The following is a 269391-nucleotide window of genomic DNA, read 5'->3' as shown; positions in this document are numbered from 1 at the left end:
ACTGTATGCTGTTAATATAAATGCTTTACTTATGTTGCCCATTTTTTGGCAGCTGAGCTTTGCTTTATAATGTTTCTACGTTGTAGAGAGAATAGTTCCCCACCATATTTTTTTTCTGTCCTTGCAGCTTTCAAAACACTGCACCACTCCTCCAAAGCTACATGGTTTATTTGGTACCCTTTCCTCTATATCCAGCTTTGCAAGCTAGTTTTTTTTTTTAGCAGGTGGATAGCCATGAGCTTTGTCCTCGTCAGAAATATTCATCGGATTGTTCAAACAGATTTTAGCAAGAGCCCTCATAAAATCAAGAAAACACCGGTGAACTTTGTATCTGGAACGCATTTTTGCTTTCACTTTCAAATAAAACTAAACTGCTGGCTCAATATGATGATGCTTTTTAGAACTGGACATTTTAAACCATAGTCTCATTCAGGAGGGCAGGGTTTCATGAGGTCTCAGGTCCAGCCACCTGCTCAAAGCAGGGGCAGCGCTGACTCCAGGTTCCCCAGGACTTTGTTTACTGGAGAGCTGGAGTATCTCATCTGCCATGGCATCCAGTCCCTGGGCCGCTGACTGCTCTCATCACTCCAGTTACCATCCCATCTGCTTTTCCCAGTTCTTGAAGCAATGAAAACTATTCATACAGTTCAGTGATGCAAATGGTTAATTAATTAGGGTATGTCTGTAAAATAATCGGTGATCCTTATGCACAGAAGATCTTCTCTAACCTTTAAATGTTTCAAAGTATGAATCAGAGGAAAACAGTATGTTGAATTTAAGAATAGGAAGAAATAGACACAAAAAAGGAAAGTGGCATTGCAGTTTCACTCTAGAATTTTTTACTTTGTTTGCTTCCATTTCTTTTCAATGTATTAGTAAAACTTTTGGTATTCCTCACCTCATTTGGATTCTCATTCATGTTGACAAATTCAAGAGTGTAGCTGTATACGACTGCAACTCTTCATCCTAACAATATGGCTATGGGAATTGCAGCTGAAGCTGGCATGCTGCACACAGTCTTCTCACACATGTAGCTGTGAATGCCAGAACTCAGAAAAATATATGCTAGGGAAAAAAAGAGTCAAACTAGACACAGTCAGTCAGAGCTGAGGGCACTAAAACAGGCAAAATACCGTATGTTCTAATCTTTTTCTAGGGACCCTCTGGGCAACCTAGCACCAGTGAGATAAGAACAGGGGGGAGTAGAGATCACAGAAGACGGACAGCAAACACTCGGCAATAGCTGCAGTGTCAGGGGTGCAGCCTCTTGTGCTGGGGAGGGGCAGCCGGGAGGTGCAGGAGCACAACACATGCAAAGCACCAAGTCAGACAGGGAAACCTTCTGGTGCTACGGGAGAAAAGGGTGGAGTCAGGGGACCTCTAGCATTGGTATGGCAGCCAAGGGAAGCAAAACAGGACTGTGAGACCAGGAAATATGAAGAGCACCACGAGCACCTACTCTGTGATACAATAAATCAAGTAACTAGAAACTTCTTATTAAACACATATAAATCAGGAACAAAAATCTTACAGAAGTGATACTGTCCTGTTGAAGAGTAGTAAAGGTAAGTGTCCTCTACTTTCTGCACTCAGTGAAAAGGGAGGGAATGGCAGAGAGAATCCTCAAAACATTACCACACTCCAATCCTGGCTGCTGTTTCTGATCCACTAAAAGTGATTTATTTTCCATTTAAATTGGATGAAGAACCTAATACCAGATAGTCCAAAAAAATGCTCACCTGATTATGCTAGAGGCAAGTCAGCTTTTTAGTGTGGACATCAGTTCTCAAGGAAAGTCTTAAATCCCACACACAGCAAGACTCAAGCTTCACCCTGCCCCTACCAAATATCTAAAAAACTGTAATGTTATAGAATTGAAAAAAAAAGTAGCAGTGTGTATAGACCATTGACACTACTGAAATACCGCAGTGAATGCAATTCTTTCTTTCTGCCAGCGTCTTCCACATGCAAGGGAGCAATACAATGTATTATCTAAGTGTAAGAAAAATTGCCAGGTTCTACTCAAATGTAACAACCAGAAGGTTCAAGAATGCTGTAGCTTTGAAAGATTCAGCTAAAATGATTCAGAGAGACTATATGTTTCACTGCATAAAATTTTATTTTTTTATAAAAAAAGATAGAACCAGATGCTACTTTTAAGTGAAATCATTTATTACACCAATCTGTTTTATAGGAGGTATATATATATTTTATCATTAAGACAACTTCAATAAAATGACTATCTACAAGAATGACTTTGATTGTTTTATTTTCATGTCACCATACATGAACAAATGAATTTTATGTCTTATTAAAACATTTTACTCCGTATCAAAAATGTACACATTTTAATAACCATTGCTATGGTCTGAAGGGATTTTTACATTTAATTCATTTAATTTAAAAAATAAGTCTCATTTCATTGCTTTACGTGGTACAGTGTAAGCTTAAATCATCCTATATATAATAAAAGTTTGTGTAGGTATACAGGTCATTTTTCATGTTGTCACATACCTTCATGTTTGAGACAGGTGGGGAAATTGCATTTCTTTTTTGCAAAAGGCTGAAGTATGTACTGATGTGAGCACAAAGCAACATTTCTTAAAAACAAAACCAGTTTGAATGGCACAAGAGTTAGCATTTTTATAAATTAACAACTAGAGTTCTGGATTATGGAAACAGGTACATGAGATTCCAGTACTTTCCTTAGGGTTTGGCTCTCTGGAAAAATACCTGTGAAAAATTATTTTAAAAAAGTTAAAACAAAGGAAATACAAGACATGGAATGGTTGACATATAAGGTAATTAGTTTGACAGCTCATTTCAGGTTTAACATACCGGTTAACACATTAGATACAAGGATGTGACTTGTGCTATTTGAATACACTCACACCCTCAAAAATGATGCATTCTGACATTCTCTACAATTACAGCATCGTCTTTTTGCTATTTCAGCTATTAAATAAAAGCCAGGAGCTACTGAGGAGATGGCAAGGTGCTAAGTATAGGTGACAATTTTATAGATACAGGTTTTTTGTTTTTTCCAAGTAACTGGTTTTAATATTTGGAGATTCCCTATAGCTAAAAACTACTAAATAATTCAATATTTTGATTTTACTTCAAGTCACTACTATGACTGAATTGCATGACAAAGTTCAAATGGAACTAAAAGCTATTTAAAGAAAAAATATTTATACCTTTAAGTAATTTTTAAAAACTTTAGCATCAGGCTGCTGAAGTGCTTGACAGAATTCCTGTAAGAGAGAATAAAGAAATATTAAGTAACTAAATGAAGCAACAAGACAACCTGAGATACACAGGAGCATATAAATACCTCATACATAAAGCCACTGTTATTAGTTTATATTTTCCCTTATGCACAACCAAAGAAAAGCATGTTATGGATAAAACCTTGTAAAAGGCTATGACAGTCCAAGTGCATTCTGCAGTGAAAAACTTCTTTTGCTTTTTTAAAATATAGGATATCAGATTCATTTTTAGCTGAGTAGACAGAAACAGGACCATCTACAAGGATATCCTCAAGTTAAAATTTGAATTCAAGTAGGAAGATTGCTTAGACAGTCAAATGCACTGGACTTTTTTTTTTTTTTTTTGCAAGGTATGCTTGCAGTAACTTTATTCCTTATGCTAAATTAATCCTATTCTGATACGCAGTAACTGAGTTTTACTGCTGGGGGAGGTTAACTTTGTAAATACCCATTTTTTTCCCCATTTAACATTTATGATTGTTAAGAGTTTTCCAAATGTTCTTTTAGGAATTCCTACCTGGATTATCTCAGGAGCTACTTGCAAAGAAGGCAAATACTCTTGCTGAAGATACTGAATGCACTCAGGACCCTAGAGAAAAGCAGTACACATTTTTTCAAAGTATACTTTTTTACAAATGGAAAATCATAGTCCTATACTTTACGGTACAGAAAACTGAAAACAGGTGGTTTATATGACTATTACAGAGTAGTAATAGCATATCAAATGCTTATGTTATTTTCAGCTGTTAGCAAATAAAAAGATTTGGCAATCTTGGCATTAAGGATTCTACTGCAATTTGGTATCTTTTGTTACACAGCAAAACAATGCACAGAAAATTGCACTGAAATAATAATTACAATAGAACCAATCAGTTTGTTACATGTCAACTGTAAAGTCAGTTACATATGAAGGCAGCCCTAATTTCACTACCTGACATATGGAAGAAATAAAAAAAATGGTTTTTAGTATCTGCCTACTGCTTTATCATATTACTCCCACTGCAAAATTTAGTAGCCAAGTGCAGCTAAACACAGTATTTCTCTTCTTGTAACTTTGACTATGTAATCTGCAGTGGACTAAGCAGTAATAAAATGGAACTTCCAAACCTTTGAGCAATACAAACATTTTGATTAACACTTCTGTTTTTGTTTCCTTTACTGTATTTATCAGGTAACTCTCATCACAGGAGGGATTAGACTGTCAGAATACAAACAAGACCCAATACATCTACCTGGCGAAAGTGAATCAACTTTATTAATTTATGAAAGTTACCCTAGAACTAGAACATGGTACACAGTTGTCGTGGTTTTGCTCGGGGTCAATTTGCTTTCACACCCCCCACACAATTACTATTAGTTGAGAGAAGGTTTATGCAGACAAAAGAGACTGGATTTGGGGAAAAATAGTATGAACATTTATTACTAGCAAAATAAAAACTACTGAAGAACTACATTTATAACTATTCTACTTAAGTAAAAGTGCTATGTATTTACAGAAAATACTTCTCCCCTCTTTTTATCAGTCCAAGGAGGAAAAGCAGTCTCATTCTCCATTCTTGGAGCTCCAGGTCTCCTCATTAACTCTGCAGCACTCTCGTCGCAGTTGGAACTCTTTTTCTTTCTCTTTTGCTGTGTTGGCCTCCAGGGCTGGGCCTACCCCCCTAAGGAGGGAGCCCGCTAAGACCGGAGGCTGGGGGTTACCCAGGCCCTGAAGGTTTTTCTTCCATGGATTTGCAAGGGGACACTTGCTTACCATGGATCTTCTTCCACAGGGTTACAGGGGATAATGGTTTATGAGTCTACTCCTGTTTCCCTATGGAGATCCCTCCCCACGGGAGAACAGTCCTTGATAGACCTCTCCAGCATGGGTCTAGCATGGATCCCAACATCCTGCCCAGGCCGTCTCGCTCCAGCGTAGTTCTCTCAGGGTCACAAACCTTCAACAGGACTCTACTTCACCTCAGGTCTCTCATAAAGTCTCGGCTTCTTCATGCATCAACTTACTCCAGTATAGGCTCTTCCACGAGCAGTACAGGGATCTCCTCACCCCAACAAACTCCCATAGGTAGCAGGGATTTATTTTTCAGTCTTTTCCCTGCTGAAGGGAGAGAGCGAAAGGGGGGAGAAACAGCCCTCCCTCTTTCAAACTTTATTCTCTCTCCTGCAGCTGCCAGCTTCGACCTTGGACACTCTGTTATCTCTTTGCTGGAATTCCTTCTGCAGCTTTTCTTGTCCAGGCTCTTCTCTAAAGTTTTTTTTCTTCACTCTCTTACAAGAGAGAAGGGGGGGCTTCAGTGCCACACCTGCCCTCGGCCCAGGGCCAGGGGAGGAGAAGGCCTCGGCCCACCTCGGGGCCCGCTGCCACCTCTCCTACACGGCTGCCTAATTTCAACTGCGCAACTAACCTTCTCTTCTGTTTTCTTAAATATGTAATTAGCAAAGGCGTTACTGAGAGTTTTAATTGGCTTCTCGTCCGGAAATCCACCTGGACAAAACCATCCTCAGCCCCACGGGCTGGCCGGCTGGGCAAAACCACGACAACAGTACACATGAGGGGAAAAGATTTCAGATCATTTTCCCATATTTGTCTTCATTTTTCCTGGTTCCTGCCAGGTCGGGGTGATTTATGCAGGAGAGGGAGTTATTCTGTTGGGTAGCCTGGTGGTTCCATGGTGCTTTGGGTAGTACCGGTTTCTGTGCAGTGAGTTTTTTATCACGTATAAGTCATTTGCTTTTCTTGTTCACCCTTTTATTGTTACTGTTACTGCTTGTTTCTAATTTCACTGCTGTTTCCAGGAAATTGTTCTTATGTCAACCCACGATCTTTACTTTTGTGCCTCCAGTTCTCCTCTCCAGCCACCCACAGAGGGAGGGAGAGGAGGGAGTGAGTGAGCAGGGCATGGTTTGAATGTTGCAGTGGGAACACTAAATTGGGGAACACCATTCCTAAGCCACAACAGTGTTAAAAGAAACAAGTATTCATAATAACAAGTTATTTGCTTTACCAAAGCTTGATTTCCTATGGATTTCTCTTTTCATTGCATTTGGGTAAAAAAAAAAACAAACTCAGAAGGTCTCTGCAATTAAAACACTCCCTTTTCTGCCAATTTGTAACTTCTTACAATTTTCGTGTAGTTGTGACTTTACCTTGCATTTGACATAAAAGTTAGCCTGTAAGTTAAATGATGTAGCAAGAAACTACCATGAACATAGAAAGTTTTTCCTTTCCCATTAAAAATGGGAATATACTATACTGTTTTAGGCATTTGACAATGCAAAATTTATTTTTTCCATAATGTTTTTCAATCTAGTCTCCTACACATCAAAATACACATTTATTTTTCACACAGAAGTACATCACTAATGATCTTTTTTGTCAGTTTAATTACTACACTGGAAAGTGATAGTATGCCAATTGATCAATTAAACACAGTACCAATCTGTTTGGTACTATGCAGATTTTTCTTCTTGATGAAGAGTCAGTATTTTGCAGTAATTTATCAAGAGGTGGGAGTACTGGATCCCATATCCCTGCACAGTATTATGGTCATCTGTTATTTTATGTAACAGTACAGCAAGAATTCAGCCTAATAAGTATCTAACTTTTAGAAACTGATAAAAGCACCAGAAAGAAACCTGCAACAGTTATTCCCTGTAAAGTATGATGAAGCTTACCCTTTTGAGATGAATTGTTTTTAACGTCACTGCACACTCTGATAAAGCCTGAAATGTAATATATAACATTAGATTGCTGCATTGGTCTATTGGTTAAGTATTCAAAGCTAAAGAACCAAATAGGGACCAAAAAGGCTCATTCATGGTATTATTCTTTCATTTACCCATCACACAACTCAGAGTCTTGACCTTCCAGATTTTGTTCCACTCTAATCAGAAAAATTTCTGCACAACTGAATCCAAAATGAACTAAAGAACAGGCAACTGTGTATGTTCACTTTCACTGAACATTAGTTAATACAGGTCAATGTTAAATACTCAAATCTGCTACTGATTTCAAGTGTAGGGAAACTTCAGAACACATTACCATGATATTCAATAATTAATCAATCAAGTGTCCTTAATTAAAAAAAAAAAAAACAAGGGGTGAGATGACAATCTTTAATACCACATGGCCATTGTAGGTTTCTTAGATTGAATCTGCCCCACAAGAATGCACGTAAAAAAAAAAAAGTTCACAATACACACCAGTACTGTCTGGGCATCTGCTAAGTCAAATGTTTGCTTCAAAGGTGCTAAGAAACATGCAGGAACAATGTGCTTGTAGACAAAGTCTGCAAAACCTACTGGTCCATCTTTACCTCCTGAAAAGAAAAATAACATTCCAAGTTCTATTACTGCTTCACAGATAATAGCAACTGCAAAGGAATTCTGGAAAGACAGTCTTACCCCAAAGCTCCACCAACTTAGAAAGAATAATAAAACAAGTCTTCTGTGCAATAGGATCTGGGTAATCCACTGCTCCTTGAATGACAGTGAACATCACACGCTCTACATTCTCTGCACCTTAAACACATTAAAATGAGCTTATCATTTCAACTTGCAGCCTAAAATGTTTTGATATCGTTACACTATTTTATATAAATACTGACCTGGAAGACATGCTTCAACTTCAAAATAGCTCTTTTTTGCACAAATCTCAAATATTTTTGGGAAGTTTCCCCTACGATGCAAGACAACTCTTATTTAGGTTATAATTTTTCTTTACGTTTGGAGATTTAAATTGTTCTTCTGGCCTTTAATACACACAAAGGTGAGGGTGGTACTGTGACCTGTTTACAAATATAAATTTTCTCCTCTCTACCTAAACCTGGTAGAGTTAATTAAAACTCAGTGGCACTGAAGCAGTTCGCCTATCATGCAACATATGGCAAGATATTTTTTACACATTTAAAATTTCTGTGCTGCATTTATTTGATGCAGCTTATTTGATTCCTTTAAAAATGTCTTGGCACATCGCAACTACCGAGAGCCTCTTTCAAGAAAGCTTTCCTTTCCCACTGGTGTTACCACCATTTGGTAACTGGAAGGGGAAGGATTTCTGAGCTCCTACCAGCTGAGTCACTTTAAAAAATCAGGCAACTAGATATCTGACTTGAAATTCCTGCCACGAAAAGAAGTAACCTCCATCTGGCCGCTAAGGGTGAGGAAAACCTGGTAATTACATACATAGAAAGTCGCATGATGCCTTTCACCACCACAGATAACAAGACCAGGTGGTAGTAATAAAAATTTGCAGAAGTTACTGATGTGCCTGTCCTTCAGAAAATGAACACAATGAATACTGGCAGCTGTGAGTGGTCTTGCCCAACAGTCTGAACACTGTAGGATGTATGATCTCTGATTGACCAGACAAATACAATGATGCATGAGGATGGATATATCATTCTTGTCCTTAGAGACACAGTGATCACATTAAGCTGAAAAGATCAATAAGGAGAATATGCCTATTACAGCTGGATTTCAAACCCAAATTCCTGTACAACAGGTAATTTGAATCAGGCAAGTTGAATACTGTATTTACATAAATCCATTCTACCTTACCATAGTTAATGGTACTTGACAGGAACTAGGCTAATGATTTTAGTAGATAAAACCTAGCTGAGAATAACCATAGTATTATCTTTTGAGAAACTGAACTCATTACCTTGATTAGCTATGACTTCACTCATTCCACTACCAGTTACTGTCTGCAGAAAAGCAAAGTAACTCCTCCGTAACATTTGTTTTTCTAAAGCAGCAGACTGGTCATTTTCTTCTGCTGGAAGGAGCAACACCTCAAAAATAGCATGAAGTAGTGGCATAAACATCTGTTGCAGAAAAGGTGAAACCTGTGTCTGTGGAGATAAGAAGAGGGTGCCAACTCAGTTAGAGAAATCAAACATTTAGAAGTTAAAACCTAAGGGCTTGTTACAATTCTCAGCTTGGATTCACTTTTAATATTAGTAATATCATGTATCAACTACTCAAAGCAAGCCCCATCAGGGTTATCATGAACATTACTGGATCTTGACTTACACACCAACTATTTCAAACCTTTTGCACAAAAATAACTGGCCCTGCCTAGTCTCATTCGGAGTAAGAACAGAAGCTTTTTCAGGATTTTTCATCCTTCTGTTCAGACAAACCATTTCAAATTTCCTGAAATACCATCCCTAAGATGCTGAAGCCATCTTTTTGTAGAACTTTTAAGGATAACTGAAGAAGCTGAAACACTTATGACATTACAGAATAAATTTACAGAATAAACTTGTCACTTACAAGCAACACTTTTGAATGAGAAATATATGTAAGGGCACTAAATTAACTGAACACATGAATTGAAAAACTGATGGGGTATGCTATTCAGTCATGCCTTATAATTCCATATAGAGGCAACTCAGATGTTTATTTCTTAATGCTTCAGCAAGATTTTATCTTTAATCTTCTCTTTATTATACCTTGAAAGTATTCAAGACTGTAAGAAGTTAGGATATTTTACCATGTTATAATAATAATAGTACTATATAATACAAAGTTAAATATTTCAACAAACATGGTATTTGTCCAGTTTTGCTCCTGTGAATTTTTTCTTTTACTTTCCTCACCTTTCATTGACTATTTTTAACTATCTGCTGTTATCCTGGATTGCTTTTAGCATAACTTGCTAAAAGGACTAAAGTAGTTAGAGTCTTCCTCTCTAATCTCTTAAATACTCAATTTTTTCAAAATTCCCTCTCTGTTCTGAAGATGGGATACTCCAAACAGCAGTCCACATGCTAGATTCACACATGTATATTATAGCTCTGTTCCACTGCTTACAAAATGCACCTCTCTCTTCAATTGCAGTAATTTTAATTTCAATTTTGCATTCTGGTGGAAAATTTAAGTCTTTTTAGAGGACTTCTGATGGAAAATTTAAGTCTTTTTAGAGGACTTCTTTCATGCAGCCATGAATTTCCCATACCATTCATAACAGTGCAATATTCATGTGGTAGCTCCAGGGAAATAACAGAGGTAACAGGTTAGTAACTTCATCTATTTCACTGACTTTACATTTGAGTTGTTTGACACTAGGAAGCTCTCAAAGATTACACTTGGAGAGCTTTTGCCAGATTATCAGCTGACAGTCCTACTCCTGTTTATTACATATCTCATGTGTGCCATTTCCAAACCTCCATATTTATCCATGTATTTTTTACTGGAATGCATTAAGCCTCGGTGTACATTTTATGCAACACCACTGCACAGAGATCTTGTAAATCATTATTCCTCCCTATACATGCATCTGATATAAACACAATATAAATATAATCAAAGAAAAAACACTCAATCACTGTGAATCCAGCAATGAATGACCTTGATGGAAGACAATGTTTCCCAGTAGCAGCCTAAAAAATATACTGATTTTTAAGTTCTTAGCTAAGGTTCTAATAGGTACCTGTTTTTCTGTAGTGATGAAAGAGAAGATATCAGCAACACTTTGACCCTGAAAAGCTTAGGCAATATCATACCTTAAACTTAGCTGTTATTTGGTTTATAAGAGGAATGAATTCTTGAAGATCTTTTGCTTCACAGTCTTTAAGCATGTGTTCAGAGGCAGAAGGAATGAATGGAAGAACTTCTTCCTCTAGGCAAATAATCATGCGGTGAAGGAAAGTGCGGACACCACTTCTCAGAACTTCTTTTTGCAACGGACAGCTGAGAGCTGGCAGAAATGTTTGTAGGCAGTCCAGATAAACCTCTGAGCATCCACATTGCTTTACAGTTTGCTTATTGCTGAAAGCCTTGCTAGTTCGGCTGTAAAAGCAACGCATCGAGCTTTATATAAGCTCATGTTCCAATATAGTAAAGAAGCAGTAACACTGAGAACAACAAATGCTTTAAAACCCATGCACTAAACTAGAATATTCCATTTCATGAAATGAGGGCCAAACAGTGGAAGTAATGAACAGAATTATTTGATATGAAGTAGAATTGCTTTGGCAGTTTTTGAGAATTAAATTCTAACAATTTACAAACAACATATGATTAGAATAGCTCCATACAATTCTTTGAGCAACAGAATAGATGCTTATTCACTATAAACTTGCTCAATATTCTCTGTGTCTACATCCATAGCAGCCTTTTCAAAAGGACTTAACTCATTTTCTGGACTACCATAATAAATTCTACAACCACTGATGATTTCCTAGGTCAATAAAGGACAGTAGAAAACTCAGCCCCTCCTCCCAATAAATCCTTTGTATTTCCCTTTTACTCAAATCAGAAATGCACACAGAGTCACTGTGCTGTACCTACCTAGCAAACCCAACGGCATGATTGAGGCAGTCAGCCAGTGCCATCTGTCTGTCCTCATCTTGTGCCATCATCAGTTTTTCTAACAATACTTTGAACTTCTCCATCAGCGGAGTCAACAAATTCCTCATTAGAACCTGTTTTCTTTCTGCAGAGTATTCGCTGTTAACTATTAACACTCCAGCTGTTTCATAAATGAAAAGTTGATCATCACTGCTTAACAGTGCCTGGTAACCATTTTCCTAAAATTGAAGATAACAGGTGTAATTCATTAAGTGTTCTTTATCAAGGTTGTCTTCTCAACGTTTATAGCCTCCTATATATGTCCATCTCTATCCTATACTCCCAGAAGCCCATATAAGCAAGACTATTAAAATTAAGTACAAAAGGTACATGCATACCAAAAGTGATCTCATACCAAAAACTCAAGATTATTATTTGTGTTTAAATGCTTGCATGCTAAGCTTACAATTCAGCAAGTACTCAGACACACAGATGAGTAAGTGCAAGCCTTATTCATTACTAAAATCCGCTGCAAATACTCACAGGAGGAGAAAGTTCCATCAGGTCTTGTATTCTATTCAGAACATCTTCAATAAAGGGATTCATTTGCTTACTAAAATAAAATACAAAGCACATAACACTATTTAGAAACGTGCATTTTTACAAGTTTCCTGATATTTTATTGAAGCTGTAAAGCTAGACACTAAACTACCTTCTCAATACAGAAATCCCCTTGAACTATCAAAGCCCTGCTGCAGAAAAATCTGGCTTACAGATATGGTGCTAGTGGTAGGCCAAAAAGATACATGGCATAGTGGGAAATATGCATTTCTTTCTTTCCCTCATTTTTCCAAAAACATGCATCATCTAAGTGAAATAGTTTCAATAACAGTTGAAAAAATAGGATCATGCTGAAATCTGAGCCGTTTCTGAGATTCTTCTACCTCTACATTAAATACAAGCCTGTGAAATAAGACCAACAAGACAGGACTGTTCAAAGAGTTATATAACTATGAGTATACTTCATCAGTATAAATACCATAAATACTCAAAATTTGGTTAGGGATAAGGAAGAGTTACTTCTTGTGAGTCTCCAGTTCCACTCACTCAGCTCTGCTCACTGAGGAAAAGTAGAACAGACGTGTACATTGTTGATCAGCTTTAACATCTAATAAAAATAAACTAAGCATATGTATTTCCACTTCTGTTACAAATTTTTCCACTGCTACCTTAGCATTACACAACAGGACAACCCTGGTAGAGCAGTGGTTTGATATATTACATTATGGCAATCCACTTGAAGCCCAGTCTGTTTCAGTGACGACTGTGACTTACAGAAGGGCTGTGTATGGTAAATTTAGTGCCATTTGGATGCATTTTACTCACTTAAGAGACTTGACAAATCTGGAAAAGAGGTAAGCTGTTCGACTTCGTACTTTGGGACTTGTATGGCGAAGACCACGGTGATCTAAAAATGCCATCTGCAATCAAGAAAAGCATCTCAGTCTTAGAATCCCTAAACAATGCCAGGGGAATCTAATCCAACAATTTAAGAAACTGATCTTCTTTAGTGACCTTCAGAAAACAAGAAAATTTCCTGAGTCTAAAGAACTTCCCTAATCTCACCTAGTAAAAAATGTAAATGAGGTGAAACTTACCAAAACAGTTGGAATGTGCTGAGGTTCAACAGCAAAGAATTTTTCATATCTAACCACTGTTTCAAAGAACTCCAGGGTCACTGATGTATGTTGATAGGCACTAACACCAGAAGTCACCAGCTACAAATAAAAGCATTAGCAAGTCATTGTTTTATCTTTTTATAAACCTAACTGCAATGTAAGTGAAATGCTGGTAATTAAGATGAGCCATTTGAACTGAAACGTTCCAGTCTTTATTGCCATTTTAAATAGCTCTCAACACACACTTACTGTTCTCATCATGTCTTGTAAAGCTGTGGCTTTAGTAACATCACCAGAGAAGTGAGCACCATGAGATACAGGAAGAGCTTCAGCCAACATATACAGCAGCCTTATTGCTACTTCTACTTCCATAAATCGTGTAGTCTGCCAGTTCCTAGAGAAAGAATATGAACATGTGTCATGGTTTTACTGGTTCTTAGAAGCTAAGCAGGAATTTTTTCCTTCCCCCTTCCCACTGTGTGAAGGGGATGTTGAATGAGCAGATTGACTGTGGCTTAGGCAATTGAGTAACACAAAAGAAGTGGCTGATAGAACCACATTCCTAGTTGATGGCCCTCAGGATCTTGTCTCTGGGGAGAGGTAAGAAGTTCTTTTTTTTTGACTTTTTTTTTTCCCTCTCATCTCCTGAGGGGTAGGGAAGGCATTTAAGGGGTGGAGGAGTTTAGATTGATGCCAGAGCTGGACCTTGTGGAGCTGGAACAAGGTTGGAATAGTAGCTTGGAGGTGGCTGTGTTCTCAGCCCGGCTGCCAGCTGTGAATTCTGCTTGGATTTTCACTGGAGAGGAACTGTTTTGGGACGTTTTTCCCTCCTCCGTTCCTGTTTTTCTTTCTTGGCAGTAGTTCTTGTGCACATCAAAAGGAGAGAAAACCACCACACCATTCAGCCAGCAGGACAGTGAGTTCCCGTTGGGAAGGAACCTTTTTTTTTTTTTCTCTCCCTCCTTTCCCAGTGGGGGGGGAGGGAAGACCTCCATTTTTGGTTTCTTAGCACACCCAGGAGGGTGTTCCCCCACGTGACCACCAGTGATCCAACAATGCCCCCTGCTGACTGGCACAGGACACAAGCTCTGCATCTCTGGTGATCCAACAGCGCTCCCTGCTGACTGTGATTAGAATTGCACCAAGGGGTGCAAACTGAACCGTTTACCTTTTTTGTTTATTTGTTTGTTTTAAAGGGGATTATTTTTGGGTACAGGAGTATTGTTTGGTTGTTTTACTTGTTTTCTTTAGTTGTTTCTGCCAATACACATATTTCTTTTAATAAAGGGCTGTTATTCTTCCTTTTTCCACACTTTTTTCCCCTCAATTGAAGCCTCTTAATTTCGGAATTACAATTGCTTAGAGGGAGGAGTTTGGGTCCTCCTCATAACTCATCCTCAGCAAAACACTTGTGTCTCATTTAAACTGAGACAACATGTTAGTCTTTAGTACCCTATGAAATAAACACAGTTCTTTTCTTTTGAGCCTTCTGCAGATGCACAGCACAAAAAGGAACATATTTATACTACGAAAAACACCGGAAAGGCCTAGGCAGTATTTCAGGATGCTTCTGAAAGACTTTACCCACCAACATACCACCTCTTTATCAGAGCATTACCAATCTTCTTTTACCAGTTTCAACTTGAAAGCTACAGATTTCTTGAAGTGCTTACTTTGGTACAAAACCACCTACTGTGACATGGGGACAAGCCACTCTGCCTCACACAAACAGAGGCTTACTAAAGAGCAAGGTACAAGGAATCTATAAACAATACTGGATTTCTATTTGTATATACATAATTGTCCTCCAAGTCAGGCAATTAGTAATCACATTTTACTTACATGCAGTTTCCGTGATTGGATCTATTTTTTTTCTTTTTTTAACAAAAATACTTCACTTACATTTTTTTAACCCTATCCAACACTTGTTTTTCTGATAAAAGTAATGCATAATATTTACACCTCAAGGAAACTCTTACGAGATGTGGCACAGTGAACACCTGTCCAAATGGCTGTTGCTGTGTAGTTATAAGTGACAAAGATCAAGAAACACCTCTAGGAAAGAAGCGCTGTCATTTAAGGTTACAAAAAGAAAGCTTTTTCTTTCTAAGGAGTTGAGTAAAAGATTATGCAAAGTCACATTTATCATTAAGTTGTAATGAGCTCATTCTATCAAATTGGCTTCATATTACCGCATCACACTTAAGTTCATTACTAACTCTGACAGTTTAAAAAAGGCAAAAAAACTCCCAAAGGGCATCATGCAAAGCAAGTCAAAACCCCCAACTTACTGAAGCGTAGTGTTAAAAACTCTGCGGACAGATGCCAACAATAATTCTGGTGAAACCTGAGCAAGTCTGTCCAGCAACAGTTTTAACTGTTTTCTGTACTCCACAAACATTGCTTCATCTTCACCCTACAAAACATTCACATCAATAAAGTCTGTATTTTCATGTTTAAATTCATTCACAACCACTTTAGACAATTACACCTAAACCAAAAAACATGTATATACAAAACCAGTCTTGCACGCGCAGAGAATTCAATAATGCTCACCCTATGCTCTTGCAACATAACAGCAGACTCCTTTTACGGTTAGCTGTAATATGTTAAGATACATTGCATTCAGTCCAGAAGTATATTAAAAAGGCTTTTCAAACTGAAAACTGGCCAAAAGTACAAGAAAGAAAATGCTCTTGGCAAGGCCTTATTGACCCAATTCTTGAAAACTGACTCACTTCCCAAAGATGTTTTTTCTCAGTATCTACCTTAATTTTAAACTTGGACCTGACAGCAACATTTATGATGGACTGCATACATTTTAACTTAACTTTTTTAAGACTACAACTCTCCAAACAGCCTGAAGCAAAAGTAATCCTGTCTAACAAACTCAATCACTACTGTCAGCTGACAGAGATGTAAGCATGAAAGGAGAACTCGCTCCACGTTTATCTTGTTTGTGTAGAGGTTTGACCATCTCTAGTAGCTCAAGCAACATCTCTTTAAAAAGAGTTTCATTACACAACATTTCTCAAGTCTTTTTGCAAGACTGTGCAGAAACACACAAATTTGCACTGAACAAGCCACCTTAACAGCCATGTTTAGGTATCAGCACAGCTGTGTTTATCTAGGAATATCTCTGCACAAACACAGCCAGAAACACTGTTAACTGAACTGGCTTGAATATTCCTGTACTATGTTGTTTTGTCCTATGCAGACATATCCAGAAGTTAAAAAAGTTTTCCATGTAAGAAAAAAATTCAGCCTAGAGACCTTTGCTTTCTACATTTAAATCTTTAGTTTAAGAAAAATATGGATTTTAAAAGTGTGAGCAAGTTTTACTACATATAATTAAATTGCATTTGCCTCTTTACTCCTATAACAAAATACCTCATTTTCAAAATTATATTCTTCATCATATGTCAACTTCTTCATAACAGCCAACATGATTGCCTAAGATAAAAGCAGACAAGAATCAACAGTTAAAGTTACCACAGTAAAGAAAACATGAAAGCAAGCATAATGTGTTTACAATTATTGTTAATCCCATTTGAACTATTATTTTCAGAGATTAAGCAGAAGTTAACAGTCCAAATCAAAACAGACGGATTATATCCAAACAATACACAGATACTATTCCAGATACACAGCATAGATAATTTGGAGCTCTCTGACAGTATTATCAGGCCTTATTTCCAGCTTGTAATCTGTGCTGTTCAGTTCACACTGAAAACAATCAAGATGACTGAACTAGGCAGAGGAAGCTAAACAGTTGTCCAAGATAACTATTTTAAAGGGGCAGGTCAGCTTAGCTGTAACATCAACTTCTTTAATAGCTCACAGTCATTGGGATGGGTGAGTAACATCAATCTCTACTCAATAATTGCTTTTTGCTAGCTTTTGCTTGCTGTTCCAATATTGCTTCAAGAAACAGTGCACTATACTCTAGTAGCTATAACTACTATCTGTAGCACGTAGTAAATACTACTGATTGTAGTATTTTAGTCTAATCATTATCATCATCATAATCAATAAAATAGAACAAATCATTTATATATTTGGTTTGCCATCCTTAATCCTGCAGGACAAAGATTCAATTACACTTAAGCAATCTTGTATACATGAACCACTGACTAAATCTGGGACTAGGACTGGATCCAACTGCACCTAGACTCCTCTTTGAGAAGGAGTCTACAAAGCAAGGGAGTCCTTTCTGCACCTTGGGACTCAACAGAGGGATCTCTCCAATAAACCTTGTCCACTGCTGAAGCGCAATTCCACCTTAGAAGGGACTGTTGGTATGTCTTAAAGCAGCAAGATCAAGACTTCATTAGGTCTGATACTCTAAATATGTCACTTTGATATTACTCAGCATTTACTAGTTCAGGTTTCATAATTCTCATTTAATGTTTAAAATACATGGAGTATTTAATGCCATTGATATTTGACAGAATGTACAGAAATTGGACTAACACACACAGTGAGCTAAAACAAGTATTTAAAAATTTACTATACTTTAATTCTGGGAACCTATAAAAACTTGTATGAAGTCTAAAATACACACAACAGTAAGTTTTAGGGTATTTCCCATTACTTTCTTATTATGAGGTGGATGAAAGACAAAAAAATTGGTACAATTGCTTCTCAGTTTAACGCAAATCCTCACAAAGTGCTCAGTAAAATTAAGAAATAGTGGCAACATGAGGATCTCCGGTATGAAAGCAGTTTTAGCAAAACAACATATTTCAAGACAGTAACACATTCAAACTCTTAGCATATTAGGTGCACTGCAGTAGTAATAGGATTTGATCTAGTTATAAGAACAAAAGACAGTAACAAAAATAAAAAGATTCAGTGATAGTATCAAAGTTCTCCTTAGACAGGTAGAGAATTTAGTTTTCTTTGTAAAAGAAAAGGAATCACACCTGTCAGATGTATCAACTTACAAAATGCCTGCAGTAATCTAACCAGTTCAACATCCAAATTAGGACATTTACACTGGTGCAGAACAGTCTAAGATAAAAGAAATTAAAAGGACTGGGCTGCAGAATTCAAATAAAAGTTTACTACTTCCAAAACTGGACATAAACCTTACTTATTAAACTTTATGCTTTATATATAAACTGAAGATTATCTCAAGCATATAAATTTGATCTGAATGTATATTTAACATAATTTTTAATATATAAGTGCTTATAATTACAACTGTTATGGCTGAATTGCTGCTTCTTTTGTAAGTTTAATTTATATTATCATGGGGTTCTTTTTAAGACAACCCTTCCTAGACTTCTTTGAATCCTTTGGAATTAGGGCAGGTTTTAATAAAAATACAAAACTTCAAGAACAGAACTCTTCTGTATTGATTTAAGAATATTCTGTGAACAGTACAAGCTGTACAGGATCTTACCAACACATGTTTAAGGGTTGTTTGGGAAAACCAGCTCTAAAATAGCTTTCATCTTTATACACAATTCAATATAGGTTTACTATTTGAGAAGCAACTGTAGTTACTTAGCAGAAGATGGAACACACTGACCTTACTTTTAAGTCTTCCCGTTTGATTACTGTCACACACTTATTTCGAGGCATATACATGAAACATGATTTGTTTCAGCAAAAAGAAACATTCTGATTCAATGTGTTCTTGAAGAACAGAATCTGTAGTAAAAAGAAAATACTTACCTCTACATTAGCCTTTTGTTGGTCTGAAAGTGCAGAAAGCTGTAAAATAAAATTCAAGTGTTACTTTTTTTGAATACTAACTTCTTTATTACTAATGGGAAAAGATAGGCTTGGTTTTGAACAGCCGTATGATTTGCAAGCCTTCTTCCCACTTAATACAAGATTTAACCAAACTCCTTCAGATCTCTAAACACTACAGAAATAGCACAACCACAGGCATTAAAGACACTAAATACTATTAGTAAAAACTTATTTTGCAAGTCAACTTGCACACAGTACAAGATCTATATATTCACAGAAATATCAAATGAAATCATATGTCAGAATTTGTGATAAACTGAAGTCAGACATACTTGTTTCAGGATGTGAAGGTAATCGTAACAAAAGCCAATGATGTTAGAGGAGATATCATCATCTTCGTGAATTAGCAGTTGCAACATTAGGGCCACTTTTGCTTCAATAGCTTGTAGAGTGTCTTGAGCACTCTTCATATCACCACTTTTTATCAGTTTAGTCCAACTAGCTATTAATGCTTGCCCCATCCCATTGACCAGCTTAGAAAATCTGGCCAGAAAATCCACATCATCTTCCTGCAAGGAAAGACACCCAATTAAAAATACCAGCAGAGCTTATGTTCAAATGGCATGAGCTCACAGACTATACTACACATTTAATATGTAGAAGTAAAACCAACATTTGTCTCCTAGACAGAAAGTAAAATTGTCTGTTTCCTTTTCCCCTAGGAATGGAAAAAGAAAAAAATTAAAGCAGTGTCAGATTTGGCTGTCCTCCATTACACAACAGGAGCTTGCTTCATCTCTTCAGATTAGTTTTTTCTCTTTTTACTTTACAGAAAGAAGCAGGTTCAAAATAAAAGCAGCAGCACATACCTACCATAAATTTTAGGCTGTATAAGAGGAAAATCTTTTAATGGGAATACTTCAAAGAATTAACAGCTGTAGCTCTCAGAAATACTGATAACAAGTAACTTTCAGTCCTGCCTGTAAGAGTGAGTTAATATTAAATATTTATGGCTTGCTTTTGCTGACATACATTGATGAGAATTGAGAAATAACCCTAGACCGGTCACCCCAACAGATGATTTCCTCCCTGCCATAACTGTGCAAAAGCTAAAAAATGACAAGTCTACCTCACTAAGACTGAGGTAAGCCTTTTTTATAGGAACACCTTCTGAATTCAAGAATGCACATATTCTGCATTTTAGTAGAAATACTAATTTGACAAAGACTTAAAAATTAAGAGATAACTGCCTTGCAATCTAAGGAGAACAGCTTCATAAGAACTGGTTGCTCTTTCTCCATGGCCGGTAGCAAACAGTTGTTCCTTAAACACTGCAACTGCCAGGGAATGTCTGTTTAGTTAGTAGGTATACTTTTCCAGCTTATCTATAAGCATTTCAAGCCTGATACTTGATGGTACAGACATGCAAACCAGCATATGTGTCCTTAAGCTCTTTCTCCTACCTAATTATGCATAGCTGATCTAATGTCTCACCCTAAAAAAATTCTACCTTGGCTACAACACCTATTACAGAATCATTCAGGAGAGAAGATTCGAAACACAGAAGCAACATTAACAGTAAGCACAACAGGCTTTAGGAGAGGAACAGAGGAGTTACATAATACCTTGCTTCTAAAATAAAGCACTGCACTTAAATTAATAATGAACATTAATAACACACTGTTAGTTTGAGAAAACTGTAAGAAGCGTTTAGCTTCGATGCAGAAGTATAAGTACTTCTCCCTAATCTGTGGGCTGTTTTATAGTTTCTTGCACATTTGCTTACTTAAGAACTGTTGGAAACCTATGACTCCTTCCTATTGTTAAAAATCAATACACAAACCTGATCGATACTGAAGAGGCCAGCAGACTGCAATACTTGACATAAAGATTCAACCAATTTTGTTTTATCAATTGGGTCCATTCCCTTATTTACAATTTCAAACAAACAATCACAGGCTTCTTCTCGGAGAACTTCCACAGACATGTGACCTAGCAGCATATTTATAAACCTTCGGAGAAAAAAAAAGTTTATTTTCATATGTAAAGTAGCATTGTATAGAAGCGTTATACTGTGTTTCTTTTTACAATATAGTTTTAAAGTCTATTGTACTGACAAACCCCAGCATTTTACACATTTTAAGGAGAACACAGGAAACTGAGTAGTGTTTAGTTTGGCTTGCAAAGACAATCACTCTACTAAAATTCCCCCAAAATCCAAATATTTATATATAAAAGTCCTTCTTCCAAGATGAATTTCTGACTCTGTTTCATAGAAATACAGTCAGCACTATCATAGTTGTTTTTGCAAACATTTTCCATCAAAACCCCCTTACCTGTCATTGGCTATCAGGCTCAAATCTATCCAGGATACATAAGCTCCAACTACTTCAAGGCACTGGCATGTCAGCTCTGAGTTATTATATTGATAGTTTTGTAAGATTTGGTACCACGATTCCACCAAACTTGGAATGCACTGTTCCCTCATAGTATCTTTTAATAAGGTGTTCCTACGAGCCTCCTATCAATAGAGAAAAAGGATAAAACAGCCTTGTTGTAGATTAGCATCTTGTTAAATTAGTAGTAGTTTCTGTATCCACTACCACACACCACTTGTCCTAGCAAGATATGTAAGTCAAATCAGAAACCCAAAGTGAATGCTTTTTTATTTTCCAAAAAATAAAACAAAAATATCCTAGGTTTGTTTTTAGTTTGTTTTTTGGTGTGGGGTTTTTTACCTCAATGCCCAAACACTGAAAAAAGGCTCTCTAGATCATTAAATGGACTTCTGATGTTAGGACTCCTTAAAACACACACTAGAAGAAATTAACATTTTAAAATTAATCAGTCTAGTATTAAATTGGCTAACTCAGTACATTGGTTTTTGTTTGCTAGCTTCTCAAGCAAAAAAAATTCATTGGCTGAAAAGTATGAAGACATAAAAGGCATTAAATAACATATGGTTTTTATATTTAAACCACCCAATATTTCTAAAGAACAGCTGCCACAGAAGAAGACCATATCTGCAAACCTTCTCTGATTAAAGAGAACTTTTTTTGAAATTTAAAACAAATAAGGCAAAACAATAACTTGCCTCTGATGTATGAACAACATCCCGGTCCACCAGCTCAGCATCAACAGCCATCAGGATTCTGAGGTACATATCCACACCTCGTGGATTAAGGTCAACTACTGATAGAATGTCAAAAAAAAACTTGGGCCATTTTGTGAGATATTCAGTAACAAAAAGCAATGCAAAGACTTGTGCTGCTTTGTTGCGAATAAAGGTCTTCTCAGGCTGGGGATTCAGCATCTGGTAGAAACAAGACATTTCATTTGTAGATTAAATTATACTGTATTAGAGAAGAGTCTTACATATTTGTTGATCTCTCTATAGTGATTAACGTACTACCTCTCTTCCTGGTTGAGACCAGTAAAAAAAATCTCACTTTTCCAAGGATTTTGCAGAAAATTTGGCTAAATCATCATGCAACAAGGAAAACATTCTCTCTGGATGATACAGTCCTAAGCCCTTAATTCAGTACCAAGACATTAAGTGTACTATTCAAAGACTAAAAGGTCATTTGTCAGCTTGGTTAAAGAAGTAAACAAAAACTTCCAGAAACAAGTTACAGTCCTCTTGTAGCTAGCTTATGCCTGTATTAGATGTTAGCCTTAAGAATAGTAGGAAAGGATGTTCCTAAATCTAAGATCATAACGGAAAAAAATCTGTCACTACCAATCTCCACTCTCTCCTTCCCCTTTTAAAAACTCCCAAATGGAACAGTTTGCCATGAAGAGAAAAGCAATTTAATCCACTTCACAATGATCTGTTCTTTTTAAAGAGTTGTACTATATTCCATTTCCTACTATTAAGTTCTCTACACAGCAACCACGTTATTCTCCAGTGGAATGGCAGAAGTGGAATGACAACTAGATAATGGCAGGTATAGAAAAAGACTTGTGTAATCCTGCTTAATGGTTCTGCTCACTGCAAACTCCTGGGTCAGACTGATATTACCTGTTCAGCTGCATTAACTAATTCCACAAGAGTAGTCCATCCTCTGTCACAATACTAACAGAGGGGTGATGCTGTTCATTCATAAACATCTGCTAGCATTTTAAGTCGATAGGAGTTTGCTCAGGAGGGTCTTAGAATTACTGTTCTTCCTCCGGGCACTCGGGAACATCAGAAATCTGTATCATAATTCTTTAAAGGGAAGCTTTTAATACTCCTTATTTTGCACACAACTGATTAAACCACAGTCATTATCTGATGCAAGAGTTTTACATTTAGTGATAAGTTCAAGCACAGACTTCTTTACAACATTTGATTTAAACAATTTCTCACAGACCTTTAACCATCAGATACCGAATATCTTCAGGAATCCATCTTTAAACTCAACAGATTAAAGGTTTAACCCACGCTCAACGCCTTAGGCTAGGCTACTGAGAGCCTACTCTGTAACACTGCTGTGAAGGACAGACTGACCTGTGCTTGCAGCCATGTTATGAGCGTTTCCCTAATTAGCTGCTGTTGGACTTCAGTAAGTTCAGAGTATCTGAAACAAAACATATTGAGATCAAAATACAATGGCTTCATGACAAGCGCCAAGTAAGGCAAAAACTCTCCATATGGCACATAATGCTGTATGTTAACATAAATGGAAGGTTCCTAGCAAATGAATTTACAAAGCTATTTGCATATTAAAATTTTGAATCAAAGACAAAAATAAGGAAAAAAATTATTTTTATTTTATAAATCCATATTAATGGATTACATTTTGAGGTACTACTGCCCCCTATATCGGAGTAGGAGCTTGAAAATTCACAGGAAGGGTGCTCTATCAGCTCTAAACAGGACTTAAGACCCTGACAAAAATACACATTTGACCATACACTATGGGGAGAATGAAGAGACATCTATATATGCTCAAATTTGTTTACTACAGGTGGAAGACTGTCAATAGAAGGAAGTCCTTCACTGATTTGACCAACAGTCAATTGTTATCAGACATATGTCAAAAACCCAAGCAAACAAGTAATTCTGCTTTATGTCAAGTGTACAGTTTGGGAAATTTTGACATTATATCCAGCCCATCTCAAATACTACCCATACAACACCTTCCCAACACAAGCGAAGCTGAGAACACTCTCTTTGCAATAAAGCTAGCTGTAGGTCTGTAACTCCTTATCAGGAATGACTGTTGAATGGGACTCCACTGTTCCTGCCTCAGCTAACTATTCATTAAAGAGAAGAAAAAAGCAACCCCACTGAAAATGCACAAAGAAAATAAGCAGCAGGAAACCAAGAGAAAACATACTGCAGGAAGCAGATGACAAGAATGGAACAAGCAGAGGAAGGTGGACAGTAAGGTAAAATCAGGTAAATAAAATCACAGAAAATTAAGTCTTTAGTATTTGCAGTCAAACAGAACTGTAAAAATCAGTCACAAAATGCATCTTATTCCTATCTAAACCTGACCCACATGTTCGGTGTATTGCAACCAGTCATGCTGATATTCCAAGATGCCATGAGTCCAGACAAAAGGAGTCCAAAGCAAAAAAAAAACCAAACATATAGTTCCATGCAATGAAACTGATACTGTTTCAAAGTATTTTCCCTAAAATTACAATTCTATGAAAATGCCACTCAGTGAAAAGACTATTTTCTCTTAACATCTCTGCCATGGTTATTGAATGAATAAGGCTTTGTCTGAAGTCCAGGAGTCTGTACTGAGCAAGGCTGCTGCTTGCAGGACTCTCTTCTGCAAAAATCAGTGAGAGTACAGAATAAGGCTTGAAATTCCAGAAAGGAATGGCTAAGTAAGTTTCAAGAAATCCTTGGTAACTGGGTCTGTGTGGGGCCACATACAGGTGTTAGACTAGCTAAGAGTAAAGTGTGCTGCTTAAAACCTCTCCCAAGAAAAGGTGAAGAAATACAAGAAAGTTCTCTGGACCAGATTACAGCCACCTTATCAACCATGACAAGACAACAGACACCACTTTATGTGCAAGCAAAATAAAAAGGGAAAACTAAATGGATGCGTATAGGTGGTGTCAAGAAAGATTACTCACTTGAACTTTATTTGATGTTCCAGGACTTGAAAGCAGAAGAACTTGATATGATCATCACTAGAAAAGAAAATTCTGTTACTGGCAGCAATATGGTATGCTTTCCTGGGAAGAAAAAAATTCCTCAAATATTACAATAAGATTGCCCCTTTGGTATATCAAGAATAACACCAAAAAAAGAAAAAAAAAAAAAAAAAGCCACTGCTGTTAATTCAGAGCAAAAATGAAAAATCTTGAGCAGTTAATCTGATAGAAATGAGCAACTGTTAAACTGATACACTTGATATTAACCTTTTTTTTAATACAGTCACCTATTTGTTATGCTTTGATTTCAGTAATGAACATGCAAAACTACAATACCGATTGTATCCTGCCTTTATAAAAACTGCCAGGCTTGAATACTATGTTTGAGGTCCACTAGTACACCAAGTGCAAGTTGTACACTGCATCTCAAAAATCAAAGGTGAAGACAAACTGAGGTATAGATTAGGACGGTACATTACACATGCTATATAATCTATACAACTTTATCTTATTAAACATTGTAACAATCGTAATGTATTTTTTTAAAGATTATAAAATGCTATTTTCTAATATACTGTTGTTTTGTTAATTACTGCACTATTGGAGTCAGAAATTTTGATAAATCATTTGCAAAAAACCATTCACTATAAATTACTGCTCTTATTCAGGAGATAGGCCCCCCTCAATTTCCTTCCAATCTGAATTATTCTGTAATACAGCGACAACCTCGTATTTTTTTATGTAAATACACAGCCTTGAGCAAAAACAACTGAGACTACACAGTCTTTGCATCTTGAAAAATGGTATGGCCTACTCCATAGGATCAGGGACAAGAACTACTTATGGGATTACTGCATATAAAACCTAAAGTCTCCCAGTGGGTAATTCTCAGCACTCCTTTGCCCCATAAGATAGTGCACTCTTTTCCTCTGGATTTCATAAAGCAGCAGTCTTTAGGTTAGTAGATTAATATGGAGTTTAACTTATACATTGTTCTTCCTTGAAAAGCATTATACAAAGGCCACAGATCAACTATGATACTAAAGATAGTATGAAGACCATATTAACTTTTAGCAATTTACAGTTTGTCTAATATGCTGCACAGATAAATCTCAGCCATGCATATTAGCAATGAAGAAATTATTAACTACATTACCTGTATATACTCTGAGCTAACGCTTCTGCACAGACTTGCCAAGCATCCTGAGATATCTTAAGCTGCTCAAAGTAGGCTAGTGCCTGCAAAAAATTAATTTTAAGTTTCATTTAAAAAAAGAACAAAGCACACAGCAAGACAATTAATTTACACCTGGCCTCATGTTTAAACAGATCTCCTTCAAAAAAACAGCAGTATTTGGATACATTCAAGTATTTATAAGGTTCCTTAATTACTTTAATACAAGACTGGTTTTTTCACCTAATGTCATAGGTACCCATTTTCACTTCACATTCAACACAAATATTTTTGTTACTTAAATATAGAAGTCATAGAATCAGAAATGCTGAGGTGCAACAGAACCTCTGAAGACAGCTGACTAGAGAAACTTGCTCAGGGCCTTTCTATTTAGGTGGAAGTTCACATCCAAGTTAAAATTACTTCCACAAATTCGCAAGAGTAGGTGATTTAGGTTTTCCGCTGAAAACAATTATTTTTGTTATACCACTTTGCCTGTATCCAACACCCCAAGCTTAGGAAACATTCAAACACTGGCCAATTGTCCAGTAGGAATCTACTACAGAAATCAGAAAAAACTTCTACTAAATTTTAGATAATCAAGTTGCTTATCAGAACTTCTAAATAGCTTTGGACAACAGTTAATTTGATTCAGTTGCTTTAAGATTTAGTGTGCCCTGTAATACAAAACAGTAAAGTAAGTTATGAAACAGAGATTGTAATTATTCAGAAGTAAGTTCTAAAATAAGAATTTACTTCCTGTAGTTAGTACTTGTGATTTTCCTAAACTTAACAGTTTTACTAGAAATGGTTTGATACTTCCTTTATGTTACATCTTATGAGTGAAAAGTTAAGTCCCTTTCTGATATGAAATGTTTCAAAACTGGGCAGACTGCATAGTTAAAAGGTCAATAAATCTCTAACCTTCAAATTTTTGTGAAATTCTACTATCAGAACACTAAAGATTATCTATATCCACCCTTCCAAAAAGGACAAATACGCAGAACCAACACACTTAATAGGCTGCTTAGCAATACTGCATCAAACCACATTTGTAACTTTCGTATACGTTCCGGGATTTGTTCTATGAACACAAAACCATGGTATTAACATCCTCGTTTCTGAAAGATTTTACTGGACATTCTCTTGTAGACAGTTGAATCAACTTGGTAATCAGTAAGCAGAGATAATTACTGAACAGCTATATAAATAATAATGTCTTTTCATAGGAGTATCTCTTACAAAGTAACTGTTACCCACACACCATGACTACTCTCTTAACTATGACAATACAAGCTGCACTACAGTTGAAACAAGACATTAATTAAAAAGACAATAAAGCTAGGTAATCCATCAAAATAATAATTAAAAAACACATCTAAGAATCAAAAGGGCAATTTAAAGCAATCTGTTTTCCGTAGCTGCTTTTCATTCCATGAGAACCTACGTAAGGAGGTGAGCAACAAGTACAAAGAACTGAAAAGACTTAAAAACTCTATGCATGTTAAGTGTAACTTCACTGAATTGATAATATACAACCCTCGACTTACACGTTTGCATCATGATTTCGTATTATACTTGCCACCACAAACCCTATGCATTGGTTAACAGAAAAAAATCCCAAACACAACCCCCCCAAACCAAAAAAACATGAAACTTTTGCACAGGAACAGCAACTCCAGTTACTAGAGAGAAAAGGAAGTTAATTACATACTCTTTGTCTGAAGTCTGCATCAGCATTTGGGTTTAGCCCTAAAAGGGCTTGTTCATCCATTTCTACTGCTATACTCTTTGTTTCCTGCTCCTAACTGGTTTGCCCACTTCTCCTAGAGGGGAAACTACGACCATCTGCAAACAGAGAAAGAGAAATTTTATTTGCTCAGCAAAACAAAAACAATTAAAAGCAGGACAGCAGCAACCACACAAGTTTTCCCACAAACTCAAACACACAGTATGTACTCCAACTGAACATGAATGCACATACTTCTGATACAGATACCAGAATTTTAAGTCCTTTAATCAACTTTTCACAGTACTGTATTTCTTACTGTCTAAGGGAATTTTTAAGTTTCCCTATATTTCAGGTCTCTTGAAAAGAGTTAACATCATCTGAATTAACAGAGAAATGGCATGATGTGTACTATTCAACTGAAAGGCTTAAACTCAACTTTCAAGCATGCAGAGGTTTCAGCAAGATATGACATAAACATAAATCTGCTACTTAAAAGATAGACCATTGTATTTTTTTCCCCACCACAAACTCAACTGCAAAAAACCCCTCTACTCATCTCCAATATTGTTAAGATGCCTCATAATCCCCTATAGGGGCAAAGCTGTTAGAAGGTCTTTCTTCTAAAGTAAGTACACAGAACAGAAGTGTCTTAGAAATTAACCACAAAATACACCAAACTGAGTTTTTAACAAAGTTTTCTGTTCCTACTAATGGGTGCAGATTTATTAGCAAAAATTTTTATTTAGAAAATTCAGTATAAAATTAACAAGCAAGCTATGCAAATGTTCTAAAGATGACATGCCTCTTCAGGCTGTTCTGCAACGCTCTGGTAAAATGCAGATAATTAAAAAAAAAATTAAAATAATCTCTGTCGAACTGTAGGATGCCGCTAGACAACAAGAGGGGACAAAAACCCATCTATCCTTCAAATTCCTGCCCCACCTCCCCCCTCCACGGTAACACAGTTAATTAGGCCTGAAATCAGGCCTTGTTACGTAAGTATGTAGGAGGTAGGGGAAAGGAAGAGACGAGAAAGAGATGAAATACAAAAGGGCTGTGGTTTGAAGCTGCCTACATACCCATAGGTAGTACTTCTAATTTCTTAGTATTGCGTGTCTCCTGCATGCTCTACTGCTCACCCTCCCCCCCGGGAAGAAAGGTGGCAGTGACAACTCACAACAAGCAGGACTGAAAAGGAGAGCCCCAAATTTAATGTGGTGACAGACTTTTCTATAAAACTCAAGGCAGAATACACTATACCAAAGTGCATAATGAAAAGAAATTTAATAAGTAAAACTGAGTTCATACAAAAAAATAAATTGCAGGTTTCAGCAGCATAGAAACCAGAAAGTCTGGAACAAAGAGATGACTCGTGGCAAAAGAAGCCTCACACACTGCCTTAGACAGTGATCCCTCTCGGGCAGAACCTTCAGGGATTAAAGTTGCTTTGCCAAGCCTTCTCCCTCCACATTCCCAGCCCCCAGTCTGTTTTCCCCATAATCAACATCCAGATCACCAGATCCAGATTAAAATAAAGGGAAACGATTTTTTTTCAACAGTATCTCATCAATAGTTACACAAGTAAAACTATTTATTATACAGAAGTATTTTTGTGCATATTTACCTGCTGATATCACTACATTACTACCTTTTGGACAGATCAAACATGTATTCTCTTCACCTGTTATTGCTAATTTTATAAATGCTACATGAACATATTTAAAATTTCAACTTCTTTTCTAAAGAGTAACATCCTGACGACCCACCTCTGAAAGACAATTGAGATAAACTATCTGAATGAGCCTTCTGAGAAAGCTAATAAAATAACTTTTCATGCCTCATGGCTTTACTTAAGCAGATAACTTTTCCACCACAAATCTATTTCACTAGCCGGATACACTTCGAAAGCAAAGCTGAACTGTGATTTTAATAGCACTCACGGTTCACAAAATCCATTGCAAAATGCACTCAGCTATAACATCAAGTATGTCATTAAAGTAAGTTTTATTTATAAAAACAATCAATAACATTAATACTTAATATGCAGCTGTGTAGACAGTATTGTCTTTTTTACTTAGAGATGATTTTTTGTTAAGCAGTACACCATGCTGGGTGGCAAACTCATCATAATATAATTCGGAAGGTGCAGTTCCTTAACAAGGAAGTCATACAGGTACGTCTCATTAGGATAGTTCATCCTCTTTCACTTACTAAATACAGAAGATGCATTTGCTAGTAGAGACCGTTTTCATATGGGAAAGTCAGGGGGGAAAAAAAAAAGGCAACCCCCTTTGCCCAGTTAATAATGCAAATGTGGTCAAGATGCGTAACTTCGGTCCAAATATGCCCCCATAATAAAAGCATTCAAAGCATTTTAACTACAGGTGCTAAGCACAGGAGGAATTAGTAATTAAAGCATACTTCATTTGCAGCACTCGTTCTAGGTATTTACAAGAGTGATAGCACAGGGGGAGCCTGTGATGTGCCTCATTTGAACTCCCTCAAGTTTTCTCTCTAATAAAACAAAGACAACAAAATGAATCTTTCACAATTTTTTTGCTCTCTTTTGCTTGCTGCAAACCTTGAGCGTATTTACAGACTCTTAGGGCTCTAGAGCCTTCACGCTGACCTAACACGCGGTTGGAGCGAACAACTGTGTAGCTGTTGCTACTTCGAGAACTTTTCAACCGGTCTAGAAACTTTTTCTTTCCGTAAGTGACACATAAGCTCTTCATTTCAGGCACATTCTTACTGGCAGGAATTCCCCTTGAGGAGCAAGGCCTCCTTGCCCCCGCCCCAAATTCGGTCAGGAGCCCGGTCCCCCGCGCCTGGGGAGCCAAACGCGGCTCCGCAGCCCGGCCGGCGAGGGCGATCGCGGCATCCAGCTCCGCGATGCGGACGCCGGGGCTGTATTAACCCCCCCAGCCCCGTCCCGGGGCCGCTGCGAGCGACCAAACACTGGGCTCTCGCGGCGGGGAACCACCGCTCCCACCGCGCCGGGACCGGCGGAACATGGAGGTGCGGGGAGGTCCCTCCCTCCCCTCACGCTGCAGTCCTACGATTTCTTCCTTCCCCCATCAGAGGGACGGCCACGGAGACGGCAGCTCCCGCGAATGGAACCGCAACGCAGCCTACTGCGCATATTAGCAAAGAAAAACACCGGTATTTTTTGGCGGCTCCCGGAGGGCGGGCCTGGTGGGGACCAGTTGGCTGCGCCCCCGACGGCCCCCAGCAGCAGGGCCGGGTGGGCGCAGAGGCGGCGGTGCCTCCCCCCACCCGCCCCGGAGCCTCTCGGCCGCGGGGGAGGCAGCGCCGGGCTGAGGGAGCCGGCCGGGGGACTCGCGGGAGCCCGCGGGCGCCACCAGCTCAGCCCACACCGCCCCTTCCCCGCCGGGCTGAGTCACCCGCGCCGCGTGTCGCGTCCTACCCGCGCCCCCGGCCCGTACCTTCCTGGTCAGTGCTCCATCGCCGCCGGTTCCCGCCCACCCCCGCGGCTCCACGGCCGCCACGAGCGCAGGGAGCGGGCCGGGCCGAGCCGCGCCGCCTCAGCTAGCGGCGGCAGGAGGAGGAGGAGCGGGACCTCCCCTGTCGCCAAACCGGCCGGGCGCGGCGCACGCCGGGATGCGCCCCCGCCCCGGCCTCGCGGCTCCCTGGGAACCGTAGTCCCACCCCTCCCTTCGGTACGGCCACCACTGCTGTAAAACCGACAGCACCGACGGAACAAACCGGGGCTGCCCTGCGAATCGCGCTGTGTCAGCAGCAGCCGCAAGGCCAGGCGGAGCCGCCGGTGCGAGCTCCGCAGTCGCGACCGGAGCGACTTGTTCGGGGAGGCGCACGGGGAAGGGCCCGGGCTGGCGCGGACTTGCCCGTGAGAAGCGATCCCGCAGCTGTCCGTACATGTGGCACTGAGCTCTGCGCTGAGGGCTCTGCAGCGCAGCGCCGCGTGTGGGGCTAGGCGTAATCACGCGCCCGCGGGACCCGCTTGAAACCGACCTAAACGGGAACAACCGCAGCAACACGCTACAGCCATTTACAACCCGTCCCAGCAGCGCTGCTGTTACAGTATCTTCCAACAGTATAAAAACCCACTCCCGGCGCCCGGCTATGACAGTACAGTCGTGAGGCGCCCAGCTCTCAAAAACCCTCGCTCGTCCCCCGAGCAGAGCCACTGCCGCCGCACGGTGCGCTGGAGAGTGAGCGCCCGGAGGGACCGGCCACGAAACAGTTCTCATAGAACTGAGTGCGGGGAGGGTTTCGCAGGGGCAACCTCACGGTAGCCCAAGGGTGAGCCCTGCGCGCCCGGCTACCGGCCCGAGGGGAGCGCGGTGCCTCCGCCTGCAGCCTGCCTGCCACGTCCTCCGCGGCAATGCAGCAGAACCGGTGGGAGAAGGAGTCACGCACAGCCAGGCCGCCCATTCGGGTCCGCGGGCACGGTGCCGGGAGGAGGGCCCGGGGCACCGCGGGGCGGTCGGCAAAACAAGCGCCTGCCGAGCGGGGCCACGCGGCTCAGCGGGCCCGGAACCCCCCGCCGCCAGTGGAGACTGACAGCAGCGCCCTCCAATCGCGCTCCGCTGCCAGCCAATGGGCGGTGCGCACCGCCGGGGGTGGGCCCGGAGCTGGGTGAGTGACGTGAGGCGCACGCGGCTGTCCCTTTCCTTTCCTGCGGGCCGCGGCGGAGGAGCGCCATGAAGGCGTCGGGCACCGTGAGTGCGGGCCGGGGCGCGGAGGGCACGGCCGGCACCGCGGGCGCTGCCGGGGCCGACACTGAGGTGGCCGTGGGCAGGGCAGCGGCGCCGGGTTGCGGCGCTCGAGACCGACGCGTGCCTGCCCGAGCGGCGCTGCCCGGCCTGTGAGGCGGCGCGCGGCCCAACATGGCGGCGGCGCCGCTCCCGCCCGGCGCGGGCCCGGATCGGCGGCGGCTCCGCGGGGAGATCCGTCCGCACGGCGCGGCGGGCTCTCTCTGCCCCTGGATTGAGCTGTTCTCGCCCCGCTGTTCTTCTGTGGGGCCGCCGATCCCGCCGCGGGGTCAGCGCAGGGCGGGCGGGGTGTGGCGGGCGCGGTGGTGGCTCCGCGGCTCACTCACTCTGCGGGCCGCCTGTGTTTCGTGTCCCTCTAGCTGCGGGAGTACAAGGTGGTCGGGCGGTGCCTGCCCACACCGAAATGCACGACCCCTCCTCTGTACCGCATGCGGATCTTTGCTCCGAACCATGTCGTCGCCAAGTCCCGGTTCTGGTACTTCGTCTCTCAGCTGAAAAAGATGAAGAAGTCTTCTGGAGAGATTGTGTACTGTGGCCAGGTGCGTGATTAAAAGCCTAAAAACGTGGGAGGTTCTTAAGGAATTCAGGGTGATGTATGTGAAAGGAATATACAGGAATTGCTATTGGGGGTGAGACCGAAATTCACTTCGCCATCAGTTTCTGTGAAAAGGAGTTACAAATCTGGTTTTTTGAAAGTGGTGGTAAGTGTTCTATAAACTAAATACGTATTTTCCAACACTTCAAAATTATGAACCATGTCACTAGTCAGTGCTGCTGTCTTATTCTTGGATTTGCTTTGCTTCATTGGGCAGTATACCTTTTAAGAGACATCTGGACATTCATAATAGTGGGAGAGTGGACGTTTGTATGCTTATTCTCCTCTACCTTGATTGTTCCTGCTTCAGGAGCATTTTTTAAAGCTGAAGTCTTGTATCTTTCTTTCATGATGAATTGCTAAAACTACAGAATTACCCAGACTGAATTACCCAGACATAAATCCAGTTATGAGGTTAAAGGGAAAGAGAGCAAAAAGTTGGTTTTGACAGTAGAACTTAGAACAATGATTTTGTTAAAGCTCTAAAATATTTATTCTTAAAACTGTAAAGTGGTGATAGCGCTTTGTCTCTAACCACTTTCATGCTCTTCTGTTATTCCAGGTGTATGAGAAGTCCCCTCTGCGGGTAAAAAATTTTGGTATCTGGTTGCGCTATGATTCTCGTAGTGGAACCCACAACATGTACAGGGAGTACAGAGATTTGACCACAGCTGGTGCTGTCACTCAGTGCTGTAAGTATCTGTAAATGAGGTATAAAATGATAGCATCAATATATAACAGAAGATTAAATCTCAAACTGGGCATAAAGCGTGCTTAGTCCGTGGCAAGATAACTAAAACACTGGAAAAATAAAGTAGGGGCTTGCCAAAAAATTCTGTAGTTGTTTATGTATGTATATGTGGAATCTTATTTGTTACTAGTCTTTATACAGTTTCACTGACTGAAAATATTCCCGCTTCATCATGGTGGGACTTTCTACAATTCTAGTAATGAGTTTTACCATACAAACTGAGAGTATAAGGATCTTTTAAGTGCTACATGTATTTCTTGCACTATTTTTATTGGTTTATGATAATCAAATACATATTTTGCCAAGTCTTGTGGAAAGAATATTTGAGATATCATGTGGAACATACTAGCATCTGTCCTGTGGAGATGAAGTAAATTAAAAAAAAAATCACAGGAAAAAAATCTATAGTTTTTGTTACTCCAAGATCTCATTGTCTCAGTTCAGAGAGAGTTAAAGGTTGACCTGATTTCAGTCTGTTATGTGAAGTACTTGAGGGATAGACCGTTTCTATAGCTGATGCTGTTGATATTTTACTCCACAGTGTTATAAACACAACAGAATGCACATAAAAACCCAAAGAATATTGTTCTTAATAATGATATTCTTGTCATGTGTGCAAATATTAAACGTATCTTGTCGCCTTTCAAAAGCTGAAGTGCTGTTGAAAGTGAAATTTAAGGTTCTACATTACCTTACAATGATCCCTGTTATTTAACACACCGAAGGACTGCTTAAGAGACCAAGAAACTTATGTATCATGGTACAGTGACTGATACTTTTATGTTCAAGAATGCTTGTGGCAGGTAAGTTTTTCATAGGTATGTTAGGTCTTCATGGGAAACGTTGTAAGCACAATAGTATTTCAATAGGCATATCTTGTGGAACTAGCTATGGACATCTTGATTTGAACATACAGTGATTTGCGCTGCTGCAGGGAGGAATTTTCAGGTAGCCCTTGCACAGATGGCTTCCTCCCATTCTGAAAGCCTAAGCACGTGAGCTGAATATCAGTTTCTGTCACTGGTCAGTTTCAAGAAAAGTCAAGATATCCTCAGGTCTCGCCTTTACTTGCACCTTCCAGTAATTATACTTCAGTTTTGAGTCTGAATCAGAGGGACTTTTTTTGGTGCAAAAAATGAAACAGTCCCACCTATATTTCTTCTGTACATGTGTGCCTTCTTGAAATCAGGCAAGAGTAATAAAATGGCACTTTCTGTCTGGGAGGAGTTTGGTAATGAGTTACTGGAAGAATTTGCTGCTACCTGTTGGTTCCGTGATACTTGTACCATCACTTTACATACTAAATCCAGTATGATTTTAACTAAAGTTGATCAGAATTTTAGAAAGTCGTAGGTGGCACTATGAACGTTTATTGAAGAGGCGTTTGTAAGATTTTTGAACTAAAAATGTCCTTAAGATTAATTTTTTAATGAGTTCTCTTGTTACAGACCGTGATATGGGAGCCCGTCACCGTGCCCGTGCTCACTCTATTCAGATCATGAAGGTTGAGGAAATTGCTGCCAGCAAGTGCCGCAGACCAGCCGTCAAGCAGTTCCATGTAAGTGAACCAGCACTGCCGTGGCTGGTGGGTCCTGGTCCAACACTGGACTGGAAGAGGAGAGCTATCTTGTCTGGTACATGTTTGCTTCGCAGCCAGAAATAGGGAGGGAACCAAACTGGTATGCAGAGGTTTACAATTACGATATATTATGATCAAGGCTTCTAAAGCTAGAATTCTTTGGAAGAAAGTCACAATAAAGTGAATACATATTACAGTGCAGAAAACAGGCCTCTAATGGGCATTTCTTTAAAAAATGCAAAATTTAGGCATCTCTCCTAAGGCCTATGAAGTATATCTAATTTGTGGATGCATTACTTCTCTGTAAGTTATTCATGGAATACGGCTTGGTTATTTATTGCAAGCTGTTTTCTGTTGTTTATCTAATACCTCAATTAACACAGAACCATTTTTTCTTGCAGGATTCTAAAATCAAGTTCCCTCTGCCGCACAGAGTTCTGCGTCGCCAGCACAAACCACGTTTCACCACCAAGAGACCAAATACTTTCTATTAAATACAAAAGCATACCGTCAACTCTGTGTTGCAATAAAGGTCTTATTTGAACCTTTGACTCCCAGTTGTCTTTTGGAGACAGTGTCCTGACTCTGTAGAAATCTCCCCTCCTACTCTTTATTTTCTGTAAACCATTGGCAGCCTACTATTTACAGCTGTGATTGTCTTGAACAGGTGAATGTTTCACATGCTGATTTAAATTACCAAAATATCCCATCAATAAACCAAATTTTAATAACCAACTTTCCAGGTTGAGCAGCTGTACAATCCTACATGCATTTTGTCTCTTCGGCACACTGAGTAAACAGTTGAATTCAGGAAGAAGGCAGCTTTTGGTGCATGCAGAATTCAGACATGTCAACTTCAGTTAAGCTGCTTCAAAGTGTAAGCGTTTAAAGTTAAAACTAGTTCTAACCTGAACCTTTTCAAGGAATTAACTCAAGTATGCATACAGAGGTGCCTGGAAATGTGACGGAGGGCTTAGGCAGACTTACCTTTGTTATTAGATGAATGAAAACTAGGCAAATTAATTTTTAGATCCAACCCCAATCCTTAGTGTATAAAGCCACAGTAAAAAACTTGCAGGCGCTGTGTAGTTAAGGTTAATTAAGAAAGCTGTTCCACACCTAAAGCCAGTGTTTGCATCTAATGCCTGTTTTCAGTGATGGTGTGTTAGGAGTGTTTCCTGAACAAGAGGCAGTCAGTTACTTAAGCTTGTACATAGATCTTGCTGTTGTGAGAGAACTGATTCAGTGCTTTAGGTGCCAGCTTAAAAACAAATGGTGGTGTCAATAGGGTGCAGGGAAGGACCGTGCAGAGGGGAGCCTGGGAATGTTTTCATTCTGGGTTAGCTGGAGGGGACTGTCCATGTAAGGGCGGGTGGTTGTCCTGCAGACTTGGACTCATCAGTGCTGCCACAGCAGCCCCCTTTTCATTGCCTCACTGCCCTCTGGCTCAGCTTTGCACCTCGTCACTTCCATAGGGAATCAGTTCAGGGAGTTCATCTGTCCAAAACATGAACTGAAAAAAATGGCATTAATTTGGGCCATCCACTACATCCCAGTCATGAGGGAGGGGGGAACTATAAACCCAAAGCAACTGGAGGGTTCTGTGGGACTCAGGGTGGGAATAAAGGCATCAGAAAGACGTTGGTTTTTAGAACGTTTCAACTGAACGATTTAACATGAAAACGGGCTTCAGAGTTAAGTGAAAGCACAAAATGTAACAGGCAGGGTGGAGAAAACCTCAGCAGGAATCGGCGCCGGTGTGTCCAGCCCGAAAATACCAAGGCGCAGTACGGACGGGCGGACCTCTGGGGCTCCCGGGTCTCCCGCAGGCGGAGGGCTCTGGAATATCCCCGGGCTCTGGAATATCCCCGGACGCGCCGCTCCCGCTTTTTCCGCTGCCCCGCCCACGGCTACCGCGCGCACCGCCCGGTCACGTGACCCCGCCCCGCCCTTTGCCCGCCCCGCCTGTCACGTGCCGAGGGGCGGGCGCGAGTGAGATCCCGCGCGCGCGCGGGGGCCGACCCCGGAAGTGGCGGCCGCTGCGGAGGCGCCGGGCGGGATGGGGGAGTCGATCCCGCTGGGAGCGCCCGTGCCGGTGGAGCAGGCCGTGCTGGAGACCTTCTTCTCCCACCTGGGCATCTTCTCCTACGACAAGGCCAAGGACAACGTGGAGAAGGAGCGGGAGGCCAACAAGAGCGCAGGGTCCAGCTGGCTGGCGCTGCTGGCCGGGCTGGCGCACCTGGCGGCGGCCGAGAAGGCCTATCACAGCATGACCTTCCTGGGACAGAAGCTAGGTACCGCTCCGGGGGAGCAGGGACTGGCCCCGCCGCCTCGGGCCGCGGCTCTCCCGCCCCGCCCCGGGTGCGGCTCGGCGGGGGGAGCGTGCGGTGTGAGGCCGTGTCAGCCCGTGGGTGCACAGCGCTGGGCACCTGGGGGACCTGAGGGCTCTGCCTCGGCCCGCTGCGTGCCTGTGCCTCTGAAAGACAAGTGCTGGGTCAGCAAGTGTCCCTGGGCCCGGGGAGAAATCGGCTGTGCTGTTTGTGCTGCCGCTAAAGAATAAACAAGAATGCAGGTGCAGTGCAGGTGGCACGGTGGCTCCTGTGCCAGTCGATGTAGCTCTTCGCTGGCCGGCAGGCTACCTACTTGCCCTTCCCAAGATTTAACCAGAGGTATTTCTGTGCTGAGATGTTCTGGCTGAGATCTGGGCAAAGGTGAGCTCAGTGAGGTGACGGAAGGGTTAAAGCTTATATTAGATCTGCTTATGGGCAAGTACTTGGGGCTGGAGATAGCATCCTAAAAGTTGTTACTTGTGCAGACTCTGCAGGGTCTCAAGAAGCTTCGGCCACAATCTTGGCTGCTTGTTGCTTTCTCAGTGCATGAATAGAAAAATTCCAAACTGGCACAGGATGAGCTGTCATCATGTTGCCCTCTGGGCAAGGCTGCTTGTTTGAACTGCAGACAAGCATGGAAAATGGATCAAGGGATATGGGTCTGATGTGTAACAGTAAAGCATCAGGATAATTCTGCTTTGGTGTTTAAGTGGTGACTTGGAACTATTTTATAAGAAGGTCTTTATGGACAAAACTGTCTATAAGACTGACTTTAAAAAGTGTATTTGGTGCTTACAGAAAGGGTAAAATTGACAACAGAAGGGACAAAGTTTTGTTTGTTTATATACTTCATGAACAACTGCAATAGATGATTCTTCATTCGACCCATGACATGAGGGCTACTCATGGCTTAGGAAGGGAGCTATTTCACAGTGATATCCAGTTCTCTGCCTTTCTGCCTCAAATTGCTAAGGTCACCTTTGAGCGTTATATATGTAAAATGGATCCACCCTTACAAAATTTATAAGCAGTTTCAATGTAGAGTCTAAATTTGGAATCTTAAAAAGTTCCACCAGCCCAATCCCTGTGATCCTTGCTCTGCTGCAGCTGTTGAGTGCCACAGTGGCATATAAGGCCTTCTGTAAATAGAAAGTGTGAAATAAGGTTGGTACATTTGTGCAGTCTTTTGGTAGTGTAAAAGTTAAATATGCTTTACTTTGACCCTTTACTTCTGTCTTTTTTTCTTTTTTAAATTCCTCATAGTGTTGAGCAGGTAGAGAGAAGCACAGATGAGTTCTTTCCCCTTATCCCCTTCACCCCAGGTTTTAGTTATGGATTAACCTGCACTGTGGTCTCGCTGAGATAAAGTGTGACTGTTTTCCTTTTGAATTCTGGTTTATATTAAGAGCATGCAGGGATTAGGAAAATTTGATTTGTGCACACAAATGTCACATGATTCTGACTTAAAGATTGCTTTGCAAATTTGAGTGCTTTGTGACTGAAGAGGGGTTGGTAGGGCAGTTCTCCCCAAAAGATCTAGATGTAATTGATTCGATGGAGGCTATTGAAAGTTGATCAGTCGCATCATGATGACTTGATTTTTCTGACTCCCACAGATGACAGTATTTGCAGGTCATGTATCATAGTAGCAAATTTAACTGAACCCTTATTTTCTGAAAAGTCACACCATAACTGAGGGAGTTGAAGTTTTGCAGCAGTCATTGGCTGCCGAGATACGAACTGGACAAGAGTAGCTTGTGTGAAATTACATAAAGCGCTTCTGAGCATATGCCATGACAAACTACTGAATTTTGTGTCTTGGTTAAAAGAAATACTGTGATCAAACAACACTTAGGAACAGCTAGAGGAGAAAAGGCGTGGTTATGTAGAATTTTCCAGTATTGCTGTCTATCTTTGCTGTCCCTGGATTTTGGTAATACCTCCATATTTATCTGAACAGGTGGTCAGTCATTCTTCAGCCGAAAGGACTCCATCCGAACCATCTACACATCTCTGCATAATGAGCTGAAGAAGGTGGTGGCGACGGGTCACAATGCACTAGGAGGAACAGCTCCTCACTTGGAAGAGCTGCTTTCTCACCTGTCTGAACAGCTCTGTTTTTTTGTTCAGGCTCGGATGGAAATTGCTGACTTCTATGAAAAAATGTACACGCTCAGCACCCAAAAGTTCATTAACTCTGAGGAACTGGTAAACATTTTGGAATCCATCTTAAAGAAATACAGCTCAAGGTCAGTGCTTGTTTGCTGGCAGTACGTACACGACCGTGATCTGTAATAACAGATGTTGAAGTTCAAAGCAAACCTAAAGACTTTGCTGTCCTTTGACTGCTGAGCAGCACGGCCCCTTCATGAATCCATGTGTGAAGTCTGTGTTGGCCAGCAGCATCGGATGCATGAAATTTCAAAATATGACTCCTTCAAAGAAGAAAAATAACAAAAAGAGAGTGTTTCTACTCACGGTGTTCTAGGAGCCTTCCTCCCTATTCCTTAATACTCAGTATATTTGTTTCCAGCAGAGAGGAAAAGTGATTTTCATTTTATATAAGGTTGCAAGGCTTCTTGTGCTTTATCTTTGGGAGGGGAGAGGAAACAAGTCTTAATTCCATATGAACTTCAGTAAAAGTGACATATAAATAAAACAAGATACTTGTGTGACAGTTTTACTTTTTAGGCTAGAATGTATGTCTGCTCAATTCTAAAAGCTTCACCATAGCTATGTGGCCTACCTGGAAGGGTTTTATGGTGCTCTGTGAACCACTTCTCTTGAGAGGTCTTGGAGCCAGTAGAAGAAGCACCTCTGAACCTTCAATCCCATTATTGTGTGTTGAAGTTAGGATCTAATAGTTCCTGTTAAAAGAATCCCAGGATGTTTGTAAATTATGCTGGGGTGGGTACTGCACATCTGACATATGTGAGCCTTGAAAGTGATGACAGTTAAAAAAAGAGATAATTTTTGAATGCTTGTCAACACACTCAATTTCTACCTCTTCATTTTAAACCAAACCAAATCTTCATTAGTGAAATAGTGTCTAAGAAGATATTTGGAGAGAATATTCTTAGGTCTTACTTTTTTTTTGGTTATGATAAGTGTTCACCTAGGAAAAATCAAAATGATCCAGTGCTGCTTTCTCATATTCCAAATTTAAACACTGCAGGTGACTTCCTTATTTTTTAGGAATAACCTTAGAAAATTGCTACATAAGTTTGCAATTCGAAAATCAAAACTAGTCTAATATGGTCTTACTAGTGATTTTTTACAGTTCTTGGCTTCTGAACCCTTACAAAGGGTCAGGGCTGTTAGTCCAATAAAAAGCTGGAACTTACATATATTTTCCTTGGTGGGATAAACATGAAGGAGGAAAGGGAAGTATGCTGGGAGGAGGCTTTTTTGAAAAGCTGATTCATGTTGTACACAAACCATTGCCATCTGTTCTGAGCATGTGCTGAATCAACAGCATGGTTAAAAATCTGAAAACCAAAACTCATACTTTGATGAATTGATTGGAGATTGTTGGATACAAAATGTTTTACTATCCTATTTAAATAAATTTCAGTGACACCTCTGTACTTCTAAGGCATTGTTATATAATGTGTTTATATAACATACATTATATAATTATATGTATAATAACATCCTCCAAAAAATAAGTATTGTCTCCCTGGGAAAAATGCTGATGTTTTTGCTTTGGGTTAATGAGCAATTCTAAGATGGAGACAATATAAGATGCTGTTAGAGCTGATTCAGTAGCTGCAGTGTGGTCCTCCCCAGTCACATAGTGAATATTTCTGAAAAAAAGTGGGCATAATGGTATCTTCCTTTTGTCCTTTCTTTCAGTTTTTTCATATGTCAGGTCAGTTTCTGGAAGCTGTTATGTTGATGTGTACTGGCTGGAAGGCATTTCTGATTTACAGTCTGTTGACCCTCTCAGGTGAAAGGTCAAATAAACTCATCCTTACCCAGTCTCTTTCCTCTGCTAGTATATTCCTCATTTGTCGTTGAGGATGTGTGCCATTATTTCAGTCAGCTGTGCTAAGGCCAGACAGGGCCTGTGTTTTTTAGATAAGTTCTGGTTTCAGTTTCTTTCCTTTGCATGTAAAAATAGCTGTTCAGATGGTGTAGATAAAATGGTTGCTGGTAAAGGAACGAGTGAATTAATTGACTGTTAAGAAGTCATATTGTCTGTATTTGAAAAATCATTAGTTATTGAGGATTTTGTTACTTTTATTTTTTGTCACTACTTATTGCTGACTCATACACAGCCAATACTAGACATTTTCCTTTCCATTTCTCTGTAGAATACAGCCAGAGAAGTAACTTTTCCTGAAATTTTTGACTGTTGGTTTGGGTGGGATCTTAACTGAAATAATTAAAACAGTGTCAGAAGCAGGTTCATTTAAAAGCTTAGTATAAAATGCATAAGTAACCAGAAAACCTATTTTGATGTAATAATTTTTAAGTGTTGAATGTTCTTCATCCAGTCAACATTTTGTAAATACATGCATGAATGTGGAAATAGAAAAAAGTGTGACTTCTTCATAGTCTGCAAAGCAAAACTCTTACCATCCCTCCACTTTCAAGAATGATTAGGGGGGGAAAATTTCCCAGTGTCTTTTTAAGTTTTTAGCACTCTGGCTTATTAAAATATCATAAAAACATGTCTGTTTTGCATGATACTGGGCTAAGATGCTTCTGTGTTACAAAACTCAATTATATATCAGCAGATATAGTTAGTACATAACTTGTTAGCTTACTTTGCAACCATATTAGCATACTCTGCAAGCTTCTCAGCTGTGGCTGAAGTGTGTATTGATTAAAACAGTTTAGCAAATCTTGCTGTGCAGGGAGACATTAAGAAAACCATGAAGCAAACTAGAAATGGGAAACTGTACATCATAATGTTAATCCAGGAGACTTTAGCAGTACTGCCTTAGTTTAGATTTTTAAACTGCTTTTAAGGTTGAAAAATAACCTTCTTGGTCTGACTGCAAGTGTGTTGAAACCACTGTGCTGTGATGGGACTGTCTGGAACAAATAATCTTGTATAATGCTTTTTTACAGTCTTCATAATACACGGCAACAAAATTGGTTTGTTTGGCGAATACCAAAACCATTGGAGATCTTTAGTGTTGACTGTTATCAGAATATTATTTTTAATTGACTGTTGTTCAGTTTCTCAAAGAAATGTAAATATGCTCTAGCCTTCTCAGAGTGGCCAGTGAGCACTTATCTCTGCTCTAGCAGGTTGATCTGATGGTTGCTGATATATACTGTGTACAGAAGGTGACCTGTTTGCACAACGTGGTGCATCTGCTGGTTTATGATATTTCATTGTCTTCAAATAAATATGGATTTGCATCTTGATAGCAAATCCTTTCAAGACTCAAATTGTGGCTTTCAAAAAAAGAACTGCTTAAAAATAGTGACAGAATTGTCAGACAATTTTCCCAAGCCTAAGAATTAATGTTTTGACAAGAACCTAGTAGAAAGTCAAATTTAAAATAGTGAAGGATGAGGGTAAGAAAAGCATAAAATTTTCATTCTCTCTTCTACTCCACAATAAAATGAAGTGTTTTGGTTTTGAACCAGCTATGTCCAAAATGGGTTTTATGTATTGTGTCCTGAAAGCTGAAGGGAGTAATGGCATTGCTTTAGCTTTGTCTGAAGAGGAGCTGTTAAAAGTTGTGAAAAATCAATATGAACTTCTTTGCTTTAAACCAATAACAAGACCCAAGATATTTTTCTGAAGTGAGAGGATAAATCTGTCTTTACTTAAATGGAAACCTCATCGAGTCTTATCTTTGAACTATTGGTTGTTCTTTGTTGAAGACCTCTTTAAGTATCCTAAACGCTAATGAGGGAACACATTTACTAAAAAGGCAACTTCTGTCTTTGCCGAAGGCATATTCTTCTAAAGTTACATATCTTACATTACAGTTTTTCAGTTTCAATTAAGTATGTTATTATCAATAATGTTATAAATTCACAAATAATGCGAGTATCATGGGAAGAGAGGTAGGCTGTATCTGTTTTCTTTTTCCCCTGATGTTTAGAAAAAATAAAATGAGAAAGCTGTAGAATAGATTTTTAAAATTCCATTTCTTCAAGATTTGTTCTAATGGCAGGATTGTTCTTGTGAATAATATGTGCATTGAGTTGTTGGTTTTGCTTGGGTTTTTTTTTAACGTCTTTTAAATTGAGAGCTGATTTTTTACCTGAGTTTTTAGTAAGTGAAATTGGTGGTTGTACTGTCTTCATTGTGATATGATAAAATCCTGCCAAATGTTTTTTCCGCTCATTGCTTTTAGTATACCAAAAAAACCCTCAACTTGTCTTCCTCATAGCTTTCCTATACAAGCAACAGATTTATAACATAATTCCTTTGATTTGACTTAACATCTTTCTGTTATTCAAGAAATATCAAGATGTATTTTATTGCAAGAAGGGGTTTAAAGTTGGAAAAAGACCAGAATGGTGTTATAGTAGTTAATGGATCAAGATAAACAATTATTGTTCTTGAACTGATGAAATGTAACTCCCGTGCTTTGATAGAGAAATGTCTGACGGCTGTTTTTTGTCAAATGTGAAGTGCTGTTTGTTCCTGAAAATATTTACCCTAATTATGTAAAAAGAACTTTTTTTAAAATTAACTATTATTATTTAGTTTAAGCTTTGCTCTGCTTTCGTGTTTTATCTTCTGTCTGTTAACTGGCAAATGCTATCTGATTATTTCACTGTTGTGTAACAGCAGTTCTCATGTCTTGACTAAAATTATGTTTTCTAGATTTCATCATCCAATCCTCAGTCCTCTTGAAAGCAGTTTCCAGCTGGAAGTAGATGTACTTGCACATCTCTTAAAGGCTCAGGCTCAGATCTCAGAGTGGAAGTTCCTTCCGTCCCTGGTCAACTTGCACAGTGCTCACACAAAACTACAGACTTGGGGTCAGATTTTTGAGAAGCAGCGAGAGACCAAGAAGCACCTGTTTGGAGGGCAGTCTCAGAAGGCTGTGCAACCTCCACACCTCTTCCTCTGGCTGATGAAGCTCAAAAACATTCTCCTTGCCAAGTTTAGCTTTTACTTTCATGAGGCCCTTAGTCGACAGACAACAGCATCTGAAATGAAAACTTTGACTGCTAAAACAAATCCTGATTACTTTGGGAAAATTTCCAGCTTCATCCGGAAGTATGATGCCGTCAATGTTTCCTTAATTTTTGACAATCGTGGATCAGAGAGTTTCCAGGGACATGGTTATCACCATCCCCATTCGTACAGGGAAGCCCCCAAAGGAGTGGATCAGTACCCTGCAGTGGTGTCTCTGCCCAGTGACAGGCCTGTTATGCACTGGCCCAATGTGATCATGATTATGACTGATAGAACCTCTGACCTCAACAGCTTGGAGAAGGTTGTTCACTTCTATGATGACAAAGTCCAAAGCACGTACTTTCTGACTCGCCCTGAACCTCACTTTACCATTGTAGTTATTTTTGAGTCCAAGAAGTCAGAAAGGGACTATCATTTTATTTCTTTTCTCAATGAAATTTCACATTCCCTTAAGAACTCCAAAGCTTTTGCGAGCTTGAAACCTGGATCCAAAGGGTGAAATACAGTCTATTTACAAGTTGTCAAGGCAGTATGTCAGCCTTGAGGGAGCTGTAGCTTGCAAGAGTTACATAAATTCATTATTCTCAGTCTAATTGAAAAGGAACCTTTTTTTAATGTTATAAGTTCCTTTCTTTTAAGCTAACAGACACTTGAAAAGTATTTTTGGGCAGTACTCTGTGGGGCAATTTAATTGTGGGGTGCCAAATAGCCACGGTGGGATTTTTTTGATGTGGTTTTCAATATTCAGTATGATTTATTTTTTCAGTCCACAATTTTGTTGCCTGTATCAGAAAGGAATATATGCACTTTATCTTAGTCTGATCATTGATTGTCTTCTACAGAGTTTACTGAAAATGTGGTAAGGATGTATCTTTTCAGAAAACTGCATTGCCTGACAGGAATGATTTCTGGGAACTAACTGCTGATGCAAGGGAATATTAGAAAAAGTGAACCTGCAAGGATACATTTTAAATAAAAATATGAGAATCAGGAAAAGCACTATTGTTAATTATAATTTAGTTTTCAAAGTGTTGAAAATGATAATTGAGGTCTCTGACACTCTCTGATAAGCACCAGTCTTGATTCTAAATGCCCTGTGTCACAAAACTCAGTCGTTGCTCCAGAACTTGGGCTGGGGCAAGAAAAACTGCAGCATGGGCTGGAAGGCCAGTATTCACTGGAGCACTGTGACAGTAATAGTCTTGGCTCAGACTGTCTGAAGGAGACAAGCTGAAGTTGTGCAGCTGTTCTAGAAGGAGCAGCTCCATGGAGAAAGCAGCAAAGCTGTTTTCAAATTGTACTTTTTTCTGGCTAACTTGAAAGAGAAGCAAAGAAAGGTAGTAGGAAATGCCCTTTGTAAATGATTTATTTTCTAGTTTGCTGTTCATCTCAACCTGGATTTGTTTTCAGATTTTTATACGTGTATAGTTTTTCCAATCTGTTCGGTTTTAAATAATTTAATAATTAAGCCAAAACACTGGGGATTTGGATCTAAATATATAGCCTATGCAGTATGTTTACCTCATTCTAAAATGTCTCCTTCACCACTTCTAGACTGCAGGTTTGGAAAAAATGTGTTTTCTAGTTACCCTGAAAGTGCTTTAATTTGGAAATCAGTATTTCCAAATACAATAAAAGGGTCAATTTGGCTGTACCTGTAGCCTTACATTGCAAGGTTCTTCTAACTGTTAGCTATGCAGTTGTGCACGTGCTTTTGTGGGGATTCGGGAGGACTTTTATACAAATAAAAGTGTAGTAAAATTAAGTCGTTAGTTGACACTTTGTAAGGTATAACATCAGGTTTAATTTAAAAGGGAGTTTAGGTCAAAATGCTGGTTTCTGTTAAGACTGAAATATGAAAGGTACCATTGCAAACATGTCTTTTAATGATCCCCTTTCTCTTCCACTAAAGGTTCTGGTAACTTGTCTTGCCTGGCTGCAGTGCTGACTTTTTAACAGTCATATAAGCACATTCTGTTATCAAAATACAAGCTCCGACTTGCCACTTTGTGCCAAATGGAGCCTTCCATGCTTTGCTGTAACTGTTGTGAATATCTGCTCTATTGCCTTTCACCTGAAGTCTCGGTCTGACTTAAGCATCACTCTCAAAATCTCAGTTTGCTCTTTACCATTGGAAAAATAACCAGAGTTGCAAATATACCAGAAACCGGAGGGTACCTGTTTGTCACAGCGTTACACTTTGCAGCTTGAACTGCTCTTAACAGGACAATGTTGCAAATGACAGTATTGAGAGAGTTCGAGTGCTTCCCTCCCTGGGACAGTGACCTTGTAATAACATTGTAATTTTGACTTCCTCAGCCTGAGTAACAAGAGACTGTTGCCAGAACTGATTCGCAGTCTTCAGCAGTGTAATAAAGTGTTGTACAAAGTCTATCTGCCTGTACAGTATTTCCCTATCATACTAACTATCTGTGGAAAAGGGGAGAGAAAACAGGAAAGAGGCTGTGCGTGGTACAGACACCTTCTTGCTCATTTCTGAGTTGCAGGGGATGAGTTGGAAGAAGTGAAAGAGAAATCTGGTGCCCTTTGGAGCAGCTTTTAGCAGTTGTTGAAATGGCTAGAGGCTGTTCCCAGTGGTTTTGATGGGGAGAGGAAGAGGAGGTGACTGTTCAGCAGACCTGGTAGTTCACTTCACATGCTCCTGCCACTGTGTTTGGCAAGTGGTGTCTCAGAACAGGGAAGGGATGTTAGGTGATGTTTCTGTGCAGGAGGAGGTGAGACTTGCTTTGCCTTTTATCAGTTCTAAGGTGGTTTGCTGCAGTTTTCTTCACAGAATCTTGGAGAAGCAGCCAGAGGGGCCTTCTGACTCATGGGTAAGAATTTCTGAATATTTTGGTTGATGAAGGACCAAAAGGAGCCATAACCATTACCCTCATAGTGTGGGAAGGGAGGGAATGGGAGAGATGTGCAGGCAGTGGAGAGAATTGGGTGCTGGAGAAACTTTTTGTGGAGCTGTCTGGGTCTCAGAGTCCTGTCCCTTGTTAAGATCTCAGCCTTAAACTAATACAACATGGGAAGTAGAAAATTGAGGCTGTAGGAAGTAGCTTAGAGGAAAACAGGTGAAGCTGAAGAGAGGTGACACTAGAATCAGTATCAAATAGTTTTGCAGAGTTGAGGTGTGCCATACCAAAAACTGTGTGCTGTGTGAGTGCGTGTGATGAATGAAGATAGATTTGTCAGACCCATGAAAACTTCTGGCACAGTTCTTATTTGTTGCTTTGAGGGGTTTGTTTTAAATTACAAACGAGGTAATTGGGAGACTGAATTGGCTTCAAACTGAAAGGGGAAATTTAGGTTAGATATGTGGAAGAAATTCTTTGCTGTGAGGGTGGTGAGGCACTGGAACAGGTTGCCCAGAGAAGTTATGGATGCCATACTTGAACTGGTGTTCAAGACCAAGTTGGATGGAGGTTTGAGCAACCTAATCTATAGTTCAAGGTGTCCCTGCCCATAGCAAAGGGGTTGGAACTAGATGATTTTGAAAGTCCCTTCCAACCAACACCATTCTATAATTCTATATCAATGATGTAAAATTGGCTAGATCAGTAATGAAAACCTGCATAATTAAGCGAGGCGGAGAACATGTCTGTGGAGTAAGTAAAGGAACCAGAAACTCAGTAACTGGAAAAAAATATATTCATTACTAACTTCAGTACTGGAAAGATTGATCAGTCTCTTTACTGTAAGAACTGGAAAACAAATACACTTTTGCTGAACTGGGTGATATCCTATCTGTCAGCTTTTCCTCTGCACCAGTGTAGCTAAGCAAGATTAGATGTACTAATGTGCTTTAAAAGTCTTGTATAAATTACTGCTTCAAATGCAAGATATAAAGATACTTATGATGGTGTACTGAAAGCCATCACTTCCAGATGTATTTAAGCGTTTTTAAAACAGGTACTGAGATTTGATATTGCAAGTGCCACTCAGATTGCTTATAATAGCAGTGTGGAAGCTTATCTTGCAGTAAATTGCATGTACCTCATCACTTACTTCAGTCCATGAGGATTTTGGCAGAATATTTAACTCAGTATCCTTTTGCCTGCAGTGTGATTTTTGACAGCAAATGTATTCTAAGAACTCTTAGGTGTTTTATGTTTATGTCTTGTAAGCTGTTTTCTTCAACATATGTTCAGGTTTTTGTCTTGAATAAAATGTCTTTCCTTTTCTCCTGCCTTTGCATGAAGAGAGTGCAGGGAATGGAGACTATTAATATATTTTGTATTGTACTGCAAAGGACCGCAATACATGCATAATGTAGATAATATTCAGGTTTTAATGATCTAAAAGTAATGTAAGTTCCTGGTACCTATTTGAATACTAACACTTATGGCTTATCTAATTGACTTAAAAAAAAAAAAAAAGGCTACATTAGAACTGGAATCAATTTTATGGCACTCACACAGTTAATTATTGCTCTGGCATGCTCTTCATACACAAACATTTTGAAACATTCGTGATCGTTCTGGTGGTAGTTCTTTGATATAATTTATCTGAGGATTCCTTGTGTACATGCCATAGGTCAGTCTGCTGCAGCCTTGTACTGCACTGGGTTCTGATCTTCTCATAACCAAGCTTTGCTTAAGAAAATCAACAATGTGCTATATTTCATTTCTCAAGTCCTGTTTTTTGGCCCAGTGCCTACAACCCCTCCTCTTGCAGTAAGCACAGCTTGGCTGGTCCTGGGCTTGTGGTTCGCTTTGTGGTTGCTTCCAGAAGTGCTGGCACTAAGCTTAGTTGGCTGGAAAATGTGGTGTTTCTGCCCTGTTTTCTCCGTAAGTCCTGTTTTCAGACTCTCAGAGATGTCAGCCAGCCCTGCTGAGGTGGGTGCAACTGAGGCCAAGCACTGCTTATTTGCTGGGGCTCTGCCTGAGCGGTCAGTGTCCTGCCCACTGGGGACAGCGGCTGTGGCTCAGCAGGGATGGCCTTCGGGCTGCAATTGTGCAAAGGCAGGAGCCGTTATGGGAAGAGCAGGAGAGGCTCTGGAAATGAGAATGCTGACAAAGGACAGCAATAGCATAATGCTTTGCAGAGCAGGCAGAAACAATATAGAAGTCAAATGCAAGATGGAATTGGACTTTGATTTCCTGTTAGCAAAGGACTGATTTAAAGATTAAGTCTCCTTTGGAGGATAAAGGTATCAGATTTTTGCCATGAAATTACTTCAGGTACTCAGTCATTTTCCTCCAGGAACTGCCTCTTTCCCTCTCTTGTGCATGAATGCATTCAACATATTGCCTGACTTATTTTTGCAATTGTTATGGGGCTTTTCTGTGAGAGTTTGCAGGCCTGAGTTTGGTTCTTCCCTAACTTTCAATGTGGCATAGCAGCTGGGTTTGTGGTAGGGTAACAAAGTTTTCCACCTTGTAGCTGGGACCTAGCTGTGCCCTGGCCGCACATGGCAGCATGAGAAGAGCAAAATGTGGGAGGAGACAAGTCACTACAAGATGGGCTGGAGCCGGTGACAGCTCTGGGACAGACAGGCAAGGAGAAAACAGATGCTGAAGGACTGCCTTGCAGATGGATTGTGAGCAGAAGGTTTCTGTTGGCCCCTCTGTGTTGTGGCCTAATTTCACAGGAATCTGTATAAATTTTATGTCCTGAAAAAGCTACGGTAGACCCCGCCTGCAGTTGCAGCTGCTTGTTTTAATGTGACTTCTTTGAAATAACTATAGTGTTTCCAGGATGGTGGTATTTAATCTCTAGGTACCAACAATCTTGGCAAAGTGGCTGTTCTTGGGCAGGTGATTAAGACAACCTTTGTGGTATCGCACTGTTAGATGGGATATGCTGGTACAGTGCTATAAGCTAACATCTGAAGCTTCAGAGCGGTGCAGTGTTGTGCTTTATTTGTGCAGCTCACTGCTGATAAGATAGAATATTTAGTGGCACTAAACCTTTGGCTCTGTGGTGTATGCTTTGTTTGCTACAAAGGTACTGAGAGGATTGAATTCTTCAGATCAGAGCCATAAAGAGCCAGCATCGCCATGTTCCTGCACTGGGATGCACAACATGGAACCAAGAATTGTAAATTTTCTGTGGAAAGGATGATGTGATCTTTAGCAAAATGAGGGCCAGTGAGAGATGCTAAGGGAGGCTGGAGGTGGCTAATTCCCAACCTTTGATTTTTTGTCTTGGAGTTAGTCCTCTCTGGGAACACAAGCAGAGGGCGTTGTCTCCTCTAGTACAGAATGGCCTGACAGTCTCTTGAGCTTTTACTTAGTAAAATGTCATACCCAAGTTCAATGTAGTCTTTGACCAGAGGATTCCAAGTCAACTTCTCATTCTTTTCTGTGGTTGTGCAGATGTTCAGCAGACCCTCCAATTATTTCCCCTGCTTTCTCAGGTGAGGAGTAAACTTCCTCTCCCTGGATTATTCTCTTGGCAAATGGGGGATGAGAAGTTCAATTGTCTGAAGAGGAGAGACTCATCTGCTTTGTGGGTGTGTGCAATCATCACTGTGTGAACAGTGAACAGTAACAAAAGGACCACCCTACCTTCAGGTGGATCAAGGGTAGTGTCTGTAGCTTGGAGTTGCACATCCTCCCAGTGCACTTGGGTCTGGTTCTTCAGGGACTGGTAGTGATGCTTCACCAAGGACTGCCTGTGACTGCCTGAGACCTCCATATCATCTAGAGGTAAAACTCCAGGAATGTACAAGGCTTAAAGAATGAAAACTTGGGTTATGGTACCATGCATTTTATGTGAGGGATCAACATTAGACTTGTAGCTGAGACTGCTTTTGCCTCCAGCAGTACAGCTGGCTCATGTCCCCACTCTGAGAGATGCCAGCTCTTGTCAGAGGGAATGGAGTGGGGGTTTGGGAGCACTAACAGGTTTAGCCTTCTGCTTTTAATCTGATGATGCAAATATGTCCAAACTGTTCAAAAAAGTTGGTGGATTATTCCCATTCTAGGTGTAGAGCTTGCCTCTGAGTAAAGTGCCTGGAGCTCTGCTGAAGGCAAGATGTGTAAGCTGAATAAAAGCTATCTTTCTCTTTTCTTCATGCATCCCTGTCCAGAGAGAAAGAAATTACTTTGAACTGTCAATGGATAATAGCTTTTGGGGAAAAACCTGATCCTCATTTATCGTTACAGAAGCAAGGACTTACTGCAGTGAATCAAGTCTCCACCCCACCCTCCTAAGAAATTTATCTACAATTTCACCGGCAAATTCAATACAGAGAAATGTAGCTGATGAGCCATCTCATGAAGTTATACTCTGCACTCAGGTTGGCTTTGCTTGGAGGACTCCAAAATTTTGTACACTGAGTTTTTCCAACACAGCGGTTGCCTCAAGCTGGCTGACCTGCTGACTGTACCTCACGGTGAGAACGTGGGAGGCAAATTTCCAAAATTGTGCATTACTCACTCTCAGGTATAAAAATAGATGGGTATAAATCTTGGTCTAGCCTAGTGGGATTTGTGGCACTAATTTTTCTTGCTGTCCCCACAGACTGAAATATCCCTTAGATGTAAGGCTCTCAATATCTAAATATGCTGTGGATGCCTCAGGCTCATCTATACTTAGGAATGATTTGTTAAAACAGTGGCTACTACATTAGGAATGGGTCATTCTAATTGTTTCTGACTGAAATTATAAGAGAACGGTGAAAAAAAAATCCCACCACCACCTTATTGCTGAGTTTGTAGTATGTCCAAGAAGGAGGTGCAAGTTTAGAGACAGAATAATCACAAGCTCTTGCCATAATCTACCTATAAAGGTGTCAACCAAAGTATCTTCAGGGGGCTGATAAGGTAACAATATATTGAAAGAGTAAGGCTCATGCTTCAGAGTGTAATTTGCTCACCAAGCACTGAGGGAATCATCTATCTGCATGGTTATTCTGCAACTGTGCATGAAAGGGACTTTATTGTTTTATGCTTTTCACAGTAGTGTTTTCTTAAGCACTTATTTTTATAAGTTATGCTTGGAAAGAGCCATATACAGCTTTTTCCAAAGCTTAGGAGATTCACGGACTGCAGAGTGTGGGCCCTTAATTCAGTGCAGGTAAACAAATTCCTACTTGCAATTTTTGTACCATTTCTTAATGCATGTGATCAATATGTTAAATGGCATTTTTGCCTCAGTAAAGCCGAACAACTGCCACTAGAGGGTGGTGTTAATACAAAAAGAAAAAAGTAATTTGTAATGTCTTTCCAGAATAAAATTATTTATGCTCTCCTACACATTTATAAACGTGGGATAGATTTTACTGCTCGAGTCAGATTTGTTTGAATCTTTTTGGCTTTTTTCCCCATAGAGTGATTTATGTAGTTCTGTTTCAGCTGTAAACAGCAATAGTGGGTATCTTGTTTCATACCTTAATGTATATATAAATACTAAAACGGTGTTGTTTCACATTCTTTGTGAGAAACTTTGATATTGAATTGCAAAGAAAAAACTATAAAAGAGGTTTTGTGATTTTTTTTCTCTTAAAAACTACCCTTCACTTAAAATTCAACTTCCATTTTGGAAAAGAGGGAGTGGGGTTTTTTCTTCCTTGCCTTTTTCTTCCCAAACAGTGGGAAAACTACATATTATTGTTTACCAAGGCAGTGCAGTCTGACCTGTTAAAGGCCACGTAGGGAGCATTAGGCTAGGGTTTAAGCCTAATGCAAAGTAATAGGATTTTGATAGTCTAATGTGGGCAGAGCTATTATGGTATATAACTATATGTATATATACATATAGTATAACAGTGTGTGTTTGTGTGTGTATATATATATATATATGAAATATGGTATAACCATAGGTATATGGTATATGACCATATATGTCTGATATATGATTATACTGTACTAGCCAAAGTGGGGTTATACCACACCAACCCTGAGCATTGGAGGCTGAGGTGCAGGGATGGGGCAGTGCAAGGGATGGGTGGTTCAGACCCTGGGGCCAGTGTTGTGCTGCTTTGGGTCACCACAGAACCATAGAACGGTTTGTGTTGGAAGGGACCTTAAAGATCATCTAGTTCCAACCCCTTGCCATGGCCAGAAACATCTTCCACCTTTCACAAGCCCCACGAGATGCTGCTGGGTGTGCTTGGGCGCAAGGGCTGTGGGCAGGTGCCTGTGCCACTCCACCCCTTCCCTTTGGCATAGAGACAGGGAGTTTGCCAGTGCTACAGCCTGCACCAGCCCCAAGAAGAACCTGCAGGAGGCAAAGGAGGGGTGTGAGAAATGAAGGGAAAGTGGAGGAGACACAAGGGTCAAAGAAGGAGCAGCCAACAGGGACCTTGTCTTCTCCCATCTGTCCTCCAAGAGGAAGCACTTGCAGCATTTGATGCAGGCATGGGCTTGCTATGGCAGGGAGTCATGTCAGGATGGTGCCCCCAGACCACCATAAACCGCTCCAAACCTATTGCATCCTCTTGTGATGGCAGCCAAAGTTGTGCTTCACCCTCTGCCCCCAGACTGGGTAAAAACTCTGTAATAATATTTATTTTTCTTACTTCCATTTTGGAAGGTAGCTGGATGAAAAACATTATCTAGCATTCAAACTTTTGGGCTTTGCTGTGCTCTGAAAAGCATTAGTGTGTGTTTCCCTGTTGCTGTTTTACATCACTGCACACAATGACTACACTGCCAGGGAGGCAGTCTCCCAGGCTGAGCTGGAGTATTAAAATGATAATCACGTGGGTTTTGGTGGTGCACAGTAAACGCATTCCTGCACCATGACGATGTTGAAATCATGGCTCTTCAGGGGACAGGACGGTGCCTTTCAACTGATACTGTGACTGCGTGTCTAGGATGCAAATGCAGCATGTAAAGCCACCCCATGGTGAGCTGGATTAATGGAACAGATTTTCAATGACTCATTGGGAAGATGAAATTTTCTACTTGCATTTAATCTTAGCCTAATAAATCACTCAGGGGAAAAAAAACCACAAAACCCAACAGTTAAATGCATGAAATTAGTGCTCTGATGTTGAGACAGACTTGGATTTGGAGAACTGGCGGTGGTGGGAAGCTTGGCTGACAGTGTGGGGCTTGAGGGAACAGGGAAGGAGGTTGGATTAAATTGCAAAGATAAATTGGGGTGGGAGCAGCTGGAGGGCAGAGTTGTGTCCCCCAGTGGCTCCTCCTCCTTTGCATGTTGACCACTGTGTGTGTGGTTAAAAACTAATGATGTTCAGCCAGTTACTATAGCAATGGTGTGGCATGAGTTGTCATGGTGATGGAGCAGAATTTTTCATCACGTTTCTGCAGGAGGGTGATGGATGCCATTTTAGGGGCTCTGAACTTGACCATTTGCTTCATATCTTTTTCCTTGGTAGAAACACTTGCACAACTGTAGTCAGCGAACATGTCCTCCCAGTACCATTACCTGATTTTTCATGTTCTGATGCTAAATTCTTCTTCCACATTTTTAAAGTTAAGAACACTCTGCTAAACCATAAATTGCTAAGTCTAACCTAATTATATGCACTATTATTATACAAGAGGTGTTAATAAAACATACTTCTGCTACTAAGGCTGTTTCTGGACGCTTAATTTTGTGTGTGTTCTTCACCTCTTTATCTGCCCATGATACAACTCAATAGGACATTGGTGCCCATTTGAAAAAGAAAATTAAGCTGATCTGAAGTCAGTTTGCTTCAAATACTCCCATTTAGGACAGAATAATCACAGAATATGTTGAGTTGGAGGAGACCCACAAGAATCATTGAGTCTAAATTCTTAACCCTGCACAGGACCACCCCCAAGAGTCACACCGTGTGCCTGAGTATCATCCAAATGCTTCTTGAACTCCGTTAGGCTTGGTGCTGTAACTACTGCCCTGGAGAGCCTGTTCTAGCATCTAACCACCCCTTGGGTGAAGAATCTCTTTCTAATATCCAACCTAAACCTCCCTGACACAACTTCAGACCATTTCCTTGGGTTCTGTCACTGGTAACCACAAAGAAGAGATCAGTGTCTGCCCTTCCTCTTCTCCTCCTGAGGATGTTGTAACTGCAATGAGGTCTCCCCTCAGTCTCCTCTTCTCCAGGCTGAAGAGACAAAGTGCCCTCAGCCACTCCTCATATGGCTTCCCCTCAAGCTCCTTCACCATCTTCATTGCCCTCCTTTGGACACTCTCTAACATGTCCTTCTTATGTTGCCGTGCCCAAAACTGCACACAATATTCAGGGTGAGGCCACCCCAGTGCAGAGCAGAGCAGGACAATCCCCTCCCTTGACCGGCTGGCGATGCTTTGCCTGCTGCCCCCCAGGACATGGTTGGCCCTCCTGGCTGTCAGGGCACTGCTGACTCATGTTTAACTTGCCATCAACCAGGACCCCCAGGTCCCTTTTCATGGCACTGCTTTCCAGCATCTCATTCCCCAGTCTGTATGAACATCCAGGGTTGCCCCATCCCAGGTGCAGAATCTGGCACTTTCCCTTGTTGAACTTCGTATAGTTTCAACATGATGTATGTGCAGCCCTGGAAATGCATCTTTTTTTGCAGTTTTATTTAAATTGCCTTTGCTTTCTCTTCCTTCTTGGGCTTTAAGAGCAGTACACTGTACTTTTCCCTTACTTATGAGCTACGCATCAGCATAGCTCCTCCTTGTCAGGACTTTTTTAATACAGGTTATCAACTGGACTAGTGCACTATATGTAAATGATATTGCTTTGAGTGGTTCGTTCATTAGAAGAGCAGGTGTAATGCCTATTTGACACCTATAGAAACCATTTCTTCAATTGTGCAAGAAAGTAACCTAGACTGCAGAGCACATTCAGCAATTTGGCTTTGTAAGGATAGAAATGTATTCAGCTTGACTCAAGACGATGGCTATTTTAAAAGAACATAACATTCTGCTCATCAGCTGCTTTTAAAAATCCCTAAACCCTTCACTACATGTAAGTTTCTGTGCTAAACCATACACCTCAAAATGAAGCTGATAAATGGCAGTTAGTGGTGTTTCACAACAGGGCTTACATGCTGCTTCCATAAACTCTCATTTGCAGTCACCAGGAAGTCCAGAGAAGGGAAAATCTGAATTTGGGTTTTACAACTTAATAGCACTGATATTTCATCATTGTCCTCAATTTCATTTTGTCCTGTGCTTTTTAACAGGTAAATTTGTGGTGTGCCAGCAGAACTGTATTAATTGCCAGGGAGCATAGGAACAGTATTGGCTCATAAACATCTTGAGATTTGGACCTGTATAGTGCTTGGGTAGGAATCTGGGTTATGCTTGAGACTGCGTCACTTTGGATTTAGGAAAGTTATCACAGTGATATGTTTAAAGTCCTTTTTGTTTTGAAAAGCTCTGATTGCTGCATGCTTCAGCATATGACTAATGTGAGGAGCTCCTGTTCACTACATGCCCTGGAGTGCTTGTTCTTGTTCCTCTAAGCTAATCCCAGCTCTTACAGCATCACTGTTGACATCTACCAAAGCTAGGGTGTTTTTTTCTTTTAGTTTCCCCCTTGTTTAGAGCTTTATAATTATCCCAATAAATGATGTTGAACTCATTAATCTAAGAAACTAAGTTTTCAGAAATTCACTGAGCTGTGTGGTTTCCATGTACTAATTTAAAAAAAAAAAAAAAGGTGAGGCCTTGGGGTGAGTAAACTCTCAGCTGCAGGTTGCTGAGCTACCACTGTGTGCTGGTTCTGGTTTTGCAAACATGGGTCTCTCTTAGAGATTAAGTACAGAGCTAAGTGGACCTGTAGTCAAACCTGGTGCAGCCCTCCTCAACTGGCTTCTTTACAGGCTTCTCAGGGCCATTAGTTTTACAAGAAGCCGTGTGAAATATTGGGAAAGTGGTGTTCCATCTCACTAAAGATCTGGCAGGTGTGACACCTCTGTTGTATTATCTCATTGTCCCACCATTTGTTGTTTTTCATGCAAAATGTTCTGAGCTTTTGCTCACTTGAATCACAAGAGCTGGACTTAAATCCACAGTGTCTTTGGGTTGTCCCATTGACACAAAAAAATAATTGCAAAGTGGGAGGCCTGTGCAGGGCCCATCTTATTCTTCAGGTGTTGCATCAGCCCTGGAAGCCGTTCAAAACCTCCTCAGATTGTCCCTGCTCTCCGCTTAGATCTGCTCAGTCTACTTTTGTTTGGGTTAATACAAGTCTGCGGTCATGGGGCAATTGCAAATAAATGAAGTATGAAAGACTTCATAGGATCTGTATTTGGATATTTATTCAGGCATAAACTGTGATGTGAATGCAGCTGGGTCCCAGATCCAGTGATGCCAGCAAATAAAGATTTGTAAGCTGTGCTATTGTTCTACAGGTATATTATTGTGTGTGACTTTTGGAGAGTGACCTCAATAAAGCTCCTACCTATGATGATTTTTTTTCTACCTTATCAGTCTTTCTGATGATAAAAGAAAACTGGGTTTTGAAATCATGAGTAACTCTGGCATGACACTGGTACAGATCAGAAGATTTATGCCCAGACTTGTTGAGTGCTCCTGCCCCTCTCTCTCCCAAATGAAAGACATGGTTTCTGTCCCTGTATCTTGAGAGAGGTGGATTTAACTATGTTCAGCTCCTGAAAAACTTTGAAGGTTGATGAGATGAAGGATATTCTTTGAAGTCACATTAGTGACTTCTTACAGCAGAGGCTGCTCACAAGATTAGAGGACATGCAAGTATGCTAATAAGTAAATTTGGGTTTTATGAACTCTGGGGGAACTTTTCAATGATTTTAAACTAACTCTACTAGGTACAGTCAAACCTCTTATCTCTGGGAAAAGTGTTTATTTACAGGAACAGCATTGGTTCAGAAACTTGTTCTCTTGCTAGAAGGAGAGTTTATAAAATTGCTGCAAATATTTTAATAGGAAGCCCTGATGAGGGAATGTTTGTCCTACTGATTTTTCCAAGATGTTCAAAAATTACAGTTAGTAGATGTGTAGAGACAACTTTAAACAGCAGTGAAACTCGTCTGATATGCACATCAGTGCTTCTTTACATGGCAAGGAGTGTTAATGAGATGTTGCAACATGCTAAAAAGAACTACCAAAAGAAATTAGGCCAGTGTGGCCCAATCTTTTTCCTTCTGTGAACAGTCAAGCAATAGATGACAGGCTTTTGATGCTCTGCCATGAATGGACTGTAGAACACTGCTTGTTAAAATGCAAAATCCAGGAGGGAGGAGAAGTTGGCATCCATGTGAAAGTAACTGGGCTGCTTACGGACTAGTTTTGATGGTGGAAAGCACATGAGTTGCATTAAATATGATTTCAACATTTGACATTGTCCCCTTCAGCCTGCCTAAATATGTAAATATATGTATATCCATGAAACACCTGAGGAATGTTATCCCTGTTTGATGGGTCTGTTGGCTGACGAAAGATGTTAGGGAACTTTGCCAGAGCCTTGGGAGTAGGAAACACGTGCTTTCCAGATTTGGGATAGGGGTGTGTAACCTGTTTGTATGTGTGTGGTCATGTGCATGTGTAAAGGAGACTGGAAAGAGAAACCAAGAGATACTGACTTTGTCCTTGCAGGGATCCAAATGTAATTGGTTGCACAATAAATGGGAGAAGTGAAAAATAATGTTGTAGCAGTTTAATCAACTGGCTGCTGAAAAAAAACAAATATGGAGATTATTTCTCTATAAAACACTCTAAGACCTCACCAAGGGACACTTCATGTTAACAGATACATTTAAAAGAAAGTAGTGTCAAAAAATAACGTTTCTGAAAAGTCAGTGGCTGCAGGACATTTGCAAACCGTAAATGATTAACAACTGGTGTTTGAAGGCTACAAGTTTCCATCCATAGATCACAGAATCACAGAATCAACTGTGTCAGAAAAGACCTCTGAGATCATCAAGTCCTTGATCCAACACTGCCATGGTTACTAGACCATGGCACTCAGTGCCACATCCAGTCTCACCTTAAAAACCTCCAGGGATGGTGAATCCACCAGCTCCCTGGGCAGCCCATTCCAATGACTGATTACTTTCTCTGTAAAAAATTTCTTCCTAATATCCAACCTAAACCTCTCCTGGCAGAGCTTAAGACCCTCTTGTCCTACTGCTGGTTGCCTGGGAGAAGAGACCAACCTCCATCTGGCTACAACCTCCTTTCAGGGAGTTGTAGAGAGTGATGAGGTCACCCCTGACCCTCCTCTTCTCCAGACTAAACAACCCCAGCTCCCTCAGCCTCTCTTCATAGGACTTGTGCTCAAGTCCCTTCACCAGCCTGGTTGCTCTTCTCTGGACCTGCTCCAGCCCCTCAATATCCTTCCTCAACTGAACTGTGGTGCTCACAACTGAAGGGAACAGATAGGAAGGAGCTTTAAGTAGCTAAGATCTCAGACTCTTGATTTTGAGGAAAGACTTGCTGCTAATCAAAATATTAGGCAAATCTCAATTTATATGACTTATAAATATACTTGAACTCCTCCTTGGGGTCCTGCTGAGCCATGGGCAGCATGTGCTGCTGGAGGGAGGGAGAGCAGTTGGGTTTCAGTGTCCTCAGATCACTGAGCTGAACTCACTAAATAAAACACAAGACTGCTAAATTTTTCATCTGTCTTTCTCAAATAGAAGTTCTTAGTCTGACAGCTTTTCCTTTGCATTCTTAAGTATTACTATTTTAATAGCAATATTTGCTCCCCAGTGCCCTGACTTGGAGTTTAGGTTTCTCTGTGTGCCCTGGGGGCTTTCTCTGCGTGCCCTGGGGGCTTTCTCTGCATGAGGGAGCCAAGACATCCCAAAGCTGTTGGCCAAAACTGACCTGTAATTTTCTTGTAAGTCGTTGTTCCATCACAAAATACTGTGTTGTAAAACCCAAGATATTTCCTGAAGACATACTTATCAGCAATATTTTGTTCTAGAAAGAGCAAAACAAACAAACAAAAAGTATTTACTTACGTTAAAGCAGAATTAGTTTATATAAGATGTTACAATAAAATGCGTTTGTCCTACAAGGATGAAAAATGTGGCAAAGCATTTCAATAAAATGTTCATTTAGGAACAAGTGACAGAGATTCTTTTGTCCACCTTTATTATGGAAAATTTATATAAGCTTGCAGAATTTGCTGTGAAAGGGGAAGTCTTATTACAAGCCAGCTTTGTTTTCTCTCTCTGTGCTGCTTTGCTTTGTTTTACATCTTGTATTAATGAGGTGTTCAGCTGTGCAAGAACTAATGTTTTCTCTGTTTGTGGTTGACTTTTTGACTGCTAAACTTAATTGCTGTATGATATCTTTACAGTCCAACCTTCTGAAATTTATAACTTTGGTATACAATACTTCATAAAGATGCAATATCAAATATATGGAATGAGAGATGCAGTTGACTTTAACTCTCGAGTCTCTTAAAAGACTGAGGAACTCACTGGCATGGTGCTTAAGTATAGAAGAGAACATGTCACTTGTAAAATAGCCAGATTTAAGCAGAAGCTACTCAGGGACTGGTGGACAGTTCGTTTAGGCCTTTTGGAGGGTTTCTCCTTTAAAAAAGTTTGAACCGCATATTTTGTAGCACGAGCCAATCGAATAAGTGCTATGTTTCTGTACAGATTTACTTGCTGGTGACTGGGCTCTTGCTCGAGAGCCGCAGGGCCAAATGCCGGTGCTCCTACCATGAAGTGTGAATTCAGCCTCCCTTAAAATGTAAACCCCATGGAAAACTCACACAAATTATGAGAAACTGCTATGAACTGAACCATGAATTTTTAATATTCAGTTAACCTAAGGTACAAGCTAGAGCTTAAAATAAATTACTTTATATTTTATACTCTGAGTAGTGCATGTAGTGATACATGAAGGGAAATAAAGTTTCCAAAGAACTCTCTGCTTTGGGTTAAACAGGGCAGTATTACAAGCAGTCATCCTGGAGGCAGAATTGTACCAGATCTGTGTGTGGGCAGAAAATCTGGTGGTGCCTTTCGTTACCTGTCCATGTCTGGTGTCTCACCTCCTGCTTGAACCAGATTCCTTGCAAAGCCTCGGTGGCCAGTTGCAGCATGGGCTGCCACTCCTGCCTTCAGCAACAAGGTAGCAGACAAAAACACTTGTGAGGGATAGGAAACTTGATAGGAATTCAAGCATCACTTCTCATCTGATTTACAGTGACCTTTTTCTTTCCTCCCTGGTCTTTTAAGTGTTGAAATGTCAGAGAAAACAGTACTTGAAGTGTCCTGTAATTTCCTCCAGGCTCTGCTGCTTCCTTCCCCTCCACACCCCGTCCTGGCAGGTCTGGAGCAAAATATCTCCTAGCACTTGGGTACATGAGAGTAAACTGGTTCATTGCCTCTTTGGTTGAATGTTTTGTCCCATATTTTGGCCACTCCAACAGTCTCCTGACCAGCTGAAGAGCATCCTGCGCTCAAGTCCTTCCGTTGTCCAACCTCTGCCTCCAGCAGAGTGGGACCCCTGCCCTTCAGAGTGCAGCATCAGGGACGGAGCCACCTGGCACCTCCTCACCAGTGCTCATGGCTGCAGCCAGGAAACATTCTGAGCAACATTTCCAGGAGGTCAAGTCTGAATTACAAATGACCAGGGAGAGAAGGGCACTGACCTCTCATCAGTGCTCTCTTGACAGAAGTTATGAACAAACCTGACTATCCCTGTCTTTTACTCAGGGTACTGCAAGTAACACTGAAAAATATGCCTGCTCATAAGCATAACGCCAAAGTGATATGTATTTCCTTTTGCAGAACTGCAGCACCTAATTTTTGGAGTGTTTCTGCCACATACAAATGTGTTTCTCCCGCCTGATGTGTTTCATTTGATACAGGAATTCTTCCTTTAGTCAGATGAGATATGACCATTCCCAGTGCTTTGAAAAAGCAGGTTCCTTGGATACAGTGGGGAATCTGAGCCACCACAGGCACCGGAGATGGTTATGCTGGCTTTAGCAAAGGGGGCAAAGAGCCTCAGGGATGATGTCTGACACTCGGTAGCTTTGTAGGGATGGCACAGGTGCCACATTTGCCTCCAGTCCTCCTCCAAGTGAGCAAGGTGTGGACTGTCTCCTACAGCATTTGCATGCTGCTTTACTTTGTCCGTGACACATGGGATTCAGAGCACAGTAGGAGAGATGTACAGATTGGAACACTCCCACACATAGTCTTATTCAGGTTAACAGGGGGCAAAATGTCCCACTGATGTGATGACCAGGGGTGAACTCTGGAGGTCGCAGTGCAGGGACCAGGGTAGCGCTGCCACCCAGCACGGGCAACCTCAGACAGGGCTCCTTCCTCAGCTGACGCCTGGGGGAGTTGGCAGCTCCTGGGAAATCTGTAAGGCCCGAGCAATTCTCTCTGTTTTTTCACCAAGAAAGGGAAATACCGGGGAAAAGTTAAATTCTCTGCAGGAATTGCCTTCCCATTGATTTTATTTAACTAAGAATGAAAAGCACATTAAGCATAACTGGATTATTCTATGACTAGCATTGCTAATGGATCTCTGGAAAAATTGAGTTTACCTTAGGGTAATAATAATGTACCTGGTACTGGAGATGGAACTGCAATGCACAGAAAACTTGCACTGAAATACTGGAGCCTGCTGGTATGCCTCCAAAATAGGAAAAAAGTCAAACCAATGAAACAGAAAACACCCAAACTCATGATATCTAAACAGAAAATCAGGTTATTTCTATAGAGGTCAAACCAGAGGCCCAATATTACAATGCGGGTACAGAAGAAATTCAAGTTTCTATATAAAAGCTTGTAAATCAGCTGCTGTTTCACTGAGCATGCATATTTTCAAGTGAGCAACTCATGGATGTAGAGAGATACAAATGGCATTTAGGCCTACAGTACATAAGAAATTATATTATTCCTAAACTTCCAGTGTTTGTTTGACAAAGTTAATTTTTAATACCAGGAACATTTTGAAGGACTGAGGTGTAAGGAAAGCACCAAGGCACACCTTGCCCGGGGTCTGGCTGGAGAAAGGTAAGGACCTGCTGTGCTGCCAGCCTGGGGATGCAGAAGGGTGGTCCTGTGGGTGTGTGGAAATGGGGGTCCCTCCAACAGGGCATGTGGTGTACCCCATTCTGCTGCCCGTCACCGTGCGGGGAGGGACAGCTTCCCCCTCCAACACAGATCACACCACTGTGTTTTCTTAACCAGAAAAAAAACATGCAGCAGGAATTTTGCAATCTACCCAGCTCAGTGCTTTCAAAAAAATGGTATGTGCAGATATGTTTTTAATTTGTAATTTTGGAAGGGAAAGGGAGAATTCAGAATTAACTAGGTGATTTGGCAGCCCCAGATTAGCCATCTTTCTAACCCCAATTGTAACCTTGTATGTGAATCAATTTTATTCAGAACAGCTTTTACCTAGCTATCAAATAATCCTTGTGATGAGTATGACAAATTAAAAAATGGTCTGAAATTAATTTTTGACACATTCTTGTGGTAGCATTCAGGAAAAAAACCCACTTAAAGAGCTGAGAAAATTGTCCAAGTGAAATTCAGCTTAACCTGTGATTATTGGTCGATAATCCTGTTGTATTCAGGTAACTGTGCTGGTTACCATGGGTGCCAGTGTGCCCTGTAAAGTCTCTCTGTGAAAACACTGTAGGCAGGAAAAACCCCAATTAAAATATGTGTTGCAGTGAGCTGTTTCAAGGTACTCAGCAGTTCTAGGTCAAGCTTGTGAAGGATTTTAGGCCTTTTCTACTGTAAGCACATTTAAATTCTCTATTCATGACTCTGGTAACAACCTCCACATTAATGCTATTTCATTGCAAGGGAAAAGTCACTGCCAAAAGCCTGACCATTTCAATGAGTGGTCTCCTTCAGAGCTGAGCTGGGCTCAGTGATTTCTCCCTCCTGGAGCATAATTCATTCAAATAAATGCAAATCACTGTTTTATGATGTTTGGTTAGTGTTTATAGATGGCAGTGTACACTACTGAAAAGGCACATGGCAGATATTAAGGGAGGAATTGATGTGCTTTATGGAAATAAGAACAGGCAGGGTTTGGTTTGGGTTTATCCACATTGCTGTGCTGAGTACAGCTACTATTGATTTCAATCCCGCAAGTGTTTGACCTACTTTGTACAGCACAACTTGCCTGTATTTTACAACTGAATTTGTTTTGCCTTGTACTTTGCATTCTTGTTCCTTTACTATGCTACCTGGAAAAAAAAAATCAATGCAGTTCGTTAATTAAAGAAAGGGAAGCTCACAGTCTCCAACCCTGGATCAGAAAGCTGCTCTCGGGTGTCTGTGGTGACCAGTGTAGCCTGACCCTGCTGGAATATGGCAGTGACACAAGTGGGGATCACAGAATCACAGAACCGTTTAGGTTGGAAAAGACCTTTCAGACCACTGAGTCCAACCCTTAACCCAGCACTGCCAAGCCCACCACTAAACTATGTCCCTGAGTGCCACATCTATACAGTTCTTAAATATCTCCAGGGATGGTGACTCAACCACTTCCCTGAGCAGCTTGTTCCAGTGCTTGACAACCTTCTGGTGAAGAAACTTTAGATCTAATATCCAATCTAAACCTCCCTGTTGCAACTTGAGGCCATTTCCTCTTGTCCAGTCACTTGTTACATTGGAGAAGAGACCCACAGAGGATGCACCATAATTTTGCACCTGTGGGGCAGAGGCACGGCTGACTGCAGAGTCACAGTAAAAACTGTATTTGTGCATTTTTCATTTGCATATATATATATATATATATGGAGGAAGGTGAGAGAAAACTCACTGACCTGTCCAATTCAGCCAGACCCAGTTCATGCTATTTAATTCTATTTAATCCCTCAGTCAGTATCAAATTCTATGTGTCACCTTCCAGCCCATGGGCTTGCTGACTCTCACTGTATCTGCTGCCTGCATGAGAAGGTGAGGGAATACAGAGCTCTTCTCTCCCTTGAGTCCAGCTTAGTGCCACCACACAAGTTTTGTTCTCCCATCTGGTGGGGACAGTGCACCAGGTGGGCTGCTCTGACACCTGCCATTTTCTGTTTTCCTTTCCACTGGTTCTGGTCTTGATCAGTTGGGATGGCTGGATGAGAGGAGCCAAAACACTGTGCTAGGGCTGCAGCCCTGCTGGGGAAAGGGAGAGGTGGGTATCCACAGCACTGTGTGCCAGGAGAGGGCTGAGGGGTGGTGGGGGCCAGGGTTAAGATGGAGACTGCTGCAGTGGCACTGTTGCAGAGAGAGTGGCACCTCTGAGTCATAAGGGTCCTGCCACTGTGGCTCCCCAGCAGGAAAACTTGCTCATGCTGGGGCTGCTGGAGCCACAGTGAGAGTGGTGCTGCCAGCTGCGTGATCTGCAAATGCCCCTGTGTAAAACACAAAGACAGGGAGTAGCTGCAGTTACAGTAGCATGTCTGAACTAGTGGTTAGTTAGTTTTTTAAACAGTAATTCAGCTGTTTTAGCTAACTGTATTTTAAGATGCTAAACTGTTGATCTCTTTGGGCTTTCACGTACTATGAGATTTTTTTTCCTTCACAAGCCAAGTTAATGGAAAAAGCAATATTCCTGCCTACAAGAACAGTACTTTCATCAAGTACCATCACTAGTTAATACTTTTCTGGTTTCAGTTGTTCCCTGTGTATCAGTTCCACCCAGGCCAACCTCAAAGCTTGTCCCACGGGGCAGCAGAGACTGCACAGAATGACCGCAGATCCTTCTGGTCTGGGTGAGTCCATGTGAGCCACAGAGTAAGTAACAAACCATGAGTCTCTACCAAGGAGAACTTAAAACTGGGTGGATCCTCTGTGTTTTCTTTATGCTGGCTGAGGAGGCGTTTGCACAGGCTGGGGCAGTGCCACGTCCTGGAGCTGCATGTGGCTTGAAACAATGACCTGAGAGCTAAACACCACACTGCCAGTGCTGCTCATTTTCTGTTCAGTTAATACACTTTTCTCAGCAAAACACTCCTTTGCTTTTTAAGTGGGAATAGACTCAGCCTTTCCCCATCACCTGCCAAAAGCTTTGGCTGTATCTGTGAGAGCTGGACTTTTTTCCACTACAAAAACTGGAAGGAAGCTGACAAGTCAGCACAGTGCAACACTGAAACATCACGTTACAAAATGGGATGAGACCCCTCTTCTTGTGTTTTCTTATTTAAAACAGATTAAAAGCCATCACATAAGACCCTCCCCTCATGAGCGTATGACCTGACTGTGAAAATTTGGTTATGCATCCTCTGGGCTGTGCAGGATCTTGAATGAGGAATGCTGTCCCTTCTGGTATGCCTTAGTCAGCTTCTGTGCAGTTGAGGGGCCAAGAAGAAATACTCAATGTGGGTCACTGGACACTGAGGCACAAAGGCTGCCATTGGGCACTGATTGATGAGGAGTCACATTATGGCAGCTTTCTCAGCATGAAGAATGAAAGCCCCACTCAGACTGGGGTGGCTGCTGTGCCCCTTCCCCCATACCACCCCACACTGCCTCATATAGAATCGTAGAATGGTTTGCATTGGAAGGGACCCTCAACATTATCTAGTTCCAACCTCTGTGCCATGTGCAGGGACACCTTCCACTAGATCAGACTGCTCAAAGTTTCATCCAACCTGGTCTTGAACATTTCCAGGGATGGGGCATCTGTCTCCTTTTCCTTCAGGCATATGGTGGTCCTCAGCAACCACCAGCGAAGACTTTTTTTTTAAGCAAGGATTGGAAATGCATTTCTGACTAGCTCTTCTCCCCCTAAACACATGTAACTTGGTGAGCCAGACTGGGCAGCTCTACTGCAAGCCCAGGAATAGTCCTTTCCAGCGTCTGATCCATATAGGGCTGAACATCTCTCATGTATCCATCGGCCTGACACTCACAGACCCCCTGGTTCCTGGAGCCAGATGGGAGGGTGTGTGTATATTGCCACTGTTTCTGGGACATAAGGTCACTGAAGATAACCTTGACCTGTGGCATCCCCTCTGACCCCACTGTGGCATCTCTTCTGGTGCCGTAAGAAATGTCCCCAGGTAGAGTATTTTTATTATTTTCACTCTGTTTTTAAAATATGTAAGCTGGATTGGCTTTTGCACTCCATTTTTCCTGCAGGGAGCAGGAGGGGGAGTGGCAAGGTATTCCTGCAGCAGGTGGGAGTGGATTGGCTGCTCTTGATGGGTGCTCAGGCAGAACTCTGAGGTTGGTGGCTCTTTGTGTGGGTTCTTCAGGTACAGAGGGGCATGAGTGAGCTTAAAGCAATGGTGTAGGAGCAAATTAAAGCAAATTAGGTAGAAGCCTGTCTGGGAACAAATGCTTCTTCAGCCAAGAGGGTGATGGGACTTGATGCAGTGTGGGGTGTTGGTGGCTGGGGGTTGCTTTTGTCCCCTTATGTGGGAGGTAGACTGGCAATCCACGTTGGAAGACACGGCAGTTTACCCAGCAAAACTACACAGACAGAACTATTTTCTTTATTATAAAGATACACTATGAGGAACAAACTTGAATGTATACTGAAGCTTGTAATGGTACATGCCAAAAATGTACAGTACTATACATAAAAGTGCATTGTCACAACAGATTAACAGTACATTTCTCTTCGAGAACTGTGATTTTTTTCATGGTTTTATTTGTTCTTCAAGAGTGGAAGGAATGCAATGGGAATGCAGCCATACACAAACAGGAAAGGATGCAATGGAAAAGCAACAGTACAAGAGCAAAGCTAAAGCTCCTCTAAAATTTAAAGGCACTTTCACATGTACATACTACAGATGTACATTGACACAAGTAGGTAACAGTCAACAAGCAGGAAGCTACCAGTACTGCAATTCATCAAACTTGACAGTAAAGGACAATACTGATTGGATTAGGTGTGCAGGAGTTACCCTTTAGTACGCCTGTAGTTGTAGCAGTCTTTCCTGTTACATATCCACTTACTATACTTTAAAGTATCTATAATAACCATCAAACTACACATTTAACTGTGTGAATGCACTAAGTGGATGCATTCACTAAATGCACTGTTTCTAATATTTTTCTTTTGCTAAACAATTTCTAATATAAGCATTATGGAGTCCAGTATAGTTAATTAAACATACAAAATTCCCTATGCAATTTAAAGATACAGGTATCCATCTCAATTGTGCCAGGTGGGTTAATTTAAAAATGCTAGACTAAAACTGCATGTAAATGAAAGCTGAAATTCCAGTTTTGTTCCACTGAGTCTAGTAAACTGGGAAACTACTTGAAAATATCTCTGGTCCCAACCAAATGAGCAGACCCTACACACTAGAGTAGTCTGTGGCTGGCCTGGCTTAGGTTGTGGCCCTGGTGTTAGGACTAGGCAGTGCAGTCGAGAAGGATGAAGGTTCACTGACTGATGCTGCACAGCCTGCTCTGGTGGCTTAAGACTTTGCCTCTAACCTAGACATGTGTGAAGTGTGTGGCTGTGTTGAAAAGGGTTTGCAAATACCAGCAGCAGTTTGAGACTCAGAGGTTCACGGGGTACTTTTCACACCTGGGGCTTTGCACTGCATCACTTGTCTAGAGGGTGCAAATCAGAGCAGGAATAAGCTGCTCCTAAATAACAACAGGAAATTACTCCTGTCACCTCAGTAACTATGTCTATCAAATTTTGTCACTATTCTTCTTCCCCCAAACTCAATTGTCTATGTATAGTGAGTGGTACAACTTCAAGCCTTCCAGCAGTGAGATCTTACAGAATAAATGGAAAGACAGATCATAATTACATTCAGTTGTACTCCTGTAAGTGGACCACAAGTGATTTTTTTCCCCCATTTTATTCATTGAAACTTCTTTTATGGATTGGATGTTGGAAAATATATTCACAGAAATAATATTATGGCTTACTGTTGCAATGTGCAAAACAGCTGTATGTTTAGTTCACGCCTAACAAAGTTTAACAGAGCACTAAGCAAAGTTGACAGTTGTCACTCACACAGACATAAGAAAAGTATTGATTTCTGTCATTTAAGAAAAAGGGAAGGGGAGGGGAAAGAGGTTATGGAAAACTTTAGTCAGCTTGAATCTAGGCAGTATAAACTCAGCTGTCCTGTGAGTGACCAGCACCACTGGCAGGACGTAGTCCCTCTGCAGGGTTCCTGCCTTGCTGCCATCAGCACAACCGAGTGTTCGTGCTGTGCAAGGCAGTCAGCGCAGCTGGGTCAGCTTGAAACTCTGACTATTACAACTCAAATCATGTCTTTAATTGGATATTGAGCATTAAAGTCAATGGGATAGTTTTCTGAATTACTGTGTAGTTGATCCTTTTAATCACCTATCAGCCTGCCTAATGGACCAACAGGTTCGTGCACTCCCCAGAGCCTGGCTCGCTTAACTATGAACTTGAAATGAATTTAGCTTTTGTGAAAAATGTGGTACCAGGGAATGAAGGGAAAAGGTACACTATTACAGAGGGCAGCAAAAGTTGTTTTCTAGATATATCCTGGAGATGTGCTTCAGCTGTGTCCTGGAATGCTGCTTTGAATCGGTGAGAGCCATGTGAACTCCAGCTCCATCCAGCGCTTGCCTCTAGTGAGACTGCCAACAAGAAAGCTAAAACTCAGTGCCAATTACAAGTTGTGAGGGTTTGGTGATTTTTTTTTTTGGTGTGTCTTAAATAAGAAATGTGGCCTGAGATAACTTAGACATTCCATACAGACACTTAATCCTCACGTGCTAGATTTCAGTTCTTACTAACCTGCTTGAGATTTGGTGACCCAGAAATGAGAGGCCCCACCTCCCCTGAACCTCCCCCACCCCTTAGTTTTGTGCAGGATCTGTTATTATATAGCTACAGTAAGACTGTGAAGTACGGTACAACGTGGCAAGCCGTTTGTGATCTGTGTTGGTTTTATTACAAATGGTGCAGCATCAAGTTTTCAAGTAAGTCTATGTTTGTTTTTTAAAACTATGCACAGTTGTCCAGTTTTTTCTTTTAATTGAAACCGTACAAAATACAAATGCCCATGTTAATGTAGCTACTTTCATACAATACATTCAAAAACACTGAAAAACAAAGCCTCTCCAGTTTACAAACATGAACAAATGATGTTATCGAGCCCTGACTTCTATTGTTAATCCATCTCTTTCCCTAGCATACCCCAGCTGGGCACCATGGGTGGCTGAGCTGTCTACATTGTGCAAGATTTGTCAGCTGGACCCTGGGAAGGAGGGGAAGGTCCTATGCTAGGATTTGTTTTTGGAAGAACAATAGGTTTTGGCCTAAGAGCAGGAGGTTTCAGCTGCACTCCCATTCTAGGGGCCACCATGGGCTTGAAAGTACTCATGGTGTCACTGGAAGAACTAGTGCTACGGCGGATCTGAGGCTCAGAGCTCCTTAAAACAACACTGTGGAGAGGGCTGAGCGACTCCGTGGAGGTGGCAGGGATGGGGGTGTTTTTCATTTGTTCCAAGGTGTCCAACACGACATCAGGGGCGTGTTTGGCTGAGCTCTGCCGCTCCAGCTCACGGAGCTCGTTCAGTGCTGTGTTCATCGTCTCCTCGATGTCCTGGGTTAGAGCACAGAGAGAGTGGCACATCATTCCAATTGCTACTGAATGCACAGCACCAGAGGAGCACGGGGAGGGGGCAGAAAACGCATGAATTAATTTGCCAATCATCCTCTAACAATTACTATAGTGCTAAAACCAATTTCCACCAGACTTCTTTGAAAGACACTACAATTGATAAGATGACAGCTTTGGTTGGACATTATAAATATTTAACCTGTTTACATGAGAGAATAAAAAAAAAAATATATTAAAGTCTGCAAGCTATTTTATTAAGTGACAGTCAGGGCAATAAATATTTCCTTAGCAGTGTTTTAATGTCATCTCTTTGGTACTGACAACTGTAAAGATTCTAGTCCATTCGCTAACTCCTAGCTAACTGCTCCTCTCATCTAATGCCTCAGGTGTTCAGGATCTGTATTCTCTCACATGGATTATAAAACCTGGTTTTCTAAGAAAGTAAAGCTTGTGCACCTATCAGCTCTGGTCTCCTTTAGTTTCACCGAGTTAAATCTTAAACAGAAAAAATTGCAAGATATTGTTCAGTATGCATACTTAAGAAAAAAATTTTTTTCATCAGGATTTCTGTCATAAATGCTAAAAGAATGCACCAAGACACTAGTTTACTGCTTTTCAGTGGTATTGAGATACAAGTAAGGTTAAAATATCTGGTGTTCCCTGTCTGCTCATGGTGACTTTCACACAGTTTAATCAAACTTTAGGTTCTCTCACTGCTAAATAATCAGTAGTCTAGGCATAAAAAAATAGATAGCTTAAGCCAAACAGCACTGTATGTAGTTCCAGGAAAGTAAATAAATAACTTATAGTGAAATAAAACAGTAACAACATTCACAGTTTCTAACCTTAATACATAGTTCAGCTTTCTGACCTAAGCATGACAGTCCCTTCCATTCCTTGCTGGAAGCGGAGTTTGAAAGCAAGCATTACCAGTACATTAAATTTTAAAACGTGAGTGTCAGCGTTATTGTAAAATGTGTTTGCAATCATATTGCACCCTCAGGGTGCCCCTAGTAATCATGTTATCCTACCTAGACAAAATGTGAGTTCTGAAGACAGAAGTATCTACTTGCTCAAGAGCTGTCACTAGCTCAGTACAACAGACCAATCTGATGATTGGGGTGCTCCCTATTCCATCCTTCTCACCTCTCCATTGCCAGGTGTAAGACTGGTAAGTGTTCACACAGGGATAAGATGGCCCACAATTTACACAGGTGCAACATCTTGCACATTATGTTCTACTACAAGGATCAAAATAACATACAGTATGAAACATATATGAACTATATGAAAACTATGTAAAATCCACAGGAAACTGGACTGTAAATCAATGCTCTGAATGGTAATGGTCACTACTAGCCAGTCAGAGCACTCTTCTGCTTACCACAATACTGAGAAATAATTGAACACTAATTACATGCAAGACAGAATAGGCCAGCCTTCAACAGTGCACAGTGATCTACACATCGTTGCAATCATATACTATCCTAGTGCTCTGTGTGGCAGAGGCAATTTCATTACAGTATAATAGGAAACAATTTCTTTTTATTGCTTGTGCAATCTTTACTCCCCCTTGTGCTTCTTCTACTCAGAATCGCTCAGAACACCTTCTTTCACACACACCCTAATTTGGAAGCTAAGTAAGATATTCCCTGGCACACACCTTCCTACCAGTGCATGTGCTCTGTGCTACTCAGTGAGATTTGCTCCTCAGAAAATCAGACGGTGGCATAAAGAAAAAAGGTACAAACCTGAGCTATTGACTCTGGGTCCAGTGGTTTATGGTCATTGAAACCTGTGTACTGACCAGATGATGTAGACCTTCTAATTGGAGGGCTATCAATCTTCTTCAGAGAATCGTGCCTGCTGATGTTAGTGAGACTGCCGTGTCCAGGCCTGCGTCGCCTTTCAGGGCTGTCGGCATTGAGGTTGCGGTTTTGAAGGAGGGCTCTGGAACTGCAGTGAGTTGCCAGGTTGGGGGAACCCAGCTCCATGGCTGAGTTGGAGAGAGGGTGAGGTGGGTGTACTGGGCAGTGGCTGTCACTGCTCCTGCCGGGGCGTCTTAGAGGAGGTGGAGGTTCTGACCTCTTTCTTTGCCTGCACCAATGCAGAAGTGGTTATAGGACAAGTTATAGAGATCGACCATAAACATGTGGAGGAGCAATTACTGTGTTGGAGCAATTACTCACCTGAGCTGTGAGCAATACTACTGAAACATGTTATGCTGAAGCTTACCTTCCTAAATACACATCAGAGTGACGGTCAGTGGGAGAGTTCATGTCCTTTGATGATGACTTATCCTCAGTTATGGGTCCACTGCTGGCCTCACTGTCTGCTTTTTGGCTCAGTGTATCTGAGAAAGTATCATCCCTGAAGGGAACACACATGATGAGACAAGAAGTCAGTGACTGAAGTGTGACAGAGCACATTGGTACTCCCAGCTTTTAATTCCCTTAGGAAAGGCAGGCATTTTATAATGCACTTAGCCCTTGTATGTCTCCTAAAATTGCTTATAATACTGTTTACGGAGCTTTTTACACTTTGAGTGCAACCTTTCTGTAAAGAACTTTGTCATCCTTGGCTAAACACATGCTTAATACTGTAAAACAAGAGTTCAGGGTTGCATTTCTCCAGCTTTTGCTATTCTGAAGTTACAAGTCAGCAATTGCTACAAAGAGATACTCTAAATAAAATAGGTGCAGCAGCATCTGCCTCTTAACATACTGGGAACATATTCTTAAAAGTAGTTTAGCCTAGTATTAGTTTTTATTGAACTGTCAATTCAGGGCAATAAAGACAGAGGCATCTTGCCTAGAAGGCAAATATTCTATTTATCTGAGCCTTCACACCACTGACCCATTTGGAAAACACTGCTAAATGCTTCAGATTTTACACCCCACCAAGAACCTAATCACACCAGACATTGCTTACATATCCTGCACCACTATATACTGGTGAGGGACAAGACCATCGATTCCATTGTGCCTTCCTTCCCACCAGTCTTCAGACGCTCGGTGATAGAGCAGAAGGGAAGCTCCTTTCTTGAAAGAGAGTTCTCGTGCAGATCTTCCCATGTAGTCGAACTTGGCAATAGCTTCTATGGGCTCGCACTCTGTGTGGGGAGGGAAGAAGAACAGATAACCAGATTCTACACTGGCTTATCTGCTCATTCTGGTTTCATAAACTCAATTTTTTGCATTTTCTCAGTGCTCATTCTGAGCAGAGCTGACAGAGATCAGCTGAACTAAGGCAGACTTCAGGCAGTAGTTATAATGTGCCCCTTACAAAGAAACATAATCAACCTGTGTCCCAAGGGAGAAACATTTGGGTTGCTTCACAAGCTGCAGAAAACATAACAGCATGTTCAAATGTTACAACAACTGTTGCTGGGAGAGGGACCTCTGCCTCTTGCTGTAAGGGCTCCTGCATTGCTGGGGAGTGGGATGGAGGACAGGCAATGAAGACCTCCAAAAATAAAATGAATAAACCAAAGGCCTGAGGAATCAGTGTGATAAAGGAAAAGTAAATGGGAGTGCCTTTAATATCCGCAGTGGCAAAGGAAGGAAGACAAAATTACCCTGTGCATGAGTAGGGATATTCTGCCTAACTGGGCTATGGGATTTCTTTTACATGACAAATGAGCAGACCTAGTGAAAACCTGATGTTTTACACAATGCCGAAGCCTAGTGCTTTAATCTGCTTCCTTAACGCCCTTTCTGAGTGGGACAGACGGCTCCAGACTCCCTAAGGATGACCCCTCCACAGGGGCAGTCCCTGTGTGGCCTCAAGTTGCTTAAAGCAGCTCTGCCTGCTTCAAAATCCCAAGCTGCCCTGGTTTCCGCAGGGGAGGCTGGTGTTTTCTGAAGCCAACCATTGGCTACAGCAGTCCTGGCTAATCTTCTGTCAGTATGTTGTAAATTCAGCCTCACACTGGTAAAGGACTCCACTTCATAACCTTCACCGGGACAGAAACCTACTGGTGTCAGTAAAAGGCCCCCGTAGGTATCATCAGAGCTGTGTGCGGGCATTGAGGAAACAGCCTTTAGTTTCTTCTACACGAAATTGAAAGCACCTGAGCTCAAACAGATTAAAATTTGTCATCAAAGTCTCAAAACATAAAGAACCTGCAAAATACTATTCTAAAAATCACACACTTTGATGATTACAACAACTCAAGAGTCTCCGAAATGACTAATTTCTTTATGTAATTAGAGCAATATTTAGATGGAAATTAACATCTGGGCTAATGACTAGCATAGCAACTTTCTGCCTGGTGCAAATTAAAATCGCTGAGGTTGTAATTCCCCAAAGAACCAAGCTGGTAATGAAAGCCACTGTCCCTTTATGACAACATTTTGCACAGGAATGTCTTTTTAAAATTAACTTCATCCTGCAGCATGAAAACATAATGATAGCACCTTTATGGAGGTTATAGTTTGCAGCTCATTTTTTTAATAACTTGTCGAGCCTGCGGAAGGCTGTCTTGTGGTTTGCTACTTCTGCAGTCACGTTAAGAGCTCCTGTCAGTGACAAACTGCAGGGTGTTTAGAAGTTACCAACTAGAAACTTTCCAGAGATGGAACAGAGTGACATGGGGAATTCACTGTTACAAATGCAAAAGTAATGTATGGTGGCAGAAATTACTTCAATTACCTAAATACAAGTAAGAACCTAGCACTAACAGTATTAATTCCTCAAAATGCATTCCTACTGGATACTGCGGAAGACCAGACCTAAGCATGTTTTGTCTCAAACACTCTGAGTATTGCTACAGGAAAGGTGTGATCACAGGAGAGGGCAGAGCTGTGCTGATACAAGTACTCCCTGCTCCGCCCCAAGACTCACGCTCAGTTCTACCCACCCAATTCACCTCCTGGAGAAGAGCAGGCTGTGCACATGTGAACAAAATGCACAAGAAGTCTAATTTACCTAGCAGGCTGCGCTAAGTGAACTACAAAAGGGAGCAGATTGGGCCCCCTCGCTCTCTTTTTTTTGTCTCTCTTTCTCTTTTGTTTTCTTTTCTTGCAACTCCAGCTCTGGACCATCCACACAGCAGCACCAGTGCGGGTTCTAAGGATTGGTGATATTCTTTGTCTCCTTCCCTTGCTTTGCCTGGGCAAAGCATGCCTATCATATCCTACCCCGTACTCCATTTTTAAGTGTGTTGTGGGAGTGAGCAGCTTGTGGAGGTGTTTGTGGCTTGTAAGCCAACACCCTTGAATATTGGTTTGTTGTCGTTTGTGAGTCAGCACTTTTGCTTGTGTGTTGTGGGAGTTGAGAACTTACTGAAGTATACAGTACAAAATTAAGGGTTTGTTTGCCTCCCCTCTTGTGGAAGTCTGTTATAAGGAATTTAAGGGTGTGTTAGCCAATACCTTTTGAGTCTAAATATTGGATTGGTTGCCAAAGTTACGGAGACTGTACAATAAAACATAAGAGTTCCCTGACATGTGTCTGGTGTCTTTGTTCAGCCTGATGAGAATTTATAATGAACATCATGGCTCGGACCAATGGGTCATGACAATGGCTTGCTGACTGGCATTCTTTGGTGGGAGGGTGGGGCTGACAGGTTTCTTGGCTGACAGGTTTCTTGATTTTATGCTTTTAAGCAAAGAAAATGTATTGACACAGAAAGAAACATTCTGGAAAACTGGGAAACCTTTAATGGTGGTGTGATATTCTAATATGCTACCTTGTTGTCCTTGTCAGATATTCTGTCTACAGTCTATCTGAAAAGACAAAGAAACTTATAGGCACAGAAAGACACTATTAAAAAATGAAAAGAAATAAAACCAAACATGCCCTTATCTTGCCTTATCTTTAAGAGGGCAATATGAAATCAAACAGCAATAATGTAACACTGACCAAAGAAGGTAGTTTTTACATATATCATGTGTATTGCTTGTGGAATTTGTTATAACAAGGTATTACTGGAATCAGGTAAGATTGAAAAGGAGCAGACATTTGTATGAACATGCTGTTCTCAGACTGCAGCTAAGCTATGGGTTATGGTAGAGGGAGCCACGAATTCAGAAACTAAACTTCCCACGTTTCGGAGAGTCAGTCACTCACTAATGGGTAGTACTTTAAAATGAAAAAAAAATTCTGCCAAACAAAAAAACTTTACAATAAGTCCAAAAATCCCAAATTTCCTGCATATATTTTCCTTTGACATTCTCCCAAGTTAGGTGGTAATGGTCATGAGTACTGGATTGATTGATAAATCACTACATAGATTAGCTCTGGAATTTCCCATTTCTCTGCTGACTTCAACAGTCCATACACGATCCCACATTTGAGTATACAAGTCTTTTTATTTACAGATTAATTTCTATCTCCCTCCATGGAATTATGCTAATCTAAGTATGGGGTACAATGGGAATCTGCTTATTGTATCCTTCCACTGCCTAAAAGACTCACATACTTTTCAGAGGTCAAAAGAAAGTTATCCCACTAGAAGCAGCTGTATGAACTGTTAATGTACCCAAAATGAATGTGACTTTTGAGATGTGTAGATCAGATTGTCTGGGTAACAAATCCCTCCTCCTCAGGGAGGATTGCCCAGAAGATTTCACAGAAGTTTCTAAACAGGACAAAAAATAAATTCAGACAGTTTTTACTATGAAAAACTTGAAAGGGGCATTTTCTTTGCTTGAATGTTGCTTTTAGGCAGAAGAAACAGAGATAAAATTTCCTACAGCAAATAGTATTGAGACTGTGCTTAAATAGTAATTCACCTTGTTACAGGTCAAGCCTTAATAGTGGAAATCAAAGTACCCTTTTTTGTCAGGGTACCCAAAGTACCCTGACAGTTACTCTTAGAAATAAATGCATTTTGGAAAGTTAAGCCACTTAATAACAAGGTTACTGAATGACGGACAAGAATTTCCAAAAGGCTAAGGTGATGAAAGCTAGAATTGGGATCTGTAATTCAAATTCTGTGTGATACTGAATGTCTAGCAGTAAAATTGACAGCTGAGAGGAAAGTGTAATTGCACTGCTCTGTCCATACCTGGGGGCATTCACCAGCAACAGCAAGAAGTATTTTGATGACATACAGGATCTCACCAGCTATCATCTCTAGTGAATCAGGTAATGCTATGGAAGTGAAAAATTAGGACAAACTGAAGAACTGTGGGAAAAACTTCCACTGCTTGGAAGAGCAGAAAGAGCAGAAGAAACATAAGTGCTAATTTTAATTTTGGGATTGGAGTGCCAGATGTAGGACTAACCTCCCTACAGAGGTGATAGCACTAAAGTGGCACTGGGCTGTCTCTACACCTCAGGGCACAAGGAGATAGAGAAAGGAGGGGAGACCATCTCCTGCACTTATTTTGGAGGAGTTGCTGTTGCTCTGTGTTTCCTTTCCCTTGAACATCCTTGGAAAATTCTATCCCCCAATGTCTTTATTCTCTTCTGCATCCCATCAGAGAATGGAACGGCTTTGCAGTTTCAGAGTCCTGTCCTCAGAACAGCAGTTCTCTCTTACTGGCAAGAGCAAAATCAAAGAGACATTGCAAGGTGTTGACAAAGCAGAATTTGGCAAAGTGTTGATTACAGCATGCGCTACCGAAAAGCCAGAAAATGACTATGTGTTGGGGACACAAAACCAACTTACAGTCTGACATGTCCCTGTAATTTTTGTTTTCAGCAGAACTACCATCTAAATTTTTACTCTACATTTATGATGTATCTATGAAGAGTATGATATTAGTTGCACGTATGTTTTCCTAGGAGAACTCCATCTGTTTAACTTCCTCAGGAAATGCTTACTTCCTTTGAAAACGAATCTAGTCAGCCTTTTCCATGACTCCCAACAAGAATAAAAAATTTCCAGCAATTTGAAGGTACAGGAAATATGCTAAAAACTGGTTCAGCAAAACAGTGTCCTTTGAATCTTTACTGTAGAGGCACTTTCAGATAAAGTTAAATTTATCTAAAATTAAAAAATCTGCAGCAAAATTACAGATAGTTTTTTTTTATTTCTCAGCTGAAGTACAAATGTACTGAACTAAATTCCATTTCCAGATTTAGGAGAAAGAAAAAATTTATGTGTTTTCCTTATGGGGATACTTTCCGCACATTTAAAAAAGACTGAAAACACTACAGTAAAATACATCTCCTTTTTCTTCCCTCTTCCCTTTCCAGTGATCAGCTGAAATACATGAACATCATTAACCTTAGGAAAAAAAAAGGTAATTTATATGTTTAAAATAAAGTAGTTATGACGTATTTATATGCTCAGTTATAAGTTCCAGCTCTCCCCCAATCTATTGTATTTTACCTCTGAACACATAATTTAATTTTCAATTTTCATAAAGTCTGGTTGTTTTCTAAATTATAATTAAACATTTCTAGCATTACTGATACAGTCCCTAAAGATGAGTTTATTTTAGTAGGCACAGAAAGAGTCACTTGTAGTTTAACTTTAGAAAAACAGTAAGTAAAATAAATCCTTTTGATCATAGACCCTGGATTATATTTCAGTAATCCCGTAATTCCTGTGGGGTTAGCTACTTGGTCTTGCATATGTATACATTTATACATATCATTTTACATAAAACTAACTAGATTTTCAACACTGAAAAAACCCCCTTCACATTTATAGAATCTGCTTCTTCCTTGTCCTAACAGAGGGAAACATGTAAGCACCACGTGTCTGATCGACACAGCAGCAATGCTGCACCTCCCTTTCTCTCTCCCTCTCCACAAACAGCTGGTAGTGATGCTTCTAGCATATAATCGATGAATCAATCACATTAAACCCCCAAAATACTCCAGACCTTTCAGCAAAGACCTTTCAGCAAAAGCTTTTTTTTTTAACCACGACATGTCACTCAGTGACTTTCACTATGCATGAAGTTCAATATGCAAACTGAAAAATTCTCAGCTATTCTCATATCTGGTGTCAAACATAGTTTTAAAGGGAATTATCCAAAGCAAAAACACATGAATGCATGTGCAAAGAGATGGTGAATGCATTTAATTTAAAGTTTGTAACCTACACTAGAAAAACATGCTATTACAATGGAAAGCCATATCCATGCAGCTTGCAGGCTGGGAATCAAAGACCAACACTGTTTTGTATGCAATCCAGGCTTGCCAATCTTAATCTTTGCAGCAGTATTTGCCAAGCTTACAAATACATTTGTGCTAACAATTATTTCTCTGTAAACACAAATGTCCGCTTCCTTTCAGCACTGAATTAATTAAAAAGGTGTGATGAGGCAACAAGAATTAAACTGCTGGCTGATTTGGTGAACAAAAACCCATGTCTTGAGCAGGTAAATATTTTAACAGAACTTTGTCCTGTTATCAGCTATTCTCTTCAGGGTCTGTCCCCCAGTGACACCGTCATAACACAAGTAACGCTATGACAGGAATGTAAAACTGTCATTTTATAACTGAATTATAACAACACAGAGGTGGGGCAGAGCCCATGATGATCGAGGCACAGGTGATGCACCACGTGTTGTCACGGTCCTGCTCCTCTGTATCATGCTGACGTTTTCATCTTTCCTAGGCATGACTTTGAAGTAACTGCTTTTGATTGTTGCTGGAAAGCTGCACTTGTCTCCATGCCTGCTTGCACTTTCAACTCTCATGGTCGTGGGACCCTGAAGTTGACCCCAGTATATTGAGCTGTTGTGTCACCTGCATTTCACTACTTCACTTGTGCTCTAAATGAGAGATAGACAGACTTCCTCATCTTCCCCTCTTTCTTAATACCTCCAGTGGAAGAAGGAGCTCTTCTAAAGTAAAGCTATACTGCCTCAGAAAAATAAAGTGCAATTATGAATTTATCCACACTATTTAGCAGAGATGAGCTGTACAAAGGCAGTGGGTTTAGTCCTGCAGAGCTGGTCAACAGGAACCCATGCACAGGCTGCCTTGTAGAGCTGCTGGTATTCCTGACTGCGGGCACAGCATGGCTATACACCCCAGGCAGAAGATTGATTTCTCTGCTATCCTCAGTTTTTCCCCCTTCTGTGATGCCTGCCTATCCAACTGTCTCTGCTCTCCAAACAGCTGCATTGACAGACTCTGCCTGCCCCTCCTCACCTCGGCAAAGGGGAAGAGACAGACAATCTGTCACTGACAGCTTGTGTACGTGACAAAGCAGATGAGTACAGCCAGAGTGGAACTATTGCTTACATTGTTCTGTGTGCAATGGGACCAGCGTAGCCAGGTTTCCTATAGATACACCTTCCCGTTCCCTTCCCTGTGGCAACTGTCCAGCTCCTAAACAGTATCCCTTATGACATTCTTTAAAAAAAAGAAAAAAAATTCCTTCTCTGTTGTAACTCTTTTCCTCCCCTTTTGTCAACCCTGTCTTTTCCTCTTCCTCCTTCCACACATCCTCTGAAATGGACAACAAGCTTTTGTTTCTGCTGCTGCTAACTGCACGTGTGCTGGTTGCTCTGTCTGGGATACCTGCTGGCCTAACATGCAGTGAGCTCACACTGCTGCTCTTCTCTACAGGGAGTGTTATTCTGAATCCTTCACCTCTAATGGGTTACTAATTCTCACAAAAATGGTAGTCATTTAAAGATTTTGAGATTTCTTTCTATCTGTTCAATTTGTTTGACAAATGCGGAAGTTTCTGTGAGGGACATCTGAGGGACAGTTCAACTGTCACAGTCAAATACACCTTCATGACACGTGGCTAAAAAGAATTAATATAATAGAGATGCATCAGTTTTTTCATGGATATCTACTGTACCCAGAACTGTCAGAGCATATGTGATTGATATTTACAGAAAATTACTATTGTTCAGAAGGTTCACTGTGGGGGGTACACACGTTTTTTGGTTGTTATAAATCTTTTGGATAGAGCAGCCTTTAAATTCATACACAAATAGAGCCTGAATGGCAAATAGCCCTTATATTTAAAGGCAAACTTTTGAGGAGTTAAGTTTTTGAAGGCAAAGAGTCACTAAAAATGTAACATTATTCAGAAAATAATATGTGCTGACTGAAATAGTTTCTCTCTTGCCCTTCCTGTGACTGGGCAAATCAGGAGAGAACAAGGAAACAGCTGGTCAAACACAGATGAATCAAGAGTGCAAAAGCACACAAACAAAGATTAAAGCTTTACTACTGAACACCAGGACTGAAATTTCCTTCTTTCAAATCAGACACAACTAGGAAAGGAAGAAGGTCTCCTGCATGGAACACCTGTAAAACTCAGCCCCATCAAAAGCACAATAATGTAACAGACGTACCGTCTTCACTGGTGTGGGGCTCTGTACTGGCATCCTGGTCCACTTCCTCCAATGTACCATGTTCGCTGTATGGGCTGTCACTGAAGGGAAACAAAAGGTTGAGCAGAGAGTGAAACCACCTACATCAAAAATATGCCACCCCCATGAGATTATTTAAAATTATGCTTATAATGTTACAAAGTTACATGATACATAATTATCCTGGTGTGTTATGAATACACAATTACGGAAGAAGCCCACACACCCGTCCTTGAAACAACATCTTCAGGTATTAAGAAGTCCTCAGAACATTTAAATCCTTTATTTGTAAAAAGTGTGGGTGTGCATTGTCAAAGGAGTGCCCTGGTTTTGGCTAGGATATAGTTACATAGATATAGTTAATTTTCTGCCTAGTAGCTGGTTTTGCATTTAGGATGAGAATAATGTTGGCAACACACTGATGTTTTAGTTGTTGCTGAGCAGTGCTAAGGACCAAGTCAAGGACTTCTCAGCTTCTCACCCCACACCATCAGTGAGTGGACTGGGGAGCAGAAGAAACTGTGAGGAGACACAGCCAGGACAGCTGACCCCAGATGACCAAAGGGATATTCCAGACCATGTGGTGTCATGCTCAGTATATAAACTTGGGACAAAGCTGGTCAGGGGCTGCTGCTCTGGGACTGGCTAGGCATTAGTTAATGGATAGTGAGCAACAGCATTGTGCATCGCTTGCATTGTATATTCTAATTATTATTGCTATTTGCCATTTCTTTTCTGTCCTATTAAACAGTCTTGATTTCAACTCATGAATTTTACTTTTTTTCCTCCAGTTGTCTTCCCCCATCCCACTGTGGGGGGAGTGAGTGGCTGTGTGGTGTTTAGCTACCGGCCCAGTTAAATCATGACAGAGAAAAGGAGCAGGCATCCTAAGCTGAAATTTGATAAGGTGGTTCACAGCTCTGTACAGTACACCTGGAATTCTGGTTGTGTCTGGCTGAACACAGGGGTAGCTTCCTTCACAAAATGTTGTAGGGAACCTCATCAAAATTGACTTTGCTTCACTTTTTTATAGTTAACACTTTACTATGTGAACCTAAATGCTCTTTTCATTTATCTTCATAGTTCTATTGTGTGCAGAAGTAATTCTGTATCACAGGAATTATCCAGACAACAGCCTAATGATTTTGTTAGGATGACAGGAAGGGTAATGTTCTGCCTTACCAGTAGTCATCTCCAGCCATGCATTTTTCATACACTGGTCCATCAAGTTCCTTCACATCCGGAAAAATAGCCTCATGATGGATGATGATAGTTTTGATTATCTCATTCACATGTGCCTGACAAGACACTTGGTCCTGTATGTCTGGAACAGGCATCAGGGTTGGCCCAAAACAAATGGCCAGGTTGTATGGATCCATCATGTTTTCATCACTGTACTGTGAAAGGCTGTTATAAGAGAAAAATCAAGAAAAATTGACTTTTCCACTGTGACTAACCTTATCCTGAAAACTGGGGGAAACTTTATTTTCCATCACAACTTAGAGATTTCCTGTTCTCACTGAAAATCCTACATAAAGTAACAAAACAAACAAAAAAAGATTTCTTCCATAGGTTGTGCCCTTTATGAAGTGAGTTTATACCACATATATGTATGTAAATGTTTGTGTTCCCACACTACCATGTTTAGTGTACACTGACTTAATGGGCTGACATAAAATGCATCAACTGATGCTGCTTCTATCTCATCAGTGCTTATCCTTGGAGCTCCAAGTGAACTGAATGCAAAGTGGGTATACATTTCTCATTGGGGCTTGATGCATCACTCCCTTCAGCTGGCTATGTAACTAAGACAGACTAAATTGCCTTCTGGAGGTAACTAATTTCCTGGATCTTGCAAATTCTCTTGGGATTTTGGGTTTCTGTTTTTACCATACAGCCTAAAATTCTTTAGCACCTTAACTTCTGCCAACAAACTCCTACAATATTTTCATTACGGAAGCGTCCAAACAAAAGGCTTTGATTTTTCTTATTAATCAATTTTTGCAAGTTCTCCTTTCTTCCAGAAAATGCAATGTTTTCAGTTTTGAATGAAGAGTTGCTATGCATTCCCTTTTTTAAAAGCACAGGAATTTCTAATGGAAATGCTGGCTTTTGAGTGGTTCTTTGTGGGACCAGTCAAACAGAACCTGAAGTGCTGGGATGCCCTATACTGTGTTGTTCTGCCCTATGAAGCAGCATAGGAATTCTGGTGTTTGGCTATGTTCAAATACAGCGTCATATTTCCCTTAGAAAGGGAAATTTTAGAGAGTGATTTCCACATACAAACTACACAAATGCATGAAGCAAACCTTCTAAATTACTTCCCTCATAACTACTTCGTAAAATTAATCATGTTCTCCCCTTATGCCATTTTATCCTGTCCTGTATGTTAATTGGAGACATCTTGTTCTACTGATTTATAAGGTGGTTCAGTCTTTATACGTGTGCAAAATTGTGTAAAAACCATTATCACCATGAAATGTGAAGTTCTGCTGATGGCTGGCAACATGCAGTGATCCTCAGGGCTCAATACTGGGGCTGATGCTATTTAACGTCTTCATGAATGACCTAGCCGAGGGGATGGAGTGCACACTCAGCCAGCTTACAGATTATGCCATGCTGAGGAGGGTGCAGTAAATATGATAAAGGCCAGGATTACCATTTAGAAGGACCTTGACAAGACGGAGGAATGGACAAACGGGAATTTCATCAAGCTTAGAAAGGATGAATGCAAAGTCCCACCCATGGGATGGACTAATTCCACACACTGTTAGTCTGGAGCTGACTGTTGGTTAGCAGCTCCCAAGGAAAAGCATTGGGAAAAGCCCTTCTTGGACAAGAAGCAATGCATCCTCCTGCAAAGAAGGGTATCTTAGGAGGAGAAAAGCCAACAGGTCAAGGGAACTGATTATTCCTCTTCCACCTGGTGCTCGTGAAGCTGCACATGACATTCGGTATCTAGTTTTGAGAGACTGGCAAACTGGTGCAAGTCCAGAAAAGGACTACTGAGATGGCTGGGGAGCTGAAGCACATGGGTTATGAGCTAAAGTGAAGAGAACTGGGTTTGTTCAGCCTTTGCAAGAAAAGGCTACTGGAGAATTTAGCTGCAATGTCCTACTATGTATAAGATTATAAATAAGAGCGAGACAGACAGAGGTGCAAAGGGATGAAAGGCAACAGACAAAACAAAGGATATTCCAACTGAAAGCAGGGAAAAATTTCTTTACTATAAAAGTGACCAAGTACTGGGACTGACTGCCTAGGGAAGTTGTGGAGTCACTGCCCACTGAGGTTCTTTACTACACAAAGCCTTGAGCAACTTGACGTAATTTTAGAAGCTCTGAGAAGTAGGCTACTCAAGGTGAGGTCTGCCATGAGATCTGATAACTTCATGTGGCCAAGCAGGCATAACTGCATGTGCAAAAAGCAGAATGAGATTTGCAGAAAGTCAAATCATAGGAATGTTTTTCCTCTGGATGCACGAGGAGCAATTTGGAGGCAGTAAGGTGTTTAGTCTACTTTCCAAATTGCATTCCTGTGGAGAGCACAGATGTAGCAAACATGACCGAGTAACAAATACAACCCCATACAGATCTGGTCAATCTGTATGCTTAAGCAGAGGAGAAGCTGTGATAACAGTCCTTAATGACATTTATGTGGTGTCACTTTTGGGGGATGAATTCTGTTTCAAATTAATAGTTATTTTCATAAAACTTTAGATCTCTGCCCCTCTCTTCAATATTGCTTGAAAGTGGTTCAGAAACTGCTAGAAGAAAGGAAATGGGAACAGCTGTGAATACAGGCATGAACAAATAACCCAGCTGCAAAGACCCTGTTACTATAGGAACAGACAGGCTGGAAGAAATGGGGAAGGTCGCAAAGACAGAATGAATCAGCAAAGGGCAAATTTAGGAAAAAAAAGGAGGAAAAAGGTGATATGAATACAGATCTAACAGGAAACAGACAAAATGGCAGCAGAAAGAGGAAAGCTAGAATCAGGGCAAAGTGCACATAAGCAAATTTTTCTGTGAAAACACTGGGGGTCAGCAAAAACCAGAGAGCACTGTGCAAGAGTGGAGGGAAAAACAGTGCAATTGCCCAACCTGTCTTTTATTTTCTCTTCCAGAATGAAGAAGTTTTTTCTGGAATGATGAAGACATGAACACCACTTTCCCTTTCTCACACAACTCTCCTTCCAGCCTGTGTTTTGCAATGTGAGAACAAAGCTCCTTTGTATCAAAGCATACACAGGAGATGTATGTTCTTTATACTCATACCCATGTTATCAGAAAATAGAAGCAGCCACAGGAAGTCTCACCCTGGCAGTGTCTAGCATCAAACAGGTAGTTTGTAGTGCCTATGTTGCTTGAATATATATAGATTTTTTTTTCCCATCAGGAAATGAAAGTCAGCTTAAGATAAGGAAAAAAAAATAAATTGCATAAACTATTTTTAATGTAGTTACAGTAGTTTTGCTATTTTCTTATCAGGTTATTTTGTTGTCAGCTTTAATGCTGTAGGCCGCACTTGCCATTGCAGACAACACTTAAATCTGTCTAAGCATACCCTTGTTCAGTTTTGGACAAATTGAATTTTAATTTGAATGAAAACCAGTGTTTTCGTTCTATTTTCACTGCCAAATAGAAGACCATCTTTTGCGTTAAATGGAGCTTAAATGTAAATTCTACATAGAGTATGAGTAAACCCAAAGAACTTCAATACCAGCAGAGAAAGGCAGATAAGAATACAATACATTGGGTAATTATCAAGTACTTACTGATTGAGGAAGGCGAAGAGGTATCTCATCACTATAAGGACCGACCTGGGCAAAGTAAGGAGGAGTTTGCGGATGTGAAGAGCCCTCTCATAGAGATTGTCTATTCCTGCAAACAGAAGAAAATATTTTATGTTCCCTTGCATATGATTGTCTAAAATGATATTCAGTCAATTTAATTTACTTTGACTCTTTATTATCACATGCCCCTAGTTAGTATTGTCTAACTTTCGCCTATTAGAAAAATAAGATCTAGAAATTCTTCCCTCTCTCTTTAAAACTGCACAGTTTAAAAGTAATGTCTTCATAAGAAGGTAGAAATTTGCCTAAGTCAAGCCCTGGCCACTTGCTGAGCTTGACAGCTCACAAAACCACAAAATCAGTACATAAATGAGCTGGGAGAACCAAGGAGAGATGTTGGCTATCCGTTTCAAATACAAATACATTCTCCTTATTTGAATGTTCATATCAGATATATAATATTCCAATCATTGAGCTTCTCTTTTAAGTTTTCTTAATCAAATGTCCAGCTATAACTCTCTTACTGGCAAGGTAGGAGAAAGGCCTCCTATTTTTCAGTAGGCAAGAAACATAAAGATCACATTTTTCCCAAACAATTTTTTAGCACTCCACCAAAATTCTTCTGAAGTGGGAAAACCACAGTCAGCTAATAAAAGCATCAGTTCCTAATGTCTTGTAACATGGATGCACTGTGTTGGTCAGAAGGATTACATGGCTGTAAGAGGAGCAATGATGAGATAAAAGCTTGAACAGTTTTTCAAAATCACTAATATCTCAGTTTTTAACTCAGTGTGTTTTCTGTGTAAATGACACTGTTAGAAACAACCTAAAATTTTAGTAACCTTTTTTTATGTCAGCCAAGAAAGAGTGCTGGAATGAATGACATCTAGGGGAAATCTTAGCTGACTACATGAGAAATCCTGTCCTGTGGCACTGAAAAGGATATTCAGAAATTTGGAAATCAGAAACAGAAGCTGATTCCAACAGCTGAAAAGTCAATTGTACCACAAAATGTTGTATTTAGGAGTACACAATTAAAATAATCACATAAAAATATAAGTGTAAATAGAATTATTGGTGTGTGTTACTTATGTGCTCTTTGGTATGGCTATTTTTATCACTCAGCATTTATTTGTAGATGCAAACCGTGTGTTGATTTACATTTCTTAGAAGATCAGCTGGTGTCTAGTAACTAGTATTTTGGGACCAAGAACTAAGCATAAGCAGAGCATGTTGGCAGCAAGACTTCTGTTTACCATGCAGAAGTACTATAGTTCATTAGGAAATGCCAGTGCAGTAGATGGATGTGACATCTGCTCCCACATCAGCATTTACAGGAGATTCCACTGGCTCAGCACCACTAGTGTGCTGCAAAACGAAGATTCTGGGATGGGGTGAAACAGGGCTCAATGAGAGTTTCTGCAGAAGGAGAACAGTGCACCACTGCTTGCATGAAGGAAATCCATTTGGATCGTGGTATCTACTGCAGGAACAGTATAGCAAAACTGGCAGGAAGTAAAAACCTATTCCCCAGAAGGGGCCCTGAAGGCTGGAACAGTGTCTCTGGTGAGCTGCCACAGAGCTGGTAGGGAAAAGGACTACTGACAAGCTGGATAATTTATAACCTAATGAGTCACTCTGAACCCAAATACTAGCTGAAAATCAGTTCAAGCCATTACAGTTTCTCAAGTGGAGCATGGGACTTGAAACTTATTTTTATGTTTCTGTTAAATGTGGACTGCATGAATCAAGGAGAATTATTTCTGGCTACTGGTTAAGAACTGCAGTCCATGGCAGGGATGTACTAAGTCCAAGAGTTGCCTGCACAGTGAGGATGCATAGAGCAACTACAGTTCTCCTTTCCCATTTCAGTGCAGACCACCTCTTGGATGTCAGTGCTGTATACCCTCAGTTCTGCAACGAAATGGCACACTGCTGTTCTGCACAGCCCACAGACACCAGTTTTAGTGCCAGACCTGTCTCCACCTGCCTCATCTAGCCACTCCCAGTGGAAGAAGCCTGCCCATATCTTCAGTTCCCGTTCTCTGAACAAAAACAGCTGCTGTTACAGCTAGGGTGCCTTGTGAGTCTCCAGTTCAGCTGCCTTTTCTCCTGACAAACCTGTCTGTGAACCTCTCTATGCAAAGCTGCAGGTCTAGGTGGTTTTGTGCATGGGCACAGGTGGATCTTCTATGGAGTGCGGCTGAGGGAGGAAGGTCCAAAGGAACTTTGGTTACATCTTTCAACACTACCACCTCAGCACTACTGTGTGCTGCATGTGAAAAGCTGGGGAGAAGTTGTGATGCAACACCAGGACTCGTCTTCTGCATTATAGCCTTTCCTTGCTAATGCCTTGTGCTGCAGACCTGCCTCTTCCAGCCAGTTCTGGAGATCGGCCCTGGGCCAGGTTTGGTGCATTCAAATCAGTCCTGAGAAATGCACTGGCTGGAACCCCAGGTGAGTCCAGGATCCTTCTAGCAGTGTGCTACCTATACGGATTCAACAGCTCCATATAAACGAGTGAGCTAAACCAGGCTGGGGCAGTCTTGAACACCAGCAGGTAGCTACAATTCAGTAGTTATCACACTCTCCAACTTGCTTGTGGTCTGTGCCAAGCAGTTCCTAGACACAGTTGACAGGATGCATGAGCCAGGAACTGGCTCCATTAGGCAGCATGGACATGGCAGAGTAGATACAGAGAGTCTGGTTGTATAGCCATGTGTTGAGCTGTCCCAGCTGTCCTACCAGGAGCATGACCTGTACTAAGCACGTCACCTCTATACTGAAGCAGTTACAAGTTATACATACCTGAAGGAGGTGTGTGTATTTCCAATACCCTCCTGGTAGCACAGACCCAGTTTCCATGGAAGTCCCTTTATTGAAAATCCAAACTACTGCCAAACGGTAAATTCATGTGCTTTCCATATTATTTTGAAAGGTTTTTATTTCCCAGCACTGATTTGGTTTAAAGGACTAGGTAATGATGTTATATATTTGCATACCGCTTTTAATGAGGAGCTGAATTTCATCGTTGATTGCATGTATGCAAGTGTACATGAGTGTTTGGGTACGTAGGAAAGATGGAATGAATACAGAGCAGTCTTTCTGCATCCAGGCAGAAAGAATTTGCAGCTCTGCTGCTTCCCATGCAAAGGAAAGAGAAAAGCATTGCTTGGCCTTTGCTGGCTTTGCTAAAGAGAGCCTTGGGGCAGAAGAGCTACCCAACCTACAAACTGGTTGCTGCAAGGAACCACTGGCAATTCCAACGGTGTGGAAAGCTGGCCATTCTCCCCTCTCACAGTACTTCTGTTAGAGACCTTCTTTTCTGTACTCTGATTTTCAAGAACTGTAATTAGCCCTACCTGAGTGCTCGGTGAGGTACTACTCATTTTTCAGCTAAGAAAAGGGAAGTGCTGATATTACATGACTTGTCCAAATAAGGCAATTAGCCGCCAAGCTGGAATAGAAATCAGGGGATTTGAAAACTGGTTCATTACTCTAATGATGACACTCACATTCCCAAACACAAGCAAGAGGACAAGCCTCTGGCAAGGCCAAGCACACTGAGAACTAACATGATTTTTCTGACTGTGAAGAGAGAGGCAGGGAAGAGAGATCTCTGTGAAGGACACAGCAATATCAACCTCAAATCAAGACTTACGTCAGCTAAACATCACACAATGAAATGGTTATTATTTTTTAGTTCTCAGTTCTCATAGCAGAGCAAAACTTTTGGAGCTCTGGTCTGACACACCTGCCTTCCAGACCTGTCTCACCATGGGGGTCAAATCCACAAGCAGGAGTTTCCTGACAGCAAGATGAGAAGCTGTTTGGTGTGGAACACTGCGCTTTTATCAAAGCAAAGCTGCAGTACAGCCCAGAGCACAGGAGACATTTGTGGGGTGAAATGAGAAAGAGAAGAAGCCCAGTTCTGGGGTTTCATGACTACAATACTTTTTGGAAGAGCTGGGCATCTATGCCCAGAACTTTTAATGTATTTTCATCAGACAGTAGTGGAACAAAGTACCCTGATAGTATAAGGAACTTCGTTTTCTGTGTATTCATAAAATTATCTAGGCATCTAAGTATCAGAGGTGTTTGGGATCTAAGGAACATCCACCAGACACTACAAAAAACGAAAAACAAAGAGCTTGGAGGACTCTTCAGAGGTAATTTAAGTCTCAGCCTCTGACTTCACTTTAATCACTTCTGAGAGGTGTCTGTCCAGCTTATTCTTAAAATCCTTCAAGAAGGTAGATGACAAACTCCACAAGAAAATCTGCTGAGGTGCAATCCTGTATTACTCTTGGAAAAGATTTTATTTATTGATCTCCCACAGACTTCCTCTGCAAATACTCCATGTCCTTCAACTGGATGAATGAATCCAGGTGAGATTAATGTCATTGCATAAATAAAAGAATTACTTATCAGCTAGCTGCCTCTTTGTCAGCCATGCACTAAGGACTGGTTCTCAACAGCATAAGAGAGACATACATCCTAGGCACTCAAGCCGTACAAGGTGTGATCTTCAGCTTCCAAGATCACTGGAAGCTCTTCTGGAGAGGCAGAATCACCTTTGCTTATTGCAGAGATACACAGAAACAATGAATGTCTACTTTTCTCTTCCATGAAAAATAATACATTTTAACCACTCAGTCAGTCTCGATGAGCTTTTTGCAAAGGTAGACTCTAAAGTGAAACAGATCAGAAGTGAACAATCTGCCTCAGAAGAGTAAAGGAAACCTGAGAGGGGAGAAAACACACTTACTAACAAGAGCCCCCAAACACAAATAAACCAAAACTAAATTACAAATGAATACATTCATCCTAAATAACATTAAGAAAATGTAAATTTAATTAAGCAATAATCCTGAAGTAGTAGAGCATATAAAAGGCAATAAATATTCAAATATATAGATGCAGTGATGAAGAACAAAAGACTTTTGCAAAAGAACAATTGCTGGTGGTTTTCAAGTATTTTGGGACAACTGGACAACTGCATGCTACTCTGGTTTAGTTAAAAACGCTAAAGAAGAACTGTACTTTTCCTGGCCTTAGTCTTACACATGGCCTCTCCTGCACTGGAGGTGAGACGTGATTATCCAAATGAGAAGGTTGAGCCTGGAAGCAGCACTCAGAAACCTGAGTTCTGGATTGTATACGCTCTACCACCCTCTGTTAATAGCCAGCCTCCATGGCCCAATCTCAGTAGGAACAACAGGATTGCAAAGATTTGGTAAAAGAAGATATTATTGATCAGAACATATGGAAGGAGAAACCTGGTGTCAGCAACTAATGAATTGTGCTACAACTAACACCCAGTGCTGTGCAAGGTAAGCATATTTCACAGGCAAGGGTAGCACAAAGGAGGAAGGAAGAAGAAAGCAAACAATGGTAATGTAAAATGTTTCTCTCCTTTAGGACCATTGTTCTGAAGGTTGAAATCTAAAGTGGTATCTCTGTGTGGGGGTTACTTGCTACTTCCCCTTGGTGCTGTGCCTACTAGTAACCGTGTGAATGCCTAATGCATATTTTACACACCCCGTGAATGTCAAATGGGACTGAGTTACACTTGCAGATGTAATTTTTATGGTCAATTTGCAGCCGACAAGTTATCTACACGCATATGTATTAGTGCTGAAGTTAACAATTCGTGCCTCTTTTCACTTTGGTAGATGAGTCCAATCCAGCTCAAAGATATGTATATATTAAGTCAGCAACGCTACTTACTCCACTGTCACTTAGGGAAGGAAACATTTTTGTTGAAACTTTTCCAGGCAGAGTTGATGATTCAGAATAGTTTTTTACTTTTTAAGTAATGGGCAATACTCTGGAAAAGCAATAAAATAATTTCCTGTCACAACATTTATGCCTTTAGGTAAATGGGCACCACAGGCAGCAAGGGACTCAAAAATCAGAAGGAAAAAAGATGTAAGTTTTCATCCATCCTGCCGTCTTCATATATGAAATTTAAGGCAAGGAAGATGAAACCATGAAGAATTATAGTGCTAGGAGCTAAGCAGTCTGAATAGCTGAGGTGCGTCTGCTGCCGCAGGGCACAGCTGTGTATGTAAAAGGCAGCTCTAAGTCACACATATAAGAGCTCACACCAGGAGAGGAACTGCAGTCCCCGCAGTCAAGGTGAGTTACAGCCAGCCTTAAGCACAGCTTCAGCACCTTCTGCCTCCACGTAATTCCTGTTACAAGTACTTTGCTTGTCTTTGGCCCAACCTGCTTCTACAAAGGGGCAGAAAAGAAGTGCAGTGCAACTCTCCACCTTTCCACTCCAACCTTGGATTGCCCTCTAGATTACAGAATGCTGCTGAGACCAACGGTAGCCACTCCTTATGCTGAGAATGCAGAATTATGGCCCATAATCAGATGGATTCTTTACATTCTGTTTTATCTTTCATGCTTGCTCCCACCCAAAGCATATAATTTGGTCTAAATTTTATTTAAATCAGATCATAAGCCCAAACAGAATAACACTGTTCTCATGAGTCTAATTAATACAAATTGCCATAAAAGTCACAGTAATTTTGCATTGTTTCCACTGTATTTACAAAATGGAAAGCATTAACTCACAATACTCTATTTCATTTGGAAATATATGCATAAATGCAAAGGAATTCCTCGGTGGCTGTACTGAGGAAAGGTTCATTCTGCAGCTGTAGCCTCAATTATGCTTGACATCCATAACTAACTACTTCAGTTTCAAGGTTTTTTTTCACTGGCAACATTACATTTCCATATAAAATGTGTGACATTCTGCCCTTTTACAGTTTTATGTGAACATTAACTTTACGAATTTGCTTTCTCCCTCTTCCCTTTTGTAACCATTTCTGCCAAAGATTAAGAAACCACACTGACATTTATCTTAGAAAAGTATTTGAAAAAAACATAATGTTTATTCCTTTCCTCCGTGTTTTTCAGACAATGAATGCAGAATGAATTAAGAGTATTTAAACCCTCCTAATTAAAATGTCAAAGTTTTCTAGACTTTATGTATCAATTGTGATCTAAAGAAGTTACAGCAACCTGTGTTCTTACAGAGGAAAGAGAGTCCGACCCTGCTCCCATTAACAGGGAAACCAAGATACACAATAAGTGAGCATAGAAAAAAGAAACCAATTCAACTATGATTGGTTCAAAGTCTGAAATGGAAGAAAAATCTTGCCTAGTCTGCTTTCCTTTTTGCAAGATATCCAAAGCATTACGGTTAAAATATAACAATGGAAATGGTATTTTTTACCAACAGTTTATGATAGCATGCACCATGTAGGTGCTATGTAAACTAAAATGTGACAGGTAGTATATTTTTAAATGCTTGCTAGTTTTTTTGTTTTGTTTTAGGTTGGTTCTCCTCCCCCTGCCCCCCCCAAGGCATCTTACTCCCTGGAAGTGGTGCACCACTCAACAAAGCACACAGAATAGGTACACAGCTGTAAAAACACTCCATCTCAGGCTTCTCAGACAATCACGAGATGTAGACACAGAGCTCCCTGTTCCCAGTGTATGGTTCTGGGCCAGCTTGGGTGCAAAGCACAAGAGCTGTTCCTTTCTTTCCTCATACCATATTCAAATTCTCCTCACTGTAAAAACACAAACTAAACTCACCCCAGTGTGCTCAAAGAGAAAACTCCCTTTGTCCTACCATGGTCTGCACTTACCCCTCCTCCCTCTGCTGAAAGCATTGACATGCCATTTCAAAGTGCCCCTAATGATAACCTTGTGAACCAAACCAAACAACAAAATCATCCTCCCCATGCTTCCTCCAAAATCTGCCAGAAAACAGATCTTGGACTCCTACAGTACTATCAGGAAGAAAATCCTTTGCTCTCTTCTATAACAGCAATAGCAAACGTCAAACCTAGCAGAACCACTCAGTCATTACGCCTCATTTTGACAAACTGTCATAGAGATGATAATCTAGATTTATGACACCCTCAGAGAACACTCAGACTCAGAGGGCAACACCTCTTTCTCAATAAACATTTTAAAATGTTGCTGCAAAAAGCAGTGACTTTGTTCCAGGCTATTGGTTGTTACTGATTTCAGCTTTGCTGGATACTACTATCAAAATAAAAGGTTGTCAACTCTTTCATAAGAAAATAATTCATTGCCTACTTGGAACATGCAATAGCTGGACATTCTCTACAGAAACCAAAACCTAGCACTAGGGATCTTCATGGCCTTTTTTCTTGAAGTTCTTACTAACAAAACAAACACCTTTCTGGGATAACTGAACTGGAACCCTCTCAGACTCCAGAGGTTGGTAAATCTTTCCTGCCTGTGTGGGTGCCATGTATGTCTACTTGCTCAGCCTATTGAAGTTCTACCCTTCTTTCCAAACACCTCGTCCTCTTTTCAGAACCTTCAGTGGTGAACAGAAACCCTTTAAAATCACCCAAGTTCCTCTTCTTGGAACACATTTAAAAGGTTGTTTCGGGCAAGTATCTTTGCATTGCCTGATCATTCACCTGTATAATCTCTGTAAACTGAACACTCATTCTTGGTATTTTGCAATTTATTTTACAATTGTATTTAAAGCTCTTCAACACAGCAGACTGCAATACCATCTCCATATATAAGAACCGCCATTTATATTTTTCCTTATGCTTAGTCAAAATAATGAAGACATAAAGAGATCCAATGGGCAGAATCTGACAGCAGAAACTTTGAAAAAGAATTCTGGTACAAATGTTAAACGATGAAAGTGATCAATAATTTGAACACCGTATCCAAAAATATGATAGATTTTCTGTAAACTCAAACCATTAAATCAGTAATTTTTTCCAGCAGATGTGCTTTAATTCATCCAAATTATGGAAATCAGCACAGGATTATTAGGTAAAGTTCTATCATTCCCGTCACACAGAAAATCACTCAGTCAAAATGATCCTTTTTTAGATTTCAGTTTCTATGACTCGCAGACATTTTCTGGGCTGTTGCACCACAGTTAGCTAAAGCTGAACTCAGGCAGAACCAAGATCATGCTTCCTAAAGAGACAATGTTCCCCTCAGCATCAGGGATCAGACTGATAAACTGAGGTTTTGAGGTCCTCAAGGACTCTTTAGTACCACCAAGTCTTTAAATAGCAACAGCTGCACAAATACCTGAAACCAAAAAAACAAACACAAAATATCGCACATGGACCTGGTCTTGCGTGTCTGATCCACGTTTTGTAACCTGCAGGAGGAATTACTGCAATCCTCCCTATGTGGGAAGCAAACCACAGAAGTGTTCATCAAGTAGGCAGCCAAAAAACACACCTGATCACCAGCCCAGGACACATCAATTAGTGGTCCTGCCTGCTGGGCTGAGACCTCTGCTAAAATAACAGTTTGGAGAGCCTGAGCTAATTAATATCCCAAAGGACTGGCTCTCATTACCTGTGAAACTGCCTCTTTCTCCATTTGGCTGAAGCAGGCAAGTTATAAAGGAAGGGTAGAAAGAAGTAAATTCTCCTCCAAAGCTAGCACCTGTGACCATTTCCAGTGTACCCACAGGGAACAGCAAGCCTACTGATGGTTGGCTTGGCCTCACCCCTCCTCAACACCTGCAGGGATCTGTGAACTGGAAGAGGTTTTGTGCATGTCAGAGCAATTCACTCATTCACTGAGAACTTCCTAAATGACCACAACCTCTCTTGGTCTGGCTACAAATACCAGCAGTGCACAGATCCATGCAATGCTCCTCCAAGGCTTTCCATTACAACTTGTGTGTGGGAAGGCAAACTAGGCTCTACAGCAGGTAACACTCAGCTGCTCCCTCCATCCACACCACACTGAAGGGTTTTCCTGGTTGGACCAGGGGTTTTAAGCTGAGCACAATAAAGGTCCAGAATACATAATGTTGAGCAGTTAGTTTCTTATTCACCAGTGCTGACTCCAAGTTGTGGGGTATGAAAACTTTTGTGAAAAGTAACACTCTCTTTGCACGGTCGTGGCTTCATCCCCTTCTGTCCGCCCTAGTGCACAGAGGAAAATAATAATGCATTTAAATTTAACTACCCCTTGTATATTGAAAGATATCCTTCCTGCCCTATTAAACAAAGAGTTGTAGTGTACATTAATCTCAGTGGAAAAAGGGAACAACCACAGCTTCCAGTATGACTAATAATTGACCCAGACTGCTACAGATGCAAACAAATTGTCTCAGGAAAATGTGTGAAGTTAGCTCTTTCTTCAGGCTACTACTGTGTATCTAAAAGTAAAATTCTCTTGAGAAAGAAACAGAAGTTTCTACTTACTGATACAAGAAATAAGATCATTAAATCTTTCCTTAGGAAAGACGGGATTTTCCAGCCCTCGGAAATAGAGCTTCAGTACTCCAGCAACTGAGTTAATGTCATGGTTACTTTGGTCATCTGCCAAAGGATTTTCACCTTAAAAAGTAAATAAAGTGAGTGAAACACACATGCAGAAGCATTCTTGCATAGAACATTTTTATGAGTGAGTGACATTTTGGAGGTTTTTTGTTTTTAGTGTGTGGGAGGTGGCAATGCAAGCATTGAAGTAAGATAATAAACACTGATTTAAAAATCCCAGGCTACGATTAAACTAAAAATGGCAGCCTAAGTAAAGCTTCCTTAAAATTACATAACCTAGTGATCTCTTAGGTCCTGAACTTCCAGCTAGGTATTTATGGACATGTTGTGATTTACAGTTACTAAAATTAAAAAGCCAAATGTTTTTAATTGAATAGGACTTCTCAGACTTTTCTTTGGGACCGCACATAAAGCATATGGAGCCAGATCACCCTTTGAACTAGAAATGTATCTTCATTCTGAAATATTAAAACATTCAGGAATACGTGCAACCATTTTGTTGAAACCCTAACTGAAGCTTTAGCCACGACTGAACTATTTTATTTGTGCAATTTTAAAGACTTAATCTTTATTTTGAAACACTTTAAAATGTATGTATTTTCCAGGATAACACTATCTACGAGAAGCAGTTAAGAATAAGGCAGATTTAAAATCTGCAGAATGGAGGGATGTGACTTCACTCAGCTAGTAAAAACAGCTGCTTTACATATCTTCTCAAAAACAAGATCAGGTTTAACAAGATATATAACAAATCCTGGGAAGAAAAACACTGTGCATATTTTTTCATGGTTTTAGTCACAAGACTTTTTGCTCAAAGGGTTTTTTCATTAGCAGAGGATCTGCAAAAGTTGTTATTTTTTCCTGGAAATTAAAAAAACAGTTTTTAAGACTCAGGAAAAAAGAATGTAAATTTAAAAAAAAAAGGTGCAGTACACAAAGTACATACAAACTGCTTAAATAGACAAGAAAATAATTACAATTTAAAAGATTTTTCAGTGTTAGATATTAAGGTGCTTGAGTAAATGAAAATGCAATTACCTCTCTCAAATGAATTTTTAATATCATTGACTTCCACCTGGGAACCAGACACTCTAAAAATTCCCTGATGCTGAAGACCTGCAGCAAAGATGGGAGACAGTGGTGAAAAATTAATCTGTTTTTTAAAATACTTTAAACTCTATTTTAAAATCAAAGCTGTGGTGCTAAATGCATACCAAAAAGTCAGGGCAATAATGAAATGACATAGTTTTTTTTAGAGCTTACCGTATAAATTTATAAATCTGATACAGCTTTCCACAATAAGAGGAATGACTTGCCCTGAGTCCTGCAAAAATGAGCAGAAAGAGTGAACTGCAGATTGGAAAGAGGAAACCTCCCTACTATGGTCTGAATGTGAAAATGCACTTTCTTGGTCAATCCAGATGGCCATACAGTGCTGGCAAAAAAACATCTAAGAAGAAACATCACTTCTAAGAGAACTCTCTTTCCATTCAGGGAGAGAGGGATAGGAACAAATGAAGAGGAAGGATTATGCTTCTAAAAATCATTCAGCTGGGAAGTTCAGGTTTCATTCTCTACCTCTGCCACTGTATCTGGCTAACACTGTATGCAACATCTAAGCTCATGCATGCATTTTTGATTTTTGAAGCAAAATGAGTTAAAGCAGTGACTTTGCCTTTTAAAAAGCTTATTATTAAGAATAACAATTCATGATGAAGATGATCCCTCTGCATCCAATTAACTTACCTTTCTTTTCCTGGTGGAGAAAATCCTACATGGACCTTAATTACACAGGATCTAATTCCTCAAGGTGGGTTTTTTTTGTTATTGTTTGGCTAGTTTTGTTTGGTTTGTTCTTTTGGGTAAAAAAAGTTTGTTGTAAACAAAAGGCTTTTCTGAACTTGCTGGACTATAAAAAATGATCTTGGAGAAGAGCCACCAAATGACACTGCACAGGGGTACCAGTGCAGTCTCCCTCCTGACCTGAGGGCACCCCTATATGCTCTGCTGATTTGCATGTCCTAACACAGGGCAGATGATGGCCCGGCATGTTGTTTCTGGCTGCTCTACATGGTTGGTAGGCCCTGGGTGGTGAATTGCAGCTACTTTGAACTGAACATGGGGTTCAGCTGTCTCTTCTGTAGGCACAAAGTTATTGGGGAAGGGAGGTCACAGCCCATACCTCCCCACCTGCCACTGGCAGAGCTCTGGAATCATAGCTCCTCGTCTCAGCAATGATACAGCAGCAGGTCTGTAGCTACATCTTCAGTTACACAAAGATGTTTTAATAAAACATATAAAACATTTTTGATGGGAGGGGGAGAAGATGATTATCCACTAATTTTCAGTGAGATACTTGTCTTTTTCTTTTAAATTGCCTTTTTGCAAAAGAACCATTAGAGTCCTTTCCGTTTTGGCATTTTGAAAAATGGATGTTTTTAACCCAAGCATGTTAGTGACCACACGTCATCAAATATCTATTAATGACATAAATCATATGATTAAAAATTATTTGGAAAAGTTGGTGCTTATGGTGGAAGAATTACTACCTCATAAATAATTTTAGAATTTCTTGTCTTGGAAGCTACAATTTTTTTCCCAAATGAATTTCAAATAAACAAGTGTTCAGAGAATTGACTAATTCATCTGAAAGTTTAGTATAAAATCATTCTGTATTATAAACCCATGAATTCAAAAGCACCCTACAACTCAGAATACACATTTCCTCTTACAAACTACTTCTTCATTTTCATGCTAAGTTACACTAATGGGTTGTTTATGAATTGAGCTCCAGTAGAATAAAAGCCAACTACTAAAATAGTTTGAAAAGTAACACACAATGAAGCAATGAAACATTGCACTTCTAAGGTAACCTAAGCTCTGATCTTCTGTGTACTCTGTGCTGTTTTAGTGGGGCTTACAAAAGACTGTGTCACTAATTATGCTATTTAAATTGTGGCTTGTTTGTCTTTTAATTTAAAACCTAGCAAAGACTGGCTAGCCAAGAACCAGTAACGTCCAGAAGAGCATTTTCTCTTTGACTTGTGTTCAAACACATGTCAAAACCAAAAAAACCCATGGAACAGGTCAGTTACTAAACCCAGGAATACTGTCATCTTCACCAACACTGAGCAGCCTGGCTGTCCAAAAAAGCAGAGTATTAGGAAACATGCACAACATGCACCCATATCTCCTGTTAGTACACTGGTTCATGCAAAGAATGTGAAGCCCAGGAAAAGACAGCGTTTGCAGTAAGAAATTATGAAAAAAAACCCCAACCAGCAAATTACTCTCATACCTGATTTTGGAGAATCTGTTCAGAGCCACACAGAACCTTATACTGAAGTAATGCCCTGAAATAATCTAAACTAACAACTTTGGCTTTTCGATCTAATGGAAGGAAAATAATTTGAAGTAACAATCTGTGTTGGTGAATGTCAAGACCAGTGACCATATTGCTGCTGTGAATTTAATCTGATATGTGTAGTCAGTGAATGTATGTTTGGGACTAATTATAATTTCTTATGATGCAAAACTCTAACAAAAAGCAATTTGGTGAGATATTATATTTCACTAGCTGTAATCGTTTCGTGACTGTCCAAATGACTCATCCCTATCAGGAGTGACATGGTCTTTGGGCAGAGATGCTGTCCTAGGGTAGCTCCCACAATGGCTGTCATAAGACTACCAGCTTTCTTGACCTCTTTTCTTCTGAAAGACTAATTATGTAGGGCTCCCACTTGCAAGTAAGCCCTGTCACCCATTCTGCCACGTATTATAATCACTTTCTCTCTGCGGGAAAATTATGGGGTACCATTTTTCCTGATTTACTCTGTGCTTCTCTAATCCAGGGACTTTTGCTGTGAGAATTTCTGCTTCTTTGCTTACTTTCATCCTTGAGCAAGAAACTGTTTATGATACTTATCTGTTTCATCATGTGATGATTTCTGAAAGTCTTTGCACTTCACAGCACCTCCTGCATAACAATAATAATAGTTTTCCCTATAGTTGTACTGAAGATATCTGAAAGCTTGATTCAAAGACAGCTAAACTGGTATGGTGCTTCTAAGCACAGAATTTGTTCTGCAAGATGTTTGCCACTAGCTGTATTGAACAAGAAATTAAAAAAACTCCATGTAACATTCAAATCCAATTCACAGAGCTTGAATCATGAATTTTATTCTCTGCATTTATAAATGTATTTTTACAATTTTTAAAAAGATTTCTTTTCCTTAGCAGTGTCAGCTACTGTCCAGAGGTACTAGTTGTGATGGGCAGGTGCTTGAAAATGAATAAGCAAATATCCATCATTTAAGACTACAATCCCTCCAAGTATTGTGCTCTGATTTAGTTTTGCCTGCTGTACTCATACACTCATTTCTTAATGCAAACTTCTCCCTCCAGGTCTTTGAAAGAACTAATTTAGAGCCAGGCATGAATGCAACAACCCGAGAGTGAGGCAGAGCTGGTTCTCTTGTCACCAGAACTATACCTGATGTCTTGTGTGAGAGTTCCTTCGGCCTCGGCTAGAAGCATTATTAGAAATAAAAGTACGAGAAAGAAGAAGATAGTAAATACAGCAAAGATACAAGATCCAGAATAGCGGTGATCACAATTTCACACAATATAATAAATTCCCAAAGTCATAGGAAATCAAAAGCTGGATATCAAACCCAGGGTAAAACTGCATCTCCCTTCTCCACAGACTTTTAAACACTGAATGTAGTGAAAATGGCAAGCAGGAAACTGTGCTAAGTTGTGGGATGCACCGCTACATCCTATCTTCTGCATGACGCTAAGTTTCCTAATAAAAGCAGGCTGCCAATACTATTCCTACTTGATTAACAAAACCGTGGGGAGGCTAACACGAGAAATGAATCCCCCTCTTTCCCTTTGACTTCAGGAAGTATTATATTGATCAACCGGGAAAGAAAAGAGCCCCAGGACAGACTTAAACATAATGATCTCCCTCAGCTTCACTGTGAGGTGGTGACCATTATAGTAAGAAGTGTTGATATCAGCCACTGGGGTGGCTGGTGCCAGTACCTTGATGAACGACTCCAAATCACCATTAAACAACTTAGCACTATACTGTGATCGGGGTCTGGGCTTCCTGTGTTTCTGGGGCTTAGGGGGAAGATTTGGAGGCCTAAGGGAAGGGAATATGATTACTGAGCAAGGCAGAATTAAGTCACACAATAAAATTAAATGTCTGTAAGCTCATGGTAAAACAACAGAACATTATAAAGGGAGAAATAAACACAGTACTTATCAAATAAAGGCTTTCCATCAAATTTAAGGGTAACAGTGATTAAAGAGTGGAGAACGCCCCCATTAAAAATGCATTACTTATGGATAAATAATGACGTTCTTTATGAATCCCTGTTTTATGGTTTTACCACATACATTTATTCCGAACACTGCACAATTGGAGTGGCCTTTTTTGTTGCGGTCATGCATAAAATGTGCAGCAACCACTGGAATTCATCCTGCCAGCTGTGGCAGAACACAGGCCACTCAAAGAACCTCTTATCAAGCTGAAAAGTTGCTTCATGCTGGAGAAACTTCAAATGCAAATTAAAGCTGCTCAGCACACTCCTAAGATGCTTCAAAACCAAACTGTCTGCAATTTCATCTAGAGTAAGGAAAGTTAAATAGCTTTAGCTCTCCATACCCAACCATCAACAACTTCACACACACAAAAAATTGCCTTGCTAATTAGGTAAAGGAATTAAAAGAATATCAACTTGAAACTAATAAATAAAAGCAGTGTAACAAAAAAAAAAAAAATAGAAGAACACACAAAACTTCGGTCTGCAAAATGTTTACCTAGTGTGTCACACATGTGATTACTACAACTGAAAGAGATTACAGGAAATAAGTATTGTTCTCTAGGTCACAAACTATTTTGTGAATGTCATGCCAACAGCTACATGCCAATAGCTTCCTTAGTTCTCATGCACCAGCAGTCCAATGTTCCTATAGGTTTTTTGGGAATTAGCAAAAAATCATATGTTTTTGGAGAACGAGTGAGGAACAAGGCACAGGGTATTCAGTGGTGGGACGTAGGTCTGTTGGAGTACTACCAGCTGTTTTAAACTCATCTTTAAAGATATTCTCTTGCCTTCTACAATTTAACTTTGACCTTGAACTGCATTTCTGTTTGCATGTCTCACAGCCTGGAAACTTAACTGAACCTTGGGGCAACAGGCAGGTCCCAGCCCGAGCCCAGGAGCTGGTGCTGAGGAATGGATTGGCAGCCTCTACTCCTCAGAATTTATTGCTCTAAATGACCAGCTGTGAGAAGATATGAGGTAAGATGGCTTCAAGCTGCTCCCCCACTTAACTAAGGTAAAATCATTGCCTAAGTCCTCCATCTTCTTTCAGCTGCTTGCACAGTAGGGAATTTAGGATGATTTGAGTCTGATGAATCGCCTGCTTTGGAGTCAAGAAAGAAGGTTTTTCTTATTAGACATAAATTTGTTGATTTCCGTGCATTCCTGGAATGGTAGCATCTGGGGGCAGAGTTAAAGGTACAGTTGTCAGAATTAATGTCAGCAATTGGAAGAATGCTCTGATTTGTTACTGCTTTTCAACTGATGTCATGTAAGGGAAATGAGCGAGTCCAACTTTACAGAGCTAGAAAAGACTATGGAGTGGTGGGAGAAAATCTTGTATAAAATCTGTAGGGATGTCCCAGGAACACGGGGACCAGGTAAGATGGTTCTTGTCCAGGAAGTAAAAAAGAGAAAGGGAAGTCATTCAGCAAGGCATGGAAAGGGAAGGGAAGAGTGAGACCAAGAAAGCTGGGCTGGATGTTCCTGCTGTCACCTGGACACACTGCCTGTAGCAGTGATACATACAAGTGGCAGCTGCAAATCCAAGCAGTTGCTATGGCCCCCCACAGTCTCATACCCTGGGGGCTGCAGCGCTCATCTGGGGGTGGCTTCAAAGGTGTGGCATTACACAACTGAAAAAGTATGTGCAGCACAAAGCAGGGAGATCTAACACTTTATCCCTTCTCTTCTGTGAAAATATAGACCCATTTAAGTATCCTGGGGGAGGCAGGTATTCGTGTCCAAAGCTAGGTTACCAAAGACAGCCTGTTGCCTAAACTGATCTTCCTACCAGGTTCTTCTGAACTGTGTATCCTGACCAAGTGAATTACAAACTGTGAGAGGCAAGGTATCTCTGACAACTGGCACCAAAGTGCTCCCTGCAACTTCTGAATTTGATATGTGATTCACAATTATTTTTAAGGATCTCCCAGCTTGTAGCACCCTTGACACTGTCCTAAGCTGCTCACAAGAATGAGGAAGGTGAACAGTCCAGTCCTTTACCCATCAGCATGCTGAAAGTTAAAACACACAGGGTCTGTACATAATTTATGTAACAACAGCAACAATGTTATAAACCCTTACAAAGTTAGTCTAAAATTTGTTATTTCTAGATTTTATTACCTTATTTTTTACTCTAAACCAATTCAGATAAAAATATCTTACCTTGTTGTCATGTATTCAGCTCTATGACCTAGAAAAGTTCAATAAACAGAAAACAACCATTTAGGGAGAAATTTTTGTATCTAAATCACACGTAGCTAATTATTTTTGACCCTACCTTTCATGTTACCAGTAAAAGATATACAATTACATAACGAACAGTAACCTACTATCTTCACAGTTCCATTTAAAATACAAATACAGCCCATGTTATGGAACAACTTTTAAGAAGCCTGCCTATATATTAAAGAATCACTTGATACTGTAAATAATTTCAAGTAAAATTCCACACAATGTCTATTGTTTGTGCTCGTGTGTTTCAGTGGCTAAATCAGTATGGAAATTGAGCTGCGCCAAGATTAGATAACATCTCCCCCTGTGCCTTGTGTCTAAACCTGTTCAGTCCTGGAAATACAGTGCTCTAGACATCAGCAGCTATTGAAAAGAGTCACTCCTCTCTTTTGTCTGTGCATTGCAGGAAAAAAGTACAACGCTACCATTGAGAAACACCACAGAGAACTGCAGGGAATTGTAAAGAAGCAAATACCATATTCCAGAAAGGTTCCTGCACAACCTTTGCAGATCAACAGACCAGTAATGTGCATCATGTCAATTCATCATAATGAAAAGCAAAATAATGAAACAGAACAAAGGTCATGGTACGATAAGTTCCAGTGAGCCCAGTTTTGCCAAAGGGAGACTGTGCCCTATTAATTTATTAGAAATCTTTGAACATGACAGTAAAATACTGGATAAAGGAGAATCAGTTCAATTAATTTACTTAGACTTTGAAAGGCCCTTGATAACTTTCTTCCCAAGAAGTGACTAAAGCAACTAAATAACCATGGATCAAGTGGCAAAATATTCTCACTGATCAAAAACCAGTGAGAAAAAGAGAAACCGAGTGGACTTAAATGGTCTCTTTTCATCATGGCAAAAAATGTAACAGCTATTTACTCAAGCCTTTCCATTAGGACCACTTATGCAATCCATAAGGCGTTTATTAATGTCTTGGAAAGATCACAGCAGCTAAGGAGGCAGAACATTGTGCAGACGACAGGGGCAATTTCTTTTACAACTCATTGTTTTCTTTCTTGCATTTGCCTTTGCTTTGTTAATTTGTTCTTTCAATAGATGAGCCCTGGGTTAGGATTAATATGAATATCAGTGTTCTTCCTATGTTTACTGTCAATTTCATTTGAGCATTTCTATTTACTTTCCAAATTTGTAGATGCAGACTCAGCACAGAGCACTCCATCTATCTCTGCTGTGCAGATCATGAATATATATCTGCTGTGTCCATAAACAGCAGCAGACTGCAGTAGGCAGGTGATAAACTGGAACAGAAGCCAAATGCTATCAATGCTGTGGACACCAGATGGGAATCTGGATTTATTCAGCCTATGTCCTTACACTGTATAGGTCTGAATAAAAGCAGGAAAGGGTGCCAAAGGAAAACTTCCAGTTCAGACAACCATCTCCTTCTCCCCCCCCATTCTCCCTTGCATTATTTAACGCAGCACACTCTCTTATTTGTCTGCAGTCTTGCTGACATGAAAATTCCCAGAAAAGGCAGTTTGAGGGGAGCAGGGGAGCAGTTCACTTCCTACAAATTCATTTCTATATTAGCCACAGCAATAACATTCATAATATCACTGTAATTTGATCCTTTCAATCATCCACATGCAAAGAACTTGCAGAATCCAAGTCCTCCTTCCCAGGCATGTGCACTGTAATGCAGGACATGTCTCAATTGAAGGGAGTACTTGAACTTTTTCACCTCTAAAAATGATGGCTTTTGCTCCAAGTATCAACTTTGAATGTAAATGTGTACATTTGGGGTACTATTTGTATGTGCTGTGATGATGGGACAACAAATACATGCCAAAATACTGTGGGCAACATGGATTAACTACTTTGGGGTTAGAGCTGGTGGGTAGAAGGGATCCCTTCAAACAGAACCATCCAAGCATGCCTGAGCATGGCAGAATGGCCCAAACCCTAATGGCAATCTATCATTCAGGTCACACCGCTGAGAAGCTTCTCTTTAGGTTTCCTTTCAAACAATTCTTTCCTTAATTTTTTTCCAACATGTATTAGGCATCAGATTCTGTTCCCTTTGATCTTTCCCCTTTTACTTTCTTTTTACAAATACATTTTCTGTGAGCTTTCAGAGGAAAAATTTCCCCTTTTTTCGACTGATGTCAGCTGCACATTGTTTTGTATGAATAAATAAACTGTTCAACACACATATTCAAAATAAAAATCCTATTGAATGAAAACTTCCATGAGAAAGAAGATAATGTAATTAATTGTCTAAAACCAGCTACCATCTTCTACAGTCCAGCCTTGCAAGAAAATGCCACTTATTTTCTACCCCCAGCCTCAGGTCACTCTCTGAACAGGGGCTTTGTTTGGGCCACAGCCACTGAACTGCTAACAGCTCTTTAGACACCTCCACAACTGAATTTGTGAACTAGGCTTTTGTATTAAAAGCAAGAAGAGATATGATTAACAACAGATACTTGGCAATAAAAAGAAAATAAATTGACACATCTTTTAGAGACACTCTAAGAGACACTCTAGAGAACAGGTCTCCTTTCTTGAGTTTAAATTTTAAATTACAGTCTTTAACCTTCAGGAGAGGATTTCTACTCTTTGTGGTGTAATCTCAGTTCCTCTCAAGTCTGTAACACTGTGTGGCTAGCCCTCAAGGCTTGTACTGAAATTCCCCTTTTCCCTGTGGTCCAAGAGAAAGTGCCTGTTGGGAGGCCTGGAGCTGTGCATAGTGCCTGATTACTGCCCTAATTCAGCTTTATTTCATTTGATCATGGACATCTGCTGACTTGGTTTAGATTTTAAGATGTACTTTTAAAAACTGTGGAGAGTGTTCAGGAAAATGGATAATTCTCTGCTATCGTAATTTGTAATGCAATAATTTTATATGCAGTAATGATAATCAGCAGCTATAGAGCTCTTCATTTAGTTTTCATTCATTTCAGTTTACAATATGCAAATACTTGGTAGAAAGTCAACATTAGGTCCACAAGAATCTCCCTTCTGACATCAACAAGATCAGGATTTCACCTTCTACCTTTCATAAATGCTCCACTGAGTTCTTAGGCTGCAAGAAGGACATCCATGTCCATATCTTAGAAATGCTGCATTAGTGAATCCACTGTAAGTGATGCATCCTGGATAATTCTGTAAGCTTAAAAAAAATCACTGTTCCCCAACTCTTAAAAAACCCTCAAGTCAACAGAAATTGTTAGGACATAGAAGAAGTACATTTTTCACAGCTTTTAAATCAGCCTGCATAGTCTGTCAGTTCTCCTTTCAGACACGAGATTTTTCATACAACAGTTCCGTTTCCAAATATAGTCACTTGTCTAAACATCTGTGCAGTGGAAATAACTATCTGCTGAAGAAATAAAACCGATTTCTTGTGTGTACTCTTACCACTGCACCAAAACTATGATTAGTAAAAATCAAATCTATGTTTACTGGACAATTAAGCTTTAAGTTTTGTAATTCTTTTCCTATGTACCTCTGGCATTTCAGTGAGCATTGTATAGTCTGGAATCACTTTTCAGTTTATTGTGTGATATTTACCTTCTCCAAGTGTTCTCTGCAGCAAGTCATGTTTTGCTTGAAGTTTTGTGATGAGATTACTACCTTCCAGATATTCTCTGAATTTCTGTAGAGATGCAGATAAATCTATTACTATGTATGACACACAAATTCCAGGAACTTCTGCATAATGTTTACTTCAGGTGTTTGGTCTGTATCACAAATAAGGAAGCAACCAACATACCATGAAATAGAATTGCTCTGTTTCCTGCTGGTTAGCTCTTCTTTTTGCAATGCTAGGCTTACTCAGGTATGTCTCAGAGACTGTTGACTTCACAGACTCAGTTGAGCGACTGTGCTGGAAACACTCTGACACATCATAATCTTCAATGGTGACCATATCTTGTATTGTCTGCAGGGTAGCCTCTGTTGTTTTCTTAACCTGGTATTAAAAAGCACAATTTGCCAAATGCAATATAAATATATATAGGAACAGCTTAGAAGATAAATATATATAGGAGCAGCTTAGAAGGGAAGCTTATTACTCACAGTAATTCTCTGGCACATTCTCTTCAAACAAACTAGTGTGTAAATGTGAAAAGTTAGCTATAACAGCTATCTAAGTAGCAGAAGAATGACATAATTAGGTTTCCTGTCTAGTTCTCTGCTTTGCCATGGTCCATCCCACAAACATAAACGTACTCTTGTGTTGGCTTTGTACTGCACTCAAACATTTGTTTCCTGAAACTGGAATAGAAACCTGACATGATTTGATTATGAACCCTAATCTGGGAGGCAATAGAGACGATACAGAACTTTGGAGGGTCAGCTCTCCTAAATGTGGTGAATGTGTTATACTGAATGTGTACATCCAGGGATCTGGCTGCCAGGACCACATGTTCTTCCAAGAAAAAAAAAAAGTCTGTGACCCTGTTCTGTGGAGTGCTATCATGAGGAGCACAGCAATGTTAGACTGCATGAGTGGAATACATAGCTGAAAGACAGTGCTGGAGCAAGAACAATTTACACCAGCCTCACAGCACTTCCTATGACCTGTGGAGCACCACTATGCCCTTGCACTTTACTTCACTGAAAGAAATAATCTTTCTCCTTCCTTCTGTCTTTGTTACATTGAGATACTTTCTGAATGCAGGTGTTGTGTTTTTTTAGAGTATTCTACATGTGTCATGGGTATTACCACTTTGTTATAGACATTCAACATATAACCTAGAATGAGAAAAACTGGCATCCTGAAAACTTTATCAGTAAAGTACATGAAGAAATTAAATTATCCCTATGTTTTCATTTAGGAACAGATTGTTGCCTTAACTATGATAGAAGTGCAATTTATTCCCACTGGAAGGCCTTTCTTTGCTGCCAGAGCAGGTGAAAGAGAACAGCACAGTTTTTTAATATTTTAGAAAAAAAATGCATTTTATTTTGCTAGGTGAGCTGTTGCCATCACAGGCATTCATTACTTGTGTTTATAAATAACTGTAGCTGAGAGCATAAGAGATCTTGACTCAGATACCACAAAAGACAGTTCAAATTCCTTTGTACTACAGAAGTAGCAATTTGAGGACTGGACAGAGCGTGGTCCCAGAAGACAATAACTGTTCTCAGTGGCTTTCTGCCACAAGACTTAAAAAAATATGTGCTCTAAAAAGTTTACACTGAAGCATCTGCAAAACACAGAATTCAGTAATGTGAATGTATGGACAGGTAAAAAATGAAACTTCTAAACCTCTATAAAATCTACCTTAGCATATTTGCCAAAATTTTTAAAATTTAAACTGCTTATACAGATTAGAGCCTTTTCAGGGTCATTTATGACTTTGACAAGGTAGAAAACACCACACCTTTCTGAAAGTGGTGTTCAGTAATTAGCTCTTTTAGACATAGTTCTTACCTCTTCATTTTCAATTTTGAGTGTAGCCAATCGAGACTGTAGTTGTTGATACCTAAGCATAAGCTCTGCTTGCACAGGTTGCTGGGCAGTGACCTGGCAAACCTAAAAAAGAATCAAAAAGAGGTGTAAGATGACAGGGCTTGTGATGCAAGTATAAAAAGAACCAGTCAATAGTCTTTGGTTGCTCTCCTTAAAACAAGGTGAATTCCTACCAAAGCTCCTAAAACTTCATAAAGTAAACAAAATGTGTCCACCTAAACTTTAAGTATTTGTGTGTTATAAGGTGTGGAACTATGTACCACATCTTATGACTACAGAGCACAGCCTTGTTGTATGGCTGATCTGTATCGCTTCTCTATCACACAGAAACGCAAACCCTGCAGTTACCTTCAGAAAAAAAGATGTACACAGGTGATTCTGCATTCTGCTTTGCTGCAGGCCTTTGGTCTAGCAGACAGGGCACAGCTGGGGTACTCTGTATGCTTGAAATCTCCAGATGATAAAATAGGGGAGGAAGAAGGGGAAAAAGGCTGCATTGCAGCATAAATAATTTGCAGCAGCTCTGCAGCTGCTCTCAAAGAGCACCCACAAACTCTGTTATGAGTGAGGCAGGTAGTAAAGACATAAAGTCACTCCTTACACTGGTGCTGGCTGAGCAGTGGTTGGCCAGCAAATTTGCATCCATGTTATTATGTCTAATACAGAATATAATAACATGGCAGTTTTTACATGAGAACTTTGAAGAAACAGACAGTGCTGCCAGTTTTGCAAAATGTTATTGCTGATCCACTGGCTTTTGGGCAGCAATAACAGCTTTTTGTTATGTGTAAAAGGGGATAAATTCTCTATCCTGGTATACAGAAACAGTCACTGTGGGGATACTTGTCAGTGTACAGACCTCATCACCCATATGAGACTGGAACTCAAATTTCATTGGTGGACAAAAAGCGGTGGGGTACATTTCCATGAATCTCTGCTTGTCACTTCGTGGCTCCAAGCTGTCAACTGCATTTTCAATGATGTCTAATCCCTCATGCCTGGAAGTTTCAAGGTTATACTCTGCAGAGAGGTATGTTCTTAGGGCTCTGTTCAGACTAGCGTGGTATCCAAGATCACAACACTAAAAAAAAAACCAACAAAACAATAAAAGGAAAAGAAAACAAATTTAAAAGGAGGAACACTGTTCCAATATCCCAATCCTGAAATTATCATTAAAATTTTCTGTCCTGAAATTTTTTTGTCTCTGAAGTATTTATCAAAATATCTTCTAAATTAAAATACACTACAGGGGTCAGGACAGTAAGTATTTAGTGTCTTCATTCTATTGCAAAGATTGAAGGACAATTTTAGAAAAGAGATCAAATGAACATGTATGGCAGTTTGCTTATCAGATACAGATGTGCCGGTACTATATTTACATAGAAAAGGTCTGGGACTCCACACACAAGTGGGCTTTTCAGTATTAATATAATTTGTAAGCGTCAAATCATATATTTAAAATCACCCTGACATAACTCTAAGTTAATGCGAGCACCAAATTGAACACAAAGCAATTCCTGCTTACCAGGTCTTTGTCCAAACAAAAAACTCCACAAATGACTTGAGGATAAGCAATCCATCTAAAATGCTTTCTGATGCAACAAGAATGGTTTGATATCCTTTCCCCTGATAGTGAAAATGTATTTAATGTAAACCTGCTATTTCCCATGCTCATACAGAGCCAGCAATGTACATCACATTACTAAATGCAGGGAGTCATAATTTATGTCTTTCTTTTTCTACAAAATGGAATGTAATTGAAACCTAACTGGTAAAACTTGAAGTTGTGTTTGTTCTTGAATTTTAAACATCCTCAGTTTGCATTATTCATGTTTGGTTAATATTTTAGAGAACAGCTGAATATATTTTAAAAATGTCACATCAGTAGCATATCAACTGATTGTTTCCTTAATGTTTTCCCAACAACACACAGTAAATATCCTCAGTGTCTGCTCAGTGAACCTCCAGGTAAGGGAAGATGTATTGCAAACCTCTCTGTCACCTCAACAATGGCAAAGTCTGCTAAGAGTTGCACACAAAGTAATGCTCTTTATTTGGTGGACAGGTGAGTTTTGTCCCAGAGGCCAATGCCCGGCCAGGGCAGTCAGACAGCACTTTGCTTTAGGGCATCCCTCAGCCCCCAGCCACTCATCCTGGGTGTCCACCTGCAGGCTGGAATCATCTGTCCCTGCAGGACTCACAGGGACACATGGAGTTGGGTAAAGAAGCAATTTGAATTCAGTCCATTGTAGACTATATGCATATAAGCACTGTTTATATCAGTACCTCCCTCACAGCTATTACAAACCCTTAGGAGTCATGGGATCACATCTCCTCTCTTTCCTCTTACGTATTTGAAAAAGGAGAGAAAAAGATAGGGAGGGAGACAGACATACAGAGGTACACACTGCATGGGAAAGAGCTTTCAACCTATTTACCATACCAAATCCCGTGTGCAGAAGGGACAGAAACCCTTCACACCTTGCTTTAGGTGCCATAATGACTAGTGATCAAACTACTCTTTGAAATCTAACAACAGAAAGCTGTTTCATTCAGACAAAGCTTCCAGAAAGACTAACTTTCAGTCCTAACAAGTACTCCAGGTAGTGACTGCAAATGGGACAGTGGGTCTCCAAAAAAACAGCTGCTGAAAATGAACCAAAGATGTCATGTTCAATCAAACACACATATGTTAACCTCTCTCTTTTGCACTTACACACTGGAAATTTGTGTTACATTTACTAAAATAGCCACTCAACTTTCATACTAAAGTGCATCCATATTTCAAAGACCTCCAGCCTAAAAAACATGGTTTCTAAAAGGAAAAGTCTCTTGGTGTTTTTCTCTTGTTCTATGTCAAATCAGATCTCATATTTAATTCACTATCATGGATGAAAAAGACAGACTAAAAGTGCTGATAAGAAAGTGAATTGGGACAGCTGTTTCATTTCATGTGCATTACTTTCAGAGAGACCTTATGGAAGATTAAACTGAAAGGAAACTAGAAATAGAGAGCAATGCCAGGTTTAGCACTGCCAACTATCCATGTGTTACAAAGCCACAGCCTGATGGCTCTAGTGGATTAATCTGAGTATTACTAGAAAGCTTATTGATTTACAATTAGAGCTGTGTGGGTTTCTGATGCAGCTTTTTTGCAAGCTGGAATATAGTACTGCAGCCTTCATGCTGTGACGTAACTTCATTGTTTAACTCATAAGATGCTCAGTCACTGTCACCACGACCATCTTTGGCAAGTGATGACAGCTGAAGAGGGTAACAAATACGGCCTCTCAGACAATAAAAAGAATTCTTCAGGTGAAGCATAGCATCTTGCCAGACTGAGGTATTTTCTTTCAATGCCAATGCCGTCAGAGCAAACAAGAATTAAATGCAGAACTTGAACTAGTGCTCTATGACCACTAGCTCTCTGAATGGAATTAAAAACATCTGAATTTGGAATTCTGCTTCAATGATTTACATAAAAATAGAATTTGTATGAGTAAAGTTATTTTTTAAAAGCAAAACTAAACACTCAGACATCACAACGCTTACTTCTGCTAGACTATAGTCCACTCTCTCCAAAATTTGGAGGTGAAGACCATTTTAACTGGGGAATGGCTCTGTCACAGTACCAACTCAGGGCTATGCAGAAAGAAATGTACTGTTTTAATCTGCTAGTACTAGTGATTTTTTAGAAAGATAGCTGTCTATAATGGAGACAGCACATTACTGAGGCTAAAAATTTAAGGTCCTGCCACTAAACTGCCACCCTCACCACATCCTCTCTGACTGTGCTTGGAAAAATTAATCACCAGCCTTTCTGGTGCTGCAAAAAAGTACATATGTATGCAGATTCACACACACATATGCATGCAACTTTACATGATTTTCAGGAAAAATCTGTAGATTTGTAAAGTTCAAGCCAGCAACCACACCATTAGCCAAAATAAATACGAGTCTTAGAGGTTCACTAATCATCACACCACAGGTAAAGCCAGGATGGCTAATGAGATCTGCTGTCTATCTATGGGCTAGAGAGATGAGATGTCAGTTGTGCAGTATGACATGAAGATGAAAAATAAGAGAATGAAGTCATAGACTATGAGTTTGATTGCATTTCTGGATTCATAAAGACTTTCGGTTGGGCAAAGTGGAGGGAGATGAGTGATATATTTGGGATATGTATGAAAAATTAATTTTGGAATTTGCATTTTATTCTTATTTGGAATTAAATCTGAAGCAGTCTCAAGAGCATTTCCTGCCTTTATTGCACCCCAGAGTATATTTAGGCTTGAACAAAACAAACTGCAGTGCTTAGCACAGAGCTTCAACCAAACCAAGCTGCTCTTCATTTAATTTCAATTCATTTCAGGAATAGTAATAAAATTCTAATGCCAATGGAGAGAGGAATTCATAAAAAAAGCCTTAACCTCTGAATAAGTCACTTTCTAAGCATCCTGTTACACAGACATCCACATTCAAATCAAAGGGCTCTGGCAGTACATATCATATTTATGAGGACTTATGTAATAAAGATTGTGAGCTGCACACACTCTACCCTAGTTTTAAACTTGGTTCTATGAATGATTAATAGAGAACCTTTACAGAATAAATTAGGTTCACAATAGCTAAATGTTCCCTAACTTCTTCACCATCCAAAGTATGCAGATTGCAATTAGAGATTCAGAAACTCCATTTTAAGAAAGACCGACACATGAATATTTTATTTATTCCAGCAGCTGAACTACAGTCAAATTGTTTGGATCACTATTTCCTAGCATCTATCTCCAGATCATACAAGTGCATGGTAAGTCTGAAAAAATGTCTCTAGCTTCCTCTTATACCCGGATAAATTTAATGAACTCAATTACATGGAAATCTCCAAGCAAATGAGTAAAAGTATGTGCCATATGGACAGACGCTGGTACTAACAACCAGATTAGCAGCAGTGTGTACTCTGTCGCTCCTCTGAAACTCAAAATCTTAGGAAAAAATCCACATACTAGGTAAACCTTATTTAATTTAGCTAAAAAGTAATCTTTTCTGCTTTTTACCAGATACAAATAAAAGAAACAACTAATTCTGTCCTCCTCTTGAACTAGATACCAATCTAGTCAGAAGAGAAGAAATATTCAACAGAAAATCCAAATTCCTCAGTACAACATGCATAGCACAGAAGCACTGTGCATACCAAGTCCTGTTTATCTCTCTACTTCTTCACAAATGCTGGTCTCACCCCTCAACTCACTAAATCATCAAGTTAAGATTCCAACAATATTTTTATATTGCTTTTATCACAAGAGCTTAAGATGAGCAATGCATCATCATTTTAAGTCAGAAACCCTGAGCTCTGTTGATGAAATGACGGAGTTGAATAGTTCAGACTGAGTTCAGATGAGGAACCGTAAGTTAGGATTTTCCGTATCAGCCTCATAAACGGAAAATGCAGTGGAAGCCAAATGAAAAAGTGGTATTTTTTGGTAAAAAAGAACAGTTCCACACAAGCCTCCCCAGTCTTGGTATAAAAAAATTTATTAAACAATTTACTGCACTCCTTCACATATTTACCCCATTTTTATTGGACGTATTTTTCAGTAACATAGGAAAACATTCTGTTTCTTTTATGGGTAACACCAACAGCTCAGGGAGTTCTAAATTCTTTCCATGTTAACTGGAACTCATACACATAGGAGAGGTAATTCCCTTCTGTACAGGCAAAGAGAGTTCAGGGAAGCATGGAAAATCAGGCAGGCAAAGGGGGACAAAATAGGGAGGGCAAAGAATGAAATTGCCATCACTGCTCTGAAAACTCCAAATCGTACCACAAAATTAAGAGATTTTCAGAATGAGATAGTCTGGACTGTAGCAACATATGGCCACTGGGAAGCATGTCTCACATTCCAATGATATAACTCCAAAATCTTGCCAAGACTCTTGCATTTACAAAAACTTGCCTTTGTCAAGTGGCAAACATGCTGTCTAAATACTGACGCTTCCACAGCATATTCTGATTAAATACAAATGTCTGAAAGACACTTCCATTTAAATAAGCTCACAATTGGATTAAATTGGCTCTGAAGCAAATTCCGGTTGCACATGTTTGCAGCCTACTCTAATAAAACAGTGATGCAAAGGGCAGCTAGACTTTCTGTTTAAATTCCTTAGGGAAGAGTAATTTCTAAAGCCATTTTGCCGAAAGAATGTTATTGTGTACATTGGTCCATAGCTTTGAAAAAGCCACGCAAAGTAGATATAATTTTCCTGCATTACTAAATACTGTAGAATGTCTATTTTTATTAAAAACTAACAGTTAGGAAGCTTTAGTCTTTGTGGTTGTGTAAATACAACAAAATCAGGCAAGATTTTAAAAAATACAGAAAACTCAGAAATGACAAAGAAAACTGACTATCAATATTTAGGTGACATATAATAAAACACATACATGCAGCTATTTTAGCCTGTTCATCTCACAAAAGACATTTTTCCCTTTATCTATGAAGCCTTCTTCTCCAGTCAGTAGAAATGAGAAACCTTGCCAAAACCTGTATTAATTCATGCTATGTTAGAAACCAGAGCTGTATGTGAATGTTATTTACTATTGTAAGTAACATATGTTAGTGTTGCCGTAGAAAGCGTATTCAAATATCTAGGATTTCATATGGGCCGCAGAGGCGTACCCACTAACCTAGTTAACCCTACATTGCTAGTGAATGAATATTCTTGAGCATGTGTTTGTTGTCTCCATATTTTTTCTATCACATATGTAGTCAGCTTATGAGGAGGGTGGGACATGATACAGTGCAGGATGCCTCCTCCGCATCATGCAGAAGTGTCAGTAATACACGTTCTGGAGACCAAAAGCTGGCACAAGTCAACATCAGTGTATAAAATCATTCTTCTAGGATGTTCTCACAGGAATAACTTAATGAAAATCAGTAACAAGATTGCTGATAGTATAGACCACAGGATTGGTTGTGTCTGTTCTTCAAACTACATGAAATAAGAAACCACTGTATATATGACTCAATGACTAAATGAATGTAACTAAACAATTTTGAAAACGTGGAAGAAATGGCTTCTTTTGACTTAAATACCATTAGATGCCCACTTAAGAAGCTTAATAATAAATAAAAAAATATTTATAGCCCAGAAAATCTTTAATAGTACAAAATGCAAATGTCAATTTTTTTTTGTGGTGTTCCTGCCATATTTTCTATTGACATATGGGGAGAAAACACAATGTTCTAACTTTAAAGGTATGAGTTCAGCATCTCATTGGCATTTTATTTTGTGAAACATAAAAGTTAAAGGGAAAATCTGCTGATTATATCATACAATATTATAAATAATAAGCATACTATAGGCAACCCATATGACTAATGTATTCCCTTTAAAAATGAAAAAAGTATTATTCCTGAACAGAATAAACATAAAACCAAATGTGACAATACTTACATCAATTAAATCCGAAAGGTCGTGAATGTAATACTTGAAAACAGAAGCATTGGTTGCTTCAAGGGTGAGCAGGTATTCATTACGGGCCTTAATAGATTTCAGCTTGTTTTCAGAATATTTTGCTTGACGCTAGGAAAGACAACTGCATATTAATGTGTTTTAATTACTTCATTTTTGGCATGCAGAAGAAGCGGTAACAATTCAAGCACACATTCCTACTAAGAAGAAAGAATCTTAATTGCCAGCCTGTTACACATGTAACAAATGTAATACAAAGTGAAAACTTAGTATTTTGTTTCAAATGTGACAAATCATATAGTAAGAATTACATTAGGAATAAAGTATTACCCTCTCTGAACTGCAATTATATCAAGTTATCTATAACCCACTGACAGTTTATTATGTGCACCTTATTTAATTTTATTTCCCAGCTGGACTTCTCTGTCTAATACCACGCTAAAGAACGCCAGAAACACACTGAATTTACTTCAAATGAAGCTAAATAAAAGGACTATTTACTTTTTCCTTCATTTTTTCAATCTTTTTCACAGAGCTCCGTCTCTGGTGCCTTTCCTCTAGTCGAATATGAAAAACAGGGTCTCCTGACCTCCCAATCTGTTTTTCTTCTTGCTTCTCTGCCTCCTTCAGTTTGCTTTCTGCACTGATGCTCTCTGCATGATACATGTGGTATGTTTTCATGACCTGTAAAAGACAAGAGTCAAAGGAAGGTCGAAGAAAATGAAAATATAAAGATGCCTACAGAACGATCACAGGGTCTTTGAGAAAGATGTTGTCTTATAAACATTAGTTAATTTTCTGTGTCAACAGAGATTGAGGACTTCTGGTTACACTTTTCTTTTCTGATTTATTTAATAGTATCCCAATAGGGATTTCTTCTTTCATTGCTGATAGGAAAGACCAAAAATCATTCTTATTAAACTTCAGAATTCTTATCTTTCAATGAAAATCTGAAATAATGAACAAAAACCCTAAATCTACATCAGTGCCATATCTATCTCATATATTACTATCTTCAGGGCTAAGTTAACAGCTTGGTTGTGGACATTGAATGTTCGGAAGCAGGAGGATCCCTTCAGCACTGAGAAAATAGGAATAAAGCAGAGGAAACAGGAAGGTTCAGTCTGGGAGCACACCCACAGCTAGCTGGATGGCACATCCATGGCTAGCTCCCAGGCCTGGAAAGAAGTGGATGCCAACCGCACAGCCAGCAGATGAGGTGCAACATAAAACCAGATGAAAGCTGAAGAAGGAGCTCCATGATAAATAATTTGTGAAGATGTTTTCATCACAGCCCTACAGTTAATACCATTATCTTCCCATTGCACACATGCTGGCTCTGCAGACAAGAGAGCTTTGGCTGCCAGCATGCAAATACATGCTTGAACAGACCACCAAGAGGGAACAAGGACTTGTTTATCCCAGTCCTCCCTTCCTTCTTCAAGCAAGGAAAACCTCAACTTGAATGCTGTGTAGCGGGCAGCAAGCAACCACAAGTCCCATCCCCTCTGCTGGGGAGGGCTGTCTCTGTCCACTTTCAGCAAAGAAAGCTTCTTTCCACCTTTCCCAGCACCTTTTTGTTGTTGTTTTTTTTTGTCTTATTGTCTTAAGTTTCAAGCACTGAACAAAGCAGGAAGGCATCCTGAGGCAGCTGGTGGCCTCCACTCTTCTTTGCAGGGTGCCAGAGCTCTTGCCAGCAGATGTTATCTTTGGGTGGAGACCATGCAAATCATTCCACATCTCCTCCAAGGAGCACAGCCAGGGAGGAATCAAACAAGCTGTTTGTGTGAACCATGGAGGAGACAGATTGGTTTGGGAAACTGCATTGAAATATTCCCTTGCGAGAGATGTACTTTTTGTAACTGAGTAGTTAGGCCAGCCTAAGGAGCATCCATAGCGTGGCAACACAGGGAACACTAAAGCTACATATTGCAAATTCACTGCAGCATGTCTTAGCATGGATCGACACAAACCAACTGCACCATGTCAGTGGGTGGCAGAACTGATGTGCATTTGAAGTCCTGTTAAACAGAAAGACAAGACACTTTTAGAGAGCTGCAGTATTGCGTAACCCATGGATGTTATACACCTAAGTGTGTATGCCTCTACTTAATACTGACGCCACGCTGCTGATAAAAACTGAAATAGCATTGGTATTAAAAATTACACTGGCAACTCTTCAGTAACTTCCTCTAGTAAGGTAAAATGGTTGGAGCCGGGCATTAAAAAGTGACCCTGTTTTTATTTTTAGAAACATGTGTTTACAGCTCTTTGGTGAAAAAATCCAAACTCCTGGAGTACGACCTAATGTTATTGCTGGTGCTCCTTCATAGCACAGTTGTGCTCCAAGGCCTGACCAGAGTGCAGAGCTCCCTGCCTGAACACTGCCTACACCCGCTGGGAACAGCTGCTGCCCCAGCAGCTCACAGGCTGCACGGATGAGGCAAAAACCTAAAGACAGGCAAAGCTGGGCTATGAGAAGAAGGCAAGCCCACAGACCCAAGGTCTGCAAGGTTCCCAGTTCAATCAAACAGCACGTTCAGTCTCCTATATCCTGCACTGTTCCAAAGACACTCGCTCCTTAAGTTGTCAATAATCAATGCCCAGGGAATCTAACTCATGCAGCCACATAGAAACAAAAGTGTTACTGCAAAGAGAAGAAATGCACTTCTTAAAGAAATGGTTTATAGAATAAAACAGAGAAGCACAGAAAGTGATATGGCTCTGATTAAAAATGATGGGGAAAGGAAATTAAAAGCAACGTTGTACCCTTCTCTTCTGGTATTTCTATTAAATTTTTAAGTTTTTCTTTATATAAGGCCATAGGTGTTTGCTTTTATTTTATCCTTTGTTCTCTGTCAGCTCTAGAGACTTTCTAGTTGGTGGGACAAGGCTTGCTAACTCATGTATCTTACCATCTAGAAAAGTTATTTTCTTTTATACTCTTCCTTCAGATGGAACAATAATATCTCAGAGTTTTCTAACTGCATCTCAAAGCACCTAAGTGGTGAAACAGCAGTAAGCACTGGAAGATTTTTAAACAATTTCTCTAAGTTCCTAGTGGACTAGGCATAAATGTCCTTCTGCAGTGGCTCTGAAATTTCAGCCTGCCTCCTTGTTGGAGGAAGAATTCCTTGAAGGAGTATAAGTGTATCACTACCTGTTCTCACCAATGTCTCCACTCTGACTCCACTAACTTCACGTCACTGAAGAGTATTTCTTCCTCTCACTGCTTGCTTGCAGCATGTGATACCAAATCCAGGTGTCTCACTCTACACTGATTGAATGGCAAGTTTTTTTGGGAAAACTACATGGAAATCATGTCTACTTGAAATCCATACTCTCACAACAAACTCTACAGGAGTTATTGGTACAAATGATTCCCTAGATAATTAAAACTGAAAAAGAAGCCCTCTGTTTGGCAGTACTCAGGCTGGACAACAGTCAGCCTGTCCTACCTGAGACACATTGGCCTAGAAATCAGCACAGATTCTGTAAAGAGCAGTGATCAGCCTATGCATTTGACTCCTGTCCAATTTGTTACACTGATAGCACTGCTTATCTCATGCACTAGTGACATCATTATTTTGCAAGCCTCTGGGGAAAGCTTTTTCATAATTTGTCAGCCTTTTTCATGATTTGTCAATGTTGTTTTTTTAAGAGCTGATATTTTAGCAGCAAAACTTTACTTGAGAAAGCATCAGAGAGAAACATATGGAAAAATAAATGGCAACAAGCTAAGGAGTTGGCTTCCAAGTATTTCAGGGCATACTTCCTCAACAAATTAGCTTAGAATTCGCATGCTAAGTTGCATATATGATTCTTTCCCTTACCAGTATACCATCTTTTCACCTTTGACTTTTTAAGACTGTTAGATATTGTTAAACACAGTAACAGGCTTGCCTAATTCTAGTAAATAGACTTATTATATGAGTATCTGTGAGTATCCAAGAGATCCATAGATCTGTTATTCAAACTACAAATAATCTGATGAAATAAGCAATAATGCTTCTCAAATGTCCACCAAACTGTTGAACTGGTAGACTATCCTGTGAGAGTATCCATCACTGAACTGACTTTAATTAGTCCCCAAAGTGCTTATTGATCAGCCATCAAGTATGTACTGAAAAGAGAGAGCAAGGTTGTAATTTTGCAGATGCTCAACTGTCATCATGACATATGCTGCACTTCTCTGTTGTAGTGAACAAGCATTGTTAAATGCATACTAGTACCTTTCTAAAATTAAACTTCAAGGTTTATATCCTATTAATTTTGCAGGTTTATTCTGCAGATCCAGTGATGTAAAACATAGATTTCTGTCAGATGACTGTGTCAGACTACAAGCAGATGAAAAAGACTATGCTGCCCTAACTACGTACTCTCACACTTGTAGGTGACAGACTGTTCGTTCACCCCGTGGTATGAACATCTCGTTTTGCATGCCAAAGTATCAGCATCAGTCAGAAGAGCTCAGCAAGCAGGCTTAGGGCAGAAGATAGCACTCATCGCAGGGAAGGGCACATCAGAGCACAACCTTAGGTAATTATTTTATTTAAACCAATGATTGTTATCTGGACAAATCCATCAACAAGTGAGTAATTAGTGCTGTACTTCTGTGAGCTTCAAGAGAGGAATGTGCCCATAGCAAGGCACTGGTTTTCTTTTTCTATGTGCATACTTCTTTCCTAGAAAACTGCTTAACCCAACGTAACACTGAATGCTACGAGGTTAAAAAATACTGAAATTACCCTGTGTTCCCATGTGCTTTACTTTTATAATACAACTGCATAAATAGGAGCTTTTTAATAGTGCTTCTCAGGAAACAGGCATTTCCCAGAACAGTAGCTCATCCCTGGTGCAATTACCATGTTTGAATTGTTTCAGAATTGTCTCTGCTAAGCTGTTAGTTCTTATCAGAAGGTGGAGTCACAAGGGTTTCACTAAATTGGGTTAGTTAGTACTCTAGACAAGAAATAAGTAAAATCTTATGCCAATTTTACCACATTAGTGGTCTCTAGCAGTTAAGCAGGCTCAGTATCAGCTGCTGTCAGCATCCCGTTACCTTCCAAGCCAAATTCTGATGTAGTTTTAGGAATTGTCACTGATATATTACTTCCAAGAGAAAATTACTGATTTCACCTTCTCAGATCTCTGATGTGCTACAGTAAACTAAACTTAACTTTTCTACAGATAATACAGATTCTGTGTTATTTCAGGAAAGAAAAAGGAAAATCTGGCAGCAACTACCTTGAGAAATTAAACAGCCAAGATTTTTTAAAAGTAAGATAAAGCAATGGAAAATGCAAGTGGCACAATGACCCTGTCCTATTTAATATTAAATTTGCTTTGGACTGTCCCTACCTTTTCATTTTTCTGAGACTTTTACATTTGTGTTGCTTGTGAAAAGTGTGATGCCAGTAGGATTAATTTGGAAAGCCAAGTGGGAGACATGAAGATGTATTTTTATGATGTGCCTCACTTTTCTCCACCATTTTCTCTCAGCCTTATTACTGGAACAGCTCTGTATTTTTAGCAAATTTGCAACCTCCCTGACTCTTTTACAGGGCATTTAACCCCTAAATAAATCCAGTGGAGACCCCCTTCCAGTAAAAGAAAAGAGTCTGCCTACCTTCTGTTTCCTACCATTCCCAATCACTCAGATGCTATTGCTATATTCCAGTACCTGATCTGACAATGTAAGTTGTTTCAGCTTTCCAGAGAAATGGAAGAAAAGTTTGACTGGGGAGCTTTCTCTGTTGCAAAGATGATCCAATTTAAAATCAGTAATCCATTGTCTCTTTAAGTCAACACGTAAGAAGATTTCTAAGTCATTTAGTTCACAAAAAACACCAACCCAGACCTCCTGTAGCTTTCTGTTTGACCCTCTTTTCTTGCTGTAATTGCCAGGAAAAACTCCGATCTGTGACCCCACACAACTAACTCGGCTCCTCTTTCCCCATCTGCCCTCACTCAAAAATACACCTCACTGCTGTTTCAATAGTTTATATCGTTATGTAAAACACGGGACTAATTACTAGCCTATACTGGCTGAAAGTGTAGTAGGGAGAGGAGTAAGAGAGGAGTGCAGCTGCTGGGAATTGGGAATGCTGCAGATCTGAAAATACTGACTGGCTGGTACAGCCAGGGAGAAGCCATGCATAATTAAAAAGTCCTTGCCACTCATAGTTTACTGAACTTGCAGTGAAGCTTAGCTATTTAATTGCTTTTAGCATGATGTTTTCAGTCATAATTTTAAAATCAGTGCATAAAATACTGGGAATTGAAAATAGAGTCTTAAAATCCATTTTCACTAGTCATAAAACATTTAGAAAACATACAAATATGTAATGTAACATTTAAGAAAACCTTTACATAAGAAATGGAAAATGAAAAACTATGGTTTCCCTTACACAATTCTGATTATTCCAGCAAAATAAGCCTGCTTTGCTCACAGGCTCTAAGAATATCTTCTGAAGTTGTGGTTCACCTGCTTCTGTTCTTATTTTTCCAACAATCATGTACATGATTTGTAGTTTTAATGAGGATGTCACAGGCCAAAGTCAACAAAAGCTAAGCTACTCCAGGAAGTAAATAAAGACCTATGGTACAAATCTCCAATTTCCATGATAATTCCTAGCAGCAAGAATGAGAAAATAAACTAATTACATAAAGTGTAAACAAGGAGAAAGGTCTCTTATTAGTGTGCATTTTAAAGTACAATAGGTATTTAATACTGCAAAGTTACTGATTTGACACTTCAGAGCCTTTCTACATTAAATAATTAGCCAAAATTTCTAGTCTCTTTCTCAAAAGGCAGAGGGTCATACTTTCACAAGTGAAAAAATATCTTTGAGCAGAAAGGTTTTTTAATTGAAAATCTTCATAATGCACTCTTAGTGGAAGTTGGCATGTCTCTTAAATTTCTCAGTGATTTCTTGTTTTCTTCTCTTAGAGCAGTTTCTTCTCTGCAAAGTCTACAGCACTGTTTATTGACTACCTTGATGTAAATCCCATCACAACCAATGGACATAACTCCCTAACAACCCCGGGTTTTAAATCTGGCCCTCTGAAAACGTTAAAAAGGATTTTCTGAGGCAGAAGTGCAATGCTAGATATTCAGAGATGGGTCCCAAAGCCACCTGTTTTTTCTGGCACTTGCTATGACACAGAAGATTAGGATACTTGGCAAAACATTTTCACAGAAGAAAAGTCAGTTACTATTGATATTTGGTATCAGTAGTACATACACTTGAACTTATCCATTAAAAATATTTGGACTAAATCGGTGGCAATTCCTTTAAACATCTCATTTGCTCTAGATCACTCCAGATAAACTGGTTTTGAGATATCCAGTGCTTGAGAAATCTTCAAGTAGTTTTGTTGAGGCCTCAGATCTGACTGGCATGCTAGAGATGGGAGGCATGTTAGAGGTGGGAGGTACAGCTTTTCATCACTTGGCTTTGAAACAAGCATTTAATTCAGCCCTTGGTCCCACAGTGTACAGAAATCCAGGCATATAACCTCTGAATATGTGTGTTAACGGGCACAATCTTTAACTGAGAAATTCAAGGAATAACAAATAAATCATGTGATTTCTTTGCATTGACCACATACCTGGGTGTGCCTCAGAACAAGCACCTCCTACTACTTCAGCTCTTAGTAATTTTCATTCTATTCTCTTATTAATACACTTTTGTGCACAACCATGTGGTTTTTAATTCTGCGAAAAGGCCTTAATTTACAGACCTTTCTTGTAAGATAAGGAATAATGATAAGAAATAACCTGATTATAAAACCCTTTTCATACACATTAAAAGCTCTGCTACTTGCCCTCACTCAAAGGCTTTAGAGGTATTTAAATTCCAGTAAGGCTTCACATTTGAAGTTATACTTCATGAGGGCACCATTCCTTTCAAAAAACCAGAATCAAGCAGTAAGGAGAGATTTCACTATTAGTATATTACTTGCAGACTTGAAATTAATTTGCTTTTTTTTTTTTTGACACAAAGATTTATCTCACGATAGTAAGACTGAATTCTTTTACTTTTCTTCCCTGTCTATAAATCATGGGGCTAACAAGAAGATGATGTCTCTGTTTTGCAAGTGACTGAAAAAATGTGCCTGCTGGAGATTAGAACTGTAGATACTAGTTTTGGTAAGGCCACTATGATCTTGTCCTGTAAACAGTTAATGTCATACAGAACTAAAAACCTGTGCATGGGGTTTCCATCTGTCTAGATATTGTTCTATCTTTATGTACATGAGCAGATATAATACACAGATATGCTGATGAACATTCTAAACATGCATGCAGTGAAACAGATGCTACTCTGTACCACGTTGTCACTTTACTATGTGTGGGTTGTGTCTAGCTAAATGTGGACATGCACAGCTGACCAAGTCCTTTGCAATCAGTGAAAAGCTGGACAATGGAGTTAACAACATAGATCATTTAATCTGAAGCAGATTCTTGCATCTGATTAAAGGGATCTCATCTCCCCATATTAGATCTCCAATGACTATAATCAGAACCCAGATAGCAAGCTATTTGTGTCTATACTGCAGGTGTCTGAAAATCAGGTGAAGTAAATTCCATCCCAAGAAACCATCTTGCAACAGTAGCCTGACTCAAACTGTGCACCAGTTCGGATTTTTTATGAACATCAAAACCATTCCCATTTTAAAATATCTTAAATTCTGAGGAAGGAATTAGCGTTCTCTGGAAACCATAATGTGGAAGTTAATAGCTGAACAAATCTGTAACCATCAGTGGGAAGATGCAGCACTAGTGTGAAGAAAAAGAGTGAAAACATTGAAGTTCAGCCCTGAAGATTTTCACTAGTGATTCAGGAAAGTATTTCAGCACATGCTTCACTGTTTCCCTACCCTGGGAGCACAGACACTAATCCCAAGCTTCATCAGGCACTGGAGTTATGCAACTGTTTAACTGAAACAAGATTGTATCTTCAGGGCTTATTCACCGCTTAAGTCCCACTTGTGCAATGGCTCCCACAGTCGCTGATCCCCAGCAGCTGTGTGAATCTGTCTGCAGCTATCGCTACTTTGCAGAAGTTGATCCCAGCATACTTCACTGACCACAGGCCTGAGCAAACAAGGTTTTGCAGCATTGCACCCTACAAAATCAGTGATGGTTTCAGACAAAAAAGTCCCAAAGAAAATCCCTCAGAAAAAAAAAAGGTGGTTTAAGTAGGCTTTAGGAATTTGTGTCCATAACTACAACTCAAAAGAACTCAAGGCAGTAGGACAAGACTAATTTTCTTTGGATCTCCTTTTTGCCACCTAAGATGCTCTAGAGTTCAATTGTTCCTTGATATAAATACTGTGAGTTCTTCTTATAGTCCTCCAAATCTTGAGGATGGGGAAGGGAACAGTCTTGAGATTGTTATGCAGGGTACTGAGGAACATATTTCAAGTTCTTCCAAAAGAGAATTTGGATGTACAACTTCCTCAAACATCAGGAATCAACACGCTTTAGTAAGAGGTGGATATCATCAGTTCCTCTTTATTCTAAAGCTACGTTTAAAAAAAAAATTTTTTTCTTACTTTTTTTTCTTTCTCAGAACATATCCCCTCAAAAAATAAATGGGGAAATAGTTATTAGGTAGACAAAACATCATTTTGCAGTAATGAGTCGTGTAGATGGGTTTCAAACAAGAAAATAGGTCCAGACCTAAGGTCTCTCAGATTTTCCTATGCATTTACAGCAGCTTGCCAGAATGTTCATGGTGTTTTTTTCTTGACCTCTCTAAATGGTATGGAAAGCTTATAAACCCTTTGTTTTTCTTTTCGTTATTTACTTATCCCAGTCAAGGACAGGGGAGTAAGTAACGTAAGTAACATGTAGACAGCGCAGCACTGGATCTGCAAACATCTATGATTTTTTACTGAATGTAGTCCATGAGTCAAACCAAGCAGATGGCAGCATGGACAAAAACAAGGCAGAAAAGAAAAAAGCTTTGCTCTGGTAACCTCTGAGTAGAAATGCCTCGTTAATAATCAACAAAACTTAAAATGGTTTAGCAGAGTCTGGGGGGAAAAAAGGGTTGAAAGCAAAGGGTTATCCTGAAAACATTAGCATATGTATTCAAAACAAGTGAGTAGTCTTTCCAAAAATATAGTTTAGACTTCTGTAAAAGACAAAAATAAACATCTCCACTGGGGGGTAACTTACTCGATAAAAGACCACTTAAAGCTTATAGAAGTAGTTTGATATGGCATTTGTGTAAGATAAGCTAAGTAAGTAACTGTACTTACTGTGTAAAGCTCATTAAGTACTTTCATTAAGTCTTCATGAAGCTGAAATGAAATCTCTTTGCTCTGTAATTAAAAAAAAATTAGAAAAAGTCACATAAAAACTGCAGCATACATTTGTTTCTTGATATTCGTAGTCATCGTTCATCCTAGACAGTGAATGCAATTTTGCTCACCAAGACCATTCTGACAGAATTACAGTGCAATAAAAAGAGTGATTCACAGATGCAGAGGTAGACAGATAATATCTGGACAGAGGCTAAAAGGAAACCCAGAAGTAATTTGAGATATTTTTCCCATAAAGCATCAGGAAATTAGGTGCCAACAGAAAGGGTAAAGTTCAAGATTAATGTTTTTAATGGAACAAACTGTGTACTGTTTTGTAACTGCTATGATACATACAAATCCTAAACCATGCAGAATGTGATATTCTAGAAGGACATCCTGCCCAATTTTACATTTAGGATAGTCTTTGTTTCTCAGCACATGCAACTATCTAAATATTTATGTTAGAAATAATTGCAGCTCCTCTTTGAAATAGATATCCATCTGCACAATACTCTACAGAGTGGGTTGCTGAACCAGCTTTGTTTAGCTTTTCTGGACTGTCTTTATTTTCATTCTGACCCAGGGAAAAAAAAAAAGAAATACATAGCAGTAATTATTAACAAAGCAAATATGTCAAAATAAGAGTATTTAATTGGAATCTCATTCAAATATATTCCTTTGTTAGTTGTCTACAGCAGTTCAATCTGATGAAAATTGTGGCAACTGTGCAAGAGTTGAAGACATTTGCATCACAGCATTTGGAAAACAATTGTAGAATACAGCTACTTGGCAAACAGTCTGGCTACATTTTTTCTGTTATGCTCAGCATTGTAACATTCATGATGGAAATGTCAAATTTTTTTTTTTTTCTGTGAATAAATTGATAATTAGTCTGGCTTCTAAAAACTCCAACTCCATGATAGACAGCGGCCTTAGCTATCAGAAATACTTTGCATTTGCACAGAAGCCAAAGGAAAATCCTCAGGGACAAGTAATTTCCAAAGCCGCTAACACATACTTGGCCATCACTAAAACACCTGCAGGAATAATGGTTTCTGAATGAGAATTTCCAGCACAACGCCCACGCATGAGGAGGAACTACACTCCACATCCCACCCACTGTGTCTTCCAGGAGGATGAAACAGACACATACAGTAGCTCAAACAGAAAATTTTGTGGTGTTTTTTTTTTCCCCTCCTATTTCTACTGACATATTCTAACTTTGGGCAGTATTTTAAGGCACCTGCCATATCACTTAGCAATATTCACTCAATCCTTATAAACAAGATGATTTTTCACTAACAAGAAGCTAGGAATACAATCTAAAAAACACTTCAATGAAATTCTTGTATTCCCAAGGGCTGTAGTAGCTAAGGAACATTAAGGTAGTTGCTCTGAAGCCGAGTTACATAGAATTACTATGAAACTTTCCTTATTGCTTATACTTTTCAAACTCTGGTATTCTTCATGAGGTATGCATTACTACTGAAATGTCTAGAACAAAAGGCTTACTACTTCCATTTCTTTTAGTATATCAGATTATTTTCATCTAATATTAAGGACAAAACTTCATATAACTAACAATACACAGACTGCTTGTGAAGAATTGGAAAAGGACTGCAGATTTGCAAGCTGCTGTAGGGAAATGCACTAAAAGCTTTAGCAAAAATTCCAAATTGCTTTTCATTACTTTACATTGGCACCCTGCCTTTAAAAGTCAGCAGCACAGCTCTAACACAGCTTAGACACCTCCTCAAAGCTCCAACCAGAGGCCACCTGTTTTTTCTTGGATAGCTGCTTCTATAGTGCTGAGTATGAGTAGTCTGGTTTTTAAATTACTTTAGAAAAAAGAAGGGTAAAACATACAAATAAGATGTTTGACATTAAGATGAAAGCATACATGTGTGGGAGGAAATTGTAGATGAACTCTAGCTTCAATTAATTTATCCCTTTCAACTGTTTGGTCACAGCCATCTTGAGGCTGTGAGAAGTCAAGCCCTAAATATAGCGACAGTGATTCCAAGGCAGGATGCCTTAACCTGGTAGTGCAAAAGTTTGAGAAGGTGAGACAGAAAACCCCAAACCAGTTTTCTCTTTATCCCTTGCAAATTTTGTTGTAAGCAAAGCACACAGCAGTTCCCTGGAGAATGCACCCTCCTCTTCTGCTCTTAATGCAGTTACACCTTAGTGCAAATAAACACCAGATGAGTCGAGGATTTGGTGAATGATCACTATTTAGTAGGGCCCATTTCTTCTCTTTGCTCCTTTAGAGCTTTGTCCAGCACTGACACACAAGCAGTCCAGCCCTCAGGATTTACTGGCCAACATGCACACATGGACTTTTCCAGGGCAACACAGTGATCAATGGTTAATTTGAAAGCGAACAGAATAGATCAGTGTAGAGAAAGAGGAAGATGCTTTAGAAAAGGACAATAGTCTTTAAAATGGGAAGCAAAAAGAGAAGGAGGGAGGTGATCGGCAAAAAAGAGTAAAAATTGAAAAGAGACAGCCTAGCAATGCCATACAATCACAGAAGAATCATTCTTTCAACCAGTTCATCTGTGGACTCCAACCTGCAGAGAGTGTCTGCAGTGACAGATAACATGTCAGTTGTTGCATTTTTCTGATGAAAGATTTTGTAAATGTCAAAAAAAATCAGGAAATTTGGTTAACCTTAGCAGTATAAAAGGGATTAATTTTCAAGAACCAAAACATTTTACATTAGCATTTAAGATTAAGAAATATTGACTTGAGAGGCAAGCAATACAGCTTTTAGTGTGTAATATATAGTGCGTTAGAGCACCAGATAAGAAGTGCATTTATTTTCAGTGGTTAATGACTCTCCTATTTCTTTTTTATGCTACCTATTCCCTGCAGTAGTTCAGCATGTCTGAATGGTGTGCTCCTCTAGGAGCCTGTACTCAGGGTAGCCAAACAACAGAATGTAAGATGCAGCACTCATTTTCCTGGCGCTGAGGGGATAACTCTAATCAGGCTATTAAAACCTCACAAACAATCACTGAGGTGCTTCTTTACTCACTATGTCCTAGAGGAATGTATGAGCACCTATTAACCAGAAGAACAAAGAACATAAAAATGTTAGAGCACATCCAAATTCCTGCTAAAAATATTATACATGCTACTAATCCGGTTCAAGGCACTAAGAGACAGTAGTGTATTTTCCTCCCTGATTGCTGCCACACAACAGACAAGTGAATCTAACCCCCCTTTTCAGTACGTGCTCAACTTTCAGCACATCAGCGGTCCTACTGATCTTATTGAGATTTACATTTATAGAACAATGGCTGAGAAAATTAAGCTTTTATTCCACATTAATACATTTTCATTGAAGTCTGCTAGAATTTTTCCATCCATTTCTGTTAGAACATAATTTGGCACTCAAACTTTACTCCTTCATTTATTTTAACTAAAATTTAAGAGTCAGTTCAGTTCTTCTTGGAACTCTTTAGTGTCTGTATTTAGCATACACAATGCTTCTTTCAGTTACATCATTTAGGGAAAATATTCTGTGACTACTGCTTTTGTCGTTTTGTCTGTTTGCTATTGCTTTTGTCTGCTACTGGTCCCTTGGGGAAGTGAGAACCCTTCTTTTGAGGAGTTTTCATAAGCTGTGGTGACACTGACAGAACCAACTCATAGCAAGATTTTGTCCCAGATTTGCCAGTCTATAGCAACAAACAGCTTTGCTATCCTTTTAAACATTCAAATGTTTAAGAAAATGATGCAAAAAATCTCTATGTATGCCACAGTCTTTATAACATCAAATAGAGGCAGCAGGTAGTCATATTCCTTGTTAATAGGCAGATTATGGAACTAAAATATTTATTGTGTTTCTCTAGCATCTTTAACTGCAAAGATTGGAAGATATGTTCATCTTGGCTCATTTAGATTTCTGTCCAAAGAAAATACGTTTATAAATTATAAATATACAAATCTGCTTAAGGATTTTGTGGGTATGTGTTTATACAGTTGATTATTAATGCTGGGGTAACTGAATCACTGTATGAAATGTTCTGCATAATACTTTTCCCTTCTGCTTGACATTTTTCCTTATTACTTTATTCTTTAATTGTCCCCATGAGGCCAGCTACCCCATCTGCCTGAAGAAACACACAAGCATGCAAGGTTTGAACTCTGCTACTTTATTTTTGTAAATTTATGTGCAGCATGAACGCCAGGCATGAACAGCAATATGTACTGCTTTTATATGTCAGCAACTAAAACAAAGAAGAGCTTAAGTGCCTATCTGAAAGTATGAGACCTGACATAATGTCGTCATATAAAATGCTACAAAATTTCTGAACTAGATCCTATCTTTCTCCTACATTTAGTACATTTAAACAGATGCCAGTTCCTGACCCCTGGAAAAAAAGAATGACAAATAGCTCCTGGGAGAACAAAAACAATGGCTATCTACATGTTAAGTAGGCCAGACTAGACAGCAAAGCCTTGTACAATCAGGTATCTGAATACAACATATCCTGTCTCATCAGAACACGTAAGGTAGAACCAACGAGGACCATTTCTCCAAAGTAATCCAAATGTTGAGACAGAGGTATAGATGCACACAAAAGGAAGAACCACAATGAGGAAGAATGGAGAGTGAGACCAGGAAAAGGTAAGGGGCACAGACAACCTATCACGACATTTCATATAGTCCATCATTGGGTACTGCACACACCTTTTACAGGAGTAGAGAAAGGGGTTGCTATAGACTTATGACTTTTGCTATATCCCACATAGGAGAGGGAACAAAACAATACTCTAGTGCTAAGCATGGCCAGAAAATGAGGAAATTGTTTGATTTTTTCACTACTACAATTCAAGCTGGAGCCAATCTCAAGACAGAATTCAAACTATATCCCCCTAGAAAATATTGTGCTCACTTCACGGCAAAATTTCATTTGAGAACAAACATGACCACCAGTAAGATGGAAAAAGCCAGTAACAGCTGCAACTGAGAAGAAAAATGTGAAGTCTCATCCTCTTGGATTTCCAGTGACAAAGAACTGAACTACACCAAAAGCAAACAGGTTAAGGTAATAATGCATACCTAGTGAAGAAGATATTTCTGAGCTAGGACATAAGTGATTGAAAAACTATTCCAGATTCAATACCAAAAAAATTTCCACTGGTTTGCAATTCTAAGATCTCTCTACATAAACAGTACTTCAATATGTGCAATATGTTCAAATCCCTTTTCCCATTCAACTGTTCAACTTCTATAATAATCTTTCATATTACTAAGTTTAGTGGTTAGTGAATTAAAGTTATATGTATCAGCCATATTATATGAACAGACTACTACTGATTGAGAAACTATAAACTTCAGCTAGTTTCCTCATTTGAAAACTTTAACTCGGTACCTTTGCTATCATTTAGTAACATATTTTATGTTTTTTAACCATTACTCTTTTTGAACTCTTTTGTATGACACTTGCCTACCAGCATCCCACTGTGACTAATGGATATGCATTTATAATCTGTTTTTTCTTTCTGAATATTATAACAACAATGACTGCAAATACATTATGTAGATCTCGAGCTAAGGTTGCCTAGAGTGCTTGCTTAGCGTATGAGGGATTTACACACTGTATGTGTTATGAAAATACATAACAGGCATGGTCAAGGACAAACATGTACAGAGACAATGCTTTAATAATCTAATAGAAGTAGTTATGTTATCAAAAGTGTATGTTCATATTTACATATTAGGAAGGAAAGGGAACACTTTTAGGAGAATTGCAGCATATGGTACCATCTTTATGTCAAGGCACTACACAGCAGACCTTGCTTTGGCTTCAATCTGTTTCACTCACAATGAAATACTGTTTTTACAAATAATTCATTAATACAGCATTACTATTTTGGGAGTCCTAAGCGAAAACTGTTTTGTTTCTGCATGGGTAGACAAGTGTGCTTTTGAGAGAAGGACAGGCTTTTTTCCCTGCCTTTTGGATATTTGTGATTCAGCTCTTAAGGTCACCTGCATACACAGCACGTCCCAGGCATTTTAGCACTAAGGATTTGCTTCGTGAGAACAGTCATGAAGAATTTATACGTATGCTAAAACAGATTTTATGCTATGTGTGCTGAATCTTCTCCTCAAAGGCTACCTATTAGGACACTTTTGCCTCCCTCATGCATCTTACAAGCCCGGATGGAGGACTGCAGGAGAGGCATTACCTTCTTGAACATTCTGGTGGAGTCTTCACTTATCTGCATGAATCTCATGATCACGTTGTTCAGGTAGATATCGCTCAACGTTGCATGGTCTTTGCTTTCTCTTCTCACTTGGTTCAGGAGTAAGTACCAGCAATTCACTGGTGACAAGAGGTTCTGGTCTTTCCTAAGGAAGGAGATACACACATGTATTATGTATAAAAATGAGAAAGTTACATTATTAACACAAACATCTCACTGACATTTACAGTCATAACTTGTTATGTAAAAATAGCTGCTTCTGAACAGTCAATCAATCAATTTTTTTAATAACTCAGGTTAGGCAAGCCTCAGATCACTTTTAAAATGCATTCTACAAGTCTCATGAGGCATGGATACAAAAATATAGAAAAAGTATAAGAATTTAGAACACTGCAAGCCACCTTAAAGTATAAAAATATCTTGCCACAAAGCTTACAGATGGACTCCATGTAAATATTCAAAATCAATAAAGGTAACTGCCAAAAGAGTAACAGTAATTAATTTTTGACATTAGAAATCACCATCGTGGCTAGGCTTCGCGAATGAAGATTTGAGAAGGGCTCTAAGTACATCCCAAATCCTTCATGAGCAAAACTGCAGACATAGCTGTTTCCCTACACTGGATTTGTATAACTGCTGTAAAAGTAGAAGAAAATGTCACAGGTATCCATATTGTGTGATCAGCATTCATAAACACACTGCTACTGTTGGCCCTAGATGGGTCAATTACAAGACAAACAGCAGGACCGGACTTTTTCCACAGTGATCCAGTTCTGAATTCCTGTGACAGATTTTTTGCAATATAGGCTCACTCCAAGCTTTCATATAGTGAAAAGTGAAATCACAGATGACTTCTCATTTCTTTTACACAAAGCAGAATAAAAATACAGGTAGTTCAACAACTGTTTCACGGACAACAAAAAACTATTTGTAAAATGTCTTATGATTTTACTGAAATTTTATTCTCAAGTTTGCCTTTCAACTAACTGCTCTAGAAACTTGCTGCTCTTTTTTTTATTTCTTATGTAGGGATTATCCTATAGTCAAAACTATCAAGCACGTGAAGATAAAACAGGCAGAGGTGGTGATGAACTGAAACTCCTTCAACTCTTGGTAAATTGTTCTAATAATTAGCTATTCTCACTGTTAGAAATATGTCCTTTAATGCCTATCTAATTGTCTATGTTTAGCTCTCACCCTCAGAATCAAAGCAACAACAAATACTTAACAGACAAAAGTCTTTTCTTAATCATTAGTGCTTTCTTTGCTGTCAATCAGAAGTGAGTTAAGGAAACATCCTCAATTTGAGATGGACATCTTAACAGTGTTAATCACAGCAAGGAGCTTCAGGGTTTTATCAGCCAGGTCAGCCAACATGAGCACTCCCGAAGGACAATGCTGATGTTACTTGGTGCTTATTGCTTCTGCATGTCCCAATTCCAGTTCCACAGACCTGATTCTTCTGGAGGGAATGGTGGAAACAGCTCTGGGGACCAACAGCTAAAGTGATTTTTGTAGTAACCTCTTCTCAAAGCAGAGAATTGCAGAACAAAGTCAAAGGCAGGACTCCAGTCATAATCCCAGTGCACAACTGCCAGTCTGGATTTAACACGTTTAAGAACAAGTAAAGATGTTTGTATGCACAAGGAAAAAAGATTTTGCCACAAGCAGAATGGAAGCCAGGGCCCTCTCTGAAGTGGTGACATATGCACATGTTGGCTATTTCAGAGAATCACTGAGTCACTTAAATGAATTTTAAGAAATACATGTCAATGCTCTTTGAACTGTGCAAACTGTATCTGGATTAACTTGTCCTTTGCCAGATGTATTTGGAAAAGACTTTTGTTCTGAAACAACAGCTCTATCTCTAGCACAGCACTGAGTGAACAGTCCAAAAAGGTACTTATTTTTCAATTTTACAATCAGTAAAATATTGGTTTTATACCCCTAAGCGTAACAGGGCCAGACAAATGCTTTCAGTAATCAGCTCAAGTCAGGAAAATAACCAGATGAGACTATGTCAGCAAGTAATGCACTTGAAATACTTCAGAAAACATATCGTATACAGGTTTAGCCAGATAGTACCTGACCACTTCTGTTCTGCACAAAAGATACTGTGTCATGAAAGGGGGATACTTTAATTCATAAGCAAGGCATAAAATTCACATCATCTTAATTTCCATGAATCAGAGGGGTCAAGAGGCAGCAAAGTTCACATGCAATAACAAATCAAAACAGTTTTTTTCCTTAATGCCTTTTCTGGTCGAAATTGTCTTCTTTTGTTGTAATGTTGACTGACCTTCATTCAGACACTTTAAAATCTTATCAACTCCAGTACAGATCAGCACACAGCTTTCCAGCACTTCTGGGGCTCTGCATCACTTCTAGATATTGGCTGTATTTTGGGTGGTCTAAAATCCACATGGTAGGTTAGGGATAATATATGTGCAACTTACCTTTTAAGAAACTGAAGCCACCTGTCAGAAGCTTCGATGAATAACAGCAAAGGGCCAAATCAACAGCAGTATTTAGGCACTAATCTACCTTCGACTGCAGTGAGAACTGCTACCCTGCTAAACAGGGGTGGGAATTTTAAAAAGGCCTTTGAACCTGGGCTCAACCTAGCAGTAGTCCAAACCAGCAGAAGCAAAGAGTGGTGCAGCACTGCAGCAACAGCTAACATGGGGGCGACAGGGAAGCAAATCTCTCTTACTTGTACTGCTGATGATCCTTTGTACTTCTTGTTTTTGCCATGAACCTCTCTGCCAGTTTTTCCAGGTTTCGGGAATACTCCATCTCTATTTCTGACTTCTTGCGGAAGAAATCCTGCAGATCCTGAAGAAGTTGCACTCTCATTTCAGTCTGCTGCTCCAGGCATTTTTGCTGCTCAACAAGTTGAGCTCGGATCTCTAACGAAAGGAACACAGAACCGTTCAGGTCAGAGAAAGCAAATGAGAATCGAGAGTTACCAACCACAATGACAAACACTCCAGCACACTTAAGCCTCACAGCTATACCAGCTGGACATGGATTTCAGGTCCTGTGGTGGAATGCACCAGTGGCAGCTCTCACTTCTGCCACACATGCTTAAGCCCAGAATCCTCCACCTGCTGTCTGTCTCACAAACAGCTATGGCAGGGGCTCAGCACTCTGCTGGGCCCAGGTGAGCAGAAGACCAGCTCCACTTTCCATCTTCTTCCTGGCCTCTGGCACTAGTCAACAATCAGCTGGGAGTGATCTCCTTGCAGGAGGTGGTGTGCAACCATTTGAACAGCAGCTCCTTATGCTGCCCTGACAAATGGCAGGATAAACATGCACTGTTTGGGCTAGGATCGGCCTGCTGACTGCCAGGTGGACCATGCTTGTTGGTATGATCAGGCACACTATGGAATCAACCCCATGATAAACTCTGGAGCCATTATTTACTGTAACTCTGCACTGGTGAGCTTGTATATCTGCTCCATCTCTGCCAGGGAGGGAACCTATACAGTATGCATGCAATCACCAATATTTTACAGCAAATACAGAGGAAAAAGTGTACTTATATTTGAAGATAACTATTTGAAAATTTGCACAAGATCCCAGAGACCATGGTATATTTTTTCACATTAAAAAAAAATCAGATAATTTAGAACAGAATATATGCTCACAGTTTTCTGCTGGAGTAACAGGGAAAAGCCTCCAGATTTCTTATCACTGTTTGCCAAATGCACAATTACTATGTGGTACGGGTTTTATTTTGAGGTTTTATTTTTGTTATTTTTTATTTTGGTTGGTATTTTTTTAACACTTTTATTTCCTGAGTGATAATTTTGAGAACACTTAGTCTAGAAACATTTCTCCAGTTCTTTAGGGTTCTTTGCAGTTTTGTCAGCTGCCCAGGAACAGTAGAATCCAATACTGTGGAGTAAACATGGGAGTAAACATTCTGTGGCCATAATGTACGTATATATTTTAAACAGTTTAATGTTATAACAAGGACCTATTGATAGCAAAACAACCAAAAGTGATGTCCAAGTAAATGAAAAATTGTTGTGAACTTTTACTTGATTCTTAATGATGAAACCATGCTGTGGGCTAGAAGATGTTGGAAATCTTAGATGCTCACAGCACAGTTTGAAATAGAAGAGTGTTCTAGAAATCATGCTAACATCATATGGAACTGCAAACCAGTAAGTAGTGATACCAGTAAGTAGTAATAACACTGATCTGATGAAACTAGGATGTAATGTATCCTTACTGATCTTAAAACAGGTATGAAGACAGAGATCTGCCCTGCTAGGATTCAAATGTGTATACCAAAATAAGGTAGTATGAGCACAGAAAAGTGTTCAGCCAATATATTTACTGGACGAGAGAGACACTGCAGTATTTTCTTCTAGGCTTCCTTTGAGCTACCAGCTGCTGTGTTAATCATTAATGAGACCATCCATTTTTATAGTCTGGGAGGTGAACCAAAAAATTCAGGTTTGGTTTTCACTTCATTTCAAATCAGTTTGTTGGAAGAGAAACCATGCCTCCAGCAAGGATGAGCCACTGTAATACAACACTGTATCAATGACATTCTTCCACAGGGAGGAGGAAATGACATTGGAGCTGGAAGGTTAACAACAGAAACAAAAACTCAATACCTCTTTTTTGGGTGTCTACTACTGCTAATATTGCAATCAGGGAAAATTCCTGTGTATAGGAAACCAATTGTACAGATTCACTAATGAAAAGCAGCAATTTTGTCCATAAGCTGGAGTTTTTACTAAGATCTATGTACATGGTCCCTATACTTTGGCCATCTCCCTTTCCCACTACAGATTTTCTAGCAGTTACATCAAAAGCAGAGCTCTATATGGAACAACTATGTTCTGATTATTTTGTAGGTCAGTGTATCTTGCTGCTATAATTCTTCTTTTTTAGGTAGGCTTTTACCATAGCAACAGGAATGAGAAAGATTTTAGAAACAGGAATATATGAACAGAAATACAAGAAACAATGAACAACAGACAACAGATAAAATATGAGAAACTGCATTAGGTTTTTGATGCTGTCAGGATTTCCAGTGGACAATAGTGGCTTCCTTCAAAGTTGTGCATTAGAAAACAGACTTGAAGCACAATCTCTGAAAGCTGATAGAGATGTACAAGCTCTGAATAAGGTGGTAAATTGGGGTATAAGGAGACTGCAGTTTTATGAAAGAGAATTTAAAATTTTTGCCTATTTGAATCTCAAAGATGAAGAACATGTTGGTTCCAAAAGGCTGAGCCTCTGGCCTCCTGCTGGAGGAGAGAAAGGGAGATGTACGTCCCACTCACGCCAGCTAACTACAGTCAGTCCAGAAGTGACTTCAATAGCAGTTCTTCTAGTCTTTCAGGTCATTCTGCTATTACACTTTCTAATTTTTCTTTTACTAATAATGTGCAATGCCATACTGGCAGGCTGAGGAGATGGCAACAAATAAGAAATCAGATTAACAAACGTTGTGATTTCCATTTTCTGATGAGAGAGCTGTGGATTTAAAAAAACCCAGCAACTATCAAAACCCCCCAACAAACACTGGCAAAACATCCAGGCAGCATGAGCGGCTGTGTATGACAAAATCACAACTGTCCAAGTGCTCCTGTCTAACACAGACTTACCCATTACCTACTGCTATTGCAAAATGCATCGAGGCAATGCTACCTTCTTTAGCAAGTTCACATGCGTGATTTCTCTAGGGCTACAAAGAGTGGCATGGAAAATTGCTGCACTGTATTCAAAGAAACAAATACCCAATACAAGAATGTACCAAGTTATAAACCAGTAGACTCCGAACTCCATAGATACAGAGACGGGTGCAGCAGGCAACAGAAGGGTGCCTGTCTTTATTCTATTTTGCTGGCACATTTAAATTCAAAATTGAATTCGTATCAGCTGTAATGGACAATGACATTGTCCTGTTATGCTCTGCGGGGTGGTTGATGTAAAATTGCCAGGCTATTTTGTGCCAGGAACAGGCCCATTTAAACCATGGATGAGTTAACACCTTCTCCTTCATCCTCTTAGCAGCTTTGAGTCATACTCAACTGGTTTTCTAGCCAGGGGCTGGCTCAAAAGGAATCCCATCCATTTATACTGCACCTTGAACAGAGTGAAATCACATCAAGTGGAGAAAGTCCACTCATACCCTTTGCCCAAGATTTGCACACACAATCAAAGCAAGAAAGCAATTAAATCAATAAACTCCGAGTAAAGTTTTAGATAAAGATTTTCATGTTAAAAATTACTTCAGTTATGCCCTCATTTACTCCATCTTGAGAATTACTGCATTAAGTGTTAAATTAAGTTTTGTTTGTGCCAAGAAACTTCTTCAAGGAGATGTAACTCTAACCTTTCAACAAATCTTTATTTTCTTCTGACAGGAGGTTAAATCCATGCACCAAGGAAAGCAAAATGAGAGAAGATCATAGCTGTTTTGAAAGTTCAGTCAGGGTGGATGAAGCTGAACTATAGACATCACCCAAATCGTAACCAGAAATTAGGTTACCTCTTTGCACACAGTACAGTATCACAAATAATGACTTACATAGCACTGCAGTAATGCACTATTACCCTGGAGAAGATATATCTGTAACTACTTATAGGCTAGTGCCTCACCTGAAGGAACCCGTGGGGAGATACATTACCATATGACATACGATGATGCTGGGTACACACCCACATGGAACAAAGCTCTTCACTTTCACTTCCACACACACAAAAGCTCCATCAAGCATTTCAAAAAGTCACAGGAGAACCCCTCCTGACCTCAACAACAGCACAACTTGTAAATGCACACAGTATTAACCAAACTAATCCATTGACAGACCAAGCCCTGGTATGCAAACTGCCACCCCACTGCAGAACTCCCCACTGCAAGGCCCACCCGCACCCCTACCCTGCGGTACTGCAGTGTTCTGGCCGTGCTGCACTAGGGTATGCCTAGTCTTTTACACCTTGGAGACCTTTCAGACCACCACAAACTCCCATTACCAACTCCTGAGCAAAGCAACTCTAATGAACGCTTCATGGTGCTTGCCTGCTGCAAAATGCTTCCTGCCTGAGCCCCAGCATGAGCTGTTGCAGCCCTGTCACCCTGAGCTCCCATTTAAGCGGAACTAACTTTTGTGCTTGCAAAGCAGCCCTGGCATGGGTTTTGGTGTTTGCTGAAAGCTCTGGAACAGCCAGAGCTGGATGTGTCTCTCTGGTCACCCTCTCGGCTTCACTGCAAGCCTCCCACCTGCTGCCTCACCCTGCCTGGCAAGGAGTTATATTTAAGTCATGATTACAGTATACAAACTATGCAGACACATTAATCCAGTAGTATTACTGTAATAATACAAACAGCCTCAGGGCCTCACTCTGCAAAAGATTACAAAAGCAAGTAACTCAAGAACTATTTGAGAGTACAAAGAAGCTCTCACAAAGCATAGTTATATTTGCAGGTTTTATCTGCTCAAGTAAACAGACAAAGCCACATCACTTTCCATCTTTCTTCAAATATCTCCTTCACCAAAAAAAAAAAAAAAAGAAAAAAAAAAGAAAAAAAAGGTTTAAACCACTCAAAAATGTCTTATCAAATGCACTAAAACAATACACGGTATCTTAGACTTTGTATTTCCAAGCCATTAGACTTAGTAGGTTTTTTTACCCCAGTGAGCTATCAACACACATATCCCTCATTGTCATGCTTATGATATCCAGATCATATTTCATAGGAAAAGATTCAGACCTCAAATTCAGCCTAGATATCATCTGGTGACCGACATGCATTCGTAATTAAGCAGCTATTAGAGCATTAATCATCTTGCAGTTCCTCCTTGAAGACATTTGAGTCTTACATGCCTCTCATTGAGCCTCAGTTATTTAGCAATGGCAATTGCTTATGCCTGTGCCTGCTGCTAGAAGCTGGGGTGCTGCATGGGGGGACTGATCATTCCCATTTCATCCCAGCCATTGCCTTTATGAAGACTTGCTTTTGTCTTCTCTGCCAAGATGAGCAGAACTTTGATCCAGCTGCATGCAGCTGGCCAACATCTGCAGTTTAGGTTTCATTTCAGGAAAGCACTTATGTCCAGCCCACCAGGGATGCTGCCAGCAGAGAAACAGCATCAGGAATCACTGAGAGGACACTGGAGGTGTTCCTGTGCACAGCTAGTAGTCCTTAAGGCCATGTCATCCCTAAGATCAGTGCTCCCCCATCTTCCAGGGACATTATCCTTCCTCCCAACAGATAAGAAGATAAACATGATGAGAGGTATGAGAACCATGGAGGGTGCTGAGACCCAGCTGCCGATACTTGTCTCTGAGATACACAACGTAAAGGTACTAGTGCTGAGCAAGTCTTTATTTCTCAGAGCCATGGCTAGAAAGTTTCTTGAGTATTTCTATGACAAATGGCGAAGGAAGCTCTGTGGTCAGAGGGGTTTGGCTCACGCTCTCTCCCAGGTCCTTGATGCCATTTTCCTTGACCACAAGCAGGAAAATCCACTTCAAAAGCCAGGAAATTTTATCAGATTGACAGCTGAGAGATGATGAGAGATGCTGGGGTGAGGATCTCACAGGTTGCTGCAGAAATGCCTTAAATAGCATGTACCACAACATTAACCTTCTATGACAGACTAGTGAAAATCACTTCCCTGTGTTCAGCATGCAAGAAGTGTGGCTGCTGAGACAGTGATGCCCTTCAGCTTCCAATGGCAGTGCTTTTATGGACTTTGTTCTACCCTGACTCCAGACAATTTCACTTAGTACATTGAGCATACAGCTTTATACATGTCCTCACTTAAAGTGTGACCTCCACAATGCACATTCCAGCACTAAAGTTAATGTTTGACTTTGTGCTACTTCTCCGAGAATTAATTTCAGATTTTTTGTTTGTCTGGGGGTTTTAGAGTATGTGGTTGAGGTTGCCTGTGACAGAACATGTCTTCAGGCAGTAGCGTAGAAATAGATGGGGAGTGAGAATCATGCCCAGAATGTGAAGGACTGTTCAGGAATCTGAAGCCCCTGTTGACATCTGTCAACCCCTTTAAAAACTGTAAACCACATTCATTCAAGCACTTTGGCATGCTTTAAGATAAAAACAGCCCTTGTGCAGCCATTAGCAGGAAATCTGGTGTAGAAGCCATTTGCAGGAAGCAGACAATTGTTTACAGATCACTTCAGTTGTCATACTGAAATAAAAAGAGCACAGAAACAACAAGCTCTCCTTGCAGCTGCAAATTTCATTCTACACCTTCAAGCAAACACACTCCTGTCTACCGCAGTCACAGACTGAGCAACATATTCCCAAACAAAATCTGTAACTGGGGGATCCCTGTGGACAGGATTCAACAGGGACAGCTGCATTAGGGCACCTTCCACCTTCCAGCACTCTTTGAAATGGGAAGACATGTCTGGAATAGCCAAGAAAACCTCTAGATGTAGCTGAAGAAACTTTTCTTCTTGTTGTTCTTGGACTAATGCCCTCCTGCTATTCACAGCCACAGCTGCTGGTCACTTGGCTGCCTACAGTCGGAGTCTAAATGGAGGGCAGTGCGCCAGCTCATGACTTGGCACGACACTTTTGCCACGGCGCTACTGCCAAGCGACCACGGATTTAAGAAGGCAGTCTGCCTGCACCACATTTTGAGTGCCACTGCTTCTGCGGCAACTGCTCCTTTGCACACATAACTAAGTGCTGGCACTATGTCCTACCAAACATTGAGCACTGCATACTCTGTCCCTGGGGTCACAGGAGCTGGGACTCTAAACTTCTGTCCCTCAGAGGAGAGGGAACTTTGTTTTGCCCAACAGTAAAACCTCAGCTCATCTCAGAAGAGCACTAACCAGAAGAACAGAGAGAAAAGGGCAAGATGCCTTCTCTGCCTCAATGGTCTGATGTAAGGTCTTCAATCAGCGTGACGCAGCTCTCTCCTCCTGTTGCTGGAGCAGATACGACAGCATGACCTCTAGATGAGCAAATCAGCTCTGCAAACCACCAGCACACAACAAATAAGCTCCAGAACATATGTAAGAACAAAAGAAAGCAGAAATTACCCCAACTGTGGTGTTCATGGCATAGGTCTGTAGCCTGACATAGGAAATAAAAGGAGGGGGAGTCCATACATCTCTGTCTGCCATGCAGACAGGTGATCATGAAGTAGGTGTCTAAAAACCCATTTAGGGCATCTAAACTGTCAAGACCTATGCAAAAACTTACTCTGAAGCTTCTGAAGATCCCTTTTTTTCTTATGCTTGTGAAAGATACCATGAGCCTTTCCTTGCAGGTTTAAATTTTTGGCACATGAGAAAATGAAAAAGAAACTCAGTATATCCAAATCTTTCTTATCTTCTCACCAATGAGGTATCTGCCAGTAGAACAGAAAAATGACTCATGGTTCTACTCCAAATCATTCTTTGCAAAATGTCTGGAATGCCGGATTGACATGAGCACTCTACGAGAAAAACCAAAAACCCAACCAGGATGTCCAGGAGGAAAGTAAAACCATTTTGTCACAATCCAAACAGTTAACTTCCTTACTTGTAAACTGGGTGAAATCAGGTTAAGTTCCTGCCTCAGATGCTGCAAGGTTGAGGATGGAGCTGCTTCTGGATAGCAGCAGTATCCAGTCTGCAACAGACAATGCATCACTTGTCCACCAACACTACCCTGAAATGACTCCAGGCTTAGTACTGGCACACATCTTTTACCTCCAGAGAAGCAGAAACCTCCCTATCACACAGATGTGAGTACAGAATCACAGGATGGGTAAGGTGGGAAGGAACCACAGTGGCTCATCTCCAACCTCCCTGTTCAAGCAGGGTCATCCTAGACCACACTGCATGACTGCATTCAGACCAGCACCGTTTCATTTTGTTAAGCTCTGTCACAATAAAATCCTTTCTTCCTTCTTAATATCACAGGTAGACAGCTTACAAATGTCTGAAGGCTTTTTCTAAAAATTAAATGTTGAGAGATGTGTCTTTTCTTGATAAAACTTTAATTATTCTGAACCTCTGGCAGGTGACATGGCTCTTAGGATAAGAGTTATGCTGGTAGCAGTGCAAGGCAGGAACTCGTGAGCAGCAGGACGAGAAGAAGGCCATCAATCAAATATGGCATGTCCTGTATGTTGATGACTATCACTGCAATAAGACTCAGGAATTAATAACTAGAGAAAATGCCCTCCCTACATCCTGTGAAAATGTTTCTCCATGCATGGCACATCATTAAGAGGTCAAGAAAACGTTTTTAGGACACACACACCCTGCTGCATGTCATAAATAAGAGCATGCATTTGACCCAGCCATGACTTTCAATGACAGCTCTTTAAGTCCCTAGGTGAAATAACAGTCCAGTTAAAGACCAAAAGGAAACTGTAATCTGTGCTGTGTGTCAGGATTTTACCCACTTCCCTTTTCAGTCTAATCTGTCTAACATACAGTAAAACACCTTCACTACTGCTCATTTAGCTTTGACACATTTAACTCCTAAACCCCACAAATTTAATATATTGAGCACCTTTGTGTTTTTCCTCTTAAAAAAATCTGTATTTTTTTTCTGCAACAGATTCATCTACATGCTTCTCTTTTTCACTGAGACAAACAGCTGTGCCACTGAGATGCCTTCAACACCAGTTTTAAAACTTTGCGTCCACATCCCATGCTAATTACTCATCTGAGGACATTCACATAGTTACTTAAGGTCCTGTTGACCCCAGCCAATCAAGGGGGCAAAGACAGTGGCTTGGGCAACACACCAGAGCTGAAGTCTGGTTTGGTTACTGTCACACTTCTGGGCAGAGCATTAGGCCCTGCCCATGAGTACCCTCCTCGCCAGCAGCACGGACCAGGGACTGTCTCTATTGCCCTGCATTGGTGAGGTATCCCTGTGACAGTGGGGGATTAGAGCTCCTCCCTCATTCAGAAGCATGGAGTCTAGCACACAGCAAATATTTGAACTAAATCATATCATCACACTTCATACTTCTTGTTCAGATTTAACTGTAAAAATGCAAGTTTTGCTGGGGAATATGTCTGTCAGACCAGATGGACCTTGATCTGCATGATTTTTTAGCAGACTTGACCTGAGTCTGCAAAAGTCCCAGTGTGGGATAACTGGTCTTCTGAGTATGACTATGACATTATCAAAAAATAAATCTCAGTGTCTTATCTCATTTCCACATAGCAAATAATACTGAATTTGACTAAATAGATGATTTGAGAAACAGGACAACATTGCATTCTGGGAATGGGACAAAAAAGGTCTGTATGCTAAACCTGGAGCAGTAGAAGTTTGTCTTTTTAATAATTTAATAAGAGAATAACCCCTATAATGATGGGATAACTTCTTTCATCTGTGGGAGTCCTAATATAAAAAGATAATCACCATTCTGGTTGATTATAACTATCAAATGAGTAGCAGTAACAGACAGGTGTTCTTATATAGCACCTAATTAATAAGATGATATAAATTCTTCCATGCTTCAAATACATGGATGTATTTGAATGTATTTTAATACATGTACTGATCTGATTTGGTAAAAGGTGCAATTTCTAAGTGAGAAAATAAAATGCCTACCTCAAAGGAAAGTTTTCTGACAAATTTGAACCTAGTTACTCAGAGCCTCAAATTCCACATCTGGGAAAAAACCAAATCCTTCAGTGTCACAGAGCAGATTCTTCCTGCTACGAGGAAGTATAAATTCAGTTGTGGACCACATTTAATTGAACTGATCTTCAGTTGTTACAGTAGGAGGAGAAGAAAGCCCTCAGCACACGAGGTTTCTGCTAATGGGAATAGAAAGAAATATCCCCTGTGAGACTGTAGGTAACTGTTGCTCACTCACTCAACAGTAAGATGAAGAACAGTATCTGCTAGTAAACGAACTTTTGGGCTAAAATAATTTGCATATTTCCTTGTTCCCTGGAAACAGCCTTCAATCTGTTAGAAGTTTTACAAAAAAGAAAAAAATCACTCATGTTTCTTTAATGAGATAAATTCTCAGAACCAACAAAATTTGAAATTCATGATTTGTAGAACCCAGTATCTGCATTGTCTTCCTATATTAATTCCCTGGTTTGTCTATTTTGCAAACGTTTCTCTCACAGGGAGTGGTTAGGGTTTCCAGCAGGGCTCTGATGGCTGCTCTACAGAAGCAAAAACACCAAGAACAGCTGTAGGAAACAGACGTGCCACTTAAGGCACCTTCACTGAATGGCAAAGGATGAATGCTTCACAAGCTAATACGTAGTTCAGTATTCCTTTATAAAATAAGGCCATAAAAATCCTATTATTGCCGATGTTTTCATCCTAGCTCCACTTGGAAGTAGACATCCTGTTAGCAAAAACCCGGCTGGAGTGAGTAAAGGAGAAGAGATGCCATGGGCAGAGCAGGATCTGTAGCTCCTAGGCCCCTTGCAGGGCTAAACTGAAATTGGATCTTGATTTTTGTAAGTATGAAGTGTTAGCTCTCAGAACCACATCAGTAGCCATAGCACGTGGATGGCAAAAGTGGTACCCTGCAGAAATATTCCTTTTTCTGGGAAAAAGTATGTGTAATTCACAGAAAGTGGTGCACAACTCAGTGAAGAAATCAAAGATGGGACATCTACAATGCAGTAATCTCCATCCTGTAAGTAGCCCATCCTCCAGAAATAAGCAAAATACTTGGAAAACTTTTTGGAAAAATAAATGCAGTAAACACAGATACCAACCAGGGAAAAAAGCAAGGGTAGTCAGAAGGACAAACCAGACATGCCAGCAAACAATACAAGTTTCATAGGCTTCTGAGAATTTGCTAAAGGGGGTTTCATCCTCAGTTAGGTTTTCTTCATCAGGAATACTCTAAATACTCTTGATACTGGTTTTTACAATAGTGCTAAATTTCCAAATGTTTACCTTAGGGGTGCTCCTTTCTTTTAAAACAAAGATGAGTCAGAGTCACTAAGGAGTACTGGGAAAAGAGTTGAAACAGAAACTAAGATTAACTGATCACAAGGTGAGGGCAGTGCACACCTACTCAGCCTGGATGAAGCCAGGGGTGTAGTGGTCAAACCAGTGACAAGAATATATCCCCTTTCCCTGAAATTGGCTGATGCAACCAAAGAACTGGAGAGTATCTCCTGGAAAGGCAGAAGGGGATCAGAGAGAGATGCCAGTGTGTTCTAGGCAAGCAAATTGCTACTTCTGCATCAAGTAAATTACTGAAGCTCTCACCAGAAATATTTATAAAACAAAACCAGGTAGAGAGATAAGGAGAAACTTGGGCAGTTCCTGGAAAAGAAAACTGTACAGTGGCAAGCCATTAGAATTACTTGAGCTTATCAACAGATAACTTAAACCCAGCTGACCTTCAGTTTCAAGTTACCTGCAGTCCTTTGTCTCAACTTACTCTATTCCTGTTCCATTTCAAATCTATCAACAAACTTTAAAGAGCACAAAAATACAGATAAACCAGTTAAAAAGCCATTAAAAACCATTTAATCTTTCCAGTTTTGGCAAAACCTGCATTTTGGTTGCAGCTAATCTGTCAGTAGAGAGAGTGTTTACTGAAGCATCAGTCCTGTCCTCTCTACCTGGGTATACACTTTCATCTTAGTGCTAATCTATTGCTTTGTCACTTTAGTGGTAATCTGTCATAATTCTGTCATGTCAACATAACAAAGAAACAAAGACTACATTCACACGAAGCTCAAGTCATCCTGGCTAACTCAGTCTAAAACTGTAGATTACTCATGTCCAAATTGGGTATTATCTGAAAGACGTCCTCTGTGGTTTCTCTATCCAAAAACAACCATTTCACAACTAACCACACCTTCCTCAGGACAATCATGTATAACCAGCTACTACATCCAACTTACTGGATGCCCACTCAGTGCTAAACTCAGATGAGACTGTGGGCAGAAATACAGCACATATCAAATACTAATGGTGAAACCATGGTGGTCTGTAGTTGACAGATGCCATGACCTGTTTGGGAGCATGTGCACAAATACTGCTCAGAATGGTACAAGACTATTACAGTAAATTTTGTTCCACCTTCATGCAGGGCTGGAAACTGTATGATCCTGGTGTCACACTGTATTTCTAAACACTACCCTAGTACAAATAGCAAGGTCCAAATGACTGAAGTCAAAAGGCAAGTTACAAATTTTAAACAAGTAGTGTAATCAAAAAGCTTGGAGATGTATTTTTACTTATTTACACAGACTTTCAGGTTATGAGGAACAAGAGTAAGATAGCCAGGAGATGTTGTGAAAGGGTTTTGGGTATCATTTGCTTTTATCTACTTTGAAGGAAGAAAATGCTGATTGGAGGGGAAAAAAAAAAAAAAAGAACTTTTTACCTAGAATGAAAAGCAAAGAAGTATTAAAGTGTTCTGTAAGTCAAGTCTTTCTGACATGGTGTTCCAGGTCATGGGTCTTTCCTTGCCTGAAAGACCCAGTTTAACCCTAAATTAGCACTGGTTTTGACCAATGAGGTCAAATTTTGAGAAAATAAAGAACTTCAGATGTGAAGAAAGGCTTGTCAGAAAACTCAACAGAACTGTAATACCCAGATCCTGCTGCAGATGAGCCCAGTTAAACTCACCACAAACCTCCTCTCTTAACTTCCGAACAACAGTGAATTTGCTTGGAGAACAAACAATCCTGCCCAAAACTGTGTCAATCACGCTGAAACTGCTTGTAAATATAATAGAGGTCTAATGAGAAGTTATAACTTGGAATATTTTTCCCCCTCGATCCATTTACAAGATTGCTTGAGAGACAGGAGTTGGCAAAAGCCTCCCTTGATCTGAAGTATCACTGCACATGACATTCAGATAGGCTGTTGAGCTCAGCCTCCTTTTCCCACTGAGCCAACAAGCTTTTCTCGCTTTCCATAGAGAGAGTCCCCTAACCACACAGGTACACAGCACTCTTGATGGAGAGATTCAGATCAGAAAAGCCAGTAGCCTGAACAGAAAAAGCTGGTTGTAAGCCAGGTTCCTAGGAAAAAGTTTTCCAGCAGACCTACAAGCAGTTCACATTCAAGCCAAACAAGCTGTTTGAGCTCCACAGAGGGAGCAAAAAAGCCACCCAGAAGTAGTGTAGTCTCTGAGGGAAGCAACATGAGGAGATGGCAACTGGAGACCTCTCTCTCATCCTTTGCGGGAGAAGTACATCTGCAACATTTTAACTCTTCTGGAAAATTACTTGTTTCTTGAATCACCATTAAGGCTAGACACAAAAACTGCATTTTCATAGAAAAGTACCAGATTTCAATTTCAGGGTAGGAAACACTCAAAACTTCCAAAAAAGATCCTTCCTCTCAAAAAAAAAAGCCTTCTCATTGCTGTCCTATCAAGAGTGTCACTCATTTTCACCCGCCTCAGTCCCTCAGGTGTTTTGCTAGGAATGCCAAGATGGAGATCCTGACTTCTGGGTTCTGCCTGCACAGTGCTCACTTCTGCAGAGTATCATTGCCAGAGCTGCAGATCCACCAGGGTTGTGAAAGAACAGAAAAGATACTTTCAAAGTATATCTCAACCCATGAGGATGCATGGACAGTGTAGACAGAGGTGATTTTTTAAAAAAAAAATCCAAACAAATGAGGAAAGCCCTTAAGCATTCCTATTTAAAGAAGGAGAACAAACATATTTCATTTCTAAAGCACCTAATGATTTAATTAAAACTTCCCTCCTCTGCAAAGTTTCAGTCTTTTGATTTATTAAAACCTTACAGTTAAGATGTAAACTAAAGTTCCAAACATTCCCATTTCCTGCAGGAGAGAAATTCTAATTTACTTTTTTTAATATGTCAGTATGATTTAGACAGAAATTTTATGATTTAAATCTCCAAATAAAAAGATCTAAACAACTGCTACCAAAGGAAATAGAAGGCAAGAAATGAAAGCTTCCAATGACATAACAACACCAGATCCAGGAGAAGAAGGAGCCTTGTAGAGGCTGGATCAGGAAGGGAAACACTTGACAAGCATTTTCTTGAGTGCCAGACTTTTTCTAATTTGAACCTTCAGATCTATGCATTTGTTCACCAAAATATAATAGGAAAAAGTGCTGTCTTTGTTCTCTGTGCTGCCATGCAGCGCATACTCCATTAGCTCAGCACAGTGTGGCCCGTCTCAGGCACTTGGTCTTATTAGAAACCTGTACTCATTAGCTATGCAAGAGAACATATTGTCTGGCCAAATACATCTGCCTCTGATTTGGGCTTGGTTCACCTCCACCTACATCCTTCCTCTGAACTCCTCTGTGCATAGATGTCTTCAGGATGGTGCTCCCAAGCAAATGAATCCCACATTACCTTGGTAATAGTTTCAAGTCTCCTATTGAAAATGGGTGTTTTGATGCCTTCACTATATTCCCCCAGCCCTATACGGGCATCCCAATACCTTCTGCCATCACTCAAGAGCCTCTGTTGATGCTCTCTTAATGTGGGGAGGGAGAAACAGCAAGAACTTTAACTGTTTGAGGGCAAAATGAAATACTTTCATTACCTTTTTACACAGGCACTAGACAGCCACGTACAACACCCTGGTTTGCAGGATGCTCCTCTCTATTTACCAAAATGTTTTACTTAGCAGGCATATGCTCCCTCTGTATTCCCCATATGTTTTTGGGGTTTTTAAAAAACAAATTCAGAGAAGCAGAATCATTTGCTCCACTGTAGGCAGCTTAAATGGGAAACATTTGGATAAGCAGAAGAGGACAGACAAATCTACATCATGAATACACGAGATTTTGAACTGAAAGACTGATGAACTCTTCTGCAATACAGAACAAAGTTTCGAGACATTATTGGCATTCCTTATTAAAGACTATAGACATAAACATCTGAATACTGGTATGCTATTTAGGAAAAAAAAAATATAGTAAAGGTCAGGTCAGCTCAGAAAACTGTACCTTTTCTGCATAAAAATATAGAATATTGCACCGTCTTTAATACGAGACATCTGTTGTTAAGGTCTGGTCTAGGCAGCCATTTACAGCTCTCAACAGCAGCTGTATTCATCAAATGAATGGATGCACAGTCATGCTCATTCTTGTGTGGTACAGAATGGTGACCTTTCTATCAGCCATGTCCATCTAAATCTCAAACCACTGTTTGACAAATGCTGCACATACAGGAACAATGTGTTTTTCATGTGGCATTAAGTATCCCATGCCAGAACCCAGGCACAAAAGAGAGAAGCTGCCTGGATGAGGGTGAAGACAGTACAAACACAACACCTGGGATATGGGGATTTTATTCTCAGTTTTCACTAAATTCTTGTGTCATCTAAAGAGAAGATGTTTAATTTTCTTTTGGGACTGTAATTTATTCATCCTTTTCAAAATTTTTCTGTACTCTCAGTTTTTAAATTTCTTAAAAATAAACAAAAAAAAGGAGATGTGGGTTGTTTGGTGTTCTTAAGTAAGAAGGGCATTTCAGTACAAAGTTTGATTATTACAAAGAACCTAAAGTATTTTTTATAAAAGCAATTGTAAATGGAGGAGTATTAACTCAAGATGAAGGCATCTAAGATTGGTCATTGTGAATAAAACCAAAACCTTCAGTTTGACAGGACTGAATTTGGCCATGCCTTCTCTACCATGGGCCACTTATCATTGCCTAAAATCCAGCTGACCTCAGACAGCAGGAGGGAGGCAAAACCAAGCTCTGACATTCACAGAAATTAATGAAGGGGAAGGATGAGTCCACCTTTGTGTTCTAGAAACAAGACCTATGTGTTCTTTGAGGAAAAAGGAAATCCATCAGAACAAAAATCCAGCAGCCATCCTATTTACCGCAGGCACTATCAAAAGCAGAACTGTTAGTAATATTACAGCAAATTTGGTGTTATGAGAGAGGTGAGACCTCACTGCCTGTTTTTGCACTTGCTGTTAAACAACACTCTTCATCTGACTGCCCTTTGCACACTGCAGTGGTGCAACTTAAGCTGACCTAAGCTGGATCTAGAGCAGCGCATCTGTGCTAACATGTGTTATGCCTGCTTAGGGTGTTGATCTCGCTAAAAATTAACGAGGTAAAAAAGATTATCCTTCATATCAGCTCTCACTACCATTGTGAGATGAAGGAAAAGGCAAGAACATACAACAGGGGCTAAGAAGGCTACTGCAAACTAGATCAGTCATGGGACCTAAAGTGCAGATGGACTGAAGCTTTGGCTGATCAACTGTGGGCTGTTAAGGAAATACATGGGCCCACCTTCCCTCCTTTCCCTGGTTGCCCACCCGTTTCTCTTTCCTTCTAGACCCTCCAGAGACAAGACACGTGTGGGCTGCGTGATCTGTCAGACCAAGGAAAAATGCAACCAGAAAAAAAATCAAGTGAGGGTACTGAAGGTAAGGTTTGTTTTCCATCCATGTGGGTTCCCTTATAAAAGGGTTACATTTTCACTCTGTCCTAGAAGAGTTCATCTTTCAACCTGCTTCTCTTTCAGCCACTGATTCAGAGCAGCAGCCAAGTGCCATGTGCTCTGGTCTGCTCTGTGGGAGAGCTACTCCTCTTTCCATTGTGGATTGAGGGAACCCAGAGAAACCAGCCCCTTTGCAAAAAGATTTCATGACTACAAACCACTAGTCTCCATATAATCCATTGTTTTGCATTGGGAAATAGCACCTGAAATGACAAGTTGCAGCCCCCCATACCAGTGAGTAAGGGAGGGGCAGAAAGAACAACTGAACACAGGCACAGCAACATACAGATAAAAATTCACCCAAATTATTCAGATATGCAGTTGCACGTTGGAAAAAAAAGGGTCAAGAAAAGTCCTCTCTGCCTACACGATACACTGTCATTTGATCGTGTGCTCTGCCATGTCTGGCAGTGCCTGGCACAGGCACTGTCTTACCTCTCAGGTGTGCATTAGGCACCTCAATGAAGTACTTGCAAGGATACAATTCCCTACAACTGACATTCCAATGCCTTGGCAAGAATACTGGCACTAATGCCAAGGGCTCACTGTCTTCCAGTCCAAATCCTACAGCACAGGGGCGATTTCTATTACTGTCAGCCATAAAGTACAATGGATGTCATCAAGCACTTGAGTAAAAATGCATGTGTAAAACATTAACATGAAGGATGATACAGCTTCCTCCTTGATAAATGACTCTCTTGCCTAAAGCCTGCAGCAAGCACAACCACATACCTTACTTACTGTGGAAGAATTTCCTTTTGGTTTTGTGGATCAGACCATCATTTAACACATCCACCTTGTTATTGGGTTTGCAGTGGTAAAGAGCAGCAATCCACAGGATGCTGTGCCTCATAAAGGAAAGCAGCTGTGTTAAGTATCTAAGGTAGCAGTTCCTAGTCCAGGAACACAATTAATTATTCCTCATGCAGTCAACTGTGAAAGAAATCCTCCTCCAGGGAATTCAGAGCAGGTACAATGCCCAGAGTGAATACCTCGTCCACCGCCTTTATGCATGTTACCAGTCCTGAGGGTCTTGAGACACCTGTGACCAGGGACAGGTCAACCAGTGCTGAGAGGATATGGGAATGTGAAAAAATTGAATCATGGAGGAAGCCAGGGAGGAAATGGTCTGTCATATAATTGCTTCTTCATGTGTGCATTAATCCTGAGGCATGGAGGTGTCAGGATGTTATTCAGTGTCGGGAAAAGGAAATAACCTTATCCTGTACGTCTGGTTATTTTTATTGGAGAGGGAGAAAAGACTCCCATTACATGAGTTGGCTCTCTGAAACAGCTTAGTCCCAGAGAGGTAGGGCATTGATTTATGGCATTGCTCGAGGCATCTCCCTCTAGTGAAGGGCTGGGTGCACGATTAGCCCATGTATCAATGTACAAAAAGGACAGATTTGTCAAACAGGAGCTTGGCCAGGTCACCAGCTGGATAACAAACATGCTAGACAGGGACACATACTGATCTTTTCTGAAGAAGTAGAAACATGCCTCCTTGCTGTGTGCCAAAGTAGACTGACTTAAGACAACCACTCCCACACCAGTGGGATCTTTTTTAACTACAGTAACACTTCCCTTATTGCTACTGGTCCTTCCAAATCCTTTTTTTCCTCTGTAAGGAAGACAGAAGGCAATATTTGATGTACAAATGCAACTTCTTAAGCAAGAGCTCCATGGAAGACAACCTTATTATGGATCAGAGGGACTTATCACAGACCTCTAATTCCAGATGTTGGAATGTTAACACAAAAGAAATTACAAATGCCTACAAACATACCAGTCAGGAAAGAGTGTAACTAGGGTAGCTAAATAAGGAACAAAACCAAGTATCTCTTTGTTCAAAGGGACTTAAAACTATAAAACAAATATATCAGAAAGGAAATGCTGAGGCAAAAAAACATCCCCAACAACAAAACAAGGAGTTATCTCAAGAGAAAGGAATTATAATTATTATGTCACATCAAATGCAACAGATAACTTACTTTCACAAACAGAGGCATTTGGGGGAATTCTACATGGAACTGAATCCTGTGTTAATGCTTTCCAGGTGTAAGATGATAGCTAGAAAACCACAGTAATAAGGAGACGCTAACTATGGCAAAATGGGAAGCTCTAATGGGGTGATAATCTTCCCAGAATTGCCTCACCACAGAGCTCAGCTGGCCTGGCTTGATTTCCTTTATCATTTCCAACCTTAAAGGAACACCACCAGCTTCAACTCAGTCAATCTCCAAGCCATCAGAGAGAGTCACCCAGGCTAAGATCTATGACTTGAACTTCATGGGGTTTTTGGGATTTTGCTGACACGTTAAAAACATACTCCCCAACAAAAAATAAAAAAACTCCTGGGGAATCAATGCTATAAACAAAAAGAGAAAACTAACTAGGTGTGAAATGCACAGGGATCAAAAGCCAAGAGACCAAAAAGCATTTCACCCTCTAACCTTCTGAGCTAAGTATTTCCCTCAAGGATTCGCTGCTGCTGTTTCCAGGTGTCTGTCGTGACCTTGCACTGGCTGCTGGTTCTCAAAGCACAACATGTGATGGACCCCTGGCTCAGAGCTACCATATTACACACACAGCCAAGTGCCAGGCAGTGTTACACTGCTGGTCCCATCTCAGTGTTACTCTTCCTATTCCTCATGTCCTCTCCTTTCTGTGCTCCAAAGACACAGTTGTCTATCTTGAAAGCTCATTTTCAGTCTCTTATGCTTCTTTCCCCTTAATTTTTTCCTTGGCTTTTCTCATTCTACTGGACATGGAAAGCATGTGGGAGAAGGCTTACACATCTCACCTCTTCCTGCCTGCCTGCTGCCAGGGAGTAAAAAGGAGATGACACAGTTTCTTTCCTTTTGCTGCCATCATATACCGAGGAGGAAAGAGTGGTTTTGTCACTCCATATACACTGCAGCAGAGGAGAAAAGGTGCTGAGATGATCAGAGGTCTTCTTTCCTTGTCCTAACCTTAATGAAGCCAGGTGCAAGGGACCTAAGAGCTACAGAGATCACCACGGTGCATCTCCTTGTCAGAGTTTGCAATCAATGCCCTTCCTCAGCTGCTCCCGGCCACCATGACTCTATTCTAGTCTCCTGCGGTTAACAGGAGCCTCCAAGCTACAGGTGCTCATCTGCTTTGACTCACAGAGGTAGCCCTTATTAAAACAACAAACAGTTAATAGCACAGTAAACTTCTGCACTGTCTTTAACAAAGCACTGGATAAAGTGAGGCAGCTGTTGGTAACCTGGGGAACTAAGGCAGCCATGGGCAAGAGGACTTGTCTGATGTCCCACCAGAGGAACCGAGGGCACAACAATGAAGAAACAGCTGAGTAGCAGCACAAGGATCTGTGAATAAGAGCAGTTCGGACACCAAAACCGCCTTCTCCTTCCAACTACAGGCTTGACCCCATAGCATTCTGACAGACATACTGCCTGGCATTGACGGCAAAAGAAATCCAGGGGGAGTGAACAATTTGGTTAGAGAGTGAATATGAGACATATTTACCTGCATACTAGTACTTTTGAAACATCTCACTTGAAAGCTCTGATGTGGGTTTGAATACTAATAACTTCCTCCTGCTTCTTAAGAAAAACATTTTGTTCTGGGTGTCAAGAAGCCCATTTCTACAATTCAAATATGCAAGACATCTGCAGGATGAAGAGAGGAAATTGTGTGTAATGCTGCCTTCAGTGTACAAAACAAACATTTGCATAGTCACAAGCAGTTTATTGTCCAAGTTCAAAGGCAGGAGAGCCCTACAGCTCTCTACACCTCTACTTCCAGCAGCTGGGGCTACAAGAGGAAATAAGTGCTACCATTGAGGAGAGTGCAAGAGGTTCCACTACAGATGGCAAATAGCCTGAAAACAAGAAAGAAATAAATAAAGGAAAAAAGGGAACTACACACCTAGACAACAGTCATGTAAAAACATCCTAAGCAAATTGTGAGGTAACATTTCAACCAATCTACACTTACAATATGATTTGCTCATAACGCATAACTTTACTCACCTCTACTTCATCCAAAATGAAGTTGTAGTTATTCTGTATTGTCTTGGCTGCAAGTCTAAAATGCTAAGTAGAAATTTAAATGGCACTTTTGGACAGTAAGAAGTTGCCTTACCATTTTCTGCTTCCTGTGTGAAAAATAGTATCTGATTTGGAAAGGAGTTGATGCACACATTAGTGAGATGAAATGCAGCAGTTAAAGACAAATCTTATTTACAAATAAAATTTGTTATTAAACTGTCCTCCTGAAAGTTTTCAATTTGATTGAAGAAACTCAGCAAGGTGACTACATTTTTCAGAGCAGAGAAGATATTGTGGAAAATCCCCTAGTTAAAGTTCAAATCCTTAGACACAGAAATAAAGCCTTCTGTGACTCTCAATCAAAAAGCACATCTAAAATGTACAGTGATATTCTCACTGCCTCCTGTAGAGGACAAAACATATTTGCTTCAAAAGTAAAAGGATGCTTTTCTGATTACAAGCCTGCCTGGTGACTTGCACTGTAGCAGGCAGCAGAGCTGCAGGGTTACCTCCTAGGCCATTGTGCATCTTGGTAAAAGTGCCATTGAACAAATAACTTTCCTGTTCACTTACTTTCAAGTACTATTGAATCTCTAAATCCTAATTTTTCCAATTTTTTTTTAAATTTATATCCTAATGTACTTTTCCAACAATCAAGATAATCAGTAAGAAATATTAACATAAAAGCATAGTCCCATTTTAGATATTTTATTTTTATCAAGAGATCCAGAACTTCAGGCTAGTCCAAGCTCAGCAGGAGTGTCAGAGCAAGAGAAAAAACCAAAGTGATTGAAAAGACACTGAAATAAATTTTCTTAGAAAATCTTGACCTCACTAAACAAAACACAGGAGAAGGTTGTTTCCATCAGAGCTTTTTAAAAGCCATTACCAAAATATTCTGTTCTGATTTTAAACCGTTCAAATGTTATACTGAATTTTGACTAACTGTACAAAGATCTTGTTAATACACTACAAGGTAGAATTTCTGATCTTCCTGCAGTGTGGATATTAATTTCTACAGATGCTGATATGATGAATAAGAAAGAGAAAACATACAGGATCCCAGACTCTGGATTTGTAGTAAAACTCTGAAAATATCCAGACTTGTAGTAAAACTAGGATCTCAATTTTTAGACACATCACACTGGATAAATTCAACATCTTTTAAGAGTTACATCATCTACAGCTGCATATGTGACATCCAAATCCATCAGTCTTGAACATCGTTACAGGCACACACGCCTTAACATTCACCTGTGCAGAGCAAGGCAGCACTACTCTTACTCTTGATAATTTCAAATGGAGAAGAGTCATGTTGACTCCAACTTCTCCTAAAGGAAAGTGCCCTGAATTTTTTGAAAGAGAATGAATCAGATTATACCTTTTACCATACGGCCTAGACACAAGGACATGAAGATTTACTTATAAATTTCCCCTTCCAAAAATAGTAATGTTGTTCATCATTTGACTGAGACACTTCCTGCCCTTTACTCTTCTTCCTCCACAGAAGTGGTAAAAGCTTTTCCATACATTTTTCGCTAACAAATGTTGTGAAGCACCTGTGAATTATCCACTGTGAAAGCTACTATACTGTGCTCTGACAGATGTCTTCAGGAAAAGTAAAGCCAGAAAGCATCACCAATGTTTTGGAACCACATGAGTTTTATGGATTTACAGTGTGTAAAAACTAGACGCTTTATTGTCTTTAGTCAACATATGTTCATATGCCTAACATACAGAGTGTTGAAAATGACAGTGGCAGAAGTGAGACGGTTAACACGGAGTAATGATTCTGATTTAGCTCATTATCAGCACGTAGCACTTCCTAGGTGGCTGGAGAAAGTGTGATGGGAAACATGAAGAGGCTGAAGAACATCTATTTAACTATCAGTCAGCTAGGAATAATTAAATGGCTAACGCTATCAGAAAAGAGGCAATAATCAATGGCACAAGAGCTTTTCAGATAGGCTTGCGAGCAGCAGTGTGGTGCCTAAACTTCTGTCAGGTTCCCAGTGCACAGCAAGTCTGGCTGGAAACCCTGAGGTGCAAGAGAAGGTCATTCTTTTCTATGACTTCTGTTTATTTGGTTTTGCAATACTTGAATCACACAGATGAAGTTTCAGAAGGTTTTCAGTTCTGCAGTGCAAACTGGAACCATCTAAACTTAAAATGTCACCTCCAGATTTCTTTCTTTACTGTAGTAGAAATTTTGGGAATAGCAAGACCACCCAGTACTGACTTCTACAGCTGTCCCAAATGTCCCAGGTGCCTAGTCACCCACAGGGACTTTTACAGTTGCAGGGAAGCACTGTGGGCTAGGCTGTAGTGTAACAAGCCAGTTTTAGGTAATTTTTTCAGGAAGTAGACGCTACTGAAGACATCTGACAACCCTCAGAAGCAGAGCCAGGATTTAAATTAAAAACCTTTGGGCCTTTCACCTCAGAAGCAGTCCAAACTCTGCGTTATCAGCATTTTACTAACAGCATTTCCGCTGGAGGATGAACAGATCCTGTTGGTGGAACAATGCAATTAACCTGAAAGTAAAAACGCAAAACCTACTTTTCAGAACAAGAAAAGCAGGAATTGGTAAATGCAAACTTCCTGAAAGCCACCCATCTGGAGTGGAGTATTTGCTGGTGTGTAACCTAATGTTTTACAATAATACACTTACAAAAGTTGAGATCTATTTTTATGCTGCTACTCTTGCAACAAGACTGTAACAGCTATATCAGAAACACACAGTTCAGCACAGAAGAAAATTAGTTCAATGAACTAAAGTTGTAGCCAAAACTAGACCACCACATATCCTAGAAACCATTAAATATTATATGCATTATTAATATATTGCACCTGGAAGTAACAATCTTGGCCCTAACCTGGAGAAAAATTCCATTTTTCTCAGTCAAGTGAAAATAATGTACAGTTACTGCTACGATAACGGGTCTAATCATTTCCTTAGGCTGTCTCCATTCTCCGTATGTCAGCTGTGCATAATTCATAGGATGTGCCATATGTTGTCTGAAGCAAGTGTCCCTATAAGTGTTTGTGGTTCTACTTGAAGGCACGTCTTCATAAATTACATTGTGATATATTTGACATTTAAAAAACAAACAAACAGGGAAAACAATCAGTGTAACATAATCTGCTTAAAGTTTACCACTTAGCCATTTGTTGAACATTCAAGCGATTAGCTCACCGAAGTACATCTTTTTTCTCAGCGTGCACAGACTGCTCCTGCTGGCACCAGTTTCAAAGGCAAGAAATAATTTATTTGCCTTTCAAAATAAGGACTTGGTCCAGCAACTCTTTACAAACACAGATAGCTTCTGCTGACTTCTCAGAGTCTGAGCACTCTAGGATTAGTCACTTGAGTAAAGGATGGCAGGATTAGACTTTCCACCGGTGCAGCCTTGCAGCAGAGAACCCCCACAGTGCAACTTGGGTTTCCTGTTTCCTGACAGACCTCACAGCTCCGATGGCTTTTCTGACTCCCAGCTGGTTTCCCTGCAGCATCTTCAATAATTTTTAGGTAAGCAAAGTTCAAAAGATAAGCAGCTGTGGAGCGAAGACAAGAGTATTGTCAAAATAACAGGATGACAAACAACAGGATCTCCCATGAGAGCGGCATTGTTCGGAGAGGGGAAACAAACGGTAAAAAGTATAGGCAAGGGCAGAGGAAAGGGAAAAATAAAAGCAGAAGTGATGTAACCTGTTTGCTTCTGTCTCCTGATAGCTAATGAAAGATGAGCTAATTAGCACACCCCTCAGCTGGAACAGGAATAAACCCTCCCTCCTACAGACAGCTATGCATATTGCAAAAGCTCTAAGGGGCATCCTGTCTCTCAGAGTGCTGACCCTCTGACCTATCTGCCCACAAGCTGAAAAGGTGCTGGAGAGAGAAGGGCAGCAAGCCAGACGGATGGAGACAGCAGGATCTCATGGTACTTATTTTCTTGGGAAGACATGTTAAAAATCTGAAGGATAAAGGAATATAAACAGGCAAGTTCCTCTTATACTGAGAGAAAACAAATCATCATCTGAAGCTTTTAAGAGGAAAATGGGAACTGGCTTTAAGAGAGCTAAACTGAAATGCTGTTGGTTACCTTTGCATATTTAAAACCTGAAAATGTTAAGAGAGCTTCCCAAAATGCCAGCATAATTGTGTTTGTACAGTTATAATATATTGAGGAAGTCAGAAAAGCAAGAGTGAACCTAAACTCTAAAGTGATGCACATTTTCTAAACCATAATTTACTTCTGATGCTCATAGCAGTAGTGTCATCAAGACCCGTTGGCAGTTACCACACAAAAACTTTCACACATAATATAAAAATTTCTTACAGAGCCATGACCCTGTGAAGAACCATACATTTACAGCACGAATAGCACAACAACGTTGGCACCAGTGGGGCTACAGGCACTTGCAGTGAAACATATGCTCACTGTTCAGTTGGTCAATTACTCAGGAAAGTCTGACCCCCATAAAACTTTGCTCCCCAAATCCAGTGCAAGAAGTGAGTGCTCAAGACTGCAAACAGAAATGTTGGAGTTTTAACAGATTTAACCCGTTTGTCAGTATGATGCAATGAGAGCAGAAAGATCCAGACTTCCAAGAGCCCCAGGCAGCACTGTGTTTACATGATTATATTAAAAAAACCCAAGTAATTAAAACAAGAATAATATAATTATAATGGTTTCTTTTGTTGAAAGTTTACCTTTAGGAAATTTTTCCATGCATTGGAATTTAGTTAATCTCACATAGATCACCTAAGCATCTTAGTTTTCATGTATGCAGAAACACATTTAAGATTCAAGATGAGCAATTCAGAGACACAACAGCCTTGAAGACACCATTGACAGTTCAATACAAATCCAGTGCACAGTTCCTTCAATATTTCAAGGATGGTTACAGTTCTCACTGTTTTGATGCTATTTTTTTAACAGTTCTATGAATTAATGTTAATTAGAACTTAAAAATTTTAAGTTCAGAAAACAATGAAAACTAAAGCCAAGAGAAACATTTGAGAATGAAGAGACTACTGCTCACTTAAGATACAGTTTTGCATCAATGAAACCAAAGCAACTTCTACTGCTGCCTCTGCTGAAGGAGGCATCAAGTCCCCACTCACGGTTCTTTATCTTCACCTCTTGTAGAGACACAAATTTAAAGTCTAGTAACACCCAGAAATAGGTCTTGCCTCTGGCCATCAACACAACAATCATCATTACCTTTCTTTTTCCTAGACAAAAAAAGTAACAAGAAAGGAGATCCAGAATCATAGATGTGAACACACCAGTTACTATCAACCAACAGTATTCTCATTGAAACTTGTTAGAAGACAGAATACACTTTACATCTGAACATTTGCCATCTAATAAAGGCGAGTTGAACTGTTTAAATTTGTCATCTCTGATCAGCAATTGGAAAAAAATCACATAAACAACAGCCCTATTCCTGTGGCTACTACCTCATATATGAGGAAGCAGCACAACCACAGGCACCTCAGGGACAACAGTTGAATACAATCAGAGATATTAAAACTGGAAGAAGAAGGAGACACACCTTCTGGATGTCACAGGGGTTCAGGGTTGCTCAGAGCTGGAGAGCTTCAGGAGGAAGTTTGGGTATTAAGACCCTGTTGCCAACAGAGTAATTTATGTAGCTGCCTCCCAGTAGCTGTTTTTCCTGAGTGTCCTGCAGTAACGGGCAATTTTCATGGAAATGTCTTCCTCATCAACTTCTTTCCTGAAGCATAGATGGTTCCTTTATCTTCTGTATCATCAGGACATTAGAAGAAGTTCAGATTGGATATTAGGAATAAGTTCTTCACTCAGAGGGTGGTCAAGCACTGTTGCAAGCTCCAAAAGGAAACGGTCATGGCCCCAGGCCTGTCAGTGGTCAAGTAGCATTTTGACAGTGCACTGAGGTAAATGGTTTAACCTTTAGGTTGCCCTGTGTGGAATCTTGGGTTAGACTCAGCGATCCTCATGGATCCAACTCAAAATATTCTGTAATTCTATAAATGGTAATGCTGCACAAAGACCATCTTAATTTCTGTTACATGATGGAGGCAGTTGGTTGCTTTTATTGGAGTAGCTAATCCAACCTGCATTATGCTCCCAGCATGACTCTTAGAAAGTGGGTAGAAGAGAATATACCACAGCAACCTCATGAAGAAGATACGGGACTTCTGCTGTACTGTACAACAAATCAGTTTGATATCCCATTATTAAACACAAGAAGAACTGGGGTTTCTTGATGCAAATCAGCAAGAGGCTTTTTCTAGAGGATGTTGATCCTTACATGAGAAGCTTGATTTCACCTTAATCCCCTGGAAGATTTCTACTGCACCCTGTAATTAGAAGTTTTTGCCCAGTTCTGTCAATTGGAAAAAACTATAGCTTACCTGATTAGTCTGTGCCCCCTGTAAAGAACATCTTCAATGTTGCACTCTTGGAGTGCACTAATATTGACAGCGTCTTGATGTTATTTTTTTAACGAGATTCATGAATATCACTTAATAGCCTCTTTCCACATTAGAGGACTACTCTTTCTTTCAAAGCAGGTTTTGAGCATAAAAGATTTGGTGGGATATTTCCATTCAAGGATAATGTTTTTTCAGTATCTAGTGTATATTTAAATAAATTAAGTGTATTAAATTTTTTTCCATGGCACAAAAAAAGCTAGCTGTCATCTTCATTTTTTTGAAGATGTGCATGGTTTAATAATTGAAGTAGATAAAATTATTTTATTCTTTTAGCATAAAATCTCCTAGAAACTCCAGCTGAGAAGAAACATCACTGTGCTAAACAGTATGCAAACAGAGAGTAACACATGACATTCTCCCAAAGTTTACCACCAGCAAAAGACAAAGAAAGTGCCATCCGTACTTTATATTGTTCAAGCCACGGAGGTGAGCTGAGAAAGAAATTCACATCTACAGAGACCTGATACAATGGATTTAACCACCATCTCCAGCCACAGTCAGGATGAAACTGAGGTCTTCCCTCCGTGAGTGCTCTAGCAACTCTCACAAAGTATGATGTCCTTCGCCCCATTTCACCTTGTATTGCCAGCTTGCCAGCACACTTTCCTCTTTCCCCCTTCCCCTGCCATACTTACAATTAACATATACGTTTCACTGTGATTTTGTAATTTTCTCTTCTAGTTGCAACTGTTTAAGCTTTTGCTCTGAGTGGCTTATTGTAATGATTACTACCACCCGTTTTATTGGAGACGACGGAGGCAGTTTACCAGCAGAAATAGGTCTCAATAAATTCCAGCAGATGCAGAGCAGAGATCAGTCTTTGCTTTTACAAAGACAGAAGTACAACACATTTTGCAAGTAGTTATAAAGAAAAACGTGTTGTTTGAGTTCGGTACACTTATTAGAAATGTCATGACAGAATCATATTCTGCCCCTGGAGTAACAAACATATCAGGCCATGATTCAAACGAGGGATGACATAAACTGTGAAACAGAAATGATACACAATAAAGCTAAGAATACACAATAAAGCTATGAATACTGAGAAAGCTGCTATGCAAAAAAATAGTTAAGGCACTGCACCATAGAGTCAATTGTCGAGACTCCTTTAACTCGGCAGAGTCTAATAGAGCAGTTATTGTATGTCTTCAATGGGGCTGTGGGAAGAGCAAACAGGGAAGCAACACAATGGGTTCCTGGATCAGAACATTTAAGTGTGCTCCTGAAATACAATGGGACAAGCTGCTTCAAGGAATTCATTTTCTCTGTCTCCAACGAGGTGCAAATGTTGCTTGAGAAAAGCTGGCACCAGCAGATCAAAGGCTTACCCTACAGGATAAACAGTACCTTTGCCACATGGATTGGATGAGTTACCAGGGGTTCCCAAAGGTGTCAGCCCTCCAAGAAACAAGGTAGCAAAGAGGGAAGCTCCAAAGAAGGATCTGAGCTCATCCATTGCCAGCTAAACATTTACTAAACATGCACTGCATTTAAACAATTTTACTCTTTTCAAAGCCAAAGCTTATTTTGTACAGGTTTTGTTCTAAATCCAGTGTGTCCTTGCTCCAAAAAAACCAAAATTACACAGTCTAGGGAATAAATTAGGCTTGGTGAGGAAACCAGAACCTATCATTGAAGGACTGAAACTCAGGGTCCCGCCTAAACATGGGAGAGTTGCACACTTCCTCCTGGAGACGGGAAGGGTTCAAGGTCTCCTGCTCAGACAGGGCACAACTGGAGATTGAAGGAAGTCACAGGCAGGCTGCTGCCCACCCAGCAATCAAGCTTTTTCGGGATGTGTGTTTTGTGGTGGTCCCTGCACCATACAGTATCATTTGAGGCAGGCAAAATGAGCATACAACAGGAATGAAGTCTGCTATAAATATGTGCGCAGGTGAACTGACTAGCAAGATTCTATGTAAACCCATGTGAAGAAGAATGCTGGAGATACAGTTTATAAATCCCAACAAAAGCAATCCTCCAAAGTCAAAACCATCCCTGCTGTCATCAGAATTGGGAACATATAAATCATCTATGCAATTAATTCAGTAATTTATAATGATAACGTGACTGTGCCAGCCCAGTCCTTTTTAATTGTAGAATTATCATGTTCTCCACATAAAGAATCAAGGCAGAAAATAATCAAATACTTAAAAGACAAAGTTAACAAACCAACCCAACTCCTTCCATCTTGTGATTTGCTGAATCTTATAACCCTGACAAGCAAACTGATGATGGCTTATAAGCAAGTTAGTGAAATGCAAGATTTATTTTCCTATGTTCTACAAGAAGACTGTGATCTATCTCACAGAACATACTTCCACCGTCACCATCAGTAAAATAAAAAATGTCTATTAAGTCACAAGACTTCCTCCTATTATTGAGAGCAAGCAACATATTTTTATGCAAGTATGCATTCTTTTCCTGAGCATTTTGTTATAAAGCTAAAATATCAAATGGTACAAGATGTATTTCTCAGCAAATATCGTGATATTTATTTGATTAGAATAGGCAGGTATATCATTAAAAAAGGCATTTATAGAAGTCTAATGAAAAGCTATATCCTACTCCTGTGTTTTGTGCTTCTACTATGAATACCTAAGGTGAACCAAGCAATCCATTCTCTTCAACCAAACCCCAAAGCTTTGCAAATGACATGAGGTATTAAAATTCATATTTTTTTTCTTTTTTGTTTCACATAAATAAAAAATTAAGGTCAAGTCAGTTTGTTCTTTCATGTAGCAGGAAAGATCAGTATTAAAAATATTTCCATTCCCGCAACAAAATCAATTTTTTTCTTGAAAACTTTACAATCTCTTATTAGGCTTGAATTAAGGTGCATATGTAAGAGCATCATTAACTTCCATGAGAAGTTTCAACTTTTTTCTACGCTGAAACAAAGATCAGCACGCAGGTAGTTGATATCACAGAACACAATTACGATGGTGCCACCTGAAAGCCACTTGAGTTTTAAGGCAAAATTTAAAATATTACGGATAGTTTGACTAAGATATCCCTTGTAGACATTAATAGCTCTGAACTATACTGAGGTTTTTTGTATACCAAAGTTGAATTATTTAGAAGTATAAGCGCATTAAATCTAGTGGAAAATGCCATAAATCCTTTGGTATTTACCCTGCAACCATAGGCATAAAAATCTCTCTAGTGTTACACCTCATCCTGACACTGGAAAGTGATACAACACTAAGACATCAGATCTGGTCCATTCTGTAAGAATGCATTCTGCTTTCCCTCTATGTTTTCTTCTTACAACCACCATCCCATGGAAAGCAGATCTATCCCAGCCCTTTAGGAACACAGCACAGGTGTTCCTACACAGGCCTTCACTTGTTTTGCCTTCCACTTGCCAGCCTCACCAGTGTTCCTGCCTGGGTTGACCTCACCTGGACAGGTGATCCCTGCACAAAGCACCGCGTTCCCCACTGGAGCCCCGCTCTCCTTGGGCTGCAGCAGCAGAATTAGTCGGTGACTGCTCCCCAGAAACTGCAAAACCCTGTCAGCTCGTCAGGGCATTTATGGGGGGTCAGGAAGACAGCAGCAGAAGTGCATCAGCACTCAAGTAGCATACTCTGCAACCTCTTGATAACAGTGGCAGAAGTCATCTTGAAGACCCTCTTAGCAAAAACTTAAATATAGCAGCCACTACAGTGAGATCTGATTTATTCCTGAATGGAAAGGATACCCCCACCACAGAACAAATTGCAATTACTTTTCTACCTGTTTGTTTTACATAGAGCTCATCATGCCACAGATAAGTGAAGCCAGTGACAACACTAACAGCTGCCACGTCTTTCCACTACTGCTAAGTTTCATCAATACAGGCCAGACCGACTGATCCAGGCTGCAGCCCAAAGAGACTCATTTGGCAAGGTTACGTAAGAAATGAGCTGCTGGCCCGGCTGCTTCATTTTTGTTTATCCACACAAATTAAAAAGTGTGGTCATGCGTAAGTTAATCAATAGCAGGAAAGAGCTATCCCCACTTTTTACACCAGTTGGCCTATTTATTGCTCTCAATTTAAAAAGCAGGAATAAAAAGGCCACAAAACAGAAGATGTGTCGGATGAGTGGAGGATGGTGACCAGCTGGAGAGTGAGCCAGAGCATGACGTCCATTGCTGTGCATTTCCCAGAACTCAAGTATAAAATTGGCAAAAGCTACAGATAAACTTCAAGTCAGCAATATACATTAAGACTTTTTGCAATGAAATAGAGTGAAGCCCTGGACAAAGAAAAATAAACTTTAAAAAAAGAAGGCAACTAAAAGGTATGAAGAAAAAGAGTGCAAAGGCACTCTCTTTCAAAAATGTACCAAAACAAAATAAAAATCTCGGACAGTACCACTAAGAATGTCATACCCACTGTTCAAGAGTTTACAGAGAAAAAGGGCATTTGGATCCAGCTGTCACGCTTTCAACAATCATGAAAAAATGGTCCCAGGATTTGCCAATTACACATTTTGAATTTCTAACATAATTTTTTACTTAATATTCACGAGAGTATTGTGCAATATTTCCTCCTAATTTACAAGCTAAGAATAAAACAAACACAAACAACACATTCTTCAGCATATCTCCAGGCTTTTCATTTAACAACTCTGTGTCATGGTACCCAAAACAGAAATTTGCCGATGTTACTTAAAATTTCCCATTAAGTTAAAAAAAAAAGAAAAAAAAAGTCAGTGCCTTCAGGAGGTGGCCATTATATGTTAAAAAAGAAGCTGCAAGCTGTTAGACTGTGGACTCATGCCTAATATGCATTAACTATGTCCATTACAGCTAATTTTCACAGCCATTTGGTATCCTGACAGCTTACCCTGAAGTCTGAGATCATTACGATGCCAGCCCCATGCTAGCCTTACGTAATACTGTCTGTATCTGTGTAACCTTTTTCAGCAATGAAGAATTACTTTATTCTAAGGCATAGTGTTCTTCAACCATTTTAAAAAACATTGAAATGGGGGGGAAAGGGGTTGTTTGGTCCGAAGCCCAGTTAATCAAGATGGAATGTCTCCTGGTGCTCACATCTGACCTTAGAGTTTTTCAGGATTTCACTGGTCTCCCTGGTGATAGTTGCTATGAGCACTTTCAGTGTGTGTCATGAGAAATACTTGAAAAGAAATTTTCACTGCTTTCACACAGTCCTTCTAACCTTAGTTGTATTTACTTTTATCAATATTGTTACCCATAAAAAATAAGTTGTAAAATTCTTCCAATGTTTGCTCTCATTCCTTTGGGAATCCAAGCGCTGGACAGGGTTTGCCTCCTCCTGACACAAGGAGCCATTTTAAAACCTTTCGAAATGAAAAGACTTTTTCAAAACTTGCACTCCATGGAATGAGCTTGAGACGATGAAAGTGTCTTGTCCTCTTTACAAGGCTCAAAGCAGGTAAAACACAACTAGATGCGATGCAAAGTAAACTAAAGCCATGGAGCCATGTTCATCAGCCTCAAACACTGGGCCCCAAGAATCTCATTACATTTTATGAACAAGTTGAATTTCACTGTGTGAGGGACCACAATAAATCATATTGGATTCTCTTTCCTTTTACTCACTCGAAATACCAGCATTTTCTATGTTTTAAGTCATATACTCATCCAACCCAAAACAAAATACTTCTTTATAAACCTTAGGAGATAAAACCATCTTATTTAATGTTTGCTCTGTAATACAAAGGTAGTAAGGTCCTGCAGTGTGTATATTTATGCATAGTATGTTTTGAGCAGTTAGACCTGTTTGAATCCATTTGACAAAAACAAACTGCAGTTCAATATAACAACTTCTTCCTTTTTGTTTTGCTTTGTCTCCTGGATATTCCAAAGACAGTTCAAGTTTAATACTTGAAAAGCACAAAAAACTACACTCATTTATGCTTCTTATTAGCTGGTTATTAAAAACAGTCAACAACTGCAACCTAATCAAAATTGATTGGAACAGCAGAAACTAACACAAATACACAAAAGATGAACTTTCAGAGGGCTTGGGAAACATGATTAAGGTCATAATGTTCAAAAAACACTAGGATACAATTCCTCTGGCAGCAGTAGAAATGCATTCAGCTGTATTAAGGTGCATTAGACATCTGCTTAAAAGCTTTCTGGCAAACCTAAATCAAAACCAAATTTTATATTGAATGGCAAAGCTCAACTTTTTCCTACAAAAGATCGGTTTACACACATGAGATTCTGATATTTTATTGAAAGAGAGCCTGAAAAAAATCCCACACTTCAAGCTGAAAATATCTGGATTAAAAATGGAACTGTAGTTCTCAGAGAATTATAATTCAAGTGCTTTATGCTTTCCACTACTGTCTAATGGACAACATCAACTGGGATACACTTCAATTCCCACAGGAAAACAAAACAGTAATATTTTTTCGCTTTCACACTGTGGACTAGAACACAAGGGAAGACAGTAGTGTTATCCTCAGCTGCCTAATGAGGAGGCATACATACAGAAGGCAGGCCCTGGTATTCCCAGAGGTGCAGAGTGACAGGGGGAGAGCCAGTAGATACAAACCATATGACAGAAAATTCTAATTAGTTGCAAGGAAAAAGTTTTCTCTGTAATGGTGGTCAAACAAGGGAACAGGTTGCTTAGAGAGATAGTGAAATCCCCATTCTTGGACATATGTAAAGCTCAAGTGCAAACAGCCTTGAGCAATCTCATCTAAGGGACTTCTTGGAACATGCAGGACTAGATGGCCTCCAGAGATAGCTCCCAACCTAAATTATACCACAATTCTATACAGGGATTGAAAAATATGGTAACATGGTAACATGTGAAGTGAATGCACAACTTCTCCACATACACCTACTTCTCAATAAATAATTTTGCTCCACAATCACAGTCAAAATTAAATTAACTGGACTAAACTCTTCCTTGGATTGTAGACAGTGTCCTAGACAAGTAGGAATTTTGTTCAAATGAACAAAAATCATATGTTAAACTCATTTGGAAAGAAGAAAAATAAATCTCCAAATAAAAATGCTCAATATTGTTGTGCACACAATTTGCCCATATCAGGAGGACATCTAGACCTCCCTGCGAGTTCTATAAAGGCAGTGACTGTTAGCTATGCTTACTTGAAACGCACTGGGGCAGATTAAAAGCTTTCTCGAACATTTTTAATATTGACAAGGTCAACAGCCACCGACTCATGCTGCTATGTGTATTACCCTTTGGAGGAAGTGTTATCCAAAAACACAAGCATAATTAGATCAGCCTAACAAAACTCAGGGTAAAAATCTTTGCCTCTATTCCTGTAAAAATGTTTGTGCAGGAATGTAGGACAGTTTTAGGACTTAGGAAGAAAATTCTTCCAGAATAAAAATGTGAATGTATTCATATTTAAGTAATATGTTTTCTAAGTTTTACTATTGCAGTATGTAATCAACATACTGCAAATACCAGCAAAATTACTTAATGGGAGGCCAATTTAGGGGAAAAAAGTTAAAATGAAAGCTCAACTGTTCCCTGAAGATCTATCCAAAGAGGTCCAGAACCAGGTCCTTCCCATTTCTATTATAAAGCAGTATTTTCAGGCAATTTGGTGAAATGCTAACACCACCAAGAAAAGTCGTTTTAAGAAACTCGTCAAGTAAGTGACCTAGCAAGTATAGAAACACTGAGAAAACAAGCTCTCTTGAAAAAATTAAAATTTAGCTTTTGAATTGGTGACATTTTTCACAGTAAAAGGCTTCCCAGCATTTCAAATACCTGTTTTCATCCTTGAACTGAACATTCTCTTCTTAGTAAGGAATTAAACACAGCAAGTCAGAACTATATAATATTCATAGGGTACACCCATTTGCTTCAGTTGGTGGCTGAAGAATTTGCGAGTTACCAGATGCTTCTCATGTTACTGATCACCACTGTTCACACTGGACACTTCTAATAAGGGCTAATAATTGTCTAATTCCCTCCCAATCTTATGCATGCTCCATACTTACAATGTCCAGGAAAAATGGACGCCACTTCAGTCATTTCTTCTACATGATCTCAATTATTTTGCTGACCTCAGCTACACACACTTTCTCATTTCCCTCCCCAGCCACTTATTCCCATGTTATTTGGAATCACCTTCACACCAAAGTGATTCCATGTCTTTTGTACAGTTTTAGTTATGCCACCTTCATTATGAGATAAACTACAATCATATATAGTGTTCAAGAAGTTCTGCACCGTGGTTTATATATAGCAAACTCTTTCTGATATGTAGCATACTATTAAACCTGGAACACTTACAGAAAACACATTAAACCAGAGCCATAGTTTAATAGTATAATCCATGGTTTAATCCATAGTCTATTATGTATTTTACCCTTTCCGTTGCTCCTTTTAATATGCCTTTGATTGTTTCCTCATTTTTATCTACTTCCTTTCTGAAATATTATAGTGGGAAATGAGGGTTTTTTTGGGAGGCCTTTTCATTTTTTAATGCGAAAACTGAATTAAAACACATTACATCATCTATTATAACTATTCAGCATATAAATTGTGAATGAATGAATGAATGAATGAATGAATCCGAAAGACAAAATCAGAATTTTTCTTGTGGGCTCTCCAATGAAATCATTGATACTTGACTATTATTTCCACATTATACCTTCTGTGACTTCTTCCTAATATATGGAGAAGTAACTGAATTCTCTGGACATTATTGTTTTCTAATGTCACAGCAATCCTCATCTTCCTCCATATTCTGCATCATGATCACCATTCTATGTTACAACTGCTGGTATATTTCTAGAATAATTGCTATATATTCACTCAGTTTCTATCCACATGGACTGAGTCACCTGTTGGTGACATTTGGCCTATTAATGCTATCCAGTTTCACTGTCCTTAAAGCACAAAGCCATTATTCTAATGTTGTAACCTATTCTGACATCTAAACCAATATTACAATTCTAGAATATTCACTGTGAAAGTATCCTAAGTGAAATTCAGACACTCCAATCCATTTGTATTATCTTTTAAGGGTTTGACAGAGGCTTGCAAGGGTTTGTACAGAAGCACCTGCAGACTCAGTCGTGGTTTGGTTATCTGTTTTTATGTGCTCTGTTTAAATAAGACTGACAGTTTTTTTCTCGATAAAACCTGGTAACACTTGTACCAGTTCATCCCAGAGAACTTCTTTTTTATTTTCTACCATAGAAAAGTATACAGTAGTTTGCAGTGATTTGGTTTTTTCAAATCTTTAGGTTGAGAGAGGACTGAGTAGAGAAGTAAGAGTTACTTGCTCCAACACAGTATCATGCAAATACAATTACAGAGTTTCCAGACTCCACAATGAAAATTTTTGCCTCCACTGTGGTACAGAAGGGGCCTGGCAGGCTGTATCTGAGGCTCAGAAACAGTAACCTGCATTGAGATACACACTGCAGGTGTTCTCTTTGAGAGAAGATTCAAACTTCCAACTCTAAGAGAAGCAGACAAAATCAGATGGTATTCAAAAGCCTGCTGGGAAAGCTGGTCACCAGGTTGAAATTCTCCTGTCTGAAAGAAATGGGAGTCAGTCTGTCCCAAAATCTATACTGAGAAGCCTTGCTTCACGCTGCCTGAGTTCAGAGATTCAGAGATTCTCAAGAGACCAGGAGACCATCAGTGACCACAGTGACCACAGTCTAATGGTCACACCTTTGCCAAAAAATATATATATAGGTAAGGTCCCTCTTTACAGGTAAGAGGTTTGTAAAAAAATTCCCATTGAAAAGTGATAACCTAAAGAAAAAAGGTCATTCTTTCTCCCTTTAGCTCAGACTCTCTAACAACTATGAGGAATCCATGGAAAGCTAAATGGTGCCAGAAGAAAGACAAGAGGAGGCTCTCACCCCAACAGGCTTTTGTCAGATAATGAGGGCATCCTGACATGTAATCTAAACCTCTCCTGGCGCAACTTGAAGCAGTTTCCTCTTGTCCTATTGCTTGTTGCTTGGGAGAAGAGACTGACCTCTGCCTTGCTACATCCTCCTGTCAGGTAGTTGTAGGGAAATGTAAGGTTCCACTTGAGCCTCCTTTTCTCCAGGCTAAACAAACCCAGCTCCCCCACTCACTCTTCACAATACTTTTGCTCCAAACCCTTCACCAGCTTTGTTGCTGTTCTCTGGACACAGTTCAACACCTCAATGTTCTCTTATAGCAAAGGACCCAGAACTGAACACAGGATTCGAGGTGCAGCCTCAGCAGTGCCAAGTTCAGAGGGATGGTCACAGCCCTAGTCCAGCTGGCCACACTATTTCTGGTATGTTTCCAGGATACCCCCAACTTTTTGCCTATAGTAGTGGTGCTCTAGATACTCCTCCAGTAGAGAAAGCCTTCTGGAGAAACAAGTGTTAAGTTCCATAGCTTGTAGGCATTCCTATACCCAGGAGGTGGCAGGAGGTGCAGCTGGGCATACAACTGGATGTTGCTTGTAATTACCATCTGCCCAAACGCAGGTGTCTCGCACATATATCTGCCTCTGTGATAGGACGTGTGTTTGGCACATGATGGCAGAGCCTTAGCATTCTGGTGGCAGCAGAAGGGAAACAGGTCCCCTGGGACAGAAGGAACCACAGTGTCATCTGTGACGACTAACTGCGGCCTACAGCCTACCCTCCCACCTGATTCAAAAGAGAAGGTGAAAGATGCAAGCTGTGGACTCTGGGAAATGCTTTGGTAAAATGACTACTCCTAAACCAGAGCATTTCTAGAAGAAAGTTTTGCATCTCTTTTAAACAAGCAATCTACCAGAAGATGCTGTCCTCCCTGAATATAATCAAAACTTTCTCTTCTCCAGGCAGTCCACACGTACCTTGTGACTCCAGTCTGACAAAGATGTTTTGGCACCTTACAGGCACCAGTTCCCTGGAGAGGAACAGGGAACACTTTACTTCATGCCATGGCTTCAACGTAACATCATCAATCTGACCAGACAGACAAAGCTGGTAACATCTGTGACCAGCTGCACCTGCCATTTGGTATTTATCAAAGTATATGTGCATGTAGGACCTTGTAGAATTTACTGGGGTACCCAGTGGTGAAATTGGAAATGCGTAAAAGAGGATGATCCTGGTCTACTTAAAAAAAATGAAACTACTGACTCTCTAGGCTGATTAGTAATTGTTTTCACTGGCAATAGCAATAACAACTCAGTAAAAATGCAAAGAAAATACAAAGTATTATCCAAAAGAAGCAATGAAATCCTTATCAGGTGCTCCCACATCAAAGATTTCCCATTCAGTAATACAACTTTTCCTATTTTGCATGTGCACAACACACACATCATGGTGGATACACAAAAATACTTCTCCTTCCTCACTTCATCTATTATTCAACAAAATATTCTCCAGTTTTAATTTTTGCAGTATGTCCTTACTAATTCCTATATGGCAATACAGGGATATTTTCTTGTCTTCCATTTATCATATATAAGTACCTGAAGAAAACACAAATGCAACTGCCTGTTTATTGATGAATTTTTCTGCTTACAAGCAACATGAACCAATCATTGCCAATACAAAGTAAAAATAATGATTTTACATTTTCAAACTGAAAAGGCTTAAACTTAAATTTAAAATATTTACTGTCTTCTTTCCACTGTGTCTATTCTACAGTGTTGATAAGTGTCTCTTTCCTTTGCAGATAACTGTGCTACTGTACCTTTCCCAGATGGGAAACAGTGATGAACTGTTTAACAACAAGCAGAGTGGCTTCTTGAGCTTCCACCAAATTTTGTCTTCAAACAAGTGAGGAAAAAAATACAAAGAAAGGTGAGCTGGAATAATATTCAGTATCTGCCCTTCAGCATATTCACAGCAAACATTAAACATAATTGCCCAGTAACAGTGGGTCTGATACCCAGAAAGGTCAGCATGTGTCTCTCACCTTCCCCTTCACAGCTTTTGGGCATGTGGCCTTCAGCAGGCACCCACACAAATAGTGTCAAGAAAATGCTCATACAGCAGGCTTACCATATGAATCCCAAGTACACCAGATTATTCTTATTAAGTATCCAAAGAAATTGTGGCTACTGTTCCTGAGCAACCAAACGCCACACAGGAAGGCCACCATGGTAATATGGAATCCAATGTTTAATTCACAACCTGCAGATGCAAAGCCATTCTTCACAACTCATTCATTAAGCAGTATTGAAAGAAAGGCCAACAACCAGCATAATAAGAGCTGATGTTTTACCCAAATTTAGTGCATGTTGTAAACAGTAAATAGCAGAACTTCCCTTTAAGCCAGTAGGACACACACAGGTTTATACACACTCTGCAGTTTCAGATATCTCACTTCAGGTTTTATCAACTCTGTGACCTTATCTCATTGTTGCTAATGGCAAATTGTCACTTTAAAACTACTTTTAATTCCTTAAAGGCAAGTAAAGAGCATAATTATCACACTATCTTAGTACACAGTTGCAAAACTTTACACTAAAGTCAAATTGTAATTCAGATAAGAGTATGTCAAGCTGTGCCTGGCACTGCTTGCAGAATTTCAAAAGAATTGTCAGTCAGAAGCCCGTGAGCTGTAAATGGAAACATGGGCTACTCCTATCTTCTTAGCATAGCTAAGTTTTAGTTAAATGGAAAGGTTCAGAAAATACTAGATGCTATCACCGGGCAAAGCCTGCTGCTCAAATTTAGCTGCGTTGTTATAAGTGACTGGCAAGTAAGAGAAATTGTAGCCTGAGATAAGCAATGCTTGGCAAAACCATAAATACTGGATTATAGTTTTGGTTGTGCTGTGCAAATCCATAAATATTGTTTAGAAGAGGATATTCACCTGGTGAACAGACATGTCTGGAAACCAAAGAGACATGGAAGCACGGAAATGATACCCAATGATTCCAAGTCCCTTGGAAAGGCTGAGAAAACTTTATTCCTCTTCTAGGACTTACCATAAGTTGCCAAACTATTCCTGCTGGGACAACAGAGCTACAGTCTTGCTGAGCAGTGTATGCCACTATTCTCACCCTGAGTACAACGTACGGTATGATATGAAAACCAAGGGTGAAAAATCCTTTGGAAGAAAAGTTGGAAGACATTACTTCTGTTCTCAAATGTTGTGCAAGAGGTACAATATTTTTAAGTTGTCATCGCTCTAAAAGCCTGTGATACCTTGTATTCCAAGTAAAATATATTTTTAAAATCTATACTACTTTTCTCTATGCAACTCGAAATAGTTGCATGTATGTTAGAGTGAACTCAAAGTAAAAACCATAAAATTCCCTCTGCAACTACCCAACTCCAGTAATAAGTAGAACACTTGTTCAAACAATTATCCATGGACAATATGGGGATTGTAGAAAGAGAGAGAGGGGGAGAGAGGGAGAGGAAAAATTGTATTGCATTTTGTTCAGAAGTGCCTTTAAATTCTGCCTTATTTAACAGATCATCCAATTCAGTGGAAATGTTCTGAGCTACAAGTTCTATTTGCTTCTGCAAACTGTTTACAGACCCATCTGTCTGTAGTGACTCCAGAATACCATTCTATTTTCTCAAGATAAGTGCACAATTGAAATATATGTAAAGCAGCACAAAAGGAAGTCCTCATGTAAAACATACAGAAAATTTCCTTAACCGTTTGCCTCTTATGATTTTGCTTTGCTATTAAAATATTCAATCAATTAAACGAGACACACAAGATCCAAGTATCCGCTCAGTAACACACAAATGAAAATCCCAACTCAAGTAAAGACTGAACTGCAGAGACATCATATAGGAACAGCTGGTGTGCTAGGTTAGTATGTGTAACACAAAAACATGGCAAATGGGTGTGCACTAAAAAGCAGGTTGAGTCCATCCATACAAGCTATCTGTTGGCTCTCACAATGCTGGGGGTCTGCAGTACTAGGCTATGAATACTCTGGAAGAAAATGAAGCACAGAGACTCTACCAAGCAGAATTGATGTAGGTGTGCCATGAGATGACTTCTTCACCTTTGAAAAAGAGCTCTTTAAGCTAAGGTGTCTCAGAATTGCTAGAGAGAAGCAAACCCATTCCAGGTGTAAAAAACCTTTTGCTTCTTTTAGACAAAAAAATGTACGTATGGGCATGAACCTAAGCAAATACAAGTGACATTAAAGTAATACAAACATCACTTGAGTAACAGTAAAAACTATAGAGGAATTATTCACTCTCCACTGTGAATGCCGTAGTTGGGCAGAAGACTTGCATAGAGTACACACCAGCAACATGAGTCAGTAAACATACTCTTACCCATATTTCATGATGACAGCAGACCACAATCTGGACTAAAGGAAGAATAAAAATGTGTTGACAACTTAAAAGCACTGAACCCAAGCCAAGAAGTACCAAGGAGGCCTGGGTTTCACCATTAAGATGGCATAGTCAGGAGGCTGCTTGGTCATCTTGGCTCTGGAGAAAAGTGAGTTTGCATGGTGCCAAGACACAGGGTGAGCACATCTGGATGACTTGCCATTAAGCACAGGGAGGACATGAGGAAAAGGTACAGGCTGTTAGCTCACTCTCTGAAGGTCTACTGTAAACAGGGTGATTCTATTTTAACTAGGAGTAAAAATACATGCACTCTATCTTAATAAAATCCATTGCATAATGTCAACCTTCACTGCAGTTATACCAGGAAGCTCTGATTTTACCAGTCAAACCCAATGAAACACTACCAGGAAGGTAATGCTGCAAATGAGTAGCAGACAGGAAAAACACTGGGAATTTTATTTAACTGAAGTGTTATAAAGTGAAGTTAAATTTAAGGAAAAATAAATATTTTAAATCCTCTTCAGATTCAGCCATGTTTTTTAGAGGCAAAATCCAAGTGTTGTTCCGTGTCTTTTCCAACTCATAATCTATTCATTCTGAATCAAGCAAAAAGCCTACTACCACAAGTCACTAAAGTCTAATTAAATATATGTATTATTTTTCTCACCTTCAGTAAGGTGGAATTTTTAATTGCACAATTCTTCTTTTATGAGATTTTAAAAGCGTAACCAGGTCATGTATAGGCCTCATTGTGTTAAAGGGAAAAAAATTGCCTTGTAGTCATCGTGGCATCACAATGTATCCATTAGCAATTGCTGATTTTAGCTTTCAACAGCGACTATAGCCATATCAATTCATGACGCTGACCTCTGTTTTTCTGAATGAATTAAGAGGAAGAGAAAAATGTGGCTTCCACTAAGCTTCCATTCCAGCACAGGAAATCCTGTGTGGTTAGATACAGTATGTGTCGCGCTCAGAGATTTCATTCTACTCCCCTTTAAAAAGCCAACATGAGCAGCATGTCACAGGAAATTCTTCCTTATTTTCAGTAGTTCATAGGACAAGGCTTCTTTGGAAACAAGGTCAGCATGAATAGAGCATTGCTTCCTTATCGCTGCTAAGCAGCTGCGTTGAGGATGCAAGACACAACTCTGCACCCTGTTCCTGAATACCTCTTTTCATGAACTTTAAGCATATGCAGCTCAAGCAGTTAGAAGTTCCTTTGTGTATTTTCATTTGGAGATTTTTATATCACACACTTTCAAAAAATATTTTTTTAAAAAATGTACTGAGGAACTTTATGGTTAACTCCACCTGAAAAAAAAAAAAATCAAACTTCCAACTGCTTTCAAACAGACAGCACCACACAGCAAGGCTGACAAAATTAAAGCACAGAGGTTTGGCCAACTCTTTGGGAAGCATGGGGCTCAATTCCAGCTCCCATTGCAATGTACCACTTTCAAGGTGCAATGTATTGCTTTCAAGGTATTATTGTAAGTTTCTTACTCTCTGCACCTCCTCAGTTTTATGTAAAGTTCCCGCTGTAATTAATCATTTAACTTAATAAGCAATTTATGCAGGAACTACATGCCTAAAGAGTGAAAGCAAATTCCAGTTTTTCCTGATATGAACCACTCATAAAACATGCAGTTTTCTCCCATGCCAGTAAGACTACTGTCAAGTACACTGATTAATAAGGTGTTGCTAATTTCCCTCAAGAGAATGCCTTGAAAGGTTTGCATTGATAACAACAACAGTAACTGAAATATCTGCATTTATTTTTTGCATATTTTTGAAAGGAAGTCGAGGGATAGAGGGAAAAGAGCTTTAAAAATAGCGGCAGTTTGTCACACAGAACTATCTAACTGGTGACAACCAACAGCAGACACCCCAAAAACACAGGAAGACACTTAAACTAAGATACTTAACCCCTCCATGGCCAAAGAGACAGAGTGGGCATGTTCCATCCACGTCAACTCAGTGCTCTTGACAGAGGAGATGCAGAGACAGCACACTTGCTCTCACGCTGCAGACTCTTTGATTAAGGATTTAGATGGAGGAGCTCAGAGGTGAGACTGCCAGCATTCCTCAGGCAAAAGGGTAGCAACAGCCACCTCTGAGACACAGCATGCAAAAAAGGAGTGAACATAAAAGAAAGGAAGCATCACAGAGCAGTGAGAAGCGGTCCTAGCAGTTGAAATATATTCTAGGCTGAGGCATGCAGAAATATGCAGTACCCTGGCCACACTGCATTTCAGTCCCATTTGAGTTGAGCAACTCCACAAGTATTTTGCAGAAAAGGTACATAAACCCAGCAAATATAAACCTGTAAACAACAGGTTTGTCTTCCTGGTTTTCTGGCTGCAGATCCCCTTAGAAGTAGTTCATGAACTCTCAAGTATCCTCACACTGAAAGCGCTCATGTAGCAACAGCCCCAAACTGATGAATTCTAGGATCTTGTATTTTCCTGCTAGGTTGGAATGCTAAAACATCCCTCAGGCTCCTACACAGTATGAAAATGGTCTGGGTGAACACAATTACCTGGAGTACAATCTCTCCTTTTCTTCCGAAGAAAAGTCATAATGCAAGATAGGTTATTAGAAATTGGTGTCTTGAAGGAAATGACAATGGTAATAATCAGCAGACAGAACACGTAACAGACATTTTAAATTTGTTGTAGAACGTGATACCTCTCTAAAGCTGATGCAGGACCTTTAGCTATGGCATCAGATAAGGTAAAAAATCCTATACTGTTCTGGGGTTTGTGAACATCCAGAAGCCATTTTACAATCTACAAAAAAAATTACCTTAGAATCTGCTGTATGTGGAATCGCAAACTTGATTTTACGAGTAACTTCTAAAAGAAATGGCACAGAATAAGAAAGTAACACTTTAATAAAAAACACTAGAACAGCAAGGAAATACAAACATAATCTCTTTGAGCATTTAAGTAGGTAATTGGTAGAATATTCCTATGACACTGGGACAATGTAAACGTGCTTAATTTTGCAATGTGAACATTACAGAGTAGTAATTCCTCACAAAGGAGGAAGAGTTCTTTTCAGGCATCCAAACTTTAACCCAAGGTTAAGGGGTTTTTTTCCCCCAAGATACTGCTGTTATATATATACATATAAAAAAAATAATATATATATAATTTTTAATATATATATAATTTATGAAGCCAGTACCATTTGTTTAATACCTTAACATCTGTGAGATAACTAATAGGATAGATTTTCCTTTATTGCAATGTAAGGCTAAAAAGAAAATACCATGACCCAAAACAGACCTGACCCCTTAGATCTTTTAACAGTTTATTTGTACTTGCTGTTTCATCTAACTTACAGCTGTATTGGAAACCAGACAAAGAAGGTACAACTGGTCCAGATGTAGCAGAACTACTCCCTCACCAGAGCATACTGTACTCCAGAGTTTTTTGTTTATTCTTAGAAATCTGACTTTGTGTGCAAAGCCAGAAAACAACATCTTGAAATAAAACACAGTAAGTACTTATGTTGGTGCAACTCACGGACTAAAGCTGAAAAGGCAGGCTGAAGTGCCATTTCTGTTCTTACAGCGACTGTGAAAAATCCAAACCAGTTCTTTTTCAGTATTACTCAAACTAGTAATTAAACCTGACCAGTTCACTGACAGGTAGTTTATCCGTAGATGGTAGGGTCCCCGAACACAGAAGCAACTGGAGTCAGAAAAGCCCTTTCACCTATCAGGTATGTGCAGGAGGTGCCAGGACCACCTGGCACAGAGGCTGCTGAAGCAGCCACAGCTGGTTCCACCTTGCTTCGGAGGGGCCAGGCTCTAGGATCCTATCACCCGAGTATCATACCCAGCACTCCCTGCTCCCACCCCTCAGAGCTCTGCAGTCCATGGCCTGCAGAGGTGGACTTATTTTTGCACAAGGTTTTCAATTTGTGAAATGTGTCCTGCTTGACTCAAGCACATTTATTGCTTATTCTACCAGCACCTGTTACATCAGAAACAATAGGGAAAAGCTTCTGCTTGAAAAATACACAGCATAAGCTACACTGACATCCTAATAAATACATACTAGCTATGAGAAAGGAAACCACAAGCCTAGAAACCATCTCTCCAACAGGACACAGCTTCCAGGAAGTCACTATTCAGAAATTCTAATAATTTACATCATGTTTGTTTAAGGAATTATTTGCATGCAGTATTCCGTAAGGCAGAAACGGGAAAATAATACCAGAGCTGGGAATAAGCAACACAGCAGAAAGCATGATCATAGATGCAAGGACATATTGACCAAAGTCATTAAGAAGGACTAGTTACGCAAGTGACTCAGCTTAAGGTCAGTGTCAAATTCCTTTCAGTTCTTACAAAATCTGAACATCATCAGTATTCATCCCTTTCCTGGCAAAAAGTCTCATTCTTTAGATTACTTTGTTAACAGAATAATCAAGACAGAAGAAAGTTGCAAGTTTCTTTCTGGAACAGTCAAGTCAATCCCTCTGCAGGTGATTTTCATCTTATGGGAAAAATATTCCTATTTTTCAGTTCCATCTTTGGCACAGAAGTATTTCATTCTAGTGACTGCAAACTGAAGTACATTATCAGGTTCATTACCTCTCACATGCAGAAATATACTCTTCTGTAACTTACACCTGTTTGGCCAAGGCATTTCATGTCATTACAGACTGCCAGGCTAGAAGAAAGGACACAAAAACAAACAAACAAACAAACATTCATGTACTCAGAGAGTTATGAAATTCCTGGGGCAACAGGCTACTCAGAAATTACTGAGGGCCTTGGGGGGCTGAAAAAGTCACTGCAGTACAGGAGGCTAACCAGTGGGCAGCTTCAGTGGAATATGGGGGGGGACAAACACCAAAACAAACAAACCCACCCCAAACCCCCCATACCCTAATAATTAAAGTACAAGTTCTAAACTTTATGAGGTGAGTAATTCAACTGGTCTCCACAGAGGCTTGATATTTCGCATTCAGGAACAAGCATCCATTTCATCACTGTGGTCACTTGAATTTTAAGAGTTCCTTTGACAGTGGTAAAAGGATCCCATAAAATAGGAAGCGGCTTTATTGCTTTTTATTGTTCTTTCAGGCAAGAACTATTTTAATCTCACCAGAACTTTTTCTAGGCTGTTAAAAAACAGGCAGGTCATTTGTGCAGAGACTTTCACCCCACCGTACCAGAAAAAGAAGAAAATGATACTTAGAAAATGGTAGTAGGAAAACGGAAAAAGCAGTTCTGTTTAAAGACAAACAAAACAAAGAGCACATTCACATTGCCAATAAGAAAGACTTGGAAGATTTACTTACTAGCTCTAAACCCTTACATTTTTATAGCATGAAAAACAATATATTTGGTACTCGGTTAACCAAGTTACATAACTCAGAGTGACAATAGGCCAAGCTTCTTTAATCTATGTAAGGCCACTAACATTTGAGGATTGAAAACAGAAATGTGGCAATTAAGGCTTCTTTTTAACAGTGTACAGTCAAAGAGATTTTCTTCTAATGGAATTACAAAACAGAAGTGTGTCTTCTTTAGGCCTGTTAACAAGCTTGCATTTACTGCTGTCAGCATTAGACCTCCCAGTACAGCCATCATACAACTAATCAGTGAAAACAGTCTGCAAAATGCCAGTCTGATATTAGTCAGAGTTTATGAAGGAAAGATCTCTAAGTTTAGGGAATAAGAGTAGCATTTTTCAGCAAGGAATCTGGTTTGTCAACAACCATTCTTCTCCTGCATAAAACCTCTGACAATGCCAGCTCAGAGCAACACTAGCTTCATTTACTGGCAGGAAAAAAGGGGTCCCTTTGTACCATCAGTTTTGTGCCCTTTCAATAGCAGCTCTGGTGGTAGATTGGTGCGGACAATCGCAGTGACCATCTGCGACTAGGAGACAGTTCGATAGCTGCAAGACTAACTTAGGTTCGGCATCGCCACATCTTGCCCTGCTGAGTCTTTCATATGGCTTTGAAAAACTTAATGAAAATGGATACATTCAAGGCTGAATAAAAAGAGGTCTCAACAGGCTTGACCCTAAACCTAAACAATGGAACTGTAATGCCGGCACCATTGTAGCAACACGACAGATGTAGGTCGTGTTAGCTTTCATCCGTAGCTGTGACTGATAGCTTGCAATTTGCTGACAGGACGTCTAGTTTCCATTTCCATTTGGTTTGTATGCATGAATTTCAAGGGTTCAATTAAGAAGGAAGATACACTTTTTTTCCCCCAATTGTTCATAAATTCTTGCAAAGACTATAATCAGCATGTGTCACTGACCTGGGAACATTCTTATACTAAATGCACCCTGAAGAATTTATTCTAAAATTAGTCAGTGCAAGGTTGGTTTAAAAAGTTTAGAGAAATATTACTGCTTAAACAAAAAGGTTAATTCACAAAATCTTTAGCATCAGTGCAGTATATAGCTTTAATAGCTATATACTAGTACTTTCCTGCTTGATTTAATTATGTGATCTAAGTTGTAGGAAATAAGCACACATTCCCCGCCCGTACATCCTCACCATGTGATCTGTCCTATTTGGATCAAAGTGAGAAACTGATTTATATTGGAGCTGGGGAAAAACAGGCAAACAAACAAAATCTCCTAATCTAACAGATACTTGAAGAGCAGTCATAAGACCCACCTGGGTCAGGGCAACCCCCGGTATCAATACAGGCTGGGGGATGAACAGATCAAGAACAGCGCTGCCAAGAAGAACTTGGGATGTTGGTGAATGAGAGGCTGGACAATGCAATGTCTGCCTGCAGCCAAGAAAGCCAATTGTATTCTGAGCTGCATCAAGAGCAGCAGGTGGCCAGAAGGCCAAGTGAGGGGATTCTGCCTCTCTACTCCACTCTGACAAGACCCCACCTAGAGTGCTACATCCAGCTCTGGGGTCCTCAGCACAGGAAGGACATCAACCTGTTGGAGCGAGTACAGAGGATGGCCACCAGCTTGATCAGAGGGATGGAGCACCTCTCCTATGAGGGAAGGCTAAAATAATTGGGATTGCTCATCCTTGAGAATTAAAAGCTTCAGAAGACCTTATTGCAACCTTCCAGTACCTGAACGGAGCCTACAAGGGAGATGGAGAGAGACTTGTTACAAGCTAGTGACAGGACAAGGCACAATGGCTTCAAACTGAAAGAGTGTAGGTTTAGAGTGGATATAAGGAAGAAATTCTTCGCTGTGAGGATGCTGAGGAACAGGCTGCCTGGAGAAATTGTGGCTGCCCCATCCCTGGAAGTGGTCAAGGTCAATGTTTAGGTTTGAGACAATTTGGAGAGATGGAGACCTTGGACAGAAGTCTCCTCCCTCGTATACAGTACCAGTGGTTTCTCCAATAAAGAGACCAAATAAGCCCAGATGAAACTGAAAAAATAACTTTTTACCAAGAAGAATGCCAATAACAATACTGATAAAACTGGGTTAAACCAACCAGTGATGGGCAACTTCCCAAGCCCCATCCACTGGAGCAAACTGAGATTGCAGTTAGCCTCCCCCACCTGGAAAAAACACATGTGGCCACAGGACAGGCACGATGGTTACCCTTCCACATGGTTTGCCTCCTCCACACCTGGAAAACCTGGCAAGAGTGGTTGGAGAGTCAGTGCTTTGGAGCTCTGGAGAGTCAATGTTTGAAGTGAGGCTGTGGTGCTGGTACAGGTACCTGGAAGGGAAAGCACATGCAATCCAGGAGGTCTTTGGACCACCCTGATAATAACCTCCTGACATGGGTGATCAAGAAACCAATAACAGGAGATACTGTGTTTGACCTCACACTTACAAATCAGAAAAAAATCATCAGGAATGTGAAAGCTAGAGTGGTCATGGCTGCAATGACCATGAGATGATGGAGTTCAGGATCATACAAGGAGGGAACTAAACAAATAGCAGGACAACCGCCCTAGACCTCAGCAGAGTAGACTTTGGTCTGTTCAGGGACCTGCTAGCAGCTCAAAGGATACTGTCCTGGAGAGAAGTGGGTCTAGGACAGCTGCTTGGTTTTCAAGGATCACCTCATCCAAGCTCAAGAATGGTCTGCCCTGATGAGCAGAAAGTCAAGCAAGAGTGGCAGAAGGCCTAAACAGATGAATAAGGAGCTCTTGTCAAAACTTGTCAAAACTCAAACGTAAGGAGGCATATGAGGGGAGGCAACAGGGACAGGCGACCTAGGAAGAATACAAAGACACTATCCAAGCACCTCCTCCAAGGAGGAAGTTAGGAAAGCCTAAACCTGTCTGATACTGTATCTTGCTAGGGACACGAAGGACAACAAGAAGGGCTTCTGCAAGTGTATCAACAACAAAAAGAAGATGAGGGAAAAATGTAAAGTCACTGCTGAATGGAGCAGTGAACATGGTGACAAAGGACAGAGAAAATACAGAGATGTTCGATGACATCTTCAGACTTGAGTGGCAAGATTCCCCTTTGGCATTCTCAGGTTCCTGAGACCTAAGAGAAAGTCAGGAGCAACCAAGACTTATCCTTGGTACAAGTGAATTAGTCTAGCAAACACACAAACTGGATGTACCTAAATCCACTAGACCTGATGGGCCACACCAATGCTGAAACCAGCATTAACAAAGCTGGTTAATGTCACTACAAGGCAACTCTTGATTATCTTCAAAAGGTCACAGTTTTTTTTGGGGAAAGGTTCCTCGGGACTAGAATAAAGCAAATGCAACTCCTAACCTCAAGAAGGAAATGGAGAAAGATCCATGAACTACAGTTCTGCCAGGTACAACAGGATCCCAAGGAAGGTGAAGGAGAAAGTAATTCTGGAAATAGTTGCCAAATGTGTTAAGGACAAGAAGGTGAGTTCTAATAGTCACTATGCACTGTGAAAGAAAATCAGGCTTGACTAACCTGATAGCATTGTACAATGAGATGATTGCCTTGGCAGATTGGGAAAGAACAGTGGATATTGTCTGTCTTGACTTTAGTAAGGCTTTCTGCACTGTTCCCCTACAATAACCTCATGGAAAAATGGATAGAAGTATGGGCTAGATGAACGAACACTGGGGTGGACTGAACTGTCATCCTTAAAGGTTTATGATCAGCAGTACAAAGTCCAGCTGCAGACCAGTGATCAGTGGTATACTCTAGGGGCTGATCCTGGGGCCAGTACTCTACAACATGACCTGGATGACTGGTCAGAGTGCATCTTCAGCAAGCCTACTGATAACACAAAACTGAGAATGGCAAGTTGATACACCATATGGTTGTGCTGTCACTAGGAAGGCACTGCCAGCAGGTCAAGGAAGGTGATTTTTTTGTCTCTACACAGAACTCCTGAGATCTCATCTGCAGTGCTGTGTCCAGTTCTGGGCTCCCCAGTACAATGGGTGCACTAGAGTGAGTTCAGCAAAGGACCACAAAAATGATTAAAGCACTAGACCATTATTCATTCTGAAGAAAAGGTCCAAGGTGGATCTTAACAATAAGCAAAAATATACAGTGGGGGACAGAGGGAAGGAAGAGAGAAGATGGAGCCAGACACTTCTCAGTGATGCCTATGGAAAGAACAGGTACTAATTGATATTCAGAGGAAAAAAAAGACCTTTTTAAATTTCCACTCTCAAATTATTAATATCTCCCTTACATAAGGTTACTGTACCGATCCTTGTGACAAACAAGAACCAGTCATGATCAAGTCAGGCAACAGGAAGAGCCATGTAGCTGCACATTCTATAAATGCAACACAATGTCCCTGCCTCTCCTTCCTGGTAAAGAATCCCACATGCCAGTTGAGGTTGTTCCAAGGGAATGGAGGACAATAGCTTTATTTGGTAAATATATTACTCATTTGGGATGCAGTAAAGGGGATGCAAGATGTGGGTCAGAGCAGGAGATTTAAATAAGTTTCAAGTACACTGCTACTATGAAGTATTCTTTACACCTCCACAACTAAGAAGCACTGTGTTCCGCACTTAAATGGAGTTTGTTGCTCATACAGTAAAAACGGAATATTACATTTCTAGAACAGTCCCCAAAATAAAGTTTTGAGCAACAAAGATCACATCAGTTACTTCACATAAAGGGCTACAACCTTCTTTTTCAAAAGCTGCCTTCTTCTGAATTTAGCAAGTTTTGTTAGGTCCTTCAAAAGGACATGAATTTTGCTCTGGAAAGTGCTTTCTTGATAGGAAAGAGCAGAAGGCTGTAAAATACCCAGAGATAGATAATTAGGGAAATGGACTATCTCAAGCCATGTCCGAGACCTCTTCCACCCAAACACGGAGTAGAATCAATCGTTTCCCAGACAACAGCAGTCTTTTGTCATTGTTGGATTTGGCGTTTAAACGGCAGAGGACAGGCATAGGACAGATGGCCAATGCTTAAGCACAACCATCTTTTTGAGGTGTTTCTTTAAAGAACTCATTTTAAGACAGGAGATTATTCAATAGTCTCATCACACATAAGAAGCCAACATCAGATAAGCCAGTGCAAAAGAAAATCAGCTTCAAATCTGTTAGGCTTCCTCTTACCACTATCTGCTGGAAGCGGAGACCATAGTTCAGGTTTTTTGCTGAAGGTAATTTCATAGACAAATTAAGAAACCTTTGAAGCTACTGTGTATTATTGCTTAAAGGTGCCAGTTTCATAATTTATTGCACACTGGCAGCTTGCTGAGACTATACAGAAGGTTATTGACTTTAAGACCTCAACAACACAGAACCATGTACATCCCAGAACATACTAGAAAAGATTTATTGCCATTCTTCATATTTAAAGGAAATACTGCATTGTATTTAGATTACACAAACTAAGTATAAAGATGATCAGGGAAGAATGCAATTACAATGTATGTGCCAACCTAAACCCAAAATATTATAACAGTGTAAACACTCCTATTAATTTTACATTGCAATAAAGGTATTTCCTATATGAAAAATTAAAGTGATCAAGAAAACCCCAAGCCAAACCACTGAATAAGTTGAAAAACATTGTAAAGTATCTTGACTCAGATGCTCAGGGAAGGGGACAAGGCAAATCTTATTTTAAGAGCTTCCCGAGTAAAAATTTCTGGTTTATTGTAAACTCAGCACTTAACTTTACAAACAGACGTGCTTCTTCCAAACTTCCTTCACCCCATCCATTGTTTTATTTAATACAAGTTTCTCTTACACAAAACAAAAAAGAATGCAATTGAAACTCCTGTCCTAATTAAAGGTTTCCTTGTTCTATTATGAACTTTACTTGACTGCTCAATACTATTGCCCAGAAGAACAATACATATTTAAATCTCTAATACCCACAAGGGAAGACAGTCCATTTGGAGTTCTGCAGTAACTATAACAACCTTGCTTGGGGACAAAATACTATTAAAAAATATGTTAATCTAAACTTTCTTTCCAATTCTAACATTCCACACCCACTGATCTTTAAATTTCTAAGATTTTGTACACTTACAGTCATGTGCAGCTGCTTCCTATACCAGATTGTGAGGTTTGAACTGCGGAGAGGGTGGACATACAGACTGTTATGAGACAGAGTTACTCAGAATTAGATACATGTCAGTGTCAGAACACACCACAGGATTTGCACTACCACCCACAAGACTTTTGGAAACAAAAGGGACCTCCACAAACAGCTGCATATCTCAAACTCTAGCCCTGGCAGTCAGTAGCAAGACATTTAGGACAGCGGCTTTCAGACAGGCTAGAGATTTTGCACTCTGAGAGAAAAGCGACCAAAAAGTGCATCTCAGGTCACAAAACAACAGTAAAGGAAGTTGTAACACAAGGAAGGCATGCAGGTTTGTGAGGAACTATGGCAGAGTAAGTAAGAATCTGCTTACACAAAAACAATCACAAAAACAAACAAACAAACAAAAACCCCAAACAACCAAACAAAACAACAACAACCCTCCCTACACACATTGTAATAATAACTTGGCCCACAGCTTGCCCCAGAATCCCAGCTGGAGCAGCTCTCTGGATGGAGGTGATTCTGATAGGCTGGATCTGGTCTAGGTTGGCTATGTTTGTTCAAGGCTACAGAGTATCATCACTATGGATTCAAGGCCTTGCATTACAAGTAAAAAAAAACCCATCACTTTCTGGTTAGTGTTATGTATTTTATACACAGATGATGTTCAGCAACATGATCCTGTCACCAAAATACTTTTCCTATGACAATGTTTAGAGAAATAAATAATTTAGGGAATAAATAATACACCTGTAAAGCAACTCAGCAAACTTATTTGAAATACAAAATCAAAGCTTTTTAATATTAACACAACTTTTGTTCAGGAGGCAAAAATCATTCTTGTTCAATATTCTATGGGATCTCCATTCCATCAATATTGCAATTTCACAGCTAAACATATTAATAGGGTCATAAATATTCAGATTATGTAATAAAGACAGTGAAAGCAGATGATAAAATGCTGTTAACATTCATTTACAGCAGCTGGGAAGGCCTTGCCAAATGTTGCTTTACATAACAGGTCATGACGCTCTGACTGCATTAAGCTTTCTGATCACTCTTCCTTTATCTGCTATGATTTTGAACACAATACGAGACCGAGCAGACTAACCAATGGATTTAGAAGCCCTTTCAAGTACACCAACATTTCAAAGGTTTAAGAGATTAAAACATCAAAAAGGGCCTTGTGATTACTACATTTGTGCTTTTGCATTTCATAGTGCAGACATGAAAGTGACATTCACATCATTCTCTGTTACCTCCACAATTCAGTGCCTCCAATAAATTTTAAAAGCAAGTTTATTTTATTGAACCATGCTTCAGTTAAGCTATATGCAAAAAGGAAGTAAGAGTTAGTAAACTGAAAACATGACCACTGCAGTTTTCACAAGGTATATCGAGTACTACTGAAATGTGCTATAATGTCTGCACATCCTGTCCACAACTCACTCTGATTTTATCTTGGGAGTTGATTCTGAGTCAAGTGACAGCTCTTCCTTTGCTCCAGTATATTCTGCATTACATTTCCTTTGTTTCAGAATAGTCTCTGCTGCCATTAAGAAGTCGGGATTCCCTGACTTGCATGGGTCAGATCATACAAGCTCTCAAGAAAAGATCAGCCAGACACACTGACTGTGGGACAGGGTCTGAATGTTATACTGTAAAAAATGATGACTCATAGCTCTATTAATTTGTTTTTGCTCATTCCTATGACAAAATTAAGCCCAATCCTGCAGACTTTATGGAGATTAGTAGCCCTAGGAAGGTTAAGAGCTCTAGTGAGGTCAACAAATTCATGTGTGTGAAGTAAACAAGCCTGTGCATAACAGGACACACAGCAGCTACTATTCCGCTTCTAAAAGTAGTACCACTTCATTTGTGCCTCCAGTCCTGCATTAGTTAGCAACTATTCAGAGCACCGAATACATTCAAAGCCTAATGCTTTAACTGACTGAAATTTTATTGCAGTGGGTCTCAAGCTTTTCCTGTAGCCCAGGCTCAACAGAGAACATTGACATGTCTACACACAACTAAAAAGTTTCCTCAGCACTTAAGGGCTCCAGCTCCACCTCATCTATGTGGAGCACTGCTTCAGCAAGGCCCATCACTTGGAAAACCACCTAAATACTAAATGCTGGCAAAAATCTTAGCCATCGCAGGAAAAATAAAATTCACAAAGAAAAACACCAGTTTCATCAATACTCATTTAATGTTGCAAAGTCTTCATCAAATTAAAGGAACTTGATACTCAGTTTTTGATATGAGTACATCTACCTTAGTCAACTTAAGGAGACTCTTGGCAGTCCATTCAGTCCCCTGAAATTAAAATGTTTCTTTAAATTAAATCTTCTTGCTCAAGTTAGATCAGAGTCTGACGTAGCAGAGACCAAAAATGTTTGGGGTTTTTTTTCCACTAAGTCAGGTCTGTTTGCACAAGAACTACAGAAGAGGTATGTTTTCCTAAAATCACTGACTCCGAGATGAGATTCAAAGGGGCAATTCCAAGGTTATAAACACACTGTAATAGGAATAATAGCTCATACGATCCTAGTAACGGGTCTGAATCCCCACTGCACTACACAATGTTCAAGCTGTAACCTAAAAAACTCTTTTTCAGAGTATCTACAAGCAAGGTGGAGTTTTCAGTGATCATAGCTAATCCCATGATCTCACATACTACTGGTATCTTACAAACTAAGAAAAAAACTAATTGCAGAGACATAATAAAAAAGTATTTACATTAACTTTCAAATATCCTAACACAAGCAATGCTAAGTAAAAACAAAGCCACATAACGTAAACAGCGTGTGCTCTGCAAGTCAGATATTACAATTGAAAAAACAACAGATTACATATAAATACCTACCATGGGATCTGAAGTTCCTATGAAGTCTTCACATATATGCTATCTCCTTACAGTATCTCTGAGGCTTATAAGAATACTCTTATCCAGTAGGAACTACTTCTGATTCAGGATGTATCAGCTATTCATTTAATCCAACAGTCAATTACAATTTTTTTTTAAAAAAGTCATCAAATGAATAGTGAGATAAATTATTGGATAATCAAGTGCAGTGCAGAACAGAAATAAGAACAAGTTGTTCTTTCCAATGCAAAACATGCCAGTGCACAAGTTCAGAAGCCTACCTGAAGGGTTGTCTTAAATCCCCTTTTAAATTAAGTTAAAAAGGATTTGGACATTTCCATCTTCTTGCCTGATTCTCAGCTACAGTACTTTGCATACAGCTGTTCACACAACCTGACTTTACCACATACAGTTGCAGCAGTACAAGTAAAGGACAGGCATGTTAATACACTCAAGTAAAGCCCCAAATCAATAACAAGTACCTTGGCTTCTTGAAGGACTGTCTGCTGCCCTGCAATACAGTTCTGCAAAGGAATTCTGCAACTGTATTCTACAATACAGTTCTGATCAACTGTCATGACTGGTAAAGCATTCTTCAGTTTTCCTCCTTACAGCTATATTAATGCACTGTAAACATTCACCTCTAGTCACTAAACTCCAAAACATTCACTGCTATTTGACTAACAACTGCAGAATTGCCTCAGTAATATTTGCAGACCCACTGCCCTTCTTTCCTCCTTAAACATCAGCTGAGGTGATTTTTCTGCCCTCAAAAAAGCCCCCAAACAAACGCCTACTCTTCACAGATATGAAATAAGTCAGGAATACTTGCAGAGTAAGTTTCTGGTGGCTGCAAAAAAAGCTGTTTGTGAATCTGCAACTCAGGCACCTGGGGAGCAGAACTGCCATGGGACAGAGGACTGACTATGCTATATGGAGGGAGTGTTGCAGGAAGAGTCATTGAAGTAAAGGTTGAAGCAAACATTCACTTGTGAACCTTTCAAACAACTCTGAGCAAACATTTTTTTCACAAATTGTCTGCAAAACTAAAGACAATCTGCCAAAAATTGCCATAAATGCTGGCAGGGTATTAAGATTAAAAATCATTACATAGGAAAGGGTTGTGTTTTCTGTATACCATATGTGATGAATAAATAAGGTATCCTCCGTATATTTCCCCCTCCAGATTAATAAAGTATTCTTAAATTAGAATAGTCACATAAATATCTCAATAAAACAGTCCTCAACACAGATGATGGACCAAGGGGGTCTCAGTGCCCTGAGCTGGAGGATCATGACTGCGAGAACGATCAACTCCCAGTCAACCCTGAAATTGTGCAGGATCTGCTCCAGATGGATCCCTATAAATCCATGAGGCTTGATGGGATTCATCCAAGAATCCTCAAAGAGCTAGCTGATGTCATTGCAAAGACACCCTCAATGATATTTGAGCAGTCTTGGGAATCCAGAGAGGTCCGGAAGTTGCCAAACATTGTCCCAGTTTTCAAGAAAGGCAAGAAGGAGGATAGCAGAAACTACTGGCCTGTCAGTCTCACTTCAGTGCCTGGTAAAGTTATGGAGATCTTCTGTGAAGTACTGAAAACCACCTGAAATGCAGTCATTGGCCACACCCAGGATGGCTTCATGAGACGGAAGTCCTGCTTATCCAACCTGATCTCCTTTTATGACAAAGTAACCTGCCTAGCTGATCCAAGGGAAGCCAGTTGATGTAATATTTCTGGATTTCAGTAAAGCTTTCAATTCTGTCTCTCACAGGATCCTTCTGGACAAAATGTCCGGCACAGTTGGATAAACACATCATGTGGTGGGTGAGCAATTGGCTCACAGATTGAGCACAGAGGGTAACAGTGAATGGGGTAACATCAGACTCATGACCTAGTGGGTCATGAACTAGTGGGGTTCCAAAGGCTCCATCTTAGGCCCTGTGCTCTTCAACATCTTCACAAATGACCTGGATGCTGGACTGGAGGCGATACTAAGCACGTTTGCAGATGACAAAGAACTGGGAGGGGGAGAAGCTGTTGACTCCCTCGAAGGCAGAGAGGCCCTGCAGAGAGACCTTAATAAATTAGAGGACTGGGCAATCACCAACCATAATGAAGTTCAACAACAGAAAAGTGCTGGATTCTGCACCTGGGATGCAGCAATCCCAGATGTATGTACAGGCTGCGGAATGAGATCCTGGAAAGCAGTGCCATGGAAAGGGATCTGGGGGTCCTGGTCAATGGCAAGTTAAACATGAGTCAGCAGTGCCCTGGCAGCCAGGAGGGCCAACTGTGTCCTGGGGGCATCAGGCAAAGCATCGCCAGCCAGTCAGGGGAGGGGACTGTCCCGCTCTGCTCTGCACTGGTGCGGCCTCACCTTGAATATTGTGTGCAGTTTTGAGCACCACAATATAAGAAAGACATTAAGGTATTAGAGAGTATCCAAAGCAGGGCAACGAAGATGGTGAAGGGCCTTGAGGGGAAGCCTTATGGGGAGTGGCTGAGGACACTTGGTCTGTTCAGCCTGGAAAAGAGGGGATTGAGGGGAGACTTCACTGCAGTCTACAACTTCCATGTGAGGGGAAATGGATGGACAGACATTCATCTTTTCTCTGTGGTGATGAGTGACAGAACATGAGGGAATGGCCTGAAGTTGTGTTAGGGAAGGTTTAGGTTGGATATTAGAAAAAGATTCTTCACCCAGAGGGTGTTTGTGCACTGGAACAGGCTCCCCAGAGAAGTGGTCACAGCATCAAGCCTGACAGAACTCAGGAAGCATTCGAACATTATGGTTATCCCAAAGATGTGAGTCTCACCTCGGTGCTTGGCAAGAACATGGACTAGATCCTTCTGGAAACTACGCTAAAGCACAGGGAAAATACTATGATTGGTGACAGCCAACATGACTTTAATAAGAGCAAATTGTGCCAAAGAAACTTAGTGGTATTTTATGATGGTGTTACAGCACTCACAGAAAAAAGAAGAGCAACTGATGTCACCTACCTTGACTTGTGCAAAGCATTTGACACTGTTTTACATGACATCCTTGTCTCCAAACTGGAGACACATGGATTTGACAGATAGACCACTTAGTGGATAAGTAATTGGCTGGATGGTCTCTCTCAAAGAGTTGCAGTCAACTGCTTGATATCCAAATGGAAACCAGTGATGAGTGGTGTTCCTCAGGGGTCGGTATTGGGAACACAGCTTTTTTACATCATTGCTGGCGACACAGACAATAGGATTGCAAACCCCTCAGTAAGTTTGCAAATGACACTAAGCTGTGTGGTTAACACACTGGAAGGAAGGGATGGCATCCAGACGGACCTTAACAGGCTTGAGAGGGAGGCCTGTCCAAACCTGTTCAACAAGGCCAAGTATTAGGTCCTGAAGGTGGGTCAGGATAATTCCAAGCACAAGTAGAGGCTGGGCAGAGAGTGGATTAAGAGCAGCCCTGAGAAGTACTTGCTGATGTTGGTTGACCAGAAGCTCAACATGACCTGGTGATGTGCACCTGCAGCACAGAAAGCAGCCACACCCGGTGCTGCATCAAAAGCAGTGCGGCCAGCAGACTGAGTGGGGGAGGGGATTCTCCCCCTCCACTCTGCTCTCATGAAACTCCACCAGGAATGCTGAATCATAGCTCTGGGTCCCCCAACATAAGAAGGATCTGGACATGTGGACATGCTAGAGCAAGTCCAAAAAGTCCAAGTCCAAAGCAGGGCCACAAAGATGACCAGAGGGCTGGAGCACCTCTCCTACAGAGACAGGCTGCCTTCCAGTACCTAAAAGGAGCCTATAAGAGAGCTGAGGAGGGAATTTTTACAAAGGCATGTAGTCATAGGAGAAGGGTAATGGCTTCAAACTGAAAGAGAACAGGTTTAAATCAGATATAAGGAAAAAATTCTTCACTGTGAGGGTGGTGAGGCACAGGAACAGGTTGCCCAGAAAAGTTGTGGGTGCCCCATCCTTGGAAATGTTCAAAGCCAGACTGGACAGGGCTTTAAGCAACCTGGTCTAGTGCAAGGTATCACATACAACATAGGTTAGAACTAGATGATCATTTAAGGTCCCATCCAGTCCAAACCATTCTATGTTCTGAAAGACAGGAAAAAGCTGCAAAGCAAATTTTACACACATTAGCTACTTGGTCTTTGGTAGTTAAGAGTTATCCTTGCTCTTCCAGCAGCCTCTCAGTACTGCATGCCTCATTGCAGCCCAGTGCAATATACATATACTTCACCAGGTATTTTTAGACATAAAAGCAGTCTCATAAGGAAAATTTGCTCCAATTTTCTGTATGTACGATCAGTCAGCCGAAGCCACATATAATTCAGTATTCACCTCCTTTTGTTCTGATATGTTAGCAGGTAGAAGCAGCACTAGAGTCATGCTCAAATACAGACTATTTTTCTTGTCCACAGTTTTTCCATTAACATTTTCATATTTTTCTTTACCTAAAGTACCAGAGACATCTCCAAAAAGCCAGATATACCTTCCTCAGGTGCCTTTATTCAGAATGGTTATGACAATGCATTAAAACCTTGGCAGAAGACACCTGAAGCAGGAAGAAGTCTCACAGGAGGGTTTGTTCTCACATCCCATAACCTCTCAGACCCCAAAGAAACCTGAAAAAGTAACGTTTTATTCCATATTCTCAGTTTACATGTTCTAGCTTAAACAAGTTTGTTGACAGTTGTCTGCCTAGACTGCAATGAGCTACAAGTAACAGTATGCTCCTAGCTGCTTTTTATCTCATTAAAGCCACATGATCAAGTTCACAAGGTGTAGTGTATTTTACCATCCCACAGGTAAAGTTAAAGATGCAGTGGGAATACTGCTTAAGAAGCAGGGGATTTGACCCACAACTACAATATCCTGTCATCAGAAGTGGCTGGCAATTAACGGATTACAATACACTCAATGATAATCCGATGAGCTCAGCTGCAGATGCACATAGACTGCTCATCGCAGGCTGCCAGGGAAGAAGTGATAGCGCTCGCTGCCACCAGTCTCCTCCAGGGCACCCCGGGAGGAGAGGAGCCCCTCTCCTAGTAGGTGGGGAGCTGTTACCTTCACCAAGCTCCCTCATTTCTCATCATTCTGCACAGTGGAACCTTCTCCCACTCGGCACATGGTTGTGACTTCAATGCAAAGGTATCTGAGGAGATTAACACTTTGGTTCTATTTTCCGTCATGACATTAGGAATCTCACTAATTTTATGCACTGTTACTTGAAAATTAGGAAAGCACAAATACATAAAGGCAGCTTAAAATAAGGCACGTAATGCACACAACCCTATTACATTGGTCTTATCCTCAAATAGTCTGTTGGAGAGCAAAAACAGCATAGTTGTTGAGTTCTTAAACTTCAGTCTAATTCTTACACATACCAGTTAAACATTTGCATCACAACACATATAAAAGCTAGTTTTCTGTTACACAGTTGGTTCCTCATGGAACTAGTATTATTTATGCCAAAAATGCAGACAGCAATTTGCCATAAGGCAAGAATTTATCTACTTTTTTATTTCTATTCATCATCAAATAGTGATTTGCAAGAGGTAGAGTTTGCTGTACTGTCTAAGCACTTGTAACAACCTTGGTATGTTAAGTATCCTACAATAAGGGTAAAAACTTTTTTCTTTTTAGTATACCTTTGGAATGCCTGCATAAATACTGGCAAAGGAGTAAGAGTAACTTTATGCCTGGCAACTTAGTTACAGTGTGTTTTGGTACCCAGGCTTGTATTGAAGTGTATGATGAAAGGCTCAAGTGTGGGTTGTTTTTGTTTGGTTTTTTTTTTTGTAGAACGAGTAGAATAGCAGATAATCTTGTTCTATAATATAAAAACTTCAATTAAGTGACTGGTAATAGTTTCAGTTTCTCTATTATTGTGTAAAACAGTAACTTAATTGTTGAGTTAGAAAGTTTCAATTCAGATGCCTGCTCATTTTGGTACTGAATGAACACTTATTTTATCTTGCCTCTGACCTGATGCTTTAGATTGTTTATCCTCTCTTCTCGTAAAAAAAGAATCAGAGGGGAAAAACAGAGAACAGCAAGGCTTGAAAGAAGACAGGCTGTTGAAAGAACAGAGCCGCACAAGAGCTATCACTGAATCTTATTAGACTTCTGTACTCTGTAGTTTGTAAACATGAGCAGATTCCTCCGATTTTCAGAAAGCAGATACTTTGGAGCTGGCTAGAACAGTAGAGACTGGTTTCTTTTACAAGATGAAAGAATGTACACTGGAAAGTGAAAGTATGTCTCATTTAGTTCAACACACAGAGAAAAGCCGAAGGTGTGCAGCACTCCACTTCTGAAACCCTGAGAGAAACAAGCATCATCTTGAAGACTCCCCATGTAAGACAGGACCAACAAACTGCTAGCAGATCCTACACACAGTGTAATTCAGATGAGTAAGCACTGAGTCAGTTAAGGAGTCTGAATAGTTTACATGAATTTGCAGTAGTAGGTTACGTTTCCCAAAACAGTTAATTATGTAAAGGGTTACAATCATTACTTCCAGGAAGTCATCATCCGGTAAGCCAGCTGCATTTGCCTTTTATTCCCAATATAGCTAACAAGAAATACTGCACTGTAAGTGTTCTAATTATACTTTTTGTAACTTTTATTTCATAATAAAAAACCCCTTATGTCTAGCATATTTTGAGAATGTTTTGGTTAATATGCTAATACATTTCCCTTGTCAGATCTAGTACACCTATAATGGGAAGTCTCAGGAGGTTGCAACTGAAACTCAAACAGTTTTTTTATTGGTCAATAATAGATAACATAACAAAGTTAACAGAAGTATTCTAACTGATGAATCCACGATCACACTTCTATCCAAGTTCTACTGAAACTTCTAGATAAATAGACAAATTTTTTTTTTCGCCCTTCTCACCACTCTAATTAAAATCAACCCCCCAGATGCTAAGATTGAGGTAAACACAGGTAAAGAACCCACATACCTTAGGGGAGACTTCATTAAAGTCGGATCAACTGCACTGTCCCGCACTGGATAGAGACTGAAGTAAATGACACAGGTCATCTTTAACTCATTTCACAGATATAACTATTACAGACTCAAATCATATGGCATACACTTCCTCCACAACATTTTTTGAGAGAATTTAGTGGTTTTTCCCTTCCTATCTGCAACACCTATCTCATTACCATGCAACTAAAGCCAGGATTATTTTATTATGCCAACCATGAACTAAAACAAGCACGTAACCCTTCTAGAGAAGACAAACTGTTCATTATAAGGTTTGCATTCACTGACTAGGAGAGAGTAATATGAAGTCTGGTCATATACAAGTTAATTCTTAGAGTTCTTAGAAACAGAACATTAGATTTGCTAGGGGTTATTTCCAAAACACTTCTCACTTTCCATAATGAGATTGCATCTCAATCTCAGGATTTACCAAACAGTAAACTCCAGGTAAAATCCAGGTCCAGTGGGTTGCACGATGCAAGACTGAATACTGCATCTTGAAATTCATATAGATATATGCCTGAGAAATAGTGATATGAACAGAGGGGACTTGAAGAGATTTTCCTTGATCAGTTACTAGCTAAAACTAACAGAATATGGCTTGAGAATATGAGTGCTTTCCCTGGACAAGATGGAATAGCAGGCAGAGCATAGGTAAGATGTAACACACTACCTTTAGCCTACCAGGTGGCTGTAACTGACTTGTGACACACTTCAGTGTCTACTAGAAGATAACTTCAACAAGCTGCAGAAAACACTAGATTCCGGAGGAAGCGGTGCCTCAGGATTATGGCTCCAGTACAACAGATCAAAGTGAATTTTTTGTCTTAGAGCACTCCCATAGGACCAAGCCACCACACAAATGGCCAGAACAGTCTGCAGTTGTTTAAGTCTTGGAAACAAAGGAAAAACCAGTGACAACCAACTCCTTTAGTTTCCGTGCCAGATATAGCCTTGGTAATGTAAAAAGACACGCAGTAAGTAGTCTTCTGTGCAGACAGCTCTACCTCTTACCCGAGAGATGGTCCTGCACTCTCAGCTATGGCCCTCTGTGCTTCATACTTCATGCTACAGTATCTGGTACTGCTTACCCACCAGCCTCACCCCTGTTAGTGGTACGCAAGCAGTGATGACAGTCACTGCACCTTCAATCACTGCCTCCAGTTTTCAGCTGTTGCTCTTCTTCCACATGCATACATATGTACAGACACACATATCCCCACAACCTCTTGAACCTCAGGGTGTGTGGCATTGTGCCTGAGAAACAAAAAGTGAGGAAGGAAAAGACAAAATCATTTCAGGCACAACAGGCAATTCATGACTCACAGCTCCCAGACTGACCAGCCCAGAGCAAGGTCAGCCAGACTTGCCCCAGAGATGGTCAGCACTTGTTCACATCAGCCCAGATAGCTCAGAGCAGATCCCTGGAAAGGGTTGGGTCAGTACATGGCAAGGTGGGAGAAGTCAATCACAGAGGAAATGCTGCCATGAGGCTAAGACCTGCAGAAAGCAGAGGGGGCAGCACCCAGAGCACAGGAAGCCCTGGTACACATTTAGCCTAATCGCTCACACACAAAAACAAACCTCCACACTCCAAAGCCTATTTTACTCTGTGAAAGCCGAGCAGTAAGAGTAGATTAGACTCTAATAGGGATTAATACAAGCTAAGGTAGCAGCGGTTTCCACTAGGGAGACCAGAAAGGTTAGACGTGGGATAGCATGACAGGTAGATGTAAATAGGACTTGAAAAATAAAAAAAAAAAGGAAGAACAACACCATAGGATATTCCATTGACACCTGCCTGGCTCCATTTGTGCTCTCCCCCACGTCCATCCCTGTCCAAAACAGAGATTAAACAGGCTGCACTGTCAAGTCATGGTCAGTGATTTCTAACAGGCTGTGTAATGGTCAGCAGGGGATTTCTTATCCAGTCTGAACAGCACTGACCCACTTTTTTCCAGCACTACCATCCATCACCTCTGACTGACAAGAAGAGCAGTTTTCACAAAAGGTAAAACCTAACCCAAGTCATATCTGATGCAGAGAATGGGCAGAGATTTGGATCCCATTCTGCCTTACTGCAACCACTTCAAAGTTATAAGTTTAATTTTATTAGCAACTAGAATTTCAGTTCATAAAAAAGTGACCAATAAAAGATAATGCAGGAAATTCAATGAACCTTTGCGTGATTTAGAGCATTGCTCTGCAACAGTAAAACTGCACAGAAAGTACATTTGGAAAGGAAAAAAAAGCCTCAGAGAAGTGATCCTAAAAAGTTCCCAAACTGCTTCAGAGTCAGAGGTGAATTAAAACTTTCTTAGAGACTAACAAAAATATGCAAGTATACACAAAACATACACATTAAGTATGCATTAGGATTGCCATACTGCCAGAAAGAAACACTCTTCAGACAATCCATTCAGTGCTTACCTTTTCATATGTGCTATAGCAATCAAGACTTTATTCACCTTTAAATTCAAGTAAAACAATACATGTAGCTTCACTGTGGTACAGGGACACACCAGCTGTGTGGTCAAACCAAGAAAAAGAAAGTGTACTTTCCTGACTCTTAGCTGTATTTTCAAATGGTATCAAGAAAAGGCATTTTTTTCTTTAATTATATAGAAATAAATTATTTTCTTTAATTATACAGAAAGACTAGGAAACCAAATCCTCTCAAGTTCCTCAATCTTCAGGAAGCAGGTGTTCTGTAGGGTCCCCCATGCTCTAAATAATTTGGTGCACAGTGCTGTACTAAACAAAGTTCCTTAGTTTCCATTCCAAGAAAGTTGTGAGAAGAGTAAGAGTACTGAAGATGTTGGTTAACAAAAAAAACAAACACAACTCAAACCCAAACCCAACCAACCAAAGAAATCCCCTGGCTGGTTTACGGCTGAACTATCTAAACCTGCAGATACTCCTTTCAGCTACACAGTCAACTACAAACTCATTACATTTACCTAAACAACTGAAGTCTGTACTCTGCAAGGAAAGATCAGAGAGCAGGAAGAATGTGGTGGTGGAAAAACGTAAAGAACTAGCCTTCATCACACAGCATGTAGCTCCAATTGAAAAACAGCTCAGAGAACAATATCTTTTCTGTATCAGACAAAGTTCTGTGTGTGGTCAAGATCTTGGACCAGAAAAATTTCTGCTAAACCACACGATGAACTTTGAAAACTGGCATCTATTCATCGGATTCTTTTTGAAATAAACCTCAAGAATTCTGGCATCATCCAAGGTACCAAATGTTTCATTACAAAGATTTTTTTCAAAATAGCTATCAGTTTACTGAAATGACAACCCAATTTGTACTTCAGAACTCAGCATTTTCTCAGAGAGGCTTCTAGTGTTGTTTTTAATGTGAAGTTGAAATTCAGTTCACAATTCAGAATTTTCATTTTCCATAAAAATTAATTAGGTAATGTAATACAGACTGCTATCAAGTTGTTTCTGGTGGAAAAATAGGAGTATTTTGTTCCAAAGAAGACCACAAAAATATTGATCTTAGCGAAGTGTCTTCTTTCCCAAACTGTTTTTGGGTTTGTATTCACACTCAGTCAATTCCAACAGAAAAACGAAGGTAGAAAAAGGAAACATCTAAGTAGCTCTTCCCTCAGCCCACTGCAGTTGGAGATGCTGTTGCATAAGGTCAAAAGACTGTTTAACTCTAAAGATTCTCAACAGTTCAAACCATACAGAGGATCTCACTGAATGGACAGGCCCAGATAATTAGTCAGTACAATGGTTACCTACCCAAAGAACATCTCTCCTGTGTATGGAAGGCCAGTAACAAGTCTTAAGAAGGTAAACTTGTCAGTTTAACACGTGAATGATCAGAAGGCTATGAAGCAGTACATCCCCGATCCTCCGCTACTATAACAGATTTCTTCTTCAGAGGGATATATTTCTGAAGTGAGCCAGGTATTCAAGGTATCACTAGCAAACCCTTTATCATACTCAAGACACCCACACAAACATCAGAGCATGCTCTAGTATTTCTTCACTGCTGTGGACTGCTTAGTAACTTCATCAACACTACTGGACATTATCAGCAGTACCAAGGAGCAGCTGGTCCTCAGAATACAAAAGGTAGGATAATAGGCTACTATAGTCAATTGAGCTTAGAGTTAAGGAATGCTGTGTATTAATCTAAGTAGGGTCATATAGCAGAAAGTTAATACTTGGCTCAGAACTATACCACCGGTCTGTTGCTCATCTAAAAACTATTAGTCCACCTTCTAGCTCTAGGTCCATCACCCACCTCAGTTGCAAGGTTGCTAAAACTACCTCTAATGACTTTAGAAGGCCTATAAAATTGTCACATCCTTGACACAAGTTAAGCTAAAGAACAGGGACGTTGCAAAAAAATATGCAATAAAATGTTCTGCCCAGCAAGTCAGAAGTACCTTGTCCACTTCAGCTTGACTAAGAGGTAACATTTTCAGGCTTTCTACTGTTCCTGTATGACCTCCACTAAAGCAAGAGCCAATCTAGTGATACTGCTAAAAATCCAAGGAGAAGATATCAGTTTACACCACCCAGGAACCAGGCAGAACAATTAACATCTGTTACTGCTTCCTATTTGAGGAGTTAAGAACAGAAAAGCTATGTGAAGAATGGCAATGTTAAAGCCATTGCCAAATATGGCACCATATACATACCCACGTATGTTATGACCCCCTCTTCCTCCAGTATCAGTACTCAGATATCTTAGGACAGCATTTACAAATGCACAAATCAGTGTCAGTTTCTGAATGCCTAAGGCTGATGTTCAACGAGCTGGGCTCAATGCACCCTCATAACAAGGTAAGGGACACATGTGGCGTTACGCTCCTCTGTGCTCACCTGTCCAGAGGACCTCAAATGGCCAGTTTGCTGCCCAATTGTGCATATCCTTCAGGCAACTAAACATATCAGCAGTGAGAAATCAGCTAGACATTGCAAGCACCATAAATCATAAGCAGCAAAAGCGGTTTGGCCACACCCTTTCTCCTACCATAATATACAAAATTCCAAGCAGTATATAGGGACCTGACTTCCCTGTATTTAAATTCCCCTAAAGTTACCTTGCTGACTAATCAGGGCTGATTCCTTAGCCCTTGAACCCCTCAATATAAAAAATATTTTCAAGGTATCACACAGAGGTATCACTGCTTTTTTACAGTATCACTGAGCTGAAACGTCTTAGTACAAACAGTTCACACCACCTGAAATACAATTGTTGTGATGCTCCTTGAAGAAAAATCATCTCTGGCTACAGTTGCTAGCCCAGCATACTTTTTCAAACAGCTGCTAATCAACAATTCAGGCGAGACAGTTGGGACCAGACTGAACACGCCCCAGACCATCACAAAGGAGCAAAGCAAGTAAAAATTTCTACTAAGGTACAATTACACATGCCACCTCCCTCTGCAATTATGATGGGGGACCATGACACCAAAGGAGAGCCAAGTTATCAAAGGTACTTTATACCTTAAAATTCAGTGTCTTTTGAAATAATCTGATGTATGTAGCTGAAGGGATGGTATTTTTTCTTCATTATTCAAAAGAGATGACTTATCTAGCAACTGGCCGCAGAAAATAAAGGCTCAGTCTGTAACAATCAAGTTAGGAGGAGGCAGAAAACAGTCTGCACACTATGCAAGGAGCTCAAGATCTTGAATATTTTTTCTGCTCAGTGATCAAGACAAATCTGCACCATCTCCACAGAGAGCCAAAAGCACCAATCCTCCAAAGGCTCTATGGTAGTGAATCCACCAGCTATGCCAGAGCTGTCTTGGTCCTGCCCATGTCAAATAGACACTTGAAGCATGGCCTACCTGCCAGCTCAGAGATGACCCCTCACTGTCCACCTGTCTGGCAGGTCTCTTATTTCAAGCCTAGATCCTCTCCTGGACTCAAAAAGATAGGTGACAGGTATTTTTCACAAAAAGTTAAGCTTTGGAAGAAAAAACCCTCAAAGCTACCTCTTTCCTTTTAAGAGGAAAAATCCCAACAAAACTCCAAGAATTGTCTTGAAAAATTCATCTCACTGGATCAAGTAAGAGGAAAAAATATTGTGCAATTATACAAAATCAATAAATCTTTGAACAGCTGAGGAGTGGTCCGTCCTATACTGTTTCAGCTGCCTCGTTTATAAGGTTCCCAGCCCTTGCCTGCATGGGGCAGGAAGGCTGTTCCAGAAGCCCATGGACCTGCGTGAGGGTACGCTCTATCTCCGCACATTGCAGACCGTGGGCAGCATCAAGGAGGAAACACCTTATGTGAAGAGCACACCTGCATCATTTTAATAAACAGAGTTCAGGTGTAGCATAGCTTTTTAAACACCGCATTTAAGGTTTGCATGCATCCTCGGATTTACTGCAATTGGTGTATTATGCAATATTTTCCCTGAGAGCACCCAGAAAAAAAGGACGCGCATCAAGAGACCCACACCCTACTGCCCATGGCGCTACTTCCCAAATCTCTGTTTCGCCCAAGCCACCGGCAGAGGGAAAACGCTAGGCGAGGAAACTCGAGGGTCTGAAAGCGCCGGTAGTTCAAGCCAGGATCTACCGGCGCTGTCCTTGGCACAATAGTTGGATGCAATACAGCCGGGAGATGCGAGGCTGAAATACTTCCTGGGATGGCTGAATGGGCTCATTCAATAATCAAGGATAATTCCTTATTAGCCATGTTCTGCACCCCAGCACAGAAACCACAGCCCTGAGGGGAGGGTGGGGGACACCAGCCATGTGCCTCAAGAAAGGGGTATGGCTTACTATTGTCTCTCGCTTCAGTAATTGCCAAGCCTTTTTTTTTTTTTTTTTTTGTCCTTCCCCCCCCCCCCGTGTTACCGAAGTCGGTGGAGGAAGGGAAGGTGCTCGGACAAGCCGCTGCCGCCCGGCCCCGGCCGGCCCCTCGCACCCACCGGCGGCGCTCGGAAGGCAGCGCCCGCCGCCCCCTCCCCGCTTCCTTCCGCCACGAAGTTCGGACAGCCGGGACCGATCGCCCGGGCGGCGCTGGGGGCTCGGCCGGCGGCCCGGGGAAGGGGCCGGCAGGACGCTCCACTGCCGCGGGGGCTCTCCCGCCGCCGCCCCGCGCTTACCTTTCACTTGACTTTCATACTCCGCTATAATCTCTTTGTCCTTTTTGAATCTGCTCGGGGTTGACATTATCCACTCGCTTCTTCTGCTTCTTCCCCTTGTTTTAAATTATTATTATCACGAATCACTCCTGCTTTTCTGGAGGGGCTCCCAAGTTGTGTCAGGCGGCCGCAAGCCCGAGCGAGCGCGGCCGGGGCGGTGGCGGGCGCTGGCCTCGCGGGAGCGCCGCCGGCACTGGAGGCGGCGAGGCGGGGAGCGGCGATCAGACTAACCCCGGCGATCAGACTAACCCCGGCGCGGGCACCATCGCCTCCCGGCACCGCCGCCGGCAGCAACGCGGTCCGCGGCCCGGGGCCGCCGCAGGGCGGGGCGGCGGAGCAGCTGCCGCGGGGCACCCGCTTCCACTAGGCGAGGGCGAGGGCCCGGCGGCTGCGCCCCACCATTGTTATCTCTCCTCACGAGCCCGGGAGAGGGGAAGGGAAGCAGGGAGAGGGCGGTGGGCGGGAGGCGGCCGCGCTCGGTCCGTACGCCAGAGGCACTAGTTACTGCTGCCGCCGCACTGGCCTGGGTGGGAATTCAGGACCGGCGCCCCGCCGTGACTAACCCCGGGCGGCAGCGCCGCGGCGCATGTCCCAAACCCACGGACCGAGCAGCCGCCGACTCGGGGAGACTCCCCCGCCGCGCCCTGGAGAGGTGTCTCCGGGAATAAACTTCTCCCCGCCCTCTCGCCGCTGTCTCCTCCCTTCCTGCCTGCCCGCCCGCCTCCGGTCCTCGCTCGCTATGTCCGCCCGCTCTACCTCCCCCGCGCTGGCAGCCGCCGGGCGCCGCGGGCCGGACCCGCGGGCACAGCGCCTGCCTGCCCCGGCCGGTCAGCTGTGGGAGGCCCGGGGGGCTCGGGTGGGGGCTCGGGGAGGGAGATCCTCACCCCGCCGCCCGCATTGGGCATATGGTGGCCGGGTCCTCTCAGGGGACAGGGATGTAAGGTCGCGGTACGGTGGCAGAAGGCCTTTGATCCGGCGTGGAAAGTTGAAGTCCCGTGCTGCCTTCAGCGCCAAGCCGCGCGGGGATGGGGGAGGTCGGAGGGGACATGTGTCCTTTGGGGACCTCGTGTTCTTGCCCGGTGTCTCCGGCGGCAGGGCACGGCTGTGCTGGGCGGGCGGGACCGAGGCTGCACCGCCGTGCCGGGGGACCAGGACCCAGAGGGACCAGGGCACAGCAGCACCGAGGGGAGAGCCGCGCCCTCATCACAGCCACCTCCACCGTCTTTGCCCGCGTGGAGCTCCCCTTCGCAGGCATCTTGTTCTCGAGGGCAGGAGTGCCAGCGTGCCTATGTGGAGCACTCCCCACAAGCTCCTAGGGGAAACAAGCAAAGCAAGATGGGAGGCCACCCAAAATGCTGCTCCACTGAACTGTTGTGCAGGGCACCCATCAAGGCTGGTCCTGTCTGACAAGGCATTAGTAGGACTCCAGCCCAGCAGGGATGATGTGCAGCCCTCCCTACAAAGCTGGAGCTGTGAAAAGGAAAAAGGTGGTCCCGAAGGGCAGGAATAGCTGAAAATGGGAGTGTGGGGCGAGTTGCCAAAAGGCATGTGTGATCCAGGCATGCCCTTTCTCCTGAGTGCCTCTAGCAGCAGTGGGGACAGCCTCCTGTGCCTGCAGAGCTGGAACCTGGCTAAACCCTTGGAAGCTGCAGAGGATGAGAACTGGCTGCCAGCTCTGCAGGTGCAGTTGAGGCCATGCGTGCCAGAAGTCAAGCACAGTAGTTCAAAGGGCTGGTAGCCATACTTCTTCAAGGTCCCTGGCTCTAAGGTTGGGAATCCCAAGCAAAAGGGATCAGGTGTGACTCAGATTGCACAAGCCTCAGCCAGAGAAGAGTTTTTAAAAAAAACATTGAAAAAGCAGAGTGATGGACACTGCTGGCTTGGGATGAGCAAAGAATGTGGCTGTCATTCATGGATCAAAGACAGAAACCAAACTCCAAGGCTGCAACTCTGAGGATGTTAAAGGCAAGCAGTGGACTTTCTGGAGGCACAGAGAGCTTCACTGATGTCAGTTATGTCCAGGAGTGATTAAGCAAAGTTGCACACTATTCATAAGGACTTTCCAAAGGTAACTGCTGTATGATTTGTGTGGTGAAAATGCCAAGAGACCCCATCCTGGACATCTAGTCCTGGCACTGCCAGGACCTGACTTTTCAAGACAAACAAGAATGAATGGTGGGATCATCTGCTACTGGGAAAGTTCAAGCCGGCTACCCAGTAATTTGGCTAGATTTGAGCTTGAGTACTATGGGGACCTGGGACTCTGAGGGCAATTGCACAGTTAACTGTACTCATGCAGACATTCTTGCTTGTGTTTATATTTAATTCTGATAAACATGTTGCCTTGGTGTTACAGTCACTCACTTCCACACCTCTGCATTTCAGCAGTAAGTATACATCTGTACTTTACAGTTCGTCTCTCAGTTTTATTAGGTACCGTGCTCTCCCTGCTACAGGATCAGGGTAACAGGATTCCTATTCCCCTTTCCCTCTTACATGTGGTGTTCTCTGTAGTTTTATTACATTTCTTCCTCTTACCCTCCCAGCACAATCTTCTTCCCGTGCTGATCCCAGTTCAGACCACCTAAAGCAATCTTAGTACAGGTCGTTATTGTCTGAAACCGATTTAACTCCAAGCTGGATGGTCAAACCCTTGAATAAAAAGCTCAGCCTCAAAAGATTAGTCATCCTGTAATCCCAAACACTCTGATTTTCACCTCAACCTTTGATGCCAACATCTTGCTCTTGGATACTCCAGTCCCTCTGTTTGGCTGGGGACTGGTTGATTTGCATGACAGTAGGACATGTTCCCCGGGGACATGTTGCACTAACTGGAGATTAGCTGCAAGTCTTACCTGGTCTGTCAGAGCACAGTGTTTTTGCAAACAGTGAGGACAGGGAACAGCGGTCAGGTACCCTCGTGCCCTGCATGAGACTGTGCAGGCTGGCACCTGCAGCCAGGCCAGTCCCTTTCTCCCTTGCTCAGGACCTGGGTGTGCAAACTATGCCCAAGACATGGCTGGATTTGTAGACCACCCTCCTCTTTTCCTGGGTGCTGAAGGACACCACTGAGCCTATGCTGGGAAAGACTTCCCAGGAGAAGGGTGCAGAGGATGCCTACACCATGATCTGCGCTAGGTCATGTAGCCAGAGGATGGGCCTAGCTCCACAGAGCCAAACCGGAGGCTGCAGATGGAGCAATTCTGTTACTCTGCAAAGGCAGTTGCCTGTAAAGATGCAGGAATCATCTTTTGGCTGTGGAGATTGATCTCCCTGCATTCAGTTGCTTGGCTCCATGGCAGGACCACCGAGCAAGGATGGACCAGTGACCCAGGCTTGTGTGTGTGGGGCTCAAAGTTGCACAGATCCTGGATCCTTGAGTTAGGGTTGGACTCCAGGACAACCAGGATTGAGCTGGCTGGGAAATCTGATTCCAACCCCTGTCCCTATCCTCCCCCCACCCCTCCCCTTCCCACCCCCTCCATCCTTCTTTAGGGATTGGCAAAGGATTGTGCATTATTACATGGGTGTAATCTTCTTTTAAGATGTTCATGGCAGCTCAAGTCTCCGGACTCAATTCCGCACTGATTTACACAGCCTGCAATCCCATTGTGAGAATGGTGATTGGACAGGAACAGACCCTGCCTGGGCTCTGCAATGCCATGTTTGAGGTGATTTACAGGACACAGAATATTATTATAGAAATACTTGTCATTTGAGAGCTGTTCCTAAAGAGGTCCCCACAGAGTTCCCATCAATTTCGAGGGCAGACAGTGCTAGAGCTGTGGAACAGTCTTCTTAGTGAACCCCTGTGAACCCATGGATAATGCTTGAGAAGTAATGTTTATCCAGTGTTGTTCTGTGAACTCTTAACTTATTTCTTGTAGAGTATTCAGGTCTTGGTGGGGAGGATGCAATAAACATTTAAAAAGTATTAGGATAAAGCTGATTGAGGGCACATGTCCTTGCAAGAGACAGAGTTGTATCAATAATGCAGTGTAGTACAGTATTGTTGCAATACAATACTGGTGCAGGGTTTGTGGACTGTACCTCTGTGTATGGAGTTAGATAATCTACTCCACTGGGGAACTGGAAAACCTGAATTATGTATGATAGAACAGAGATGTATTTATACAGAGAGCAGTTCCTGCAGTACTTCATACACTTAGTGCAAAAAGGGAATAACGCGGGCATTCTGCTTGAGAACTTCACTATTGCATTTCATTTACACAGCCCGATGAGCTGTGCAGTATTTACTTTCTTGTGCTGCTAGTGAAAACAGTCCATACAGCTGGCTGCTGGAATATCACCGAGCTGTTCTCTGTGAGCACATAATGCAATTCATGTACTCCTTTAAACAATAAAACCCTACACCGATTTTCTTTAGTCTGAAGAATAGACAGAAATAATTAATCTTTCTTTATAATTGCAGTCAATTAGTAATTTTAAAATTGGACAGTAAGTCTCTAAGTGAAAGACCAGGCTTTAATTGAAACAACGAAACATTTGATTATTATGGAAAAATCAGAAAGAGGCACCATTGAAAGAGCTTGTTCAAATGTTTGTCACTGATAAGATGCACATTTCTATAGAATCAAATCTATTTGCTTTGGAATGAGATTATTTTAGCAAACACAGTTGCTTATCTAAGATGTGAAACCAGCGAGGCTTTTTTTCTCTCCCCTACCCCCAATCAATGCAGCACTTAATGCTTCTCTGTGCTTATAAACTCCTGAAACATGGAGATGAAATCTGGGCTTATGGAGTTTGTCACAGGCTGCAGAATAGCCGGGACCTCACCCTGGCTGACCTGAAAGTGAGTGGCTCTAAAGCATTCAGATGGACCTTCACAGCAATGAAATGCAGATTGCAATTTGCCCAAACTTCAGTAGTTCAGGAGAGGTGTTTCCCTCACCTGTGTTTCTCTGTGAGCCTAAGCTGTCACTCACCTTTAATTTCCAGGAATAGTACTCTGACCACTGACACAGGTGTATTGATTGTAAGGACATGTGGACACAATTTCTTCCAGAAGCAGAAGGTTACCTAGTGGTTGTTTTCCTGAATCCTCCTTCAGATCACAGGCCAACAGGATTACTTTCCTACATGACTGCAATTAGTAAATGACCAAATGCAGTCTGCATACTCTTGGCTGTGCATTTTATTCAGAAGCAAAGGACTATAAATATTCCAAATAGACAGCTGGGGGTTTATATATATGTGCATGCATGCACGTGTGTGTACAGCAAATTTGCCATGTTCACAGAATATTTGAGTTGAGAGGAACCCACAAGGATCATCAAAGTCCAAGTATTAAGTGACTGACCCCTACAGGGATTGAACCCACAACCTTGATGTTATTAGCGCCATGCTCTAACCAACTGAGCTAATCTCAGGACTCAAATGAATGCAATAGCTCTCTCAGCATGAAATACATGTGAATCCAGTAGAGAATTGTTCACATCACAGGAAAATAAGATTCTTCCAAGTGAAATTACTGACTTGAAATGCTAAGAGATATTTCTGGCTCAATAAGGTAAGATTTCAGCCCTGGAGGACTGATTCTGGAACATGAACAAGCATTGTGTTTCTTCTAAAGCAAAAAGAAAAGCACTAAACCCAAACCTTCCCATATTAGTTTAATTGCTATTTTGTTTGAAGAAATTAATAATCAGTATGTCAATATTTAGTCCTTTGGCTTTACAGTTGTGACGTGCATTTTAATGTTTCCTGTTGACTTCTTCATTCTGAGCAATGCTAATAGGACTAATGACATAACTAACATATAGAAAGTGATGACACTACTTTATGCCTTCTACTGTTAAGAATATTATCCTTTTTTTATATGTTGTTGCTATTCACTTCCCAGTTAGTAATTACAAGGCGGAATGAATTCCGAGTAATAGCTCTCTCACTTAATGAGAAGAGACTGAGGCAGTCTTGCCATTTTGAAGGAGAAGAAATATAGAAGTGATTACATCCTCACTGCAGGGTTTATGTTCTTTGTGGGCCTACTTTTGTTCTGTTGGTGGCCTTTGAAACTCTGGTATTCTGCTTCTGAATATGCTGAATGCTTAATTTGCAATCTTCACACACCTAAATTTAGGCAGTGGCATGTGCCTTGCACCTGCCACTTTACATGCACTAGCATTATTCTGGATCTTTAGCTTACTCTTAAGAGCTACACTGTCCAGAAAAGCACTAAGATTAGTTTGGATTTGGGTTTTCTTTCCAATCCTGGTGAGGCAACACTGGTGAGTCGGCAATACTGACTCTTCAAAGTGAACCTAAGGGTCTATGTTAGTGGTATTTAAAGTCTTTGATGAGCAGATAATTGCAACTCTGATAAATAGCTTTTAGTTTCAAAACTTGCATTTGGTTTCCCACTTGCATTATTGGTGTTTGTTCCATCAGTTCTCATCTAAAAACGAAATACTTCTGCTACTTCATTACTCCTGACCTTCCCATGCTAATGGCTTTGAATGGAGAACATCAGAAGTTGTGTTTAGTTTAAAAGGAGAAGAAATTGCTTGAAGCAGCATCAGTTAATTAACATCACATTTTAAAAAATCAGTCCTATGTACTTCATCAGGCTGCTGTTATTTCATTGTAATTGGAATGCTTCTATGAATAAGGCTGATGGTTTTACCCTTGGGACTTAGATAGAGGAATGCAACTCCTGGTCTTGCTATCCTTTTATGGCCTTCATAGGCCATCCAGATTTCCCATCCAGAAATCTCAGCTTTCTGGGCTGCTTTCAGTCTGTGCCAGTAGTTTAAAGGTTGTGAATTGCTCTCATTTATCTCAAAAGGGCATTAATTTTGAAGCCCAGCAATAACACTTCAAATGTCAGCCTTGTTCTTTTTCTCAGAAGCATCCAGATAGTCTGCTTATTCATTAATGTGGCTAGAGGGGTGGGAACAGCTGCAGCCTATCTGGCTAAAAAAGCGCCTGGCTATTAATGGTCTACCCAGCATTCTGTCATTTCACTGATTCAGTCCCTTGGTCTATCCTCTGGCTATTCCCTTGCCAGAGAGAAAGGCATATGTGGAGAGGAGCAAGAGTGGGAAAAAAAGCACCTATTTCTGTAGCATCTTATCTTTTGATTATTGATAGCAGCACGATGCTGCTTTCCCAAGTTCTTTTTTTCCCTCTGCTACTTTTGCCTTCTCAGTTGCAAAAAGACAAACCAGACTTATGCAGGAGGGGTGCCAGACAGCTAAAGGTGCTGATACCTCGGCAAATAGAGGTAGGAAGAGATACAGGCACCAAGCTGGGCCTGGGGAAGCCCTGTATTTCTACATTTTGCTTAATACCAGTTTAACTTCACTTAAAATCTCATCTGCTAGCGTGGCCCGAGAGCACTCCAGGGTGAGCTGGGTGGTGTCAGCTGGAATGATTTCAGGCTGCAGAAGGAATTGAATCCAGACCTGCTTCTTGGCCTGCTGTCCCCTGTATTAAAAGACATCCCAATGTCTTTCTCCTGCCACTGGATTTTAAAAGAGAAGGATTAACATGAAAGCTGTTCTTTTAAAGATTTGGTAGTAGTGTGACTCTGTCCAGGGAAGGCACCCCTTGCTGCAGTCTCCCTCTCTGGGTGAATCTTGAGGTGCTAATGATTCCTCAGGAAATGCTCTGGAATCACTGGGGGCTCGGAGGCAGGCAATACTGTGGGTACCCATGTCCATTGTTAGATCCTGCTTTCTGTCATATCCTCAAGTTGTAGTAGACCCTCTCTGCACACTTGGGCTGCTGGCTCTCATCAACAGGAGACATGCAGTAGTTCAAAGGTAAAATACAATGGTCTCAGCCGTGAGGTTTCAAAGTAAAGCTTTCAAGCTTTTGTTGCAGTGTCCAAGAATATGTGTCCCACACAGAAGAAAATCAGTAAGGAGTTCAACAGCAATTTTTTATCTTTCATTTTTGGCATGTGCTTGAAAGTTTCTTAGTCATAGCTTCCTTCTGTTATTTCTGTTCAGCAGCCCAATGTCACAATAATTGGGTGGGCAAGTATTGCAAACTACACACAGATGCTTGTCTCCAAATGAATAATTATTTTTACAGAGTCTGTTTCTCAGACACATGCATATAACAAAAAGCTTTCTGTTAACACCAACTGCTTCAAAAGTTCATTTTGACTAAAGACAATATCTGTTGAAGATGATCTATAGTTTTAAAAAGTGCGTAAGGAAAAAGATGTGTAGAAAATCCTTCCTGGAGGCCTCCAGGGCAGTGTTTCTGCCGAGGCTGTTGATGGATTTCAGATGTCACAGCTCCCTCCAGCGGGAAGAGGCGGGCAACGGGCTACTGCCACTACAGACACCAACCCCCAGCTTCCAAACCTCAGAAAATATTCAGAACACCTTTTTTTTTTTTTTTTAAATTTAATTTAATTTTTCCCCCTGAATGTAGTACCTGATTCTCTCTTCTCTGTTCACATTGTAAAAATATTTGAAGCAAAGGTTTCTATAAAATCTGAGAAAATGGATCAGATTTTCATGAAGACTCAAACTAGTTATTTCCTGTTGACTGCAGTGTAAATACAGTTGTTCATGTGGAGTAGGGTGGCATGGCCTATGAAACCACAATGTCCAAGATGTAATAAGATAAGGAATGTTGCCTATATTTACATCCTGCAAATGTCATTCTCTAATATCAAACAACTGCAACAAATCCAACACAAATGACATGTTATTCATTTGAACATATGTGACTCAGCGTAGATTTGCTTTCATAACATGGATTACTGGTATTTTTAAACCTTTACAGGAGCTGATGCCTTCTTTTCTGAGTTTTCAAGTGTGGCAATGGATGAAGTCATGTCCATGTGAATGACAAAGTCTAGCTCAAGGTAACAGATCCAGAATGGATCTTTCTTTCCAAGAAACTAAGAAACCTGAAAACACAGAACAATTATTTTGAGAGATCTAGGTGTCAATTTTTGTGTGATTTTCATATCCCATGAGTCTGGCTTCTGGGGAGATAATGTCTTGTGACATAAGCATTTTATAAACGTTTTAATTTTCACCAATACAATAGAACCCACCACCCATATTAATAACTTTTAAGTGGATAAGTTCATATTAAAAGAAAAGTAATGAAAGGAGTTTAATGCAGTTCATTACTGCTCCTTTCCAATCAACTGCTGTTCACATTACTATGTTCAGTAGTGATTCAAGCTGTAGATTTACAAATGGGCTTGCAGCTGGTGGATGGTGTTGACAAACCAAGGAATAGTTTCAGCATGATGGTTATAGATAGGTGGTGGCTGAGCCTATGAGAATCTGTATTAGATACAATTGTATCAGCATCTGGAGACACAGCAGCAGCACTAAATAAATCATGTGCAGTGTTATATGTTCTCAAGGCATATAATATGTTGCCTGGCAACTACATGTCTCTCAGCTTGGCAAAGTAACTGTTTTTAATTATGTCTCTGTGATACTGTATGACCGTAGAATTAAGAACACTGGCTCTGCCTGATTGCTTTCAAAATGACATTTATTAAAAAATAAAGCTCCTTTTCCCAATCATCAATATGCCTAGCCTCAATCAAGCATCTTGTGCTTCTGGTATTGTTCCTAGATACAGATTACAGTATTGCAGTTCAAGGATAATTATGCAGAAGCTGTTTGCTTTCCCCTGAATATTTCAGGATTTATAGAATTTATAAAGCATCCTTCATGTAGTCGTGGAATACTGTTCCTTCTTTTTTCTCTATCAGTATATCCTTACATCTCTCAACTCGCAGAGACAAGAAAGTGGGGCTATTTTGCTCTCATATGGCTTGGACTTTACCTTGTGTAAGGAAAGCCACTAATATGCAGACCATCTTGGCACATATCAGTAGTTTACAATACCCTTCAGCTAGACTTAGGTAAGTTAAGTACACCTAAAAAATTAGATCTCATATATATTATATTCCCAGGTTTCTGTAAACTGTAACTCCTGCATTGTATCTTAAAAATACTGAGAGTGGAACACATTAGTAAAACACTTTACAAAATCATGGAGCTCACACAGAGTCTAATCCACAGTCTTCAGTGCACCAGGCTTTTTGAAGAATATACCTAGAGAAGAAATTGTAAAATATCATTAATCTTTGCAGATCAAGCTTCAGCAGGAAAGGAGTCAACAATTCCCTGAAGCACACTGTCTGGAACAGCCTGCAACATGGGAATCACCTTTCTATGCAAACCCACTTTGATGGAGTGAATTAGGAATAGGTCTTCTATTATAGATGTGAATACTCTAACCAGAAGATGGCTCATAGAAAAGGTGTCACAATTTCACATCTCTGTTTTGTGGACTCCTGCTTATTTTAGGGCCTTAAATAGACTATGAGACAGCCATTTGGATTGACTTCTAAGAGACTTCAACATGCTTAGTTGCTCATAGGCAAGAAAACCCAGATGCATGGGAAAATTGAGCTACACCAAACAAAAATTTTCAAGGTGCATGGGCAAGTTTCTAGTGAAGCAGGGTGCCCTCAGGATTACTAATCAGCTGCTGCAGTGTTCTTTGAATTGAGTTCTTGGACACAGGTATTCAGTTCTACCCTATTTCTATATTTTATCAAAACCCTATTTTATTTTTTCAATTTATTTTATATATGTCCCAAGTCCTTACTGAGACTGTACTCTTTTGGTGGTTTTACACCTAATTGTCTATTAAGAAACCTTCGAGAAATAACTGAGTGGCAGATCACGCCTTCTGAAAAAATAGCCCTGGGAGACCATCTAAGGGAGGATGGCATTAAGAGTACTCCCTCATATCATACTCAGTTCTGTACAGCTTTTTCACTGTATGGTAACATGAGAACAAAGACCAGATTTTGTGTGACACCATTGCTTCACATTCAAAATCAGGAACACTAATTTCAAATTACTTTTTGTTTTTTATTCTTCTATGTGCATGGAGTCCTCACCTAATTTTATAAAGTGTAAGAAATGCACTAAACTTAAGAACATATATTCATTAAACTCAGCACTGGCACAGGTTTGCCCAGGGAGGCTGTGGAGTCTCTATCCTTAAAGATAATAAGAAAATGTTTGGACATGGTCCTGAGCAACCAGCTGTAAGTGTCCCTGCTTGAGCAGGGGGGTTGGACCAGATGACTTCCAGAGGTCCCTTAGAACCTTAACCATTCTGTGATTCTGTGAGACACAGAGTGAAGGGAATCTGATCAGAAGTCCCCATTACTATCTGCCTCTTCCTATCCCTTCCTCCCAGACCTTCTAAGCTAACTTGAAAGTACTTACAGAGAAAAAAGGAATCAATCTCAAAACCCAAACCCATGACAGTAGGGCATGACAAGGCAGGGTCAGTCTGTGGAGCAGAGCGAAAAGCCAGTTCTTAAATCCAGGGCCTTATGGGCAGGTCCCAAACTCACACTGAGCTGAGGAACTAACAGCTGATGCGTCCCTGAGCAGTCAGGACAGAGCAAGATAAAATCATCTAGCACAACAATTTTTTTTTTTAATAATTTCTTGCTTTGGTTTGAAATTGCTTTAGACTGGGAGGACTTTATATCTCTTTTCATAAAGAAAACTGTGAAGGATAGATACAAGATTATCAGCGCACTTCAGAAGTTGTCTTTCATATACGTCAGATTGGCCCAGTGTAAGATTTTAGTTGCTACAACTCAAGCACTGAAGCACCTAATGCAAATGCAGTCCTAGTGGTTCTCTCCCCTTTCGTAGTGTGTGTGGAAAAGCAACTGCCCAGAAAATCCTGTGTGCTGTGTGGGAGCTGCCTTGTGTGGGCCAGAAGGCACAGGTATGGGAGCAAGCCTGGAATCCCTCCTCAGCTCTCCAGCATGGGAGTGGGAGTACTCCCTTAGAAAGCATACCTGCCATAACCTGTGGGAGTCATGGCCACATCTCTTACTGCCCAAGAAGTATCTGGAAAGACCAGACTGTAATTGTAGGCGATTGTGTCCAGGCGAGTAGTCTCCGGTGCACCTGTTAAAGTTGTGTGGCTGATCAGACAGGCTAATAAGATTCACTTAAGAAGAAACTGGCAGGACCACAAGAGAAAGAAAATGAGAGCAAGCATTACTCTGCAGCAAGTCTGGTGAGAAACTGAGGTGGGGAGTTACATCTGCTCTATACAGGTATATGGAGATGAAGTAGAGAAAAGATTATCTGATTAAAAATGTCTGCAGTGCTGAGGACTTGGAGGGCTTTCAAGGTTTAACTTTGAAAATAAGTGTCCTGTTTTGTACCTATAATTTGTTTTTGCAGCAGCAACAGCTAAAGGGAAACTTGATGAGCTTTCTGTTATTTTGTAGAAGTAAAAATACAGGCACTTGTCATCCAGGCCTGACTGAACTGTTCAGTTCCTGAAAATAGGTCACAGTGAGAATCTGCACTAATTAGAAAAACTTGGCAAAAACAATCATTGAAAGTTAAAAATGTGTGTCACGTCCATTTTACTTGCATAGTTGAGCTGGAGGTGATGTAATGAACAGGTTTTGTACCAAAGCTGGACATACTGAACAGTGTGACTCAGTTCTGGGAGCCACAGGGAATGAGTTAAGTCAGGTTCATTCTGCAGAGTTTCAGCTTTTGCTGATATCTCAAGAACATCAGCAACTGCAGCTGCATCTTCCCCAAAGGCCCCACATCATATTGGCATTTATCCATGCAGCTAAAATTTTCCTTTTCTTCTCAGGTCCAATTTTCTGTTTGATGGATTTAAACTGCTACTTCCTTCAGCTGAATTCATGAGAGGACTTGAGTGCGCTGAGTCAGATAATGTACTGTCCTTGAAGTATTTGGGATGCAAAAACAGGCTTGTGACAGGCATCTCCCAAGTTTGTACAAAGTCATGTGTGAAGCTATGCAGTGTCTGTGGAGTATGAATTATATCAGGCTGGAGAGCTATAAAACCACTGTGTGAGTAGGACAACATAGTAGTAGCCAGTAGGAAATGGGATGCCTGACTGACTCTGAGCATTCAATATGAAGCTCTAGTGCAGGCTCCTGGACTCTGTTTTGTCTCCCAGACATCCAGCACTAAGCCCTGAAGTGCATAAGTTTGAGCTTATTGTATAAATTGTAGACATTAAACCTTCTTTTCCCTCTTTTTCTTTCTCTGAGTAAGCAGCCTGTGTTTTCTTGTTTTATTGCATGTCCAGAACATTTATTTTGCTGCTCAAATGAGTCTAATGCTCTGTGTGTCCAAAAGCAGGAATGAAGGGGACTGTTAGGTCAAGCAGACGAGTACGTATGCAGCAAGGTTAAGTATCTGGCCAATTGTTTAGTCCTCTTCTAGGACAGGACTCTGTCCAGATTGGAAATTAGAGGTAGGCTGTCTCTTTTTCTGAATTTTCATTACTTTGATAATGAAAAACAGGAGTGATTAATTTATATTTAGTGTTAAACAAGTATTTTATTTTCCTTTTGCTAGAATGATGCCCTGGATAAGTAGTCACACAAAGCAGGTACCAATGTGAAAGGAAAATTTGAATTGGTCTCTAATACGTGTATTCCAAAGCTGCTGAACTGATTTAAAATAATTTCACTGACTTCAAGAGGCTGTAGCATTCCGTATCTTGGTGAGTATCTGGATGACAGAAGAAGATGCATTTCTTTTTTAAACTTCCAGCATTATTTCGTTACATGAATCATTTCAGTATGCAAAGCTGTCATGAAAATTTACAAGCCTAGGCACACAGTCCTACTTGCCCTATGTTTACTATGATGAAAAAAAAATAATCATACCTTACTCACACATCAAAAAAGCTGACTGCCTCAGGGAAACAGAATTTCCACCAGCTTGTTTTCCATTAGCTCTTTTAAAAAAAACAGAGATAGTGAGAAAAGCCTCTGTCACTTTTCTTTTTACCAGTTTCTATGTTAAGATATCTTGAGTCAACCCAAAAATTCTCTGAAAGTGTGGCTACAACTTGAACTGAGAAGAAAAGTTTTGATATTCCTTTTTAGAAAGGAATACAATAAGTCTATATCTAATGTTTAGAAAGCATTTTATCCAAGATGCTTCTTTCACTGCCAGAAATCTCATTAACCTTTTTGAACATGGCAGCTGAAATTGTGAGTGTGAAATAACTATTCTGAAAATGCACGTTTTGGAGTTCCTATATTGCATGGCTCAAACTGGGGATGTTTGTTGACTTTTGCCAAGGGAGTATGAAGTTAATGCCCTTTACAGAAAGCAGGCTCAAAGGTGAAGAGAAAATTAAACTCTGATGAGAGCAGTTCTCTACTTGTCAATATTCTCTGTTCTCTTTGCTGGGAAAAGCTTATTTCCATCTTCAGCTATGCCATCAGTAGCTCATTCACTACGATATTAAATGAGACATTAAATAGCAATCACAACATCCCAGCCAAACCTCACTGTGAGAACAGAGCACAGGAACTGCAGTGCCTGTGTGAGGTGGCTTTGCTGGATCAGGGTCCTTATTCCATTCAGCTTCAGTTCAGCTACCTGAGACCTCATCTCATTCTCAGTTGCTGTGTCCTGCCACAACACTGCAACTTTCACATTGCTCTTCAGAATTGTTGAAATCTTTTCAAAGTCCAATTCTTATATGCCAGCCAGAAAGTGTATTTTCTTGCATCTTATATCAGACTAAGTAGTAAGCCTTTTTAATTCTTGTTTTTCAAGATGACTGAATTTCTGGTGAGTAAGACAAAATGGGAAGTGGGACACAAGTTCCTGTCTTCCCAGCATTGCACTTCTTCACTGGAGACGGCTCCTAAGGTGACCTGGAAGAGAAGGCAGGAGGTAGCTCTCATAACTCTCATCCTTCTCCCTTTTATCCCCCAACACCACCCTCTTGAGGAGAAGAGCCCATAAGCAGGATTTCTACCAGCCTTGGCACTAGCATTCTGCCTCATTGAGAGGGAGTGTTCCATCTCCACTTTGCTGCACCTCTAGGGCTTTTGCAAATGTCACATTACCTTTAAACCTTCTCATCACACTGTGCCCCCAAGAAATTACCCCATCACCAAGCCCAAGTCAATCTCTCTATCCCTCTGGATTCCTGCCTGTCGTATGACCTGTCACATAGACACACTGTATTCACAGACCCCTCTTCCCTCAAGTCATCCAGGGACAGGGCTCCTGCATGTTTGGGTGCTGGAAAAGCAAAGGGCTGGATGCCAAATGGCTAGATTCCAATGGAGACATCAGGAAGCTCCATCACCTGAACAGCCACCTCATGGATAAGGATGGGGGTGGTGGTGCTGGTAGTAGGCATGTCATGGAGGCCCAGGTCAAAATGCTGTGCTATCTGAAGTTTTGCAGTGCCATAGTGGCTTAGATGATGAGAATTGAAAGTCCTTTATTACTGAAAGTAATAAGAAAAAACAGATCCTGTGATCTTTTTTTTTTTTTTTTTTTTTATTAGTCCTCAAGAAGAGGAAACTAGAGTTGACTTTGAAAAGAAAGCAAAGAATAAAGGTTGTGGTGCTCAGGCACTTGAACTGAACTCAGGCACGCGGGGCATTAAATGGGAAGTCACATTTTAAAAAATCTGTTCTGCATAATATATGATCAAAACCAAGAAATGTGATTCAACATGGTTTCTTATTTTAATAAAAAAGAAAAAATATATGTTTTAAATAAGGAATTTCTCAAGGTATAAAAATAATTAAAGAGAGGCATTTTTACTCATAGTCCTATGACAAAGCTCTTAAGGATTATTGCATGTCATATTTAGTCCACTGTACCCTGTAATCTTCTCAAGATAAAAGCCGTCTGATGATAAAACGATGAAGTAGATGAGGAATAAGGTCTTGCAATATGATTTAGAGAAAGAGAGAGCCGTGACTGTTTCTGAGTTGTTGATATTCTGGGCTTTACGTACCGACACACAGCGAAGTCTCCAATGTGCTTTTGTATAAGCCCACTGGAAGTCTTCATGCACAAGTCTTAACTGAGCTTTTGAAACGAATATCCATTATTTTCCTTGCTTCTCCGTGATCCTTGGGGTACTTGTAATGAAGGAGCATGTGGGAGAAAAAGGTAACTTTAGTCTGCGTTACTGCAAGACCTTCATAAATGGTTTCAAAGCAATATGAAAATGCTTTGTACTCAGACACCAATAAGTTTAGCGCCACTGTGTTCAAAAGGATCCTTCCGCAAGTTAAGCTTTAGCTCACAGAGGGGACAAAAGTCTCATTCTGTGTCGGTGCCATTAATAATAGCAAACATCCAATAATCTCCTTTTCTGTAGATGAATCATACTGAGAGGACAAATAAGATAATTTTCCTCACAGTACCAGGTAAGCAGAAGAGACTGCTGTGCCTTAGCTAAAACTTCATTAAGATATTGGTGTAGATTTTTTAAATTGAGCACACACTGATGTATGTGCTTTATCCCAGCATCTTTTCATATTTTAATGACTTCTTTCTGTAGTGGGAGCAATTAAAGAAAAAACCCTTTGAGGAGAGGCTTTAGTGTTAGATGAATAATAGCTCCTCTTCATCCAAAGAATCCGTTTCACTTTTCTCCTGTGCTGCCCTCTATTCTGTTTATTTTCCCTTTTATGAGTATTTGTGCCTCCATGGGCACACACCTGCCATTTGACCTCTCCAGGTATGTGGTAAGCCCAAGTCACCAGGTCATAAAGTCAGTTCAATCCCTCTTCTGAGCCTTTGTGGCCTGTATCTGACCCACCACACACCTACCTTGTCCTCTTCATTCACTAGGTGTTACAAAGGACCATCCTCCCCTGGGAGGGAAGGAAGTGTGTTCCACTTTCTAGAGGCAAATGAGGTTTCCTGCTAGTTGCAGTAAATTGTACCCATCACTGCAACAGCTGCCATTACTGCCCCAACAGTGCAGGAGCAGTGAACAGGCTGGCTAGTATGGTGGGCTGAGACTCAGCCAGCTCTGACAGGTACAAACCTGCAGAATCAGAGGCACCCACCCATCCAGGGGGGTTGAATACACCCTTGGGCCGATGCCACTCTCTGCTGGGTTACCTGAGTTGCATGGAGGGTTGCAGCAGATGAATTTCCTCAGACAATGGCACAGAGTGAAGCAGAGCGTGGTAGGAAGCAGGGAGTTTTGGCTGGCTGCAGGCTGATGCTCTGAGCTAAGATGACAACGCAGATGTACCCAAAGCATCTCCCAAGTGTCTGGCTAGGAATTACAAGCCTTGGGGCACAGTGGCACAGGCTTTGCTCATCAGAGGGCAGAGCAGGGAGTGCATGCCCATCCCTCTTTACTGAGCAAGGATGGCACTAACCAGGTGACTAAAGCAAACTGCACATTCAAGAAACAGTTCAGAGGAAGCAACAAACCTTTGAATATAAGGAGCAATGGAGGTACTTTGTGTCTGAGGTACTTACATGACCTTTACCACAGAACCTCCTGAGCATCTGAAGTTCTTTCAGTGGCAGTCCTTGCCAAGGCCTGGTGAGGAGAGACAATGCTCCATTTAGGAACAGCGATCAGAGCCACAGAAGCCATGTCTTCTGTTTAGTTAGTGCTTTGGCCTCAGGAAGACACCAGACTGTCACTGTGTGCTTTCTGTCTGAACTGAGGACCTTTCAGCCTGGCTGTAAGGTCTTTGCTGTACTCAAAGCTGAGTGTGGGTCAAATGATTTACTAGCCTGTATTGTACCTGGCACAGCTGGAGCTGGCTGCATTCATGCTGCATGAGGATACCTTTCTCCTGTTTGGCTTTTCCTTCATGACTAACTTGGAGACAGGGTGAATCAGTCATGTTACACACTCGCATGAGAATAATGGCTTAGTCTCCACACATGCAGTCTAATTTGCACTTCAGTTTCAAGATATACCATAGCATAAAGCCATTTCCAACTTGCTTTCTAGAACTTGAGCTTCTGGCAAGAAAATTGACCTGTTGCTCATGATGAGCAACCTGCACTGGTGTGGTACAAGTGTGGTGCTAAGCAGGAACATCTCCCAGCCATGCAGTGGTGATCTAAAAGTCAGAGTTGGAAGCCAAGATTTAGTAAACAAAATGTTCCACCAATTCTCCTTTCCCAACTTGTAAATAATGCAGACCTTGTTTCCAGTGGTTTTCCAAAGCCCACTGATTTAGCTGACATCTATTGCCATCTACTGTCTTCTGGTTTCCATTATTCAAAAGGGATCCTGAACTTGGAAAGGTTATCTCTTTCAAGATTTCCTTTCCATGGATGGACTTGTAAATTCTCTGCTGATACACAGCACCTCAGCATTCATTTTCATTATACAAGAATGAAAATTCACCGAGGAAGAAAAGGAAGGCCAGAGAGGCTTCCTCCCCTTTTAGATCACCCAGAGCATCTCACTCTCCAATGGTCTCACCTCGTCCATGATCTAGAGGAAAGCAATATAATCATATTCTAACAGATGTAAGAGGAACAGGAAGGAAGGATACATTTTAATCAACTTCAGAACTAATTGTCTGAAACAGTTAGGGATGCTGGTCTAGTGTTCAAGCTGTGAATTCCTTTTTCCTTTCTTCTTGGCAGGACTTGTTTTGATCACCTAGCCTGAGTGAAGAACTGCATACGTTAATTAGGAACAAAATGTCATCTCACTAGAATGTCATCTTACTAGAAAACCACCTGCCATGTGGAAAGTTGTGCCGTGAAACAACATCTACAGTGTAAATGCAGATTTGTCTGTCTTGAAACAAGAAGCTGAGAGAGAGCTGGCACAATTGAGCAGCTACAGCAAGCCAGCTCAGGCTGGCTTAACAGTGTAGCTGTACTTGGTACATGTAAGTTATGGAGACCCTTTGCAGAACCACAAACTGTCATCAGGTCTGGGTCTCTCTCCACCATCCCAGCTGTTCTCATGAAGTGCCATGAGACCCTTCCCTGTGCTTAATTTGACCTTGTGTTTGTGAAACAAAAAAGTCTCCATTGCCAAAAGGCTTAAACTTCTGCCAACACTGATTAAGGTTGGAGCTTTGCCTTCCACTTCAGTGGGGGCAGATTTTGGCCCTTGAGCACTGAGCTGTTAGGGAGTGAACAGGATGATCAAAGAGAAACAAACTTGGTTCTTGATATGCCCAAGGCTGGAGACCAAAGACTTTTAAACATTGAGGTGTGTCAGTGCTAGATTACAGATATCCTGTCATAATTTACAGTGGGGTTAGAGCATCAATCTTCAAACACATGAGGAATATTTTTAAGATGAAGAAATCTACTAAATTTCTCTATTTATAAATAAAACTGTTTCTTAAAATCATACAACTAAAAAATAGTAATGATGAACTGACTTTTCAGCCATCTCTTTTTCTCTGGAAGAGTTCTAACAGCAAGGACTGTGGTGGTTCCTCAGTGGCTGAGAGTAAGCACTGCTGCTGGGCCAGAGATGCTAAGGGAAACATCCTTTTCCTCCAGATGCTTATGCACAGTTTGCTGTCATCCATTAAGTCCAGTAAGTATCCAACAGAAAACAAAAATTTTTTGATTAAAAAAATCAAAATAAATTAGAAGCAAAATAAAATAAAAATAAAATCAGTGCATACGGTTAAGTATATTATCCCTAAGATACAAGAAATGCTTCTGAAGAGTGTTTCTCCCAGAAAGGACGTAATCTTTTTTCTTCCACTTCAGGGTGACTTGACTTTTCTTCCCATGAATGTAATTTAAGAGACCCTGCTGAGCAAGAATTGAGTCTGAATACACTTCCATGCCTTCTTAAAGCTCACTTTCTTTATATCATTATAAACATGGCCTTGCTCATTTCAAAACGGCTCAAACTGGATGTTTTATAGAAAATTTTATGTTAATTTTTTCCTGTGACTGGACTAAAATAAAAATGCATTAGGAAGAACAGTTGATGCGAAATATAGAATATGTTGTTTTTACAAGAGTCAAGGCAGTAGTTCTGATGGCACTGAGTATCTTCTAAAAGTATAATGGCACTGAGTATCTTCTAAAAGAATGGTTCAAAAGTTACAAATAAAAGATCATGTGGAGTTTTGACTAGCTGATCTAGCTGAGTGATAGACAAAGGATCATGTTTTGCGAGCTCTACTAACCTTTCAAGCTCCTTTTGGTATTCATCTGTAACAGTAAGCTTCACATGTTGTTGATTTAATGATATTCTATAAAATCCAGGCGTCTCAATGCTAAACCAGAATGTAACTAGTTCATCCTCACAATGCTGAACCTACAATGTCAGACTAAAGTTGTTTGATTTTTTTAAGAATGCATAGTTTCTAAATATTTGGTTAAAGCTCTGGGGACCTGACATTTTGCCTTGGCCAGGAATAAAAAAATTAAAGCTGTCAAAATAAGACAATGAGAAGCAAGTGACAGATGAGTGTAGGTTCTAGAGTGGCTTGATACTGTGCTGGTCCCTCCTTTATTTTTGTAAACATGCTGGTTCATGGTCCCTGGGGATTACTTGTCAATAGAGTATTGACTCCCTGGATGATAATTCCCTTCTTTAGTCTTACTTGTATGAAAACAACTCTCATTATACTTGCCATGATACTTCACATCATCTGCGTGTTAGAGAAGACTGCTGATCTCTGTCCAAGTAAAATATAGCCTATACAGCAAAATGTAAACTGAGTGCCTCCTACTAAAGGCAAAGGTATATAAAGAATCTCAGACATTACAATTAAACTGCATTTGTAAAGTTTAGCTTCTAGTGTTTCCACTGAGAATATAGAATACTTGGGCATATGGCATCACCAGTAAATTACTACACTTGCCTACATTAATGCTCATAGTTATTAAGTCTGAGTTACTAAGAAGTTACTAAGAAGTCACTATGGATCACCTGGGCTGATCTGCTGCATTATAAAGACCATGAGATTTCAGGAATTAATGGCTGCTTCAGGTTCAGTAGTTCAGACTGGAACAAAACATGTTTTTCACAAAAGGCTCCAATTTTGGTTTAAATATTTGCAGTGCAGAACTCCCCCAAACCCACCAAAGTCTGCAGGGCTGGTTGAGATTCTGCTCCACAGCAAATAGGCTGTTTATGGCCAAAATACTGTCAGCGTAACCTAAGCAACTATTGTTTTTTTGTTGTACAGTCCTTTTTCTTCTCTTTTGCAAGGTGAAGTTTTTACAAGACTAGAATCCCCTGATAGTGGATGCAGTATTTTGCTAGTTAGCAAATCATCATTTGCAATGCTGAAGAGTTTCAAGGATAGTTTATTATGGCTTTATGAGTCTTTTGTTTATATTACTCATACTGAAATCCCTCACAGTAATGCTGGCTTTTCTGCCTGCATGTTACAGCTGTTTATGTGATGGTGGTTGCGTTTGCTGAAGTGACATGATGATCTGTGGCAAATACCAACATACAAGGCTCTTTCTGCCTTCTCAGAGCACCAATCCAGTGTAACCATGGCAATTTATTTTCAAGGTGTTAGTGACTTCGAGATAAATTGTGACATGTTCTCAGGCACATCATGTGACTCTTGGGGGTGTCCTGTGTACAGAGCTAAGAGTTGGACTTGATGGTCCTTGTGGGTCCCCTCCTCTCAGCACATTCTGTGATTCCATGTTTGACACAGAGACCTACTGCATTTTCCCTTTTGCCTTCTCAGTATTTCTTCAGCAGGCTCTAAGATGTTGTTTTAATACTCTAATTGTCTGAATCATCCTATAGGTCTCAAAAACACCAAGGAGCCAGAATTTATGTTCCAAAAGGAACAGCTCTAATTCCTCTTGCAATTTTTTTCTTTCTTTCCTTTGTATTCTTTGGTACCTAGATCAGTTCTTGTTCGTGACATCCTGAGTTCAGGTGACATGGGTGCTCATTTTTACATTTTGACAGGATGCAATGGGAACTGAGGCAGGGGAGTCAGGAGTGTCCCTAGCACTGGTTGTGCCTGCACCAACAATTTCCATCCCATGGGGAGTGACTATGAAAGAATTTAATCTTCTGACTACAGAGGCACTGAGGAAGCTTCAAAGTGGTCTCAATATTCCTCTGCTTTCCATGCTCCTCTGAGAGCATGGGCTGTGCAGAGAGGCCATGGCACATGGCCAGCAGTGCAACCTCACTTCCTCAGTTCAAAATGCATTCAGCCCTCTTTCAGCTGGCCCTGGGAACCCCTCCCACCCTCCTATCTGCTCATCCCATATGGGATGATCTGCTTTGCTCTTTTTAGCAAAACACATACCCCAGAAGAGCTGTCCTGCTTGACTGGCAGCTGCCCTCAGACAAGCCCCACATGGGGTGTCCTCCTCCACTATCCATGCTGGGCATCCCATGTGCATCTGGCAAGGCAGATCCTCTGCTCTCCTCTCACCACGGCTTGTTATGTCCCACTCCATGAGTGTACCTGGTCAACAGTACAGCCAGTGTCCAGCCTTACTGTTGTTTGGTTTAATCTAACTGCTTAGTTTTCAGGTATGAAGGGTAATCATGGGCCTTATTGAGACACCCATCAGATCTGCTACATTTGGTCTGCACAGGTCTTTTTAGTCCACTGTGTGGATGAGTCAATATCTGCAAGAGCCTTCAGCTATTTATTCAGCCCTTTATTAGCTGGAATAAACAGCTTGAATTTGTTATGTAAATAAGCATTAGATAAATGAGGTTTATATCAAAATATGTAGGGAGAGAGGATTTCCAGAAAAAGACAATAAGGTGCTTTCCTATGAAAAGCACCGTATAATAAAGTGCTATTTCCCTCTGGTGAAAAGGTGGTGTATGAAAACTGGCCTGGCTACACACCATTTTGCTAAATAGTCATCATGGAAATGTTCTATTTGCAAATTTGGCAGTGAAAAGGAACCCAGAGCAACTTCAATATTCCCAGTTGATACCAGCATTTTTTTCTGTAACATCTTTCAGATGAAAAAACAGTTCTACTCATGCCACATACAAAAACCTGTAGTCCAATATCCTAGCAGTTATGGGGATTCCCAAAAAGACAAGGATAGTACAAAAAAAATCCTCTCCTGATGTGTGTTTCATGATCTTTATAGATACTATTCATAAAACAGTTCTTAAAATGCTCCTCATGAACTAGAGTGGTTCCAGCAGTAAGCCCCTTATCCTATCTGACCCTATTGGCAGAGTTGCATCTGTTTCTGTTCCTTAAAATAATGAAGGCAGACAACATATCTCCCAACGTTTTGTGGAGCACTCTTAATACACAGGCACGTGTCTCATTAGCTTTCCAGGAGTCAGACATTAGTAAATGTGATAATCAGGGGAAAATTACAAACCTGAGTAAATGGTTCCAGCCACCTGCTGCTTTGAGGAAGGCATTGTGCTTATCAAAAAAGTAAAAGACAAATTCAATCCTCTTCTAGGACAAAACAATCTTTAAGGACATAAGTTGTTGCTACAGTTGTCACATGTCTGTGCATGTGTCATGGTTCAGCTAGTTTCTTGGAATTTTTTCCCTTCTCCCTGCCGTGTGTGCCAGAGCCATTAAGAGCTATCAGGTGAACAAAATGGATGGCTCCTTCACTCATCACCCAGAACTTAGTCTCCTAGGAAATGGGGCAGATAAGGAACTGCACTTTTTTTCTTTCTCTCTGCTCCTGGGCAACGGGGAAGGAGGAATTTTTTTTTTTGGTGGGTGGGGTGTGGCTGGAATTCAGGTTAGGAGGAGAGGCTGGTGGGGCCTTTGGGCTCGGGACCTGTTTTGCCAGTTGCAGATGCTGCCTGGGTTGTTTTTTTCTTGTCGGAGGGGAAATTTGCTGCTGCTTTCTGCCCAGCCGTTGCCAGCTGCAGCTTTTGCCTGAAGCGAATTCTGACCAGCTGAAGATCATGAGTTTTCTTCCACTGGGAGAACTTTCTGTTTTGTTGCTGTTTTCCCTTTCCCCTCTCCCTCCCCCCTTTCCCGGGTTGTGGGAAGGGAAGGGGAACCAAGTTTGTTTTTTTTTTGGGGGGGGGGGAGTGTTCCCTGATGCCCCCCAGAGGGCATTCTTCTTCCCCCCACACCCCCAGCAACCAGGGATCCCACAGTGCCACCTGGTGGCAGGCACAGGACATTACAAGTTCTGCACCTCCAGTGATCCCACAGTGCCACCTGGTGACTGCTATAGGACACTACAAGTTCTTCATCTCTAGTGACCCGACGGTGCCCCCTGCTGACTGTGGTTGGAATTGCACCAAAGGGCGCATAGTTGAACTGTTTATTTTTTTTTTTACCAGTTTATCGGTTTGGTTTTGAAGGGCATTATTTGTGGGTATAGGAGTATTGTTTGGTTGTTTTACTTGGTTTTTTTCGTGTTTCTGTTAATTCACACATACCTTTTAATAAAGGGCTGTTATTTTTCCTTTTCCATAATTTGTTTTCCTTCAATCAGAGCCTCTTAATTTTGGATTTAAAATTGCTTAGAGGGAGGAGTTTGGGTCTTTTCTCATAACTCATCCTCAGCAAAAGACCCTTGTCTCATTTAAACTGGGACAGCATGATCTTAATGGAGCATAATATTGCTCTGTCTAATCAGAGCTGCTCAAGGCATTGCAGGGGAACATCTCCGAAACAAGGTCTCCGAAGCTTTTCTACAAGTCCCTTTGCATTCCTATTCATAGGGAAGTTGCCATTGAGGAAAGATCATGGACCTGACATAGAGAATATATTAACAATGTGGAGACAGAGGACACCTTGCTGTGTAGAAGCAGCTCATACATGTATGCCATGGGGGATCAGGAGCTGAGCAAAGGAGGGTTGGAGGAATAGTTCTGTAACTACACAGAATAGTAGGTCAGAATTGCCAAGTGCTCTTTGCAATACTCTTCCACAGTGCTGCAATTTATTATCTGGCACAGCTAACTTACTGGGATGAGGTGACAAAGGAGAATAGATGATACTAAACAGGTGACACCAGCCCCATGTCTTCTCGTATAAAAATCCCCATGTGCATTTTTCAGAGGGGACTGGGAAAACTAACTCTCAATGCACTTCCTAAAATGGAAAACTCTGCTATTTTCAGGAGATAATAGTGGTTCTGTGAGATAAACTAGATATATTTACCTGATTGTTCCTTTCTTGACAAATGTAGCTCTTCTTGTAATACAAGGGTTCTACCAGACCATTAAACCACATAGTTGTCTCAAACTTCCTTTAATTAAGGATTGCAGCATTGCTTGTTTTATTGCTTAAATTAAAGTTCTGCTCTCTGCAATTTGTTTTTATTCAGTTTCTTGAGCAAGCAGTTCTTTCTGTGAAAAGTCTGTGGGGAGAAAAAAGGGTGAGCAAGAGTTCATCTACTTTCAATTAAAGGAATTAAGTGTGACTTTAAACAAGAAACCTCTGAGAATTTTTTCCTCATTCCTGATTCAGCTTTTATGAGGAGAAGCACAAACCAGAATTACTGGCCATAAGTACAACAAGAACAAGAAGCTTGGATGATAAATAGGGAATGGATGTCGAAGCACAGCTGGTATCTTCTTTGAGTTCACATTGCTCTCTCAATACTTGCTGTGAAAGACAGACAAGCATCTGGTGTCTATGGTGCTGCCCATATGACAAACTGTCTATCTGTTCGATGTACCTACTGATAATCTGGACTGATTAGTTTGGAGTCCACAGAGATCTCATGCTGTGAAATGTCTAACTTTTCCTTTGTTGTTTCAAATGTTGTTTGTCCTTCCTGTGGTTGCCAGGGATGTTCAAACTGTAAAAGACTTACTACTGGACCTGTGATGCAGAAGTACTTCTTGATGAGTTGAGTCAAAGGCATTTGTTCATGGGGTATATTGATAAATCAGTAATGCTTGTTCTGGATCACTGGCCTTCTGTAAATACCATTATGTTCACTGCAGCCTCAGTGGACTCAGTTTTCAGTGAACAGCAAGGGATGACTTAGTAAAACTAATCTTTTGCTACTGCAGTGAATAGAGATACTTTTGGAATTATTCCAACATGGCTTCTCTCCAAACAAAATCACATCTGGTAGAGGTGAAATTCCTGTGACAACTGCATTGAAGCAAAAGGTCTTTGACTTCCTCCACCTCATATTATATGAACAGCAGTCAGCCATGAGAAGCCACCAGTGACCAGTTTATGAAAGAAAAATGCTGAGGGAAGACAGACAGCAGAAGATGTCGTACTGGCTCTGGTTGGGATAAGTTAACGTTCCGCATAGCAACCCCTGTGATGCTGTGGTTTGGGTTTGCAATTAGACCAGAGTTGACAGTACCAACATTTTGTCTGTTACTGAGCAGTGCTTGCACAGGGTTGATGCTGTCTCTCTTGCTCTGCCCCCCCCTGCAGTGAGTAGGATGTGGGTGGGTAAGAAATTTGGTCCAACATCTGACCCAAACTGGCCATAAGGATATTTCCTTTGAGATGATGCCATGCTCAGCACAGAAAAATGAGGCATTTGTCTTCCAAAGTAGCTGTTGCTCTGAGACTGGCTCAGCATTGGTCTGCTTGTAGGAGGCAATGAATGAATGTTGTTGTATGACTTGTTTTTTTCTCTTCCCTCAGTTTTTGAGCTGTTGTTATCTCAAACTATGAGTGTTCTCGCTTTGACTCCTTTTCTGTCCCCTGTCCTGAGGATAGGTTGTGAGGAGAGCTTGTGTGACTGCTTAGCTGCTGGCCATGGTCAACCCACAACAACTGTCTATGTCTGTGATTCTCTTTATGCAGGTGTATCACGGAGTGCTTACCTTCCCTTCAGAGCCTAGGTACCTAGCTTTCAGCCAGGCCAACACAGGAGATCAAGCATGTCTGAGATAAACTCAGGCAAAATTTACTCATGCCAGTCTTCTGTCTCTAGCTATACCATATTATCAAGTCACTTTACCTGTGACTATAGAAATAGTGGTCTCTAGGATATACACTTAATGGGGGTAGTAAAAATTCTACACTGCCAAATTTCTTAGAGTGGAAGTGAAGCTACTGTCTTGGGCAGTGCTTGAAGATATTCAAAGCAGGGCTTGCTGCTGCTGTCCCCAGGCCTCATTTCTCCCATGCTGTTGCAACCTTAGATTTCTGTTCTTCTGTTGTTCCTTCAGTCTTGTCCTCTAATCCTGTTCATGTGAAATACAAACCACTATCAACAAGGTCATCAAAACTCAGACTGCTATTTGATAATAGTAAATAGTAAACATGAGGGTGAAAACATTTATTTTGGTGCAGTAGTATTTTTTTCTTAGCAATTTACATGTTTCTTTGTCAAGTGTTGCTGCAAGTTCATAAAATACACAGTGAGTGCATATCTCTCTCTCTTTTCCACCTCCTGAACTATTGTAAGTTAGCTGTCTAACACACCCTTCACATGAACATTATGTTACACTCACTATGTTAAGCAAAGTTTTTGAAAGATTTTTACTTCTCATACTGAGATTAGGTGTATCAAAGTGATGTGTGGTCATTCCAAGACTTCGGATCATAACAAAATCATGTCTCTCTTCAGTATCATCTGTTACCTCTATTTATAGCAGAAGGTAGCAGAAGGATAGCCATGATCATGAGTAGACTTGCAGTATGACTTTGCAGTCTGAGGAACTAAAATTAGTCAAAGCCCTGAAGGAGAAGAGCTGCCTCTAATGAAAGATCAGATGCTGGAGGGAAGGGTGCTACTGGTAGGCTGCAGATTCAGCGGGGAAAAGCTATGCTCCTTTGATAAAACAATTTACCGTTGTGCAAAGGAGGTTCAGTCAATAACTGAAATACTCTAATTAAAGTCAACAGAGAAAAAGGGGGATTGTTGATTATAGACCCTGAAGCAAGTTAAAGTGCTTAAGTATTAAACAGAAAAGTACTATATCCAGTTGTCCACTCTGTTTAACAAAAATTATTTTACATGCATTTGTGAACCATATATAAAATCACAATCAGAAAATACTAACCAAGTGCAATACTAACCAATTGCTGGGACAGCGATAGAAAGGCATGCTCAAACTCCCCAAGTTTCAAAATGTGTAGTTGTCCAACACAAGGATTGCACATACAGATTTGTACAACACTCTGAATCGTTGGCCTAGTGACCAAACAACAGCAGATCAGTACAGCTTCAAAGCAGCTGCATCCATGGGAAGTGGGGGAGATACTATTTTTCTAAAAACAGGAAAACTGGAAGAGAGGGTTTTGTGGAGCCAGAGCTAAACTCAGGGGTTTGTAAGTTGCTATTTAGGTACAGTCCTCCTGCTGCTTTGTTTCTTTCTAAAATGTTTATAAGCCCATTTTTATTAACATTATTTGACTCCACATTTACATTGCCATTGTGGGCATGTTGCAAGAACAGGAGCCAGAGGCAACCATGATAGCCAAGAGACTGCGGTGCACATCATGTTGCTGCTCCTTGTGAACCTGAGAGGCTTGTGCACATGCTGCATTTGGATGCACAAGGGAGGTAATGTTACAGCTTTCAGACCTAAGCTTATAGCCTTGCCCTGGTTTATGCTGTATAGGTGTAGTGTCCCTCACTCATACTGGATCAGAGACACAGAGGTGTGCTGGGTTGGGTTTTGGCCAGGACATTACTGTGGTGTCACACTCAGCCTTGTGGTGTTCAGCTTATGTGTGTGATCTGCAGCTGCCAGCACTGAGTTATGTCTCAGTCCCTGAAGAACTGAGTTGCCGTACAAGGTGCAGGGAGGGTTGCAATAAGTGATGGGAAAGTGGTGTTGTCTAATGATTATGCTATGTGAAATACGTGAACATCTGGAACAGAGATGGGAACTCAGGATGCCTGTCCTCTAGGTGGATGGCATAGCAAATACGTATTTGCTATTCCAGCGAGTGCTGGAAGGTTTTGTGAAGAGTGGGATGACTGTAAGTGGAGAAAGACCAACCCCAGTCTATGCTGACATTTGGTGCATTTTTCATTCTGGGAGCTGGAATGTGTGGGTTCAAGTTTTCAGAGGTGGAAAAGGGAAGTGAGCCAAATTTTCACATGGGGAAGTGCTCTCATGCCTGAATAGTGACATGAAAGAACAGGCAAAATCCCCTTCTTTGGAGAGGTACTGCCTTTTGAACCAAGCCAGTTGCCTTTCCTTCTTGTAGAATCCAGCTCAAGAGGTGTGCATTAGGCATGCTGTGGCCATGTGTAAGGGCCCTGAGGGAAACGAACACGAGAATGCATAGTCTGAGGAGTGACAGCTGGATGGAGAAAAGCAAGGATTTGTTCAGCCCTGACCAGACCAGGGGACTCAGGGCATGGGGAGGCACAAAAAGTAGGGAGGTTTCTGCTGGTGAGGGTTGGGACCTCTGGAATAATCAGTAGGTTTTAAAACAAAGGAGCACACAGCTGTACGGCCTATCCTCCACCTTCCATCATGCTCTTTGATGATGGAGGAAATAATAGTAAAATACTTTCCAGATAGATAATTTTTTAATAAAGTTGTATGTCGTGTTTGCAAATTCTTTAATGAAAACCAATAGCAAAGGAAGCGATCTTCTTTCACTACAAACGCTGGCAGCAGGGGAACTTCTTGTTTATCTGCCTGTGAGAATGTGCATTTGCAATTGAGAAACAATAAAAACAAGAGTTTCAAGGACCACTTTGTGGTGTTTCACAGCTCACCTGCAGGCCAAGCACCATAGGCTGTCTTAGCAGCAGTTGAAAGGACTGGTCCTTTGGATAGCGAATCTATGCAGAACTGATCTGCCCTAGGCTTTATACTGGATGTGAATACCCTCTGGTGCATTTGGCCCTTGGTAACTTAGGTTGTGTGGAACTGAATTCAGATTCCAAAAGTCATGGGCCAATGTCTAAGACTTTGGTGTCTAACACTATAAGCTGTTGTCATAGTTCAGACCTGGCTCCCTGCCAAATGCCTGAAAGTCATGGCAGCAGCCCCCTTCCTCCCCTCCCCTCTTTCCTTAGGGCAAAGGGAAAAAAACTATAAAAAATTAAGAACCCAAAGTCAAGCTACGTATATAAAAATATATATATTTATGTATATTACATTTATATACAGTTAAGATGCTATGTACACAGTAAAAGGGAATCTAAACACCTTCCGAAGGGATAGGGAAAGGGGAAAAAGGGACAAAAGGGGACAAAAAGGGACACCGAACAGGTATACATAATCAAACTCAAGAACTATACTAATAACTAACAAAACAGATCTCACCACTTCCCTTAGAAAAGCTGGATTGGCAGACACGGCCAGCACTCCCTGAACCTCCACGTGACAGGACAGTGGACGCTGCAGGCCTCAGCCTTAGATACGCGAGACCAACGCAAGAATCCACTGTTCCCAAACGTCGCCAGAAGAGAAGAGCGAGGTCTCTAATCTCCAACTTATTTATACTCTGGTTTACGTAAAAATTGTATGGAATACTGGGTACGTGGCCACTTCCTTGGTTACAAACTGGCCACCAGGAAGGTCTAGACCAAAACCATCACATCTATGATCAGGTATCTATAGTTGCATGTGAAGTTTCATTCAGGGAATGAGGAACATTCCTTGCTGTAAAATGGAAAGCAAACACGTGTTTGAAGTTAGTCCTCTATATTCTCCCACATACATGATCCTTTTCATTGAACTCTTAATACAGTCAGTCAAAAATCTTAAACAAGAGACTAAATGTTTAAGAAACAAGCACTCAAATGACATAATAGCCTACAGAGAGATGTTTTGGCAGTATGCTGTGAAGCAGTATGAGTTTTGCTATAGTAGAAGTTCAGCAAAAGCCTAATTACATCTATACTGAGATTGGGTACCCAGTGGAAATTCTCCATGGGGACAAGGAGATTATATCCCTACTACTTTAGAAAGTGATTTGCTATAATCTGAAAATAACAATGTGAAAAGAGGGTCAGCAAAGAAAAGAGACACACTAGAAGAATCAATCAGTCTGATTAGACAGGGGAAGGAAGGAAAATTGGTACAACATGGCATAACGTGCAGATCCCTGCTTGCGTACTCATCAGATGGAGTATTGTCTTCAATTTTAGCATTAGTAAGACTATTTAGTTTTCACTGTAAAGCAATGATCATACTCCACAGTCACTACCAAGGGCTGCATTGACAAACATTGATAAAACATTATTAAATTATTAATTATTAAATTAATAAACTGAATCCTCCAGCAGGAGAAACTTTGTATTTTAGGCCCTGAAAAAAACCCCTTTGATATAGCAAACTTCAAAATATGGCTATGTTAGACATAGTGATGGTGTTTGAATAACTTCATCTGAAAGAACCAGACTAATTTCAGTCATTCAGTCATTCATTTTTTTTTAATTTGTGGCCACCTGCACAACTTGCTGTCTTTCAGTAGGTTGTCTTCATCTGGATCTTAGTGAATGAGTCATTTCTGCTTGATGCATTCATTTTGTATCTCATATCTTCTGAAAGGACATGTTTAATGGAAACACTGTATAGTACTTGAGTTCTGTTTGTTTTAAAAATGGAGCCCAAGCTACAAATTATATACTCCTGAAGATGAAAAAAATGAAGACTATAGTGGTGAATGGTGTCATGTGAAATCTAGAAATTTTGCACTGTCAAATGGGACTGTGCTGAATACAGGAAGCAATTTGAGGATACTTACCTATCCTTGTGTGATTAAACTGCTGTAAGTCTGGCTAAGAGAATGAGTAATGTTATTTCATGGCATGCTTGACACGTGTGTTGTGAGAATATGGATCAGAAATATCTTACATTCTACTATAGCAGCACTCATGTTGTTGCACTCAGGGTCCCAAGGGTGTTCAGAGAAGAGAATGTGAATAGCAATGCAGGAAGGCACTCAACACAATTAGGAAGTAAGAGATGGTACTGTACAAATACCTGGCTGTGTGGCCAGCTTCTCAACAACGGGCACTGACTTTTGAGCACTACTACAGCAACCTTAACAGGGTCTTGATTCTCAACATGTGCCAGATTAAGACCCAAGCCTTTTTATGGCACCTTGAATCAGAGACACTTAAAATACCAACCAAACTAGCCACCAGACCCTAGGGGACTGACGTTACATAGCCCATTTTGAAACTCTTTACTTCACCATTTTACTGCTATGTAGTTTCAGTCCTCAAATGGATTTTCTCTTAAAGACCTTGAATTAAATAAATCTAGAATGTATGTAGGCATCAATCTTTTTCTCTTTAGCATTCCTCTTGACCCTCACATTTTACCTCTAGGGCCTTTTCAGCTTTTGCATTCTTTAAAACTAGAGTCACATGAAAGATTTTAACACTCAAAGCAGTCCTCCATGCTCAGATTAACAGTAATGATGTGAACAAAATTTATATTCGTAAGATATATTGACAACCATTTACTAGTTTTTATTGTTCAGGAGACACTGAAGAAATCCTGAAATTTGACCCATCCAAAGAGTTTAAATATCAATCAGTAACATAACCTTTTGCAGCTGTTTATTTATCTGAGGATTATCAGTCATGATTTATGGATTGGTGAGGAGTAAGAAATCTGTGTAATTCTTTCTAACGGCATAAGATGCTGGAATGAGAAGAAGAGTTTAGAACCACTGTCACTTTTGCTGCACAGCATGGTTTTTATAGCATCACTTTGGAGTGATGCCAGAAGGACTTATTGTACAAACTATTTAATTTACCGTTGTGAATTCAGAGAGCAAAAACCCAAGCAACACAAAGTACTGGGATACAATGCAGACTGTATATCATCTTTTCAGGCACATTTTCATCAGGTCAGCTCTTTTCTTTTTGTCTGACTCTTCAAATCCTTTGTGTAGGACTCACAGCACTACATAAACATTAAACTCCTTAACTACTGGGAAATGGCCCAACATGCCTTATGGTAGCAATTTTCTTGGAAGCAACAGTTTCTTAAGGCAAAGCTGAAACTGCATTTGAAATACTTTTTCCTCTCCCAATGTCAGTCTTTATGAACAGTCCAAAATAAGCATAATTTTGTTCAATTATCCTTGATCTTTCCAATCACAGTAAGAACAATTCCTGGAAATATTTCAGGACTCACTAGCATGGAAGCTGCTCCTGAGTTTGCCTAGCTCTTACTGATTATTACTAACATGCAGGGTTTGTCAAGAAGTAACAGGATTTTATTTCTGTGGCTTTGCAAGTGTTTTGGTGAGAGCAGTAAGCCAAGAGAGAATTCCCACACACAGTATTCCTAATTCACACTTAATAACTGCTGTGAGAAAGGTTTCTAGAAAACTCTTAGTTTTATCACTCCTTGTGTAAGTTTCAGTCATGGAAAGATGATATCCAAAAACACCAGAAAACTTCACTATTGAAATATACTATCACAACTTAAATATCCAAGAACCGTAAGCAAATGGCAGCCAGATCCTTTGCAAGCCCCTTCCTCATCTACAGTATTACAAACAGTTATGCTCTCTAGAAGATGATCTTTTAAACTGTTTACACCACATGTTCACAGCCACTCTTAATGGGTTCCAAGTAATGTAGGAGAGTTATACTAAATTGGGACAAGCTGGATCTGTTCTTCTCAGCAGGAAATACTTCAGATAACAAAACTGGTAGAGTTATATATTCCACATACACATCTAAGCATGATGCAAAACACTGCATAATTAGCAATCTGTGTAACATTTGATACTACAAATGGCATTCTTGACTCCAGGCAGGCTCAGTTCTTGCAGAAGCCCCTCTCCGAGAGATGGCATGCATGGTTATGAGGCACTGTTTTGTGCTCTGGAAAAGCTATGCTTCAGCATCCCAGCCTTGAACCAGAGGGCTAACTGCAAAAACAGAGCACACATTCTCCTCTTAGTATTACTAACAATTGAACTTACCGTCTTTTCACTGACAGCAGATACTATCTATTCCTACATGGACATGTTGTGCCATCTTTTTTTGCCAGTGGCTTAACTGCTTCTTTTCAATCAGTTTCCTCTATCACTGATAAGATATCCTCTCTGATTTCTTGCGCTCCTCGGTGTCTTTCCTCCCTCTGTCTCACCCTTTCTTTCCCAGGGTCCGTTTTGTTGTCTTTCTCATCTCTGGATCTAGCACACAGAGTAGACAATTTTTCCAATGAGTAAGTATCAGGGAGTAAAACCAGGAGAACTACAATCTCTCCCTCAAATTGGACAGTGGAATAAGAAAACAAAATACTAGCAACCTACCTAATGTATTAGGAACCCTCCCTTGGCTTCAAGATGTTTTGCTCTCTTTGCTCCATTAGCATTGGAAATACAACACAAAAAACTTTCTTCTCATGCTAATTCCTGTTGGACTGAAGAAGGTGAATTTGAAAGTCAAATAGATAAGTGCCAATCATTTCCCTTTGAACTCCCAAAGTAGGCAAACAGCTGCAATGTGAAATTCTGTGAAAACTTTGGTGCATCTTATCTTCCCTTAAGAAAAACTCACTGTTTGAGTTAGAAATGATTGCATGAATAGCAGCATGTTTCTTATGTTTATGTAACACACTGAACTGTTTTTTCAGACTTCAACCTGCATACCACTGTTTTTGAGGAGCTGCAGCCTTTTTTATAAGAATCTCAGCTGACTGGTAAGGACTTCCCTCTTGGGAGTTTTTTTCTGCAGTTCCTTGAAATCCTGGAGGAGTGCCAATGGATCTGCTGACAACAAGCTGAAAAATACTTATCTAGATCACTGCTCTGCAGTTTTATAGCTTGTGTAGAAATAAAGATTCTGTTAAAAGGAAAATACAGCACCGATATTACATTATTGCAGTGGTGAGGCACTGGAACAGGTTGTCCGGAGGTGTGGGTGCTTCATCACTGAAACTGCTTAAGTCCAGGCTGGATGGGGCTTTGAGCAACCTCATCTAGTGTTCCTGCCTATGGCAGGGGGTTGCAACTAGATGATCTCTAAGGTCCCTTCCAATGCAAACCATTTTATGATTCTATGATTATTACACAGACTCAAGCTTCCTCTAACCCTCCAAGTGCTGTGTACTACTGATGGGCTACTTCAGATCCTCAGTGTGGAAATTTATGCTAAATTTGTTCTAACATGGTCCACCTCCAAGCAGTGCTCATCAACATCAACTCAGTGATGAGCTGTGAGGGCTGTACTTGCAGTTTCAGCTGAATTTGGGAATGTTTGCATTGTATTTCAAATGCATGATGTTTCAGATAATATGGGTGGATGATAGTCACCAGATATTCACGTTAGACATACAATTCAAATTATTTGGATTTAGATTATTTATCTTCTGAGAGCATCTTCTAAGCATGTGGAATACATCTCCTAAAAATACAGGTGTTCTGAAACATACCTTATTCCTGATCTAGAGCAGCCATCCAGGGTATGATCCACTGTTAGCAAACTAAAACCCAGTGTTTTTATGTTTTGGGTTTTGATTGAATTTTTTGTCGGTTTGGTGCTTTTTTTTGGTGTTACACAGAAAGGATGCAAGAAAGGTGGAAGAAAACCACAGAAATGCTCTTATGACACATATTTCAGAATTAGACAGTATCATTACACAAATGAGTATTACTCAGCTGTAGAGTTGCACCGGCCTTTGAATTCCTGAATGAGAATGAACACATATGTCACGCTGCTTTAAGATGCAAAACTATTACAGGCTCTTTGGTTATGCCAGTGGTGTGTATGCAGTCACACTGCTCTGCCAAACACTCAGGTAACAGCACAGACTCATTCCTGATGGGCAAGAACAGTGACAGATCCCTTCAGCTACATTTAACAAAGAAAGCATTGAAACTGTTTGTGGTACTACATGTAGTTCCATAAACGTGCAATATTATACTTCTTTTGGAGCTGACACGTTTCAGCAGATCTTGAGAAACTGTGTAAGCTACAAACCGGTTCATATTTAAGGTGTTCAGAATGTACAGCTGTAACTGCAGGTAATGAGTGTTCCTACAGTAGAAATGACTAAATAGAAATGAAAGAAAGCCCTACTGATAACTGAAGTTAAAGGGGAAATATATTGCTATGAAGTATTTCTTAGAAAGAGTTCTCTATTTTTACCTTGAAATATACATTTTTATTTCACAGTCTTTAATTAGCTTTATAGCCACTTTCTTGGAAATGAAATGTCAATCAAGTAAACGGTTCACATTTTCAGAACAAGCACTTACTGGGATGTGCTAAACCTGGCAATTTTGCTGTAATACTTTTCTTCTTCAGTCTGCATATTAAATTACCCTGTGCCACACAGCTTTCATTCTTCTTTCTCTTCAAACACAACTGATGTTTTTAAGTTGGATTTTTAGAAGTTCACATGCTCGAAGATATTCTCCTAAAAAAATTTTATCAGGTCACACAGCAACATGGAAATTGTGAAAATTGTAATAAAATTGTTGTCATCCTTGCAGAGTACCACCCTACTAAGTCAACAACCTCTCTGAAAATCGTTAAGGATGAAGGGACAAATGAAGCTCTTAGCCAAGCTAGAGCAATTCTGTTGACTTTAAAATCCACCCTGTGAGATTACTTTTTTGTAAAAGCTGCCTCAGAAAGTTAATGGAAATTAGGCTGGCAATCTATTCTAGATTTTCAAAAGGGACAATTTATCCTTTATCACTGGGCAAAAATGAATTTTCCAAAGTAATAATGAATTTCTGTTTCATCCATGCTTTGAAGTTTTGATACCATTCTAAAAGCTTTTTTCTCCTTTGAATCTTTTCTTGTAAGCTCATTTTTTTTTCTTTCTCTAGAACAGCAGGAAGCTCATTCCAGTTTTTAATAAAGATAAATGGAGCCCCCATGGTTTTTAATAATTGTAATGGAGCACTGTGGTACATTGATGAATTTCCGCAATCACCCGGTGTCATCACATCTTCTATAACAGGCAGAGATCCATATGAACAGGCTTCATAAATTCTGTAACATTCTGTATTTATTCCCACTGGGCACAATGTCAAATCACTTTGCAGCAACGCATCTTGATAGTTTTTGAAACTTTCATTTGTTTCTTGAGGCTGCCACCTAGGAAAGTAAAGAGGCTGAAAATTAATATTTTTCCCACTGGCACTGCAACAAGAAAATAAGTGATATGCTTTAATTTCAACTATGCATAAAGATGAAAATGCTGCCAATGTAGGAATTTTATATTACACACACAATCAATGGGCTTTTACTTTTGGTCTTAACTGCTCTTAAAAGAGTCTTCTAAAAATTTATTGAAAATGTCATTGTTAAATATAGATTGTAACCATGTTAGATGTGGTACTTTTAGGAAAATATTAATACACAGAAGTGTAAGAAACAAATTGAAATGCCATTTTAAATCTTCTGCATGACTCGGATGATGCATATGTCAATTTACTTCACAGCACAGTTTAGAAATAGATAAACAGGGAGACACTTGATGGACTTTTTAATGACTTTGTTTGGCCTCAAATACTTTACATGAGTAGAGGTTTGCTTTTCAAAAGTTAGGATATAAATCAGAATCCATCTCCTGAAGTGCCTCAGAATGTCTGTGAGATAAGAGTTTATGTCACAGATACAATCCATCTCCCGAGATTCTTTATCAGGGCAGCTGAGGTCTTCCTAAGCACTGCTGTGCCTGCTGTCAAACATTCTATAAGTGCTGCTTTTCAAAATTAAGAAATACAATCAGAACCCTACTCTTGTTAGTCAAAAGATCTGTTCCTCCTACTTGAAATAAAAAACAACCATGCTGTACAGATTAAATCACTCTCTTATATGGAACACAACAAAATAGGGTTGTCTTCTTTCTTCTGCTAAAGACATTAAACCACACAAAACACAAGACAAATATTTCTTCTCCCACCATAATCAAATGTATTCAAGAAAAAAACCAAGATGATCTTTGACGGTTGTATATGTAAGAAATTTTTCTATGCATTTAAAAATATGCTTTACGTAAAGTATAGCAACAGAAAGGCTGTTATGTTATGAAGACCTACACAAACAGAGTCTCAGCAGTGTTCTCTGATTTAATTGTGACTGATTACCTTTATTTGTTATATTTTTTAATGCTCAAGAAAAGATTAGTAATAATGAACCAGGCAAAAAAATCTGAATATTTTCATGAAATAAATTGAAAATCTTACTGTTCTCTGGGTGCAATCCAGCAAAGTTTGTCAAGCCCATCCTGCTTCAGAATTCCCATTAAGGTTTCTCTAGAAGAGTTCTTATAAACTGTTCCTAAGAAATTACATAGATATGATCTTGGATCACGTAGCATTGACCAGTTAGGTTCTACAACTGGAAAATTTCTGTAGCTGTAAAAACAATGTATAAATTAGACAACTATATGTTTTACACCAAAGGAAAAACATTTTGCACTATTTCATCTTTACTGCATCAGATTTTAAGACTAAAAGCACCTGTTTGTTGCCAATCCACATCTATAAACACAGACAGCAAACCACACACATGCAAAAGACTTCAAGTCCTGACCTAAAAGCAGGTCTTTATTCTCTTTGCCCCCACCACTCTCATCAGAGACTTTCCAAAATACTAATGTCTTTTTTCAATATCAGAAATACTATGCGTGCATGTTACAAAATGTCCTTGAGTAACATGCTTTTCCAAAGCAGCTGTTCTTGATGCAACCAAAAGTTTTGACTGAAATGGCCAGGTTAACTATGGTGTTTAAGTCTCAGCTACCTTAATCTCTGGGCATGCCTATCAACTGAAAATAACACTGCTAACCTCTCAAAGCAAAATCTCACTTTGATCTGAGTGGACTTCAATAATGTAATCTTTTGGCTACTAAAAAGCTTGTTGTACATTATTTGATGGAACAGTCCTTTCCTCATTCTTCTCCTGTGTGATGAATATTAATTCGCTTACTTTCTGAGAACCATTTTTTCCTTCATGATAAATATTTTCGCAGCATTCTACATCTTCATTTTCTCTCTTCACTTGGAAAATCTGGCACATGTTCACACCTTTAGCCACATGTTTTACACTTCTTGGTGTGCAAACCTCCATTTTGATACCATATTTATCTTTCTCCACCCAGCTTTGCACTCTAGTTTATTGTTGTAAATGTTATTTTCTGTTAACTGTCACCTTAATCTCTGCATCTCAAAATTCAACTTCTTTTTGCTTAGGAACTTCCAATGACAACAATTTTCTGACACTATCAAGAATCCAAATTTATCATATTTCAGAGACACTGTGAGTAAGTTCAAGCTATATATAAAAAACTCCATACAGTTTTCCAGATTGAGCCAACTGGATCAATACAGGAAATTGAATTCAAATTCAACACAAGATATGAAAATAATCCTGTACTCCTTTCATCTTATATTACCATGATAAGTAGTTAAACCACTCTGTTAATAAGAAGTAAGAGTGTACCTAACTGAACCGAGCCTTTATTTACTCCACATAAGTAGTTTGAGCAGATAAGTATAATAAAAATGTTTTGTAAGCATACAGTTAAGCCAGCTTATGCTGCTGTGATACTGGAGTATAACAACTCAAAATGGGGAGCACACAGTTGCCTTTTAAGAGCCATAATGAGGGTTAAAAAAAGTACCACCAGTATCATCTTTCCTTTCCTGAACAAGTAGTACCTGCAGATTAATTACATAAGTATCTTTTAAATCCCCCATGTCTCTGGTACATATGATATGATAAGTCTCAAGAGCAAATCTTCTAAAGAAAAAATAAAAAAAAAGCCTTTCAAGCTCCCTAAATGCTAACATTCTTTTCCTATTATAATTTTTATTTCTAAATGCAATTTCAAAAAATCCCAATGCTTGATTTATAAAATAATTCATAGGATCACGTTCTACAATTTACTTACTAAAAGTGTTTTGGGCATAAGCGGTAACACTCAGTCATATTTTCCATACCTCATGCACAACAATTGTTTCAATTGCAACTTCTGTCTACAGCACTTACGTAGCTACTCCCAAAGGCCACTGGAAAATATCTTCTTCATTTACAAACGCACAGTCATAGGTAACAAAGAGCAGATTTACAAATCCTCCGTTTCTTTTCAGGTATGGCTGAATCCACCCGTTGTTGCACTGCTCGTTCCCGAGCAGCACCACCGCCACGTGCCGGATTTTGTGTGTCTGAATCAGCGTTTGTGCGTAGTGCAGCCACTGGGTGGCGGACGCCACCTTCGCCGGTTCCCTCCCGTTCAGCACCAGCACGACATGCTCCGCTTCCACCGAGAAGTACCCGGGAACTACAGATGGGCCAGTGAGGAAGCTGACAAAACCAAAATGCAAACAGTAAACACCCCAAAGACAAATTATTGACCTTAATCCTCTAAACATCCTTACTACAGAGTCTGTAATTCTGAGACTATTTTTTCATAAATAAAGCAGTTGTAATATATTGCAAACTGTAACCACTTCTGACAGTATCTACTGCTTAACACAGGAGTAAGGTTGCCTTCATCTTTGCTGGGAAAAAGGAGATTTAGACTTAAATAAAGTATTTTGTCAATAAGTCAGAACTAGTACTATACTCAAACCTAAAAATGTGAGTAAATCAGTCACCTCTAAAAAAGTGGTGTACTTTGATGTTCACCAAAGGTCTTAATTCCAGTAATAACCAATGACTGCTGTACTAGAACAGGAGAAAGGCCCTCCCAAAAACCTGGTGAGTATACTAAACCAGGTATCATTAAGAGGGACAGTTAGCTGGCCTGGCATACTACTTTTCTCAGTAATTTTGGTTAAGTTTCTACTGAGCAGAATCAGTAACACAAGAGGTATCTCTCCAGATGTAAACTTAGGTTGGCTGTATATGCTAGTAAGCACAAACATTTTAGGTAGAAAATGGCATTTGTAGATCTTGCACAATGCATTTAACAGAGGAATTTCAGTCAGGTAGCAAAAGCATAAAATCTTTAATAATTTTAATAAGTTTTCTAGGTCTGCTGCACTACTAGTTTTTCAGCTACCAGCAAAATTTAAGTTATAATGAGCATGAGTTTTAACTCATGAAGTGCTGAGATTGACAGCCAGCTTCAGTTCAAGTATACTTAGTGAGTTAAAAAAAAATTCACAACAAAAGCCGGTGTGTACCAGTGAGGTTATCTGAAGTAGACTGACCTTAGACAAGCATATTTTAAACCTGAGTTAAGCTGACATGCTTCTGGCTTGGTGGGAGTGGCATACTTTGGAGCCAAGATTCATGAATTTCATGACTTGGAATCAAGATTTCTAATAGATTAAATGTAAGTCAGATCAAGACTTAAATCCAAAGTTTAACAGACAATGAGAACAGAATCACTGGGATTCCAAGAGAGAATACCCTGAGCTTCAGAATGCCTAAAATAGTGAATAGGATATGTAGATGGTCCAGTGATCACCTTGCAAAAAGAGACATAGGGGAAAAGGTTTCATCTGTGATACAGCACTTTGAAGGTATCAACTTTACAGGAACAGCAGGATGTACAGGTCAGGAAGTACTGACCTGTGTGCAGGAAAATATGAAGTTTAAATGCATAAAGTTACAGTGGGGAAAAAAAGAAACACTATGAAAGTCTCATAAATCCCATTCTTTAATAATAAAAACACAGTGCTAGGGTTGTACTATTAACTCCCAGTCAGAACACAACAGGGATTGGGAAAAGTGAGAGATTACAAAAGCTGCAAAATTAAGGCAGTAGTACTAACAGCAGTAACTACTCACATGAAGGCTAGATCAAAGATGGTATAGGGAGATTACATTTTTTTGGACTAAATACATGACTTGCTTTCTACAAAGTCCTTGCTAGTCATAGAATCAATACAAAAAGATAGTATTCTAGACTGCGTCTTCCAGACCCACTTCCAAAGGTGTTAGTCACACAGTCACTCCGTAACAGCAATATGATTAAGTTTAGCACTTGCAGCAGGAGAGATCCTGCCAAATAGTGTAGAGATACTCCATATGCAATAAAGGAATTACATACAAATGAGAAAATCAGGATAAGAACTTTGAAAGGAGCAGTCCAAATCACAAGAAGCTTTCAAGGAGTTTGTAGACTGTTCAAAAACACTCTATAAGAAGCCCAGCACTTTAATCCAAAAAGTAAACAACACAGACTTCTCAAAACCCATACAAATTAATAGAAAAGCAAGGAAGACTCCTACATGTTAACTCATTCTCTTCAGAAGGAAATACAGGTTTAAACACAGCAAGTATTTTTTATATATATATATATATATATAAAAACAGAGGATTTGGACCTGGGTGGCATTCACTTGAGAGTTTCGAAGGAACGTGAAATTGCAGAACTGCTGGCAAAGGTGTGCAGATGTCATTATGAAGAGACGCTATGCTTGGTAAGGGGTCTACCCTCCAATACAACACTCCCATCTACAGAAACAACTTGAAAGGACCCTGAAGGAGACCAGTCAGCATGAGTTCCCTCTCTGGAAGAGTCTGTAATAAATAGTAAGATCACTGCATCTTATCAAAAGGTAAGATCACTGATCAAATACCTGGATAAGCACTGCTGGAAATTAATTATCCTGTTTTACTAATCTGATGAAGATCTACGAGTGTGTCAATAAGAACACAGATAAAGAGAATCCAGTAGATGTAGTGCATTTGGATTTTCAAAAAGCTTCACTACAAGGTTTTATTAAAACTGAATTGCCACAAGGTATCCCTAGTGGAATCCTGTGACAGATAAAAACCTTTGCAGGTTGAATTTTTTGACCAATATGCTTTCATTCTGGCATGAATCAAGTTGGTTGCATATTGTGTACAGAGGATAGGAGAATGGTGAGTAATCACTGAACAACTGGGGTTAACAGGGACTGAGGCAAGGCAGCATTGAAGGTTTACAAAATAGAGGGTGTTAATCAGTGGAAGAGAAATTTAGGAATGCTCTTACTTAATAATAAGAGGCAAGTAGTTTGGCACTCCCTGCTCTACAACATCTTCCTAGATGACAGGAGAGAAGGATGTAAATTGCTCCAGGTCAAATAAAGTGCTAAATCCTGCTCTCTTGCCTCTTGTATGAACATGCCAACATGTCACTAAAATCCACAGCTATGCTGTTCCTTCTCCACTCATGTTTTTAAATAAACATCCCTGCATTTCATAGAGAAGTTGATGCTTTCAGTATTCTTTAGGCAGCTTCTTTAGTGAAAGCTTGAAGACAGCAAAATCTGTATTAAATACATTTATTCTCCATCATAAATATACAAAATTCACGCAACTATGTTCAAGTGATATTTTGGCATTGTGTCTTTAGACTTGATATGCTTTGAAAACATTTATGAGACCTCTATTTTTTAACAATCATTAGACTTACCACAAAAAAACTGCAGAGCAGCACATATTCTCCAAATGTGTCACCTCAGCTAGTTCCCTCTAGCCTCATCTAGTAATCAAATGGAGATAATTTACCTCAGCCAGGCAGTAAAGTCAACAATTCTAGAAAATCTTATAACCAGTGAGCAGCCAAAATCATGTACTAATTCTTCTTCACAACAAAAATATAAAACAGTATTTCCAATTTGAGTAAAAAGTAGAACTTCAACTATTTCATTTCAGAAGCCTAGTTGTTAACTAACAGTGACATTTGCATATTTTCTATACTTTGCACAACAAGTTCCTACTAGACTTTCAAAAGTTGACTTTTGTTATGTTGATACCAAACTTAATTGTATTTTATAGGATCTAGCATCCCATTAAAATAAGGACTCTACTATCCCTGGTCCATCTAAACATAACAAGAAGATATTTAAATGCAAGTATAGAAGTTTTTCTTTGAGACGTGCATATCCTAAGGAACTATGTGAGGTTATTAATAATTTGAAACAGGCACACCAGAAGGAAAATAAACATAATCAGTCAAGTGACAGAGCAATTAAGTGCAGCAAATTATTTTCATGTTATAAACATGGTTTGAAAAGCAAGGGCTTGAAAGAAATTCTCATGTGAATGTCAAGAAGATAACCTATCTGGCAGAATGTCATGGATTTCTGTGGATTTTAATTCTGGACTTCTGAGATTTTAATTCTGGGAACAACAAAGTCTCTTCCCATCAAGCCAGCACTACAGGCACTGGTCCTTATTCAAGAAAGCATTGTATTCTTTCTCTAAATTTGTAAATGGAAAGCTCTTTTGCTCTGTCAAGGAGACTACCAAGATGCAGTAGCCTCATTCATAGTTGATTCTCTAATATTGTAGGATCATCTTTTATTTGCAGACATGGAATACAGCTATTTTTTTTAAGAGTACATAATATCATCAATTTCCTGAGATGTAAGACAGACTCTTTAATAATTGCTATGGATAAATCAAGTCTATGTATCTTTCTAGAAAACAGCTTTACCCTCTTATGAATGTGATGCAGGCATTACTAAAAATAATCTATGGCCTGTATCATGTTCACCATTAGATACATTAATAAATAATTCAAAATGATAAAAACTTTTGTGATCACTTTAAAACCCCTTTCAATTCACTATCACATATTTACTTCAAATCCTAACTGCAAATTTCAACTAGGACCACATCTTATTAAGGAAAAAACATCCTTCTGAAACAAGACATTTTTCAGAAGTTACACTCGCTTATGTGTGTAATTTATGTATTAAGAGAAAACCTTTTTAATAGGTGGGTGCAAGTGACTTAATGTTGGAGGAGATCTAGTACTGCAGACTGGCTAACTGGCCAAATAGATAAAAAAATCCTTCAGTGTATCTTTTCAGAAAAACAAGACTTCTGAGAAAAGGTCTGTATGATTCACTGAATAATATGAAACATTTGACGTCAGTCTTAAAACATGCATGATCACAGGCTGAATGCCATTTTTAAAGCATACAGTGCTTTAAGTGTAATCTTTTTCTACATATAAAATTTGTTTTGCAAGTCAAATAGCTAACCAGATGCTAGTCCTCACAGAATGCCATTGTTATAAACAGAAACAAATTAAGGTTTTGATGCAATCCTATTTATGATCAAATGAGCCAAGTCCCTTTTCCCTGAATACAGAGAAACCAAACAGCAGAACTTCCTCTTGCCTCAAAATTCCATGCTTGTTTTTGTCACCTATGAGCCCCCAAACTCCAGTTCTTAAGACTTTTCTGAGGTTTGTATGTCCCCACCCCCCAGTGTGCCCTTCCTCTCAGCATTGGTAAGTCTTTCTCTATTTTTTTCAAATAGCACAAACCTTCATAAAACAGATGAAACTGCTCCCTGGTTTTCTATCTTTCAACAGTGACATGTTTGGGCTAGGATTAACTGGGTTAACCAAGTATGTGTTTCCATGAATAAACTATATGATTGAATGAATGAGAAGTTGTGTACATTTTCCATAGTTATCAAAACACAAAAAAATTAAAAGGACTTGCAGCTGATACTGAAATAACTACAACTTTGAGACAGGCAAAATAACACACCTGTGCATCTTATAATGTACTTTAACTTTCTAATGCATTATTTGTTAAATTTTACACAACTGAAATTAACATCATGAACAACACCTGAAATATGTTTTTCCGGCTTTTTGGCTCCCTTCTCTCCACTGTGCAGTCACATCAGCTGGCTCAAGGTGCCCTCCAAAAATATGTTGCCAAAGGTAAAGACCTACATAAATGAAGACATGACGGAGAATTTGAATGCGCAGATCTTGCCCAATCTAAACTCCTACCAAATAAAATAACTTCTGGGAAATGAAAAAGCATCACAATGTAAGAACTTGGGAAAGAAATGTCAGAGCTTCATATATAATGGGGACACTGCTTCTCAAATTCTGTATGACTTTGAATTAGTTCAGATTAATTTTTCCCGTACTGGGGCACTTTAAGATATTCTCTGGCTGACATAATATATGTAGATGAAGATATACCACTACTTCTGGTAGCATCTCTTTCCAGCACACATACCACTTAAAAATGAACAAATTTTAATCAACATTTTAAAGACAAGGATACTTCTTTTAAGCTTTTGTGAAACACAGAATTTTTTTTTATGATGAAATGTGCCACCAGCTAATTTACCATTGTATTCTATAATGCAAGTTTATCTGAAGCTGGACATTTGGCATTTTCAAAAAGCTAAACTGAGAAAAATTTTATGTCATCAGTAGTAATTAAAGAGCTTGAGAAGACTTGGTCTCCCAGTTTATGTAGAGAGTAAACTCAGTGTCTTCTACAACGGAAGAATTTCCAAGCTCATCACTGGCAGCAGTACTGCAGCACAGAAAATGGTTTATTTCTCATTGTGTGATGCTTTATTTCACGAAGTGTAAAATGTGACAAAAATAAATAGTCTCGTTTAACAAAATAAGAGGCCTGTTCCTCTGTTGTACTGTAAACTAGACTGGATTTAAAAAGTACCTGTGTTTCCCTACTGTTTGAGACATTTTCTTTGCCAGATGCAAAAAACAGCCTTGAAAAGAACTGATACAAAGAAACTGAAGCGTAACTACTCATACATTGGTACAAATTTGAGTTAACAGCTACCACTTCCTTAGCACTCTTCATGTACAGACATACATACTGTTGAATCATATACACGAATTTTAGTCGTTAAAAAGCAGGGGAAAATCCTATATCAGAAAGGTTATGTGATTAATAGACATTGGTTACATCTGCTTACCAATTGCTGCTTTTCCCCAAATCTGTACTCTAAGACTGGTCTGTTCTAGGTGAGATCTCGCATATTTTATCATCTTAAGATAAGCTTCGTATCTCTGCTGAGAAGCAGCCAGCTCGTTTTTCTCGTCCTCTTCCCATGGATTCCATTCGTTTCCCAAGGCAACATGATCTGTAAAACCTAAAAGCGTAATTTACGTAAAACGGTCATCTTCACGGGCTTAGAAAAACTGACTAATTTTCTGGAATCCGTAATTCCAAGCATCAGCTGACCACCCTCCCACAGCCCGGGCCGGGCACGCCACCGCCACCACCACCGCCTCCTCCTCCTCCTCCTCCTCCTCCTCCTCTGCCGCCGGGCCGTGCCCCGGTGCCTCCCGCGGCGCTGGGGAAATGGCCGCGGCCTGCGCGGGCCCAGCAGGGAGCGGAGGGGCTCCGGCCCCAGCCCTACTCTCCCTCAAGAGCTGCCTCTGGGCCCGGCCCGCCGCCCCGGCCCCTGCAGCGGCGCCGCCGGGCGCGGCCAGGCCAAGCTGGGCCGGGCGGCCCGAAGCGGCCCCGCTCACCTCGCTGGCCGCGGCGGTCCCGGTGCGGAGGGCGAGGGGCGGCCGAGCGGCGCGGCCGCAGGAACACGGTGTAGGCCGCGTAGAGGGAGAAGAGCGCGTACGCGAGGATCAGGGCGGAGCAGAGCCGCCGGCGAGCGCCCCGCATCCCGCCCGGCCCGGGCGGACGGCCCGGCGGGGGCAGCCGGGAGGCGGCGGCGGCGGCGGCGAGGAGCCTCCGCCCGCGGCCCTGGGCTGCGCTCCCTGCCGAGGAGGGTCAGAGCCGCCGATGCCATACCCTGCCCTGCCCTGCCCTGCCCAACAGCACCCACAGCGCTGCCGGCACGGCCGTGTGATAAGGTGTAACCAGGTTGTAAACGGACAGGTGAACAGCACGGTCAAGTCATGGGAATATTGTATAATGGGGGGAGCTGTGGACCGATCAAACTGAGTCGTGTGCCATAGTAAGAGAGAGTTGAAGCCCTTTTTAGGCTATCCACGAGTCCTTGTTAAGGGTAGGTGTTACAGCTTCTGCAAAGCCTCTGCCAGCCTGTTTGCAAACACCATGATCCTAATGGTAGCCTAAAGCACAGTGACTTTCACCTACCCGGAGCAGAGAGAGACAGAGAATGTAAAACAGTATAGATGATAATGCACTGCACAACCCTGCAGCCTGCTCTGGACCTAAGTGGTTTTATTCTTGATCTGTTTATTCCTTATGTACTTTAAAGTTTATTGTTCTGACCCTGACCTAAAATTTATTCAGTGGACATCTGCTTATTCTGAACTAGAATGTGACATAGGCTTCTGAAACAGGCTTACAGTCAACCTACTGCCAAATCCTTAATTTAATTGAATTACTTATCCACTCACTGAATTAAAAGTCTAGCCTGATGACCCCCAGTGGCAGCAATCACAAAATCACAGAATAGTTAGGGTTGGAAGGGACCTTCAAGATCATCTAATTCCAACCCCCCTCCCACGGACAGTGACTCATTCCACTAGATCAGGTTGCTCAAAGTGCCATCCAAACTGGCCTCAGCCATTTCCAAGAATGGGGTATCCACAATTTCTCTGGGCAACCTGTTCCAGTGTCTTATCACCTTAATCATAAAAAATTTCCTCCTTATGTCCAATGTTTTCCAATTTGAACATATTGCCCTGTGTCATGTCACTTGCCCAAGTAAAAGGTTTTTCTCTGTCTTTCTTTTAAGCCTTTATATATTAAACCCTACCCATCAAAACCATGTATATAATGCATATGACTCTTGTCAATACTACCGGTAACCTGTTGCAGAATCGCAGGTTAATACATTTGTTCCTGTTGGGCATCATTCCTCTTTGCTTTGGTTATATTAATTTATAATTTTATGGGAAAAGCTCACCACATAAATGCTTCCAAAATGAAGAGTGAACTTCTCTCCTGCCTGTCTTACTGCATCTGTGTGAATGCACAGTGAAGTGGTAGTCCCAAACTTCAGGAAGATAAGCAACATGATGTCTGTAGTGGTCGATATTAAATTAAATCTTTTCAGCTTTGATTGCAGTCTGTTTTCTAGACTGTATCAGTAACTGGATCTGTGGGCTGAGTTGCTAAAATTCCTAGAAAACCTTTGTACAAATACTTTAATTTAAACCAGAATATGGCGATGAATGTGTGATAAACATAGAATGAATGGGAAAGAAGACACTAATAAAAATTAATTACAAAGGGCAAAGAAGAATGTAAAATGTTAAATCTTTTGGGAACACATGTCTTATTGCACAGCTTCACTACTTTGGATGATGATTAGAATGTTCTCTCTTCTCCCCACACAGACGCAGGAAATTTCTTATAAAAATGACAGAAGAAACTTGAAAAGAACAAGTCAAGAAGGATTAATCTGAGAAGAGTTTGCATTACTGACCGTTCCAAAAATAGTGTCTTGGAAGTCTGCCCTGGAATGTGTACATTTCAATAAGAAATGAGAAAAGGAATGTGATTTGGAATAGTAGTGATGATTACTTTTTTGACCAGGTCTTTCACGATAGTGATGATACTTAGTAGTCTTATTTATAGCAGAGAAGAAAGGTATACCAACCAAAGTGAGGTAAGCAGGCACCACGAGTACTGCGTCCAGTTCCGGAACCCTCAGTTTAGGAAGGAGATTGAGGTGCTGGAGCTTTTCCAAAGAAGGGCAATGAGGCTGGTGAAGGGACTGGAGCAAAAGTTCTGTGAGGAGCGGCTGAAGGAGCTGGGGTTGTTTAGATTGGAGAAGGCTCAGGGGAGACCTTATTGCTCTCTACAACTGCCTGAAAGGAGGTTGTAACCAGGTGGGTATCAGTCTCTTCTCCCAGGCAACCAGCAGTAGGACAAGAAGGCACAGTCTTAAGCCTGAGGGAAGGTTTAGGTTAGATATTAAGAAGTTCTTTACAGAAAGAGTGATTGGGCATTGGAATGGGCTGCCCAGGGAGGTGGTGGAGTCACCATTCTTGGAGGTGTTTAAGAAGAAACTGGTTGTGGCACTTAGTGCCATGGTCTAGTTGACAAGGTGGTAGGTCAAAGGTTGGGCTTGATAATCTCAGAGGTCTTTCTCTACCCAGTTTATTCTGTGATCCTGTGATTCTGTAATATAAATCAAAGTCTTAGAACAACTGTAGTAGATGGCAATGTTTGATAATTTGGAAAGAAATCCAAATATAGAAATGCAAACATAAGAGAAGGAAGAGCATATGCTTCCTGAGCATAGCACCTTAATCTTACATTTCCTACCCTTATTAATTCATTGTATATTTTGCAAGTTGCATCAGCTCATTTATTTTCAGGATGAGCAAAGCTATACATAATGTAAAAAAGCATATTCTTTTTATGAAATTTTGTATTCTTTTCCAGCCAGTTCAGGACAGACTCAAATAAATGGTTTTCTCAGAAAGCAAACTCAAATAAAATAGAAACTTGTGGGAATTAAAAATATAATATTAAGAATGCATTAAGGGTCTGTGTGGGGGGTGTGGGGATGGACTTAACAGAACGCCTACATGAATTAAGATTTTAGAGTAGAAGCTTTGTCTAGAGATAAGAAGTTTTGTCTAGGGATTATAGGAGTAAAAATTACAGGAACATTAAACTGAAAGGACCACCTTAACCATGGTGTCCCCTGAAATCATGCAAAACTGTGTGGCAGATACCAAATTTAGGAAATGCCTGTATTTCATGCACAGCGTCTGCGGGGGCCTGCAAAGGCCTAGCAAGTACTACTTCTGAGAACTCTGTAAGAAACTTCCAATATGTGGTAGAAGACCAAAAGCCAAGTGTTATGTCACAAGAAAGGAGAAGAGATCAAGAGCATCAGTGATGTCTTGGTCCTCTGTCCAAATAAGATCACTGCATCTCTAGATGATATTAAGAAGCAGACATGTCCCACAGTGTCAAAGAAGGTGAAATGTCCAACAGCAGCAACTACTGAGAAAAAACTTGGAAAAATTCTGAACCCAGATCTGATAAATCAGGAGGCTTAGATTCTTTCTTAGCCCTGAGATAGCTTGCTGTATGGTCTTCTGGCAGATTATCCCATCTCGTGGGGCTCCAACTGACTCCTTGTAAAATGTACATAACTGAGCTACTGGGAGTGTTACAAACCTTAGTTGATACAAAATGGAAGTTTTCTTCAAATGAAAGGTACTCAATGAAGACAGGAAGAGTTCTAACAAAAAAGGAGAATCTATTTAATAACAAGAACTCTGAGAAGGAAAAAAACTTTACAAGTTCTTTACAGTATAAAGCATCATAAATTGGGAGACAGGGGAAGGATGTACCATCAGATTCAATAACTATTTAGAGATAGGAAAAAAAATTTAAAAAGAGAACACAGAAGTGTCAAGTACATTCAACAAATGTCTGTTCTGTTCAAGAGTTCATTACAACAAATGAAGATTAACCCAGAGTTTCAAAATTAAGACTCTGAGTGCAGCTGCAAGCCTAAATCAAAATACATTCTGCTGTACATCAGGTAATTTGAGTAAGCACCTGTGAAAGTAATCTTTTTTCTCTGTGAAAAGTATTTTTTTCAGTACATATTATGATAAAAACTATTTCCTGATACTTGTTTTTACTACTCATGACTGCCTTCAATAAATTATGCTTTGGTCTCTGTTACAACAAAATTCTGCAGCATTGCTTGTCTTATTTGGTCTCTACTCATTGACTGTTGGGTTAGAATTGACAGATGTCAGTGGGAAGTTCTGAAAAGCTGTATTGACCAACATGTGACAAAAGCAGACCTGAGCAAGGTTTTAGAGCAGCAGTTAGACATCCAACCAAAACATGGAATGAAGACAGTTATTGCCAGAATCCCAACAGAAAGGTGTTGAGGTTCAGTTGCTGCTCTATTGAACCCGTTTTCATTAATTAAGAATTTGCAGGGTTTTCTACTGCCACCTGCAGGTTGTTGTAGGCAGCTGCTCTTACAATTTTTCTGCAAAAGTCTGAATCTTCTCTTAAGGTTGCACCATAAAAGGGTGAATGAAAGGGAGAAGTCTGCAGAAAGAAATTAAAGATACGAAGCCAGAGACGCCTCTCTGCTGGCCGCAGATCGCAGTGACCATTCTTATGCTTTGGCAGAGATTCTGCTCTGGATAAGTCTCTTGTGATGAGAGAGGTAACAGTCTCTGGTGTTGGTTACTGCTTAATTAGTAGAAATATTCCATTCCGCTGGCTCTGGTTTGTATGAGTACACCCTGACATCATCCTTCAGGCAGAAGGCTCAGGTTAACTTCACTTTTACCTGAAACTAACTACAATGGCTGAACAGTGATGTCAGTGGAGTATTGCTTGAGGCAGTGATGGCAGCAGATGGTAAGGAACTTCTGATAGTGGGGAAAAATTAAGGGCAGTGAGCTCTTATTTTTTGGTACACCTGTATAAATAAGAGAGTGTCCACCTGTGGTCTACTAACTTCTTACTTTAGGTGAGGACAGTCTCTTCCGGAGGAAATAATGCACTGCAGGAGCATCAGAATAAAGTGATTTTTCAGCCTTATGAAATGACAACACCAACTGCCATACTTAGTTCTATGTCACTCTCACATTCAAGACACAGCTGTGTGAAGGTGTTTTTAGATAACAAAGGATTATCTTCCCATGTGGGATGTGTTACATTTAGAGTGTCTCTAGGCTTAAGTCTGTGGAGACAAAAGTATTCTATTCTATTCTATTCTATTCTATTCTATTCTATTCTATTCTATTCTATTCTATTCTATTCTATTCTATTCTATGCTTTGCTTTCCTTTGCTATGCTCTTCCGTCAAAGCATAAAGCCTCTCAGAACAGTGTCTCTTCCTGAGACACAGAAAAAAAGGACTCAAAGCTGCTGTTTCCTAGGATGTTTCATATCTTACACATTTTTTAATATCTGTGTCAGGACTAGGTTATACCTTTCCAACAACTCAAATAGGTTTGATATAAGCCATGCCTAACCAACCATACCAAACTATGCCTTACCATACTTCCTCTTGTTCCCTGAACTGTCACATCTCCAGCATTTTGTTAAGTTGGTATATAATAAAGGAAGGCTGTAAAGTCAGTTCCCTGCTCTTTTAAAATGTCTTTGGATGTTTCCACCCAGATGAAAGCTGTATGGCTCATTTGCTATTTCAATAGGCTAAATACACCCTCTTACAAATCATTGTTTTCACAGTCTCTTACCATGTTAGGTACAAATCTAAGATAGATAAACGTGTCAAATATATTTATAAACCTGACACTATTACATTGGCCTTTTGCATAAATCTTTAATATTCTCATGGTATAAATGATTGCATTGTGGACAGATGGGATTATAATATTTCCTCACCCCATTCTTACTTTGAGTAGCATAAAGACATATTTGTATGCCATTCTTATCTAACAGATTCAAAGGGAAAGAATTTCTTCTTACTTACTGTACTAGGTTTTATACTAGCAGGAATTTTGGCCATATTTTGAAATAAAACTATATTAGCATATCACACTGCAGTGTGAGTCATCTGAGTTTCTCTATCACATGGCTTACATAGGGAAGAAGGGGTCATTTAAAGTCTACAGTGTTAATTGAGGTGGTTGCAGTGCCATTTAAAAATCACTTGAAACTACAATTCTTTAAAAACAATTTCTGGAAGGCAAGCAATGTAACCTCTCATGGAGGAATTCTAGAGCTGGAGTTTGTGGTTCCCTCTAGTGCAGGAACAGCTGCATGTGATCAGACTATTTTCTGTGACATTCAATTATGGGCCTCATTTACATGGCAGTTTCACAGGTGATAAGAGAAGGAACATGAGGCACTTGGCAAAACACAGTCTGTGACCTGACTGAAGAGTTCAGGTGAGCTGCAGTTCATTTGCTGCCTGCATGTGGGGACTTATCAGGAGACAGAGCAGATCTATGTGAAAGCTGTTCAGGCTCAAAGGTTTATTGCCAGGGTATCATGGTTTTGCTCCTTTTTTTTTTTTTTTTAAATAATCTTTTATTTTCTTTTGGCTGGTTGGTTGGTTTTTGTTGGTTTTATTTGTTTGTTGGTTGGTTTTGGTTTTTTGTTTTTTGGTTTTTTTTAAAGCTGTAGTGATAAAACAGAAGAAAATTCTATGAGAGGAACCGAAAGATACTCCTTTTCTTCCTTGATCATGGTGTCTTCACTCCTCAGGCTAGAGTTACTGTCACAGTGGTGTTTGGGTTTCATGTGGTCAGATTGAAGGTAGTTTAAGTGAATCTAATTTACTTCCTCCTGTCTGTCTTAAGAAGACACACAAAATTAGTTAGTTACTGCTTCTTAGCTGAGAAGCAGCTGCTTTCAGTGAGAGGAAGATCAGTTTTTGAAATACTAATGCATCTTTTTTGTGTGACAGCATTGCTGTCAGTTATTTATACCAGAATTACCTAAGGAAATGCAGCTGTGTCCTTATTCTTATGTATGCAATCTAAATCAAACCCTTTGTGTCTAATTTATCTTCCTAATTTTTGTATTTTTTTCCCTACTAGATATGGCAATAATGGCTTTCTGAATATATTCCAGTAGGAAATGAGTTGAAAGGACTAAAAAAGAAGCTAATCATGAAAGCTCTAACAAGTATTTTTAGAAGCCACCTTTTTGTTTTTGAGCATCTTATTTTTCCTGTTGAGCTCTTTCACCGCACCAAAAGGTTTTATTTATATGGCAAATTCTCTTAGAATCCTCAGATAGATAGTAAACAGAAGACTATGAAAACTGGTGGGAGCCCCTGGTGGTCTAGTGGTTAAGGGCACGGCACTGTCACCACCAAGACCCAGGTTCGATTCCTGGTCAGGGCCACTCCTGGGCAGATGGAGCTCGTTAGCCCTTAAAGGCAACCCACCTACGTCCTGAGGACCTCGCTGCCACCGTCCAAGCTCGCTTGGCCCCGGCAGATGAACCTTAGGATTAAAGGGTGGGCTCAGTTCCGCGCACACTGTGTCTCACCTAAAAAATCCAATGCGCAGGCTGGAAGGTGTAAAGACCTTCCCCGGATCTTCGCTCGCGAAGACCGGCCATTATTATTATTATATGAAAACTGGTTTTTAGCTTCAGAACTTCTACGGTTCTGAAACTTTGAACATGGATCTGTAACGAAATTAGTTTTCTCCTATTTTTAGAGATTCATGTGATTCTCTCTTTATTGGCCATTTACATGACCTACCATCTATTGTTGCTTCTAAAGTGGCTTATGTGGCCTTCAAGGCATCTGCCTGTGTGCTGGGCTGAAGAATTTTGTGAATTGTACTTTGAGAGCCTGCTTTCAGCAGGGTAATTTATTGTTTGTTAGGATGGAATTTCAAGATATGCTATCTTTGCTTATCATCCTTTCAGAGGCCACAAGGGAACAAATAAACTCCAACATTTATATTCTGAATGGCATCTATTTATTCAATCTCACAGTTCCCTAATGATTAAGTAAATTATGGGGGAAGTGAAACTATTTAAATCAGAACAATTAATTATTATTAATTAATTATTAGTGCTTGTTCCCTTATTTTCCAGTTTATTTTAGAGTAGGTTCTGTTTTCAAGATAGGAGTTCCTCACAAAATCTCATGCAACCAATAAAAAAATCTTTTGAACATTTTCATTATGATTAATGGTTTAGTTTTATCAATATTCAGTAAGATACAGTTTTTCTCTCTGTGGAGAGATTTTCATTTTAAATACAGTATTGCATGAACATCCCTCCTATATGTTTTAACAGTAAAATCAATGAAGACAATTTTATTTCTAATTTGTGCCCATTTGAAGTAACTGAAGGAATACAGCTAATTAAATTTGAAATGTTTGGTGACAGTGAGTACAACTTGATGTTTTTAAACATAAAATCCTTCTCTGCAATTTTCTGTGTAAGACAGAAATCCACCTGGTAATAAGAGAGAAAAAGAAAAACGGAGAAAAAAGAGAGATATTTTTCTTGAAGTTACATCATATTTAGGCTTTTGAATTACTATGTGTGTTAGACTGCAAATTCTTATCTTTGGCTCTGCTGTGTTTTACATGATGTCTGTACTAAGATATACTAGGATTAGCTTGTTTGTTGTATGCATTACAATTTGCTTCATTTAAGGTAGAGAATACCTCATATGCATAATTGCACAGCAATATGTCAGATGAACTTCAGTGCCAACAAGGGCAGTTAATGCTTTTGGTTTGAAAAAAGAAAGAATCTCTCTAACCAGGCATGCAAAGTAATTGTTTCTGAAATTATTTTAATATCTGGAGAAAAGATCTGGAGTTACTGCACTCTTCCTCTGCTTTGGGGATTGTGTAGGAAATTCAGTGAGAAAGCATACTGGGATAGAGAAGGATGTCAGCTGCCCAGTATGAGCTCATTCCAGCTCTAGCTAGTATAACACTATTCTGCATGCCTGGTCTGAAGGTTTTTACTCCCTTGTAAACAGCTCATAAGATGACAGTTATACTTTTTCTGCTTAAAAGATAATAGAGGAACCCAGGAATTGACACTTTTAAAACTGAAACTGCTAGAAAAAGCACCAAGGTTGCAAATACAGATTCTTTATAACTAAGAAATACCAGAACTGAAGAAAAATTCTCTGCAATCTCAGGGGCATGCATTATGCTGTGTCTTTATCTCCTCTTTGTGCATCATTTTCTCATAGTACCTTTATGAGACTGACTGAGGTGACAGGATTTATTCTAAGGATTAACTAGGACTGTGCAGTGAAGGGCACTGCTACTTATTATCTCTGCCTTATAAACTACAGAAACAAAGTGGTCTGTACAGATCATAAGAAGGGATTTCAGATTAGGAAAGACTGATCTCTTGAGTTAAATCTTTGAACCTTGCCTCAAACTATGTTTGGACACTGAGGTCCTGCAGTTTTCTACTGCAGGAATAATTTGAAATAAGTTTTCATCCAGAAGTGGTAATTAACTTCGTGATATCCATTTCTGAGTTTCCATGTGAAATACTAGGGTTTGATTTGTGGGAATACTGAGCTTTCAGAGCCATGACTGATGCTGGTAGGAGCTTTAAATATATGAAGTGCTCAGAAGTGCAAGGTATTTTGAAAGATCGGGTACAAACCTTTGATACTGTGCATCCACAGTTAAGAGATGCTTTCAAATTTAATCTCATATTGGTACTCTTTTCCTAAAATATGCACAATTCCACTTCTCCAACTTGAACTGTTCTACTGTACAGATTAATGTTGGTGCCTCACTCTAACAATACAGGCAAAGAAATGCCATGAAAATAGAATATTTTGGAGCCATATAAGATTTTGAATAATGTACTGTAGAGAAGACATGGCCCCACCAGTCAGCAATGAAATGAAGTAACAGTGTCCTAGACCTAAGTTCAGAGATAATAGTTTACTCTGACTTCCAGTGTAACATGACTCAGCTCCTTTCTGAATTAGTTTTTGTTTAACTACAGCATTTCTTTCTAAAAGTTAGAAAAACTCAGTTTAAATATTTGCAGTATGAACAACCTATCATTATTTTTTTAAATTATTGGAGTGATTAATTTTCATAACACCCATGCATGTAATTTCTATTTCTGAATGTCTCTGCTTTCAATTTCCAGACACTCGATCTAGTTATGTTTGTGCTTTTGAGACTGAAGAGCCCTCAACTATCAAATTTCTATTCCCCCTAGAGGTAATTAGAAGCTATGATCAAGGCACCCTTTAGTCTTTTTGTTAAGATAAACAGACAGGACTTCAGTATTCCACTAAGGCAGGTTCCTCAATTCTTCGATCTTTCTCCTGGTTCATCTCTGAACCAGAGGGACCCGATTTATTCCTTCTGGAGTTGTGGGTGCTGGGACTGTGAAAAGCATCTCAGAGGAAAATTTGCCAGTGCCAGGCTGTGTAACCTTTCTAACCATTTTTTGTATTATTCTGCTCATTTATCCCAGGATTGGCTTTTTGTTTTGCTATTATACCCTTTGCATACTGCACTAGGAACAGATCTCCAGCTGACTGATATGATGCCCCGATCATTTCGGTTACTATTCCCAACATAATGCCTCATTATGTCTGTAATTCCTGAATATCGTTGAATTACAATTATCTGCACGTCATTTGCTTGCAGGAGCTCATCAGCTCATTTGTTTAAATGCACCCAATACACCTTCATGAATCACACGCATGAAATCTCTCCTTTCTTGCAGAGCATTAATAAAAATGTAAAGGCCAAGAACTGACCTCAGCATGGCCTTAAGAACACGTGTCCTTAATGAGATCTTGCTGTTTACAAATGCATTTTGAGATCTGTCAACAGCTTTTAAAAATTCTTTTCTGTGTACCACATTGCTCTTTTTAATTATCAAAATGTTGTATAGTGTCAAGTTTAAAGGATTCTGACTTTTCTATGTAACTTCTGTCCCCTTTCTCAGTCACTGAATGAGAGCTCATTAGTCATGAGTGGAATCTGATGGGAAAAAAGGATGTGATCTTGTAGTTGGTGTATCACAGTGCATTCAAGTAAGACAGGTGAATTAGAGATGCTCAAGCCACCACAAATGCCACATATCTAAATTTTTGTATGCTGGATTTTAGGTCCTAATTTTTCTAATATGAAGGGCTTCTCTGTGTATGGGTGTCAGAGAGAGAGTTTGATATAGCTTTAAGTATTTACAGGTTAGAAGACCACTAACTCATCAAATGTAAATGTATAAAATGAGTTGCATGAACTGCATTCCCTAAATGCATATTCCTCGCTGCTCACTAAAGAGGGATTGTATAACCAACTCAGATGTAAATGTTGATGTGACATAACCAACGTTAGATAAGTTGAATCTCAAACAAAGCACGTGGAATTCCATCGTGATCCTTGCTTTTCCATTCTGATAATGGAGACTATAAACAAATTCATTTTTATGGAAACTAAGAAAGAATTCTCAATGTTTTGCTTTACTAAACAATGTTTAATTTGTTTTTCTGGCAGCTATTTAATAACTGGATTAGCTAGTTAATCACCATTCATTTTAACTACAGCATTAATCGATAACCTTGCATAATGTATAGTCCCAAGGCCCCTAAAAAACTGAGGTGTCCCTGTAGAGTTCCAGCTACCTTTCATCTGGGGACTTGTGCCAAAGAAAAGAATGAACAGGTTAAGAAATAGTTTAGGAAAAATATCTGAAGACCACAGAATATGTGTTTTTCAAATTTTCCTAAAATAACTCATAAGAATTATTTGAGGGAGAGATTAAAAATAATAGTAATTGAAAATATCTTCCTTTGTCTCATTTGTGGGGATAATTTCCTTCCTCTGCCAGGGTTTCTGTTTTCAGTATGTTAATTAAGGGACAATATGAATGCATATTTGCATATGAATGCTAGATAACATGGCATAGAAACTGATTAGATCTCATCTATCTCACATACCTGGAGATTAATGCTAATAACACTTAATACATTAATATACAGATTAAAGTTGAGCAGAGAAAATGAAGTGAAAAAGAACTTTGTTAAACATTTTGGAATTCACAGACTTTTTTCCCTTTAATCTGAATAAGAAAGTTTCTTCATCTCAGCTTTTGGTAACATACACATTCTTAGCAATAATAATGTTCTAATCACATACACAGTCTAGAAACTACATGAGGAAGACAACAGTGTTTATGATGGGAATGTCTGTGAACATGTCTGACTTTTCCATTCTTGTGTTTAGATAAGGCAAGCAGTAGGAGTGAGGGTATGTGCTTTCAACAAAATGTTCATGTTTATAAACACAAGAGAAAGCAAGCAATAATTTTCAATACTTGACAAGAAATGCCGAGGAGTTATATTAAATCTTTGATAGTGTGATTATTTGTGTCTGATTTAAACTCTCAGTATTTTGCTTATACTAGAATGGTCCTAGCAGCTGATCTAGAGATGCTATCAGTGGTATGTACTGTAAGCCATCAGGATGCCAAGAGAGTTTGCTATTTGAAAATTCACTGGACAGATTTCAGAAGGAAGTGCTCAAATCATGAATAAAGTCAAATAGAAACCGTTTCAGATTAAAATAAAAATAAATAAATTAAGTTGCACATGACTCTTACCAGAGGGCCAGCTTTACCTCTACAGCCTGCCTCCTGGTAGGGACACCCTGTCTTCGCTGAAAAGAGTAGCTCCTCTGTGACCTCTGAGGTTCACCTTCTAAAGTCCAATCATGTATAAAAGACCCGGTGGCCACTTGCACCTCGTGTGCCCTATGTAACATTCCAGAGCAGAAATGCACTGGTCAGAAAAACAACAGAGGTTTATATGGACCGTATCAATTGGAAAGGTTATTTACAGCTTAACTAATGCATGCCTAGCTACTGCTGATGCAATGAAGAAGAAAATGCCTGAAATATCTTTAAGTAAAACCTTAATATCTTTAAGTTTGTACCTTCTTTGTGAAACAGAGGGCACTACTAGTATTTTTATAGCTGCAATTGCGTTATTTTGAGCATAGACATGTATGTTATTTCTTTATTTTATTTAGCTTCTGCAAGTCATAACAGTTGTAATGGTGGTTTTAGTTTTATTTACTTTTGAAGGTTTTATTGTGGGTTTTTTTTTCATTTTATTAGACCTCAGTCACTTCATAAGAAAAATTCAGTGTCTCATGTTAATGTAACAGGAATTAATATAGTATCTACAATAATGTAAAAAATATCCTTTTAAATACCTTAAAAAGTATTAAACATGATGTCTCTCCCTCCAAGACCTTCTTAACTGGCAACAAGCAATTAAAAAAATATGTAGTATACTCTTTGAATAAAATATGTCATGTGGTAAAACTGGAATTCTATTATGTTTGTGTGTGCTATGTTCTGTCTCTTGTTGTAGCTGTTGTGACATTTATGGGATGCCACCCACCTCATAAAAATCCTTCTGATGTCTTCAGCCTCTACTGCCTACCTCTGTTAGTTTCTGTCATTTGAGTGACAGAGAGAGGACTGGCATCATCTCATTGCCAGAGGTTGGAAGTATGCAGACATTTGTGAGAGAGATTCCCATCTACCTTTCATCAGCAACTTCCAGTGGTCTCAACCTTTTCTCCCAGAGGCAAAATTATCTGAGCAAAGCAATGGAAGCTCTTGGAAGCTTCAAGAGTCATGTAGAAAAAAAAAAAAATAGAAAAAAGTTTTGTCGGTTTTCACATTGGATCATTTTTTTCTTTGCTGGAAGGTATATAAGAACTTACCTGCATATCTTAAATCATTATGTGGATCAGTTTCAATAGCAGTTATGCAAATTATAGTAGTGTCATGAAATAGCCCGAATCATCTGTTGTTAAAGCAGCAAGGTTTTGGTTTCATAAAAGCTATATAGCAATTTCTGGCTTGTTTTAACTCTGCCAGAAGTAAGTTATGAAGTAGGTGTTTATTCATCACCATCAAAAAGAGCCCTTCCAGAGGTGATGTTAAAAATACCAGGCTTCAGGCTGTGAGTTACATGCTCTTTCCCTACGTCCTATGATTGATATGGAAATAGAGCCACAAAAAGTGGTCTCAGATTATTCATCCTTATTGATTGAATGTATCGTATTCACTCGGTAGTAAAGCAAATTAGTTAGAAAGAGACAAAGGTGGTGTCCACTGAAAAGCAGCAAAAATCCCTCTAAAGTAATTCCTGTACAAAAGGTATGTGTCAGAAACAGGCTCAACACTTTTCGTTAAGGAAGGCAGATAAAAGCTGCCTCACTTCCTCAGCCCGACTTTCTCTCCCTTGTCTTTTCCAGCAGGTCCTCTCCAATCCCTCTAGAGTGCTTCTCAGGTGTTGCCAAATACCTGTGAAGAGGCACTGGAATTCACAGCAAGACCTGCTCTGCATGCCTGCCCCATGCCTGCCTCTTGCCTCACCTTCTCCGAGACAACCCCTTCCTCCAGCTTGCACAGTGAAGGGATTCTGCATGGGGGAGACTCTCCATAGATACATGTGTATGATACATGTAATGATAGAGAATGAAAACATTCTTGTGGGAAACTTGTAACTTTTCTCTGTAAATCACTATATTAGATGTGGAATTAGCTAGTGGTAGGCAATGGAGCTGTTCCTTTAGCAAGCACCAAATACAAACAGGGTGCAGTTTGCACAACATGTCCCCAGTTCTCTTTATAATAATTCAGCTATTGGGAATGGGGAACAAAAATAAAGAACTGGATCCATACCTTTATATTAAAAAATAGAAACAGTTGACACACTGGGGATTATGCCTGGAAAAAAACAGACTGGTGTTTCCCTCGAAATCTTCAGAGACTACTTAAAGGTTTCAACTACCATGGGCTGCTATCTGCACTGGAGACTGACACATGTTCTTATCAGATGCTCTCCCTTCTCTGAGAAACATTGTTTTAGGTAATGCAGGTATGAATGATACCTCTTTCAACTAGGGGATAAAAAAATTCTCACCTGCCTTCAAGAAACAAATACGGATCCCTATAGTACACTCAAGAAGTCAGAGAGCCTGTGGTAGAGAGAACAGCAAGAATAGTCTGGGGACAAAATGGAAATTTACTGATTCAAAGATGTAGCTTTCCTTGGAACAAACCAGAACACTATACAGATACAGATTTCTCCATCTTTTTAAAATAGTT

The 269391-nt window shown here is 40.2% G+C and overlaps 5 protein-coding genes and 1 non-coding gene across 12 annotated transcripts; 3 read left to right on the top strand and 3 right to left on the bottom strand.

The window, feature by feature from the left end:
• Positions 1-2135: 2135 nt before the first annotated feature.
• XPOT (exportin for tRNA) lies at positions 2136-31553 on the bottom strand. The gene is made up of 25 exons (XM_050325347.1): positions 31398-31553; positions 27934-28067; positions 26202-26284; positions 25025-25081; positions 23439-23508; positions 22041-22259; positions 21283-21467; positions 20790-20958; positions 19279-19515; positions 18926-18964; positions 16634-16696; positions 15535-15659; positions 13493-13637; positions 13223-13342; positions 12951-13045; positions 12108-12177; positions 11565-11803; positions 10778-11063; positions 8932-9121; positions 7674-7790; positions 7473-7588; positions 6945-6992; positions 3787-3858; positions 3198-3254; positions 2136-2733 (listed from the first exon to the last, which is right to left on the bottom strand). Exons 2-25 carry the CDS (start codon positions 27991-27993, stop codon positions 2707-2709), a joined length of 2889 nt encoding a protein of 962 aa, XP_050181304.1. The 5' UTR covers positions 27994-28067; positions 31398-31553; the 3' UTR covers positions 2136-2706.
• Positions 31554-32555: 1002 nt separating this feature from the next.
• Positions 32556-36177, top strand: RPL18A (ribosomal protein L18a). Its single transcript, XM_050325370.1, has 5 exons — positions 32556-32654; positions 33068-33247; positions 33866-33995; positions 35503-35612; positions 36035-36177. The coding sequence occupies exons 1-5, from the start codon at positions 32637-32639 to the stop codon at positions 36125-36127; spliced, it is 531 nt and encodes a 176-aa protein (XP_050181327.1). The 5' UTR covers positions 32556-32636; the 3' UTR covers positions 36128-36177.
• On the top strand, positions 34613-34744 carry LOC126645299 (small nucleolar RNA SNORA68). Its single transcript, XR_007630113.1, has one exon. It is a non-coding gene; the product is annotated as a small nucleolar RNA SNORA68 (small nucleolar RNA).
• A 1479-nt stretch (positions 36178-37656) lies between the features above and the next one.
• Positions 37657-58398, top strand: KICS2 (KICSTOR subunit 2). Of its 2 annotated transcripts, XM_050325361.1 has the most exons (4): positions 37657-37927; positions 39924-39997; positions 40076-40212; positions 44766-58398. In XM_050325361.1, exons 1-4 carry the CDS (start codon positions 37693-37695, stop codon positions 45580-45582), a joined length of 1263 nt encoding a protein of 420 aa, XP_050181318.1. In that variant the 5' UTR covers positions 37657-37692; the 3' UTR covers positions 45583-58398. The 2 variants fall into 2 exon arrangements, with proteins under 2 accessions (XP_050181318.1, XP_050181317.1); XM_050325360.1 differs by having other exon boundaries at positions 39924-40212.
• A 9977-nt stretch (positions 58399-68375) lies between these two features.
• SRGAP1 (SLIT-ROBO Rho GTPase activating protein 1) lies at positions 68376-208113 on the bottom strand. 3 transcript variants are annotated; one of them, XM_050324027.1, is made up of 22 exons: positions 207488-208110; positions 137593-137788; positions 134862-135024; positions 128610-128672; positions 118836-119018; positions 118317-118445; positions 111721-111942; positions 110823-110924; positions 109158-109355; positions 108956-109040; positions 105347-105374; positions 102891-102993; positions 99108-99168; positions 98883-98960; positions 97767-97901; positions 87496-87601; positions 83901-84125; positions 82701-82780; positions 74407-74587; positions 73711-73845; positions 73227-73572; positions 68376-71457 (listed from the first exon to the last, which is right to left on the bottom strand). In XM_050324027.1, exons 1-22 carry the CDS (start codon positions 207552-207554, stop codon positions 71080-71082), a joined length of 3264 nt encoding a protein of 1087 aa, XP_050179984.1. In that variant the 5' UTR covers positions 207555-208110; the 3' UTR covers positions 68376-71079. The 3 variants fall into 3 exon arrangements, 2 of the variants coding, with proteins under 2 accessions (XP_050179984.1, XP_050179985.1); XM_050324028.1 differs by lacking the exon at positions 102891-102993 and adding an exon at positions 102337-102370 and having other exon boundaries at positions 207488-208109; XR_007629948.1 differs by lacking the exons at positions 68376-71457; positions 73227-73572; positions 73711-73845; ... (3 more) ...; positions 87496-87601; positions 102891-102993 and having other exon boundaries at positions 97841-97901; positions 207488-208113.
• Positions 208114-237274: 29161 nt separating this feature from the next.
• Positions 237275-254545, bottom strand: RXYLT1 (ribitol xylosyltransferase 1). Of its 4 annotated transcripts, none has more exons than XR_007629934.1 (7): positions 254364-254545; positions 253805-253981; positions 252688-252790; positions 247145-247459; positions 245338-245508; positions 241114-244243; positions 237275-237821 (listed from the first exon to the last, which is right to left on the bottom strand). XR_007629934.1 is itself a non-coding variant. In XM_050323814.1 (6 exons), the coding sequence occupies exons 1-6, from the start codon at positions 254506-254508 to the stop codon at positions 243826-243828; spliced, it is 1329 nt and encodes a 442-aa protein (XP_050179771.1). In that variant the 5' UTR covers positions 254509-254545; the 3' UTR covers positions 237275-243825. The 4 variants fall into 4 exon arrangements, 2 of the variants coding, with proteins under 2 accessions (XP_050179771.1, XP_050179773.1); XR_007629935.1 differs by having other exon boundaries at positions 237275-241326; positions 241447-244243; XM_050323814.1 differs by having other exon boundaries at positions 237275-244243.
• Between the last annotated feature and the right edge of the window lie 14846 nt (positions 254546-269391).

Source organism: Myiozetetes cayanensis, unplaced genomic scaffold, assembly GCF_022539395.1.
Source record: "Myiozetetes cayanensis isolate MyiCay16 unplaced genomic scaffold, myiCay2020 scf3, whole genome shotgun sequence".
Lineage (NCBI taxonomy): Eukaryota > Metazoa > Chordata > Aves > Passeriformes > Tyrannidae > Myiozetetes > Myiozetetes cayanensis.
The sequence above is the reverse complement of the archived record's forward strand: the minus strand, read 5'-3'. Positions and strand labels throughout refer to the sequence as shown.

Bases quoted from the DNA above. Each gene is read 5' to 3' on its own strand.
- KICS2 (XM_050325360.1), top strand. From the start codon at position 37,693: ATGGGGGAGTCGATCCCGCTGGGAGCGCCCGTGCCGGTGGAGCAGGCC. The intron at 37,928-39,923 runs GTACCGCTCCGG...TTATCTGAACAG, and splicing joins CTTCCTGGGACAGAAGCTAG to GTGGTCAGTCATTCTTCAGC. The intron at 40,213-44,765 runs GTCAGTGCTTGT...TATGTTTTCTAG, and splicing joins TTAAAGAAATACAGCTCAAG to ATTTCATCATCCAATCCTCA.
- SRGAP1 (XM_050324027.1), bottom strand. From the start codon at position 207,554: ATGTCAACCCCGAGCAGATTCAAAAAGGACAAAGAGATTATAGCGGAG. The intron at 84,126-87,495 runs GTAAGTACTTGA...CTCTTATAACAG, and splicing joins CTCTTCGCCTTCCTCAATCA to CCTTTCACAGTACAGTGATG. The intron at 73,846-74,406 runs GTAAGCAATGTC...TGTTCCCTTCAG, and splicing joins TATATAGTGGTGCAGGATAT to GGATGATACTTTCTCAGATA.
- XPOT (XM_050325347.1), bottom strand. From the start codon at position 27,993: ATGGATGAACAAGCCCTTTTAGGGCTAAACCCAAATGCTGATGCAGAC. The intron at 22,260-23,438 runs GTCAGTCTGTCC...TGTTTCTACCAG, and splicing joins TAACATGGCTGCAAGCACAG to ATGCTGAATCCCCAGCCTGA. The intron at 3,255-3,786 runs GTAGGAATTCCT...TCTCTCTTACAG, and splicing joins TAGCTCCTGAGATAATCCAG to GAATTCTGTCAAGCACTTCA.
- RPL18A (XM_050325370.1), top strand. The intron at 33,248-33,865 runs GTGCGTGATTAA...CTGTTATTCCAG, and splicing joins AGATTGTGTACTGTGGCCAG to GTGTATGAGAAGTCCCCTCT. The intron at 35,613-36,034 runs GTAAGTGAACCA...TTTTTCTTGCAG, and splicing joins CAGCCGTCAAGCAGTTCCAT to GATTCTAAAATCAAGTTCCC.
- RXYLT1 (XM_050323814.1), bottom strand. From the start codon at position 254,508: ATGCGGGGCGCTCGCCGGCGGCTCTGCTCCGCCCTGATCCTCGCGTAC. The intron at 245,509-247,144 runs GTAAGTGCTGTA...TTGTTTTTACAG, and splicing joins TGGCCTTTGGGAGTAGCTAC to CTACAGAAATTTTCCAGTTG. The intron at 244,244-245,337 runs GTAAGATTTTCA...TTACTTTCCTAG, and splicing joins TGGATTGCACCCAGAGAACA to GTGGCAGCCTCAAGAAACAA.